Below are 279,438 nucleotides of genomic sequence, written 5' to 3'. Positions count from 1 at the left end.
TTTTTGCAGAGACTTTTGGGTAATTTCCAGGACACAGAATTTTGGAGTTATAGATTTGGGCACTCCGAAAAAAAAAAAAAAAAACGATGAGTTAGTGCACTAACTAGTGAGTGAATTTTGACAAAGAGTCAAATTGTGTCTGTAAATGAGAGGAACTCAAGTGGAACAGTGAGCTTACAGGGAGCAGAGGTGGAGAAGGTGGAGGGCTTTCCGTACTTTTGTTCCTCCGAGCACCACAGAGTTCAGAGATGAGGTGGAGAGGCGTGTAGAAGCAGGTTGGAATGGGTGGAAGAAGAATGGAAGGAAAGATGTGGAAGACTGCGATGACAGCAGCCATGTTGTTGGTTTAAAGACAGGAAGCAGAAAAAAAAGAAAACTACAATCACTTTTCGTTCATCTTTAAAACCCGTTTTGTTCCCTTTCGGGGTCACGGGGCTGCCGGAGCCTATCCCGGCCACTTGTGGGCGAAGGCGGGGGACATCCTGGACAGGTTGCCAGTCTGTTGCAGGGCCACAATCACGCACTCTCACATTCACACCTATGGACAAGTTAGAGCAGAGGTGTCTAACATATGGCCCATACATACATACAGATTGTTCAATATGGCTCAGCCATGAAGAGAAAAATTTCTCTGCACGAGCCAAAAGTGAATCCTAACAGCTCTGCGTCTATGTAAGATGTAGTTTGGTTCTCCTTAGATTCTCACCGCTGTTACGTTGCTATGAGAATGATCGGTAGTGACACCAAGACGTTGTCAAAAAAAAAAAGCTTGAAGTGGAGTGCTAAACTTTCCAGGAATTATTTGTTCACGGAGCTGAATGCAAAACCTGCATGTTTGGTATGTCATCAACAGGTTGCAGTGCTCAAAGAATATAACATTCAGCACATATAAGACTCAGCATAAAGAAAAGTTTCACCATTTGTATTTTTGAAAAGAGAAGATTCACCAACTATTAGCTGGACCGACAAAATAAGCGTCTGCATTTACTGCAGCCGAGATGTCAGTGATGGAGCCGTGACAGTAACCTTTTTGCAAACAAGTTGGAGCAAACATCCGAATCATTTTCAGATGGTGAACTTGTTGAAAAATGCTGGAGGCTGCAGAAGTCTTGTTCCCCAAAAAGCAGTCGACCTTTTGGCCTCTGTGAATGAATGTGTAATAATAAATCATTAGGCTACCATATTGGTTGAAGCATTTTGTCCTACTGAGAAAAAACAAAAAAACAAATCTAAACTGTTATTTTGCTTTTATCTTACTGATCCGGCCCAATTAAGATCAGACTGTGGCCCCCGAACCAAAATGATTTTGACACCCCTGATTTAGGGTAACCAAATAACCTATGAAGCACATTTTTTGGACGGTGGGAAGAAGCTGGAGTCCCCGGAAAAAAACACGCATGCACGGGGAGAACATGCAAAGTCCACACATAAAGGCCCCCCATTTTAGTCTGTTTCAGGTCCCCCAGCCGGGGATCTTCTTGCTGCGAAGCAGGAGCGCTAACCACACACATTAAAAATTTTAATAGAAACCTTAGATTTTAGTAATTTTTTGGCTTCGTTCTTAATATTTATGGTTTTTCAGGCAAATCGCACAACAAATTTTAACATTGAAAATCAGACGTTTATTGAATTCATTTAAAGAAAACCAGGAAATAGATCAGTTTTCTCTTAATGCGACATAGAAACATACAAAGAAAAACACAGTTTTGTTCATTTGTATCCTTTAGAGATTGTTATGTTTGCTTTTCAAATCTAAAACTATAGCTTAAAGTAAAAGTAGTGATGGTTGCATTTTTCCAGAGGTTTTTTTCCGTTATTTTTCTTTAATGGTGTGCATTTGGAAGCAGAACTTCAAATCATTTATCACAAATCCAAGTGTTTTATCTTATGAAGAAATTCTAAAACTCATATCTGAAAAATTCCAAAAGTGTTCTTCATTTCTGCATTGATAGAGCAATAAGGTGAATAATTGAAGAGATTTGAACCTTTTTTGTGAGCCGCGAAGAAAAAATAATAATGAGGATTTCAAAGTGATGTGAGATGAAGAGGCTTCTGAAGACGTCTCATTACCTCTGTGGAGCTTTGGCAGTGTGCTAACTCAAGGAAAGAACTTTGAAAACTTCAGTGTCTGCAGATTTATCCCCACAATTTTCCACTTTTCCACAAAAAGCAAGTGAAGGGACCCTTCAAATGTAATAGTTTGAATCAAGCTTTGAGAAAAACTGACCAATGAGAACTAAAAACTGCTGCTAGGATACTTGCAGAAGCTTCTAGAGGTTTTGAAGAAAAAATAAAGAGGTTTTGATTTGGATTTTTCAGTTTTTGAAAACAAAAGTGTTCTTCTAAAGATAAGACATTTTTACAATAGAATGTGCTTTTTTTAAAATTCCTATAATGTCCTGTTTTTGACTAATGATTTAATTGAAAATCTTGATGAAAATCTGCGTTTCTTAATTTCAATATTTATTGTTCGAAAATGTCTCACTGCCTTCACCTTTGGTCAGCTTCATTGTACTGCCACCAAGTGTTGGAAACAAGACACGTCCAGCTTCCGTCTGCAGAGGATTCATTCCACTCCTCCTGTGATTTGGAATAAAAATACCTCACTTGACTTCCGCTTTTTTTATTTTAAAACCGCACAGACCAGATTTGGAAAGTTTCCCTCTCTTAGGCAACGCTCTGCTGCCATTTCACAGAACCATTCTTATCTGAGCTCCCGATCTTTCTCAAAACAAAAGCCATCAGTTTTGCATTTTTCCTCTACAGCAGCAAAAGAAATGTGACTTGACAGTGAAAGAAGTGTGTAGGCTTAAGTAGATCATTGAACACAAACAACAGAGCAGTGTCAATGAAACCGTTTTAATGGAATGTGGTTTTATTGGAAGCTGGAATGGTGTTGAACTGTTCAGCTGATGCAGATCCTCCTCAGAGTTCATTGTGCAGCAGCACCTTAGCTTTGTTCATGTTGCTGATCACTGTGGAGAAACAGAGCAGAGTTTACCCCAAAGAGCTCACAAATCCAGAGATCAGGCTGCACGAAGCAAAGCATGTTATTCTGGATAAAGTGTCTTTATTTGAAGTGGCTTGGAGGATGTGACGCAGAATCTTTTAAATAAACTGTTGCATGAATGAGGTGTGATGAAAAACGAAACGAACAGCCATTTGTCTTTTAACTGGCTTTCCAGTAAACTAAACCAGATTTATTCCACTAAATGTGCTTACATTTTTTAAAGAGTATGTAGGATTTAAGTTTTGAAACTCTTCCTTCGACTATCATTAAAGGTTAAAGTAAGATGTGAATTAATAACAGTGCTCCAAAGCGCAGAAACACTGAGGATTAACCTGGAAAAACTCCTGATTAAGGTAGCTTTTTATTTGAGTTTTTGACTTAAATTCATCTGAAATTTTACGCATCAGATCCTTTTTAAATGCATTGACACCCTTGTTTTGTCATTAAAATGTAATGAAGAAAAAACACATTTAGTGTCACAGTTATACTTGTTTTTTGTATTTTAAACCTTTTGAGACCTGGCGTCCACATTATGGGTTATATTATCACAGTAGTTCATTCATGTGGCTAAAAATGAAAAAAGGCCTGTTGAACAAGAGATCAGGTCTTAGGAGGTTAAGTGGGAACACTTCCTTTTACAGTACAGTATTGCCAGGGTATTTAAGTGGTATTTATATGGTACTTTTGTTGTACCTACTGGGTACTTAGAGGGTATATGTTGTGTATGTATGCTGTACTGTATTTGGTTCATACCTGTGTGGTACTTACTTAGTATTTATGCTGTACATTCTAGGTTTTTACAAAGTACCTAGTGGGTATTTATGTGTTTATGTGTTTTTTGTATAAAATACCACAAGAGCCACATTATCAGACACTCTTGGGTTATTTCATCAACCCGATTACTGTGTTATTCAGGTTGGTGTACTGTTGGGTTACTTCTTTAGGAGGAGTTTCATTTTAACCCAATTTAAGTTTTTCTTTCTGAGTTAAAGTAATCCTGAAAAAAGTTAGTCCCGTTTTAGCCTTAAAGGTTTGGTTAAAAACAACCCAACCTGGCTAATTTTTACCATGGAAACTTAACCCGTACCACATAAATACACAGCAAATACCATGGAAGAACCCAGTAGGTACAACAAAAGTATCATATAAGTACCACTTAAATACCCTGTCTTAACCCTTGTGCTATCCTAGACACTTCAACGTTGGGAGTTGGGTCATCTAGACCCACTAGACAGTGCTCTGAACCTTGTTTCTTCAATGATTTGTGATCTTCACTGGTGTCCATGGATTACATGAAATCTTTCCACCTTTATCCACCTTTGTCATGGTAGGGAGAACAAATCAATGTAAGGGGGGGTCATCTACGATAGCACAAGGGTTAAATACCCTGTCTTTTTGAACTGTTAAAGGAAGTGTTACCCGTGAGGTAGTTCACTTTTAAGTTAAGGAAGCCCTAATAAGCCTCGTTTATTGGGGCACTTCTGTGGATGGTTGGATACTTTGGAAGCTCCGCCGTCCACCATGTCACAGAAGTGGGGCTTTTTTTCCCCACATCATTACACTGATGCTGTCACTCCTAAAAGTGGAAACAGTTTCAAACTCTTCAACCCAACTGAACCATTTATGGTAAATTGGCCTAAATGTTGGTTGGACGTGTTCCTGCTTTTCTAAACTGAAAAAAAAAAGAAGGAAATTTTCAAAAGGGGGGGGGGGGTTAATGTGCCTGCAGGAAGCTGACAGGTGAGACCTGTCAAACAGGGAGGACTTTCAGTTACTCACAGAGTGCGATATCCTCCGGAGCGTAGGCGTAGTGGCGGTTGCTGTACCGTCCAGTGATGTCTGCACGCACAGTCAGTGAGGGATCTGCACAAAGACGCTCGTTCAGTTGGAAGGAAGGCTTGTGACCGAACCAGTCTGAACTGTGCTAAACCAGTTTGTGTCTGTCTATGTGGCATCAAAAGTAGCTACTGAGGAATGAATTACACAATGGGACTCAAATTTTTATATTTGCTGTCCTTAAATAGGATTATTTTAAGACCATATTTACCAACAAAGAGGATTCGTGGAACATAATAGCCATCAGGAGCCAGATTCTTGTCCATGGCTTCCTCCTGTTTTTCAAGAAGGCACAGTTGTCAGGTATTTAGAACGATATTTGCAATCTTTTTTTTTTTTTCCACAAATAGTTTCATTTTTTTGTAATTGCAGACCAAAGTGAAAAAATGTCCTTATTTACCACCAAGTTGATCATGATGAATTCGTCTTTAGCCATTTTCTGGAGGGTGTCGTTAGCAACAAATGCTTTCTTCAGAGCTGTTGACACAATTCGCTTTAGTCTGGTGTTTCTGCTCAGCTAAACAATGAATTAAACATCTAGTGTCCCTCAAAATTTCAGCTCACAATCAAACCAATTAAAAATGGTCTAAATGGTCCTGAGTGGCAGATGAAGGCTGACAACAGAGCCTGGAGCCATTTCCCTTTGGACATGAAACTATGAGTAACTCTGAACCAAAATCTGAGTTTTCCCCTTAGTGTCTGCCTCCAAACATTTCCTGGAACTGTGCTGTATATCTCAGGAACTTCCTCGCCTGAATGCAGGTTTGAAAGAAACTATAGGCTCACTAACAGTGTGTATTCGTGCATGCAGTGTTTTGTTTTTTCCCCGGCAAAGCAAAGTTAGAGCCGTACCTTGGCTGTACGGGCACTCGTCTTTGTGATGAATGACCATCAGGGGCTTCTGACTGAGAGAGTGAAACAATAAAGCACATTTCTCAACACAATAGTGAGCGTGAACGCAGCCTTGCACGTCCGAATCATTGAGAAAACAAATTGCCTTGCCAGATTGTAGATGATTAATGATAAATGCAAACATTCTTTGCTTTTGTGGAATAAGAAGAAGGCCACAGTCCATTACGTTGAAATACTGCACTAATATATATTTAAAAAATTAAGAAAATATAATAAACAAGTGAGGTCTTACCTCCTTACTGCTTTTGAAAGACCCTCGCCATAACTTTGGACCCAGTTAATTTCATCACCCCATCCTGAAGAAACCACAAAGAGAATCTAGCTCTCTGCTCATATTTCAGTCAATCTGGTTCCTGGTGTTAAGAAGCGGGAAGCATCTACCTTTTGACAGGGGATTAGGCTTCACAGTTTTCCTTTTCTGCTCTGCGGCTCCGGCGCAGATGCCGATGAACGTGAGAAGGATGACCCACCGAAGCATGGCGCCACGTCCTTTTAGAAAACTGAGCGGGAATCTGCACTGAGACGGAAAAAAAAAGACAATTTAAAACCAAAGAAATATATTTCCTTTTAATCAACTGCTATGACAGGTAACAAAGACTAACTTTACAGAGAGTGTTGACTCACCAAACAAACCTGACGGGCCTTTTCATGGTCAGCCAAGGAGAAAAAGGAAAGTAAGATTAGGAAAATCAGTGCGGTTTTAAAACTGTACGATGCCAGGATTAACAGTTGTAAAAGACTTAGTTTACACTTTGTAATGGGAATTAAAAACCTTGCTTTTTAAATTAACCACTTAATGATTCTGCAAATATAAATCCACATCTAAAAAAAATTGAAATTGTGATTTTTTTTTCCCCCCTCTTGCTATGTCACACATGCAAACTTTTAACAAAAAGTCACTTCTTTAAAGTAAAATTCAATAATTTCCCTGGAATCACTGGTCTTCTTACCTTGTCAAGAATCTGTAGGGATCTGCACCTGCTTGCGCACACACCCCCTTTTTGTAGGAGGCTTTGAGCTGAACTTGTCAAACAGGTCTGTCACAAATCTATGCAGTGAATAATGACAGAAATGATGAATGCTTCAGAAAGAAAAGTGACCAAAGCCACCCATCCCAGAACTGTACAGATTGTTTCTCATCCTTTGGAGGTGGAAATTCCTGTAATTCAAGAAAAAAAACGTGTTAAACAACTAAAAAAGTGCAGCAAGGCTCATTACCTAAAATCTGTTTAAGGTCTCTCAAGATCAGATAATTTTAGAAAATATCTTTTTATATTTATCTGTATCGCTTTCGAATGAATTCACTTTAATCTGTAACACTTGGCTCGACTGTTTAGATTAACCCTTTTAACCCTTTGAAGCCTGAATTTATCTATGAAAAAGCAATTTCACTCATGTTTTTGTCTTCAAGTAGATCCCAAATGAGGGTAATTTGGAACTGGTCTGATGCATATTTGCATCAATGGGTGACAAGGGGTTAGTAACTGTCAATCTTGTATTTGAACCCCCTGCCCTCTCTACAGAAGAACATCAAAGGTTCAAAAGCGACTGAGTCAAGGTTCGTACTGTACCTTAAGGGTAAGGGTGGATGTCATGCTTTAAAAGCAAAAACAACTACCAGGTGAGGTGTCTCAAGATCATTATCCCAGGATCAGGAGCATCTATTTGATAAACAACGTATAACAGATTTATCATACATTTACAAATAAAAGTTGTTTTTCAATTAAATTCTGTGAAGATCGATTTAAAAGCCTGCTCCTGTTGAGCCTTTGTGCTTTACAAGGAGTTCACTTTACAAAATAAGGTGACAAGGGGCACGGCTCTCCATTAGCATCTTGGTGTAATTATTAGGAACATAAAAGAAAAGAATTCAAGCTTAAAACAATCACTTTCATAAACCCTTAATGTGATAACGTCTTCGACCTCAAAAGAAGCTCCGCCGTTAACCGACACACTTTGCAAACTGCAAAGAGAAACAACAACTCTTTTTCTAAGAGGAAGGAAGCAAAAGGGAGATTTTGTTTAAAATGATTTGTCACAACGAAAGTTATTCTGAACTGTTCTCTTCCAAAGTATGTCACACAACCAGTAGTGACACATATTTCTATATGTCTAACATTAATGTCACACAGAAACCAATTATAATATATTAATTAAGAATATTAATTTCCTCACTGAGATTAAATCAATGTTTTTATTTAGTTCTAATATCTTTTATTTGTTTAATAAATAATATTTCTTCACTCAAATCGTTGAATTTAGTTGATTATTTTCTGTGTTTGTAATGACTCTATACTGATAATTAAGTGTGCTGGACCCCAAATTCAAAGTGATCATAGTTGATCAATAACATAACATGCTGGTTGTGCTGTCAAGATTCCTGTTTTTTTGTCCAAAGTCGGTCACCAAACGAACAAAATCAATAAAAATATCAATGAAAAGTATTATATTCATTCCAAAACTATTTGTGTTGTTAAATTTTGATTTGTGTCCCCTTCGGCAACCCCCCCCCCCCCAATTCCCTCCAACAGTTGCCATGGTAACAATGCGCTTGACAAGTCCACAGTTGAGCGCAGGCGCACTGTTTAACCGTGAAGCATTGTGGGATTGCTGAATATTGACATGGCAACCAAACTGTAGATCCGTTTAGCATCCACACCGGGCTTTTTGCTGCTTCACCCCCTTAGTGATCACCCACTCGGTTGTATGCGTGTTTACCGCCGCCATGAATGCGGCGGTGGTGAAAAAGACTCAGGAAACGTTGGGGAAAGTGATAAAGAAACCACCGCTCATGGAAAAGCTGCTGAGCAAGCCGCCGTTCCGGTACCTGCACGACATCTTCATGGAGGTGAGGCGGAATTCCTGTTTTACAGTATCTTCACGACGGTGTGACTATTTCACAGCCCCTCTTTTAGTCCATTTTGTCGGAAAAAAGCGGAGCGAAAATGCCCTATATACGCTAAGAAATGCGGGGGTACGGCTAGCATCATGGCTAGTGGTATTGCACCTAAAGAAAAGCTCTTTAAGTAAGTTAGGCAGCATTAGGTAACACAGCTGATACGGCTGCCATCACTGGCAGCAAAAAGTAACATATCTGAGGACAGGAACGTTGTATTATTTCAGCAGAACTTCTGCTGTGGTTTAGTCTAAAGTGTTAGCTTCGTTAGCTACCTAGCTAGCTGATCAGCGTCGTTTAGTTGCTAGGCAGCACCTGGGCTCAGACTTCAACAAACCCATTTAACTTGGTCCCTTGTTGAACTATTCAACAGTATTTTTTTCGGATCGTTAAATGACTATGAATGAAGTTTAGTTACTTGTAGAAAAAATTGATGCCGATAACCATCTGCATCTGTGTTATAGTAGAAACAAATACTTTTTAAAACGTCTGAAACTGTGGTTTTAAACATGGATAAATGCTCCCTGGTGTTCTGTCATGGGGAAAAAACCCACTCCTATAAAAGTCACAATTCAATAAATTCTTTTCTATGTTTGCAGTGGTGTTTATACACAAAATATTCAGTATTTGTTTGATTTATTTTTTGCTTTCTTTTCTGAGAGTCTTCTGCATATTTAGTTATTATTATTTATTGATTTTTTACTTATACCAACCATTTTGACTTCTTGTTTTCATGTTGTTTTGATGCTGCCAATGCTTTTGTGCCTTAGAAATATTTTCTTGATTACCGATGAACCTGGCTTTTGTTGGTTTGGAGGTATTTATCTGAAACCATCACTAAATAAAAGAAGGAAAGAGTAACTATATCCAAAAATTTTGAGAAATGACTTATTAATAAAATAGTTATTTTGATCATTTGAAAGTATTTTTGATGCATTTTAACTTTAAAACCCCACTGTTTTGGGTTTTTTAACATGTTCTTGTGGTATTTTTCTAAGAATGGAGGACATACATGAAGAAATTGAAGCTTAGAATTACATTTCTGAGTATTTCTTTATTGAAATTGTTGTGAATCAGGAGCAGGCAGAAATTTTTTTGTGAAAGGGCTTATGGCGTAGAATCTACAGCAGCGGGCCACAAGCTCCCTACTCCGCTCCGTTCTGATGCATCCACTTGTAAACAACTGGTTCCGTGTGCGTCATCGTTTTCTTTGTCTGAGATTGGATCTGGCTCTCTCTGTATGGCTGGATAGCTCCAATATTGCTCACCATTTTTGTTCCACTGGTAATGTCTGGTTGGGGTTGTGAGAAATTTCTAATCGCCTGCAGAAACTCTGTCCTAGGAAACGACACAGGTTTTTTGATTTTGGCTAAAAACGGCATCATCATAAGTAAAGGCCACTGGGAACGCTTTGAAAATGGATCAAAGTCGACCAGAAGGGGACTTAAAATAGACAGAATAAATTAACATGTATAGAGAAGTCTCAGAGGTGTAAAGCAGCATCTGTTTTCTCAACAGAGGTTGGATCTTTTTTTCTATGCCTCACTTGTTACGTTGTCTTGTATTTCACTGCTGTTTCATACATATTTGAACAATGGAGGCACGTCCAGACAGTAATCAGAGTAAAGGAGTCGTTTAGACTCTTTACTCTGATTACATTCTCATCTCTAGGCACAGGACTTAAGCAGAGAGTTCACTAAATCTGCACTTTAGGCTGTCAAGAGTTGTTTAAAATGAGGAAAGATGTTGTTTTTTAATTATTGTTGATATGGCTAGGATTTAATCGATGTTTGCTGCTTTGAACATGAAATAAAACTCATTTTCATCTCTTGTAGGTCATCAGAACCACTGGTTTTCTGAAAGGCTTATATGAAGAAAATGAAATGAAGTCGGATAATGTCAATGTAAGTCCTCTATTCCTTTAGTATCCTGGCAACTCAAGACAAATGTGTCACAGATTTATTCTTTTATGTTCATTTGAATGCATTTGTCTACATCATCAAATATCACACACCTGCAAAGAAAACCAAGAAAACAGCAAATGTGGAAGCTGCTCTTGCTGAGAAAACTTTAAAACTTAAAGTTTTGAAGAACTGAAAGAAAAATATCAACAACTACTTACTCCACATACCTCCAAAAATGTTTTCTAAAGTGAAATATGGACGATTATAAAATGATCAAAAATGCTCTTTTCTAGCCAATCCTTTTTTTCTCTAAACAAAATGTTTTAAAAAATAGTTTTCTAAGAAAACTATCTTTAAAGTAAATCACTTGTATGGGTTCAGACTAATCCATGTTCTACAAGCAGAACATGAATAGAAAGATTTTTTAGTAATTTTAGAGGAAGCTGTCATTTATATGCTGCTATTGAAAAAAATGGAATTATGGAACAGCACATGGACGTCATATAAACTATTTTGATTTTATTAGAAATAAGCTAATCTGTATATTCCTGCATGTAAATAGTTTTTTATGTGCAAACAGGATGTTTGGGATTCATCAGATCAACAGACTGCTGCAGACTGTTTGTCTGTTAGAACTGCTGGCTAAAGCAGGAAATAAAGAACAAAAATAAGGTATAGAAGGTTTAAAAAAACCTGTTTAAATGTAAGGAGAGCCGGTTAGATTTGACAAAATAAAGAGCGGAAAGTCCCCCTAAAAGAAAATAAACTTCTATATCTATATATAAAATGAAGGGAATATCTGTAGGAAAACATGGATGATAAATAGAACATCTTACTCAAGTAAAAAAATATAAAAACGAATATATTTAACATTACATATAAACATACATTATTAAAATAAATATATATATGTATTAAAGTAAATGTTGTACATTTTTGCATATAGTAAATAATTCCAATAAGGATAATTTTAAACTTAACTATTCTACATAACTTTAGCATAAACAAATTGTAACATTGTGTAGCACATTTTTTGGTTTGTTCATGTTCTGCTGACTTATTTAATAACTAATCTGTTCTAATTATTATTATTTTGCACAAATGCTTTTTGTTCTGAAAAGTAACAGAAGACCAGGTCGACCTTGTGTAGCTGAAATATGTCTGCGCCATCTGCGCAGTCTGCGCCGTCTGCGCATGGCGTAAGAGAACACCCAGGCTGAAAGAGAAGCTCTTTGGTGACAGGCTCTGGCTCTGAGAAGGTTTTCTGAGGTGTTAAAACTCTAGTCGGCTGTTGGCACATGAGCCTGTAGTAGTGCTTATCCTTAGTAAGTGGGACTCACTTCAGTTTTGCCTGAATTCTGCCAAATTCCACCAACAGAAAGCTGCACTCAAGCAAGTTTCAGATCAAGCATCGTTGAAATCATTTATCTGACCATCTAGAAATGTATTTTTCACTTATTTGTTTTATCATTTTTTTATTTTTAAATTGATGAGAACTGATTATTGTTACCAAACATTTGTAATTTTTCAGGGTTGCTGTTTCTCTGTGAACAGAGAGCTCTCATCCAAACCTGCATTTTACAACTTTTCAAATAGTGGATTTATGTTAGAGTGAGGCTGGAGGAAAAGTGGAAAAAATGGATCCCCGTTCATGTGATTTGTGAAGTAATGTATCCTCCTGGGACATCATTTGGTGCCTCACATCAAAGAGACAAAAATTGGACCCACTTGTGTTTTTTTTCCCCATTTTCTTTTTCATTTAATTTCAACCATTAAGAGTCTTTTGTGCAGGACCATTACTTAGATCCTATCTTGAATATGTAGCATTAAATTACAGATTGTACCCAAAAAAAAGCAAAGTAGAGACGCTCTTACAGTTAGGTGACATGAAAGTACTTTTTAGTTTAGCATTTTCTAGAAAACCTAAAAGGATGGAGTGAATAATCTTTAACTAATTGTGCTTTTTTGCAGATTTGTCCTATTAGTTTTTGGAAGCATGAATTTCTGCCGTCTCACAAAACAAAAAGGTTTTCCGTAAACGTTTTTAAAATATGCCTTTTGATTTCCGTCTTACAAAGAGGAGCAATTTTTAAATTGCTGGTTCCTCTTATGTATAATTGTTATTTAATGGTCACAACATTCACTGGTAAACTAGAAAGTGGTGCTTACAAAAATAAAAAATAAAAAAGGGAGAACCCTTGAATTCCTTCTTTTTCCAGATATGTTTTTGTACTCACCTTTCTGGTGATCCTTTTCTTTTTTCAGGGCAAAGAAGCAAGAATGTCTTTCCTCCAGAAAGCCATAGACGTTGTGGCGTTGGTAAGTGGCGAGCCGTTAACGGCAAAGCCTGCACGAATAGTTGCTGGGCACGAACCGGAGAAAACCAACGAGCTGCTGCAGGCCATCGGCAGATGCTGCCTCAACAAGGTCAGTGTCACTGAAAGATCACACACAGAAAAAAAAACACGAGAAAAGACATTTTTTATGATTGCTTAATGTTAACTCAGTTACTCCGGAGACCAAACTGTTGTGTGAAAACTCAAAAACCTAAATCTATTTTTCACATTCATTAGATTAACAACACTCTGTAGGAAATGGTTGTTTAGCTTCAGGAAAAACCTGGAAAGCTTTAATTGTACCCTGGAGATGGGAGGAAACGGATGAACTGATGCTCTGGGACTTCTTCCTCTAAACAATATGGAAACAGTTATTGGCAACATAAAAACGTCTCACAACTTACAGATACGTATGTGACAAACGTGATTATCGATCTGGAGGTTTCTCCCTTGTGGAGAAATATTGTAAAGTGAGTGAAAAATAGTAGCGAGTCAGATCAGTTCGACAAAAGCTAAGCATCTCAGGTTTGATTTGTCACAGGAGTGGAATTCTATTTTCGTTTTATCTTTTTGCAGTTATCCAGTGATGAAGCAGTGAAGCAAGTGCTCTCAAGAGGAAAGGTGGACCCAAAAACCAAGATTGGCACATCCCAGGACAAATCCCAGGACAAATCCCGAGAGAAATCCCAGGACAAGAGGCACAGGGAGGAGCGCAGCCATGGTCTAGATAGAGATGTGAGTTCTCAGTACAGATGCCCTCTTTTTTTGTTTTTGTTTAATCAGTTGTTTGTTTTTCTGTGTATTTTTTGTCTATGTTCTTTTTCACTTCAACCATTTCAGGGGAAGAAAAGATTAACCGAGCGCAGCAGCAGTCGAGAAGAGAAAGACACAGTGAAGCCCAAAGATCAGCAGCTCAAGGGCGAGCAGAAGGAGCGCCGGCGTGACCGTGACCACTCTGACAGGCGCCATCGCAGCGACCAAAAGCCCGCAGCAGAAAGAGAAAAGAGTCGAGACCAGGAGCAAGAACGCCACAATGGACGCGCTCGGGACAAGGAGAAGGAGCAGGACAGAACAAGAGATCGGCAAAGAGACAAAGACAGAGATTCTCACAGAGACCGGGACAAAGGAAAGCACAAGGAAAAAGACAGAGAGCGACAAAACGGCAAAGGGGAGCAGAACAAACGTGCAGAAAGTGGGGATAAAAGGGTACAAAACTTCACTTCCCTTAATGTCTGATTATATATTAGTAGCAAAGAATGGTAGATATTATACAGATGCTTTTGTGTTCAGACCAGAGAGCCAGAAGAACCGGAGCAGAAACCCAGTTCTGATGAGATCAACAGTCAAACAGCCAAAACGGGGACACCGGTAAGTTTATCATTTAGTATAATTAGGAAGCTAATCTGCACAATTTTAGGATTTATTAAATATAAATGAATTTTTCTATTGTTGTAACTCGTGTTTTTGCAAGGAACCAAATCCTGATGAAGAGGTAATGAAACCCTAGAAAACAGTTCTGCCTCTAAAAGTCCCACTCCAATCATCTATGGGTCTAATTTCAAAGCTTTCCTAGTGAATTTAGCTTTGTATTTTATAACTGATTTTAGGTTTTCTACCTAAAAGCACGTTGAGATACCTGCGTTGTAATATTATATAAATAACATCTTATTGAATAGAGCTGAATTAATTATGATTACAGGCTTAATCAAAATGCTGGTGTCACTTTCTAGGGTCTGCAGAGCAGCAGCTCATTAGAAATTCACCCCCGAGTTGTGGGCGGGATTATTGGCGTAAACCGCATAAGCCCGCCACCCTTCTATTTACATGCTCTCCCACTACCTTACAGCTTCACCCACTCCTAACAAAAAAATGACCGGTGAAGCAAAAATGGCGAAGAATATTGGCGCTTTCCAGTTCTTAAAGTTTTGAGCCAAATGCCAGTTCAGACGAGGGAAACCAAATCGTTTATGGATCTGTTTGTCCATCTTTGTGGAGCGGGGGGGGGCTTATGGCGACCTGGTGTAGCTTTTCCTGCTACAGGCTTCTTCCAACGGCACTTTTTCATCTGCTCCTGATTCACAACCATTTGAATAAAGAATGTCAAGCTTAATTTCCTTTATAGATGAGAAAAATGCTACAAGAACATGTTAAAAACAGCAAAATCACAATTTAATTGGAGTGGGTCTTTAAATACAGTTTCAATGCAGTAACTGTTGCAGCAGCTTGAGCTTGCCTGTTAGATACTTTGTGTTTTCAGCATGCTAGCCACACTTTTCTTTATTTTTTGTTCCCGGCATGTTTCTGTGTTCAATGAATCTGTCATTCTTCTAAAGCTGATTTGGTGGAAATACAAGCAAAAGCCACCTGACAATAGAAATCACAATAGAAATCTAAAGTCATCTATTAACAACATAAAATCCTATTGAGTGTGTTAACATGGTCTTACTCCACCTCCTAAATGTGAGTTAAAAAAGGACATCAGCGCCAAGGTGAGGTTCTACACAGAATTACAGTCTGTGGACATACTATGATGAACAGTCTGCCACTTTCCATAAGGGCCCTTCCTGCTCTACAAAGCTTTAAATTCACCTTACAGTGTGAATGAAAGCATTCTGAAAACCACTGACTGCCCACGTCAGAGTAAGGAAAGCTTCTACCTGGTATTTATTTTGCTTTATTGTCCCGATCCACGCTCTGCTGTGTTTTCTGTGACCTGCTTAGAGATTGCAGATGCAGATTAGCATTGTTGCTGTAATATGGCGTGTTTACAGCGGTTGTTTTCTTTATAGGTTTCTTTTATATAAAGAAGAAAAAAGTCCAAATGTGGTGAAAATAAACTTGTAAAAATATTAGACAATAAAGTCAACACTTTTTGTGAACAAAATCACAAATTTATGATCTAAAAAGTCATAATTTTACAAGAAAAAGTCTTTTTTTTTTTTTTATAAAGTTGTACATTTACGAAAAAGTATAAAGCGATTCAATAAGATTGTTGAGCAGTATGATGTTGATCAGATTTTCTCTGAACATGAATGGCACAGGTAAATTCCAGTTGTCTTTGTTAAAACATTTTAAAAGCTAAATGCAACAATTTCATTTTCCTAAAAGCAAGACTTTTTCATTGTAAAATTTTGTGCACAAATTTACAATTTTATTCATGTAAATTGAAGATTTTTTTTTCATATTTGCACAACTTTTTTTCTTTTAAAATGAAGACTTCATCTTATTGTTTGACAACTTTATTTTCATGTATTTATTTAGTTTTCTTCATTTATTGTGGCTCTGTCATATATATATTTGCACTGTGACTTTGTGCGCCTCATTATTGTTTCTTCTCTTGTCTCTGCAGCCTCCAGAAGTAGTCGGAAGCCAGGTGGGAATATATTTTAATATAATTTAAATAAAAAGAATAATTTAAAATAAAAACAATCAAAATCAAAAGCATTTTTGTAAAACCTTTAGGTAATAAAGGAAGTTGTCATTTTTTATTTTCTGCTTTCTTTCTGTTTCTGTACAAATGGCTAAATTGAAGTTAAACTTTGTTTTTTATTCAAGTGCAAAAACCCACAACATTATTATTATTATATGAATTTCCAGAGGTTTTACTAAAGAGGACATCAGCGCCATTCTTTGTATTTCATCTTTTTCTTTTCCATGTTTTTTCTTTCTTCTGCAGCCCGACAGCCCCGCGAGAATTCCTCGACCGTCGTCTGCCAAAGGACAAAGGCGAAGACCTAAAGCCGGAGGTCAGGTTTCCCCCACGTCACCTGTTTGAGTTTTAGGGACAGATGCTGATGAAAAATAATGCTCTTGACCGCTTGATCTGAAGCTCAAGCGCCTGTCTTTATTTACCAGTATCATTTTGCATTGTCATTGTTACTGTAAATTAATGAATTTTGTTGGAGTTTCTTTAGAAACACAGCATTCATGAAACTTGTTATACAATGAAAATATTTTTCAAACCCATTTTCCATCAATATTACAACCACACAGAGTCTGTGTGTCCCACCGAGTGAAAACCATCTTTTTTTGTTCTCAACAGATGAATCTGACAGCGATGGAGGTACGTGTTCTGTCTGTGCAGATCCTTGCAGGAAAATTCTAAGGTTTCCTTTAGCATTTCAAATGAACTTTGGGCTTGACGTTTGGCAAACATTACAGTATATCTTCTTTGGCTCCTTTAGAATGTACTTTAAGGCCTAATGTGGTCTGGATGCAGTCATGCGGATCAGTGATCCGTCCTGATGATGCTGAAGATCGGTTCTCCAACTAGAGACCATTTTTTGATTAAATGCTTGATGGTTCCTTGTAGTTCAGCCCTAATATTATTTATAGTAGTGATTAGAATCACTGAGAAACAAAATGTTGTTATTTAGATTAAGCAAAGGTGAAGACAAATACAGAAACATATTAAAGGAAATTTTACCACAATCCCTTTGGGTCTGTTTAGTTTTAGGTTTAGCTTTTTTTACTATAGAAGTACCTTCTCATTCAAATGAATGAAAGTATGTCCAAACCTTTGGTCTGTACTGTATGCGCCATTTACCATTTACATTTTCTAACGGTTAATAAACTAAAGACCAAAATTCTGCATTCCATCGTTTGTGAAAAATCGTGTTCTTTATGTTCCTGGACATTATGGGTGGATGGAGGAGGGTGTGGTCAAATAGATGATCTATTTTTCTGCACTTTAGCTCCTAGTAGTATTGCCATTAGCTGCATCATGAATTCAAATATTTCAAGAGCAGCGTGTTTAAAGATAATAGAAGGGAAAATGTAACTGATGTCGTTCTCCCAACCGATATATTTACGTTAGATCTGTGAACATATCACATGTGAACTAGCAGCAGAAGAAAACTGCTCCAGATGCAGAATATAGTAAGTCTGGCATAACTGAATATGTGTGCCATAGGTGGACATGAAATATATCCAGAAGACAACACTTCCTGGTTGGATTAGTCTGGTTGTTTGGATGTGTCAAACAGGAGGGACAATCAGAATTTAGCATAGGCATCTTGAACTTTCAAAGTTTTTTTTTTTTTTTTAAGTAATCACAAGACAGAATAAAAAATGTTCCTCAATAATATGCTAATATTAAAATTTTGAAGGTCATTAGTTTTTAAATGTAGATATAAATTATGCAGCCACAGGATTAGCAACAACCGTGGGACCAAAATTATTTGTTTAGTCTCTGACTTTTTAAGTTATTCCAGAGACGGGATAAAAAAAAAAACAATTCACAGTGGAAGATTTTTAAATATATGTAGAAAGTGCAGACAGTAAGTGGTAATAATGGTTGGGAAGAGGTCAAACGTAGATGGGTCTCTACCAGGTTTGCATGCACTCTAGATTTTGGTCCATTCTTCTCAAGAGCTGTGATGTTTTGGGGCTGTTGCCACAGCAACACAGACTTTCAACTCCTTGCTGAGGTCCAGAGACCGACTAAACCACTGCAGAACCTTGGAATGCGCTTTACGTATCCACTCCTTTGTTGAAAAGCTGTATCTAGATTTTACTCCTTTAATGTAAGTTCAATCTCTGCAGGTTTACAAAGAAGAGATTTGGGTATATCTGAAGTTTCTATCATTTATAGAGAGTCTAGGACTTTGCAGTACATTAAGTGATCCTAAAGTCCCTTTTGCTAACACAGGATCTGTGGAGATCTAGCATTATAATCTGACTAACGCTCCACATGTTCTACTGACAGATGAAGATCCACGTTTTGCCCAAAGTTCACATCCTCAGGAAAATGGGAACACTGTGGGATCCTCCATGTCATCTGACATCAACAACAGGTCTGTTCACTTCATACATTACACTTTGACCTGCCATCACTCAAGGGACACATGTAAACATCTCACAACCCAAACTTTGATTTGTTTGAAAGAAACTCCCAGAGTACATATTTGCTTATTTTCTGTTTTATTTTTCCCTTTGTAATTATGTATTTTTATGGTAAATCAGTAGGCTGATGGCCCGACCGGGCAGTGCACGGTTTCGTGTCAGGAGACAAGAGAGTCATGCTGACGCCCCCCCATCAGAGAGGTAAACCTGACGTCACTCGTGGCATCCAGTACTCACGGTTTTCACGTTTATTCTTAAATGGCGTATACTTATATAGCGCATTTCAAGGCCCAAAGCGCTTTACAGTCACATTCACTCAGACACACACATTCACACACACACATTCACACACTGGTGGCGGCTCTGCTGCCGAACACTGGCGCCAACCTCCCACCAGAGTCAAGGTGGGGTTCAGTGTCTCTCATGGGCGTGCAAGGCGGGAATCGAACCTGCAATTTCATTATGGGTCGACCGCCCCACCGCTGCACCACGGCCGCCCGATTCTTAGTGTTTGTCCTACTGAAAAGTAATCAACCAAATAAATTAGAAGCAGGTTCAGAAAACACTGTCTAAAATGCGCTTGTAAATAAGCGAAGCTCCTGTTTTGAAGGCTGTCAAGTGCCAAGCCCAGAGCACCTGTCATCATGGACGGGAAGAAGATGTCAGACGATGAGGAGGAGGATGACGAGCAATTCCTCGTGGAGGAGGCACCCCCTCCACCCCTCAGCGTTCCTGAGAGCGATCGAGTAGGTGCCTCACATGTCAGTTTGAACATAGGGAGACTGTTTGGATTCTTATTTCTTTATTTTTTATTTCCCGTTCACAGGAACCCGCTCGAGAACTGGACAGTGAGGAGGAGCACGGTACACCGTCAGACGTTTCTGCTTCTCCTTTCAAAGCACAGCGTGCCACGTTTACCTCAGAAATTGAATGTTTCTGTTTCTGTCTCCCCAGGGGGCCTGGTGAAAAAAATCCTTGAGGTCAAGAAGAACCACGAACTGCCCCATTCCTCCCTCAGATCTAAAGAACAGGTTTGTGGACGGTGTAGTCTTTCTGTCTCCACTAGAGGGCAGTACGGGTTCTAGTTCTTTAAGTTTTGTCATTTGTTTGAGCTTTTCTCTCTGTGAACTTTGCTTCCAATGAACCAGTAGCGGTTTTAGGCACGGGCCATACGGGCGATCGCCCGGGGCGGAAAAATGACGGAGGGGCGGCGCCAGCGGCTCAGCTCTTGTAAAATACTTTATGCATCACTATTGGTTTACTTATATCACAGAGTTTGTAACAGCCTGAAACCTGGCGGCGCCCCCGCCCCGCAGCTGCGCTCCCTGCTGTCTTTGAGAAGTAGACGCAAATGTGTGTGAGAAGGAGAAGGGAGGGGGCGCGGGGTGAAGAAGGAGAAGGGAGGGGGCGCGGGGTGAAGGGTGCAGGCTGAGGTGAGCACGGAGCACAAAACGCATGCGCAAACCTGGCTGGATCTTCTTCCAGGGGGGCAACGGTCGCGGGCCGCGGCTCAGTGCTTCATGAAAAAATAAAAATAAAAATTGCGCCGCCATGTAGCGAATTGGCGCCCCTGGGTGCAGCTGCACGCGCTCCTGCTGGAAATGTTTGACGAACGGGAGGGGGGGGGGCTGCGGGTATAAAAAAAGTATAAAAAAATCATGCTTTTTTGGTTATTTCAAATAAAAAATGGGGAAACAAAAAAAAAATTCTTCACTTAGATGACAGTTGGTTTAGTCGACAGACTTGATACCTATGTCAGGACATTTAGGCTAAATGCAAAAACATCTGAAATATGGAGAAAAAAGGTCAAAGCTGGTGCCCAATTTAGAAAGAAAAGAGAAGAAGAGGAGAAAAGAGACAAAGAAAAGGGTATTATCGCATAGCTAGATGCACGTTTTCTAAATTCGAATGCTACCTGCCCTACAACAACAACAACGTTGCAGAGGAAAAATCTCTTGTTTGGTCTATCATGACCAAAACTGAAGTAGGCCCAAATATTGCAAATAACGTCATTTTTAAGATATTTATTCTTAAATGTTTGCTCTGCCTTAACTTGTAACATTAGTTATGATTCGTGTGTCTGTCTGCTCTGCTGTAACACAAAGTTTTTGTTGTGTTTTATTGTTGTATATTAGTTCATAATGTTAAATAAGCTGTGATGGTAGCATGCTGCTGCTGCTGCTGCTGCTGCTGCTGCTGTTAGCTTTTCAAAACTCCAGTTGATCAAGTCATACCTGAGATCACCAATGTCTCAGGAGCAACTCACTAACCTGCTGTTGTTAGTATCAATCATTCAGGGGGGGGAGCAGATTTCATTTGATGACGTTATTGACAAGCTTGCATCAGGAAGGCCACAAAGGTTAGGTTTTAGTTAGTGTTTTCTGTTCTTAGTGCTGCAGTTACATTTATTCTAGTGTATTATTAGTGTGATTTGTAGTTTATAATATTTATTTCAGATTGTTTGTGTTTATTAAATATTTCCTAACTGTATTTTCAGTTACAATAAATGGACAAAGTGACTCTATGGGGGGGGGGCGCTAGAGGAGGGCCTCGCCCGGGGAGTAATTCAGGGTAGAACCGCCACTGCAATGAACCCTTTCCAACCAAGTGCAACATTGGCATTTACTTAAAAAAAAAATGAAAAAAAAGGTAAACAAACAGAGTAAAGAGGTGTAATTGCAGTTCCCTGAAACCTCAGAAATGTTCTCCTCCAGTGAAGCTGAATTGCTTATAACCAGACAGGTTAGCATGGCCCCTAACAAACCACACACAATTGATACACACATCTAGATGTCTGGAGCAAAAGGAGCTTGTTTCCTTGGGTTGCTCAACTTTGAGGTATGCCTATTTATTTTCTTCATTTATATTCTCGTTAGAGACTTTCCTGTTTTGTGAAAAAGTATTTGACATCTTGGGAACAAAGTTTCTTTGTATTCATCCTTTTTTCTCTGTGAGGACTATACAGGAAAGGACATTTTTTCCCCTCTGTTACAAATATTTTTTCAGGACTACAGTTCCTGCTGGTTTCGCGAAAATTTCCAGGAGGAAATATATAGAATTGTAACTTGGACCCATTATAAGAGAAGAACCACACAGGAAATCATTCACAAGTTAGGAAATATGGAACGTAATATGTTTTTCCCTTGGTTTTGGTGAAAGAATCTGCCAATGGAACTAGTAGAATTTGTCTTGGTTAGAGTTTTTAAAATAAAAATATAGAATAGAACATATAGAAATGTATATAGAAATGTATATTCAAACCTAATTTTGTTTATATATGTTCTCCATCATGAAAAAAATGCCAATCATCTCATAGTGATAGTGAAATTGCACATGTAAGGATCATTTTGGCTCAAACATTACATACTAGGGTTATTAGTCAAATGAAACTTTCCAGTTTTCTTAAATGAAGCAGGACTGTTTTTTGAAACAAACTCACCATCCACAAACGAAGCGTAAAAATGTAAAGGAAAAACAAATCTTGTTTAATTGGACCTTTTGCTTGAAATGCGATGTTTTCAAGATCAAATATCTTAAGATAATCAAGATTTATTATCCTTAAACAAGTTACTTCTTTGTGAAAAGTTACTATTAAGTTAGTTTTTTCCATTGATTGTATTTAAGAACTGGATGGAGTGAATGACTTACAATGAAATGAAGCCAATTCAGTCACCCTTTTGGAGGCAGACATGAGCCAGCAGTGATTGGCTTGAGTTGGTTCGAGTCAACACTTCTTTGGCAACCACTCTCTCCAATTAGAAGTGAGCTTGTTGAAAGTCCACACCTGCCACTTGAAAGGGGGCTACATGAAATCTGTCGTTTGACCAGCAGGCACCACATACTTTTATTGAGACCTCCGTCAGTTTATAACTTGAATAACTTGCACTACAGAAAAAGAATATCACGAGAAAAATCAATCGAACTTTATTAATCCTAACAAGGGGAAAAGTAGAAATTTCAAGGAACAGTTTAAAAAAGGAAGGAGAGCAAGAATGGTTATTCTGACCAATGAATTACTGAGGAACAGCTGATTATTTCTCTATAGAATTTAATGGGAATTTTGCTTCTTGGAGCCAGCAGGTACTTCCTGTTAGGAATGCGAGGGGTGGGGGGTGGGTCACTCAGACCAGTTCTTCTGTACGGTCAATGGTTTTGTCTTGTATCAAGTGTATCATGGGGTGTTTGGGGGCTGTAATGTTCATTTACCCATCAACCCTGTTGGGGGAAATCGTTCCCAACTTGGATCCAACTAGCAGTAGGTCTTTCAGGAGAGTTTCTTCTGCTCTTTTATCTTAGTTTGATGTTATTCCCAAAAAAGCGCCCAAAAGTTCTAACAGTTTGTCTTCTGTCGACTTGGTTATCAGCCACACAGACGGTCCTGTTTCATTTGTGTCTGGGGTAAGAAAATGTTCAAGGCTCACAGTTTGGTCTGCAGGCTTTGGTGTGAGGTGGTGTATGCTGTCTGCTTTGGGTGGTCCCTTTCACTGGGGCATGCTTTCCCTGCATCCCATCCTAACTGACCACCCTGACTTTGATGGATAGATTGTTTTGGAATGTCACTCATGCAAAAAGGCCCTGATCTATCGCTTCCTCACTGTAGCCCCATGCATCACCCCTCATAACTCACGCCTGAAGCCGTGGTTTATAACCAACAATAAACTCAAAGGCCTTGTCAGGAGTTGAAGCATTTAGCAAAAGACATTCATGTGTGTATGTGCGTGCACATGTGCTGTCTGACCATTTCAATTGCCACATGAAAACAGAGCTGCACCGACGGAGCATAGAAACTAGCAGTTCTTTGAGTAACGTGAGCTCAGACGAGATTATCCTCAATTTCTTAATTCAGCCTCCTCAACTTTCAGGGCCTCAAACCTCTGGTTTAGAGGACCGCAGTATCCTGTATGGTGTGCAGGCGAAGCTTAGTGCAGGTATGTCCGCTTTGCAGGAGCTGTGAACTACACTACAGCCTTCCCCCCACGCTCATTATTTCCCCAGCTCTGTCAGCTGTAAAACCCTCCAGAATGACCTCCTTCCTGACATAAAAGGTCAGCGGAACCAAGAGATGTTTTCTTCTTGGATTGTAATCACGGTGAAACCTGAACAGAAAGAACCATAAATGTTTATCTTCCCTTTTCTGTTTGATGTGTCCGTTTCTAATGGCGTTCTTATGCTCCTGCGTTCATCAAAGCCCAGTGGACGTCCAAGCCATTTCTGCATATCATGTTCACGACAAGAATTGGTGTTTGAAACATGTTAATAAAGCAAAAAGGAGGTTGTACTCTTCTAATTTCTGTTTGTATGATATTCGTTTAGAAGGGATATTCGTATGGTTGTATGGTTCCGTTGGGTCTGTTTATCACAGCTCAGTTGTGTGTTTCAGCGTGTGTGCGAGGGAACAAGACCAAGGCAAATTTATGGGGATGACCTGCAGCGTGACCCCTCAGCAGTCTTGTATATTATTACAAGATACTTCTCTTTTTATTTAGACAGAATCTGCTCCGTGCAACAGCTGCGTTTTCCTTAGAATTTTTGTGTACTTCTCTCCCCCAATTTCTGTACCCCCATCAAATTAGCCTAGATGAAGGTCTTTAATGTATAAATAAACCCTGTGGCACACAAATGGACGGCTGTTGAGTGAGCGTCACAGAGGAGAAGGGCCAGAAAACTCTCTGCAGAATCGTCAAGAAAATAAATACCTGTCTCTGCAGACCTCTTGTCGTCATAAACATCCAGCGTTTTTTGTGGAAACAAGAAGTTGACCCCGCGGCGTTGCATTAGTGGGATTACTTTGGTGGAGCGCAGACAGGCTTGTTGGAGGAGCACCGTCAGATTAAAAGTTTATTTTTTATTCAAGTGGTTACATCAAACATTTTAACTCGCTTCAAAGTGGTTTCCCTTGTTTTTTTTTACATCACTTCAGTCAATGAACTCTTGAGAATTATTATTTGTTTCAAATTATACTCCAGAGGGTAATTTCCACCGTCACCTATGGAGCTCTATGGGCATGGGCAGCAGCAACATCCTTTAACCTCAGAACGCCTCTCCTCAGTTCACCGATTCTCTGCTTTTTTTCCCCTTATTTTATCTCTTTATATTTTTTTGAGGTTCTACATCTCAAATATGTTTCTTTGCATGTTTTCAATCGAACACCATTAACCTGAACGATTGTTAGAAGCTCATCAGTTCAGCTTACACCCTCTCTAATAGCCCGTTATTAAATTTTTTTTGAATTCAATGGTTTTGTTTTATTTGGTCTATTTCAAGCAATAAAAACAAAGGGAAAAAAACAGAAATATTAAACATTATATCCATTCATTTATTTTTTGCAAAATAAAGAAAATATTCTCTCTTCTTAAGAAAGAGACATATTGCACTTGGCAGGACGCCAGGCATCTACTTACAGTACACACATGCCACAAGGGAAAAGCGGATTTATATCATCCCACTATTATGTTTTACTTAACGGTTTTTTATGTTAATTAGTTGTCTTAATCCAGTTCTTAACACATATTAATAGTTAATTATACTTTATCAGTCCAAGTGCAGATTATTTATCAAGTAACAAAGCTAAAAGGCGTATTTATTAAGATAAGAAGATATCATTACATAACTTCAAAAGTCATTTTTAGACATTACATATGTGACTGATTCATTCTAAGTCTTTCCTTTACACTGTTTCCAGCTGAATATCCTTGCTAATGTATCATTTATGTTCTAATCTTTTCTGCTTTTCATTTGTATTTATATTCAAGTTTTGTAACTGAAAGAAGAAAATAATCTCAGCCTACACTGTAAATTGTGTTCTGTAAAAGAGAGCATTACCGAAATATTCTTTTTATTATGAGTCTGAACTTTTATTTTATTTTGAAAAATGACCGTTCCATATATACTTTCTCTCTGAATTGATGCTTTTTTCAACCTATCGGAAAGATCAGCATATATATATATATATTGCCGTATCTTGACTGCAGCGGTGGTGCGGCGCCACGCGGACTATTTATTATGTGGTAGTCCGCTTTTTGTGAGAAAAGCTATCCAAATCGGGTAAAAAAAAAAGGAATTAAGAAATAAGAACTGGTTAATATGTATTGCTTTTGTAAGTGACCATGGTATAAGCGGGTAAATGGCCTTCGAAGTGTGCGTTATTACTTTTTAACGCACTTGTCGGATGGTTCCAGCTTCCACTGCGTGCGTTAATTTCTGATGATGCACACGTTGTCTCCCATTAACACTTACTAAATACCCTGCAATCACTTCATGAGCTACTGTCTCTCCTGTTGTTTTTCTCGTTAATATAACCTAAAGCTTTCCATGCAATTAGAAGGTTGTCTGCTTGTAAACCATTTTTCTTGTCAGAGCGTACTTTAAAGAATGTTTTCTCTTCCTCCGAAAATCCCCCAAAGCGCTCCATAAATCACATTTAGCACGTATTTCCTAATTAAGCCAATTAGTCATTAGATGACCGGCTGGGTTTTATATTAAACTAAACTAAAACTGTTAAACAGTCTGTGCCATGACCTTCTCATTTTGTTATCGCTTCACAGAAGGTTTTTTTTTTTTTAGGTTTTAGATGAAAAAGTTCTTCCAGGGGGCCGGTCTGTTCCAAATGTCATGAATTATAAGAGGTGAAGATATGAAATGTTTTAGTTTCCCCTGTTTTTGGTCGTTGCAGCCAGATGTTTGGTCGTCCCCTTTTGCCTCGACCCTTCATCACTGTCGAAATAAAAGAAAAACCCAGGAGTGCGCAAGTCTGGAAGTCCCCAGCAGAGACCTCCATAACACTCTGATTTATATCTTTCAAGACAGAGTGGGCAAAGAACAACGGGTTGTGTTTTCACACCGTGTTTCTTTTTTCCTCTTTTCCAACAGAGATGGATGGGGTGGGGGCATTGTTGCAAAGCAACGGCAAATACAATAAAGCCAGGGTTGCCTGTCTGGGCTATGCAGACCAAAACCACAGCTAAGCCAACCGATTGAGCCGTAGAGTGTTTTTCTAGCTGCAGGGTTCGCAGCACCAAGTGGAAAGCCACCCACCTTGCTGAGGGACCACTGGGCCAAGGCATTTCAGGCCTCACACCCTTGAGTCACCACAAAACGCAGAACCGAGGCGGTCCGAAATGTGCGCATGGATGGAAAGACACAGAGGCAAACAATAATGTTTGATGTCATTCCTACCGTGTGGTCTGGTCTAGTCAGCTGAGGTCCAGTTTGGTTCATTTGAGGTTTGATAAGGCGGAGATGCCTGGCGTCCTGAGCCGCTGCTGTGAGGGGTTGACGAGGCAGTCGCCGTTTCATTTTCACGTTGTGTCATTAAGGATTTTTGCATCCTCATGAAAACAGGTGGCCTCGTTTGGACCAGAAGTTGCACTTGAAAGGAGGCAGAAGGATCGTAGTTGTTACCCAATACTGTAGTAAAAGACCCAAAAACCCCACCGCTACAGAAGGTTACTAAAATAAACACCACCTGAAGAGTGAAACTGTTGGGGGTCGTTCACTGTACGCACGGCCTGATTGACTGCTGGGTGTTTGTAGGTGTGTGCGCACTGCTTGGGACATTCCCGTTAAACACACACAAACACACTGCAGAGTCCAGCTGAGCAAACACTCTCTGCCAGCAGTTTTTTCTCCGATACCCTTCCTTCCTTCAAGAACCCGGGTGTTTTTGTCATGGAGGGAACCCCCCCTTTCAGCGGCAAACCAATCAGCCAGTCATCCACATCAGCCAGCACCATCCAGCATCATGTTTGATCTTTGTAGATCCAGCCAGCATGGTGGAACTCCTGAATGTCTTCAGCCTTGAAATCTTAAACCACTAAATGCATTTACGCTCTGGTTCTGGGCATTTGGGTAATCGCCAGTGAGGATGGAATTTCTTAAGAACATTAATGTTGTTGCCTGTTGGATTTGTTTTGAGCAGAACTGTGTTATATGATACAGATGACCAGATAAAAGGCAGAGTTGTCTTTGGTTATTTTTTAAATATCATTACCAAAAAGCTAATAAAAACAAAAAAAGAGAAGTTTTGAAACCTCCTGAAATGCTTACAGATCAACGGCACACTTGAGGTTCAGATTTTTCTCTCTAGGACTAATTTAAAGCAGAGTTTTAGAAATCTGGTAAAGTGAAGTTAATGTGAAGTAAAACAGTTTATGCTAGTTTATTTTGTTAAAAGATTGTGTAAATTATGATTATGCAACTTTTTTTTCTCCAAAATCTAAAAACCTGTCATTTTCTAGGACATATTTTTTGCAGGGCAGCAGGAGTTCATTAGGAATCACCTCTGAGTTGTGGGCACAACCAATAGCATGGAGCAACCCCGCCTCTCACCTCCTTCCAGTGCTGAGAGCTCTCTGTTTACATGCGTCTCCCACTGTCTTATAGTCCCTCACACCCCCAACTGTACATTACCGTGCAACAAAAATGGCGAGCAATATCGTTGCTATTGGAGTTGTCAAGCTGTCCAGGGCTGTACTCCGGTTTCTCCCGATATTACTGTTCAATTCAAATAAAAAAGCACTTTTCGGACAAAGGTAGTTCAAAGTGCTTCAAATAGAACATTTACAAATGTAAAAACCATCAAGAAACAAAATGCAGCGAGTTTAAAATTGATGTAATGTGTCCCCCCCTCCCCCTGGTCCTCGTCAGCACGCGTGCGGCTGAAATCTGCAACAGTTGAAGGTTTGATACCCTTCATCTGGGCATTACAATCATTTATTCTGCTGGAAATAAAAGAAGGCATTAGAACCTCTGTGCTGGAAGGAGAACAAAATGGGCGGACTCTGGCAATGTTTTTAAGAGAAGAGAATCCTGTTTTTTCATTTTGAATTTGTGGGATAAAACTCATTTCAGTCAAAAATAACACCTGGGTTTCTCACACCAAGAAGATGTTTTTATATTTCTATTTGTTTAGATAAAACAATCTTTCTCTCTTCTTCAGAACCGATCACTAAAACCTAAAGACGTTCTCTGCCATCCATGACTTCATCTCTAAAGTTTACACAGCAATGTGAAGTTGTGTGTCATCAGTGTAGCTTTGATAAAAAACGCTGTGCCTCCTGATGACATCCCTAAGTAGCAGCATATGTAAACTAAAAAGTAGCTGACCTAAGATTGATCCTTGGGGAACCCCACAAATGATTTAATGGACTTTTGAGGAGCATGCACCCATGTTGGCTATAAGAGCCATCAGAGTCCACAACCCTTATTTAGTAAAAAAATTATATATATATAAATATAGATGTGTATATATATATTTTTTTTTTTAAATCAAATTTATTTCAGTCGTGAACTAATATTTGAATTTGGTGAATTTTTGAACGTGTGTCAAACCTTGCACTTCCACAAACGTCTCTCTCAATATTCTCTTTCAGAGTTTGGTGTCTGACGCAGCACTTCAGAAAAAACGGGAGATGGCAACAAAAGAGGTGGAGAAGCTTCGCTCATTCATTCAGAGCTTGTGCCACAATTACCAGTTCTTGGCTAAACTCATGGAGTACACGCTGGAGGACATGGACGCCATGCGGGCCGAGGTGCAGCGCTGGCGGAAGGAGAACAAAGAATGCGCAGAGGCTTTGCTTCAGGAACAGAGGTTAGGATGCTGCAAACAAAGCACGCCGTTTAATGTTTGGGGTTGACGTTTAAAATATTTTATTAAACAGACCGACCAAGTAGACTGTAGCCAAATTCATGAAACCAATTAACCTGAAAACATGTTTTTGATCTCTGAATTATTGCAGACTTAATGAGAAATAAATCTCATTTTAGGTTTCCTTAAAGCAGAGGTTTTTTGTTAACTACGCCCACTTTCCTAATAAAACAAAGGTCCTAATATGGTCATTGTATGTCGTAATGTTTCATTCAGCCTGAGGCATCTGACTCATGCCCTAAAATTTGCTTTTGCGAGCTCTCCACGCTTAACGCCATTCACCATCTGCAAACTTTTTTCCGAGAAGCTTCCTAATGATGCTGGAGAGGTTAGGACTGAATAGATTGAAATCCTTAGGAGGTGAAAAGTGAAGATGGTAGCCTCTTCCTGAGGTCAAAGGTCAACAAACCTCAGTAAGCCGGCAGTGTGTTTGGGAATTTTTGTGAAGGTCGCTCGAAGAAAAGTTTTCTTTTCCCATTTTGTGGGAAAATGTGAAAATTGCCAAATTTCTCACGCAAATCTCCCACAAGCCATAGGTCCTGTGGCCACCCCATAATAATAATTTAAAAAAGAAAATAGTAGGTGCGAGTTTTGGTGAGTTTTTGAATATATTTTCTCTCAAACACACAGTGTGATAGAAAAATAGTGACATTAAAATGGTGTGTGCAGTCCAGGACTGCTGCAGGACAGATTATTATTTTCTATGCACAGAAAATAAAGAAGGAACGACGTGTTGTGTGTGTTTGTGATAACATGTAATTCCTTTTTTTGATGCAGGGAAACTGAACGAGTTCTGGAACCTCTGAAAGCTGAACTGGTGGAGCTGGAGCAGCAAATCAAGGACCAGCAGGATCAAAATTATTCCATGAAGGCAAACGTTCTGAAAAACGAAGAGCTCATCCAGAAGATGCTGGCTGGAGCCTTTTACAAGAAATGAGGGAAAACATAAAGAAACCCAGAACCTTCGCTGCGATTCTCAGCCCCTAAGCCTCCTGGGGTTCATGTTGGACAGAAGGAAACGTCAGAACTGGAGGAGGAGCATAGAAGAAGAAGAGCTGAGCTGTTCTTGAGAGAGTTTCCATCATTCCTCAGTGATGAGATGATGATGGAAGAGGATGCTGATAATCCTGACAGATGATCCATGCTGTCAGTGTCTGCACACGGACATGTTGGGTCCCTGCTCTGTGATGGTGCCTTCGTCGAACGAGCCGCTGCAGCTCGCAGACGTGAACAGGGACCGTTGTTTAACTGCACAGCAGCCACTGCTTCCATGTGTGAGGTTTGTCTCATTAGTTTATAACCAATAAATGTAAAAAAAAAAGAGAGATCAATAAATGCATATTTTTATAGTTACTTGTACGAACACTTCTCTTTTTTCCTTTGAATCTCAACATTTAGCTTGAACATACTCAGTTTACTGGCAGCAGGTCAGATTTCAAACGGTTCCTTTCAGTTTTCCAGGTGAGTGTTTATTATTGTAGATCTTCTAAAAGGCAAAGAAAAAGGAAATAAAGGATTTTCATTTGCAGAAATGATTTCCTTAACGCTTGAAAGTCTGTCTCGTGTGATTCTGCCGCTCTGAAAGCACTGCTGCACTTTGAGGAGTGTGTTTGGGGGAGTTGCTGTTTGATGCTATTTACAGAACCAACTTAAAAAAACAAAACTCTCTCTATCTGTTTCAAATATCTAAAAAGACGCCTTGATGTGCCCAAGAGACTTTAACACTTTTAGAGGAAACTTTTTTTTATGGAGTCAAGTCAGGATCGGCTTAAAGTGAATAAAAACAGAAAAATGGACTTAAAAACAGATTTAAACTCAAAAGTACAGATTGAAAGTCGAAAAAAAAATTGAAAATTGGAAAGAAAGAAATGTAAATTTGACAAAAACACTATAAACCAATTTTACAAACGGTAAACAATCTGGTTTTCATTGACTGACCCTGATTTGACCCCCACCTTTTGGCCAGATTAAGCAAGTATATAAAACAAAAAGTCCACTTATTGTTAAATAGTTTTCTTTTAGCAGTAATTCATTTTACCTGTGTAGGTAAAATTACACTTCAGACTGAAAACGGCTAAATGTTCTTCCTTCCGCCTCCTGGAGGATGCAGAAAAAGCTGTGAAATTCTGAACGTGTCCCTGAATGTAATCCGGTATTTTTACTGCAACCCTGACCTTTTTTTTTCAGATGTGATGACTTGACATACTTCACCAGATTTCTATGTAAACACGTTCATTTTTGGCCGGCAAGCGTCAAGTCCTTACCGCAGCCTGGTGTTGACGAGAGAAAAATATTTGGACATGCTCATTCATTCAAGTAAAGCCGTGCAAACACCATTTGGGTTTCAAAATCAGATTTGTTGTTCCTGTTATTTGTGAAGTTTGTGGATGTTTGTTTCAACAAATCTAAAAGCTGGAACGGAAAATTCAGACTTAAAAATGCTCTAATATTTTTGATTTCATGTTCGTATACAGGAATTTTCTATTATATTAAAGGAATTTTCTACAATTTTCAGGGGTAAAAAATGAGCTTTTATCATCCACAGACCGTTGAAATTCAAATAACTCAAAACATAACCAAAGTATAAATTAAGGTCCTTTTTCTCCCAAAAACTTTATCTTCCTAAATGTTTTGTTTGTCATACTATGCTATACTAATATTTTTCAGATGTTTGGTCTGAATTTACTTTGCACATCTTCCCTAAAAAAGAAACACAGTCGAGTCTTCTGAAGCCTCCTTCTTGCTGTTTTTGCCAACAGAGAAACAAGTTCTGTAAACTGAAACAAATGTTATACTTGTTGTCTTTTTTTTTGTCATTCACTGAAACACCTTTATTCTGTGGAAAACATAAAAAGCCATAAAATAGACTGGAAGATTGCTTTTTAAATTGAGAAATACAAAATGATTTTTAAAGATGTATTTGTGAACAAAAGACTTTAGGGGAAAAACTTCCTTATTTCCTGAACCAACAAGCAATCGCCCAACAAACTATAACACATAGTTTCTCTATAAGTGTACAATATGTATATTTGAAGAATGTATTATACTGGAAATAATTCTATAATTTTGTAGTGGAGTGAAATAAATGGTCTGTTGGAATAAACGTTTGTCTCTTGAGTTTTGCTTCTAACAGACAAGAGTTACAGATTTACTGGACAGTCTTATTGCTTCAGAGAGAAGAATTGACTTCAAGCCTTAGTCACATGCACCCTTAGGGGGGGTTGACCCGTACGGGTGGGGTGCGGCAGGTTTTTGGGTAACCCGGGCCAATGGAGGGTCGTAGACAGAAGCGCTCACACCGTTACAGGGACACCATCCAAATGTCACTACTAAATTGAACTTCCTGATTGGTCAAAGTTCAACCTGATTTAACTTTCAGTGTGCATTTATGGACTTGCATGTCGTACGCAGAGCTCCAAAACGCGAGAGTTTTAAAGCCAGAAGCCCAAAATGAGCAGATACACATGCTTACACAGACTTTTCATTGGAGGTGGTCATTTGCCAAAGACAGTGTGAACATAGCTCAATGCTGCGTTTGTTGTGCATTCCAGTCGTGCACCGACTGCAGTCATTAATTTCTCCTTCATCAATTTTCAAATTATTTGCACTTCAAAGAATAAAAACGGCAAATTCAATTAGTCAAAGTTCATCCTGGTTTACCTTGCAACATGCAAGTAATGGCCATACATTTTGCATGTAGAGCTTAAAAACAATCATAGAAACTTTCTTGTGAATGCGGGAGTTTTGAACATGGAAGTCCAAAATGCGCATATACATACTTTTATTGGAGGTGCTCAATGGATGCACATGCCGAGGACGGTATAAACCTAGCTTCAGGCTAACGGAAATGGCATGCATTCATGATCTGTGGGTGATGCTGTTACATGCTGCTCTCACACCACACTCATTAGTAAGGTGCTACGCATACTGGCTCCCTACTGACCAAATGCAAATTCTGCATGCACAGGCAATGCATAAGTAACTGTAGGATGTCCACATAAACTACACTCTGTTTAATTTCCTCATTTCTAATAGGTTGTGTGCAAGGAGCGCGCACTTATCACAGGAATGGCACCAAAGGGCTTCTTGAGCAGTGCGCAGGATTTGGGAAAAATAACCGAAATATCCATGCAATGTCCCTGTCTTCTCACCTACTTAGCCCTTGCTTGCCCCTGTGTCTTATATAAGTCCTGTCGCGCACAGCATGCTCGTGGAAAAAAAACTGCATGAACTTTTTCTCTCTATGGGCTCACCGAGCGGTCTACGACCTTGATCTTTTGTGCGGGCCCCTTGTACAGGTTTTTAGTAAAGCATGTCCCACCACACCAGATTCCAGAAGAGGATTATTTACTCAAGGTGAGCTGTTAAACTGGCTCCCATATTTGAATTCTTCAGTTTTGCTTTCCTGTTTCCATCACTTTTGATGCACAGAGCAGGAGGTCTGCATGCAACCTGTCCACTTATGGACACGCGTGGCTCTGGTGACCTGTGTGTTTATTTTTAGAGCAGCAGCAGGATATCAGTGTCTGTCATCATGCTGCATAAACCCACAGCTACATGCCTGTCTGGTGTGTTTTACCCCCCCCCCCCCCCCCCCCCACACACACACACACACAAAACGACTCACTGATGGTGAGAAGCTGGGCGGTCCTACACTTCACATGTTCAAACTTTTATGAAGAAGAGCAGTTACTTTAAGCAAAACATGCTTTATTGGAATGGTTCCAAATCCTATTTTGAAATAAGGATGCATACAAAAAACTGTGAAACATGCATATCGCATTGAAGGAAATAAACATGGGCTGCACGGTGGCACAGGCAGTGGTTAGCGGTCTTTCCTCACAGCAAGAAGGCTCCCGGTTTAAGTCCCGGCTGGGGGACATGGAAAACACAATAACAGGGGTTTCTTCAGACATACCTCTGGTTTGCCAGAAGATTCATAACCCCTGTCGTAAAAGTAAAATATGTCCAACACAAGAGGCCTTCAGCTCTCATCTGTCTGCCCAGCTGTTGGACAGGACAAGTAAAAAAAAAAAAAAAACAACAATGGGGGACCTTTCTGTGTGGAGTTTACATGTTATCCCCGTGCGTGCATGGGTTCTCTCCTGGATCTCCAGCTTCCTCCCACCATCCAAAAACATGCTTCATAGATTAATTGGCAACTAAATTGTCCATAGGTGTGAGTGTGAATGGGTGTGTGATTGTGGACATTCTACCCTACAACAGACTGGTGACCTCTATCGCCCACAAGTGGCTGGGATAGGCTGCGGCAGCCCCGTGACCCCGAAAGGGACTTAACGGAGTAGAATATGAAAACAAAAGGAAAGAAACATAGGAAGGGAATGAATACAAAAGAAATGATATGAACCAGTACTGCATATGTTATATATGCAACCCCCCTGATCTTCCCTTCTCTTGTCACTGAGAAATCGCCCACAGACTTCACACACTTCCCATGGACTCCTACTAAACCAGTTAAGTCCTGTGTGCTCAATCCTGGAAGTTTTTTTTTAGACAAAAAAGCTGCACTAAAGTTTCTTGCAGATTGTTGCAGAGATTACTTCCTCTAACCCTTGTGCTATCCTAGGAACTTTACCATTGGGAGTTGGGTCATCTAGACCCACTAGACAGTGCGCTGAACCTTTTTTCTTCAATGATTTGTGATCTTCACTGGTGTCCATGGATTACATGACACCTACCTTTATCCACCTTTGTCATGGTAGGGAGAACACATCAATGTAAGGGTGGGGTCATCTAAGATAGCACAAGGGTTAAATCCTGACAGAACTTGATCTCCTCTCAGCTCACGAGAAGGTCCAGCAGCATTAGGACAAACTATCGACCAGCAGTCACTTCTCCTTCATTCACTCCAAACAAAACCAGCAGAGGGAAGCTCTTCAGGTCTCACATGAAACCAGGAGAAAGTTCTGAACCTTTCAGTGGGAACATTCCCTGGTCAACACATGAGGGATCTCTCATACAGCCCAGTTGATTCCACATGTGTTGGGGTTTATAGAGGCTCATTCGGGTGTAGAAAACCCGACTCTAAGAACCAGTTTGACCCGAATTGAAGTACGGAGAGATGTTGGGAGAGATGCTTGTATTCACACTGTTCTGATCTTTGCTTTATTCTTAATCCTAAAGAGAGTATGGTGGCTTGAATTTAGATTGGGGTTTTCTCGGTCTGGGTTCAGAGAGAGGTTTTACCCTCAACGCTTGGTTCTGCTAGAAATGTCTCTAAGTAAAACCCTTTCTCAAGAGTTTAACAAAGTGGCTGAGTCTCCATTGCATGTTTGTGTGAAAAACCTCCGTGAAGACCATGATGATGATTTTGATGTCCTTTTTTGATGTTGTATTATAAAGATTATTTCTGAATGTCGTTTTTGCTGCCACAGATAAATGAAATTTCCCCATTGTGGGATTAATAAAGTCATCTATCTATCTATCTATCTATCTATCTATCTATCTATCTATCTATCTATCTATCTATCTATCTATCTATCTATCTATCTATCTATCTATCTATCTATCTATCTATCTATCTATCTATCTATCTATGAGCGAATGTTCTGGGATAATTATGGTGTGATAATCACAGCAAACCATAGAGAGCAGTTGATCGTCAATAAAGGATGTATTGATCTCTACACAACACTGACACAATAAACTGACATAAATCTGAGATGGTAAAATCTGATTTTAAAGGTGCCCTTTGTTAAGTGGATTCAAGACTGAGTCCAGTCAGCAGTTGGTAGGTGGTATTAAAGTGAGGCATAAATCCATCCATCTTCTGAACCTGCTGAACCCCATGGAGTTCCTGGAGCTAACCCAGCTACTGTAGGGTGAGTTGGGGTACACCCTGAACCCATCAATCTGTTGCAGGGCTACACACTCACAGTCACACTTAACGACAATTTAGAGACACTAATTAACCTATGAAGCTTGTTTTTTGGACTCTGGAAGGAAGCCAGAGCACCTGGAGCAAACCCACACATGCACGAGGAGAACATGCTAACTACACACAGAAAGATCCCAGCTGCGATTTCAATCCCCGCTTTTTCGCTGCGAGGCAAGAGCGCCAACCACTGCCTGTGCCACTGTGCAGCCCAGGGGGCATAAAGAAACATTAAAGACCCCAGGAGTATTTTATAACTTCCTGCTAAATGTGCCTGGTGTGATGCTCAAATGTAATGCTTTGAGCTGCTTCTCCATCTATCAATTTACACCTCGAAAATTCAACACTGGAGAACCAACCCTTAGCAAAAAGTCGTCTCTTTCAGTGCAATACAAGTATACTTACTTGAAGTTAACTTTTTTTAATACTATCTAATCTATCCATGCATCCTCTTAACCTGCTGGATGCCTTCTGGGTCACTGGGTCGCAGCAGCCAGTCTCAACTACTGCTGGGTGAAGGCGGGCTCGCAGGGTGCTCTATTTTTAATTTTTATTTTTATTTTTTTGGCAGCTGTTAATTGCTGCCATCCAAAATAAACAAACAAACAAACGTACATTCAAAGAATTGTCAAATTAACTTTAAAAGCCCAGAAGAAAATGTCTCACGAGTTATTTATGTTTGTTTAAGGTGGTATTTCAAATCAAATCAAATCAACCTTTATTTATATAGCACCTTTACAACAACACGTCACTCAAAGTGCTGTGCATAAAATACAATAAAGTTTAAAAACAAGATGACAAGACAAACAGTGCCGACAACCCCCCCCCCCACACACACACACACACACACACACACACACACCCACGCACACCATGATATAAAGAGTGATGAAATGATAGAATGTAGAGACCTGGCTTTGTCCTGAAGTGGGGAAATGATATTTTGGGGACATGTCCACATCAGTGACCCCCACCCAAGTTCACGGAGTACACTACCACAGGACCCCCCAGATCCAATCAAAAGAGTCAGAGTCAGACCCGGGAGATCCCATTGCAGCGACCCCTTTCACTGAGAAGGGTCAGTCACCGATGTGGAGGATCCCTTAGAGGAAATTTATGGTTATTTAAACTGTAAACATTCCAGCTCATCAAACTTAAAAGTTTAATACATAAGTCATCCATGCAGACTAATAATTGAACTGAAATCCATTCAAAAGTTTGACCTTCAATGGCAGCAACTTGAAACAGTGAATTTTGAAAAATGTATTGAGTTAAATAGCTTTTTTTAAATTGTATTTATTTATTTTACTTCACCCTTATTTATTTCTAAAATCTTTAGTGAATCTAACCCTTTTTTTCAGTAGTTGGTTTGGTTAAAACCCGCGCTGGCACTTTAAGCTGCACAGCCAGCCCGGAAGTGACGCCGTGATCTGCGCAGACGCCTTCGTCAACTCCGTCCTGCTTGTTTATGCTCTCCTGTCTGGTCCGGACCCCCGCCTGTCCCTGCGTCTGTGTGTCGGGATCGCCTCTGCGTTCAGTCGTGCAGCATGGCTGACGGTCCGGACGCGGACGAACCGCCCAGTATCCGGTTCCTTCCGCTCATCACCGTGTCCGACCTGCCCACATCCACCCCTGCAGGTGAGCAAGTCTGCACGAGCCGCGAGCCGCCACCAACCAACCCGTCCATCATCTGTCACCCTGATGCAGACGGCATAAGATGTTCTGACTGAACCAGAAGTACCGCAAATTCCCATAGACGTCTATAGAGAAATAAACAGCGTCTCTATAAATAAACTATTTTTTTATTTAACATGTTCCAATCTTTCTAATCCTAAATTTTTCTTTAGTGCATTCAAGTCATAAACCGACCAATCAGATCCCTCCATTAAGTTAGGCGGTGCCTTCTGGCCCCAACATCCAATGATCAAAACATTTGACTGACAGATGTCGTGCAGCCTAGGCTCTTTCATGTTTTAAATATATAAGGAAAACTCAAACTGATGTTTGGAAGTGTGCTCTGTAGGCCGCAACCTGAAGGAATGGCTTCAGGAGCAGTTCTGCGACAAACCTCTGGAGCAGGATGACATGCGGCTCCACAACGCGGCCTACGTGGGAGACCTGGACACCCTGAGGAACCTGCTGCAGGAGGACAGCTTCCGACTGTGAGACCAAACTTTAAGAAAGGCTGCAGCTCTGTGGCTGATTCAACTCATTAAAGATTAAAAAGTTGCAATCGGAAACTCTAAAAAACAAAAACAGAAGCCCAAATCATTACATCCCCACTACTGTGCTTTACAGTTGGTGATTCAGCCAAATATACGAATGCTAGAAAACTTCTTGTTCTTTTTTAGAATTATGTACAATGGGCCTAAAGTTCAAATCACATCAATAAATCTCAAAAATCCCATTGTCAATTTTTAAAATAATTTATTTGTGTATTATGGTGGAAAATAAGGTTTTGGTCACCAACAAACAAGCACGATTTCTGGCTCCCACAGACCTGTAACATCTTCTGGAAGAGGATCCTCTGTCCTCCACTCATTACCTGTATTAATAATACCAGTTTGAGCTCATTATCTATACAAAAGACACCTGTCCACAGCCTCAAACTCCACTATGGCTGAGACCAAAGAGCTGTCTAAGGACACCAGAAACTAAATTGTTGATCTGCACCAGGCTGGAAGACAGAATCTGTAACAGGTAAGCAGCTTGGTCTGAAGAAATCAATTATTAGGAAAGGAAGTCATGCAATACCACTGACAATCTTCCTCCACCTGGGGCTCCCCGCAAGATATCGCCCCATGGGGTCCAAATGATCACAAGAACAGTGAACAAAAATCCCAGAACCACACGGGGGGACCTAGTGAATGACCTGCCAAGAGCTGGGACCAAAGTAACAAAGGCTACCATCAGTAACACACTACGCCACCAGAGACTCAAACCCTGCAGTGCCAGACGTGTCCCCCTGCTGAAGCCAGTACATGTGCCGGCCCGTCTAAAGTTTGCTAGAGAGCATTTGGATGGTCCAGAAGAGGATCTGGAGAATGTCCTATGGTCAGATATAACCAAAATAGAACCTTTTGGCAAGAACTCTACTCGTCGTGTTGAAAGGAGAAAGAATGCTGAGTGTCATCCAAAGAACACCATACCTACTGTAAAGCATGGGGGTGGAAACATCATGCTTTGGGGCTGTTAGTCACCAACAGGACCAGGACGACTGATACGTGTAAAGCACACGTGTCAAACTCAAGGCTTGGGATGTGGCCCTCCATGTCATTTTATGTGTGCGGCAAGATGCTGGGGATCTTCCACCAGTCTGTGGTAGCCAGCACCCTGTTCTCCTCCGTGGTCTGCTGGGGAAGCAGCATTGCAGTCAGTGACACCAACAGACTGAACAAGCTGATCAGGAAGGCGGGTTCTGTCATTGGCTGCAAACAGGAAACATTTGAAGCAGTGATGGAGAGGAGGTCACGGAACAGACTCCTTTCAATCATGGACAACCCAGAGCATCCTCTCCACCCTGTTCTGGACAAACAGCGGAGCTCCTTCTCTAGGAGGCTCAGACAGCTCCGCTCCAAAACTGCCCGGTACCAGAAATCCTTCCTACCCGATACAATAACCCTGTACAACAACTCACTGTGCAAAAGATAACCTTTGCACATTTTTTTATTAGCTATTTATTAATTTTTTTCTATTTTGCACATTTCTTTTGCACATCTTTTTACCTGCACTGTTCTGTAAATAGCTTTTTAAATTATACTACCTTGTTTTTTGCATTTATGCTACATTTTCTTTGTTCTTTTTTTATATTATTCTTAGTCTTTTTTTTTTCCCCTCTGCTGTCAGTTGCTATGGTGACAAACAAATTTCCCACGTGTGGGATCAATAAAGTATTTCTGATTCTGATTCTAAAAATCAAACAATGTGATTTTCTGGATTTGTTTTGTTCTCATTTTGACTCCCATAGTTGAGTTTTACCTATGAGGAAAATTACAGGCTTCTCATTTATTTTTAAGTGGGAGAACCTGCACAATTAGTGGCTTACTAAACCTGTTTTCCCCCACTGTATGAAATATCTCAGACAATTCAAAAAGGAAAACAATTTAAAAAAAATGTCATTGTTTAACATTTAATTTTTTAAATCTGGAAATAACTTGAGTTTTCTAAAATATTTCATCTTTATTTAGCTTACATTTTTTGGGGTCTTTTTTAGTCATGTTTTGTTTTCTGGAATTTTTTTGCAAATTTCTAAAATGTTTTTTTTTTATATGAACAGTTTTCCTGTCGTTGTGATCCTTAATAGGTTTTGTGTTAAGTGTTGTGATTTGTACTGCGGGGACCCTTTAGTTTCAAAATATTTTACACTCTTACTGTCATTCTCCGGAGATTCCAGCTTATATTTCTGGTTTTGCTTAGCTTCGTGGTTATTAAATGTGAAGATATTTTAATGCTAACTGAAAATCATCCGTTTTTTGTGACGTTTTGAGGAAGTTTATCATTTTTATCCAACAAATTTTGACCTAAAGTTAATTTAGCCTCTACCATTTTTTCTATAGCTAACTAGACATTAAGTAACTTTAAGGTTTAAGTAACTATTTGACCCTTCTACATTTTCTTTTCCCCCCATTGCTGCCGTCAATCAAAAAGATTCACAAACAACTTGGTGAAACTTGATTCTGTTTTACCCGCTTTAATCACTGTTATCCGCCAAACAGCACTGCTAAAAGTCGAGTTTTGTTGCACTTTGATTTTATTTGTTGAAATTCTTTTACAAATCTTGAACTGGTTCCAGACGCATCAATGAGAAGTCGGTGTGGTGCTGCGGCTGCCTGCCCTGCACCCCCCTGCGGATCGCAGCGACGGCCGGACACGCTGCGTGCGTGGCCTACCTGATCGCCCAGGGAGCCGACGTGGACCTGGTTGACGTCAAAGGTCAAACGGCTCTCTATGTGGCGGTTGTTAATGGTCACTTGGACTGCGTCCGGATCCTCCTGGAAGCTGGAGCCGATCCCAACGGGAGCCGGCATCACCGCAGCACGCCGCTGTACCATGCTGCACGGGTGGGGAGGGAGGACATTCTGCAGGAGCTCATCAGGTGAGCGTCAGGAAATTTAGAGGCCCCTTTTTGTTATTTGGAAAGAAATTTGAAATTATTTCTGTGTTGCCATAGTGACTCTTGATTATCAACACTAATAGACAAAACCCTTTCAAATGCTTTAGAAAAGAGTTCTTTTAACCATCTTGTGCCCCTTTTTGTGTCTATGGGTAAACAGAGGAGCATAACATAAAAGTTCAGTTTTTTGCCGTGACTTAATAACCAAAAAAATTAATAACCAAACACCAAAAGATTGTCTCCAAACAAAATAACAAGTTTATTTACAAATTAATTAATATGAAACAATAACTTAAAAGGTGAAGCAAAAAGGCTTCAGGGTGAACCAAGGCCAAAGTAACAAACAAAACCCCAATTAACCGTAATCTGAAATCTAACCTGTGAATTAGCGATGGCCCATTTGACACGGACGCTCCGGCGCTCATTTCACCTTCGGGAAGCAGAGTGGTTCGGCACAATGTGTGTCAACTAGCGCAGATCACGTGGTTAATGACATACAAAGCGCCAAATGCATCGTTTGGTCAAACCACGGTTCAGATGTCACTGGTGTTTGAACAGTTGGGCGTGCTATTCTTTAAAAAACACAAATGAATCCCAAACATTTCCTGACCAGTTTTATTGTTTCCCCTGTTTTTGAATCAGCGTCAGTTCATTGCACTTTACCATAGTTCCTGGTGAAAAACGTACTGTGGCTCAGGAACGTTTCAACTCGGTTTCTCCTAATAAGAGAATATACTATGAACGTTATTTATAAAGAAAATACTTCTATGAATCTGTAATGGCAAGATGTTACTGCAACAGTATAGATGGCTCAGTGGAAAACGCAATGGCGTCTGCAACCAGAGGTCCTGGGTTGAAGACTAGCGTTTAACTATTTTTTGCTTTGCGTTTATTTTTTGCTTGTGATGCGTGTTTTGCTGTGCCAAGCACTTCTCACAGAAAACGTCACGTGTTGTTTTACGTTGTATTTTATTATCATTACAAACATTTTGTTTTACGTTTTTTCATCATTTCCACACTGAAGTGTTACAAGGAGCTTAGTCGAAGCATATGATATACGCCCAGGCCGCCACCAGATGCCGCTGTTCTGTGTGGTTTCAAAGCCCTGAATGGTTGGTTCATTTTTGCGGCACAATTGCATGAACCCCGTGAAAGCTTCATGGGGCTTCTATTCCCATCCCCACTGTGAATGAAAGTAAAGGGAAATCAAAGATGAAACATTAACCTCCCTACACTAACAAACAGGAGGAAACGTGAAAGAAAATGTTAGTTCACCCCCACAGCTTCACTTAAACATAGCTACACCAAACAAAAGACTACACAGAGTGGGCCTGGACACAAAACCACAAAAAACAAAAAAAAACAAAGTGCAACACAAACTACAAAACAAGTGGAGAAGAGCACCAAGCTGCAGTGGAGACAGGTTGCAGCAAATCTCCCTTCTCACAGGCTGGAGGTCCACACAGTTCTTGTAACCCTTGTGTTATCCTAAGCACTTTAACATTGGGATTTGGGTCATCTAGACCCACTAGATAGTGCGCTGAACCTTTTTTCTTCAATGATTTGTGATCTTCACTGGTGTCCATGGATTACATGAAATCTTTCCACCTTTATCCCCCTTTGTCATGGTAGGGAGAACACGTCAATGTAAGGGTGGGGTCATCTAAGATAGCACAAGGGTTAAAGGCTGCCTCCATCAGCTTAGCTCCAAAGGAAGGCACACCTTTCCAGCATCACATCTGAAACAATCAGACAAACTCACAAAGATCCACAAAAAAAAAACAAAGTCCCACTCTGATAGACATACAATACACAAAACACTGAACAAAAAGAAAAAACAAACCCAAACACGGCCACTGCCGTTACAACTCTCTTCACTTTTGACAATGTTTGTTTAATGAGTCTATAATTTTAATTTTTTAGAAGAGGGTTGCTTTGACCTTTCACCTCTTCCAAAGAAACCTCCAATTATTCCAGAACAGAATTTCTCATTCCAGAACTTTCACACTTTAACAAATACATTAGAAAATAAACTCACCAAGTAAATAATTAATCAGCTATGAGCCACGGAACTGCCAACATATTTTATTCAAATATAAAATAACAGTTATAATAAAAATAAAAAAACGCGTATGAAACCTTTTTTGGTGTGTTTCTTGTTTGTAGATTTAACGCTGACGTTGACATGGACCACCAGCTGGGCCCCCGTCTCATCCTAAGCGCTCGAACCCTCAACACGCTGGTGGTGTGTCCGCTCTACATCAGCGCCGCCTACCACCACCTCCAGTGTTTCAGAGTGCTGCTCCGAGCCGGCGCGCAGCCCGACTTCAACTACACGGGACCCGTCTGCCACGAGGCTCTGGCGCGGGGCCTGGCCTCCTGCCTGCTGGACGCGGTGCTGCGACACGGATGTGACGTGGCCTTCGTCCACCTGCTGCTGGACCACGGGGCTAACCCCGCTTTCGTGTCCTGGGGCGAGTCTGAACTCCAGGCTCCAAATCGAAGGAAAGTTGAACCAGAGGCACTAAAGGTTTTCCTGGAGGCAAAAAGTGAGTGACTAAAATAAAAAGTTTGCCAATAACAGCTACTTAAACGTTTGTTCATTTTAATGTCATATTTCATAAATTTGGTTTTATTTGTAAGTCAAACATAACCAAGATCTGTAAAGACTAGGGGTGTAACGATGAATCCATTTCAATCCAGATCGATGAATTGACTCAACCTAAACCATGAAAAAAATCACTTCAAAATGAGATCAATCGATAATCTGTATCAGAAAATACCATTTGGATGTGAACATGGTAGGTTTATATTACTATAAACGTAAAAACAACCAATTGTTTTGAATTGAATTAGCAAAGTCATGTGACCATACAGTGTGCTGGAATGTTCTAATAATTTGGATTATTTTGATGTGGAAAAAGAACAGTGGCTGAACTTTAGGAAACTGAAATGACGTTCATTCTTGTTTACTTGTTTGTACACGTATTTAATTTTCCCTTGCTCAGGCCTGCACAATAAATCACAAACGTTTGTTATCGCGATACCAAGCTGTGCTACATGCATATCGCAAAAGTCGGCAAATATTGCAATCAATGGTCACCTAAAGAATCTTATGGCAGCTTGAAGTACTTAAATGGAATTAATCCCTGCTTGCAGTGGTCAGCGCTTCTTGCCTCACAGCAAGAAGGTTCCTGGTTCAAATCCCGGCTGGGGAACCTGTTTGCATGCTCTCCTCGTGCATGTCAGGGTTTTCTCTGGGGGAGTCCCACCTTCCATGCACACCCATCCCACCCCTCCCTTCATAGGTGAATTGGTGACTCTAAATTGTCCCTAGGTGTGTATGTGAGAGTGTGCATGGCTGTGAGATTGTGGCCCTGCGACCGACCGGGTTAAGCTGTCATTGTTAACCCTTGTGCTATCCTATGGGGTCCAGATGACCCGATCCCTACATTGACGTTTTCTCCCGACCATGACAAAGGTGGATAAAGGTGAAGAGGATTTTATATAATCCATGGACACCAGTGAAGATCACAAATCATTGAAGAAAAAAGGTTCAGAGCACTGTCTAGTGGATCTAGATAACCCAACTCCCAATGTTAATGTGCCTAGGATAGCACAAGGGTTAAGCCAGCATGTGTGCTCTGTAGAAAACACCGATGAAAACAGGAGGAGTCCATAATCTGTCTTCTTGTCCCGTCAGGAAACCCTCGTAGACTGGTACATCTGTGCCGCATCAGGATCCGCAGAACGATGGGCAAAAAACGTCTTAACTGCATATCCTCACTGCCAGTACCAGATCCCATCAAGAACTTCCTGCTCCACCAAAACTGACCCAAACTGTGGCTTTCCTCATCTTGTGAAGCGGTCATCCTCAGTGAGTCCCAAACAGCGCTCCCGGTGTTCAGATGTTAGCACGCCATCCTTTTGCCTGATTTGCTTCTTTCTAAAGAAGCTGTTCTCAAACGGTGAACCTCTGTCTGCGTCCTACAGTGGATTATTGCCTTGTGATCCCCTAAATCCTCAAGATGTCTCCTGGTATTTTTAAATTTAACAGGCAGAATAAATGTCTTCTGATGGAAAAAAAAGACTTATAAATATATACATAGATATATATAGATATCTATAGATATAGATAGATATTTGAATGTTAATTTATGGGGGGTAGATGTACTGAAACATGTTATTGAATGTCTCCTGAGTGTTTATACTGATAAATAGATCATATCCACAGATGTTGCAGGTTTCTTTGGATACAAAGAAAGCTCTTGTGTTCTTCTGCAGCCTTCAGTCTTTTTTTAATTTTGGTTTCCTTGAAAGAACAACTCTCCACATTTGGACAAAACACTGCAGTTTGAAAGTGATGCAATATGTTGATTCTATTTTATTCTGTTGCTCTGACAATCTAGGTAATACCTTGTTAATAAGTTGTGATTTTAATTTAAAAAAAGACAGAATTTAGGGCGTTTTGTTTTCAATAACCAGAATGATGCCTTCTCAGTGATGCTATTGCACTTAATGTTTCTTGTGTGTGCACGGCGTATACAAAATGAAAGTACTTTTCAAAGATGTACAACTATAAATGTGTTTTTGTTTCTTTGTTTTCTACATTTCACTGTAATTTGCTTACATTAAATGTAATCAGGAGAATCTCTCCAAGTTCTCTTGTTCTTTGATCTGTTTGTGATTTTCCCCAATTCAGAATATTTAGCAAATACAGTGATACCTCACTGCATCACAGTTCACAAGACTCAAAAAATGTTCCTGTCTCTATTAGTGTTTACAGTGTGATCCTACTCTGTGGATTTCACCTATCGCAGGCTATTTTTGAATCCATCCATCCATCCATCTTCCTGCGCTTATCCGGGTCGCGGGGGCAGCAGTCTGTGCAGAGATGCTTAGACTTCCTTTGCCTCAGCCACTTCCTCCAGCTCCTCTGGGGGGACCCCGAGGCTTTCCCAGGCCAGCCGAGAGACGTAGTAGTAGCTGGAACACCTCTCCAGGGAGGCGTCCAGGAGGCATCCGGACTAGATGCCCGAGCCACCTCAACTGGCTCCTTTCGATGTGGAGGAGAAGCGGTTCTACTCTGAGCTCTCCGCGGGAGACCACGTTAAGGTGGCAGTTCACGGGGGAGTGTTATTTTTTTTTTTATGTAAAAAAAAAAAAAGGTTAAATGGTGTATACTTATATAGCACCATAGCCAAAGCACTTTTCTGTCAAAGTACCATTCACACAATGATGTCGGGTCCGCATTTCTGGTTTTGACTTTTATTTTTAATTATGCTACAGAATTGCTTCCATAGAGTGTCTTCCCCAAGGGCACTTAGACACATGGGCGGGCTGGGAGGGAACCGAACCTGCAGTCTTTCAAACAGAGGTCAACCACCCTACCTCTACACCTCACTCACACCACGAGGGAACACTGGAACACTGTACAGAGAAATCAGTAAGACCTAAATTGGTATCTTACAGCCCTGCAATGGACTGGCGACGTGTTCAGGGTGTCCCCGGCTTTGGCCAACCCTCCGGGTATAGAAAAAGAAAGGAATGGGTGCATGTCTCAGACATGCATCTATGTATCCTTCAGTGATTGGAGATTGTGGTCGATTACCTATCTTTGCAGTGGTAAAGACGATGGTTGCATTGGAGAAGATCACCAACGTCTTTGGTTATTTCAAGAAATGTTAACCCCCCAACCTAGCAATGTTCTTTCTGCACTTGATCTCTAGGGTGATAGTGAATTCCAACAGTGCCAAGACTCAGAGGTCACTGGAGTTTCTTAAACTGACTTTTAACACTCTACAGTTCATTTAGAGCCTTACGATTGTCGCTGGGTGACTGCGAGACTGAGGGGCTGGGTTATTCCTGAAATCCAATCATCTTCTCTGATTTTGTAGACTTGAGGTTAGGGTTTTTGGTGCCAAGTGTCAAACAAGCTTGGATTTATGCATGTTCAGTTGGACTTGTTTTTTGTAGAACACCAAAGACATAAGATGCTTTTGAGAAAACACTATAATTTTAGCAACTTTGAAAAACATATGAACATCCAAAAACTGTCCCCTGAAACCCTTTAGAGCCTCTGAGGTCACCGGGACATCAAGTAAAACTTTTAAGAGGGTAAAACCATCTAATAAAAGTTGAGACAGTAAAAAAATAAAACAACATCCGGACATAACTTAACCATGAAAGTGTGAGAACACGAGTGGTGACTGGATACTGAAAATTGCCTTTGGCAGAAACAGATCAGACCCAGAGGAGAATGCCCAGCCTGGGAACTCGGGGTGAAAGCAGCAGGGAGCACAACGTAAACATCAAGCCCCTCAAAGATCTGCTGTTCCAAAGGAAATTCATGTCACATCGTCATGACTAACACTGAGGTTATGGTCACAATCTTAGACACTTGATCTGGTAATTGAGGACATTTTAGCCAATATAAAAAACATTGTAAGAGCTGACAATAGAATAAAAAATTGTTTTTCCAACCACAGAGTCATATAAAGATGAATTACTGCTATTTAAAGAGACAACCACAGCAGCTCAGAAGTTAAACCCTTGTGCTATCCTAGGCACTTTAACATTGGGAGTTGGGTCATTTAGACCCACTAGACAGTGCTCTGAACCTTTTTTCTTCAATGATTTGTGATCTTCACTGGTGTCCATGGATTACATGAAATCTTTCCACCTTTATCCCCCTTTGTCATGGTAGGGAGAACACGTCAATGTAAGGGTGGGGTCATCTAAGATAGCACAAGGGTTAAAGGCTGCCTCCATCAGCTTAGCTCCAAAGGAAGGCACACCTTTCCAGCATCACATCTGAAACAATCAGACAAACTCACAAAGATCCACAAAAAAAAAACAAAGTCCCACTCTGATAGACATACAATACACAAAACACTGAACAAAAAGAAAAAACAAACCCAAACACGGCCACTGCCGTTACAACTCTCTTCACTTTTGACAATGTTTGTTTAATGAGTCTATAATTTTAATTTTTTAGAAGAGGGTTGCTTTGACCTTTCACCTCTTCCAAAGAAACCTCCAATTATTCCAGAACAGAATTTCTCATTCCAGAACTTTCACACTTTAACAAATACATTAGAAAATAAACTCACCAAGTAAATAATTAATCAGCTATGAGCCACGGAACTGCCAACATATTTTATTCAAATATAAAATAACAGTTATAATAAAAATAAAAAAACGCGTATGAAACCTTTTTTGGTGTGTTTCTTGTTTGTAGATTTAACGCTGACGTTGACATGGACCACCAGCTGGGCCCCCGTCTCATCCTAAGCGCTCGAACCCTCAACACGCTGGTGGTGTGTCCGCTCTACATCAGCGCCGCCTACCACCACCTCCAGTGTTTCAGAGTGCTGCTCCGAGCCGGCGCGCAGCCCGACTTCAACTACACGGGACCCGTCTGCCACGAGGCTCTGGCGCGGGGCCTGGCCTCCTGCCTGCTGGACGCGGTGCTGCGACACGGATGTGACGTGGCCTTCGTCCACCTGCTGCTGGACCACGGGGCTAACCCCGCTTTCGTGTCCTGGGGCGAGTCTGAACTCCAGGCTCCAAATCGAAGGAAAGTTGAACCAGAGGCACTAAAGGTTTTCCTGGAGGCAAAAAGTGAGTGACTAAAATAAAAAGTTTGCCAATAACAGCTACTTAAACGTTTGTTCATTTTAATGTCATATTTCATAAATTTGGTTTTATTTGTAAGTCAAACATAACCAAGATCTGTAAAGACTAGGGGTGTAACGATGAATCCATTTCAATCCAGATCGATGAATTGACTCAACCTAAACCATGAAAAAAATCACTTCAAAATGAGATCAATCGATAATCTGTATCAGAAAATACCATTTGGATGTGAACATGGTAGGTTTATATTACTATAAACGTAAAAACAACCAATTGTTTTGAATTGAATTAGCAAAGTCATGTGACCATACAGTGTGCTGGAATGTTCTAATAATTTGGATTATTTTGATGTGGAAAAAGAACAGTGGCTGAACTTTAGGAAACTGAAATGACGTTCATTCTTGTTTACTTGTTTGTACACGTATTTAATTTTCCCTTGCTCAGGCCTGCACAATAAATCACAAACGTTTGTTATCGCGATACCAAGCTGTGCTACATGCATATCGCAAAAGTCGGCAAATATTGCAATCAATGGTCACCTAAAGAATCTTATGGCAGCTTGAAGTACTTAAATGGAATTAATCCCTGCTTGCAGTGGTCAGCGCTTCTTGCCTCACAGCAAGAAGGTTCCTGGTTCAAATCCCGGCTGGGGAACCTGTTTGCATGCTCTCCTCGTGCATGTCAGGGTTTTCTCTGGGGGAGTCCCACCTTCCATGCACACCCATCCCACCCCTCCCTTCATAGGTGAATTGGTGACTCTAAATTGTCCCTAGGTGTGTATGTGAGAGTGTGCATGGCTGTGAGATTGTGGCCCTGCGACCGACCGGGTTAAGCTGTCATTGTTAACCCTTGTGCTATCCTATGGGGTCCAGATGACCCGATCCCTACATTGACGTTTTCTCCCGACCATGACAAAGGTGGATAAAGGTGAAGAGGATTTTATATAATCCATGGACACCAGTGAAGATCACAAATCATTGAAGAAAAAAGGTTCAGAGCACTGTCTAGTGGATCTAGATAACCCAACTCCCAATGTTAATGTGCCTAGGATAGCACAAGGGTTAAGCCAGCATGTGTGCTCTGTAGAAAACACCGATGAAAACAGGAGGAGTCCATAATCTGTCTTCTTGTCCCGTCAGGAAACCCTCGTAGACTGGTACATCTGTGCCGCATCAGGATCCGCAGAACGATGGGCAAAAAACGTCTTAACTGCATATCCTCACTGCCAGTACCAGATCCCATCAAGAACTTCCTGCTCCACCAAAACTGACCCAAACTGTGGCTTTCCTCATCTTGTGAAGCGGTCATCCTCAGTGAGTCCCAAACAGCGCTCCCGGTGTTCAGATGTTAGCACGCCATCCTTTTGCCTGATTTGCTTCTTTCTAAAGAAGCTGTTCTCAAACGGTGAACCTCTGTCTGCGTCCTACAGTGGATTATTGCCTTGTGATCCCCTAAATCCTCAAGATGTCTCCTGGTATTTTTAAATTTAACAGGCAGAATAAATGTCTTCTGATGGAAAAAAAAGACTTATAAATATATACATAGATATATATAGATATCTATAGATATAGATAGATATTTGAATGTTAATTTATGGGGGGTAGATGTACTGAAACATGTTATTGAATGTCTCCTGAGTGTTTATACTGATAAATAGATCATATCCACAGATGTTGCAGGTTTCTTTGGATACAAAGAAAGCTCTTGTGTTCTTCTGCAGCCTTCAGTCTTTTTTTAATTTTGGTTTCCTTGAAAGAACAACTCTCCACATTTGGACAAAACACTGCAGTTTGAAAGTGATGCAATATGTTGATTCTATTTTATTCTGTTGCTCTGACAATCTAGGTAATACCTTGTTAATAAGTTGTGATTTTAATTTAAAAAAAGACAGAATTTAGGGCGTTTTGTTTTCAATAACCAGAATGATGCCTTCTCAGTGATGCTATTGCACTTAATGTTTCTTGTGTGTGCACGGCGTATACAAAATGAAAGTACTTTTCAAAGATGTACAACTATAAATGTGTTTTTGTTTCTTTGTTTTCTACATTTCACTGTAATTTGCTTACATTAAATGTAATCAGGAGAATCTCTCCAAGTTCTCTTGTTCTTTGATCTGTTTGTGATTTTCCCCAATTCAGAATATTTAGCAAATACAGTGATACCTCACTGCATCACAGTTCACAAGACTCAAAAAATGTTCCTGTCTCTATTAGTGTTTACAGTGTGATCCTACTCTGTGGATTTCACCTATCGCAGGCTATTTTTGAATCCATCCATCCATCCATCTTCCTGCGCTTATCCGGGTCGCGGGGGCAGCAGTCTGTGCAGAGATGCTTAGACTTCCTTTGCCTCAGCCACTTCCTCCAGCTCCTCTGGGGGGACCCCGAGGCTTTCCCAGGCCAGCCGAGAGACGTAGTAGTAGCTGGAACACCTCTCCAGGGAGGCGTCCAGGAGGCATCCGGACTAGATGCCCGAGCCACCTCAACTGGCTCCTTTCGATGTGGAGGAGAAGCGGTTCTACTCTGAGCTCTCCGCGGGAGACCACGTTAAGGTGGCAGTTCACGGGGGAGTGTTATTTTTTTTTTTATGTAAAAAAAAAAAAAGGTTAAATGGTGTATACTTATATAGCACCATAGCCAAAGCACTTTTCTGTCAAAGTACCATTCACACAATGATGTCGGGTCCGCATTTCTGGTTTTGACTTTTATTTTTAATTATGCTACAGAATTGCTTCCATAGAGTGTCTTCCCCAAGGGCACTTAGACACATGGGCGGGCTGGGAGGGAACCGAACCTGCAGTCTTTCAAACAGAGGTCAACCACCCTACCTCTACACCTCACTCACACCACGAGGGAACACTGGAACACTGTACAGAGAAATCAGTAAGACCTAAATTGGTATCTTACAGCCCTGCAATGGACTGGCGACGTGTTCAGGGTGTCCCCGGCTTTGGCCAACCCTCCGGGTATAGAAAAAGAAAGGAATGGGTGCATGTCTCAGACATGCATCTATGTATCCTTCAGTGATTGGAGATTGTGGTCGATTACCTATCTTTGCAGTGGTAAAGACGATGGTTGCATTGGAGAAGATCACCAACGTCTTTGGTTATTTCAAGAAATGTTAACCCCCCAACCTAGCAATGTTCTTTCTGCACTTGATCTCTAGGGTGATAGTGAATTCCAACAGTGCCAAGACTCAGAGGTCACTGGAGTTTCTTAAACTGACTTTTAACACTCTACAGTTCATTTAGAGCCTTACGATTGTCGCTGGGTGACTGCGAGACTGAGGGGCTGGGTTATTCCTGAAATCCAATCATCTTCTCTGATTTTGTAGACTTGAGGTTAGGGTTTTTGGTGCCAAGTGTCAAACAAGCTTGGATTTATGCATGTTCAGTTGGACTTGTTTTTTGTAGAACACCAAAGACATAAGATGCTTTTGAGAAAACACTATAATTTTAGCAACTTTGAAAAACATATGAACATCCAAAAACTGTCCCCTGAAACCCTTTAGAGCCTCTGAGGTCACCGGGACATCAAGTAAAACTTTTAAGAGGGTAAAACCATCTAATAAAAGTTGAGACAGTAAAAAAATAAAACAACATCCGGACATAACTTAACCATGAAAGTGTGAGAACACGAGTGGTGACTGGATACTGAAAATTGCCTTTGGCAGAAACAGATCAGACCCAGAGGAGAATGCCCAGCCTGGGAACTCGGGGTGAAAGCAGCAGGGAGCACAACGTAAACATCAAGCCCCTCAAAGATCTGCTGTTCCAAAGGAAATTCATGTCACATCGTCATGACTAACACTGAGGTTATGGTCACAATCTTAGACACTTGATCTGGTAATTGAGGACATTTTAGCCAATATAAAAAACATTGTAAGAGCTGACAATAGAATAAAAAATTGTTTTTCCAACCACAGAGTCATATAAAGATGAATTACTGCTATTTAAAGAGACAACCACAGCAGCTCAGAAGTTAAACCCTTGTGCTATCCTAGGCACTTTAACATTGGGAGTTGGGTCATTTAGACCCACTAGACAGTGCTCTGAACCTTTTTTCTTCAATGATTTGTGATCTTCACTGGTGTCCATGGATTACATGAAATCTTTCCACCTTTATCCACCTTTGTCATGGTAGGGAGAACACGTCAATGTAAGGGTGGGGTCATCTAAGATAGCACAAGGTTTAAAAAGTCATGTGGTTGGCATCTCCCGTGTTATATCCTATGCAATGTGGAGTTGTATGTCAGTGATGTATGCAGCAAGTTAATTCTAGATTTCTTTGTCAAGTAGTTCTTAAAGGGAAACTTGAAGAAAATGTTTGTTTTAAAGCTTTGTTGGGTCCACCAAACAAATTATAGACTCCCCACAATACTTTTTGACAGCCGGCTGCAAATACATTCATATTTGGTGTAAAATCGGACTCTTCGACATTGAAGTTATTTAGAACATCTGAGACTTGCCTCCAGTGGTCTTTAGAGGTACAGCAACTCTTGGTATTTCTTTTTTTTTTTTTTTTTTTTTTTTTTTAACTTGTCCTGTCCAACAGCTAGGCAAACAGATGAGAGCTGAGGGCCTCTTGTGTTGGACATATTTTATTCTAACAAGAGGGGTTATTCATCTTCAGACAAACCAAAGGTATGTCTGAATAAACCCCTTTTGTAATTGAGGCCAAACTTTATTAATTTCAATCATGTTTGAAAATCTTTGGTGTTGGACCGGACGGAAAAGGAAAGAGGGGAACAAGAGAGAGGGACGTTAGAGAGAGGGGGGGGTAGGAGGGTGATAATAGGAGGGGAAGGGGGGTAAGACCATGAAGCAGCATAGAGCAGGCAGGTTTACTGGTTGTTTATCGTTACGGTACGGTTCAAATGTAGTACAAAAAGGGCGGGGCCTGTTCACACACACTCAAATATTATCAACACACCTGCTAGCCGCAGAAATGTCCACATGTCAACATGCACACAAAACAGATAGTGTTCACGAACGCATACTTATGCCTTTAAACCAACTAGTGTGAAATCTTTCATTCATTCAATCATGCAAACTATTAGTGCAAAGGTGAGCTAACACCTGTGCTCAGGTGAGTGTTTATGTTCTTCTAAAAAGGATGGTGGAATGTGAAAAGAAGGAGGAGGAGCGCCCAGCCACCCCCACACCCATACCCCCGCCGCAGCAGCAGCGGCAGCCGGAATTCCCCCAGCGCCACACGGGAACAGGCAGGGAACAACCGCCCCCCGGGCGACCAAGACCGCCACCCAGGCCAGGGCCAGCAGGACCGCCGCGAGGCCCCCAGAGCCAGAGAGCAGGGAGGCGCAGAGGGAAAGAGAGCGCCGCCCCAGCCCAGCCAGGAAAGCAGCCCCCCGCCGCGCCGGAAGAGCCCAACGCAGGGCCCCACCGGAGAGGGACGCCCACAGCCCCAGACGAGCACCCCACCACCACCCAGGAGTTCCGGGCATCCCCCCGCCCCGACCCCAGGTACGAGCCAGGACCCCCCAAGGGAGACCCGCTCCGCACTCCAGGCAGCCACCCACCCGGCCCACGGTTGGTCCAGGTAGGAGCAAGGCAGGGGCCCGCCGCCCCCGCCCAGGAGGGGGGAACCCCGGGGAAAAAAGGGCGGCCCATAAGGGATGTTATAAATATGGCCCGACCAGGCTCGGCCATGTTGGAAGTTTGGCGGGGCCCAGCGCCCAGGGGCAAGGACCAGGACCCACCCCCCAGGGACACGAACACCCCCGGCTCAGGTGTAATATGAACCCCCCCACCGTGCGGAGAGAGCACCGCCGGGCCCAGGGAGCCGGCACCCAAGGGACACGGCCGCCATCGCCAAGGGGCCCGCACCCCCCACCAGGGACGGGGTAGGGGACAGATGGACCCAGGTCCCACCTTCCTTGTAAAATGTGTGTGCGTGTATGGGTGTTTGAGAGGGTGTTTGTGTGCATGTGTGTGTGTTTATGTTTGAATGTATATATTGAAGGGGGAGGGGTGTGTGTACTAAGGGGGGTGCAGTTAAAATTGGCGAGTAGGGCACTAAGGGGACATCTCCTGATTACTCACAGTGATGTCCCCTCACCCTCCACACCAAGGGGCCCTAAATGTCTAAGGTGCGGTTAAAATTGGCGGGTAGGGTGCCAGGAGGACATCTGCTGCTTGCTGGCAGTGATGTCCAAGCACCCCCCCTACCAAGGACCCTACGTGTCTAAGGTGCAAATAAAACCGAAAGAGGGGGGGCCCACTCCATACGGCAACCATAGGAGGGGGGCCACTCCCAAGTAGCCCCCCCCCCAAGGCGCATCGCAGGCTAAACCCCCCACCCCCTCACCCTAATATGAGGTTATATAAGGAAGGGGGTAAGTTGGGGACAGCTGGTAGACTGTCCCCCGGTGGTCAAACAGCCGTCCCCCAGCCCACCCCCAGCAAAGGGGCCAGGGCCACCCAGCCCAGGGGCCCACCCCCGGAGGCGCCGACACCCCAGGCCCGGCACCACCCACCCCACACAGAGAGAGAGGAGCCAGAAAGCGTCGCCCCCCCCCGGAGCAAGCCCAGGCCCCCACCCCCAGACGCCGGCCCTAGAAGAGCTCTGGTCAGGCCTCGACGGGACCGAGGAGGCCAACCGGCCGAGGCAACCACTGATTGCCTCAGCGGAGACCCCGACCCGCTAGCCCCCCCGACCCGTACTAATAATGGGCCCCCCCTCACCCCCAGAACGCCCCCCCACAGGACAGGGCCGACAAGCCCCCCACCCCACCCCACCCCAGACCCCGCAGCCGAAGCGGGTGACACCCAGAGCGACCGGGGGCCCCGAGAGGGTTGTCCCGTCCCGCCCCAGAGCCAGGGAAGGGCCGATCCCAGCCCCAGGTGCAGATGGGCAGCCCATCCGGCGCCGCTGGGCCCCCCCCACCCGAGCAGGGCCCCCCGCCAACCCCCCCCAGCACAGGCAAAGGGACCACCCCCCCAAGCCAAGCCAGACCACCACCCCACCCCCCCACCACGCACCCCCACACCCAAGCCCAGAGGACCACGCAGCGCCCCAGCCCGCCCCACCCAGGCACCGGACCCGACCCCCCGACCAACGGAGCCCCCCACCGCCCCCGCCAGGCACCGGAAGCCCCGACCCCCACCCCAAACCACGGCAGAAGGGCAAGGAGCAGCGACGACCAAGCCCTCCACCCCCTAAGTCATGGAGTCAACCACAGGAGACCAGAGAGACTGAATTCTTTCAAAGTTACTTGAGCTTTGGGCTGACATTTTTTCCAAGCTGATATGATCAAACAGCAGATTTCTGTGTTGACTTATGTTTATATTTTTCTTGTTTTTCCAATTTATTAAAATAGTTTTTTTGGCAATACAAAGAGTTATGAAAATGATAGATGCTAATCCTTCTTCTATATCGATGGCACTCATGTCACCAAGCACACAAAGTGACGGTGAGGCAGTGATTGAAACCTTAAGCCAGACTGATAAATCGGCACATACCTGCTGCCAGAGAGCCCTGACAGGAGTGCAGAACCACAGTGCGTGCATGTAGCTGTCGGGTAGATTATTATCACAGTGCTCGCAAATGTCTGAGTTACTGAGACCCATCTTGAACATCCTCTGTCCAGTGTAGTAAATTCTGTGAAGAGTTTTGAGATGGATTAGCTGCAGATTTGGACTTTTTGTCAGTTTAAAGGTGTTTAGACAAAGTTCTGACCAGAAGCTTTCATCTGTGCTGATGCTCAAATCTGCATCCCATTTTTTTGTTGGAAGGGCAATATTGTTATCTAAATTACATAAAAGTTTGTATATTTTGGAGAGAGTTCTATTCATTGAAAAATTAATCAGAGTGGTAACTACATCTGGTAGCTTTAAATCGTCGTCTTTAATTTTATACTTTTTAGTAATACTTGATTTAAGTTGCTGATATTCCAAGAAGTTATTTATTCCATGTTTGTCTTGAAGTTCCTGGGGGGTTATGAATCTTCTATCAATAATTACGTGCTCTAGTTGTTTTATGCCCCCTGCTTGCCAAGCTGGGAAGTGAATCATTTTTTTGTTAATAAGGATGTCCGGGTTGTTCCAGATGGGTGTCATTTTGCACGGTTGAATTGATGATTTTGATATTTTGAGAAATTCCCACCAGGCTGTTAAGGTGGCATTTATATTAATGCTTTTGAAACAATCCTGTTTTTTAACTGTTTGGCTAATAAATGGTAGCTGTGACAGGTTGATCTTTCCACATAACACCTGTTCCAAGTCTAACCATGAGTTGGTTTCTGGATTATTTTTTAACCATTTTAAGATATATTGTAATCTATTTGCAAGAAAGTATTTGTGGAAATTAGGTAGTTCTAATCCTCCACAGCTTTTTGCAGATTTTAAAGTTTTTAGACTAATTCTTGCAGGTTTGTTGTTCCATAGAAAGCTTGATATGGATGAGTCTAATGTTTTGAACCATTTTAATGGCGGTTGTGTGGGAATCATTGAGAAGAGATAATTAACTTTGGGTAAGATTTTCATTTTAACCGTGGCTACCTTGCCCATAAGGGACAGAGGCAGGTTGGTCCAGCGTGTTAGATCGTCCTGTATGCTTTTCAGTAATGGGGTGTGGTTTAGCTGCACCAGTTCTGATAGTTTGGGGGAAAAGTAGATACCCAGATATTTGATATTTCCTGTTTTAACTGGAATTGTGAGTCTTTGTTCCATATTCCTGTTGAGTGGTAATAAAACAGACTTATTCCAATTAATGGAATAGTCTGATATGGATATTGGTATTTCTAGGTTTGCACAAAAGTCTTTAGTGAAAGTTGGGGTTACTCCACTACACTGAGCTTTTCTTTGTGCTTCACATTCTCCACCTGTGGTACCTCAGAGAGAGCCAAACCTGAAGTCAATTCAGTCACCATATACACATCGGCATGTTGGAACTGGAAATCATCAGTAAGCAGTGGTCGTTCCAAATCCGTCTGAGTCATCGTTTCTATGGGAAACGCTCTTGCCAATCAGGACTGAGCTTTTTGGATGTCTACACCCCTACCACTTGGAAGCGGGCTACACGAAATCTCTCAAACTTTTCTAGGCATCTGATTGGCCAGTTTAGAACTTGAATAACTTTAACTATTAAAAAAATATAGGATTTTCAAGAACATGTTATTCTGACAAATAGAATGACTGATTGACAGCTGTTTATTTCTCTACTGAGGTCCACGGGGTTCTGGCTTCTTGAATCTAGTAGGTACTTCCTGTTTGGAAGACGAGGGGGAAGGAGTCACTCAGACCAGCTGTAATAGTCAATGGGCCAAACATGCATCTCTTATTAGAAAACAATAAGTTTGATAGTTTACTTCTTGAAATAAATGTCAAAACAATATCTAAATGTTGGTGGACCAAGTTGTTTTTTATTTTATTTTTTATTTTGCTGGGGTTTTTTTGTAAGTCATTTTTATATATTTTTCTAACTTTAAAATAGATAAAATAAAATCAAAATATTTTACCATTTGAATCAAAGAGATAATAAAATACTGTAGATTATGATACCAATTTGTTCTATACCCTACTCAATCCTAACAGTGGAGGGAATGTGATCTTTATTTTATCAAAGAGACATAACAATGATGTCTCAGCCTGTAAACTAAACTGCTGTTTTTCTACACAGCTGTTTTAATGGGTCTCTAGATGGCACTCTTTTCCTTTCAGGCATGGCAGACTCTTGGTCTCCTTTCTTCACTCCTTATGTCATCTCATTTCTCTTCTTCTGTGGGTTTTTCTCTCCTTTTCTACCTCTAATCTTTTTCTCTGTCATCTGTTTTTGCTGAAAAGCTTGCAGCTGCATTCATCCTCTTTGGTTTCATTGAAGCTAGGCTTTCATTAGGAGGACAAACAGAATGAGATTTAGCAGTTAAACAGTGGATCATTTCTAAAAGCTGGATGTCTATTACACCATCCCATTTTAATGGGATGCTGTTTTAACAGTCTGCATGCATTATGTTCAATACAATGTGATGTGTCACTGACTCATAAACAGATTTTCTGATCAATTCTCTTTCCGATCAGCGTCAACTTTCTCCAAAACCTTTAAATTCTCACCAGCTACCGGAAATTATCAGAAGAAGCGATTTTTTTTCCAAAGGTCAAAATAGCTTACAAGTGCTTTAGTTCCTCAGGAAATCACCAGCAGCCTGGAAAAGCTGAATGCTGTTGTTCATTCCCAACTTTATTTGCACCACAAACTGCAATCAAAATCTCAACAGCCTCCTTTAGTACCACCGCAGTGTTCTGCTTCAAATGGGGAGCATGTCAAGGAGCTATGCGGTTCTCTTCATGTGCCCACCGCAACCTTTAGGTAAAGATTAAAAGTTGTTTCCATAGATTCAACGTTTCCATATAAAACTCTAAAATGTGTAAGAAGTTCTTTGATTTTTTTTTCAGATTCTCCTTGTGTGAAGTGAGACCTCAACAAAAAGTAATCAAAACCTTTAAAAGTGTACCATTATGATCACTGTGTACTTTGTGATCAGACCCGTCTGCTTCATGCACTGAGGGCTAAGCCTGTTAGCATTTGGTAATTGCCACTCGCTCTTATTTGAATGATCTCATTACTCTGGCAGTCCGGAACTCTGAGTTTCCTTCAATGACCGTATCACTGTTTACTGCTGCAACACACACACACAAACACAAAAACACCAACACTCACAGTCTGCTTCACACACAGGACTTGTTTGTCACCTCTCAGCTAAAGCAGAAGAAAGAAAACCCAAAATCCTTTAGTGATTCAAAGAAATTGGAGTTGGTCGTTACAAAAATCCAACCTTTTCCATTTGAGTTTATGCGATCAGTTCAACAGGAAAGCCTGGATGAGTATTCATCACTTTTTATACATGCCTCACACTATAACCCAGCGCATGTGGGTAGCACGTCCGGAAGCACATTCCTCTGCTTTAAATCCAGAAACCACTCAATCAGGGGAAAGGCACAAACAGGGACTTCCTTCAGTTTTACTGATATAATTAAAACTTGCTGGGGTAGAAATGCAGAAAAAAATGTGTGCTAATAAAAGCTTTTTAATTAAAAACCAAGAGCAGGAAGGATGTAAAGTTATTCCTTCTGTAATTACTGTCACGGTCTATCACTTGTGTTTTATACTTAATTAGTTCCCTCTCATTAGGATTACGCCTAATGTTTACATGTGGACCTCAGTCTGACTCCAACAGATCTGCCTAGCAGTACTTTAAAATATATACATACATTCTAAAAAGAACACTAAAACTTTTATAGTTCTGTTGGTTTATATATAAATATCTACAAATTCTGATAAATTTGACCATGGTCTGCATGCATAGTGGGTCTTCTGTCTGATGAGCTGAAGCGTGATGCAACAAATTAATTTTTGATGCAAAATCTCATTTGCAGAAGAAATTGTACTTTTCTGATAAAATCCTGGGTTTTCTCTAAAGCTTTTCGGACACTTTAAAAGTCACATCTTAACCCAAAGGGGGATTACTAGAGAGGCCAAAATTCAAAATAATGGGTCAAATTCGACTTCTTGTTGGCCTGTTCATTTAGAGTTGTTCTGATTTGGTTTATTGGTTTATTTCAAGCAATCAAAACAAAGATACATGCATGCAGACATGCCAACATATGTACCCAACTACCCACCCACCCAACCAACCAACCAACCAAATAATTTCAGATTCACAGCTGCAATATACATAAAATAATATATTTGATCTTGGATACTAACTTTATTAAACTCTGACAGATTTGAATGAAGATGAGTTCTCATAATAACTTTTTATAGAATCCCCTATAACATGTCAGAATTGAGAGTTTAAGAAGGAAGGATCTGTTTTGGTGTGTTTCTGTGCCAAAGAAACTGGGGATCAGTTATTGGAAGCACGATAATGTCCATTACACCAAGCTAAATGTGTTGAATTGCTTCCGGAGAGTTGGACTACTGGTACTCATGGGAAGGATTTTCCACCGCGGAGAAGATCCCCATGGCTGGAAGTAAAAGGGGATGTTTTGGATGGGGAACAAAGCTGTGTGGAGCTGTCAGGACTAGTACGGTTGGAGGGACTGTGGTTGGTCCGGGCATGGGTGGTTTGTTAGGACCCCTCCTCTTACTTTTTTGCTCCCCTCCCCGCTCCCTCAACAAAATTAACCAGCATCCACTGGGAATTCTCCCAAACCGCTGCCTGACAAGAGCATGGACAAGAAGAAAGTGCATTCAAAACAGAGAAGGAAGAGAGACTTTTGGTGGTCACCACTGTGGGAATGTTCTAATCTGTGCTTTCCTGAGGCCTTGGGAATCCCACACTAGAGTGGGAACCTGAGGCCATGGAAAACCGGGGTTTGAAACCCTCCAAAAGACATGAAATGCTACAAGTAGCTTATATCCCCCCACCCCCCCACCCCCCTTAGCAACGCCTTTAAAGAAATAGTTTGGGCAAATTTGCAGAACTGTAAAAAACTGTAAAAAGCCTCATTTAAAAAAAAATTTCTGGTATTAGAAGTACAAGTTTCGCTGATTCCATAGATTTTAAAACAAAGAACTCTTTTAAAGGTTTGTAAGATCATTAAATATTTAAAAAAACCTTTGAGTTATGAATGAATATAATTAAAAATGAATCTCCCCATACTAAAGCTTTATTTTTCTGGTCATATTTTAGATTTAGTCTAGGAAAATATACAGTAAATAAATGTAGTTATAAAAAAACAATGGCATTTAAGGTAATGCATAAGTCCTTTTAGGAAAAAATATTTGTACTAGTAGTACTAATAATTAACAGAAACTACAGATTCTTCTAGTATAGATTGTCAGGTGAAAGTTTGGTTACTCTGAGATCTTTTGGATGGATAAGGAAACTACTTAAAGGGTGTCTGGCAAAAGGAAGCAGAAAAATGATTTAAAATGGCGCTAAACCTCAAACCATGTCACTATCTAAAGAAGTTTAAGAACAAAAAACAAAGTCACCTACATTTGTCAGTCTAAAGGGTTTTCAAAGTCATTCCATTGTCTGTAAAACTCCAGAGATCCAAGCAGACAAGACATGATTCATCCCACCAGTGGAAAGCTCAGTAAAAGCCAGGATTCAGAAATAGAGACAACCTGCAGGGGATAATCGGGATTATCGCTAAAACTTTTGGACATTTTAGTCGATTGATGGGATTAAAAGAATATTTTTCTGGACTGTGTGCCTTGGAAGTTAAATTTTGTCAGCATTTTAAATAACAAACATCATGGCTGCAAACGAGGTGGTGGCACTGTGGTGGTTTGGGCTGCTCTACTCAGAACTTTAATAACTTCAATAATAGAACGTCAGAGAAAAATCATCATACTCTCTTTAACTTTATAGCAGAAAAATGGTCCATAAATACAAAATTAAGTCCTTGTCTAATACCTCAAAAACCCCACACCAAATCCAGATGTTGTAGCTTCATAAAATTATGTCCGTAAGTCTGAGAGAAAACGTGAGGGCTTTTATTCTGGAAACTCTCCAATGTGTCTCAAAGCAATTATACAATAAAAGTCCTTAACAGCTATAAAAAATAAGAGATGTCTGTGGGCTGCAAATGCTTTTTTCTTGTAGGAGTCATTTACTTTATCACAGTGTCAGGCAGACTTGGACAGCCCTTTTCTCTTAAATGATGACTTTAAAACTGTACGATCATCATTGTTTAATGGTTCATCGATATTGTGAAACTTTTCAGAGAAGAATCGGTATAGAGGGCAAATACTTTACTGTATTGCTGGCTTGATGTAATTAAAATTGGCTCCAATATGTGTGTTTGACAAGATGGATGTAGTTCTTCATCAACGCACCTTTTGCTCCTAAGAAGTAAAGAATAAGTCAAGAATTATAATCAAGCCTTTGCTTTTAAGTGCTATTCTGCTGATATGATAAGCCATTTTAGGATTTCCCAGAGGTATTCCATTAAAATAAAACAAAAACTCAAGTTTACGACTAAAAACTTCATTGCCTAATCAACGTAGCCTTTACAGTTTTGAGAATTCCATTGCATGACTAAATACTCTTCTGAATAAAACTGTAAAAACAAGGTCCTCGTGTGTTTCGACAGAGGGCAGGACGTCTAACAGATCCATGACGAGGCAGTGTGTGGTGGGAATAGAGGGGCTGGGATGAGGGCAGCATCGCGTGACTATGAAGCCAACTTCCTGTTCTCAGTGAATTCCATGGAGGAGCATGCGGCTCCTTTGGTTTTCAGAGCTTTTCCTTGAGTCCCACCATGCAGGAAAGAAAGCATGACTGTGAGTGAGACTTGATTTATGTCGGTGGAGGTCATCTTCTGCACGCAGCGACTCGCTCAGGGTAAAAAACCAACACAGTAATGTAAGACTCAAGACTGCCTCTGTTGAGCTGGAGTACATTAAACTCAATGAAACATGGTCAAAAACATTTTGTGAAGATCTTAAGGAATAAATTACAAGAAATTGAAGATTATTTCAAAAGTCAGTAGTTAAAATATACAAATATTCCAATCAAATGGGTCATTTTCCAGATTGGCACAGACATGTTAACTTCCATATTCAGGGAACATAGGTGGGATGGCTTATTTTTTTTGTTTTGCATTTTGGGAGTTTGAGAACTTTTATTAAACAATCTGGACATGAATCAGTAAGCCAACATCTATCCATCCATCCATCCGTCCATCTGTCTTCTAAACCCACTGAATCCCTTTTGGGGTCACGCGAATACTGGAACCTATCCTAGCTTCTGTGGGGCAAAGGTGGGGTAGACCCTGGGCAGGACCACAAACACACATTTACACCTAGAGACAATTTAAAGATACCAATTAACTTATGATGGCCAATTTTGGACCGTGGGAGGAAACCACAGAGCCAGGAGAAAAACCCACACATGCACGAGGAGAACATGGAAACTCAACACGGAAAGGACCTACGTTGGGTTTAAACCAGGGCCTTCTCAATGTGAGGCGAGAGCGCCAACCACTACATGACCGTGAACCCTGAGCTGACATCTTAAACGTTTTTTTTGTCTAAAAGCTAATGTAAGCTGGAAGAAGAAAGATTGTTGTTTACCTGTCTTACAATGATAATGCATTAACCCTTGTGCTATTCCATGGGGTCCAGATGACCCGATCCTTACATTGACATGTTATCCCTACCATGACAAAGGTGGATAAAGGTGAAGAAGATTTCATGTAATCCATGGACACCACTGAAGATCACAAATCATCGAAGAAAAAAGATTCAGCGCACTGACTTGTGGGGTCTATATGACCCCACTCCCAATGTTAGAGTGCCTAGGATAGCACAAGGGTTACTCAGGATATGCTGAAAGGGGTCATGTAACACATGTACACAAAGAATACCTCAAGGTATTATTTGGAAGGGTTGTAAATGAGAACATCAGAGTGGACGGCCATGTTATAAAACACTAGTACATTTATCTTAGATGCTATTATTCCCCATTGTGGGATAAAGTAAATTTAAAAAATAAAATAATAATAATAATCTTTAAAAAGCTTATATTGATGATTTCTAAATTTTTGTCAGTAACAATACTAACCCCTGGAACACTTACGCTATAAAACGTTACATCATCACGTTTGCCGGGTACCTGAAATAATATAACCAACTAAAAGTACTTGTCATAAAACATAGATCAAAACATGACAGCACATGATAAATTAGAGTGGTGTTCTTTTATTTTCAACTGTGGTGTGTATAACAAAATGAAAATAAATAAATATAAATAAACAACGCAGGAAGTTCCTGATAACATGCTAAAAAATTAATCAAATCAAATCAAATCAACCTTTATTAATATAGCACTTTTTCAACAACATATGTCACTCAAAGTGCTGTGCATAAAAAACAATAAAATTTAAAAACAAGATGACAAGACAAACCGTGCGACAACCCCCCAATAAAAGAACTTTAAAATCAATTCTGAATTGCACAGGGAGCCAATGCAGCGATCTTAAAACTGGTGTAATGTGTTCCCGCCCCCTGGTCCTCGTCAGAACGCGTGCTGCTGAATTTTGCAGCAGTTGAAGATTTGCTATTCTTGTTCTGGGAAGACCAGAGAGCAGGGCATTACAATAATCTAACCTGCTGGTAATAAAAGCATGCATTAGCACCTCTGTACTGGCAAGAGAGAGAAACGGGCGGACTCTGGCTATATTTTTTAGATGATAAAATCCTGTTTTTGTGATATTTTTAATTTGTGGGATAAAATTCATCTCAGAGTCAAAAATGACACCCAGGTTTCTCACACACTGAGAAGTTTTGTAATTCTAGTTTAGATAAAACTATCTCTCTCTTGTCTTCAGAACCGATCACTAAAACCTCTGTTTTGTCCTGGTTTAGCTGTAGGAAGTTCTCTGCCATCCATGACTCAATGTCTAAAATGCATTTTAAGAGTGTGTTGACCGACTCTTCATCATCAGGAGACACAGCGATGTAGAGTTGAGTGTCATCAGCATAGCTGTGGAAACAAACGCCATGCCTCCTGATGACGTCCCCCAGTGGCAACATATATAGATTAAAAAGTAGTGGGCCTAAAATTGAACCTTGGGGGACCCCACAGTTGATGTCGAAGACCCTTGAGGAGCAAGTATCCATACTTACGTAAAAACTTCGATCTGTGAGATAGGAATAAAACCACTTTAGTACGGTACCAGATATGCCCAAACCTCTCAGTCTGTCGAGTAAAATACTGTGATCTACAGTGTCGAAAGCAGCACTGAGATCCAGTAGTACCAGAACTGAGAGTTTCTGACAATCCAGGTTACATCTGATATCATTTACTATTTTAACAAGGGCCGTCTCTGTGCTGTGGTTTGTCCTAAAACCAGATTGATATTTTTCAAATATGTTATTTCTATTTAAAAACTCATTAAATTGGATTAAAACAGTTTTTTCAATCATTTTACTTAAAAATGGCAAGTTGGATACTGGACGATAATTGTTATAGTTGTTTGGATCTAAATTACTCTTCTTCAGAAGAGGACTCACCACTGCCGTTTTAAAGGCAGCAGGGAAGACACCTGTCTGAAGAGAGTAATTTACTATATTTAAAAGCTCAGACTCAAAGAAGTCATAAAATGTTTTCAACAACGATGTGGGGATTGGGTCTAAAAGGCAGGTGGTTGGCTTTAACTGGGAGAAAACCTGACCAAGTCCCACAGCATCAACCAGGACAAAACTTTCCAGTGTTTCCTCTGATAAATACAATGCTATAGATTCATTAAAAGCAACACCTTTTTGAATTAAAAGAGTAGATCTAATAGCATTGATTTTACTCCTGAAGTGGTCTGCAAAACTCTCACATACAGCATCTGAGGCTGCTATGGAGGACCTTTGAGAGTCTCTTTTAGTTAAACTGTCTATTGTTTTAAAGAGAACTCTAGGATCGTTTTTGTTTTGTAAAATTAAGTTTGAGAAGTGGAGGGTTCTGGCTTTTTTTATTGCATGACTGTACCTCATTTGCTGTTCTTTAAAAATTTCGCAATGTACAGTTAACTTCGTTTTTCTCCACTTCCTCTCCGCTCTCCTGCATTCACGTTTCAAGGCTCTGATTGGTGCGTTGTTCCACGGTGCTGTAGCTTTAGTTTTCAACGTTTTAGTTTTAAGTGGAGCTACAGCATCAATGGCTGACTGTAGTTTGTTGTTAAAATGTTCAACCATAAAATCACATGATGCAGGTAAAATATGAGCGGGAGTTTGATGTAAAATATTGATAAAATTTGCGGCCACATCAGGAGTTATGTATCGTTTCCTCACAGCTCTCGCTGGAGCTTCCTGTCGAGTAAAACTGGTGATATTAAAAAATATACAATAGTGATCTGACACAGCCATGTCAACAACAGAGGACACACTGCAGGACAGGCCATAGGTTATCACCAAGTCTAGAGTGCGCCCCCTGCCGTGAGTAGGCTGTGTGACATGCATGAATCAGGAATTTGAGAACAAAATATTCCTAAAAAAAACAAAATGATACTAGAAACTTAGTCTTTGGTTCAACCATTCCTGGAACATGTGAGACTTTCCTGGTGAGGGCACAGACTCCTTGACACGCTACATTTTAAATTCATGTAAATAGTTTTGCTCGGGTGAAAAGTCTAGTATTGCAACAACACATCATCAGTAGGGTAAAACTAACCTGTCTCACGACGGTCTAAGCCCAGCTCAAAAAAAAGGAGAGGGGTTGCTGCCCTCCCCCCAAGTCCCCCTTAGCTCCGCCCCTGTCCATATCCTAAAATCTGTTTAAATATGTGCAAAAAAAAACCTGAATTTCCATTTTAGGAGTAATACCTGCCAAGGGTCAGCATGGTTGCGGGTGTCATCCAGACCTTTGTGGACCTTCAGCCGACCAGCTGGAAGCACATGGAGCGACCTGTGTGCGAAGAGAGGAAGAAGAAAAGCAAACTATTGTGATGCATTCAAAGGGCAAATAATGAGCAGTTGAAGAGTTAACTACAGGCAATAATTACACCAGGGCAGAATGCAGACAAAAAAAAAATGAGTGCTATCTTAGATGACCCCACCCTTGCATTGACGTGTTCTCCCTACTATGACAAAGGTGGATAAAGGTGGAAAGATTTCATGTAATCCATGGACACCAGTGAAGATCACAAATCATTGAAGAAAAAAGGTTCAGCGCACTGTCTAGTGGGTCTAAATGACCCAACTCCCAATGCTGAAGTGCCTAGGATAGCTCAAGGGTTACAGGTGGATTCCTAACTTTCTGCTTCATTTTTGACAACTGGCTGGAGTTCATCAGCACACCTGCTAATCATTTCAGACAGATTGTTGCCATCTCATGACTCCTTTCTGCAACCAAGCGTGTTTTTGATCATCCTCCTCTTTAAATTGTTTTTTTTCTCTCATTCAGTTAAGATAACTTTATTGATAAAGCGACAATGCATATTCATGAACATTGAAACAAATGTAAATATGCCAGATTATAGTTCCTGTCTGGAGTCCCTTGGCAGGTTGATGTTAAAAGAAATAAAACAGAGTTTAAGAGCTAGACAGTTAATTATAGATCACAAGTAAAAGACAGTGTACAAAATAATACAAATAAAACTGAAACAAAAATATTTTAAAATCAGTGCCTGTTTTGTAATAAAATTCAGTTTGTGCATATGTTTTGCAGCACAAAGCATGAGAATATAATAATAAATAAAGTTTGATTTAATTTTATTTTAATCCTGACAGACTGTCTGCCTCCAGTTTCCTGAATCTTCTCAAACACCACCAACCATGACAGACAGAGGAAAACAAACAGGAACAGAATTCCCAAAACCAAACAAGCAATCAAACTGAGGAAGATCTATGACTGGAATGATGATGCACCTAAACAAAGTTCACTCAGAAAACCTCATTTGCTTTCAATTCAGTCAAAAATACTGAATCAGAGAGGAAAACTTTAGTTGTTTTTAGAGGAAATACCCACAGTCCCAGGGTCACTCACAGTTTGCCTCTGACTGAGGAAACACAAAGAAAATGTTGGTGGGTTTTCTGGCTTCTCTCAGTTTTCCTATCTGTGTCCTCTTCTGTGGTTGGAGAGCCATGCAGGCTCCTTTAATCAGTTTCCTGGCAGAAGGACTGCAGGCCGCTCCGTTAACCACAGCATGTCTCCCCTTTTATTTTCTCCCCCCTTTAGCACGCCCACTGGGTGGGAGGGGCCGGCGGCATGTTAAACCGTCAGTGACTGACAGGTGGACAGGCAGACTCAAGACTTCGTTTATACTTTTTAAGGTAAAGAAAAATACATTTCAATATAGGCTGATAGAAATAAGTAGAAGGATAGTTAAATATATGACGTTCTAAATCGATCAATAGGCACCTAAAGCAGCTAAGAGATGTTAACATCACAAAATTCCCTCCATTACAAAAATACACTAAACTTTAAACAGTTAAATCATAGAACCAGACCACAAACCAGCTGGAATGCAACTGTTTACTAAAAAATCTATTTGATTTATCCATATATTTGTTGACATTTTCCCAGATTTGTATTCAGTTCGACTTGAACTTCCTTAATGTTACTGTCAGGTACGGATGTGGAAATCACATAGAAGCGTCAGATAAAAGGAAACTTATAGGCTAATGTCATATTTTCTAGATTTTAACACTTTCTAAAACTTTGTTTTTAATCACAGGGACCATGTATTCACGACAATAGCAAACAAAAATTAGTCATTTTTTATAGTGCAATATCAGGGGTATGAACTCAACTCAAAGATCATTTTAATATTCAAGATATCCTTACTTTATACAATGTGCTTTTACAACCTACAAATTTAATTCAACCCTATATGACCGTTCACATTTTTTGATATTTCTGAGAGCGCTATCTTATTAGCATTATCTGAATTTTCCTTAAAGAACTGATGAAAATGGTGTTTTTGGTGTTTTTTACATGTTCTATGTGAAGAAAATTCAGATAAAAGTTGCATTTCTGTGTATTTCTCTATTCAGATTATTGTGAAACAGGAGTAAATGATAAAATGTCATTAGAAGGCTGGGCAGACCACAAGCTTCCTGCTTCTCACCATTCTAATGCATCCACTTGTAGAAGACTAGATCTATGTACATCTTTGTTTTGTTGCACCTGTGTCATGTTGGGGTTGTGAAGGGCTGTAAGCCAGCAGGAGAGCACATAAACAGAGAGTTCTCAGTTATGAGTGACAGGAAGGGGGGGCGGGGCTGCTCAGCACCAACAGTCCAACTCTCAAAGAGTTGAATTTCCAATGAACTCCTGCCACTCTGCAGAAACTATGCCGTAGAAAAACGATTCATTGTGGCTAAAGGACCACTAGCACAAAATACTGTACTTACTTGTATGATCCCACCCATTTTTACAACTAGTGCAGTGCACTATTATTCCACTAGAGGCAGAAAAATGTCTGCTTCCTGGAAATCTCAAACCACTGTTGGCAGGAAACAACATGCTGTATTGAAAAAAAAACTAAATTAGGTAATAGTTATTTCTTTATAATACAGGTATTCCATGTTAAAAATCAAAGTATTTTGTAAAATTGTTTTAACCGACTTCTATATTTTTTCTGCAAGTAATATAGTAGATGAAAGTGAAAGCAAAAATCCCAGGACTAAGTAAAATTCCTGGTGTTCAAATGTGTTTTCATGGCGGGTAATGGAGTGTATGCACGTATAGCAATCAGCCCACCACAGCATGTGTTGCTGCTGATTATTTTTTGGGTTTAATTAGGCTTTTGTTTGAGGAGGGAGGCAGAAAACAGACCTGCTCTGGTTTCCCTTTTCTAACGCACCACATAAACATTTCAGATTCTGATCCACTTTTATTTATCTCAGCTCACTTCCACACCCCATGGCGATGGCTGCCACATTTGCTGGATGAAAGCTCCTGCTGCCTGGAATCTGTCGAAAGCATGAATTTAGTTGAATTAATACAAATATAAAGTCCGCTGCGGGGAGTAAGTGTGTTGGATATTTTAACTTCTTATTTTTTTTATTACATGTGAATGGCTGTTTGATGTGAACCTCGGCAAGCGGTTGACTGCATGCGTGTGTCTGTCTATGGCTGTGTTTACTATTTAAATGTCTTCCACATGTAGATGTAGGTCTAAACCCATTTACACTTCCTCTGCTCTCCAGTGTTGTATATATGTGCTTCACTTAGATTTGAATTGAGCTGCAGTATTGAACTCTGGAAAGCTTCCAGCTGCTTGATTTTTTCCCAAACAGACAATCTATGAATTTGGATTATAAACACTTTTCTGGGATCGGATTCCTGCGCATTATTATAAAAAAACTTAAATGTAGACGATGGAGGAAGCGGGGTGAGACGTTTTCTTGAATTTCTGATTTGTCCAGTTTAAACGTTTTTTTCCCCCTGAAAACAACTAAACTATGAATAAAAAAGAGATTCCACCTGTGATTTAAATAAATATTTGTTAAACATGAAGTAAAAGTTGCACTTTAATTCCACTGAGCCAGTTTTAGACACTTCACGGAGAGCATAGCTGTTTCTACATTAGTAGTTTTTTTAAAGCTGAAACAAATGCTGCATAAAGTAAGTAAAACTAAGAGAGTTAAAACATTATTACTAATCAAACAATACACCTACTTAACAATAATCCCAAATCAATAGATGAGTTTACATGTACACAAGGACTGTGTGTTCCTTATATAACTTGAATTTTTTTTTTCATAGATTGGTCAGAGGTGTGACTTTTACTCAGGAGTTACTTATTTGTAATTTTTTTAAACATAAATAATAATAATAATAATATACTTTATTTATATAGCACTTTTCAAAATCAAGATTACAAAGTGCTCTTCAAAAATATGGGAGAAAATCAATATTAAAAACAGTTTCCAGTATGGAGAAATTAATTAACATTAATACATAAAAACATTAATATTATTGTTTTTATTTTTTCCTCTACTTGGATGAATGCAGGACAGTAAGTCATGAAACTGGATCACAGAGACGGACGAACAGTTAAATACACCATCATTCAGATGCAGCTCCAGCAGTATAGAATGTCCACACACAATGTTAGTGTAACCCTTGTACTATCCTATCCACTTTAACGTTGGGAGTTGGGTCATCTAGACCCACTAGACAGTGCTCTGAACTTTTTTACTTCAATGAGTTGTGATTTTCACTGGTGTCCATGGATTACATGAAATCTTTCCACCTTTATCCACCTTTGTCATGGTAGGGAGAACACGTCAATGTAAGGGTGGGGTCAGCTAAGATAGCACAAGGGTTATGAACATAGTTTTGGAAAAGCGTTGAAGATCAAATGTGGCGCACGTCAAAAGAGGTAGTGGACGTTTGACGCATGAATCGCCTGTGGTGTGAATGCAGCATAACATTGGCTAATTTGTTCATAAGTGTTGGATTTTTTTTTTTTGGGTGCGACTTATACTCCAGAGTAACTTAGATACTTTTCTTTCTTCTTTATTATGCATTTTTGGCTCCCTTATACTTGGAGTGACTTTGACCCCATCAGACTCATTCGGATCAAAATTTTCTTCCGATTGAGATGAGTGGGAAATGGCAGATTTAATCTGATTGTGGTACATGTAAACACTTGTTCTGACTGTGGGTCATTATAGTGCTGGCTTTTACAGCATGTGCGTAAGCAAAGCCTCCTCCGGAACGCTGTCTCAGTGCGAAATAACTAAGATCTTTTTGGTTGTTAGTGGGTAAAATAATACCCGTATTATTGTTTGATCTACTGAAAAGAAAAAGTACTTTTATGAGAACTTTTAGAATCTCTTTTATCACAACTTTACTTTCATTTGCCCCATTTTTTCTGTTTCTTTAAACATCAAGGTTTTCCTTTTTGTTACCAGAAATACTGTAAATTTTTATTTATTTGTTTATATTCTATTTAATCCAAACTTATGTCAATTGTACAGAGCCCGTGTCCTGACATTAAGATATAAAAATATATCTTGTTCCCACAGATTAATATCTTGTTCCCACAGGTTATTATGTCGTTCGCACGAAATACTATTCCGTTCCCACAAGATACTATTCCGTTCCCACAAGATACTATTGCGTTCCCTCAAAATACTATTCCGTTCCCTCGAAATGATTAACTCGTGCGAACGCAATAATTATGTCGTTCGAACGCAATAATTAATCCGTTCGAACGCAATAATTATTCACGTCATAAGTCATTCACGCGGATATGATCTCTGTACGCCGCCGCTTTCAGCGGTAACTTCCGTGTCTCTGTGACCCATATTCGTTCAAAAAAGGAACATGAAAAACAAAAATGATCACTTTATTACCGTCTCAATGAATATAAGAAAAATATCAAAAGATTTATGATAACTAGGCTGCTTTGTCAAACGATAGCTCCTGCTAGGCTACTACTAGCTCCGCCGCAGAGCTCTCTGATCGTGTATGCCGGCATTTGGGCAACTGGCTGGTCTGTTGTCAGACAGCTGATATTGTAGTTTAGGGTCGAATAGGAATAATAATATTCAGGACTTGTCTTTTATTAACTTTAGCAGTCAGTATCTTTACATTCGAAGGCTATTAGGCTACATGCTAACTGACTAGCCGATCATTTCCTGTTATTAATTTACGTCATAGATTTACAGCAGATACCTTCACATTTCTCTCTGTGTGTGTCTCATTACATTGCATTGAAGACACGGAGGATGTTTAGAGAACAGATTTATTTATTTCAAAAAGCACAAAAGCATCCATCGTATTCACGTTCATTCACATGGTGATCTGGTACGCCCTCAGTCATCTTGCTGCAAAAGCTGCTTCCTGCCGCTACTTCCGTGTCTCTGTGAGCATTCAATAGGGGTAAAAATAAAAGCCAATCATTGGTCTTGTTGTTAGACCTTGGTCACAGGGACACAGTGATTGGCCAGTGATTGGCAGCAAAGCACGCTGGGAAACGGGACGTACTGCTATTGTTGTTATGCTACAAGCTAAAGGTAAGTGCTTTAGGCGAAGCAGCCAGCTTAATATGATATTTTTCAGATTTTCATCGAGAAAATAACAGATCGACCATTCTTGCTTTTATTTTTACCCCTATTGAATGCTCACAGAAACACGGAAGTAGCGGCAGGAAGCGGCTTTTTCAGCAAGATGACTGAGGGCGTACCAGATGATGTGAACGTGAATACGATGGATGCTTCTGTGCTTTTTAAAATAAATAAATCTGTTCTCTAAACATCCTCCGTGTCTTCAATGCAATGTAATGAGACACAACCAGACAAAAATGTGAAGGTATCTGCTGTAAATCTATGACGTAAATTAATAACAAGAAATGATCGGCTAGTCAGTTAGCATGTAGCCTAATAGCCTTCGAATGTAAAGATACTGACTGCTAAAGTTAATAAAAGACAAGTCCTGAATATTATTATTCCTATTCGACCCTAAACTACAATATCAGCTGTCTGACAACAGACCAGCCAGTTGCCCAAATGCCGGCATACATGATCAGAGAGCTCTGCGGCGGAGCTAGTAGTAGCCTAGCAGGAGCTATCGTTTGACAAAGCAGCCTAGTTATCATAAATCTTTTGATATTTTTCTTATATTCATTGAGACGGTAATAAAGTGATCATTTTTGTTTTTCATGTTCCTTTTTTGAACGAATATGGGTCACAGAGACACGGAAGTTACCGCTGAAAGCGGCTTTTGCCGGCGTACAGAGATCATATCCGCGTGAATGACTTATGACGTGAATAATTATTGCGTTCGAACGGATTAATTATTGCGTTCGCACGAGTTAATCATTTCGAGGGAACGGAATAGTATTTTGAGGGAACGCAATAGTTATCTTGTGGGAACGGAATAGTATCTTGTGGGAACGGAATAGTATTTCGTGCGAACGACATAATAACCTGTGGGAACAAGATATATCTTTATATCTTAATGTCAGGACACGGGCTCCGTACAATTGTGCTTGGCTTTTAAAATCAAAACAGTTTAACAGTTTAACCCATTTCTTTGGATGAATGAGTACTTTTTCTCAACTAACATTCATTTGAAATAAAACTTGATAACAACCATCAGTTCCTTTACTGTCTCTGATACAGTTTGTTAAAATCACTATTCAGTCTTTGCAAAAATTTTCATCCAACAATCAAACTTTTTTGTTTTACTGTATAAACAGTTTTTTTTATCCACAGTAATAGGAACTTAATCAATCAAAAGTGCCGCTTTTGGGACTCCAGTATCTATTTTCAAAGCATTCCCAGCTGTCTTTTAATTAAGATTGGGCTGTTTTTAGCCAAAATCCAAACCCTGTATCGTTTTCTGGGACATAGTTTCTGCAGAGCAACAAGAGTTCATTAGCAATTTGCCTCTTAGATGTGGGCAGGACTATTGGCAAGGAGTAAGACCTCCCTTATTATCCCTTTGTTTTCACTCACTCCTGCTAGTTAACAGCCCCTCACAACCCCAACCTAACATCCCCAGTGCGACAAAAATAAAAATATTGGAAGTATCTAGCTGTACAGTTTTGAGCCAGATGCCAGCTCAGACAAGGAAAACAGACATGAATCTAGTTGCCAATTGTACATTTTGCGTCACATCTACCAGCTTTTTCAAACTGCATTTTTTGTCTGCTCCTGATTCACAATCGTTTGAATAGGGAATACTCAGAAATGGTATTAAATTTAAATGTTATTCATATCTGTTCTCCATCATCAGAAAATACCCCAACATGTTAAAAACTCTAAAAACAGGATTTTCATTGGAGTGGGTCTTTAAGGTTCCCAGTTTCTTAACCTTTAAACTACATAAAGGATTTAGTGTAAAAGTTTATTTTAAAAAATGCTCTAGAAAAGCAAGAACCTCATCTGTGCCCTTTCAAAAGTATTCAAACAATTCTTCAAATGTCACAACTTTCCATCCAACTCTGGATTGAAGACCTGCAGGATCAAGGAGCCGTCTCCCCACATCCTTTCCTCTCCTCTTCTTCAAACCTAATTCAAAGCATCTTGAGGAGTGGAGAGAGAAGGATGTGGCTGAGGCAAATAAAAGAATCATAACAACAGGATCAAAGCAGCTCTGCAAATCCATTCCTTCTGGCCATGACAGTTTTAGCATAAAACAAAGGAAGACGAGATGGGCATGAAGAAGCTCAGAGAAAAGAGGAGATGAGACGGAGGCTCTGGCAGTCCTGAATGTCAAATCTCATGTAGGTCATCATTCCTGTTTTCTGCTGACTGATCTTCGCGATTTCCAATCAGAAACTTTAAACTTGGATGATTATTTTTTCCTTAAAAACCTGGGAGAAAACATATTTAGGAGAAACACGATTGTTTTTAAAGATTAAATTAATTAATCCTGAGTTTTGGGCGGGACTGTTGCCGCAGAGACCCGCCTCCCTGTCCCTGTAGCTCTCCCAATTGCTGAGAGCTCTCGGTTTACAAGGATTCAAGAATTCTGAAATATATGACTCTGGTCCTGGGCCAGCCAATGACAGAGCTTTAACCCTTGTGCTATCTTAGATGACCCCACCCTTACTTTGACGTGTTCTCCCTACCATGACAAAGGTGGATAAAGGTGGAAAGATTTCATGTAATCCATGGACACCAGTGAAGATCACAAATCATTGAAGAAAAAAGGTTAAGAGCACTGTCTAGTGGGTCTAGATGACCCAACTCCCAATGTTAAAGGGCCTAGGATAGCACAAGGACTAAGAAAGTATCAAACTGGATACAGTTCCAATGAAATATTGCACGAAAAACAACAAAAAAGATCTAACACAGTTTAATAGATATGGCGGTGACACGCACTCCCGCTAGCTTACAGCTCCTCACATCCCCAACCTAACATTGCAACAACGGTGCAACAAAAATGAAGAGCAACAGTAGAGCTATCCAGGATACTCTTTTGACCCAGATGCCAGCTCAAACAAGGAAAACAAAGACGTGCATGGATTAGAAGCATCATATTGGAGCAGGGAGCTTGTGGCCCTCCCAGCGCATGTCCTTCTGCATTTTTTCATCTACTCCTGATTCACAATGATTTGTAGAAATAAATACTCAGAAATGCAAATTTGAGCTGACCTTTCTTTATTTATGTCCTCCATCATCACAAAAATGCCACAAGAACATGTTAAAAGCACCCAAAACACAATTTTTCAGATCCATTTTTTGTCTTTTCAAGGAACAGAAATGGCTCTTTTAATCTCGGAAGAACACATTAAAATTAAATTACATGAATAAAACTACTAAAATGATTACAATGAAATTATTGAAATGAACAGATACATAAAAATAAGTTAAAATCACAAGCTTTCAGCACCATTCACTTACAGTTTGAGACAAGTGCTATTGAGAATTAAGCCTTTGGGGATGAATACATTTTCATTGGAGTTGGTCTTCAAAGAAGCAAATGTGCAGGAGAGCATTTCAAAAGCACATTTAGCACTTTAAATATCTGTTTTGCTCATATAATTATATAACTTCTGTGGTTGTGTTTATCAATTTCAAAATGCTACAGTTTGGAAATGCTGACAATTTTTTTTTTAATAACATGTATATGTAGGGACAAACAGGAATTCAAACCAGTGCAGCAACTCAATCTGAGTATCTCACTGCATTGTATCTTTCAATATACCTAAAAGGAAATAAGGAATTTGCACACAAAAAAAAAGAAAACATGCCGGTGTCCTCCCATTTCCCGAGCAAAAAGAGAAGAGAATGTGAATTCTCTGAAGTTTTACTCCCAAAAAAATATACACGGCACTGACAAGAGTGAGAAAAACGCTTTCCAGATCCACCAGTAAAAGCCTCACGTCTGGATCGGGCTTTTTTGTTGGACTCAATCCAAATGCCAGTTGAGGGGGGTGTCCCTGTTTAGAGCTGGGAAGTAAAACAGGGTTTGTTTGCTGTGCAAAGAGCCTGAAAGGTCCTGAAAGTTTCTGAAACAAAGGAGGCGGCGTGACAGTTTTGAGAAGCTTCCCAGTCACTGCATAGATCTTTGCAATCACCACAAAGGAACATACCAGCACAGTAAGTCCATAAGTCATCAGCTCAAACAAACTCTGAAGTCTGCAAATGAGGCTGAACTCCAGCCCCGAAGGGTGAGACTTGGCTTTTGTGGCCTCGGCTGATGAAGGCAAACAATGCAGCTGTACGCCGACGGGGGGACAAGACATCTGACTGGAACCAGGCTGCGCTCTTTATCCAGAAATATCTAGAAAAATCCACAACAGTTAGGGACAATGTTACATAAAATCATAACAATTACCAGATTAAAATCTGTAAAAAATTAATTAAAGACATTTACGCAAAAGTTTCCCTTTTATTTTGCTTACTTAACAGTAGGGATGGGGGTATCCATACAAAGCTATAAAAGTATGGATACCTGTACATCACCAATTTTGGTATCGATTACTCTATTAAAGTATCTATTACTAATTAATAAAGGAGAAAATAAAAGTGCATGCATTTCTCCAGATAGTCTTCTCTAGATTACCTTTACTCTATTGGTTTGTGCTGAAACCCCCCCAGTCCACTGCATATTGAACTTCTCCATCAGTCACGTGATCAGAGGTGTGCGAGTTGTGGGGATGGGTCAAATGCGGAGAACAAACTTCACACACCTAAGTGGGTGACAGCTTATGGGACTTTAACTTTTTTTTTAAAAATCACCAAAAATAGGTTACCAGTAATCGGTGTTGGTAACTGATATCAAATATTTGATGCAAAAAGTAATCAAATCAGGTGTGCCATCGCCCATCATCAAGGCTCAAATGAATCTCCACGGAGACGTTGTGAAATGTCCTCTACAGCAGGTCCAATATTTTGGTCAGAGTGTGGTTTACCATAGCCGTCAAAGACCTGACAGGCCGCACTAGTCAGGAGAAAGCAACAAAGGAGCCGGAAGAAGACCTTTAGCCAAGGGCGTGCATGACAGCGGCACGCCACACGGCCAACAACAATACACAGTCTGTCTGTCCTGACGGTCGTCGGTAAACACGTGAGCGCGGCTGGGGAGGAACACATGTTCACCCCCAAATCTCCAGACAGTGAAAAAATAAACGGACAGATGGAAAAAGAAGATACATAATGAAAACCAGCCATCTGTGAGGAAAAAAAAGCAGGCTGATCTCTCTTTTGTTGTGCATTTTACTTACTTTGGTGTCATTGAGTAAGAAAGACCTTTCTGACCTTCTCAGTGGGATCTTTCCGTGCCTTTTGTGATGGGGGCGTTAATGCCAGCACCATGAAAACACTGGCTACAGGTCATTAAAATCCCTTGGGGAATATGGGATGCTTATCAAATAATATGAGCCACATTGCTCCACTTACCTCCTGTGTAAATGGTTGATATCACTACCTTTTCAAGTGAGCTTTGAAGTCTGGAGCCTGGAAATGAGCGCCTGGGAAAAATCTACACACAAATGCAGCACAGCGTTGGCTTCTGTAAAAGTCATGACCACTTTGTTTTCTTGTTTTCTCCTTGAATATTCAACTTTTTGGGTGACGTTCGGGATAGCTACGATGCTTCAAAGACAGACCGCAGCTGCTTCTCTGCAAAATCTCTCTCATCTTTCATCAGCTTTTGTTTAATGTAAAAAGGGATTTACATATAAAGGCATAGACTTTAAAGAATAAGAAGGGATGCCCTGTAAAAATACCTATCATCAGCCACTCATCAAACACGCAGATGGACTTTCATTTGACACGAGAAGATAACCTGGAAAAAATGCCAACAGAGGCCAATCTGCCAAAGAGCCTTTGTATAATCTTTGCCAGCTGGAATTTTTTTTTCTTTATGCTTGAGCATATTCATATATTACAGAGTTATCTAACATATGGACCTTTGAATTGGACGCATCAAAGAAGACGGTGCTACATCACTGACTGGTGTTTAAATCATTTAGCAAAAACCCTTAGAACCCTTTGAAGATGAAGGACGTTCACACTGGGGTTGTCCTGTAGACTCATCTGGAATAGGTGGGAAACAGTTTTCACGCACAACAACTTTCTTATGCAGCCCATCCATCCGTCCATCCATCCATCCATCCATCCATCCATCCATCCATCCATCCATCCATCCATCCATCCATCCATCCATCCATCCATCCATCCATCCATCCATCCATCCATTCTCTGAACCAGCTCAATCCTTGTGTGGGTCATGGATTCCCTGGAGCCTATCCTAGAGGCGGGGTACAGCCTGGACAGGTCCCCATTCCAAAGCAGGCCCACAGAACAACACAAACACTCACATTAACACCAGAAACAATCTAAAGTGACCAACTGACCTACAATGCACATGTCTGGACTTTAGGAGAAAACTGGAGTGTCTGGAGAAAGCCCATGCATGCTCGAGGAGAACATGCAAACTCCTCAGAGAAAGGTCCCAGTTGGGATTCGCTGTGAGTTGAGAGGGTTAACCACTACTCCACCATGCAACCTGCCTTGAGCAAGCCAAAGACAAAGAAATCCTGCCGTGCCAGTGGTTTCCCGCTTGAGGGCAGTATAAAAAACTTACTAGGAAATATGAAGAAGAAAACCAACTAGCCCGATTAGCCTTCTCACTTTCATTTATTAACTAGTGTCTGCACCTCCTCATTACAGACCATAGATGCAACTCCTCACGCAATGGAGACCAGTGTAAATCCATGGTAAGGCAAAAGACTGACATACGTTACTACTTATTTGTAAATAGGAATAACTATGATACTGACTTTCATTGAAACATGTTGGATGTCTAAAGGGATTCATGTATAAATTCTTTTATTCATTTATTTTGGAACTTAAATGTTGTATCTTAGCTTCTTACTGTGTCTTTGACTTTTAAAAGGCTGACAGAATCTCCAGTCATCCCCTTGTCTCCTTGTCATTAGTCGCTTGTTGTTTGTGTGTTTGTTTCATTTGCGTTTGAAATTCTGCCCCCTGTCTTGTGGAAAAGGGTAGAACCCTTTGAGATCTGCCCACCACAAACAAACAGGGGTCTTTGTGGATTTCCTGCTGTTTCACCTAAAACACTGAAGCTTCCTAGCCTTGCTGATGGCTCACAGCGTCCCAGAAGAAAATGTCACGAGAGACAACAAACCTCACAATTATTCCTCTCACATCAAACAGACCTTAAAGCAAAAACACAGCCCCATCAACGATGAATTTGTTTTTTTAAATCCCTCCAGAATTTATTTTACTTCAGAAGTTGAATATTTTTGGTGAACTGTGAATGGAAAACAAAAAGTTTAATTACACAAAATGAACCCCTTGTTTGTCGCTAAAACCACTCTGTCTGTGAAACAAACCAAAATCAAGCTTGACATGAGTTTTGGAGCATGTTGGTGCAGCAACAAAGCCAGAGCTACAATATTTGTTATAATTTATAAACTTTGTTTTGTTTGTTGGGCAGGAGCCACAGCGGACAGCCGTCCTCCGCCACAGATCCTGGACTGCCTTTGAAAAAAGCTCTAATGGTCAAGAGAAAATCCTACAATCTGGGGACTTGCACAAGGGCCACTGAGCCAAACTGGCAGGAATCTCTGTGTTTTGGGGGCAATGAAAAATAATTTCCTCCTAAAGATTTGTCTCAGGAGATGGGGCTTGGCCCAGAGTGGAGGGGCCTGAGCCATGCAGGACGAATTCCAAGGTGGTGGAGGGGGGGACTGAGATCGTCAGAGGGAAATGTCAAAGACAGACGGTGGCGTCAGGCTGCTGCAACCCAGACCTGTTTACGCCACGGCGGATGAAACTGTACTGTGAAAGAATTCAGCATCCAGTGCTGCATGAGTCAAACAAGAGACGCTAAATGTACAATGCAGATCTTTCACTTCTGCACTTCATATTAGATTGCCCTCTGGTAAAGAGGATACGGATTTCTTTTCAGTTCCATACCTTTTAGTGGTCTCAAAACTAAAACTACTTTTCCGATACCCCAGACCATGTGCAATTAGCTAACATTACATAAAGACAACATAATTAATAAAACAAAATGCATTTACTTAGGTTTAGAGAGGGATCCCTGCGATACCGCTGACAAATAATACAGCTAACATTCTAGTTTGTTCTTGAAGTCACAAATGCCCTTACGGGTAGATATGGGATATCTACGGGTAGATATGGGATATCTACAGGCGATAAATGGTTAAACTTGTACAGGGCACACAGGTGGCCCGCATGATATACCAAGGTTGTAGACAGGTGGGTGAATCTGTTCAGAGAAAATGTTAGTACACATTTTTTTCTACAGGCAGGCTGCGGTAGACAGGTCATAGTGAACACTCATACATGTGATGCTACGCTTACACCGCGCATTGGACACGCATTCTTAAACACACGTTTAGCCCATGGTGCTCCCACTGGACTGTCACTACGCGATTCTGCCACATGTGCCTACAGTTGGAAGAAATTTGGTGCAAAATGTCAAACCGTTTCAAATCTCCTGAATCTTGCTTTACAACGGTTGGCAGTTCCGTCTTTTGAAAAGCACGCTTCTTACACGTCACTACCAATTCTTAGTCCCTCATTGGTCGCAGTTCAGCATTGTCACTATTTAACAGTCAAAAAGTTCAACTGGTTAAAGTTGCAGCACGTGATCAAAGGACGCCTGTTTTGTACGTAGAGCTCGTGCCCGGACTCGTGAACGCAGAAGCCCGGGTTGACACGCGTTTATATAAACCTTTCAATGAAAGTGGCCACCTAGACGCAAGTTGACGCGGCTGCTGTAAATGTAGCTTGAGGTTCCACATGTGAACTAACACCGCACACCATTAGTAAACACAGCATCTGCACAAATGGTGATTTTGTTTTGCAGTTTTCTTGTGACTTATTTAAAACTGGTTAGGCCTCATTAGAAGAGTGCTGGACACACACGCATGCACATGCACACACACACACACACCACGTCCAGCCCCAGCTGTCAACCAGCAAAGGCTTTCATCAAAACCAGACATTTAATTTGTTTCAGGCGCTGAAGCTTTTTGGTGTGAGCTGTAATGTATGATTTCACTCTTGTTTGTGGTTGGAATTAGATTTTTAGATTTTTTTTAATCGAAAACGCCTCATGGGTGAGAGCATTGAAACATCATGAGGATAGCATGAAGAATCAACAATGCTTTAAAAATGACAGGAGTTGAAAGTTGTTCAGTTGTTTGGTCCAATAGCTGAGACAGACGTTATACGGTAAGAGCACTTATGAATGAGTGGCCGGTTTGACCTGCTGGAATGACAGTGTGTGCAATTTCCGTCAGGATCATCATACCAGGTGGATACTGTTTGGAAAACTCTCCACAGGGTTACAGTCTGATCTTCTCCTTGCAGAGAATTTAATTCTGTTGGAACGGTTGTCAGATCCCAACTTTTTTCTTAAAATATAAATAAGACGTCTTTTCAATGGGGGTAATTATTGTGTCCAGCAGCAGTCCTGGACCATAATGTTTTTATTTATTTTTTCATAATTCTTAGTTTTTACTGCACCTTTAAACAATAATGCTACCTCCACAAATTCACTCAAATTTAGAGAAACGTGGGGCCAAAATATCCTCTGGGATCAGAATAAAAAAAATCATAATCCACTAATGAAACCAAAACATGTACCGGTATGTTTTGAAATAATCATGGGATGGCCACAGGACATACGGCTTAAGGGGCCATGTTATGGAAAAAATGCAAAATTCATCGGTTTTCACATTTTTCCACAATATAGGAAAAGAAAAATTGAGTTTAAGTAACCTTCACAAAATTGCACACACGGATCGCCAAGTTAAGCCGATAACCACAACCAAAGTATTGTTGGCCTTTGATCTCAGGAAAAGACTGCCATCTTTAATTTTTGAAAATTTCCTTGGTATTTTCTACAAATGTGTACTGCCTGTAGGGATTTGGATGCATTGTCCCCTGACTCCTTGAGTAGCATTGGGAAGCTATGTGGGTAAAACTGTTGCAATTAGAAGTTGTAGATTTTTAACGGTGTTAGCATAGCGAGCTCACAAAGGTGGAGTTTCCTTATAACTCACATTTTTTACCGGATTATTAAGAAAACTTAACACATGTCTCCTTGGCCCAAACTGAACAAACCAATGGGTATGTCCAAATACGAGGGCTGCCTCCTTCAATGGGGGCGGCCTTCCCCGGTCGACATTGGCCGGGTCCTTCGTGGAGCAGGTAGGCCGGATGTTAAAGACTGTAAATTTGGACAAGTCTAGCAAGCAGCAAATGTCCTGCCGCCCAGCATCCGTGAGTCCCGAACAGAGAGGAGTGGTGAACCGGGCACAGAGCTCAAAATTTTCCTGGCTTATTTGATCCAACTTTTAATTTGAGGTGTAATTATAAAAAGGGGTAATTATCTCCAACTCCTGGTTCCGCTTCACAGTCCCCCATTGTTGTCAGAAAATCTCCGGGTTCGACCACATCTTAGAATATGGACAGCATAGAAGGATACACCAAACCACAAACCTTAAAAATGGGAAAAGATGGCCATATTCATTGGCCGCATTTGAAGGAGTCGTTGAATTTGGACAGCACTTGTTGCAGCGCTGTGACGTAAGCAGCCTACAAATGCAGGCTAGGAAGAACGCGGTCCTTGAATTTGGACACAGCCAATATGACATAGAACTTGAACATATTTGGAATTTGGGCATGGTTAGTAAAAAAAATAAAAAATACCTCTGTTGCCAAGGACATGTAAACATTTACTCTTTGCTGATTCTTCTAAAAATTACACAGACCTATTTTTTGCCCTCAGATAACCAAAACAAGACATGGTTTCTATGGAGATAAAACAACAAAAAAGTCGCCATTAAAAAAAAAAAAAAAATTTGTCAGAAGCAGCTCTGCCCAGGATAGCAGGGGCAGAGAGGGAGAGGCTCGAAGAAGCTACTCAGCCAATGGGGGGGGGGGGGGGGGTAACAGGAAGCGGCAGGCAGCACCTGCAGGCCATAGTGCTGATTTAATGTTGGATTTGTAAGGACTAAAACTCTGAATATTTAACCCTTGTGCTATCCTGTGGGGTCAAGATGACCATTGACGTGTTCTCCCTTCCAAGACAAAGGTGGATAAAGGTGGAAAGATTTCATGTTATCCATGGAAACCAGTGACGATCACAAATCATTGGAAAAAAAAGTTCAGCGCACTGTCTTGTGGGGTCTAGATGACCCAACTCCCAAAGTCAAAGTGCCTAGGATAGCACAAGGGTTAAAAAAGAAAAGCTTGAGGTAGAAATTTTGAACATTAATTTGCTTTTGCGTTTTATAAACTGTCCCAACATCTCCATAATTTGGACCATGTAAAATAATCTACTCATGAACTGCAGTAAACTTTGAAACCCAGTTGAGGTTCATGTTGTTGTTTTTTAGCATAATGTTCAGTCAAGAGTGAGATTTTCCTCCTGTTGGTAAATTTGGGCCACACACAGAAATGCCCCAGGTTGGAAGTAAATCAGCTTCTTCCTAAACTTTCCTCAGATTTACTTTCATGTCAGTGAGAGGAGTCTTGTTGACAAACTGTCGGTGTGGTGAACCCAAGGATAGCTGGGATTGGCTTTGGCAACCCCACCACCCTAATTGGTCAGAGCGGTCCCAGAAAGCGGGTTGTGTGAAGTACTGATGTGGAGTTGGTACCTACAATACAGCGCTTCAGATGATGGTGGGGGGAAAAACTCACAAAGAAATAATGATGAGGAGAGAAAGACAAACAACTTGAGTAAAGGCAGGAAACAGACCATCACATCTTCACCTCAAAAGTTTCATTTTGAGTTTTCTGTTTCATGACATTGTGGGATTTTATGGCGCATCACTTTTGCATAAACACACTCACCCAAGGTTAATGTAAAGTAAGTTCTTTTCCAGAACATCAATGCAGCTTTCCTGTAATAGTCACCCAAAACATGTCTAAATTACCTTAATAATAAAAAAAACAACAGTTCAGCTCTTGGTAATGCTGTTCTAGTCCAACATCTAAAACAGCCAGTCTACCGGTAAGCATAAAGGACAAGAAACCTAAAAACTTCAAATGCATGTATTAGAAGCATCTATTGTGAATAATCATTTAACCCTTGTGCTATCTTAGATGAGCTCACCCTTGCATTTACGTGTTCTCCCTACCATGACAAAGGTGGATAAATGTGGAAAGATTTCATATAATCCATGGAAACCAGTGAAGATCATTGAAGAAAAAAGGTTCTGTGCTCTGTCTAGTGGGTCTAGATGACCCAACTTCCAACGTTAAAGTGGCTAGGATAGCACATAGGATAAGCTCTTTTTCAAACAGCATTTTTTTTTGTCTCCTCCTGATTCACGATTTGAATAAAGAAATACTAAATGCAATTTTGAGCCTAATATTTTTTGTCCTCCATTATGAGAAAAATGCACTCAGAACATGTTAACACTATTTTCATTGGAGTGGATATTTAAGCATTTTTAATAAAAATTAGAGGTGACAAAGTTGTGTACTTCTGTGTCTTATGATCACTTTTTTACAAGTTTGTTTTTTATTGCTTTTTGATTTTTTTTGTCAGTATTTTTATTGGTGTTCGTTACCAAATCTTTTTTCTGTCTATAAAAAGTCCTTTGAAGTGTCTTTGCAAAAAGAAGAGCTGCAGAAGAAATACTGCCTTGAACAAACAGTTCAAAGAGGGATATGTTGATTCAAAATATAGTTTAGACCCACTGCTGGTTTGGGCTCAAATGGACAAAAAAAGACTAAATATGCTTTAACAATATTATCAAAGACACAAAAAAACAGTCATAAATTTGTAAAAGATTCATTTAAAGGATCAAGTTTTGCTTTTAGTCATTGAAAAACTCAAAATGTTTAATAAAATACATTTATGGCTACCTAGCCTAAATCATTCGGATAATTGTATAATTCCTTTGAATTTTTTTCATTTTTGAGCACTGAAATGGAATATGCAGAGAAATGTATTTGAACTAAAAAAGTGCATACACATGAAATGAAGTCATTTTATCCAAACACCACCTGTTGTCCCGCACACACCCCTGCATTCAAAAAAATGTGGTTTTATCAAACTCAGAATGAGCTAGGCTCCTGCAAGTCCAGGGACAGGGCTGGTGCCCCCCAGAGGAGTGTTTGCTCAGGCTCCACTTTATGACCGTGATGCTTTTTCCAGACCAGATCTGGACCTGAACTTCACAGCAGATTGGCACAGAGCCATGAAGCTGCCTCAGAGCTCCAGTGTTTGTTTGTCTCCAGGGTTCACATCATCACAGATGGTTTGCATGCGGGGTCACTCACATTAAGCATCCGCTCTTGTCCCAAAGATACCCTAACTCATGAATATCACCCCAAATCCAAATCCACAAACTCCTGGCATGGAGGAGATCTGCATGCAAAACAGCCGTTTCCTGCCCACGAAAAAAAGTTTTGCGCTCCCTTCACAGGCACATTCTGCGCATTGCAAAGCTGACTGCAGCTTACCTTTAAAGGTATGGGCCCCAAGCAATCTGGGTCCTAATCTGCAGTCAAGGCTAACTTCTGCTCTGAGCTATCACTCCAATGTGCCGTGACACAGTAATGGCTCGATCCCAGCGCGGATCAAAGAGCTGTTTGTGGTCAAAGCCCCAGATTGCGTTTGGCTGCTATGCCGCGCTTTCATAGCAGCCAAGGCCGATCCCAGAGGCTTTCAGATGGAAGATGTTTATCTGCCTGTAGCCAAACAAACATGATGTGCGTCACTGAACACAGTCATGTCATGCTAATCTTTCCTTTTGTTTTGTGTGGATGTTGAGCAGTTCAAATCCCTGGGGGGGGGGGGTCTGCATGAATGGAGGCTCCGCTGCTTAGGTTCGAATCCCGAGGAGAAACGTTGGCTCAGATCGTCCTTTTAGGGTGTCAGAGGAAGTCTGAGTAAAGACGGAGAAATAAAGACTGACGTGAGAGGCGCAGCGGGGGTTTGGCTCTCCTGACCAGCTTTCATCCCCCTCAACATGTCACTGATTAAGACAAGCAGTGTGGACACGAAGGAACAGGTGCGAATCCACGCGGACATGGCTTTGATTAGCAGTTTCATCCGTTTTCCAGGTGGGGAGCAGCCTCATACCGCAGAATAATTGCGAGCATGTGGCCTCGCGCTGCGTCCAAGGCGCACTTGACTTTTCCAGGCCAGTCCGCTCAGCCCTGGAAGGATTTCAGAAGACATCCATCTGAGGAGGGTGTTCATGCAACGACTCCCCACATCCAAACAAAGCAGATCTGGGGTCGTTTTGAGTGAAAAAAAATGTGTTACTTCCAAATATAGAACTCAGCGTGTATGTGGGAAATAGACATTTTTTTATTTATAAGTTGGACAAGATAATGTGGAAGCTAAGCTCCCCACAACAGTTTTGTTTTGTTAATTGTGCAAAACACCTTGCATGTTGTGCATCTTTAAGACGCCACTAGGTGGCGCTTGCAAAATTCTGAGAAGAGAGAGAGTTTTCTGAGAAAGACCAGCACGTTAACAGGGTCCGTGGCTGGTGAGCTAAAAACGAGAAAGGAAGTGCAGTTGCCTTTTCATGTCGGTGGACTAATAAACAACTGAATTCTATCAAGCGGCCTCCTCATCTCTTTCAAGAGTGCAACAAAATTTGGTAGCAGAGGATGGTTCAGCGGTGCATGGACAGCCTGTGAGTCGGACCGAAGGGAAAGGAGCACGATGGAGTTGGAGCAGCTACAGGACAAGCTAAGTGAAGCCTTGGTGCAGCTACAGCCTGAGCAGCTACAGAAGGTATGCTCTTTTGCGAAGATCGACCCGGGACTGTTATTCAAAAAGCACACGCTGATAAGATTGATAAGTGAAGAAGTAGAAAAAATTGTTGAAAGCGAAGAGGAGGATACCACGTGCGCTTTTCTGCTAAAGCTAATCAGCTATGCTAATGAGGCTAAGCCAGCCACGCTGCAGCCTTCCCCGCCACCGCAGCTTCAAACCGCAGACACAAGTCATGATCATGCTGAAGCTCTTTTGAGTTTACAAAAGCAATATGCGGCTCTGCAGGAAAGTTTCGTAGAGTCAACTAAGCGGATTGAAGCAGAAATGGCCAAATTAACAATGAGAGGGGCAGGCCAAGCACAAAGTCACCAGAGTCTGACGCAGCACGTGGTCCCCCCAGCTCCTACTCTGCCTGAAGTGAGCATTAGAAAAGAGTTTCGGATTAATGGCCAGATCGGAGAGCGGGGACAAAAGGACAAATTGTCTTATTCAAACCTCATCCACCAGATTGACATGGGTTTAAAGAAAAATCACAGTGAGGCTGATATCATTGAAGCGGTTGTCAGAGCAGTGAGTCCTGGTCTCAGCTTGCGTGATATGCTGGAGATAAAGTCAGACCTCACCCTCTCACAGTTGCGGACAATCCTGCGTGGACATTATAAAGAGGACAGTTCCACTGATCTTTACAATTGTTTGATCAATCTCACCCAAGAATGTAATGAGTCACCACAGAACTTTTTGTTTCGGGCCATTGAATTAAAAGAAAGACTGTTGCTAGCATCAAAAGAGCCTGGTGCAGAAGAACAGTACAGCCCCGAGTTGATTCAGAGAAAGTTCCTGAGGGCTGTGGAAACTGGACTGTTAAGTGCTGATATAAAATATCAACTAAAGCGCTACTTGGAGGATCCAGCTGTTACTGATGAGCACCTGATAGCCAAAATAAATGCAGCTGCTAGTCTTGAATGGGAAAGAAAGCAAAAGTTCAAAAAGCACGTCAGAGAACCCAGGGTCAAAGAAGTCAGAGTGGAAGCCCAAGCAGGTCCAGAGACGGCAGTGGCCAGTGTGAGTAGCCGACCATGTCCTACAATGACAAAAGGTAAAACGCCTGAAATGCCAAATGCAACACGCACGGAATCAGAGCTTCTTGACATGGTAACACAGCTTAAAGGGGAAATGGAAGAGATAAAGAAAGCCATTCGTGAGTCTCCCCGAGCCCCTTTTCATTTCAGAACCAACAGGAAACGAGGGTGCAAGAGCTGTCAGGCTGCAAACAATGGAGAGCAATGCGACCACTGTTTCAAATGTGGGAGGAGTGGCCATTTGTCACGGGACTGCAGATCTGGAAAAACACAAGGTAAAGGGCCAGTAAACATGGCTGCTAGAACTGTCATCACCAGACCTACACAAGCTGAGACACAAGAGCTTTACCAGCTAGTAACAGACAGCATTCAGAAATTAGAGGCAAGGTTGGCAGCTAAAACAGAGTCAACTCCGGATAAAGAAACCATTAGTGTCAATCTACTGTCCCCAAATCGCAGATCACAGCTTCTCAACCTGATTGGAAAAAAATATGTGATTTCCTGCTCACTTAATGATGTGGAAACAAAAGCTTTGTGGGACACAGGATCGCAGGTCTGCCTCATAAATGAGACTTGGAGACAACGCAACATGCCAAACACAACAGTCAGGGATCTAATAGAGTTAGTTGGTCCAGATATGTTGGATGGGAGGGCAGTAAACCAGACACCAATTCCATTTTCCGGGTGGGTGGAGGTTACTTTTAAACTTCCAACAGACACTTGTTCGAAAATCGAGCTGCTTGTCCCAGTGTTAGTGGCATCCGGAGTGGGAGTGGCGGAGCAACCCATAATTGGATTTAATGTGATTGAACAGGTCCTTAAGATGGGCATAGAACCTCCTGATGCAATCAGTGATGCAGTCAGCACCGCCTTTTCCTTTGATTGTAAAAAGACTGAAGTTTTCTTAAAAGTGATGCAAAATGGAGAGGATGGCTTGGGAGAAGGCATTGTAAAATTGGGTTGTGACACAGTGACTGTTCCTGCTGGCCAAACTAAAACAGTAAAGTGTTTTGTCCGAACTGGCACCCTTACAGACGCACAGGATGTACTGTTTGAGCCGAGCCAACACACTCAATTACCAGAGGGGTTACAGGTGCAGAAGGGGGTAGTAAGGTTAAAAAGAGGAAAACGGGCAGCAGTAACGATTCCAATTACAAACAGTACAACTTATGACATTCGGCTGCCAGGTAAAACCATTTTTGGGCAAACGCAAAGACTCAAGGTCATCTACCCTGCAGAAATGAGACCCACTACGGTAGGGCAGGTTGGGACAAACACTGTAAACTCAAAGGCGGAAAACGGAGAAGGCAAAGAAACAGACCTCACTGAAAAGGAGCCGGTGGACGCCTGGGAACCTCCGGTTCCCCTGGATCACCTTTCTCCAGCCGAGAAAGACAAAGTCAAACAGCTTTTAAGGGAGGAGAGAGATGCTTTTGCACGTGATGAGTATGATGTAGGTACAATTCCCTCTCTGCAGTTGAAAATAAGACTGAACGACCCCACCCCTGTTAAAAAGACATACATTTCAGTCCCCAAGCCACTTCATAAAGAAGTAAAAGAATACTTGGAAGATCTGTTAAACAGGGGTTGGATAACCAAATCAAAGTCATCTTACTCAAGTCCCATTGTCTGTGTGCGGAAAAAAGATGGGGGCCTTCGCCTGTGCTGTGACTTCAGGGAGCTAAACAAAAAGTCAATACCCGATCGCCACCCTATTCCCCGCATACAGGACATGTTAAACAGTCTGAAGGGAAGTGCCTGGTTCTCAGTCCTCGATCAAGGCAAGGCATATCACCAGGGCTTCCTGGAAGAATCCAGCCGTCCCCTCACTGCATTTATTACGCCCTGGGGTCTCTTCGAATGGGTAAGAATTCCCTTCGGTTTGTCCTCAGCTCCAGCAGCATTCCAGAGATCAATGGAGGAGTGTTTGTGGGGGTTGAGGGATGATATCTGTCTGCCTTACCTCGATGATAATCTTGTTCATTCACAGACTTTTGATGATCATCTGCGGGATCTAAGAGACGTCCTACACCGATACAAAAGCCACGGAGTGAAGTTGACTCCTCGTAAATGTGAGGTTTTCAAAAAAAAGGTACGTTTTCTTGGCAAGTTAGTCACAGAAGAAGGCTATACTATGGACCCTGCAGATGTTGCCCCTGTGCAAGCCCTGAAACACAATCAGCCCACAACAGTAGGAGAGTTAAGGAAGCTGTTAGGTTTTGTTTCATATTACCGCAGTTATATACCTAACTTCTCCCGAATTGCAAAGCCTTTATATGACCTCCTGAGTAATGACAAAATGGGCACAATAAAACAAAAACCCAAGAAACAAAGTAACTTTGGGCAGTTGGCCTCATCACACAAAATCAACTGGTCTTCTGAACATCAGAGAGTTTTGTGCCAACTCATTGACTTTCTCTCCCAGCCTCCAGTGTTGGGTTACCCAGACTTTGAGGAGCCATTTATTGTCCACTGTGATGCTTCCCAAGAAGGGCTAGGAGCGGTGCTATACCAGCGACAAAATGGAAAACTTGTGGTGATAGCGTACGGCTCCAGAAGTCTAACTGCCCCAGAGAAAAATTATCACCTCCATTCTGGGAAGTTGGAATTCCTTGCACTGAAATGGGCCATAAGTGAGAGGTTTAGGGATTTTCTGTATTATTCCCCACCATTTACAGTTTATACAGACAATAATCCTCTCACCTATGTGCTCTCCACGGCGAAGTTAAATGCCACAACACAGAGGTGGGTTGCGGAGTTAGCCGATTTTCAGTTTGTGATTAAGTACCGGCCCGGAAAAGCAAACAGGGATGCAGATGGCCTCTCACGAATGCCACTAGATATGGAGCAGTATATGAGCAAATGCATACAGGATGTTCACCCAGATGTAATACAGTGTGTGGTGCAGGCGGTCAGTGTAAAGTCTCAAAATAACGAGCCATGGCTTTGTCCAGTGACCATTTCTTCTCTCATCAGTGAAACAGAGCAAGCAGTCACTTCCATTGCTGAACTTCCAAAAACAGTCTTGAGTAGGGCTCAAGAAGAAGATGCAGTCCTAGGAGATGTTGTGCGCTATGTGGAGTCAAATCAATGGCCAAAAAGTGGAAAACGTCTTAATAGCAAAGTTGCAGCATTATTTAGAGAAAAACACAAACTAAAAAAAGGTGAGGATGGGCTAATTTACAGACAGACTGCATCCCGCACCCAGCTGCTGTTGCCTCAGAAGTATCACAAGCTAGTTTATAAGGAGCTTCACGAAAAGATGGGTCACTTAGGGGTGGAGAGAGTCATGAATCTAATCAGAGAGCGATTTTACTGGGCTAACATGCAGAAAGATGTAACACATTACATCACAAAGGTGTGCAGCTGTTTAAAAAACAAGCGTCCCAACAGGCCCACAAGAGCCCCTTTGACTAACATCATCACCACCTACCCCTTTGAGCTAGTCTCTGTGGACTTCCTGCATCTGGAAAGATGCAAAGGCGGTTATGAGTATATTCTGGTTTTAATGGACCATTTTACACGTTTTGCTCAAGCCTACCCCTGCCGCAACAAAGCCGCCCACACTGCCGCTGAGAAGATCTTTGGAGACTTTGCACTCAGGTTTGGGTTCCCCACCCGTCTCCACCACGATCAGGGAAAAGAGTTCCAAAATAAACTGTTTGCAAAGTTACAGGAGTATAGTGGTGTCCAGGGGTCCAGAACAACTCCCTACCACCCACAAGGAAATGGGCAGGTGGAGCGGTTTAACCGCACTTTGTTGGCTATGCTCAGAAACCTGCCAGAAGCAGACAAGGCTGATTGGAAGTCGTCTCTTGCCAAGGTGGTTCATTCCTATAACTGCACCAGGAGTGAGGCAACGGGATATGCACCCTATTACCTTTTGTTCGGCCGCAGCCCAAAGCTCCCAATCGATCTAATGTTTGGTCTAGAAACCAGAGAACAGAGTTCATCTCAACAGGACTACGCAGAAAAATGGAGAGCTAAAATGGCTGAAGCTTATAGGCTAGCCTCAAAGTCAGCTCAAAAGGAAGCCATGAGAGGAAAAGCCCTGTACGACAGAAGGACATATGGTGCAGAATTGCTTCCTGGCTCCAGAGTGCTTGTTAGAAACCTAACAGAAAAAGGAGGGCCAGGAAAACTAAGATCATTCTGGGAACATCGAGTTCATGTAGTAACCCAAAGGAAGCACCAAGACACCCCAGTGTATGAAATTAAACCTGAAAATGGCAAAGGACGCACCCGGGTAATGCACAGAAATTTACTCTTGCCATGTGACTTTCTCCCGCTGGACACAGAAGACTCTCAACAAGAAAAAATGAGAAAGAAAAGATACACTCAAGAACATCAGGTGAACACTCGAGAGAGCTCAGCTGATGAAGAAGAGGATGAAGAGTGCTGGCGTGCGATTAGCGGACTGCCAGCTGGAAGGGATACACGCAGCCGCCTTCAACTCAGAGCTGAAGCGCCAGTGTTTCACCCCTACAACAAAAGAAGTCAAGAGAGTGAGAACAGCGACTCAGATGAAGATGCAGGACCACAGCCGGCACTGGAGCCTGATGATGCAATGGCTCCAGGTGACCCAGCTGAGAAAGATGAGGTCCAGGCAGAGGTGCCGTTTGAGTCCAGTTCCAGTGACCAGGAAGATCCTCCCTACAACTCTGTGAAACAGTATCCTTTCCGACAAAGAAAAAAAAGACAAGTGTTTACCTATGATAAATTAGGTCTGCCTAGCACTTCATATGTTTAAGTGTAAAAATGAAGTGTAACAAATAGGCTATGTTAAAGGAAAAAAAAACATTAAGTTAATGAATAGTTGTAATGTTAAACTTATTCTAATATTGACCAATATTTGTTATGTTTAGAAAAAAAAAGATTTTAGTATGTTTGATTACCAGGCAAAAGAACCACATGTGGGTTACACTGGTAGGTTATTTCTATGTTGAGTGCCTTACTCTCAGGAAAGATGCAGATACCCTCTGTTGGTGGTTGGTGTAGGAGACTGTCATCGTGCACAAAGGCATCTTCTACAGACATGCAGCATGGAAAAAAAGGAGATACATGCTGTATTGTGGACTGTAACCAGTTAGCATCTTGATTTACACTAATGTTCCTGACTCCTACATAGTGTGACCCTGCTTTCATGTAATACGTTGTTTCCATATGTGGACTGTTGATAATTGATGTTTACATTTTTTTCTCAGATATTTTAGAATGTCGAGGCGACATTACAATTTTGAGGGGAGAGTGTGGGAAATAGACATTTTTTTATTTATAAGTTGGACAAGATAATGTGGAAGCTAAGCTCCCCACAACAGTTTTGTTTTGTTAATTGTGCAAAACACCTTGCATGTTGTGCATCTTTAAGACGCCACTAGGTGGCGCTTGCAAAATTCTGAGAAGAGAGAGAGTTTTCTGAGAAAGACCAGCACGTTAACAGGGTCCGTGGCTGGTGAGCTAAAAACGAGAAAGGAAGTGCAGTTGCCTTTTCATGTCGGTGGACTAATAAACAACTGAATTCTATCAAGCGGCCTCCTCATCTCTTTCAAGAGTGCAACATGTACTTACAGCTTGAACATGTGTTTATTACCTATTGAGACTGAAATAACTCCATAAACCTTCGCCATGTTTGAGCCTCTTCAGGGTTCTTGAAGTTTTTTTTTGTAAACACTCAGGTGGATCTGGATCTGACAGGCGCGTTTCTTCTGTCGTCAGCTGGAGGAGACGCGCGCCAGACTCTCATGACAGGCCCGTCTGCGCCTCCTCCTCCAAACACTTCAAACAAATCCTACCAATTATGAATTCAATTTTTTTCACATTATTATACTCTTCTTAAAAAAATTCAAATTTATTTTTGTAGCTTTAAAACGAACAAATTTATACTCTTAAATTCTCTCTTGATTTTGCAGTTTTAATCAAATTTACAGATCAATTAAGCGTAAAACAATAATTAAAGGCTATTTGGGATGAGATAGTACTTTAATTTTGCGCCAATAACAACGAAGTATTTTTAAAATGTGAAATGATTAAGACAGAGAAGAGACAAAACTCCAGAAAATCTCATTTAATGACAAAACCTGTTTCCACGTTCTCACCAATTCTGCAGAAAATGGAGCAAAAAAAAGGATTTTCTTTATTTCAAAATAAATAAAAGGAAAAACGTCAGAGGAGAAAAAAACAGAAAAATTAGCTTAATTGAAAGAATCTTCACAGACTTTCAGTAAGTCATGCTGTCACTGAAAATTAAAGATCTGGCATAAGTACCTCGCTTCTTCTTTTTTAAGTGTTGATCTGAAAGAGTTTACATCTGTCTGTCACCTGTGCCTCGTGCTTTAAGGCTCGCGTGCTTCACCTGTTCTTTCCTCTGGAATTGGCACACAGCCTCGTGGCTGATCGCTCCGCGGAAGGCCCGGTCGGCCGGGAGCAGCCTGTTTACTCCAACAACTCGGATCCCTTTCAAACGAGCGTCCTGGAGGACTTCTCTGAAATCAAAACCACGTGTCAGCGCGCGGCTTTCTGAATGAAGAGTTGATCCCAATGCAAGCTGTCCTTCGTCCAACCCCGGGGAGAGTGCTCATTTGATGAACCCGCGTGCGTAATTACAGCGCGCGTCTTCTGCACCGGCTGCCTTTAGCCTGTCGTATCATTTGCAAATTAGGAGCAGATTAATGTGGCCGCTTCACTCAAATTATGTGGGCCGAGTTGTGGTCGCATGGGTCTGAAATATTCTGCATTTTGTGGGTCTGTGTGAGATCAGTGCATAAAAAATGTATGGACAGCAGAACGAACCCAAAGGCACGGCGTTTAAAAATCTACTTTTACATTAAGTTGATCCTTAAACCGGCCTGACAAAGGGCTCTCATCTGTTTGTGACAGTTTGTTAAGCCCCAATGGTTTCAACAAATCCATTCAGGCCTATTCAGAACCAGCGGGGCCTGAATGGGCACGAGCCGGCTGCTTGGGGCGGTTTTTGTCCTATTTGGTCCACTTGGGAGGAAGTTTATAATTGGACACGTGTTTTGTCTGCTTTAAAGGTACTTAGCCTTTTGTTTTTCTGTTATTATAAAGCAATGAACGATCCGTGAGGATGCGTCCTTGAGCGCTCCTCTTCTGTCTTTAGAACTGAGTGGCGCGCAGAGGAGCGCGCGAGGCCCTGAAGTATTTAATCTGGACGTGCGCACAAGTGAGGTTCACACAGGTATACCACATCAGGTTCTGATACATGTGCATCTCTGTCAAAGAAGGTTGTGTTTTACATCATGGAGGACATCAATCTGCTGTTTAACTATGACCAGGATACAGAGTTTGCATTTTGGGGACAAACGGACCAACACGGTCCGTCTCAGGCCCAGCTGGACTCCTTTCTAGTGGACTGCAGTGCAGTTAGCGGCCAGCTCTCCCCCTGGTCCGGGATCCCGGACGCGCAGCTGAATTTCAACGACCTGCACGCGCAGTCACCAGGAGCAGGGTTCTGCGCAGAGGCGGACAGCTCCACCGGCGCAGACTGCGTAGACAGCGCGCGCAAGCACGGCTTGCATCTCCCGCACAAGGTGCAGCGGCACGCCGCCAACATCCGGGAGAGGAAGAGGATGCTGAGCATCAACTCGGCCTTCGAGGAGCTGCGCTGCCACGTGCCCACCTTCCCATACGAGAAGCGGCTGTCGAAGATCGACACCCTGCGGCTGGCCATAGCCTACATCGCGCTGCTGCGGGAGATCCTGCTCTCGGGCTGCGACCCCAAGTCCTACGTGGACGAATGCGTGAAGAACGGCTACAAGAATCAGAGCGACGCTGCGTGGAACACCAGCGGTGAGCTGCACCTGTCCACACTTGCGCCGCACAGCTTCACGCACGCGGGGTTTACTGCAGGGCGGAGGGGGGTCAGTGAGTGGGTCGTTTCCTTTATTTCTACTGATAGTTTTGATAAAATTGATATTTAAAATGGGTTTTCTGATGATTATGAGTCTTTTCATTCTTTTATTTTACTTACAGACCTTCAAAGATCAGAATGAAAAGAAAAATAACTATACATTTTTGGGGGAAAGTCAAATTTTTAATCAAAAACTCGATTTCATCCATGAAAATGTAATAAACATTCAAATCCTTGACTTCTCAAACCTAATTTACAGAACGAACATGATGGTGGGGCAGTTTTTATGAACTATCTGGCAGAAGCCTGTTGGTCACATTCATGAATCTGACCAACATTTTCAGTTTACAAAGTTTGTAAGTGTATAATTTTAGAAGCTTATTTAACTTCCTATTAATTTTATTCTGATTCTGATCAAAAGTTCACTAGTGTGGTACACATCCACAAAAGCTTTTAAGGAAGGAATAAATTGTGAAAAACTGAGATCATGATTATCGATAAGAAAAGGCAAAACTAGAAAAAAAGAGACATTTTACAGATCCAATTTCTGACTTTACCTTGAGATAACAAAGTAGTGATTAAAACGTTAGCTGTACATCTTATTTTGAAACCACACATTAAATCGGGAGTTTGATGAGACAAAACTTTTTAAATTTACCCCAAAAACAGGGGTATATAAAATTGGAGGAGCTCTTTTATAGAAATCATTTAGGGTTTCTGTAAGACACAAAGATGACCCAGTTTGTCAGTTTTGATCAAAAGAAGTCATCAAAAACCTAGAACCTTTTACTTTGAAGGAGTGGAGATGCACATAACAAATATTTTTTACAAAAAATATGGACAACAACAATAATACTAATAACAAGCTCATTGGCCTTTTGGTAGAGTGTCCGCCGTGCGACTTGGAAGTACTCAAGTACTCTCCTGGTAGTTAAAAAAAAAATTCACTATGTATAAACCTTTAAAAGCACAACAAGAGCAGCTGACAGAAGAATGAACAGTTAAGAGTTTTTTCTATTTGTTTATTCTATTTTATTTTATTTTATTTTGTTGTCACAGTAAAAGAATTTCCTGCAGGATTTCTGAATTCTGTGGAAATTAGGTGAAAGTTTTACATTAAATTTTAGCCGGATAACTGAAATCAGTTTTTTTTTAGTGATAGATTGGCTTAAATTCTTATTTTTAAAATACATAAATGTGAAAGAATTGCAATTAGAGAACCCTGTAAAATGTGACCATTGTTCATTATTAAAGGGGAAATCCTGCTATTAAACATCCCTGTAAGCAGACTGTTGCATGTTTCTCAGCGCATTTATTTTTACTTGATAATGAGGATTATCTCTAAAACCTTGCAGACTTTTCTTGCTCTCCTTGATCAGACTCCAGCTGCATGAAAGTGTCCTTCAACTGTTTCAAACCTGTATGTTTGCAGTGATTCTGTTTTTTTTTCTTCTTCTTTTTTTGCTCCACACTGACAGATCTGACCGCCCGCCTTTCTTGGATAAAGTGGGATTAAATGAGCGGTAGAGTGTGAAGATGCGGTAAGGAGGTGGATGTGGGGGCTGCGCCTGCAGATCTACATCTGCAGACTTCTCACCAGGTCACAAACCCCAGGCTCTCTCAACCTTTTCTGCCACTGTGTCCTCAGTGGATTTCAGTATTCAGCTTTCTTATTGGCGAGTAATTGAGAGCCATTGTTTGTGCGGCAGGGTGGGGACAGAGAGTTGGCCCGGCTTTCTCCTCAGAGATGGCACTTGTCTCACTGGCATGAAGCTGAATGGACTTGTTGAAGGCTCATACTTCTGCACTGAAGTGCTTTCGGGACTCCTCATGCGGCTGCGGGTCGATGTGTTAAAAAGAGTCTTAATGATGCAAATGAGATGAAGATCGGTGTGATGTTTCTGAGCATGTCAGCTGCTGTTTTGTAACCATGAGAGTCGACTTCTGTTTGTTTCACGAAAAGCTCTCTGGTTTGTTGTTGTTTATTTATTATAATTTTTTTTAATCAAATTTGGTTTTCATTATATGAAATTAAACAAAATCTCACATTTAAGTCTGGTTTTGTCTGTATTCACTCCCATGTTGGCATTTAAATCTACAACCCCAGCATCCATTGCTATGAAATTTTCCCAGAAGTCTCTATGAAAAAGTGGTGGGCATTGATCTTCAGCAGATTTGCAAATATAGACCACAATGCATTGTGTTCTCTTAAGTTTTGATCATCAGAACACTCATAAGTAGTCTTCCTAAAATATTCACATTTATCAGTGGATGAAGTCATTTGGCGTTTGAAGAAAAAAAAGGTAGCCAGCAGGTGTCTGAATTGTGTTAAAATCCAGGACCCTGGATAGTCCCGCACTATATACTGTTGTAGGGGTTATGGAGACATAACCTCTGTTTCATTAGCAGTTAAGACATAAATATGTGTCCAATTGGAATTAATCACCACATTCAAAATGGTGACACCAAAAAAAAACCAACATGTAACTGTGTGTCTGAATTCAAGATTGTAAACATCAAAAGTGTTATGTGACTTAAAGCTTTGCTTAATCTATCTATTCAGCTCTAACTCTGGCTTCAGTTCCATAAATGTTCCTAATCAAAAATGCATTTGCATTTATGCAAATGAAGAATAAAAAATATTTTTTACCTATTTAGACAAAAAAGCACCACATTTATTACAAATTATATCACAAAAGATGTAAAGCTATGTGGTACAATTGCTTGTGAACCATTTTTGGGTGAAAAAACTTGAATAAATGTTGTATAATTTGCTTAATTATAAACAATAGACACAACAATTCACCCATTAATTCACACTGATGGCAGAGGTGGGGTTCAGTGCCTTGCCCAAAGTCACTTGGAAACACGGACGCGAAGGGCGGGAATTGAACCAGCGATTTTTCAACCTGCGGTCAACCACTCTTCCTCAGCACTCTGTCTGAAAAGCAAATTTTTTCGTGTTTTATCATGTTGTTTTCAGAAAATGGAGGACATATTTCAAGAAATCTAAGCTCAAATTGCATCTTTGAAATTTTTTTTATTCAAATTATTGTGAATCAGGTGCTACTGAAAAAATGCTGTTTAAAAAAGAACTTATTTATGATGTAGAAAATACAATATAAATTTGTCAAAATTGTTTTACAGTTAATTAATACAGAATCTCTCTCTAGGGGTCCAAAGGGACCTAAAAGTGTCACATTTTAATAAAATAGTTGTAAAATGTGTAAATTAAAGGTTAAATTGCGGATTTTTTTTTATCTTCTTCTACATGAGTTAATACATTGTTAACTAGATCCTAAGCTTTAAAATATCTGCAGCCCACATCTACTAATCATTATTCATTGGTAAACACTATTGTAAAAATGTAAATCTGAACTTATTTTTGATTTTTTTGCTGTTTCTCTGCTCCACAATTGCCACAGTGGGTTCCTGGCTCACAAGAAACAGCCCAGAATACCATTCACATGAGACATAATTCATCCAGCAAGCGGAAACTTCTGGAAGCCAGGATGAGTAAGAGTCCTGCCTGTGGACTGCATCAAGCTGCTTTCTTGCATTGAGGTGGTTTATTGATTTAACATCCGGCACAAACACTGTGAGGCTGCCCTGCTGTCAGATGGCAGGTGTGTTTACCGTGCCGGGGTAACTCTGGAGTCTTGGCTTTGCATTTGTAAATAAAATGATTCCATCACATCCTGCAGCGTTGCATGAAAGAAGATGGAAAACAGCTCCGTTCAGAGGCCGTAAATCAGCCCGCTTGGTGCAGCTCGAGTCTGCAGCTTCAACTCTGCCTCGACTTATCAGTATCATTCCACCAATAAAATAGATCTGTTTGCTGAAAAACCAAACACTTGCAGTCAAACACGTGGTGATGAATGCAAGAAGAAGTGGAGTGAGAGGCGAAGAGGGAAAGAAAAGCAACCCTGCAGTGATTTTACAGTCCTGTGTCCTCCATCATGTCAGGATCAAAGTGAGAAGAGCTTTCAACAGAAAAACTGGCTGCACTTCCAATAAATCCCTCCTGACAAGCGTTTGCTTTGTTTTGAACAGTTATTTTTCTCATTTTCTACTCATGAATAATTGCAGTTTTCTGCTAAAAGAAAAAAAAAGTAAAAAATGGAGGAGTTTTCTATCTGATAAGTGGCAGTTTTTTTTGTTGCATTTGAAACTTGTTGCTTAAAAATACAAGATTGGGGCTTAAAAATGTTTCTGCCACAATCTAAACTATTCACAACAAGTTAGGGATATTATTTGCACGAGTGTGTTTCCTATTTGGTCTTATTTTAACGAAACATGTAAAAGTTTCCTAATGATGAATGAGAAAAAAACACTATTTTCAGTAATTGGATATCTATTACTCCAAAAAACAGGACAATAATAAAGATGGCCATGTCAATATTTGCCACAAAGACAGCTTGACAGCGGTGTCTCATGGTCCTGACCAGACTCATGATGTTGTTCTGAGGCAATCTGTTCCACTCTTCCAGAAGTATTGCCAGGTCAGTTGGGGTTGGGGTATGATCATCCAGTCTCTACTTCAGTCCCAGACGTGCTCTATGGGGTTCAGGTCAAGGGTCATTGTTGGCCGTACTCCATGAGGCACTCTGACTTCCTGAAGTCCAGCTGTGACAATTCTGGTTCCATGTGGTGGGGCATTATCATCTATGAACAGAAAGTTTGGGGGGAGTTTCAGTGATTGGGTCAACTACAATAACCAAATCGGTTATTGCCTGATCAGACTGTTGCCCCTCCTCCCCCAAAGCCAGACTTGTGGACTATTGACCCTGGCATATAGTTCACCTCACCTTTTCCAGCAATGCTGACGCCCATCATTTCTGTCCAACGTGACACAACACTCATCGGTGAACAAGACGGTAGACCATTGCTGCATTGTCCAGGTCACATGGTCTTATACATTGGATACACTGGATACATTGACAGCGGATGTCAGTGGGGTCACCTGCAATGGTTGTCTGGCATTCAAGCCTGCAGCTGTGTCGCATTTGCGCAACAATCTCTGAGTGCACAGGTCTTTGGGTCAACAAATGGGGGTTGTCAACCACCTAGAAGAGAAGCTGCAGGTGTCCTTCTACCGCGCTGTCATAGAACCAGTCCTGATGTACTGCACGAGTATTGGGTTTGCTGCTAAAGGAAAGCCCTCAGAGGGTGACCAGGACTCCTGAAAAAATCTTTGGTCAAACCCCACCCCCTTTCTCCCCCAGAGAACATTACTAGCTTACACTGCCTTGGGAGGGTCAGGAAAACACTCACTGATTGCTCTCACCCTGACCATCACCTCTTCAAGCTACTACAATCAGAGAGAAGGTATAGATCCTTTAAAACCAGGACCAACAGAATAAAAAACTGTTCCTCCTCACGGACCATCAGGCTGAAGCACTCCAGACACAATGATATCTAAACACATATTTATACTGTTCTGCACAGCTTTTTATCCTGCTTTTATTATTGATTTTTATTTTTATGAGAAGAAATACACCTTGACATGATTGCTGTCTTTATTTATGTCATACTCCTTGTATGATGACAATAAAGCATTCTATTCAGTTCAATTCAACTCAATTCAGTTCAATTCTATTCTGTCACAAACTTTGCCAGTAGTTCTGGGTCTTGATGCAAGTCTGCTGATGACACCTTGAGACTCACTAAGGTCACCTGCAATATCTTACTGCCTACTACCAACCTGAAGGAGCGCTTTAATACGTGGTGCTGCTCGTGAGTTCATGGTTGTTTGAATGATGGAAAAATCCTTTTTCATACCCACAGAGTGTTGAAATTGATGGCAAAAAATTTTTTTTCTTCTTTTGCCTTTGTCTCTAACTGGTCGTGTTGTGTGCGTCCAACCTGTCCTCTAAAAGTCACTACAAGACCCTTGTTTCATCAAAGTTGAATCACGTAAAAGGCATTGAATATAGATAGCACAGTCAGACAGACAGACAGGTATATATCTATATATCTATATCTATATACAGTATATATGCTATGTATATTTAATGCCTTTTACGTGATTCAACTTTTATGAAACAAGGGTCTTGTAGTGACTTTTAGAGGACAGGTTGGACGCACACAACACGACCAGTTAGAGCTCGAGCCACACCTCTGGGACCATATGAAGCCATAAAGTGGTCAGCATGCTCCTCCTCTTTGGACCAGTTGTTTACTCATCTCACGTACCGGTATGTCTACAGACAGGGAACGCCCCCACAACCGTATGATCTGCCTAGTTTTACCGCTCAATGGTTGGTCAGTGACGCATGCTGCTTGATACCCAGAGCTCCGTACAACTTGATCCAATGTTTTAACCCTTGTGCTATCTTGTGGGGTCCAGATGACCCCACTCCCAATAACGTTAACGTGCCTCCTTAACGTTATTGGGAGTAGGGTCATCTGGACCCCACAAGATGGAACAAGGGTTAATAACTTTAAAATAAATGATTCTAACCAGGTTTTTGTCTCTTATTTCCTTATCAACCAACTAGCAGAGGGCTACCTCAACACCCTTATTCCAAAAATCTGTAAAGTGAAACAAGCACAGTACACTGAGTTTTTCACAATATCCCAAACTTATTGTGAGTGGTGTATGCAGCACCTGTGATTGAGGAGATGAAAAACCAGGAAGCTCTGTAAACATCATCTGCATAGAAAAGTCCAAAAAATAAGGAACTATAAATCTGGGCTAAATCCAAAATTGTTCTTGTGTCATTTTTAGCCTTCCTGACTCATTAGTTGCTTCTCGGCATCCTGAATGAATAAAAAAAATCTGATTACTATAAAACCACCTCAAATAAAATTCAGACCAGATTTTTGGTTTGTGTAACCCAGCGTGTTGGCCATTTAATAGCTGGTAAACTTTAGTTAAGTACCTCACCTGCTTTTCTCCCGAGCCTCTTTCTTCACAAGAACATGACTTTAGATTTGAGGGGCTGGAGGAAAGAAAGTTGTCTTTACAAGGACACAAACTGTGGAGATCTTCACACAGCAAGCCTCCTCGGATGAGAACTTTCAGCGATTTCCTCACACGATTAGGCCACACAAACAAAAGCTGCAGAGAGAAAACAACAGGTCTGCCTCCTCAGCCTATTTGACTGGATTAATGGGATTAATAGGAGGTCCGGGTTCCTCAGAGTCCAGCAGAGATGCTGACACAGCTGACGGGGAAGAGCTGACATCAGACTGTTAATGTTGACATCCGGGGATCTTCAGCCTGCAGGTCAATCAGAGGAACAAACAACACTCCTGTTTACCCAGACAGCCTGAGCTCCCTCCAGCCCCGCCGTGGCCGTGGCCGGGCCCGGCCGGGCCACCTGGCTAAAACAAGCCACCCTTATGCTAACCTTGGCACCGAGGTCACAAGTGCAGTCCTAATTACGCCGCCTTATTTGTGCAGGAGGCCGGCCCCTCTGCACCAGAGTGTGCCGCCTCTCTGTCATTTGTTCGGTAAATTTACTCCAAACTCCATCAACCCCACCCACCCCACGGCACCCTCCCCCCTCAGCTCAGACCGGTTAAAGTTCAAATTCTGGAAGTGGTACATGCATAATGAATATAATTGTGTTATAGCCGACATAATTGCTCTGGCAACACTGTTTTTTGTAACTGTCAGGTCTGTGAAGCGCTCCTGCGTTGACTGAGGGGATTTAGCACGAGCTGCTTTATAGCGGGTGTGTGTGTCAAATTCAAAGCTGGACCCTCTGCACTGAAACCAGCTCAGGTTGGTGAGCAGTCCAAGAATTTGAGGACGTAAAAAAAAAAGTTCAATTCGGAGAGAGTCTGCTGATTGATCCGTGTATTAAAACCAAATCCACCTGCCGTTCGGTGTTTTTATTTTTCAGGGCGGTTTCTGGAAGTGGGGGCAGCTTGCCTAACAGATCCAGCATGGGCTGTAGATCACAGAGGTTTCTGCGCGTGCACGTCCCTCTCGGGGTGTAAAACCCAGGAGAGCTGCACTTCAAAGCCGAGCACTCTCGATGGACGGCCATAACTCCACAGGGCAGCAGGGCAGGAACAGGTATTGGGTTTGTGAGTGTTTCTGCGGAGGATGGGGGGAAATATTCCTCCCAATCCCCCCCACCTCTGAATTTTAAAGTGAACTCTAACAGTGGGGGCTCTTTGGCATCTCGGGCCCCTTTCCAGAGAGCAGACAAAGCACGGTGCTGCGGGCCTGCATCGTGTTAAACAAACCTAAACGCTTCAAGCTGTTACACACTGGCAAGTGAAACTTTTATGAAAGGGCCCCTAATGCAATTTCAGAAACTCCCTGTCATCGGCCCCGGGGCTGAAGAACGGAGAGGTGTGGATGTATGAATGAGGGGGTCTTACAGTTACAAAGAGCCAGCTTCATGATTTCAGGTGCCCCCCCCCCCCCCCCCCCCTCGTTTTATTCCCCAAAATGTAAATGTCTCTGATGCTCATTTGAAACAAGTACCAGAAGTTCTGTCACTTTGAGAAGGAAGAACAATCTCAGCAGCAGGACTTTCAGCGGACCCCCCACCCCCTTTGTTCCCATCTGAAGTTACATAATGACACTGTTCTCTGGAAATGCAGGGATGCTGTCTGCATGTTTTGCTGCAATGAAGCCCTGAATCTGCTGTGAGTCACAACAGTATTTTTTTTTTTACCGTTTACTGGAAAGGAGCTGCGCAATAAAACAGACAGCGTGTTGTTTGTGTCAAACTCGTGGCATCGCCCATTTCTTCCCACAGATTTCAGCACCCTGGAGAAAACAAACAAAAAAAAGTAGGAGAGAAGGCAACAAAAAGATTTCCTCTTTTCCCCTTTTTTCCAACAACAAGTCATTATTTTCTTGTTTGCCGTTGCAACACAGAGATAAATCCAATGGAAAAACTCCTTTGGGAAATCTGGAACTTTTCCAAACTTGAATATTTGGTGGGAACCCCTCCAAAAGGCTGATTAATTACAACAACAAATAATTCAAGCAAATCAGGCAAACATCGTCAATAAAGGTGTAAATGCAGAACCAATTCATCAATTAAATCTGTGGGTGAAATTGTACAGCGCTAGCTCGGCTAGCCCCGTGTGTCACTGCTCTCACTGCAGACCTTTGGCTCAAACTCACTTGATAAGCACTCCGTACACGCCGACTCCCCCACTGTCGGGGTAAACGTGGCAAATTTATGTAAAAAAACAACAACACTTTTTTTCAAAAAGGCAGCTTTTCTGTTAGTTCTATCTCCACAGCAACCTTTTTGTGTTTAGGAAATCCACCTCTTCATTGGACAAGCCCGTCACCTTTCTGTTAACACGCTCTCCCGCTAGCTTACAGCTCCTTCCAACCTCAACCTCACATAACTAGTGCAACAAAAATGGCGAGCAGGAAGCTATCCAGACGTACGGTTCTGATCTAGATTCCAGCTCAGATGAGGAAAACAAAGACGTGGATCTATTTGTCAACAGAATCAGAATGGAGCAGAGCTTGTTGCCCACCCAGCTTACTTTGTACATCACAAATAAAGCTCTTTTTTTAAACTTTTTTTTCTTTTTGCTGCTCCTGATTCAAAACAATTTGAACAAGAAATACTTCGAAGAGCAATTTTGAGCCTAATTTTCTTTATATATGTCCTTTATCATCGGAAAAATGCGAGAAGAACATGATAAAAACATCAAAAACAGAACAATGACTGTACAGACAGAGAAGTTTTAAAGTTCATACTTTTCTTTGCTTAACTTGCCTCAAAGATGTCACCGAGATTCTCTTCACTAAAGAAACAGAGCCAAACTCTAAACGATGTCAAATCTAAAGCCATTTTTAAAAGTGTATTTTTGAACTGATATGAGGCTTTTCCAGTTTGAAATTATTATTTATATTTAAACTCTGCTCAGCTGCAAAATCTCCAGCTGTTCTTAAAACCAATTCAAAGTGTTTTTTTTCTCTCAAATCTGAGGTGATGTTTTACGTTTTCACAAAGGTATCCATGTGACTTGGTGTGCCTACTTTCTCAGCGGCCCCAGGATACCTCACCCAGGCACCTCCCATGAAGATTTTCTGTGACAAAAAGGAACCAGCTGCAGCTTATTGATGGCTGGTCATTTTTGCATCTATGCCTATCTTCCTGTAGCTAACAGAAGGGTTATGCAGGCAGGGTTCATAAATGGGTAAGTGTTTTGACAGAAGACTACTTTTTTAATGATTTTACGCCCGCTGATGTTCTGTGTTTTGACCAAATCAATGCCGCTGGGCGTCTTTGGTTCGTTTTCATACACACAGAAGTGTGATAAGTATGGAATGAATGTGATGAGGATGAGCTGGTCCGTTATGGTGCGCACATGTTCACTAAAATCCATCTGAGACGAAAAAAACTTCATAACTTCCGTCACAAATCTGTGACCTGCATGTCGTCACACCTCTGCATTGGACTGAGTTGTTTTCTTCTTCTTTTCTTCCACTTTCAGTTGTTTTCAGCCTAACCTGCTCTCGGTCTTTCATCACTCCTCCACCGCTCTTGTCGTCTCTCCATGTGACAGTTAGCGAGGAGGGTGGATGTGTCCCATGTGGAGCTGGTTTTGAAGGTGTCAGACCGGGCCGAGCAACATCACCCCCCCCCCCCCCCCCTTACTCTTTGAGTTATGACCGAGGCTCATCTTTGATGTGATAGGCAGGTGGTTCTGCTGCTGCGAGTGTGTTTTCTACCATCGTTCTTCCTCTGTGGTGGAGTTTATTCATGACTGAGTCACAGCCGCCAAGAGTTTCTCCCAACTCAAAGAATATTTGGAGAAGAATAGGTGAATCATGCCAGATCTTCCACGAAGGATTAAGGGGCTTCTTTAGAAGTTACTGTCAGTATTTTTCAAAAATTTCACACAAATAACTAAAGTGCAGTTTTATTACCTTTAACTTAAATACCCACTCCAATGATAATGGTGTTTTTGCTATGTTTTTGTGGCATTTTTCTGATGATGGAGGCCATATATAAGTTCAGCTCAAAATTGCATTTCTGAGTATTTATTCACTCAGATCATTGTGAATCAGGAGCAGATGAAAAAATGCCACCACAAAAAATGTAGCTGTGGTGCTACGATTGGCGAGTCACAAGCTCCATTCTTTTGCATTCACTCGTAAATGACTGAATCCACGTACGTCTTTGTTTTCCTCTTTTGAGCTGGTATCTGGCTCAGACCTGTACGGCAGGATAGCTCCAATATTGCTCACAATTTATGTTGCACCAGTAATATAATGTTGGGGTTGTGAGGGGCTGTAAGCTGGGGGGTGGGGTGGGGGGGGGGGGCTTACTTTGCTACAACAGCTGTCCCCACAGCTCAGAGACAAATTTCTGATGAATTCCTGTTGGTCCACAGAAACTTTGTTCTAGAAAACTAGGCAGATTGTTTTTTATTTTGGCTAAAAATTCCCAATTAAAAGACCAGTGGGAACACAAATGGATCAAAAGATGATTGGAGTAGGATTTTAAAATATAGTTGAAATACACAAAAAAAGTACATTGAGTAACTAGGAGTATTTTATGTCCCTGTGTGAGTTAAGTTGGGATCTGCCTCCCATCATCTTGATGTGTTGCCTTTTTTCAGGCGCTTGCTTATTGTTGCCTGCAGTATATGAGGAGGATGGAAAGTGCTTGCCAGAGGCCCCCTGTCTTCTGAGCGGCGTGCGCATGGGGAGCGCCGCTCACAGATGCTGAGCAGGATCGCTCTCTGCAAGTCAGAAGTCCTTTCCCCTCCGGGCGCCGAGGCCTCATGCAGCTGAGCTCAGGTTCAGAGGTCATAATCAGGGAAAGTGTGTGAATGTGCTTGCACTAATTTCAGCGTTGAGTTAATATTTGCACGTGTGAAACACTGCCTTCTTTATAAAGGAGATGTTTCCCACAGGCCCAGGCTCAGGCATGCCACTCTCTGGAGATTGGAGCTCTGGTTCTGAAGGGAAAAAGGGCGACAGTAAGTGAAGGCCAAAACACAAAGCAAGGCTTACTGCAGGCCATGTTGGTTTCAACAGAGCTGTGAAACATTCAGGAGGTGCTCGGCTCCGCTCCATTTCCTGTCGCCTTGAATGTGTGATCGCTGGAATCTGATCATCGTCAGAGACTTTTCTAAAAGTCAAGCAAGAAAACTTCAACATGAATGGATTTTTTCTTCTATTTTTCTGTTGATATTTATTTTTTAGGCATTTTGTCACTCTAACCACACACTAATCCAAAGCACATTAACGTGTCTTCATACTTTCTGAACAGAAGACTGCTGGTGACCTCTTACCATGCCACTGTAGAAACTGCAATGACATACTGCTTAAGAACTTGGTTCAGCAGCTGTTCACCGTCTCAAAGGAAGGTTCTCCAGCGGGTCATCAACACAGCCCAAAAGATTGTTGGCTGCCCTCTCCCCATCCTGGAAACCCTCCACAGCTCCTGCTGCCTCAACAGAGTGAAGAACATTATCAGAGACGCTCCACACCCCTGGGCACTTCCTGTTTGACCTGTTGCCTTCAGGCAAACGCTTCAGGTCAAGCAGAGTAACAGTTTTTATCCAACTGTCATAAACATGTTAAACTTGGATTTCTTCTTTTAAATTATGTTAGTTTGGGAGCTTCCTTTCTAAAAAATTTTATTTATTTATTATCATTATTTCTCCAATCTATTTTAAGACACATTGAATCACTTTTTATGTATGTATTATTTACTATTTAAGTAAGTTGTCTTTAGCCATTGTCTACTCTCTCTATCTATCTATCTATCTATCTATCTATCTATCTATCTATCTATCTATCTATCTATCTATCTATCTATCTATCTATCTATCTATCTATCTATCTATCTATCTATCTATCTATCTATCTATCTATCTATCTATCTATCTATTATCATGCCTGTTTTTAGTGATTTAATTTTATTTCTTCTACTATTGTTGAGTGGTTCAACAGAGTAAATAAAAATCTTTTATTGAAAATATGTTTAAAATCAGTTTAACATGTAAATGGATCAGGAAAGTACTTAAAGTTTCTTCTTTTCTTTGTTTTATTGCATTCCTATTTGGTTTTTTTTGTGTATTTTATTCCTTTTTTGCAGTTTTATGCCGTTTGAATTTCTTTTCTTAATTTGTTTAATTTTGAACTTTTTTTTGTCTTTCTTTTTATTGTGAAGCACTCTGGTACCCTAAAAGAGTTGTAAATTGCTAAATAAATCAAGTTTTATTCATATTAAGTCAGGACTGCTGAAATATAAAGATGTTCTGGAGAACAAACTTTATTAGGGATGCTTAAAGTTGAAAACAGAGAGATGCCAGAGAACTTACAAAAGTGATTTGTTTTTACTTCAGAAGATAAAAATCACAGGTGGAGATAAGATTTTAAGTTTAAAACAGACACATTTTTCTTTTGTTGAGGTGAAAGTTTGGAATTTCCAACAAAAAGTTCTGAAAAGATGTTCAAATAAACTTTGAATTAAGAAAATGTGTATAGAGTAGTCTAGCAAACTTGAGGAATGTGGTTAGTGTACATCTTGGGTTCTCTATTTTGTCTACATTTCCCAATAAGATCTGATAAAAGCCAGCATGAAATGTGAGTTTCCTTCTACCCACTGCTCGTTTCTGTCATGAAAACGAATGTTGTTTGTAATAAGTTAACATATCGTGGTTCTCTTTATGAAAGGAACAATAAAACAGAACTATTGCATTTATTATTAAATATATAATCATTTCATTTAAGTTATCAAGGCAAAGAAATATTAGAACAAATTTGAACTGTTTTTGAAAAAAATATTTTCTGGATGGATTTTTTGCAAAGGTCACTCTGGTCAATCGGTTCAACTCTGCGCCACCTGCATGCGAAGAACACAAGGCGATGCGCAGCTGACACGAAACATGCACAAGGGTCTGCGCTGGACTGCAATCCGACAGTCGCAGAGGGCCGCAGGTTTACATCACTTCCTTTGAAAATCAGTGGGAATGCGGAAAAGCGGACAGAACGTGTTCAGCCAAAAAAGACTTAGATTCGTCAAAAATTGTTGTCATCACTGAAAGATTTTTTGATATTTTAGTTGAAAAACAATTTACAAGACTTAGATCCCAGGATGACAACATTTTTAGGTTACTTTAAGTTTTAAAACAAATGAGTAAAAAGTATTTGAAGTCACAAACAAACCGCATCTCTCATCTGACAGTAAATTGAGCCTCCTGTGACTCATGTGGAGACTAAACCATGACTCCTTCCTTCAGCTCACAGCTCTGAGGCGCACCCTGGCCCCCGCCCCGCGCTTCAAACCCCTCCCCTTCCACTTCCAAAACTATTTAGCATCTGAAACCAGGATAAAGTTTCCCTAAAATTTGAAGGAAAACCCTCCCCGCCAGAGGAGCTGCATGCCAGCAGAGAGTGAACTCCGGGTGTCCAAAAGCGTGAAGTCCCCCCCTCACCTTGAAGGATTTCTACACACTCGTGGAACCACGGCTTCAAAGGTGGACTGCGTCTTTTCCTCTCTTTCCTTGCATTTCTTCAAGAAAGAAATGGAAGAGGGCTCTGGTTCTCCGGTCTCCCCTGTGGATAGTCTGGTGACCAGCGAGGAGGAGCTGGATCGACAACAGAAGCGCTTTGCGAGGAAGAGGAGGCACAGCAAAAAGTTCAGCGAGGACAGCAGCGGGAGCAGCCCGGGCCCGGTGAAGCGGGCCAAAAAGCCCAGTCCGAGCAGCACTCAGTCCTACGAAGAGCTGCAGAACCAGCGCGTCCTGGCCAACGTCCGGGAGAGGCAGCGGACTCAGTCCCTGAACGAGGCCTTTGCGTCTTTGCGCAAAATCATCCCCACGCTGCCGTCGGACAAACTCAGCAAGATCCAGACGCTGAAGCTGGCGTCCAGATACATCGATTTTCTCTGTCAGGTGCTGCAGAGCGATGAGATGGACAGCAAGATGTCCAGCTGCAGCTATGTGGCGCACGAAAGACTCAGTTACGCGTTCTCCGTGTGGAGGATGGAGGGCGCCTGGTCGATGTCAGCATCTCACTAGCGGCGGGAGAGCCTCCCTCACAATGCCAAAGCGGTGGGTACCACGAGGAGGGAACATTGTAGACTTGACTTTTGCGGAGATGTGATGCAGAACTTCCTAAGCCTGAGCCCAATTCCTAAAAACGCGCGCGCAATGGTGACCTGTTGCCAAAAGAGAGGCGAATTTCTAAGGTGCGAGAATAAGATAAGAACTGTCCCGTGAAAAACCCTGAAGAGCTTTGGGCCTCCGGATGCTGCAGCGTGCGGCTGTCACTCCAAAGCTGTCAGAAGCAGGTTATGATCCTCCCAACATGAATCCACCCTTCTATGTTATGCTTGTAATATTAGTTTTTATCAATCTAATAATAACAATAGGAGTATTTTATGGTATAAAAATGAAGGTAATGTGATGTCGTTTCCGTGGACACATGTTGCTGTCGCCGCTCAGCCCCTCAAAGCAGCATTTTATACCCAGCGGGCCTGTAAACCACGGCGCACAGCTGCAGTGCCACCACGGAGCGCGTTCCTGCGCGCAGACCGCAGGAATGGAGCTGAACCGGCGCTGCACAATTAAACAGACCCGCAGTAACGAGCTGCGCGGATCTGGATCCGGCCCTGATTTGGAGGTCGGAAGCGTCGTTTGCGCGTTTTCAGAGAGTTCCCTCTTAATAAGGTTCCCTGCAAAAATGACAATTTCGTTTTTAAGCCTCCCTCTTAAGAAAATGTAGCTCTTCTTTCAAAACACACACACTTGATTTTGTCACATTTTGTATTTTATGTACTTACATTCAAAAACAGTATTATTTAGCTTCATAAGCATTAAAGGAAGTTGTGTTTTTAACAGTTTTTAACTGTGAAAGGATGCGCAGAGTTTCTAAAGGCCCAAAGGTGACCTCAAGCTGACACTGCAGCATCTGGAGTCTCCTTCACATCCACAGCCACAGCAGCTTTTAAAACGCCCAAATACTATTTTTTCTGATAGCAACAATAATCGATGTCTTTCACAGCAGAAAGTGTGCTTCGTAATTGCAGGCGCGCAAAGCACGCATTAATAACGCAATTCACGCATTTGTGCCCCCCCCCCCCCCCTCTCTTCTTGCAGACTGTTTACTTCCACAAACCAAAGGGATTTTTGGAGAAACCCCTCGACCTCAAAGGCCTGGCGGAGACACGTAACGTGACCCGTTCCTACAAAGTGGAGTGGCGTGCGTGTGCGCGTGCGTGGGTGACTGTCCAGATCTGCTCGTGTCAGTGAGGACAGGCAGAGCAGGACCGAACCAGCATCAGCATTTCTAAAGGGGAAGGTTTTTTCCCCCACCAAGACTCTAAAGCAAAGTTTGAATATATTAAGATGTAGATACAAAGAATTAAAACCTATTATACATATTTGTGTTATTATATCCTGTAGGGACCAATGCAATTAAGAAGCTTTGGCTGCATGGATTTAGTCCATTTTTCTGCGAGTTGTCCTCCAAATTCCGTCCAGTTTTCATTGTTGCTGTGCTTATTTATTAAAACAGGGATTATTTTGAAGGAAATGTGATGCACTTGTATGTTTGTTATTATTCTGTGTATAAATGAAGGCAAAAACTTTCAGCTCAGTCAAATTTAATGAAAAAATAAATAAATTAGCCAATTATTTATACAAATTTGTGAGGATTTTTTTTTCTTTTTTCTCGTGTAAGAATTGCCCTTTTGCCCTCCCCCCTCCGCTTGTTATGAAAAAGTAAAAAAACCCCGGGCTTAAAAAACAGACCATAAAAAAAAATACGGCTTCATTAACAGTGGAGGAAACTCGGGCCAGTTTTCAAACTCAGCCACATAAAATGTTTGTCCGCTCAAATAACGGGTAATCATTTCAAATGCCTCTGCGCTCCTTAACGAGCGGGAGCCCCAAAGAGCTCAGATAAGCACGGAAACTCCGCCTGGAGCCACAGAAGAAGGGGTGGAGGGGGGAAGCAGGACCCCAACTAGACTGAAGACATTCCTTTGAATCTCTCCTAATACATCCAAACTGTTTAAATCCTGCTTTCCCAGACTTGATGCAATCTAAACACTAAAAAAAGAGCCTTTTGTCAACTGCGGGCTGCCAGGGTAAATGCTGGAGCTCGAGCTGAACCCCAAATCTGCCCTTCAAGAATCAGCAGAGAAACAAAGCTCTGTTTCAGAAAGAGTAACTAGCTTTAAACTTACAACTTGACATGTTTCATGACTTTCGGCTTCTGCTTTGCTCTGGTTTTAGTGGAAAAGTGCAGATGCTGCTGTCCTGTCAGAGCATGCGGACGCCGGTGTCCGGGCTCCGTCCTGTGTGAAGGGATACAGAAAAGTTTCAGTGTGAAAACATGGAAATACACGCAGACTTCATATCAGATTAAGAATGTAATCTGATCCAAAAAGCTGCAATTTTCTCAGAGTTTATGCAATAACAGGCCAGATCCGCTCTGAGATCTCTCACAAGTTTGCCTGAGTCCCTTTTGGCATGGTGGTCCTGGATGCTGCTGGGCAGGCCTTCCTACCGAGCCCCACTGATCCATAGGAGCCAGTTTGATACCTGCTCATTATCCCGGGCCCTTGCATCTGAGCGGCTCACAATCACCCGGGGGCCACAGCTCCAGAGCTGCGAGAGATCCAGATGTTTCCCGTAAAATCAGACGGAAAAAGCTACAAAACTTTAATTTGCAGTAAAAAGGGAATAAAGGTTTAGACTCGGTGCGCCTCAAACCGTGTTCGTCTGCTTCAGAGAGAAAACCTGCCTGAGCTTCCTCTGGCTGTTTGTGAGCTCCGCCGGCCGCCACCATGGCAGGACTCAGAGTCTTAGTCGGGATTCAAAAAGGCTTGAAGGTTAGATCTGTCATTCTCTTGTTGTTATCAAGATGTTCAGATGGATGAGGTGAGGGGAGTCTGCTGTGGAGCAGAAGCAGACTTTAGCTGAGAAGATATTTATGTTACATGTTTCCTTTTTTAAGGCAAAAATACTCTGATTACTTTGAATAAATCACGGTTTTTTAACTCAATTCGAAGTCATTATTGAACATTTATTTAAGGGGAATTTTCTCTCATCTCACATGAAAGTTGATCAAAGAGACACAGTTCCTTCCCTTGGTGTAATAAATATATGCAGTGTCTGCTTTTGCTCCATGGAATCCCTACCTCTTTACAATGTTTTTCTATTTTTATTGTAAGACCTTTGGGAGATCTAATAATGATTTAAAAAAACACCTTTCTGGAATCAATGACTCAGATTTATGAGATTACAGGTGATGCAGAAATTCCACTTTTGAGAACAAAGTTTCTGCCTGAAACTGGAAACTGAAGGCAGGAAGATTTCATTATACTTCAAATGCAGACGTTTCTTAAAATAAACCAAACGTCTTCGCTTTCCGCCTTCTGACACGTACGATCTAAACTTTAAGTCAAACTTTAGCATGAATGGGGGGAAAATCTGCTTTATTTGCTTTTAGAGGAAAGCTGTGCAAAATGAAACAATGTAAAACAGGTGATTTGCACTTTTACAGCACAAGTCTGTTTATGAATAGAAAAAATACTTTCTATTCAGTTTAGGATTTTCTGAAAGAAACTTGGGATTCATCATTTTCTAAAAATGAATTGTTGTTTGCTAAAAGTTCACATAATTTCTGTAATAAACAGAAAAGTGACACCTGACTGAATAATAATAATCACATAATTGAGATCGAAAAACTCCGTCACGCAGACATTTCAGCAGCAACGAACCGGAAGGCTGTGAAAATGAAACGGAGAAATCAGCTGACGAGGCTGAAACCTCGGTTTGTGGAAAGAAGAGATGAGATGAGTGACTGAAGGAAAAACAAACACTCACTGAATGTTTGGGGTCGACGTCAGGTGAAAGAGCAGAGGCGGCTGTCATCACAGCCAATGAACAGGTGACAGCAGATCTCCTGAAGAACTAGTTCTTCCCACAGAGCACAAAAAAAAAGAAAAACAGACTGGACTTCATCCAGGAATAGGAGTTAGAAGACTTCTATTACTGGGACTTGACAAAAAGGAAATACGATTTCTTGCCACTAAAGCAGATATTATTTGGTTGAGAACCTTTGATTTGGTTCTTGTGCAGAACCAAATCAACACAGCAGGGGTCAGCAGAGGTCACATCACTTTATTCATACAGAGGATTTTTAATCTTAATGTGCAAAAACAAAAAAGTTTTCAACATTCTAGCTTCAGGAATGATGAAGCTGCCTGATCCTTTGCATCATGACAGAGGATCAAAGCCCCCTAGTGGCAGGATTTAAAACACTTTTATGTTTTCAAGTGGAGGATTCTCATTTCAGGGTTTGCAGTTTTTCTGCTCAGGTGCAGCTTTAGATGAGAGTTCTCTCTGGGATTCATTAAGGGTCTTATTAAGGGGTCAAAAAGCATAGATGCATCAAACCACAGTTTTAAACATCTTAAATATAACATTGCTGTCTATAATAAATGGTTCAAAAAATCCACTCCGATGAAAATTTTAACATGTTCTGCTGGCATTTTATTAATGATAGAGGACACTTAAAAAGAGAAAATTAAGCTTAAAATTGAATTTCTAAGTATTTCTTTGTTCAAATAGCTGTGAATCAGGAGGAGACAAAAAGATGCAGTTTAAAAAAGATCGTAAAACAATACATGGGGCAGCCCACAACCACCGCTCCATTCCAATGCATCCACGTGCAGACGACTAGATCTGTACGTCTTAGGATAGCTCCGATTCCGCTCGCCTATTTTCTCGCATTGGTAATGTTAGATTTGGGGCGTGAAAGGTTGTAAGCTAGCAGGAGACGGTGTAAACATAGAGCTCTCAGTAATGGAGGGCAGGGTTACTCCCTGTCAATGATCCTAATTACAACTCAGATGTGAATTTTTCAAGAACTGCAGTTCCCCTGCAGAAACTATGTCCCAGAAAGCGACAATTTTTTTTTTTTTTTAATTTTGGCTAAAAACAGCATATTAAATATTTAAAAGACCACCAGTAAGGTTTTTAAAATAAATAAAAATATTGAGCAGGACTTTGTGTTAGGTAATCAGTGGTTCAAGACAACCTGTAAAACATTTCACGGGTGGAGCATCCACAGAACCCTAACCCAACACGTAAAAAAACAAAAAAAATATGACCTGTATTCTGAGATGTCCCAAACTGACTAAACAACTCTCAATCTGTTTTTTGTTGTGTTTTGTGTGTCGATAAGCCAGATCGGACTGCAATAACTCTTTCAAAGTAGCCTGGCGTGCCGTGTGAGCAGCTGGCAGAGGCCCCATCGCCCGTTTGGAGTCACTCGAACCTTCAATTAGGAGTGGTGGCGATGAGCACAGCTGGGAGGTTGAGGCGTTTGGTGCACACATGGGTGGCTGGGTAATAACAGAGCTCACAGATAGCGACCGACGCTGCAGGAGGATGAGCAAGGCGACAGCGCAGCGGCCTGCAGCCCACGCCGGCTCCGTAGGCAGGGAGGGAGAAAATAGATGTTCGGCTGTTTGTTGTGGGGAATGAAGCGGCCGTCTCTCTTGTGGGATCTTCTTTGGGAGGTTGGGGTTGCGGGCTCCACCTCCTCTCGAACCCGAGCTCACTGTGTCATAAAGCAAGGATGAAGCCGGGCTGTCTGTGTGCCACAAGGGTGACCATGAAGAAGGAACACACCTGTCTTTCAGGTCACTTTCACTCTACAGGAAGCTGCTTTACGTCTCAAACTTAACCACACACTCACACCAAACTCCACCCGCCGATGCATCAAGTCCCTGTGACCTTCAGGAGCACAACGCTTTTCTCTGCGCTGAGTGGAATGCCTTTATTTGACGACAGACAGCCCCTGTTTGCTCTGGACTGTGTTCTTAGCGTTAGTTCCACCACCGACAGGGATTCACCGCTGTTTATTTGGACAATGGCTCTGACCTCTGACCCCCTCCAAATGGGCGGCTAATCCCGGTCAAAGCTACTGTGGGACCCTTCTGGACAAGGATTCCCCCCTCTGGATTTCAAAGAAAAACGTTGCTAAATTTTGCAAATAAACACCGTTTACAGCTACTGGGCAGAAAGGAAATGGCATCTGAACATTTCTTGACTCCAGATGAAGCAACGAGCAGCAAGATGGGTAACAAAAAAGTCAGAAAAGTTCATAAAAAAAGGGGTGTGGAGTTGAAGAACTAGGTCTTCTAACTGCGTTGAATGCAGACCTAAAGAAAGCATCTTCTAGAATATTTTACCTGTCTTCATTAGAACACAATTAAAAAAGACTAGAAAACAAAAAGTAAAAGCATTTTAGTTTCTATTTAGATCAAAAAGAAATTGAAATATCTCCCTAATAACAGAAATTCTGCCTTATTTTTTGAAACACAAGGCCTCGTGGATTTTCTTTTTCATCGCTTTATTGATGTTGGCTGTATCCTCCCTCATTCTTGTTTGCACGAACTAAATCTAACCATCATCTTCCAGTGCAGGCCGGAGGCTTATCACAGCTTTAGCTTCATGCAATCGTCCACAGGAATATTTTCTTACTGCCAGCTGTAGCTCGGAAAGCAGGTCTTCCTTGAAATTTTCAAGTAATTGCCAGCATTCTCTGAGCTCAGAAACATGGATTTACATTTCATGTTTTCAAAATGCACAAATGCATCTGTTTTATTAACTTCATTCTTGTTTTAACCCTAGAGCACTATCGCCGGGGGATTTTCACCCAAGCAAAACTATTTACTTGAATTTCAAATGTCAAGGAGTCTGTGGCTTCACCAGGGAAGTCTCACATGTCCCAGCAATGGGTGGACCAAAGACCAAGTTTCTAGTAACATTTTATTATTTTTTAGGCATTTTTTGTTCTCAAATTTTCTTTTTCATTTTATTAGACACATCCCAGTTGACAATAAAAGAAAACCCCTCTCATTTATTTAACTATTTGTTCTGACAAGTACGTTTTGTTGGGTATATTATAACGGATAAAAAATTACCCGTCAAAAGTGTTGGTGTAACTTTTTACGGCGAACGTGATCTAGGGTTAAAAAAAAGTGAATAACTAAACATTTTTCTCTAAATTGGCCTCCAGAAATTTGTCTTTGGGCCAGTAGTAAGCCATTTTCTTGAGGGGACGTCACACTCACTCGGTCCAGTTCTCACATACAGTCCATGCCAGAGGTTGGCCCATCTTTATTTTATAAACTGAAACAAAAGGAGAAAATGGTTGAATTGTTCTTGAGTTTAGAATTTAAGGACTTGTAGAAGAATAGAAAGGGATTGGACATGCAGTGATTATGGCATTTGCGAAGCTATGTTTTTGCATTTCAACAGACACTCATCTTCATTTTCCCAATAACCAAAAAGCAGACGGCACAGAAGAGTTCCAAAACAATACTTTATATTATACATGTCAAACAAACATGTAGAGCAAAGGTTTCCAGAGAAAAATGGATCAGTTCAATAACAATGGACAAACAAGTCAAAACATAATAAAGGAATATGCATTTCCACGCATATAAACCTACGACTGTTTGTTTCTGTAACCACAGTGGTCATAGAGATAACTGGTCTATTAACTGGAACGGAGGACCGTAACAAAGTCCAGGCATCTGGGTGGAGCCCTTTACACAGTCCAGATGTGACGGAGAAGCAGAAACGTCTTTCCAAAAAAATTCCATCAAAGTCACATCCCGCCTGGAATGAAAACAAATGCCCTCTTCATGCTGCTGCGCTTCCCGCTGAAACAATCTAGGGTAACACGTCTGAGTCTGCCACCTGCGACAGCTGATTCTTCAAAAACATTTTCCGCTCGTGTCCTCCAGGTTTGAGGAGTCTGAGGGCTGCAGGTCAAAAAGTAGGACGTGGAGAGCCTCCAGCCTCCACACAAGAAGTGAAAAAAAAAAAAAACAGCTCGGAAACAGTGAAAGTACTAATGTCCTTCAGTGCACGATCCCACATTCTGAGTGTGATGGGGACAGACAGACAGACAGACAGGTGGGGCTTGCATGCGGACACAGATCATGCAGAGGGGAACAGGAATGGAGTGAAGTCAGACCAGACCTACAGCGTTCAGCTTTTAGTTCAAACTAAGCAGCTCTGCCTCCTTGTAAAGAAAAAATGTCCAAAAACTGGAATGTGCCTTTGTGTTTTCTTTTGTAGCTGGACACAGACAAATGGGCGGAGAAGGCAGACGGCGGTAGTTTTGGCTTCGTCTGTGAAACCAAAAAGCATTAAGCATGAGGAAAACCATGACTGGCACTGCTGCATTAAAAGCTCCGGGAAATCCTCAGACGTTTGAAAGTGTGCAGATCCGTCGGTGTGTAACAGCGTGTGCATCCTTGTGTCCTCAAACTTCAAAAAACTCGTTAATATTTGATATACAATGAAAACGTGTCGAGTTACAAATAGAGAAGATGTCTGTAAATGTGTCTCATTAAAAAAAGGAATGTACAGAGAAACTCACAGACGAAAAAACAGTGATGGCTTCCTGTAAATGCTATCTATACCATCTTCTGAGTGTATGATACACTATTTACATAACCTGGATTAAGGACTCACGATTTTAGGATGTAAAGATCACACATTTCTGCAGTTAGGACCCAAATACATTCAGTAAAATCTGATTTAAAAAAAAAAAAACTCAGAATCTACGATGATATACTGGTATTTGAACCTTTTCTTTAAAGTAGTCCAGGTAAAGCCGTCTTTATCAATCCTTCAGTCGCTGTTTCCCTTCTTCAATCCATCTATTTTCAACAAACCAGGAGCTTTCAGCGCTTTCCATACCGGGACTGACAAACGTTCATGAATGGCAGAGTTTTGGTCTTTCCCAAGACTGAATAAGGCTGAAATGATGGGGTGCAGACAAAGCCGGGGTTGTTTTCAAAGCAGGAAAAAGTCATCTGAACACCAGGAAAACCTGAAGCCTCCGACCTGCAACGCTGCAGGAGAGGAACAGTGCATGCAAACACAAAAAAAAAGGAATCTGCTTTCCAGTCCAAATGAGAGATTTCTCTCAGTTAAAACCAGTTTTCCAGATTCATTCAGACCAAGAATTTAAAAAACTGAAACATCTCGAGTCTCACAAACTGCTAAAAAAAAAAAAAAAAATCCTGAAATGCTGACACTTCTTTTTTTTTTTGAAACAATAACAGCTCCAAGATCAGAAAGTACAGAGTGGTGCAGGATTCAGGTGTGTGAGGCTGACTGCACCCCTCCTGTAACAGTGTCATGGTACTAATGTCAAAATCAAAGCATATAAAATCAGAGAAATGCCGCTCCACAGTTTAACTGCAACCCCAGACAGCAAACGGCGCCTTCAGTAACACCCCGTCCTCAAAAGGGTCCACTCCACACCCCACTCACAGAAAGCACACATCTTTATGGTGACTTCAAAACGAGGTCAAAAGTATATAATATACGCATTTCCTGTACATAAAAATCTACTATAAACAGACAGCAAATAAACAAGTGCCCATCATTATTATTATTATTTTACAAAGAATAAAACACGTCAACAGCTTAAGGGAAATGCTGTTGAAGTTTGTCAGCCTTTGAACAAGTCGAACGAGGTGCGGAGCAGACGCTACCAAAAAAAAATAAAGTCAGTGGAAACAATTGGGAGGAGCCAAGAGACGCGAGGGGGCGGTCCTCTGTGTCACAGCAGTAAACACCACAATTCCTGATGACTGTAAAAATAACGTCACAACAGAGGCTGGAGGTTTCTAGATGGCAGCTACCCCCCCCCCCCCCCCACACACACACACAATAACCAGGAACCTACAGCTACTGCAGTCACGGTTTATATCGATACGTATAAATAAAACAACGTTTTAAAGATGCCGTCTCTTTTAAAGTGAATCCTTTCAAAATGTCATCTCATTTCAAAAGTGTAAAAGAGACGATAAAACTCATCTGTCTGGTTTAAATGTACAAATTCTGCGAGTATATATGAACAGAGTCTTACTGTAGTGTAAACTGCAGACGCACACCTGCCTGCTGAACAGCAGCACCTGACATTTGGGGAGCAGATGTCCTCAACAACACCCGCAAGATGTTAAACCAGCTCTGACATCATCATCATCATCATCATCATCATCATCATCATCATCAACGGCATCCCCAGTACAACCCTCATCTGGAAAATCCCTGGTCCTCATTACCATGGTGACACATGAACAAACTGGCCCATAAGAGATTGTTTAATTAATTAATCACATCCTTTAATAATCTGTAAAAAAAAAAGTCCACGGATTCTTGACTGACGGAAGTGTCGCTGCAGATGTGGAAGTGGTTGGACGACGAAGATGATCACCTGCTCTGCTTTGGCTGCTTTACGGTCCCACTGGTGAAGGAGAGTCCTCCATCCAAAGGCTGCTCTAGTCTAGTGCGTGCCGCTGAACTCCTCTTTTCATAAAGGATGAGGAAGTCCACAGCTTCAGACAAATAACTCCTTCCTTTAAATCTTCAACAGAGGCCTGAGAACCTCCTCAGAGCTGAAAACCAGGAGGGTCTCAAAGATGGAGGGTGGTACTGCCTGCCTGTTCCAGGTAAACGTGTCAAAGTTCTCCTGCTTGTTTGCCAATAACTTTCAGGCCCGATATTTAGAAGAAGGAAAAAAAAAGCCTGAGGGATCCAAAATCTGCTATTAAGGCAAAGTCGAGCTGAAGTGAAAATCCATCAGGGCTGAATTTGAAACGAAAGGCACAGCTGCTCAGTCTAAGAAACCTGCTGAGCTTTTTCAGTGATCTCGGTAAAAATGTTTTTAAATCTTTTTATTGGGATTTCGTAAAAGAGGAGGAACACACAGTTAGTGCAGAGTCATCAGAGCTGTAGTGGTCTTGATGAAAATGTGAAGTTGAGTTCAAATCTGCAGGGTGGGGGACACCAGCAGGCAGTTGAAACCTGCATCCAAACAGCACACCCGGCAGAAACTGGCCTCTGCACTGCTGCCAACCCTCACCTTCCTTTGAGCAAATGTTTGCCGGTTCCCCTCCCACAGGCGAATGGCGTTTTGGTACGGCAGTGGTCGGGCGTGCAGGAGGAGATACTTTACAAGCAGACAGACTGGATAAAGAGTCAAAATGATGGCGAGGTCCTTTCTTCTTCTTACATTGCAGCTTCCTCTTCCATAGGCTCCTCTTCAGCTCTGGGAAAAACAAGAAATAACCTTTCTTTCAAAAGTGCATCTTAAAAAGATTATGTGTAATAAACAAATAAAAGAAAAGAGAGCTTTGACGCTAGACTGTTTTTTGAATTTATTCTATTCTTTTCTGTCGCTGGAGCAGAACTTTGGTTCCTTCTTAATAAACCAGTGGAAAAGCAGACAAACAAATCCATCTATTCAAACACCTTTTTAATTTATAGTGTTTTCTGAAAGGCTAGCTGTTGTTTTTGTGATTCTTTTAGTGGCATTATTGGCTTTGGGAAGTTTCTGGCATCCCCCTCCTGTGGACTGGTACCGGTCCATGGAACAGTTGGTACCAGGCCTCTGGAAATAAGAAAAAATGACCTCTATTTTTTCTGTTTTATTTACAATCTAATTCTGAAGGAAGTTTTATTTTTGAAAAACTACTGGCTACTCTCCATCACATCCGACTCATTTTTGTTGCACGTCTATCAAGTTTTAAAATTTAAAGCAGTTGCGTCCGATGGTCTGGCATGAAGCCAGTCTGTTGCCGGAAAAAAGTTGGGGACCACTTTTATCTATTTCTCTATCTTTCTCTCTCTCTATCACCAAACGTCAGCAAATACATGTACAGTGATCCCTCACTATAACGCGGTTTACTTTTCACGGTTTCGCTACTTCACGGATTTGCATGGTGCATTGTGTTCTGCATTCTGATTGGCTAAAACGTCACTCCGCTTCTTCTCTACCTGTGCGTCAATAACGTTGCCGTTTAATATGTACAGGTACGTAAAACAGCTTGCCAAATTAACATTACGTACGTGCAAATTCTCTTGCAATTTCGAGTTTTTCTAAAACCCATAGAAAAAGAGCGACAACAACTGCCAATCACTATGTTCTTCTTCCAAACAAAACACAGCTGCACCACAGGCTTCAAAAGGAGAAAACACTGCAGAGCGGAGTCAGGATGCAGCGGCTCAGTCTGAAGAGCAGTGAAATACACCTGAGTCACTATTTGTACCAATGGACTTTGGGTTTTCTTTCATAATTGTTTTTAAAATTTTCTCCCTTTTTATCCAATTACTCGGATCGTGGTGGGCGGGGCTAATCTCCGCCCACCGGAGCCTTCTTGAAGCCTTCTGTTCACATTGATGATTCACATTATTAGTTGACAGTACAGAAGTTATTTGTTGAAAAAAAAGTTTCTAAAGTGCTTTTATTTGTGAAACAAATGCTTGAGCCTGTAAAATGGTTTGTTCTTTCTTTTCAATGCATAATAGAGTATTTAATTGTATAATAATTGTGAGAAAAATCAAAGGTTTGTACTTCACGGATTTTGCCTATCACGGGTTCTTTTTGGAACGTAACCCCCGCGAAAAACAAGGGTTTACTGTATACGGCAAAAAGTTTAAACTTTTACTTTACTTGGATCAGCCAGGAAGAAAAAACACAGACCTCTTTCCAATGTGCTTGTTGGCCACAGACAGTGAGGCCATGGCTGAGACGGTTTCAGCTTCTTCGACGTCATGCTGCAGGGCTTCACTTAAGGAACAGCAGAGGGTGGAGGCAGAGCGCTGCAGGGAGCGCCAGTATTTACCTGTAGGAGAAAATACAGCGGCTCTCTTATCAATCATCGACAGTTCTTCTCATTTCCATCTACACCTGAAAGATTAGCCTGTCAAGGTGTAATTGGGTCAAAATATCATACTTTTCTTATACAAATGACACGTTTTGTTAAATATTAAACAGTAGTTGAAGTAAAATAGCTTTAACTAAAAGTCAAAGTGTTTTTTTTTAATCATGTTTCTATCCAATCCATGGCTTAATATAGACCAGCTGTGTGCAGTGGTTTTAGGATAGAACCCATCTGGTTTATTGGGTAAGTAAAACGAGACACCAAAGCGTAGCATGACAATGGCAGATAAAAAATGTCTCGGGTGTCGGGTGGTGCATCTGCTGCAGGTGAGGCGTGCACTCACTGTGGGTTTCCATCACTTTCTCTAGAGAGCTGACGGCGTTGGCGTTTGGTCTCTGCTGAAGCACCTCTTCAGGAATGGGCTCCAACTGGAAGGAACAGAAACAAGCTTGGTTAATGCCACCACACCTTCACATGAGCCGCGTCTCCTGGCAGCTGTGGGCAGAAATGTAACCGCTGCAACCCGGCACAGGTGTGAACCCTGCTGAGCCGGCCGGGAACTTCAGCGAAACGCCTCAAAGGTCCTTTTTCAGAAAGTCCACGGCTGCATAAGTGTTTCTATGAATGGAAGTGACAGGTGCTTCAGAGACGTTGCTCCAAAACCTCGTTTGACCTCATGAAAGTCCCTGCAGGTTTAAAGGCTCACTTTTAAAATGTGGACCACAACCCACTGTTGAGTCAGTCCAAGAGGTCGGGAACAATGTAGACCTGCTGACACAATAAAAAAAACACACACAAGCCTGCAGATGCTCGCCTCCACCCACAGCTTTTACTCTTAGACACAAATTACAATGTGTCCTTTGTTCCCACTCTTCGGACACATCCTAATGTAAACTGATGCTAACTCCTGGGACCTGCCATGCTCACACACACACACACACACAGCACAATGCTCAACACTCTCCAAACCACAACTCAGAAGAAAACACAGCTTTTCCCTAAAGTGCCTTCCCAACTCGGAATGATTCAATTTCCCCTCTTGGCTGGCTGTTGGAACGACACTTTCTAACCCTGCTTTGTCAAAAAAAAAAAGAGAAAAAAAAGCCTCAATCAGCTCCACATTCAGCCTCAAACAACACGTGTCCCTCTCTGCTCTGTCATAACCTCAGTGTAATAATACACCAACTGAAAAGCATGTAAAGACGGAGAAACGGTGAAAAAAAGAGGCTTTGGCCTGAGATTTGAGAGCAAGATGCCAGAGAGAAAAGGAAAAAAAGTCATTGTTGGTTGGTTTCTCATGGTCAAGACTGAAATCTTTCTTTTAATTAAAATAAATATTGTGTGGGAGGGGTGAATGGGATGGAGGAAACAAGGCAGTCTGGGAAGAAGGATACTTTAATCCTACTGTGGCACGACAGGCCACATAATCCTTAAAGTATCGGACCGAGAGGCATTGATACGTAAAGTTGGCATCAAATAGTGGGTCAAAAATCCACAAAAAACATTGTATGGCTTTGGCAATTTAGGGGCCTAATTAATTATCCATATTGACAGAAATACCCAGATTTTCATTAAACTAAAACATTTCAACAGACAGTACAGATGACGATGATGTTAAGACCCCCAGAGTAAGTTGTTGACACACAACCCTCTACATTTCTGAAGGCCATGCGTCCCATTTTCAAGATACAAAAAAAAAATGGGGAAAATAAATGACAGAAACCAAAATGCTTAAAAATAAAAAGGCATCATTTTAGTTGTTAAATCACAAGGCTGAGAATTCTTCATCAGTTCCATCCAAAAATCTCAGAGTTTACAATGATCACTTTCAGGTAAATCGGAGGACTTCCTGATTTAGGTATCAGCAGCCCCCCCCCCAGGACAGGCGCTACTGTAACGACTCTGTTTCAGCCTAGGTCTGGCAAAGAAAGAGCACAGAGTAATGAAACTACTTCGGCATCAGCGAGGTAAGTGCAGCCGAGCAACGTAGCAACAAGCATATAAGCTCCGCCTTTCTACCCTGCCGTTTGGAGTGTCCATTGCTGCACGGTGGCAGCAGCACTCAGATTCACTTGTCAGGACCGGAGGAACTTCTGAACTTGGAGTTGATGAGCCCAAGCAAGTGCGCCTTGAAAATTATCCAGTGCAATGGCAATAAATACAGTTTCTGTAGTTCATGGTGCCCAAACAGAATTTTGGTTTAAGTGATGCAGCGTACGGTTTACCACGTAGACAGTTCAGCACAACTTGATAAGATCTCAGTGATGTTTTGGGAATTTGACTTTTTAGTTTTTTTATGGAAAGCTTGAGTTTCTGTTGTGAGAGTTTAATTTAATGCATTGAAAAATACCAAAAGAAACATGTAATAACTGAGCCCCCCCAAACCGAGCAACAGCCCTCCCATCTTAAATATTCTGGGGCCGGATTTGGGCATCAGCGCCAACAAACCAACATCGTCTGCGATAATCCGGCCCGCCTCAGCTACCCGTCAAAGCGAGGTCAGGGTCTCACTGGGGTTTGGCTGAGTTCACCTCAGAGCAAAGCTGAACGCGGGCAGGCGGGGTGGGGGTGGGGGGGCTTGTCAGTTTGATTGGCAGCTGGGCCTTACACTTATAAACTTTAATGGTTCCTGTCATGGTACCCCAGGGGCCCCTACCCAGCAGGTATGGCAAACACACAAACGCAGATGCAGAACCGCGAGCTCACGTGCACAAGCATCCATTTGTCTACGACGTCGTCCATTAAGGCATTTTAGTTTATTTGACTTTGCGGTCCCAGCTCAACCGGTCCCTCTCAGTCCAGGTTGGAGATGTGTTGCCGTCTTTTGAGGAGACAACTGGATCTCCTGAATGGAGAGTTGTGGTGGTGGTTTTTTGGAGAGCATCACCCTTCAGGCACGTGACGTCCACAGCACCAGACAAGACCAGGAAAGACCGAGAACGGAAAGCCACGAGCTCAGGGCGAGGAATGTGCTCCGGTAAAAACATTCCTGAGGGAGGCTCAAACCAAAACACTGGAAAGAGGAGGAATGCCACTTTTTCAGCGAGAGGAAAGTAAAAGCACAAGGCGCCCATTGTTTATCATTTGGTCCATCCGAATATGTTGGTGGCCACTAAAATCAGTTGGTTATGTTATGCTTACTGAACGACGTAATGGCATGTGTTGGGGAGAGCAAGTGACCCTTCCAGATAAAGTTGGAGGTTCCATTTGTAGTAGAGGAGAGATGGGGGGCGCAAAGGTGAAGCCAGGCGACTTTCTATAACTGTCATTGACAGCTGGAAACAATTAGCGTATTAGCAAGTTGCTGATCAAATAATTGCTAACAATCACGCTTAAACTTGGCAAACATCTGTTTGCAGGCAATCATCAATTAGTCCAAAGTTCAGAGTTGACGAGTGCAGATGGAGATGCAACATTCATGAGCTGCACAGTATGGAGGAAGGAAAAAGTCCATACAGCAATTTTCCTTCATCTCTTAGTTCATTAAAACTGTGTTCAAAGAAACTCAACGCTCATTATGACGACAGAGCTTGTCTTTGTCTGCCAATAAAAGCTCAGCTAGAAAAACAGTAAAAAAAAAAATTAAAGTTCCAGCAGCAGGAGACTGTTAATATAAAGGTCTTTTCTAAGTAGGTCATTTTCATCATTGAATTCAGGTGTTTACATGAACTTCATGGTATAGGAAAGGGCCACATTATGTCTCAGTGACCTTCTTTAAGGTGAACGGTGCTAAAAAAAAAGTGTCCAGAACTCTGGATCTCCCAAAGCTTGAAGCATGATAATGTGCGGTGGGAGCTTCATGGGATGGGTTTTCAGGCACAGCATCTGCTGGGAAGCCTCAGATGACGGAGTCCTAGGCCATAAAGCTGATGGACATACCCAAGGAGCACGCCTACTTTAGAAAAAAAATGACTTTTTGTTTGGCAGTAAGATGGGGAAGTGTTTGTATGGAAGATGCCAGGAAAAGATTGGAAGGTTGACGAGACTGTGCAAACTTTGAAGATTGGTAAAGGAGAGGTAGGGTGTGAATGTAATGGTATATGGCCAGGCCTTTTGGTTTTAAGCTCGACCCATTACTTCCAGTAAAATATTCCAAGACATAAGAAATCTTTCTTTCTTTTTAAAACTTTGTAGGACTTTTCTACTTCAGCCTAAGGTCTGTACTGATATGTATTTACTTCATTCACCCACACAACCTTAAAGACCCACTGCAATAAAAACAATGTTTTTTGGTGTTTTTAAACATGTCCTTGTAACATTTTTCTGATGATGGAGAACGTTAAAACTGCATTTTCTGTGCATGTCTGTATTCAAATCGGGATGAATCAGGAGCAGATGAAAAAATGCCATTTAAAAAAGCTCTCAGTTGTGACGTAGAAAATGAAATGGACAGACCAAAGTCTCCCTACTCCACTTCATTCTGATGCATCCCCTCATGTTAGTTTGAGGTTCTGTAAGCCAGCAAGAGACGTTTATTTGTCCGAATAACCATTCTTGCTCTGCTACTTTGTTTTTTATTTAAACATTTTCGTGCTAATCCTAAATTTTATTATATTTTTTTCAATAGTGCAACTTATTCCAATTCAAAATAGACCAACATCATCCCTTAGTAAAGGTTGTTGGTCATATGTCATAGTAAAAATGACAGATTTCGTGTAGGCCGCTGGTAGAGATTTGGCCCTTTAAACAAGCTCACCCCTAATTGTGGAGAGCGGTTGCCATAGAAATGGTGATTCAGACCGACTCTTACCAATCGCTGCCTCTAGACGATTTTTGATTCCAACATGGTGGCATCAGTAAAAACATCACTGAGCAAAAACAATGGTGACTGAATTAACCTCATATAGTTGGTACTAGAAGTAAACCATTTTCTGTGGGTGATGTCACGCTCACTCAGTCTAGTTCTCATATACAGTCTGAACTGGAAATCCGTCTAGATCACAAACAAGTAAAAAGTACAGAATAGTCCTTTATAAATGTTGTAAAAAGTCTTCCAAGTTGGCTGGAAGTTAGTGTTTTTGTGTATAAAGGTACAGAAATAAAACTAGGAGTAACCCACAATAACTGTAGTTTACTAATGTCCATGTTTGACCATCTGATACTAACCTAAAACATGTTAAATTGTCATCCAACAAGTACTACTTTTTAAAAACTTCCCCAAAAAGTCACTTTTGTTTTTTTCTGCTGTTCCCATTAAAAATTTTGATTTTGCAAATAATGCAAAGCATTACGAGATACATACTTTAATTTAACTGTAATTTGCTTTTTAAATAAGATTTGTTATTTGGCCTTATTAAAAGAATGAAAAAAACATGCAAATAATGCCTTTGAGGAAAAACATTTGAATAATAGTAATAGTGCAATAAATTCATAAATTTGAACATTAAAGAACCTGCAGATGAACACAGAAAGAGCTTTTAAAATTTTCCTCTGATGTGCAACATCAGAGCTGAGCTGTCAGTCTAACTTGGCACTACAGATATTCAGCCCACGCTACACGATTTATTTTAGGTGACTGTTAGGACTAAAGTTGGACTTCTGCTATGGTAACTTACTGGAATCGGATTCCAGACGACACAAAGCCTCAGGCAGTTTGAAGCAGCATAAACAGCTGAGCAGCTAATCCAGCTGTGGTCAACCCCGCTCAATCTAAATATATTCTTTAGGAAAATCTCATGAAAAGTGGACATTATATTTTTTTAGTGTCACGTAAACAGAACCTTTTGTAGCTTGTCCATACACATGCTCAAGATTGCACGTTTATCTTCTTCATCTTTTTCTACTGTTTACGAGCGCATGTGCGCCACCTGCAGTTGGGAAGAGGCTTGGTGCGAAATGTCGTCAAAGTTTGCAAATTTAACTCTAGGTTTTTCACAGCTCGATTCTGTTATATGAAAGACTTGGTGTCATATAATTCCGGTCTGACACAATGATTAATTTCTCCTCCGGGATCAATTTTTAAGCGCGTGGCCCTTCTGTGAATTAAAAGGACATCCATATATCATTATCAAATCTGAGTCCCTGTTTGGTCAAAGTTTGAGCTGGTTTACTGTGAACAGGCGTTCAATTGCCACACGTTTTGCACGTGAAGCCCAAAAACAATCGTAGATACTTTGACCGTGGAAGCCAGACACGTGCATATTCGCGCGTTTCCATATACTTCTCATTGGAAGTGGTTGCTGGCCCGCGTGTTGCAGAGGCTGTGTGAGCGTCTGTTGAAACTTTCAGCAAATACCAACATCTATAAACCTATTTTTTATCGTCATTCTGATCTGATGAGACGTTTTACAGTTTTTGAGGTGACATCAGCTTTCAATGTCCTAATCATCCGATACTCATCTGTGGTCCGACAACATTTGTCTCAGGTTATAGAGATTTTCTGAATTGTTCCCCACGTTAAAGAGATCCATCTTCCCTTCTAATTCCAGCTTTAGTCCTCCTAATATCAGAAATATTGCAGAGCTAAAAGAAATAGTCTCAGACTCACATAAATAATTCCAAACGTTTTCAGACTTTGAAGACGCACAGATACCCCACTGAACAGCTGCTTAATAACAATAGTTTCCTCCCCTCCGACTTCAAATGCGTGCTCCATTTCCCTTTATTATCTGATCCCCAGACCCAGGCTGACCCTGCTGGAAGAGGTGTGAGGGTAAGCGCTTTCAGATGTGTATCAGTGACAGAGCCGTGGGAGAGAGAGGTGCCCTGCGGCGCTGAAGCCACGGACAGCCCCCGCCTCATGTCTATTTTCAAATTCTCAGCTCTCTGTGGCACCCATTCAGGGACCTCCTCCAAACCCCTGCCAGCAGGGGTGCCCGGCAGGCCGCCGAAAAACAACACGCAGAGCCCGCGGTTCACTTCATCTGATGGCTGCAGCGTGGGGTTCGGAGTAACAGGAGCGCCCTTCAAACTAAAAAGTCATGCGCACCATCGTGACAGCCAGATAGCATCCACCCCTCTGAGGTGTCCTTGAAACCCTGAAACCTTACCAGATGTAGCAGGAGCTTGAGCTCAAGCACCGCATCCCCGGGAACGCTCAAGTGTACTCTGCTAGACGTCTAAATATGTGCATTTTCTACTGTCTTTAGCATTTTCATTTTTATTTTTTGAAGTTTGGGCACAACTACAGATAAAGACCCACTCTGATGGTGTTTTTGACATGTTCTTGTGTCATATTTCTAATGATGAATGGTATTTATATAGAAAATTAAGATAAAATTGCATTTCTGAGTATTTATTTATTTAAATTGTTGCGAATCGGGAGCAGATGAATAAAATACTGCTAGAAAAAGAGCTTTTTTGTGACGTATAAAAATTTGCTTGCCGGGTCACATGCTCCCTGCTCCAAGCTTTCAGTAATTTTTAATAAACTACTGCTGCTCTGCAGAAACTATGTCCCAGATTACAAATTTCTTTTTGATTTGGGCTAAAAATGGCAGAATCATAATTAAAAGACGACTGGAAACGCTTTGAAAATAGATCAGAAGATGATCGGAGTTCTTCAAAACAATGCGTTCTGCGTGTGTTACCAAAGAGTGTACATGGTATTCTTGAGCTGATTGTAAATTTGTTTTATTTTTTAAGATTTGATGCTTTAATGTGCCGACACCTTTAGGCGGGAACTCTCTCATAAAAGAGATTTTATCTCTGAGGAGTTCCTGCCAAAATAAGGTTAGGAATGTGACCACTTTTTAAAAATTCAGACAAGAAAAAAGAGCTGAAGTTCTTTCAGGAAGATAGAAAAGACTTTATCTAATGCAGGAACATACAATCAACCAGACAACAACAAAAAAAACAAACCCACTTGTATGAGGTCAAATCAGGTTGAAGTGAATGAAAAACCAGATAGTAGGTTTGTTAAAAAAAACAAAACAGTTCTAAGCTCAAAAGTTCACACAGTTAATTTAAAAGACTTGATAACATGCGACAAAAAAAAAACTAAATTTGAAAAATATATATACATTTTTTTGAAGAAATACCAAAAACTTGAACAAAATAGACCTAAAAAAATAAAACAAAAAAGTTTCTATGCAGCAGCTGTTCTTTTGTATTTTCTATTTTTTTTTGTTTCCCTCTTTGCTTACAGTTCTCCATATACAGTTTCAATTCAGACTTTTTGTTTTTAGGTACCGGTCTTAATTTACCATGGGGGTGTGGCTTTGCGCCCATTGGCTACTGGGACATGATTGACATCGGGTGATGAAGGTCGTGGGGACATCAATGTTTTCCCTCTCCTGATGTGACGCACAGTAGTAAAGATGTTCACCCAAAATTTTGTACAATTTCTTTAATTTCAAAGTTCTATTTTTTTGGGTCAAATTTACAATCTGGATTTTCATTCACTCTAAGCTGATTCTGATTTGACCCCATGCAGCTGTCAGAGGAACAGAGATAAACACAAAGGACATTTTCTCCTGGCTGTTAAAATGTGAACAGCATCCATCGAATTTACAGTAATCTACAGAAAAATGTGCTTTGCTAAAAGGCACAGAATGATTTCAAATAGTGTTGTGCTGGTGTTTATGCTGCATCCATGCCAACAATATGTGTGTGTTTAATAAGTGATCCTCGTCAGTTGTGTTCTGATTCTGCTAAAGCAAATGATAAACAGCAGCTTTTGAATTTCTGACAGTTGAACGTCTCAAACCCTGCTTTTTCAGCTTTCGTCTCACCTCATTACCAAGCAGAGCGGAGATGCAGGCTTCAGAGGCATCGCATATAGCTGTGAGGTCATGACCCCCCTCCAAGGCAAGCACCAGACGACCTCCTGCCAGATCCATCAGCTGCCTGGTCAGGTAGCCGAAGCCTGAATTCACAGGAAATGACAGGAAAAGGAGAAGAGACTAAATTAAAAAAAGAGAAATGTTGCTGAGCTTCTTCCCCTTTGAATGACGGATGGTGGAAGTAAAAGGACAGGGATGAAGGAGTGATTGTGTCAGACGGAGGAAAGAAAATGGGCAGCGCTCCGTGGAAAGACAAAAAAACAAGCCCTATTTTGAATATAAGCCGGGTTAAATTTAAAGAAATATCGTTTTTCTCAAAGCTTTGGTTTCAGTTTCATTCAGCAGATCTGGGGAATCTGATGCATTCAGCCCCACTACGATCTAAACCAACCACATCACTGACCCCAGATCTGTTTGAGATCCGCAGGGCGCTTTAGGAAAAACTTGCTGCAAACAAACCAACACACACTGAAAAACGAAAAGAGCGCTTGTCTTCTTCACTGATGGACCTCGTATGGATTCAACAAAAAACTGAAGCGGCGTTCCATCGCAATATTGCAGTTTACCCTTTGTGGTTCCTCTGTTTCATGGATTTTGTTTGTGCTGATGTGCACTGTGTTCTAAATTCTGATTGGCTGTGGAACACTGAAAATCAACACCTTCCATGTCCTGTGTGCGGGACAGAATGCGTTCAGTTTGCTGAATTTACATAAATGTTCGATTGCGAGCAGATGTTTGTTTTCATTCTACAATCACTAGAAATATTGCCACTTCATCAAGTAAAAATCAAGTAAAACTTTCTAAAATATAGGATGCTTTTCCTTTGTTGTGAGTAAACAATTACCTGCCAATAAAACTAACAGAATTTGATTTCTAAAAATAAGAAATGTTCTGCCTTTTTTAAGACTAAATAAAATATTGAAATATTCTTCTGGTAATTGGAAATGTTATATCTTAAAACGCTTTAGTGTTAAAAAAGTTTTTTATCTTTATGTGATCCATTTATAAACTTAATCTCCCAAGTTGTCCTATTTTAAGCGCTACAGCAATCCAGCTACCCTTAGTTCTAAACTATAATCACTTTAAAGTATAGAATTACACATTTTAACATTGATTTGTCTTCCAAATTATATGTAAATGTTAAACTTGTTAGGAAAAACCGCAGTAATAATCACTGTGCGCACTTACATTTGGATGTGACTTTGTAACCTCCCAGAGGTGGGGCATGTCCATCCACTGCGTCAAAGCCAGAAGAAACCAGAACCATGTCTGGGGCAAACTCCTTGGCGATAGGCATGACCACCGTTCTACAATAAGAGAAATAAACATTTGTTTGTGAAATTGATGCTTTTATCAACCGTCTTTGCAACAAAAACAGGGAATCTATCAACTGAGACAGTAAAAGACATATCAGAGCTGGACATAAAGACACATCTGACGAGCAGATGAAGACAAACCATCATTTAAAACATTTATTTCAACTTTTATGTTTTTTTTACAGTAAAAAAAATCCCCTTTAATACCAGCTGCAGTAAGAACTTTTCAAAACTGGACGTTTTGAAAAAGTAAGAGGTGACAAAGGTCTGGATTGTTAAGAAATTTGGCAATTTTTTTTACATTTTTTGTTTAATTTGGGGGAGAATAAAAAGATCTTTGACCTCAGGAAGAGGCTGCTATCCTGAATCCTGCCCACCCAAATAAATAAATAAATCACCTTTAATACCAGCTACAAATTTAAAATCCTCCTAGGGATTTAAAATACACTCGTAGCTCCTTTAGCCTATTGGGAAAAGTGTTGGTTTTAAAGTTTGTAGGCGTTAGCTTGGGGCTCGCACATTTTTACTGGAATATTGTGAGAATTGAATAAATGAAAACAACATAACATACAATATGAACATATAAGGAATGTGGGCGTGGTTAACAAAGCAACTCAGTAGCCAAGGAAATCCATTAATTTACTTTTGGATATTTTTCCATCAAAATTACATAGACCTGTTTTTTCACTGCCAAACATAAACATAACATTTGTACTGTGAGGCGACCTTGAGTTTCCAGAAAGGCGCCATATTAATAAAATGTATTATTATTATTCATAAAATGGTTTCTATGGAAATAACACTAACAGAAAAGCTGCCATTTTGAAAGAAGTGTTGTTGTTGTTTCCATGAATCTGACCAGGGCGGGAGGGGCGGGGATGGAGGGTGAGGGTGGTGCTGCTCGGCCGGTGAGGGCAGAAAAGGGGCGGCAAGGGTGGAGCCGTGCTGTAGTTGCTGGTCATTCAATGCTGCCGAGTCTCTTGTTGCTTTTACTGTGATTTATCTGTACAGTATCCTTGGGTGTCTTGAAAGGAGCTTTTCAAGTTAAATGTATAATTACTATTATAGAACTGGAGAAAAAGGTACTCAGGACTAAAACATTAACTTCAAAATGTAGAAGACAGTAAATAAAGGAATTTGGGAAAGTTTTGTACAGAAAATAATAACATATATGCAGGAAATGAACACTCACAAGTTGATAAACAGTATTTCTCTTCGAAAACTTCGGCTCTGCACATATATTTTAGGGTCTTCTGTGATATTTATATAAGTAGTATTTTGGGCAGGTCTGTCAGTGATGTAAGTGACGGAGCACCACAAGGGTCTGTTGCAGGCCCCCTGCGCTAGTTTTACCCTGCTGGGGGTGTGCAGGTTTATTCCATCTCCAGCTCCCCGTTAAATTACAGCCCTGAACTATGCCCCCCCCCCCCCACCCCCACCCCTCACTCCCCTACCACCACAGCACAACACAAATGTACACACAGCTGGCGGAGGGCGAGGTTGGAGGGAGCATTAGAAGGTATTTGGGAGTCCCAGACAGGGAAGGCGTGCGTCACTGTGCCTTTGGATGCATCTGGCAACATTTCAGGGAAGACGTCATGCCAAGATGAAGGAGCTCACCGAGACACACGGACACTGGGTACAAAAGCTTCGAAAACAGGACGGATGAAGAACTTCCGCTCTAACAGGAACCAGCTGATCTCAGAATGATACGTCTGCCATTCACAGTCACAGATAACAAACATTTAGGCTGCTTCAAATAAACAGACTTGACCACAGATGCAGATACGGTCTGTTGGAAGAGCACAGATGACAGGACACCTCAACCACCACAGACAGAAAGTTCTACTCATGAGGCTGCACTGTGCTGGTGTCATCACTTCCAGCTCTGAGGTTCAAACCACAATAATGTGCTACCACAATGATGAAGAAGGAAGCTGGTGGTTTAGAAGAAGAACACTGTTTACGATGCTGGCTTAGGGACATGCTAAGGGAAGGGACTGCATTCTCTAACCGAGTAAAGACCACTACATCAAAGAATGGACAGAAAACACTTGTTTTTTGAGAATTAGGATGTTTTTTAAACTCCTTGATAATATCCACAAAAAATTCCAGTATCATTTTTATTGAGATAAAGATAGGTTAGTGATTGGTTACAGGAGACATGGAATGGAGGAGATTAATTGACAAGATCAACAGCCAATCAGGAAGAAGAAGAAGAAGGAATTAATGAATGGTTTATTGTTCAAGGAAATCCGGAAAAATACATTAACCCTTCTTTAGACTTGAACAATCCGAACAGAGGAACTTTCTTAAATAATCTGTTCCTTTTACAGAGGCACAAAGGCAAAATTAATAACAACAGAAGACAATGCACTGTTTCAAAAACATTAAAGCAAGCAAAATTGCTCTGAAAGATTAATGAAACAGGGAGACTTCAAACGGTGAACTGCAAATAGGGAGTGAACACTGTTGTGTCGGTGGGTTTTTCTAATGATTGATTGGAATAAATTCTATTTTGCTATCATTTAAAGAAAGAAACAACAGAGGAGTTGTTCTCACTTTAAAGATTTAAAAAATTAGCAAAACTTTTTCCGATTAAAGCGGAAATTTCTCTGCAGGCGGCCCCCTACAATATAAAGAAAAAGCCCTTCTATTGCCTCTAGTGGAAGGATGATGAGCTAAAGAGCTGAAAATATGGACCAAGTTCTATATACAATGGGTTTTAAAAAACCAAATCAACCTTTTTGAGCTTTTAAGAGTATTATAATTATAATTCCTCTTAATTCATCTTCAAGCATTCCTGTAAAACTCTGCACTCTGAGCACCAACTCCTACTAATCTAAAACAACTAGTGGGTTTTTTCACATTGTGACCTGGATATTCTTGCAGGAAGAGTCTGTGCTGCTAGCACCGCCCCAGGCTAACGCACACAAACACTTTCTCCTCAGAGCTAGCAGTGATCGGCTAAACAACTTTATATGAAGAATATGCACATCCATCTTTGCAAAAGTTTGGACATTGTTTGTTTTCGTGGGCGAAACGCAGAGACACAGCCGAGGCCGGCTCTAGGTAGACGTCATGAAATGGGGCGGCACCCACATGGAGCGAAAAAGGCGGAGCCTCAGAGATTGAGTCGTCTTACTTCATAGTATAAAAAAATGAACTGTGACAATAAGTCATATTTCATTTAAAAAAAATTCTTTATTTTTCCACAGGTAACGTTCATTTATTCACTCACACATCTTCTTAACCATTTGTCCCTTTCGGGGTCATGGGGCTGCTGGAGCCTATCCCAGCCACTCGAGGGCCAAGGCAGGGGACATCCTGGACAGGTCACCAGTCTGTCGCAGGGCCCAAAGGTAGCATATTATCATATAAATAGATAGATTTTACTCTGAAAAGTTTTTATGGAACATGATACAAATGGCCATATCAGGTTAAAACCACTGAGTTTCTTCCAGTTACTTTTTGTTTACTGGTTTACCTAGCAAAGTGAGTGCATGCACACTGATGTAATTGCAAAAACAATTAGGATATTCAACAATCAGCGAAGTACAGTTAGTTTAAACAAATCCGAAAAAGGGTCTTAAGCATCCTGCTTGTCCCCCAGCTGAGGTGAGATGACATCATTGTGGCTGCTTCCACATTCTGAAGGAGGAATAGATTTCCCATTGATGTATGATGGATTTTTTTCTCTTTCATGTGTGACCTCTGCAGCCCTTTTCAAATCCGTGAAGTCCATCTGTCTCTGTGCATGAAAGGCCAGGTGTAGGGCCGAAGCAGAGCGCGCCCTACAGAGGGAGCAAAAACCTCATCCCACCGGCAAACAAAAGGTTAACCGGCAGAGTTTGAGGCTTCCCTCCTCCGTTCATAAAAACAGTAGAAGTGAGCGTGGCGGCGGCAGTGGAGGAGGAGGAGGAGAGACGAAGAGGGTGAAAAACTCACACACACACACTTAGACTTCAAAGCCCTGTCATCTGGCACTGCGGAGAGCTGGTTTGAATTAAGTTTTATTCTCTCTCTTCTTTCCAAGTTCATGGCAAAGAGTGGGGGGGGGGGGGTTGACAGAGGGAGAGAGACGCTGCTTCTGGTTTTCATTAGGGCCAATTTTCTTATCTCCCCCCCCTCTGTGCTTTCTGGAGGCTCTGAGTTGATCCCCTGTGAATGCAACGTGGCACCAGCCCCGCAGTGGACCAGGACCCAGAAACACGACTCAAAGGAAGGGCCCACATTGCCCGATACATACCGAGGCTCCAGGCATCAGGTGTTTGCATGAGTAAGTGCAGCAAACTACTGTTTAAAAATCCTCTCATTCATGGTAAATGTTGCATAATTGTGTGTTTTATTCCTTTTTTTCTTTTAAACCAAGCAGCATCTGCATCATAGTTTTTTATGTGTGCATGATCTATGAGCCACTTGACAGGTTTGTTGCCGTCCCACTGGGACAATAAATTGTCAGAAAGTGCCAAAGCCTTTGGGGATTAAAGGCCCCAGGGAAGGAAGAAGTAAACAACCAAACTGATATTCTTCCTTGCTACCCCCCTCTCTCTCACGCACACACACGCACACACACACACACACAGACACACACAAAACAAGAGTGATCTTTGATGATCAATGATTAACAATAGGTATGAAAAACACACAAACAGGACCTGCCATCACAGGCATGAATGTGTTCCAGGACAGACTTACCAACAGCATGAAAAAAGCTATAACGTAAAAAAAACGATTTAAAAATAAAAAAGTAGTCATATTTTTTGTGAGTGAATAAAATCCAGCATAAATGAAAAGCAGTAATTCAAAGTAAAAGGTGGCTACTTTAGAGAACCTACTATATGACATATTTTCAGTTGTTTCACACTGTTTTGTTCATGTGTTCATTCATAGTTTTAATGCCTTCAGTGTGAATCTACAATTTTCATAGTCACGAAAATGAAGAAAACTCTTTGAATGAGAAGGTGTGTCCAAACGTTTGGTCTGTTCTGTAGATAAGTGAGGAATCGCCCCTTCCAGGAAGAGTTTGCGCTGCCAGCACCGCCGCAGGTTAACACACACACTTATTTTTTCTGAATTCGCTGTATTTGCGAGTGTCTCTGGTCCCTAACCCCGCGAATGAGGGGGGATCAGAATCAGAATCCTTTTATTTTCATATGTGCAGCTTTTACATTGACATACGAGATGTGTTCCAGTACAACCTGAACAAGATCAGACATACAACAAATACACACATACAGTTCAGAGTTGACTGAGGCTGCAGCTTCATGGGATGCGCGCCTTGCTTTGGATGGGTGTAGATTGGTTACGAATGGGAGGGGGGGCATTGGTGACAAAAAAAAGTTTATCAGCTTATCTGGATTTACATTTACCTTCAGGTGATCCTGATTTGACCCCATATGTACTGTACGTACAAAGAAAATGAAACAAACAGCCGCCATCTGCTCTTGTTCTTCACATGCGATTCGACCGCCTTGATCCCCCCTCTGTTTTAAATGTCTGTCGGCAAACCGTACAGTTTTTTACATAAGGATTTCCACTACCTGGTCTCAACCACCTACTTTAATGTAATCCCTACTTTCAATTTCTTCATGAATTTGCACTTTCCCCCTTTTCCCACCAATTAGCCAGCCGAGGTTAGAACGATTTGTGACCAGGTCACGACCTTGTAACACAGCGCATCCTGGCAATGCTTTTTTATGACAGGAAGTCATCACTCTGACAAGAAAAATATTTGATCCACTGACCAGAATTTAAGGCCTTATTTTGAGTTTAGTTAATCTAAGACCTTTTAGGACTTTAAGGATCTGCAGCCACCCTGGTCAACAGTCTGTCATTTTTTTCTGCCAATGCATTATTTGGATTTTTTAAAGATCTGATAGAAAATAAGATACATAACTTAGCCGTTAGTGTGCAAATCTGAAAATACTTTTTATTATTTCTACATCAAGAATGGATCTTTTTTAAACAGCACTTTATTTGTCTGCCCCAGACTCACAACAGTTAATAATAAAATGCAGTTTTAAGCTTAATGTTCCTAAAATATGTCCTCCATCATTAGAAAAAAAAACATAAAAACATTTTAAAAACACCCCATCTATGAATTTTATCAGAGTGGGTATTAAAAGACTGTTACAAAAAATAAGAATGAATTCTGTCACTTCATTTTTGTGGAACTAAGTTTCAGTTACCGGTTGTTGCTATTGCATAATATTCGATTTTCTTGTCACAGATGCGTTTGCAGCAAGAGGAGCAGAAAGTCGAAAGGGGTGTGGAAATACCAGAATGAAAACAGACCCTTTTGGGGGGGAGAAAGGGTACTGGGGTGCATTAACGGACTAAGGTGCATTTCCTGGAAGTTGCGTGCTGAAGCTGGGATCAGACAGTGGCCTGTCAGCTCAAAGCATCGGGCTCCGGCCTGACGGACGCAGATGGACACTCCTAGAACCATCTTCAAAGAGGTTCTAGGAGACTGGAACAAATCTAAGTCTATCTATCTATCCGGCTGCTGGAACCTAAACTGCACATATCTGCGTTAGGAAAACCTGCAGATAGTAAGTAGGGTGGGAGCGTGAGAATATCTAGATACCTTCAGAGACACGACAACCACTAAAAATCCTGCCTAGCATGAAGACCAGACTGTTGTCCTTTTAGGAGCTTTAAAAGAGGATTTAAAGGAATTATTGATCATGTAGTGAAGTACACATACACAGTGGGAAGTTTTTCGGGCTTACCTGAATGCAGCTAAATATTCTGCATCAGCCATGGGAGGTTCCAGTCCTCCAGTGAAGGCCACGTTTACGTTGAAGCCTACACCTGCTCCGCTTCCCACCTGGAAGGCAGAAAAGCACAGTTTGCTATGGGCAAGTGTCTGCAGGCGGATGGGAAGGCGAGCAGATAAGACAGAGCGGGAGCTGCGCTCACCTCATCAGGGGCTCCGCTGCCGGGAAAGAAGTTTCCGTCGTCATAACGATGCAGAGATAGGTAGAGGACATTGGGGTCCGCGTAGAAAGCCTGCTGGGTGCCGTTGCCGTGATGAACATCCTGGAGATGAAATAAGCATAAGCATAAAAGCATAAGCATAAAAAAAATTTTAAAGGAGGACTTATTAACATCTTCCACTTCAATCGCTGCTGGCTTTCACCGATGACGTTAATTAAACGACGTCTTTATATTCAAAGAATGCTTTCATACGTCGATGAAAAGATGTCCCCGTTAGCTGGAGGCGAGCGACATGACAGTGAGCCTGCGCTCCGTCTGCGACAGAGAGAGGAAATGAAAACGGGAACTTCAAAGACTGCTGGCGAAGAGAACGACCAGCTGGGGATGGAGGTGAAGAGCGTCGCTCCTGGACACCAGAAAGGCGCCATCACCGAGAAGGAACACAATGCAACATGAAAAATAGATGTGGATTTGGATCACATAGACCCACTATCACAAAAACTGGTCTTGTAGTTTTGGGGTTATTAACATGTCATTGTGGCATTGTTGATATATAAGAGATGGGCTAATTTTATTTTTTCTGGCCATTACAGATGACTGATATTTTCCCTGCAACTGTGGCCGATATTTGCCGATACTTAAGCGTTTAAGTTTAGATTTTCTTTTTGTTTCTTATTTAGAAATGCTCAACTTTTCTTTTACTGTACAATCACATTGTACTTGACCTTTTTAACATACAGCAAAGGATCTGATAGGAACAAGTATCAGCATTCAGACCATTTATTGACTATTGGACATAACTTTAAACAAAAAGCTCCTCATTGTCAGGGATCTATTAGGAACAACACGTATCCCCATCAAAAATAACATTTACCTGTAAACAGTCACTTACTGACTATGCTGTGCTATGCTGTGCTCAGGTCTCTGCACTGGCTCCCTGTACCTCAAAGAATAGACTTCAAAGCAGCTCTGCTTGTGTACAAGTCTCTCCATGGCCGAGCACCAAAGTACATCTCTGACATGTTAGTGCCATATGAACCATCTCGTACTCTGAGGACCTCAGGGGCCGGCCTCCTGTTGATTCCCAGAGTCAGAACTAAACAAGGGGAATCAGCGTTTCAATATTCTGCAGCTAAAATCTGGAACAGCCTCCCTGAAGGCGTAAGACAGGCCTCTTCTGTGTTCATGTTCAAATCTAGACTTAAAACATTTCTGTTTAGCCGTGTATATGACTGAAAGGTCCTATCTGCACTTTTCTTTCCTTTCCTTCCTTTATTTTTAAATCAATTGTCAATTATTATTTTTTTTTCTTTTTTCTTTTCTTTTAAAGTAAATTTTACGTTGATTATTTCTATGATGTATTGTGATTTTAATGCATTTTTCTGTTTTGTGAAGCACCTTGAATTACTTTGTGTACGAATTGTGCTATACAAATAAACTTGCCTTGCCTTGCCTTGACTGTAAACATAAGCTTCCCAATCTATTAGGAACTAGTATATATTTCAGTCAGACAACTCTTGCAGTAATAAATATTTATTTCACATACTTAATTTTCACATTCTTTAAGTTGGCATTCACATCTTTCACAATTGGCATAAGGCTCTGTTCAATTCCATGAGATAATTTCCATAAAACCTTCGGGTAACAAAAACCCCCTTAACGGAGCCCACAGGTGGAAGCCGGGTAGGAGGGAGGGGCGAAGAATGAGCGCTGAAGGTAAGAAAGAGAATGAACAGTTGCGCACCTGGGCTTGAATAGGACGCTGAGCAGGTGAGTTAATTGACTGAAACGCCCTATGAGTAACCTGTAAAACACTGCTGAGTGTGCCTGCCTGAAATAGTGAAGGACACTTATTTAAAAAAAGAAGGGTTTCTGAAAACATTAGAAGAATACCAGTACATTTGTTAATATCGGACCGATACCGATAAAATCAAGTTGTGCAAATATCGGCCGATACTGAAACTGGCACCGATATATCGCCCTTCCCTAATATATATGTCCACATTGATGATGGGGGATGCATATAAAAAATAAGCAACTGCATTTCTGTCTTTCTTTCTTTAAATCGTTGTGATTCAGGAGTGGATGAAACACTGCATTTTGAAAAAGAGTCTTCTCTTCCTCTGAGCTCTCAGCTACAGGGAGGGAAATGGGGAGTCCCGCCCACAACTCAGAGGCAAATTTCTGATGAACTACTGCCGCTCTGCAGAAACTATGTCCTAGAAAATGACAAGTTGTTGGGCTTAGGCTAAAAATGGCATAATTATAGTTAAAAGACCAGTGGACCACTTTTAGAATACAGTCTTCCTCCACTTATTCGGTTTCATGTAACGGGTATTTGCTGATTTTTTTTTCAGTCACGTTACTCCCCCGGTTCATCACAAAAACTCAGCCAGCTCAAAACAATTGTATGAGGCGTTGGAAGGAGGTGCTGTGGGAATTTTCTGAGGGAGCGGAGATGAAGAGCACCCTGGCCCTTCGGCTGCCCCACCGGCTGCTACGTCTTATTTCACAGCGAGGAAGAGCGGCTTCCAGCGGTTCCTGAATCGCCACCAACCAAAGTTTGTGACCCTGCATGGAAAATGGAATCGGCTGACTCAGCAGCGGCTGAAAAAAATATCCTGATACGCTGAAAACAGATGAGAGGTTGTCCCTCATGGTCCCTCATTTCTGTGAATACGGGGGGAATACTGTAGAACAAAAGATGATGGGAGTGGGACTTGAACATTTAATTCTATGGCACAATCGGTATTTAAGATAATGGGTGTCCCTTAGAATCCCCTCTTTCAGATAAGCCTGTTTGCCACAAAATGAAGTCAAAGATTTTACAAAAGATGTAACAATGGAGTGGATTGCTGCAGTCTTTACAAACGGTAACCTTTTTGGAATTTCCTCGTTGCAAACTTGCTTTTCTAAAAGGAGGAATCCGGAGGTCTATCCATTCCAAATTTGGTTCTTGAACCGCAAAATGCACAACTTGTCCGGAATATCAACCGTGCTGGCTCCGTCCGGTAAGTGGAAGCCTGGAGAAACTATTTTGTGGGAATCAAACCAACGTCTACTAATCTGGCTTTAAATTTCAGAGCAAATATAAGAAAAATTTCTCAATTAAAAGGAAATTAAAACATATTCAGGGATCATAAAAGTAAAAGTGATACCTGCAGCTGAATTCAGAGTTTCAGTGTAATAGAAAATGTCTAGTTTTTCCAGATTACATCCCAAAAAAGGGGGAACATTTATGTTTTAGAGTGTTGTGCTGAGGATCACGAGAGATTGTCTAGAGCTTCATTCTTTATTTTTAGGATCAATTGGCAAATATCTTTGTCACCTCAAATATTTTCCCTTTTCTCCTTGAAAAAGTTTAGCCCTCAAACGAGGTTCCCAGCTAATATTTTCCAATTCCAAAGTGGCGTGCTTCACTGGACCTCTGAATGATTCCCAACAGTCACCTCATATTTCAGATCTTCATCTTAAACTTTGGCTCGGTTGTGCTGCTGTGAGAGCGAGACGGCGTTTTTGCTGTGTTACGATCCAAAAATGATTGGCATTTGTGAACAGTTAGATCTACAGTTTTCTATTGTTTAATCTTTCTTTCTAAACCAACAGCCTGTTCTGTGAACTGCAGTTCAGTTCCTGTGCAGAGCTTTTCAATTTGGCTAATTTACAACAAAATCCATGTGTTTTAAACATGCTTATGCCTTTAGGGAACTCTGCTGCAGCAGGGATCTGTTGTGATAAATACTGAACACAACAGCAGAAAGGTCAGGCACAAACACCTAACTGAGTTATTCCTGGATTATGAGCACAAACCAACATAATCTGAGGAGGAAAGATGAAGGATCAGAGGCAGAAGGACACGACTGAGAACTGTTTCAAGGAAATAGCTGCAGGACATTTCAAATGCCTTGTTTAAAGCACACAGACTGGCAGACACTGAACACAGCAGTAAGAGTCCAGCATTGGGCCGTCTTTTGTCCAGATTAGGAAATCTAATCTGTGTATGCAATCTATTGTTTTTTTTTTAATTTATTTATAAACTAAGTGTTTAAAATTGCTGTACAGGGAGAAAAGAAACAAAAGTAAACCTAGATTTTTAACAAAAAATCCTAAATACGAATGAAAGCCAATTTTTGTAAAATATTATATAATAAAATTTAACATTTCTAAGAGAAAATAATGCTAAAATAAAAGTAACCTAAACCGTTTTTACGGTTTAAAAGCTCAGGAAGAATAAATAAAACTCAAAGCAAATTCATGACATATATTAAGATTTTATTAATAATAATAATGATAATTTTATTTTCAAGCGCCTTTCAGGTCACCCAAGGTTGCATTTTAACCACAATGGTCCCATAATTTGTTATTTCTCAACAATTTATGAGTGAATTTCCATCTGGGATTAGTAAATTATCCTATCCCCTCAAAGTATCAGACAGTTCAACCTACCCAGTCCACTATGAGGATTTTGCTGACGTTCAGTCTCTGCTGCAGGAGTTTGGCTGCGATGGCGACAGAGTTGAAATAGCAGAAACCCCTACAAATGAAAGACAGCATAAAGTCACCAGACGATGGAACTCCAAGCCTTCCAAACTTGTATAATGTGACTTACATGGGCGTGCTCTCCTCGGCGTGGTGTCCGGGTGGTCGAACCACGGCGAAACCGTTCTGTCAGCAAAAACAAACGGTGGTTCACACAGATGAACGTGCACAGACAGGTGAGTCTTAATCCCTTCAATCCCAAATATAAACCTATGACAACTAATAATGGCGGATTCCTTAAGAGGAAGATGGGAGACGCTGAAAAAAAGAAAAATCAGTTGTGAATGTTGGGTCCGTTAAGGGGGAACCGTATAAAGGCGGCGTTTCCTGAAACTGTTTCTGGAAGCTCCTTCTGCTTCCCAGGGACCCAAGATCAATGTTTGGGCTGATGCTGAGGGGAACCAAGCTGGACTAATGATGTTGAATCAGCTGCTGTGGATTAGCAGCCAGCCGGAAGATTACTGCGGCGACAATCACCTCAGTGGGTTAGAGGACACCCGCTTCAGGAACTGCTTTACACTGCACGTGTGCGCACATACAGGTGGTGAACGTACAGAGCTTCTGGGTGCCCAGGCGCTGTGCGCCTTGAACAGATTTACGGCCGTCTGCGGAGAGCAGTTTTTTGTTGGTGCAGGTGGAATTTGCTCGTTTAGCTGCGGTGGATCCTCGGGAGACCCCTCAGCATGTGTGTGAAACGGCGAGAGCGCGAGCAGATGCACATCTGGATGCATACATCAGGATTTCTTTGGAGTTCATACCTGCAGAAATTGAATCTTACCAATAAACATGAAATAACATGCCGGCTGAACATTTGCTTTTGATTTTACGCCCTTTACGTTTCCAAACATGCACGGCGCTGAGCAGAAGAGCAGATTAGGCTCACGTGCAGAGACATCAACCGCAGCCAAAAACCTGTGTGGGTGTCTGCGTGGTTTGCTACTGTCTCTCTTGAAGGAATGTCATTAGTCTGCGGTATGTCGGTGCTAAGTTAACGATAAGTGCGCCGGCTGCTCCGCAGGTGGCTTTGGTGTTAAAGTAATAAAGGAGGCCCGTTGGTGGGGCTCACTGGTGTTTGCGGGGCCACACTGGGCCCCCCTGCTGGGTTCAGAGAGTGGGCAGCCACCGCCGCAGACACACGAGGGAAGACGGCGGAGACACTAGGGGTGATGATGGGAGGTGGGTTTTCTTTTCTGTTTAAAGCCTAGAATTACCCTTTCCATGATGATGAACTGTGATGATTAAAGGAACTGAGAACAACAGTGAATCCTATAATAAGCCCACCTAATTTCTAAACCAAGAAGACCCACCGGGTCAAATTTGGCTGCTGTTTTTTCTTTCCAGTTTTATTTGAATATGTTGGCTGCTGTTAATTGCTGTGACCCAAAATGAAACAAAAATTGTCAAATTAACTTTAGAAACCCGGAAGAAATTTGTTCTTAGGTCTCCAGGGTTAAAGGTGTGAGGGCGTGTCTACATTCTACATTCCTACAGAGAAAAACAATTTACAAACTTTGCTCGCCTCTGGGTCGTCTCACGGCCCAGTTGAAGCCCATCGGCTTCACTATTTAAACATGTAGTTGTAGAGTTTGATAAGTCCTGGGAGAAGATCCCTCCTTCATGTGGACATCCCGGAGGTTTCTTCTTTTTTTCCCGTTTTTTTTTTTCACAGAGGAGGAGGGTCTAAGGGCAAGGATGCCCAGTTTAGCCTGGTCTGTTTAGTTTAGCAACCAGCTATTGTATTTTATTACCGATTTGATGTTTTTGTACTATTACCCGTGTGAATCCCGTTGAGACAACGGTGTCATATATTGGGCTTTATAAATAAAAGTTTATTGAATTGATCTCTCAACATCATCTGTGTTTTCCATGCATGGTAAATAAAATAAACACACGCTCTATGTAGCTATCAAGCTAAAACCGAAAGCTGGTAGCTCCTCCCACACGCGGCGGCGAGCTCAAAGGAACACATTATTTGGCGGAAGAGAGGCGGCCGACAGGAAATGGACGGGCGAATTGCGTTCGGCGTGAACAGTCAGACAAGGATCGCACACGTGAACAGCACTAACGGCCTGCAGCATTTGTGAGGAAAAATCCGTACAAACGCCTGCATCACCTACTTTGCGTGTTGTTTAAATGTTTGCTACAACCTTTGGCCCACATGTTGGCTCGACAGGTTCACCTCAAAGGTCTCTGACTTTTGTGCAGACAATCACCCATAAGAGCAGTTGTGACTAGTGCCTTAGTTTGTACTTTTTTCACCCCCTAGTGGCAGAATTTAGTATAAATATGAATCCAAAGTTAGGTCAAACTCGTAGCCTTTTTCGTCAACAAACTAAATCTTAAGAGGGTTTCCTGTTGGGTTTGGGGTCACAGGATGCACGGATTCACGCACACAGTCACGGCAAAAGTCTCATTTTCACATTAATTCCAATTCCTAAAATAATGCAAACAGTCATGAGTCATTTGACTCCACAGAGCCTCCAAACCAACCTTCAGCTCTCCTGATGCCACTTTGAAAACCAGCTCCACCACAGAGCCGACAGCCAGACGAGCTGCGCTGGATGAATGGACCTCATTCCAAATGGTGTCGCTGTCCACCTGCCAACACACACAACAGTTGTTTTACGACACTTTAAAGCGAGCAAATAAAAAAAAGTTTTTTCCCCTTTTTTTTTATGAATAAAGGAATATCTGACAAGTTCATTCTGTCTTTTAGGACAAATATTCACAGACGTTCAGTTGATGAAAAGGGTTTCAGGTCTGAGAAATAAAGACACTTTAATGCTTATATTTCTTTTAGAAGGGAAAGGTTAAAAAATGTAAAAAGTTCCGAGTGAGTCCAAGTTGTTTGCCGTAACTGAACACAGAGCATCCCAACAGTAACAAAAATGCATCTGTTTTTCAGTTTATTGTGTTCAAAGCTTTTCCATTCCGCCTGCATGCAAGTGTTGCGTTCGCTGCAGGGAAACCATTCGACGGTCAAGCCTGATTAATGCCATGGCACGCCTGGCCTCCGGGCCCAATCACAACAGCCCATCCCACACGTGCACTCACGCCAAACAGACCCCAGTACTGTACATGATTGATTATGCACAGGACCGTGCAGTAATATACACACCCTCTGTGTGTGTGTGTGTGTGTGCGCATGGCAGAGACAGCAGGCAGATGGAGCGTGTGATAAACACAGAGCAGACGCTGGCAGAGGAAAAGACGAAAAAGCGCAGGTCTGGAAGTGTCAGCGTGTTTGAACTGCGCACATGTGCCGAGCCGCCGATGGCAGGGCCCCGGCGGGGCTTCGGCTGTAAACTCCGTCAACCGAGTGTCAGCCCGCCTTTTATCCGAGGTCGTGACCTCTGGGTTGATCGTCTGACCGGGTGGAGCATCAGCTAAAGCCGCCCGGTCCACCACTGCTCTGCCTGACAAGCACTGAACCTGCAGCTTTTCAGGCTTTCTCCTGGTTCCTCGGATGAAAATGATCCAGACAGGAGAAAAGGAAACATACCTTTTTTTCAACAAAGGAAAGACTAATAAGTTGGGTGTAGGAAGGCAGAGGTGGATGTGAAAAGTCCGGTTCACACTAGCAGGTCTTCTTGAGGACCTTTAATGGGATTAGAACTCCAGCGGGGTTCTGGGAGTGTTTGCGTGTGACTGTTGGAAGTAGAAAAGGGCGGGAATGTCCTGGTATGACGGAATGAAGGCTCTCCACAGGCTGACATCCTAATTTCAGCCCCTTTCCCTGCAACAGTGGGTGTGTGTGTGTGTTTGTGTGCTTATGACTTGTATGAAAGGAAGACAACAATTTGGCCTCATTTGGCTTTATAGAGACCAGAACCAGCAGCTCCAAACTCCTCTCTGGTCCTGAAGGTGTGGAGAGAGCCGGAGAGACAAGCTGCAGGTCTGGGAGAACAGCTTTTTGCAAAAACAAAAAGGCAAAATTCAACAAAGCAGGAACTCGTGCGAGATCGTCTGTTTGGAAGGCCGCTATTCTGATTTGATGCAACCGCTGAAATCAATGCCCTTGTGCACAAACATGTCCAAACACTGAGCTGTGCACACAAACACAGGCCGATGCTGTGCCTCACACAGTCACAGGCCTTCCAGCATCTGGTTCCAATTACCAAAACGGCGGAAAGGCGAGCAACAGCTTTTGTTGCCTCTGGTCCTTCGGGGGTGGCGTTTGTGTGTGTTTGTGTGTTGGTTTGGTGGAGCAAGAACAAATGGGAGCATTATTAAAGCAGGGAAAGAGTGGGCGAAGGCGACACAGTTGTTTCACTACAATTTGATGATGCAGAAACTATGCTCCAGATGGGTATTGATTAGATTAACGCACCGCTGTAAATGCAACAACAGGCCATTACGCCAATTTTCCAATGAACAAACCGGCGTGACTAACCGCCGCAGTTTGCGAGGAATATCACGCACAAAAGCGACAAATACTTGAACTAGACTGTGACTGTTTGACTTTGCAAACACAAAAAACAGCGACTTACCCCGATGCCTCCGCAGGGTAACCTCACGAACACGGGATTCACCGAACCTGAAGGGGGCGACACACAGGTCAGAAACACAGGAAGTGAAAAAAAGGTGAACGACCCCTAAAACTCGACATTTGACTTTCTGACCTTATCTAACAGCGAGAGTGCATGGGGGACGTTTGTATTTGATGAGGTGAAAGGAAAAAAATCCTCTCAACTTCCTTTTCCAGCTTTCCAAGGAAAAAAATCTACCTTGAAGGAAATCTTGTTTGGACAAAATCAATTTAAAAAAGTGTAATTCAACTGCTCACACGGGTTTTTACAGCTGTCAAAGGATGAACCCAAATGAGCATTTTATATAAAACGAATCTAAACTATCTTACTTCTAATTATTTTCCAAAAATTGCTAAAATCCTACTGATATGGGCCATGACATAAACCACAACGACTGGACCAAACATTTCTATTTGACTTAATTTGAATGAGCAGAAACATGGATGTTAAAGGCTCATTCCAATGAAAATAAGATACGATAAGATAAGATATTCTTTATTGATCCCACATTGGGGAAATTCAATTATGGTGTTTTTAACAGCATTTTATGAGTAAATCTTTATTTAAATTGGTGTGAATCAGGAGCAGACGAAAAATGCCATATGAAAAAGAACATCCAAAATTGCTCCGGGCCTTCAGGAACTAGAAGGGGGAAAGGGGAGGGGTTTCTCAGGGCCAACAGTCCCGCCCACAATTTAGAGGTGAATTTCCAATGAACTCCTGCCGCTCTGCAGAAACTATGTCCTAGAAAACCACACAGGTTTTTTGATTTGGGCTAAAATCGCAAAATAATAATAATAATAATAATAAAAAGTCCACTGGGAGCGCTTTGAAAATAAATCAAAAGATTATGGGAGTGGGATTTTCATGTCTCCTGGTTTGTCTTGTCATTTTGTTTTTACATTTTATTGTATTTTATGCACAGCACTTTGAATGACATATGTTGTTGAAAAAGTGCTATATAAATAAAGGTTGATTTGATTTGATTTGATTTGATTAAAGTAGACTCTTCCAGCGGGACGACTTGCAGACTTGCTGGGGTTTACATGATGATGAGTTTGAGGGTGCAGGCTCACGGCAGTTTAGAAACTGCACAGTTTGGTGGTTTGAACAGAAATCTGTCCTGAATTTGGAGGAGAAAGGCACATCTGGAACAAACGTGTGTGTTTTTTTAATGCATGTCTTACAGTCTAGTCTCTGTCTCAGAGGGTTGGTTCCGTACAGCTGGACGTGGGCTTCAGAGTGCACCGTTTGCAGCTCCTCTGGAGAAGCTTTCCTTCCACGGATGACCTAGAGAAACAGAGCAGATGCAGGAAATTTCAATATTTTATTTTGTTTTGGTAAAAAAACACAGATAAGTGAAGTTAAAGGGAAAAGAGTCATAGTAAAAAAAGGTGATATTTGAAGTTAAATGAACATAAAGAACTTAAGGTAAACAAAAAGCAAAAATGTAAGTATGAAGATTCACAATAATAGAATAACACTGCCCTCTATTGATTATTTTGGTTAACTGCAACTAAAAAATAAACCAAATTGCTGGTAAAAACAAATTACAGCAGTTTATTTTTATTAAAAAGTAAAGTAAAATGTAAACTACGCTTTAAATTTTATTTTGAAAATTTCTATGTTTTTTAACAATGAAAGAAATATTTAAATAATTATTTTTTAAGATAAAAGCATTTTCTTTAAATGTTTATTAGGGCAGTACTGCTGCAATTGAGTTTTAATGTTTTTATGAACTGTAATTAATAACTGATCCAGTTTTGAGCTTCAGCTAAAAAGTAAGCTATTGTTGTTTTTCCAGATTGCGTTGATGTTCTCAGGGTGACTGAGGAATGGACTTTGTCTTTAGCAGGTCAAAATGAGAGTTTTCTCATCTGAGAAAAACGTTTCTCCTCTCTACTCCTTCAGCATTTGGATTCCTCTCTGTCATTTTTCTAAAGAGTGATCCTCTGGGGCGGGTTTTCCAGTTCTATAGACATAAGATCTACAGATCTGTGGCTCTTTGACATCATGTACTGCTGTGATCTTTGCGGGTTGGAGGTGTGGTGTGCATTCATGTGATCTTTACATCACATCTCAGAGGATGTTTTCCCGGTGCAAACAGAGGTTTTACCCAGGACTTGTTTTAAATTCATTACAACAAGCATCCCGGTGCAAACAGTCATTGTTACTGTCAGTAAGTAAAAGTGGGCGTAGCTCTCTTTGTGACCATGACACACCCCTAACACAACAAAGTGTCTCAGTTCTTTGATGGGGAAATTTGATTTTTGGCAGTAAAACAGTCAAAATGTTAATTCAATTTAGCGGTTCAAAAGGAGGGAGGTGGTAAAAACATTTATTTAACGCTTTTTTTCCAGTTTAGCCTTCATCCATTAGAACAGGGGTGCCAAATACGTCGAAAGACTTTGGGTAGATTGCGGGCAATCAAAATAAAACAACAAAAAATTAAGATATTTTTTGGGGAAAAATCCTGTCTGCCAATCGACATCCATCCCGTTGAACCTGTCACTTCTTTGACATGCAGAAGCAACAATCCAACATCCTCTAATATACGTTACTGCACATGCATGTTCCCACTAAACCAAGCACTCCGCTCCGCTAGCAGATGAGGAGTTTCTCTTCCTCCTAAACTTCTGAAAGGTGTGAGCGTTCAGAGACTCCTAACCCTGGATGTAGCTGCTAATGCGCCTTATTTTTTTCTCAACAGTCACTCAAAAAAAAAAAAAACCTCGAACGGAACGTCTCCGATGACATGACAGCTACAAACATGGAGGTCCAACTAAACAAGCTGTTGAAGGAAAAATGAAAGAGGGAACCCTTTATCAGGTTGTCCTCCAACATGTTCACCTAAATTTATCAAGTTCACAGTAAAATCTGCTGTAATGAATACATCTTCAAACTCTAATTTTATAATATTTGATTTGCATGTGTATATCTTTTGGATCTGGTTATTTCAAAAGTAGCACCCATGCCAAAAAGTGTGAGCACCCCTGCATTCATGAGTGTGTTCAAAATAGGTCCACATTTAAATTGCATAATTACAAGAAAATTGATGGCGATGGGATCCTTTTGCACGGCAAACATATTTCTGGAATTTTAAGGTTGTTTTGATGGAGTGAACTTATCTGGCCTTACCTCACAGTGTGCCCTGAGGCCCGTTTCCTGAAGCCGGGACCAGATGCTCTGAATGCGGCCGGCGTGTTCTGGATGAATCGTGGAGTTTCCACAGATGCACTGATGCTTCTGCATCAAAGAGTCATAAACCAGACCTGGAAAAGTCACAACATGTGAGTTTCTACACAACAAATCAATGAAATGTTGGTGCAAAGACAACCGTAACTTGCAACATTTAAATATATGCAGACCTGTCGTAAACCTGTGTTTGACTGGCGACTCCTGGACTGCCATGGGGAGAGAAGCAGAGGCTGGAGACGACTGCGTCCTGAACAAAGGACGCTTCCCAGCAAGGGTGCCTGGTAAGCTGGAGTCTTCTATAGTGGCCCGGTAGTTTCTAAGCTGGTGAATCCGTTGTTGCTCCAGAAGTAGGGTCTGCTGCTCTCATACAAAAATACACGAGGACAAACATGAAACAAGTGCAGTACTGATGCAAGCCAGCAGAGGGCGCTACATACTTGCAAGTTCCACCATCCAAAATCCATGTAGAAATAATCCTGACTTACTTTTAAAGACAATGCTGTTATATAACTGTAGGAACTGTTGGCTTGGTATTAATGGCCTTTTCTTTAATAAAGATCACATCGGTGAACTCATAATACAAATCTATATGGCATTAAAAATGTTTTAACAGAGACAGCTTTGCTCTAAGTGGATGTTTTAACCTCTTTCCACTGCTTCACTACTCTGATAGGTGTGTCTGGCCACACTGCAGCACGGGCGCTGTAGCTACGGGAGAGCTGAACACGGCTGAGCGCGCCGCAGAGATGGGTGGCACGAGGACACGGTGTCCCAAACGTGCGACAGCTGTAAAGATTAAAATACCTTTCAAAGAGGCAAATAGCACTAAACTGCAGGCGAACTTTGTTTTGTGATGCATGTTTTTGTACTCTGCTGTTACATGTGACAGGAATACAGAACATCACAGTCGGAATTCTGTCATAAACCAAGCCGATCAGTCCGTTTGGGGAACAGCTGGAGTTTCATGCAGTAGTTAAATGCTCCATCTGTCACTGCTACAGTTAGCACGACCACGATGTTTGTAAAGCTCTGAGACGCCATCAAATGGACTTGTTTTTGCCAGTTTGCACCATCAGGCATGTTAGTTCAAGACGATAAATCAGAAGAGAACCACATAAATGTGCATTTCCTGGAATATGCGTTGTCAATAATAGGTTTCCTGGGAAAAAAGGCAACAAAACATGATGACCATAAGACAAAAGAAAAACCGCTTATTTAAGTAAATGAACTACAGAAAATCTTAAATTGCACATTTTGTTGGACAAATCTAATATAAATTCTAAGCTTGTCAAATACATTTAAAGAATTCTAAAGAGCTTGTATGCAGAAATAAAAACTGCATAGTTATTTCCACATTAGCTAAACAAACTGTAGAGAATTATCAGCCTAATAGTATCAAAGCATTTTTATTAGAAAAAGAGAAATGCTAAAAAAAAGTTGGGCCAATTTAGTAGGTGGACTAAAATTTGCAGAATAATTTGAAGTAATGAAAATATAACCAATGAAATGCAACAATAGTTGAAGGAAAGCCTAAAAAAAGCTAACTGCTAATCTAATCGGGCTGCAGGACAGCTGAAATGAGCTAAAAACCTCGAAAGAATGCTTAAAGATAAGTGCTAAATAAGTTGAATAAGCATGAAAATGACTAGAATTAGTGGAAAACTGCCTTAAGTCCCACTCCAATCATCTTTTGATCTATTGTAAAATAGTTCCCAGTGGTCTTTTAATTACAATTATGCCGTTTTTAGCCAAAATAAAAAAAAACTACCAGTATGTTTTCTAGAACATATAAATTTGCCTCTGAGTTTTGGGCGGGACAATGGGCACAGAGCAACCTCGCATCAACTTCTCCTCTCCGTTGCTCTCAGTTTACAGGCTCTCCTGCTAGTTTACAGCCCCTCACACCCCTAACCTAACGTTCCCGGTACAACAAAAAAATGGCGAGCAGTGTTACAGCTCTGCAGCCATACAGATTTGAGCCAGATGCCAGCTCAGACATGGATCTAGTCGTCTACAAGTGGATGCAACAGAATGAGCGGAGCAGGGAGCTTTTTTTTGTTTGTATTTTTCAAACGTCATAATTTGAATAAAGAAATATTCAAAAAATGTCATTTTTGGGTCTTAATTTTCTGAATATAGATGTCCTCTGTCATGATGAAAATGCCACAAGAACATGCTGAAGACACCAAAAACATGATTTTTATCAGAGTGAGGCTTTAAGAGTCCGTACACAGTATGCTCAATTAGCTCATTAAATTGTAATTAAAGAACACGAATATAGACTAAATAAGATCAGCTCTGAAATTTGCTGAATAAAGCTAAAGGGCTTAGATACTCGTCCTACAAAGATGTTCTTCTGTTTAGAGGCATTAGATGATACCCCTGACCGTGATCTTCCATTACCTGTTTGAACAGGAAGTCCGGCTCCGAGTGCCTCTCCCTCTGCTCCCTTTCTTCCTGCTCTTCAGGATCTGGTGGCTCCTGCTTGATGGCCCTTAGCAACCTCGTCTCCTGCATCGGAGCAGAGGAAGGTGACGACGAAGATGAGGAAAGTCCCTGGTGCTCCCTGAGCTCCTCTTCCGTCTCCTCTGGGTGGCTCTGGTGTTGCCTGCCAGGCAATGATGCGCTGGAGCCCACAGCCGAGGCCGGATCACCAGGCTTGGACATGATCTGAGAGGACGGCATGGAGGAGCTCAGTCAGTCCAATACTTCGATTTTTTAAAACTTCAGGTATGCTTGAAGCAATGTACGTTTTCAGAGAGAAAGTTGATTACTGCTACAAAAAACCAAAAACAAATTACAAGGGAAGGAGAATCCCTTGAGCCCGTGAAAGAACAGCAATCATTGCCTCAGACAGTGACGCATGAGGCAAGACAACCGGCCTCTCTTTAACAGCTGTGTGTCCGCCAACAATGTTTTCATTCCAAAAATAGCTGCCTGGTTCAGGCTAAGTACAAAAACAATGTAAAAGACCTCAAGTTTAACCAAACAAAAGCAAACAACAAGCAGTTCCACTGATAAACCTGGTTTGCACTCTGGACTCAAGAAGCCAGAAATAAACTCATTTCTGACTTGGAGCTCACATACTCGACCGGACCTTTGGTGTTTACAGAAACGCTTGTTTATGATGCCTTTTCCTGGAGAAATCCACAAGAGGGCTCCCCAGATTGTATCAAAAAAATGTGCTATGAGACAATGATAATAAACATGAAGGAGGAGGTAGAGATGTACATCCTGACCCGAATGCAGAGTGACGTGAAACTTGAAGGAAAACAACAAAAAGCTGGATAATTTAACGACTCACCGATACAAACATCTTAAAACTAAAGGTTTCCCAAACAGACAGGATTGGTTGATACTTGAAATCCAGGACTTTTCAAAAAATAAAGTTCCTAAGAACTAAAAGGCAGCAATAATTCTTGCCCAATTCCTAATTAAAAGCATGTGCAGTTGTGTACTAATTTGCTTTTAAACCCCTGACAGGATCTCTGTGACTTTGTAATTTATATTGCAAAGTTGGCCCAGCGTGAACCTGTGGGTGAAAGGGAAAACCGAGCCGAGGGCAAGAGTGGAAAAGACAGGAGGAATCGTAGAGGGACGACCGGCGTAATCTTGTTGTGGCAGCTGCCCCTGTCGTTGTCGTCAAAGACCTCAACCTTGGTGTGCAGGTCATGATTGGATGGGACCACTGTTTGTGCACAGACACACACACACACACACACACAGACATGCACAAGCACACACTTGGCTGGCACACTGCCCAGGGAACAGTCCATTGACGTCAGAGAGCAGGCTCTTGCCTCATCCCAGTCCCCCTTCTCCAAACAAACTCAAAACACTCAACCCCTTCTGCTGCACCGTTTCTCACTGTTCCTTTCTTTTTTTGCGTTTTGTTCCCTCTCCCTCTTTTAATTCTCCTTTAAAAAGGAAATGAAGCATACAGGACCTAAATAAGCCTGGTAAATCAGTTGGAATGAGAGAAGCCTGGTGGGACGTCGAGTGGAAAGAGGATGTGATTGGGGACACAGATACCTGACACTTGTTGACTCGCTGCATCTGTGTCGCACACATGAACAGCCACCATGTCATGTGAGCAGGTCTTTGTACACACCTGACTGCTTCAGGTAGTAATCTGAGACTCTTGTGTGGAAATGTAACAGCACCGGGACTTTTACCTTCTTTCTTTCCATTCGTTTTGCCCCGATTTGCCAAAGGTTCCTGGATAATTCTTTTGTGTCAAAGCTCCACTTTCACTGCTGACTAAACTTAATTTAGTCTTTAGGTGAAGAAAAATGTCTTTTGCAAACTGATCTGCATGATGGTACCTGGAACTACAGGGAAACAGTACTATAAAGATTAGAAAATGTCTGTTCGTGTGCGCTAATTGCTCTGCCTAAGGCCACTTTATGAAATAATACCTCCAAACCATGAGTACCAACTACCTTTAGTGTTGAATAGCTGAGCTAATTTAGGCAGAACAAAAACTGAAATCATGAATCAAGTGCTTCATATTTTCAGTAAAATTCCCAATCATAGTGTAAAGTAAGTATTCATCAAAAAATGCCCCCATAGATAAATACCTAATTGGTTATTTTTAATAAGATTTATTATAATGCTAACGCCAAAAGGACATTATTAAATATTTGTGGTCAGGATCCCAAAAACTGAATTTATCACTCCCAGTTTGATTGCTTTCCTTGACTTTTCTGCAGCTCTGGCAAAAGCCGTCAACCTGTAAGAGATGAACTCTGCTCGATTGAGCAACACGGTTTTCTCTCTGACCTGAAGTCTGCCATTGCAGAGTCAAATTGGAGACAACATCCAGCATTTAGTCCGTGCCCGAGTCAGTTGTATAATGGTTCAGTGTGACCTGTGATGTGGCCACCAGTGTACGAACAACTCAGAGTAAGGCTGTTGTTGACTGTATATGAAACCCGGACTGAGTGACCCCTACCAAACAGGAAGCATCCACTGTTTCCAAGAAGCCAAAATGCCAAAAATGACTTTTTAAAATAAAAATCAGCTGAACGTGTGTCACGGATATCTAACAAGGTGAAGGCTGGGTTGACTACACAGGTGAGGGTTGGTGTAGTTCTGTGAATAAATGGATTATATCTAGATGATGGATCAGTGCAGTGACTGTATGAATAAAGACAGACTGATCATGTGACCCACTGAACAGTACTGAGCTCCCCTGAAAAGCCCAGTCTCTAGCTTTATAGTCGCCTCCATCTTGGCCTGGGACACAGTCATTGAACTTTAAAAAAAAGAAGGAAAAACAACTAATAAGAGCTTTTTCAGTTGATGGGAACAAATGGCTTAATATCTAATTCATTAGTGAACCGACCTGGCTCCAATTACTTTGTATTTTCAATTTAGTGGGAAGCTCAAATCTTGCCTCTTGGATCAATTCAGAATTTTGTTGAAAGAAAAACTCAATTTTTCTTAACTAACATAACGAAATGTGATTTCCTGAATCAAATAATCTGTTTATCTTTGTGCAAAATTGATTCCGACTTAACTTCAACACTTATTTACAGGAAAAAAGCATGTTCAGATTTCATTAAAACCAAAAATGAAGCTATATATAGGGTTTATTGTGTCCTAATGTTTAGACTGTGTTGTTAATGATGTTTATGCCTGGTAACCAGAGGAATGTCTGTTGTAAATGTGTTAATTAATATGCATCTACACAATGGCCTGCGATTTGAATCAATGCGTGAGTAAAGGAATTTTGTTTTACACATGTTCCATACATTGAAAATATCCAGTCAGAGCATCCATAATTAGAGGCGCCCATTGTTGATTTGTAAACATTCCTCTTTAATTGAAACTTTTCAACACAGATTGCAGTCGCAGCACGCTAACAACGTAATGTTTTCCTACAAAATAATACTCTGGGATTTGCAAGATCACAGTCACAAAAGTGATAAAGCCTCAGTTATGGTTATTGACGTGCAGATGTGGCTTTTCCCACCAAAAACAAAAAATAAAATTAAAAAAATCATGAAACTAAATCTGAGCCAGGACTTTAGAAAAGCAGTTTACAGGAGCAATTCAAAAGATAACAGACATCATCTGCTATATTTTCAACTGCAACAACTCCTTTCCTGGAAATGGAGAGAGTACCTCCATCACATGGCGAGCACACACTTCCACAGGGATGTGGTGAGTCATGATTCCTCTGTGAACATACATGGAGGCAGCTTCCTCCTGTTCAACGTTGCCAGGGCGACAGGAAGAAGCAGGGACACTTTGACACAAACATTGAAATCCGGGCTAAACTACTATAAATGTGAGGGAGACACGCATACGTTAACCCAGTCAGCAGGCAGATGAACCCTACCCTGCTAAATTTAACAAGCCTGCGTATCAGTGATAAGATATGGACATACCTTGCTGATGAGGTGCTGCTGCTGCTGTTGGAAAAGTTGTTTGTGCTTCTCCAGGAACTGCTGGTGTTGCTGCTGGACTACCAGCTGCTGCAGGGCCTGGGCTTGTCCGCATGGCTGCTGGGGCAGAGGGGCCGACTGGGTCCTCCCCAGGGGACGGTGGCCCCGCACCAGCTTGGATACAGTGGGGGACGGTAGTGGTAGTCCAGCCAGGCCGACTATAGCAAACACAAAACACTTTAAAGATCTGATCATCTTTTGATCGATTTAAAAGGGGTTTTAATTGTAATTATGCAGTTTTTAGCTAAAATTCAACAAAAAAAAACTTTTTCTAGGAAATAGTTTCAGCAGATCAGAAGGATTTCATTAGAAATTCTGCAGACCGCCCCCGCCCCCCCACAACCCTGTTGCTGAGAGCTCTCTGTTTCCACACTCTCCTACTAGCTTAACCTAACATTACTAGTGCAACAAAAATGGTGAGAAACATTGCGGCAATCCAGCTGTAAGGTTTTGAGCCTAATACCAGGTCGTACAAGGAAACAAAAGATGTACTGTTTTTTTCAGCATACAAGTTGCGTTTTTTTTTTGTCATAGCTTGGCCTCGGCAGGAATTGCAAGTGAATTTTTTTTTAAATAAATAGCAACAACGCTAGAAGGCACTGTAGGTGCGTGTATCAGTATTTGCTACCGACAGCAACGTAGAGAAACCGAGTTGTTCCAAAACGACACAGAGGATAAATAATTCAATGAGTTTAGTGATTTACAGGGATTTAAAGAGTTTAGTTGGCCTGTTTGCATGTTTTTTATGCTGTGGTTATCTGAATAATGGTTCATATGTCGCACAAATTTGCCAGACACTTTTTCAATTACTTCTATGTTTTATAAGACAAATACGGTTACATTTGTTAAGTGTCCATATATTCGGATCTATTGCTTTGATCTACTCTATTATTATGATTTATTTTTCAATATTAAATATCTGTTCTTGGTCCCATATTGATATGATATGATAATATTTTACTTTTGACATGTTTTGTCAAATACATTTCTCCCCAAAGTGCGACTTATGTGTATTTTTCTTCTTCTCTGTTTTGCATTTTTTTTTTGCCGTTTGTGACTTGTACTCCGGAGCAACTTATACAAGGTGTCTGCAGATTTACAGAAGGCAAATTTAAACATTTTTAGGACCTTTTTAAGAAAACATAAAATCAAACTTAAGGCCGCATAGGAAATAAAATTGACAGCTAGACTCTTGCTGTACACATTTGAATGCCGTGATACCCATTGTGCCAAATTCAAAAACGCCTCTCGACAAACTGTGCCAATGCTTCTTACGAATTTCCACTAACCCCGTTTTAACTAATGGGTGTAATCCCTATTTTAAGCCATTTTTACACGAATAGGCACTTTCCCATTTCCCTGCACCAACACGTTTGAGCTAAATAGCTACCTGTGGTTAACAATTTACAGTTCTCAACTGTATGACACAGCGCACCCTGGACATGTTTTTTTGAGTGACAGGGGGCCTTCTTGCTGTGAGGAAAGAGTGCTAACCACTGCGCCACTGTGCAGCTCATCTAATGACATTAAATGTAATAATTTTCCCTGTTATAGTCCGGAAAACTCAGTTCATGGACGTCTATAAGTGGATGCATATGAATGGAATGGAGCAAGGAGCTTGTGGCGCCCCAGACTTTTTTTAAGAGCATATTTTCGTCGGCTCCTGATTTACAACAATTTGAATAGAGAAATATTCAGAAATGCAATTTGAAGCTAAATTTTTCATGTCCTCCAACATCAGAAAAATGTTACGGGAACATGTTCAAAACACGATTTTCATCGGATCATCAGATATTCAAGGAGGGGGAACCATTTCCATGATGGATTATTAGAGCCGAAAGGACACGAAGAATACTTTTCACGTGAAGCTTTTGCAGAAATAATTGAGACCAAGCGAGAACACGTCTGAGAAAGAATGAATTTGGAAGAGTTTAGCAGCAAATGTGGTTCCGTCTGGGTGGAAAATAATGACTTGGCTGAAAGGAGCTTTGTAATGTCTTCAACATGGTGAAGTGAGGAGACGAAACCTATGAAACCAAGCTTAAGAGTTTGATGTAAATATGAGTGACAGGATGGCATGTTTCACAGACAAAAGCATCACTTTTTAACAGACACAACTAAGAATGGCTTGGAGTTAAATCTCAGTGGGCCGTCACCACCTGTGACTCAAAAAAGAATACCCAAATGGATTATTTGCCAAATGGAACCACTAAAATATGCACCAAAAACACGCAACAAAACGGGATTTACAGTTGTGCAAATCAATCGATCCCTCACAAAATTTACACTCACAAGGCTATGTCTGTGAGCAACAAGTGAGATTGTCCCAAAGTGTTTGCTTGCATTTTTCTGTTTTTACTTTTTCACTTTGCTACACAAAAGTAAAGCAAATGCTCCACGAGTCAGCCAAAACTTTTACAGCTAATTCTGTCTTTGAACTGTCAAAAAGTCGTTGCAGCTGCTGGTTTCAGTCAGAAAATCTGCTGTGGGGTTTGGCCACTTCAGAAACCAAATCTTTGGAGCCAAAATGTAAGAATGTGGAATTCCAAACCCTGATGTTGTGGGATTGCGACAAAATCCCAATGAAAACAGAACCATATTCTCACACATATTACACTGTGGAGCAGTGAAGCTACAACACGCCAGCTCACACTCCTCTGGTGTGTTTTCAAGCACAGAAAACATCAAGTGAAACATTTAAAACGCCAGTGAGAATTACATATTAGTTCTCTTCACAGATAAGCTCCTGTTCCTGAAGTAAAAAAAAAAAAAAACATAAAAAGGGGATTCATTGATGATTTTCCATAGGGATCACATGATCACAGATCACGTACTTTCAGACTAGGTCAGAATTAGATGTTGCATCTCGAGAAGGGATTTAATATTTATTTTCAGTATTTTCCTTATCATTTTGATTACAGATCTATTCAAGACTATTATTATAAATAAATAACCTGATAGAAGTCTGCAAATCATGAACGGATCACGACGTTTTACTGTGGTAAAGCGCAGCAGAATACGGCGCTAGTTTAAGCAGGAACAGTTCAGTAAAGTTAGCAAAGATTCTGGGCTCAGTAACCTTTTAAAAACATTTTAAACAGATGTCAAGTGTCTGTATTGGTTTGTCTCAACCCAAACAACAACCTACAAAGGCATTTCAAAAGAAACATTAAGATAATTTTGAAAATTTTTAATGAAAATTAGACAGGGAGACAGCTGTGAGACAATTGCCAAGGGACCGTCTACAAAGTGCAAGCTCCGGGGAAAAGTGATAATAAAAAAAAAATCATAATCCTAAAAAACAACCAAAACTAATTGACACGAGCTAGTCATTAATCGTTTCTTTCAACAAGGTCACTCTGCCAAATTTCTACTTATTCTTATTTTCCCAGGGACTACAGGTGGAAACAAGCTAAATTTGACATAACCCGGCATAAAACATCTTTTCACGTTTCACGTGATCAAAGTTCTTTTTGTCCCTTGTTTTAAATAACTGAAATAAACCTCTAAACACCAACGTCGTTTTTCAATGTTAGGAATTTTTAATGGAGATCCGAATCACGTGTGATAAAAACCTGTTCAGTAGCTCTGTAGACACCAACGCTACAGTCACCAAACTAAATCACATGACTGATGCTACTACTTAACAGAACTGATCTGTTTAAGTGTTACAAAAATAGGTTAATAAAATAAAATAGGGGTAAAACTTGGATCTGTTTATTAAATGTCTTACGAAAGTATCAAGGATCTGGGTATCGACAGATTCCCAAAATTGGAATCGGATCGGGGGCCAAAAATACCCGGTCAGGACATCCCTTGATCTCAGGCTTCTGGCTTCATTGAGAGCTCGTTCAGCTCTACAGTTGTGGCATTTGTAAAAATCTGTTTTTGCATCATTAGCGGATCAAAGACGAGATCATACCTGCAGGTTATTTAGAATCATGTATGCTCTCAAGACAAAGTCCACAGAAAAGAAGGAACAAAAAACTTTGAATCGAGAAAAGTGCAGATCTGAGGCGGCAAACAAACCAAACGTTTGATGTCCAAGCTGCAGAGGAAAATAACTACTGACCCATTGGACTGTGGCCCTGCTCCAACAGAACCACGTGTTGAAGGAGGGGGTTGTGACCAGCTGTGCCCCCTCCAGGCCCCTCCCTGTCCAGCGCTGAAGGTGCCAAGTAGGAAGGCAGGTGGGCGGTGGGAAGAAAAGGAGGAGTCAGTGGAATGCCCTGTTGCAACGCAGGCAGCGCCAGATGACTCTCGCCATCTTGGTGTCCCGACACCACCTACGAGGAGCGAGATGGAGACATGCCGAGGGTCAGATGTGACACGTGGGCAGCGAGATGGAGAGAGATGGAAAGAACGCTAGAGCAACTCTTAAGCCAAAAACAGGAAGGAGGGCAAAATAAAAAGCTCATGTTCCCTGAAGAAAGAGCTAAAATAAAACCTCGGACTGTCAGATTGGGTCACTATTTTGGTTAAAAAAAAAAAATCACATATTTCGCTGTAACAACTTAGATTTTAGCAAAGCTCAGAAAACACCACAAGCCTTCAGATAACAGAGAAGTCAACGCACAAAGGAAAATAAAAACACTTTTCCTCTGGCAAAAAACCCCCCTGCAGACCGTTTTTGTTAAAACACCTCATCCTTAGAAATCCTGAAACTGTACTTTAGTTATTTGTGTTAAAGACTGTATTTCAGCTGAGTTAGAGTAGGGATCCTAAAGCCAGGTCAGGCTCCAACCACACATTTTTATTGAAATACAAACCTAACAAACTGTAAATATTGTATTTTTTCTAAAAATGTTTCGCCATCTTGTTGCACTTCCTTCCTTCTTTGGTTCTTGCACCTTAATGTCTCAGACTGTCAAGCTGTTTAACAAGTGAATTTCCCAGTGGTTGGATCAATAAGGCTCATCTCTTATCTTAAACTCCTGTGTATGATCAATTCCGATGTTTGGATCTCATGTTTCACTACTTTTCAGACTTTGCCATACTGTAACTCTTCGACCGTTTACGTGAACAACGTGCATTAGCTGATTCTCGGACAAAAGCGACTTTTTATGTCAGCTTTGCAGCAATTTGCAATACTTTACTTTAATGCCGTTATTTTCCACAAAAGAAACAGTTGATCTGCGTTGACAACATAAGAATATAACTACTGTATATCATTGCATATCAGTGCTAAGCCGCTTTTCTCCGCTTCAGAAGCCGCTCGACTTAAGTTAATTGCGTCCATGGTTGATACGTTTCAGGAGTCAAAAGAATGTCGTCACTGGAGCTAAAGATCTGGTGTTAAAGGGTTAAACCTTTGATTAGAGTCGTTCCATTTTCTCTTGGGAACTAGAAAATTACAAGATACAAAACTTCTGCGGGTACATTTTTGGAGCATGTGCCACAAAGCAGAGACGGTGGTGGAGCTTTGGTGCACAGACCTCAGCACTGAGCAGGTGTACTCACAGCGCTGGCAGGCCCGGTGGCTGGCAGTCCTAAGGTGATGTTGGGCAGAGACGGTGAGGTGTAGAGAGACAGTTGGCTGACTGAACCCTCCCTTGCAGCCAACCTCTGAAGCAGAGAGGCCTGGCGACACAAACAGCGTGACACTACAGCACACGCTCACATGCACATGCAGAAACTGCAAGGAAAAGCTGACGGATTACCTCTCCATGGCTGCTGGAGATCGGGATCCCATTCTCGTTCGGGATGTTACTGGAGCTGTTGTTGGGGGAACTGGGGCCAGAGCCTGGTGCACTGTTGCATGCAGGTTCTGTCATAGTAAAAACAAAGAGACAATTTCTGATTAAAGAGTCGCATTTATTCATGTACTTAAAGATTACATATCAATAGAAATTTTATTTTAGTAAGTTCTCGTAGCACCTTCAATCATGCGTCCTTATAACATAACCCACAAAAAAATGTAAAGCTGTAGACTGTGGGAGAACTTTCCTGCTGTGGATAAACAGCTTTAACATTTACTTAAGTCCAACCCAAACTTCAGTTCTGTGTGAAGCACTCCTGCATAAAGGATTCGATTAGAGGGTAATAGTGCAAACACAATCATCAAAGCACTCATTACCAACATGCACATTCATTAGGAACAGTGACCACAGCACTTATCGGAGCCTTTTCAAGGTCGGGTACTGTGAATTTGCACACATTTCAGTATTAATGCAGTTTAAAAGGGTTGGATAGACATGGAATATTCACCAGTTTGATGAGCAGAAACTTGGCTTTTAAAGTGTTTATCTAAGCTTCTCGAAAGGCATAACATGGGAGGTTATGGGAATGTGTTTGCCTCAGGATGTTTCGAGATTCACTTGAGAAACTGCAGATTTTGGCTCCGCTCTGAATGCACTGACCCGGGCGAGGGTCACTGACCTGCCACATCCAGGGACCGCTTCTTGGCAGTGGTGATGAGTCCATCCTTCCTGCGGAGCAGAGGGCTGCTGCGGCGCTCCGCCACCTTCTGCTTTAGCCGGGAACGAAGCTTCAGGTTGGGCTCGGACGCTGACGGCACACAAAGAAGAGACACATTTGTTCAAGACAACGTCTAAAATATGCAACACAAAGGCTGTGAAACCATTTGAACTGCGAAGAAAACCTGCAAAAGTAACGATTGAGGAATCTATCAAGTCTAGTGCTGACGTTGAGTATCTGCTGGATATAATGCAAGTACAAACGCATCTTGCCGATTTATGCCTTGGTCAAAACTGCCCTTAAAGGGGTGGATGCGGGGTTGTCTGTGGGCCAAAGGTAGGAAAACCTGTGCATATGGCCTACAGGATATATCAAGGTCGTAGACCGCTCAGTGATCGCATAAAGTGAAAATGTTCGTGCACATTTGCTGTGAGCGACAGGTCATAGTGAACACTTATACACAGTCCTGTGGACTGTGCAAGGACCCCATGTCACCAGCACACTGTGTGCGCGCGACATTTGCGTGTGGACAGTAAGGAGCCAGCGTGCGTACCTAACTAACGACTACAGAGTGTGTCGTAAGGGCACTATATGACAGCATCACCCATGCATCAACTTTCATTATGTAAACCTCCGGATAACTTTACCACACAAACAGTCATGGGACCATTTTCATGATCTTCTTTGAAGTGGTCGAACAAACCTCAAGGGAGCTGAAAGACACACCTGCACTCCACTTAACCCCTTCAAGCCCAACTTTATTTCCAAATTTATCAAAAGATATTTCCAATGTTTGTTTTCTTTAAGGTGATTTTTAATTAGGTGGAGTCCTTGATTTATTGGTACAATGCAGATTAGCAACACACTGCATGAAGGGGTTAAGATACGTCTGCTCCTCTCTATGACCCCTCCATGAGACCGGACGACCCACAAACCGGCAGCACTCGTCCGGGTTAACTCTCTCTACGGGTGCTTGCGACTAAGGCTTAAAGTGCGACCCGAAACGTCACAGAAATAATGTAAAACTGAGGATATCTTTCATGGGATTTAGTGGGAACTTGTTGGGTAACATGCACACTCAGCTTTATGGGCCACAGATTGAGCAGCAGAACCATTATGTGGGAGTGGGAGGCATTCAAGTGGCAGTTTGTTGACATTTTTCTAATAATGCAACCTTTATATTCTGCTAATGAGCATTGCTTACAAACAAGACCCCCCCCCCCCAAAAAAAAAAAAAAAGTGTTGACGCGGATTTGTCTGAGGATGTTTTTCTTGGAAGAAAGCTGGTGAAGCTCCTTGGATTATTCTGGAAACGGTGTCGGGGACTTTCTTGACACTCTTTGCTGTTGTGTCTCGGTGCGGGACGATACCAAACACAGACAGTCCCCCCCCTCCCTCCCTCCCTCCCCCACGTGCTTCCCTCCGCTCACTCAGTTAAAGCAGGATGGTTGACCCAGAGCTGACCGAGTGCTCGTTCCATGACCTCGTATCAAACAGGCTATGCTACGTTCATTAGCCTCAGAGCAGGAGGTGGGGAGGTACAGCCAAGTGGAAGCCAGAGATTCTTTGTGTACAGTAGCGATTTATTCCGTATTAGAGGATTTATTCCGACTCATTAAAAAACAAAGGGATGCCCCCGGTTTTTATGTGCTTCAAAGAGGTACAAGCTCTCATTATACCTCTACGTGAGTGGGGATGAGAAAACCCACTGGGAATCTATTGTGCCCTCGACTTTTTCAAATGCACTCTTAATTTTAGGGGCAACGATGCAGCTGAACTTATGAAACTCAATTATTTTTAAAAAGGCCTTCCTCTAAGTGGAGGGCAGCGGTCCAAAGTCTTTGGTAAGAGGGTCGTGATCAAGCGGGGTAAAATGTTTTGCCCGGGTTAAACCGGGGCAGACTGGGGGAGATCAGTCATTTTTAGAAGTTTGACATTTTAACAAATTCTGAAAGCTTAAAAAGACTATAAAAAATGACAAAGTCAAACGTCAGTCATTTTCTGATCTAATTTAAAATGTTCCCGGTGGTCTTTTAATTATAATTATGGCTTTTTTCACCAAAATGTAAGAAAAAAACATGTTGTTTTCTAGGATATCATTTCTGCAGAGCAGCATTAGTTCTTTAGAACTTCACCTTCGAGTTCTGGGAACCTACTGCTGGTGCTGAGCAAGCCTTCCCTGACTTCCCATCATCAAACCAAGATGTACACAGATCTATTTGTCTGCAAGTGGATGCATCGGAATGGAGCAGACCAGGGAGCTTGTGGCCCACCGATTGTAGCTAAACGGCTCGACTTAACAGACAGACAGGGTCCCAGTGCAAAAAGTTTCAAATACAACAAAAGCTTAGATTACAAACAGCAAATGAAGTAGAAAGAGGGGCAAGTGTGTTTTTGACTTCACGTTTTTCCCAACAGCTTTTTTCCGTCTGCTCCTCAGTAGTTATTTTCAACGATTTGAATCAAGAAATACTCAAACATGTAATTTTAAGCTTAATTTTCTTTATATTTGTCCTTAATCATCAGAAAAATGCTCCAAGATCATGTCACATTTTGTATTGGGGGGAGATTTAAAACGGCTGAGTTTTTAAATGACTGCAATATGGAGGAATAATAGAGCAGAAAAGCCTTTGAGACGAAGGCTGGAGGAAGAGCCGGAGTTCGCTGTTCACCTCAGGACACTGTGACTTTGAAGGGGTGTTAATGCCGACAGGGCAAATCCACAGCAGCATGCGCATGTGCAAACGGGCTCGCTGCAGACGGCAGACTGGTTTTCCTGCTGATGCTGGCATTTGGCTGCTGCCCTTTCTCCCCCTGCTTCTCCTTCAGCCTTCTCCTTTCTTTCTTTCCTCGGACTCCCCAGTTTTCTGCTTTTTGACCTTCTCTTCATTCCGGCTGAAGCAGGTAACTCTGACTGTGCTGCTTCAGTACATCTCAACAAGTTTTACCTTTTTCTAGAGTTGTTCAAACCTCTTCCTCATTGTTCCTCTTCCTAAAATTCAGAGTGCTAACACCAAATATATAGTGTTTTTTCTGCAAGACTTTGAAGCAAAGGTTTGCAAACATTTGCAAAATTTGCAAAAATTAAAATAATTATGTTGAAGTAGCTTTAAAAAAATGGGGTTTTAACCTTTTAAGTGCTGTAACTTTAGTGCAGCTTCTGTGTTTCTCTTTGTTGTCTTTACACAAAGGACTGTAAGGGTCTGTGACGTCCGGTCATACTTCATTAAACTGCATAGCAGCGCTGGATGCCTCAGCAGGTTTGATGAGGGAACCGATTCGTATGCGAAAGCCATTGATCGGCGGCTCATTTGTTCGACAGGGGAGCTTCCAGCTCTTCTGTCAACTGAAAGGGAGAGACGGGGATTTACTGTATGGAAATCAATAGGCTTGTTTTCTGAAACTCATCAACAGAGTTTCCGAGAAGCTTCGTACATGGAAGATACATTAGATAAGTAGATTAGATGGACAGACATAAGCAGAGGTGCAGATGCAAACTGATGGGTTTGTCTTATCTGCATGCAGAAAGCTGAACTAAGTGAGTTGAAAGGAACGCTGTGAGAAGAGGACTCAGTTGTGAGCTCCAGGAACCAAGGAAAGACTTGGCTAAAATGTTTGGTTTTTACTGTAGAGCAGAAAAAAATGCTCTAACGAGGCCCCCCCCCAGAGGGCCCATGACGTTGACCAAATTCCTTACTTGTTGGAGTAGAAAGGCAGGTGGACATTTTTCCAGTGCATATTCACCAATATTGCAAATTTCAATAGAAGAGCTTTTAGATTTGCCTTGTAAACGAAGAAAACACCCAGATTTAGGTTAAGAAAAATCTGCCAATGGCATAAGAAAATGGTTTTACCTGGAATTCCTATTGAAAAAGAAAAAAAGTTGTAACTAAGACATGTTTTCTTAAAACCAAGATCATTTTGCAACTGGAAAACTTTCTTTATAAGATTATTTTTTTTGCACGACAAGAAGAATAAGGTCTTTTCATTTTCTTACAATTCCGTTTTTGTACTGTAGAACGGTCAGTAAATCCTGTGGCGGGTCACAAACAAAGTTTTATTTCCTTCCCTACTTGTGTGATGTCATCTTATCATCTTAATTGATTTGATTGAGCAACACAATGTTTTATCAATGAATTTACCGATCCACGGGGATTTGAAATGGCATTTCCTCCTACAGTCACAGTCCCAGTCACACACACATTCATCCATCAATGTCAGTGTTTTGCTCAAGGACACTTTGGAAAACTACTGGACTCTCCACCACATCCGCCTCATCCTCGAAGCATGTTAAGTCGCTCGCGTCAAAAATCCTTCTGCTACCTTCTTAATAGTTTCTTTTCATAGAAAACAGCCAGAGAGGAAACAGAAGAAAAACCTTCGACTTCAAAATAAAAGAAAGCTGCATTTAACAGACAAAAACCAGGAGTCTTTACCGCAAATATGGATTTACTGCAATAGTTATTCCCACAGACCATAATAATAATGCAGAATATTCAGCATCAGACTGTCTAATGTTATGAGGATGCTGTTTATAAACTTGTGGATTCATATTTATGATTTTATTTAGAAAACGCTAGTGTTAGTGACCATTTTCCTCTTTTTTTGTTTATGCGTCGCATCTTTAAGTCAGACGAGGCTGAAGTTGGCGTCCGATCTAGAGCTTCCACTTTCTTAGAAGAAGAAAAAAAGGAAGAAATCGGACGCTTGTTTTAGCCTCGTAGAAATATTGTCTGGCATTAAACCGATCCGTGGCCTGAAAAAGGATGGGGAGTGCTGATCTAAATCTGACTTTTTTCCCCCTTTCCTCTCTCTTTTGCTTTGCCATCTGTGCTTGCATGTAACTGGAATAAGATGTTTCATCTCAAGGGGAAGATCTTCCTTTACATTTTACTGTTTTTATGAACAAAATGTGCTGTCTTCTCACCATATAATGATGTACCTCTGCACAACAACCACAACAAGGTTGAAAAAGAAACAGTAGTGGGACATGAGGGTAACAGCTGCTTAAATGTGAGCCACTGGGATGAAACAAAGAAGACTGCAGTCCTGGATTGTTTCAGCAGGACAAGACAGTCTCTGTCAAGTCAGACTTCCTGCAGCGTCACTCTTAAGTGCCCTTGTGCGTTTCCAGAGCCATCATCACAAAGCCCCTCACACTTAGACAATGGATCCCTTTTGTAACGTGCCGCACGCCTCAACGTCACACACGCAAACATAAAAAAATGATTTGGCCTGTTTGACGTGTGTTTGGAATTTGCATGTCAAAAGCTCGACACTGGCAGGAAATGTCACTCATGATGTCACTTCCTGCTGAACACAGACCATATCTGAGAGCAGATCTCATCTGATCTACGTCCACTAACCACTGACAGCATCAGCTCTTCAATAAAACACCTCCTTTCTCTTCGCATCTCGGCTGCTTTCTGCGTCGAGCTGCATCGGAGTCCCCGAAATCTGAGGTCGCATGCCAGCGGTGAGAGCAGCCGGTGGGTGGGAGCGAGGGCAGAGGACACAGTTTGTTCTCCAGCTGAGAAGCGGAGGAGGCGGAGCCCAAGCAGCTGCTGCTGGCGCTAAATGGATAAATGCAGCTCGGCTGCGTCAGCCTGGGCAGATGGACACATTTCTGTGTGTACGAGAGCTTTTGGCCCGTTGACCTTCCTTTCAATTTCAGTAACCCTACAACTGTTTACGTAGTTAACGTAATTCCAACCAACGGATTGTGATTCAGTCGTGAGGTGTTTATCGGTTGGATTACGTTATTTGCGTTGTGTTGCATTTCAGCTGCTTTTTCCGGCACCAGAATACGTTGGAATTACGTTAAATAAGAGTTATGCTAGTTCAAGGAAAGTGTGTTATTTTGCTGTCACCAGCGACACATTCGGTGTCGTTTTTAGGTTTGATGACTCTCAAATGTAACACCAAGTTTTCTGATTGATAATGAAACTTAAGCCATTTTTCTTGGCACCTTCTACCCTATAACACGTAACGCTTCAGCTCCAGTGTTTACATTTGTTCAACTACCGTAACTCTTCAACGGTCCAGGCAAATATCGTAATTCCAACGGCTTCTGATGCTGAGAAAAGCAGCTTTGCATGGAGATGCAACACTTCACAGTGGTGAAATGCTCACACAATCAACGTAGATTAGCTGATTCTGTCGAGCAGAGAATCCGTTGATCGTTTAAACAGTCGAAGACTAGCGATATTTCAAGGAGTGTGCGTCATTTAGGCATGGCCTGCAACATCTCCGGTGTCAACTGAGGCCGCCACACCTCCGCTGTGCTTCTGCCACTCTCAGCAGCAGCAGCTTTCCCACCGATGTGACATCGACACTGTGCAAAAAGATTTTAACCACAGAAACATTGAACATCTTTTTCAAACAACTACTTGTTTCTGGTATGATGCAGTCAAAATGTTTTTTCTAAAACCTCTCACAAAGAAAGAAAACAAAGAACAATCAAAATAAATCAAAACCTTTAAGGTAGGGGTGTCAGAATCCAGACCTTGAGGGCCGGTGTCCAGTATGTTTTCCAACCAATCTGCCATTGAAGCTCCTAACTGGCTAAACACACCTGAATCGGGGAATCAGCAGCAAATCATTCAGGATTCCTGGAAAACCAGCAGGACGCTGATCCTCAAGGCCTGCAGTTTGACCCCCTCCCCCTGCTTTAAGATTATCATGTTGTTTTTTAGTTTATCTCAGCAGAACTTTGACAAAACCAAAATAAAATATCAGCTTATTCAAGTAAAGGTTCTTATTTACTGTCATACCTGTTTTTCGGAGAGGGAAGTCGTCTTTCAAGTCGTATGTGCCGAGCATGGGGTGGTTGTAGGCTGACAGTGCTGTTTGGGGCGGTGAGCTCTGGTCCAAAGAGCTGTGGTGAGTTTTTCTGTGAAAAAAACAGCAGTTTGTTAGTTCCACATAAAAGACAACCAACTTAAAATAAAACGAAAAGTACTCTTTATGGAAGGATAGTCAAAATCAAAAAGATTTGGCATGAGGCAACCCTGCCCCTCCCCTTCACCCATAACAGAGAGCTCTCTGTTTACATTATCTCAGAATGGAGCTGATCATCACAACTACAAGCTTTTTCAAACAGCTTTTTTTGTGTCTGCTCCTGATTCAGAACGCTCTTAATAAAAAATACTCAAAAATGCTTTTTTTTTAAGCCTAATTTCTTTACGTGTGTCCTCCATCATCAGAAAAATGCCATAAGGACACGTTAGAAACACAAGAAACACGATTTTCATCTGAGGGGGGGCTTTAAAATAGCAGAGCGGGCCTGACATGGCTACTATGTGTGTGTGATAAGGAGAAAAGGTCGTGTGAGGAGTGCACATGTGTAATGTCAGCCAAAATCCAACAAATTTAAAAAGAACAAGAACCTGTGACGTTACTGCGACCCACTTGTCTCTCCTTCCTCCACAGTGACGGCTTAATCTGTCAAATATAGGAAGTTCTGTCTACCTGCCCACTTCAAACACCCTTGGGACAGAGCGGGTTGTCAATTCTGACAAAGGCTTCCACATTTTTGTGTCTTTGAAAGCCAAACGCTTAGGTTGGAGACGAGATCTTCGTTCTGCAGCACATCTGTGACCCAATCCCACCACAGCACTTCAAAATGTGGAGAAATTCACCAAATCCGAGAAGATTCAAAACATTCACGGCTTTCTTTCTTCAAATTTCTTCAAAATGTTTGTATTAAAATCCGATTCCATTGAGACAGAAAGCAAAAGAATTAACAAAGAAGTTCTCTAAATATGTTTCAATTGATGCTTTCAGTTCATTTTGTTAAACAACCCAAACATAGAATAACAAAGATTATTTCTCACACAGTCAGAAGACAGACGCCACAGACGTCAGCTTCACTCACGCCATCGGTGCTCTGCCCGTCGCACATCCAGCTTAACTGGCTGTGCGGCGGCAAACTGGTGACACTCACCCATACCAGTAGCGCAGGTCACTGGGCAGACAGTGGTTTAGGTTTCGCTGAGCCAGCGCCTTCTTCTTGTTCAGCACAAACTCCTGCAGTCTCATCTTCACCTCTGTGCTGGCCACAGCACCTACACAGTGACACGGAGCGACAGAGACACCCGCTTTAGTGCTTTTTCTGGCACAAACAAGACAAATCGAAAAAGGAAAGATCACCCTGTAATCATACAAATCTGCTCATCCACACTCTGACAGGAAATACACTGCAAAAACACAAAGTCTCATAGTTTTGTCTAGTTTTTAGTTTAATGATCTAATTTCACTGGATGTAAGACAAAACAAACTTCTTAGTAGCTCTTCAGTAAGATGCAATGACTTGTTTAGGACAACATTTGATACATTTATTATTTAAAAAAACATATTTTTTAAACAATATTTGAAATTAAACAGTATTTTTAAAGACCAACATTGGTGAAAATTGGGTTTTTGGTGTTTTAACATATTCTTGCGGCATTTTTCTGAGGATGGTGAGTATTTCTTTGTTCAAGTGTTGTGAATCCGGAGTAGACGAAAAAATGTCATTTAGAAAAGATATCATTTGTAATATAGAAGTAAGGTTAGGCTGCAGTAATATAGAAGCATTTGCGATGTAGAAAATACGCTGGGCGGGACACAAGCTCCCTGCGTCGCACCATTCTAGACCATTGTAGACGACCAGATCCATGAACGTCTTCCTCCTCTGAGCTGGCGTCTGACCCAAAACTGTACGGCTGGAGAGCTCCAATGTTGCTCGCCACTTTTGTTGTACCAGTAATGTTAGTCCAGCATGACAGAGTGTTAATGCAAAGCTCTCAACGATGGCGAGGGGAAGAGGGTGCAAGGTTGCTCTTCATCAACGGTCCCGCCCACAACTCAGAGGCAAATTTTGAATGAACCCCTGCCACTATTTCCTAGAAAATGATACAGGTTCTTGGATTTTGGCTAATCAAAGTTCATCAGTTGAAAGCCACAAGAACATGGAACAAAAACACGAGTGGGTTCTTAACAACCGTCAGTCACTGACAACATCAGAAAAGTTTTTGGGTACAAACAAATCCAGAGGAAAAGCACAGCAGCGTGAAGCTTAGCTGCCTTTCATGACCCCCGGAAACCTTTGCAGAGTTTAATCCATCTGAACAAACAATAGCTGCACTCTCATTTCACAATAACGCCAACGGAGCAGAATCACAGCAGTTTGACTAAATGAAAAGAAAGACTGTTTTTTTCCTCGTGTGTGAGCATGACAGCAGCTCCTGTTTCCTCACTCATGGTGCTTCTGGAAGTGCTGACATTCCAATATACCTGTTCCGCCACAACTGCAAATAGCTTTTAAGAGCCGGCCGCTTGTGCGGTTTAGCACAGTACTTAACAAAGCTTCCTCTGTTTACTACGCAGACGTTTTTTCCGCGAACGTCAAACTCTCTGCGGCGCAGAAACGCCTGGGAGGGGCAACTGTGCTGGTGGAGCAGGGCGTGCATCTCAAAGCATGAAATATTAAAAAACGGAAACACTTCTGTCAAACCTCCCTTTTTGGATAAACTTCAGAAGAGTTGAATGTCAGTTTAAGCACAGTCTGCAGGCGGATCATCTGGATGCCTGGCAGCACTTACAGAAAAGCACAGTTTTGTTTGGTTTATAGGTCTGTCAGTGTTCATGGAAGGGAAATGAAACCCGTTTCCAGGTCACACAGCTTCGCTTGTAGCTGGAAAGAGTGAGGGGCTGTAAAATTTTCACTGAAACAGTCCACTGTAAACACCCACAGTGTTGAATTTGATCTTCATGTCTTCACATCGTTCACTGAGCAGTGTTCTGGTCACAGGTGCCAAAACAGCTGGAAAAGAAGAAGCCGCTCCTGCAGAGCAGTTACCCTTCAGCCTGGTGGAACGCTGTTGCAGTGCTGCGCCAGGACGCAGAAAGGCATCCTAAAAGCCAGTCATGCAGCACTGCTCCTCAGACCATCACCTGGCCAACTCACAGGGACGCTTCCTGAAGTGAATGTTGGAGGTCAGACTGCTCTGATCGCAGAGTTTTAATTGCAGGGGACGGGACTGCGACACAGCTACGGTAATGTGGCTCAGAACAGGGAACTAATGTTAGAAACAAAGAGGAAGGCGGCTTTATTGCCAAATTTTCTTCCAAATATTTTCATCTGCAGCTCAGTGTGATAGTTTTAAATCAGTTCAATTAAGAACAAATGAATGAATGACCATAGAATAAATCAAATAAAATATCTTCTAAATCTCTCAGTTCAATTAAATCCTTAACGTCCCACTCCAATTATCTTTTGATGCATTTTAAAGCTTTCCCAGTGTTTTCTTAATTCTTATTTTTTATACAAAAATCACAAAACCTCTGTCGTTTCCTAGAACATAGTTTCTGCAGAGTGACGTGAGTTCAGCGGAAATTCCCCTCTGAGTTGTGGGCATCATTGTTGCAGCTGAAGTAAGCCTTCGCTAATATCCCATCATCCCTTTGTTTACACTCTCCGACGAAAATGACGAGCAATATTGGAGCTATCCAGCTGTGGAGTTTTAAGCCAGATGCCAGCTCAGACGAGAAAAACAAACACGTACACGGATATATTTGTAAGTGGGTGCATCAGAATTGAAGTGGAGCGCGGAGAATTCAGCCCCCCCCCCCCTTCAGTTGCCGTGCCACAAAGCAAACAGCATTTTTCATCTGCTCCCCATGTATCCTGATTTAAATAAAGAAATGTTTTAATCGTAAATTATTTTATGCATGTCCTCCATCGTGAGAAAAATGCTACAAAAACGTGCTGGAAACACCAAAAAAACACAATTTTCATTGTAGTGGGTCATCAATATGAACATATAAAACAGCAGAGATGCTCACAAGTTACTCGTTAGCAAACAAGTTTCAAGTCCCAAAGCTTACAGTTAAAATGATTATTTTATTGTCACAAATTGGAATTAAACTACTTTGAACTGCTTGATGCTTATAGATCCAAATATGCTTTAACCACTTTCAATTAATATTACCTTAATCTATCATCTACTTAAAAGTAAAGACATGAGTGGATATTTTGATTGCTAGAAAAAAATATAAAGGGTCAAGGGGTTCAATAATTGCTCATGACTCATTACTAACAAGCAATTGATTTTTCTACATTCATGGTGCAGAATAAGACCTTTTATTTTTAGACTGTAGATACGAAGTGAGAATTAATGGAAGAAATTTGTTTTGAAGTCCCAGAACTCAAGTCTTTGCGAGGGAGACTCACGTCCAAGCGCCCTGCAGAACAAACCACCACCCTAATGAAGGCCTGTGTGAACGCCTGCTTGTCATACAAAACTAATTCGTATCAAAAAATGTCAAATAAAAAGTGGATTTTTATGAAAAGGGAATCAACAACGTCTCTGCTATTTGGCTGGTTTTTCCGTTCTTAACATTATTCCAATCGTCCTTTTCCCCTCATTTCTTTGATATTTTCTGCGAGGTTTACGAGGTTATGGGAAATATTAGCGTCTTGCATTGTGAACATCTCGAGTGAGAAACGCACCGCTGGAACAGATTGTGTTTGTCGTGCGAGGTACCACTACGCGCTGAGAAGGGAAAAGCTACCCACATGGATCCCACCTTCACAAGTCACCTCCTGCTTTAAAATTAATATCAGTTTTTTTAATTGCTCGATGTATTTATTAAAAATTAGTCTTCTTAGGAGATGAATTTGACTTTCACCCCCTGCTGCCCCGGACTTTCAGATCCTCCTTGTCTATACGTCTCACTGTTCTGTCTGAACAACAAATATGAGAAAACCACATTAATATTCACAATTTAAAGGTCTTTACAATCTTTTAAGCAAAAGTTAAAACTCTTCTGCTCAGACTAATTCATTATCTGTCTGGTTGATTGCTATTATTCTTAAAATGTAAACTGTAGAGTTACCCGAGCTGTCTGAAAGTGTCTGCATAATAAAACATAGAAGAACAATATAACAATAGAAGAACATAAACACTCACCTGAGCACTGGTGTTAGCTCACCTTTGCACTAATAGCTTGCATGACTGAATGACTGAAATATTTCACACTAGTTGGTTTTAAGGCATAAGTATGCGTGTGAACACTATCTGTTTTGTGTACATGTCGACAGGTGGACATTTTTGCAGCTAGCAGGTGTGTTTAATACATTTGAGTGTGTGTGTGGACAGGCTCCGCCCCTTTTTTAATTTTTTTTTATTTTTTTTTACTACATTTGAACCTTACCATAATGATTAACAACCAGTAAACTTGTTGCTGTATGCTGCTTCATGGTCTTATCCCCCTTCCCCTCCTATTATCACCCCCTACCCCCCCTCTCTCTAACGTCCCTCTCTCTTCTTCCCTTCTTTCCTTTTCCGTCCGGTCCAACACCAAAGATTTTCAGACATGATTGAAATTAATAAAGTTTGGCCTCAATTACAAAAGGGGTTTATTCAGACATACCTTTGGTTTGTCTGAAGATTAATAACCCCTCTTGTTAAAGCAAAATATGTCCAACACAAGAGGCCCTCAGCTCTCATCTGTCTGCCCAGCTGTTGGACAGGACAAGTTAAAAAAAAAAAAACATAGCATCATAGTTATGGTAATATAATCAGGTTTTATCAAAGACCAAAGATGGAGGGGGGGCTCCCTCGGGGAGCAATGAGCAGCTACTTTTAAGAAATAGTTGGTTGGTTAACCTTATATCTAATGCCTCCATCTTTGGTGGGGCTTTAAAAGTGTCACCAGGTTTCTTCAACACAGTTGTCCCCCCCGACAACTGTGTTGAAGAAACCTGGTGACACTTTTAAAGCCCCTCCTCTCATGGCAGAGCCCAACATACTTGGGTCATAAATCCAGTACCTAAACGTTTGGACCCTAACAAAAAACTCTCGCTCATATAAACGAAGCAAACGAGGTGCAACTTACTCTCTTGTCCCCTCTCTTTGTTTTTGAGCTGCTGGAGTTTCTGTTCCCGCTGCTGCTTTTCCAGCTGGTCGTGGCGTTGCTGCTCCATCTTCCTGTGATGCTCCAGCAGCTCCTGTTGATGTTTGAGGGCCAGCAGATCCTGTTGGTGCTGGTGGACAGAATGGGCAAACTTAGATGGATGCACAGAAAGACACAAGGAGGCATGCAGCTCCAAATATAAAACCCTGAAGAGACAGAAGAGCGAAGCCAAGATCGAGAGCAGGAATTGAGTTACTGTGGACAAAGAGAAGATTGTTGACACATACGAGTTATTTTAAGCCCAAACTCATTGTCCCTGCAGGCTGGCTGGCAGGACGTAGCCACACTAAATGAAGCTTTTAGCAGAGGAAGTGTCATGTACAAATCTTACACACACATAGGCAGGATTTATGGGGCCAAAGTTCCCATGGAGACAACCAAACAGCCTCATGCTGCCGTTGGATCAAATTACACCAACACATCCACTTAAAAGTAAGCGTGCGAGTGTTTTTCTCCTGTCCTTCACAAGGTGCTGAGCACAGGGCTGCTGCTGCTGTATCCAAGGAAGAATTTGAACCTCCGCCCCCTCCACGGTTCACACAGACAGAGGAAAGCCGACTGGCTGTTGCCGCCTCACCTTAATGTGCTCCTGCAGCTGGGCTTCATGTTGTCGGGACAGCTGCTCGTGCTGCCTCTGAAACTCTGCGATCAGGAGCTGCCTCTGGAGCTGCTGCTTGTGCTTGAGAGCCACCAGCTCGTGCTGCAGCTGGTGTTCCTGGTGGCCTGGGGGTGTTTGTTTTTTTTTTTACCAAGACTGTCAGTCAAAGATCACAGGGCAGATCGCCCAAAAAAACGGAAACGCATCATCGTCTCTTACCGACGACCGGCCCATGGCCGCCTTCAGACGCTGGACACCCTGGGGCCGGGGATGGGTGCGGCTGGGACACCAGGCCAAAAGCAGGCTGCTGCTGGTGGTGGTGGTGGTCCACTACGCGCAGGTCCATGGGAAGGATGGCGGTTGAAGTGGGGGGCACCTGCGAGGGCAGCGCTGCCGGGCTCACATCCACTAAACAAGACAAGCGATAAAGTCGTTTAGCCTTTAGATCCACTTAGGGACGAGCAATATGGTATTTGATCAAATTCTGATTGTTTTCTATTTTCATCGCCCCTTTACTTTCTTAAAACAAAATATAAAAATCACACGATGTTTCTTATTTAACATATCCTGTGGGGGCTGACCTGAATTTCAAGTGCAACTAAATACAGGCTGTAAAAATCCTTGAAAAACAGTATTTCAGGTATTTTGTGAGCTGTCGTTAGCTTGGGCATCTCGTAGAGAACAACACTTCTCCCGCTCAACAGAGTCCCTCTGTTTCAGGAGTTGAAACAAATTTGTTGTGCTCCCACTTTTGGTGGCAACGGCCTTCAAACTGACTGTGCGGCGTGCGGTTTGTTACTCCAAGTCTGAAGTCGTAAAACCAAACCAGTTCCACAGAACTGAAGAGGGTGCTTCTTTCTTGGGCTCCTCTTTGCTAGTTGCCATTTTAACATCTACCCATTGTGACAGACAGGCGGGCTGACCTCACTCCTTACATGAAAATAAATAAATGATTTTCTCTAGAAAAAAAAGAGTCCAATACGGCAAATTTGTGAAAGTCGATTTATCGCCTGGCCCTTGATCTACTTATGGCAAAGTGTTGGGAGTGGATTCTCTAAAAGCAGCCGAAACACTAATTTCTCTTCTCCAAACCAGACAAATGGAGAAATGTTCTCCAGACTGGATAGATTTGATAACAGCATTCACTCTGTGGTTGCTTGTTTTGAGGTAAACAATGGGCATTAAAGGACCACTCCAAAGAAAATGGTGCTTTTGGTGTTTTTAACGTGTTCTTGTAGCATTTTGATCATTTCTGCACACCGTGCGTCCTCGTCTTTGTTTTCCTGGTCCCAGCCGGGCTCTTGCTCGAAACTGTACAGCTGGATAGCTCCAACCTTGCAGGTCTTTTCTGTTGCACCGGTCATGTTAGGTTGGGGATGTGAGGGGCACTAAGCTAGTAGGAGAGTGTGTAAACAGAAAGCTCTCAGTTATGATTGGGACTCCTGCCGCTTTGCAGAAACTATTTCTTAGAAAATGACACAGGTTTTTAGATTTTAGCTAAATAGGGCATCGTCATAGTTAAAAGACTATAGGGAACACTTTTGAAATAGCTCAAAAGATGATTGGAGCGGGTCTCTAAGGTGTCTGTCGTTGCTGCCCATGATAGATACAAACACATTAGGACGTTTAAAATGAAATTACATAAGAGCCTCCAGATGCGTCATTGTGTAGAAAGTTTTTTTTTTTTTCAATGCAGCTGAAACTAGAAAGAATAAAAACTATATTAAATTCTGTATATGAACTGGAAAGGAAAGCAAAGAGGAAGCAGATTTTCAAAAAAAGTTCAAAACACTTGTGAAGGGGACGTCACCATCAACTGTAGCCATATGCTTAAAGTGCATGATGAAAAAGACTGACGCAAATAGAGTTTAAAAAAATGGCGTGTTTGTGTTGGATGCCCCCGTTGGGTCATTTAATCTGCAACATTTAATCTGCTTTACAGAAATAATCCAGACAAACATGCACAATAAAAGAGAAAGGTCATCATGGTTCACTTCCAGCAACTGGAGGAGCTGTCCCATCAGATTAATTTTCTAAAACCAAGTGAAACAGCAGCTTAAAAGTAAACAGCCACACAATCCTGCTCAACATTACAACATAAAACATCAGAAACGTCAGCCGAAAAGCTCTGGAGTTTTCAGAAATGGCTTCAGTCTGCTGCCCTGCTGTCTAACTGTTATTTCCTGATGAGAGGAGGAGTGAGAGTTGATTTCAGGACCGCCTGCTTCCTAAACAAATTTAGGCCTCCAGTATATTATTTGGATCAATATATTCATAGTGGAGAACCACCTCGCTCTGTGCCAAGCCCTCTGCCAGAGATCAATACTCTGAAGCCATCACGCAACATCCTGAGCCTATCACGGACACCCTGGCATCCCCAGGTGACCAATGAGATGGCGAATGGAGTGGCAGTTAACTTGCCGAGACAGCCAATGACATCTTTGGTACTGGGCAGGTTTTCAGAGCGGGAGGAAACTTGACACCACCCAACGGGCCAGTTGTGGGGGAAGAAAGGGTGAGGCCAGGGCGGTCATGCTGGTGCTGCGCTGCCGCATCCCCGTGTGCTTGTCAGGACTCGCCTGGGAACTGGACGTCTAAGGGAGTCTGGCTTCTTTTTTAAGGCTATTAGCTTGAAATTCAAAAACTCGTTAGCAAACAACATTGGGTTTGTATTCTCCTTCATGCATGTTGCTGATGAAAAGTTCAACAAAGATGTTTGTCAACTAAATACTTACATATCTACTCATAAACTCTGTACATTCGGGGCCCGCCTACCCAAAGAAATTAATTCCAATACAAATTAGCAAAGAGAATCATCTTTTTTGTCTTCACAAATGAGTAACACCAAAGTTATCAAACTTATTCTGCAAATTTATTGCACCATCCACAGCAGCAGAAAGGCCCCAGTCTACTGTGACAGATGGCTTTTAAAAGCAGCTGCAGGCTCATGATAACTAATTATATACTTACAGAATCTACTGATTTATTCTCAGAAGGTTTTTTGGTTGACCATTTCACTTCAATGGCATTAGAGGAAAAAAACACAAAATGTAAAGATAGTAGAGTAAAAATACCCTCTTTTTAGTCAACGGCCCTACCAGCAGGGGTCGCTGTTCTAATCTCCGGATGTTTACTTCTAAATATTACTTGGGCCTTCAAGCTCAGCATCATGAAAACCTCAAAACAAGCTGCCAAAGCCATCACGACAATTACAAGTCATTTTTTACAGTGGATCGTTTCGCTTTCCTTTCTTTAAAAAGGTGAAACAGAAAGTATAAAACCCACTTATTTGTTCAATGTATCATATGTGGTAAAATGACAGCACAAAGCCACCATCATCAAGTCCAAAGTGTTCCCCTGCTAGGAGAGAAAAGGAGCCAAATCCATGTCCTATTCTGCCCGCATCCCTGCTTGCTTACAGACATGTGATCAATGATCACCTGCAGGGCTAAGGCAAGACAGAAAACCTAATTACGGCTACTTAGATTGAGGAGCTACTAGCTCAGACGGCACCGAGACAAACAGGGGTGGAGGAAAAGGGCACGGCGCTGTAATCATTGCTCCAAGCAGCTCCTCACGAGCTAACCACTAACTGGAACATTGAGATTGAGCTGAAAGCTATTGCTGACTAAAGATTGTGGTGTTGGCCACTCAAAGGAACTTAAATTGGTATTAATACTCCATGCAACTCTTGAACCACAAAGACAATCACGCATTCATCCAGCATCATCAGATGCTTTCGGTTCTTTATTTTCAAAATACTTTGATACACATCTGAAAAGACGACGAGGTTTTAAATCTTAATGGGCTTGAAAGGTTTAATTTATTTTTCTAAAGCAACATCTATGAACATCAAAAACATATCTTTTATTACATTTATTTATTTTTGGACAAACGTTTTACATTTTGCGGAGTAAATGTGCTCCGTCGGACTTTGGAGAACACAGGAAACGTTTGTGTGACTGATATTTCAGTCCAGCTGACTCCACAAGATCCCTGCATGGTTGGAGCGCGACACAAAAGCACATCAGGTCTTCGGAGGCAGGTTTACAGTAAACAAAGCTTTGTGTGACACCGCAAACAACAGGGGGCAGACACCTGGAGAGCCAGTTTACCAGGCCGGCCCTCTGGATGCAGCATGAGGTCATGGTGCTGAGCCAAGGCCAAGAGAGGGGCTCGAACAAGATGACTCGCCGAGACAGCACCGGACGCAACAACAAACATTTGTGTTACAGAAATAGAAGAGTACGTTGGGATAAAGGCTGACACACTGGTAAAAAATTAAAAAACAGCCCACACATCTTTTCATAGAGAGTTGATGTGGAATTCTTCCTTTATTTCTGTGCTAAGCTCTCTTAGTGTAACCGATTCCATTGGACTCACATGTGTAGTTTGCATGTTTGTGAGAGTGAATGTGTATTTAGCAGCTACATTAACAGGTATGTAGTTGCTACATTTCAAACTTGGGATTGTGATGACTTTGACCAAAAACAAAAAAAACCAATAAAGTTGATGTTTTAAAGTCGTGATCTCAAACGCAGGTTGTGTGCATCGTCGGCGGATGCCTAAAACATGCAGGCTATTTAACAAGACGTCCATGCAGCCGCATTGTTGACATACCTGCTCACATATCTGCCCTTCTGCTAGAAGATTCCACAGGGGGTCACGCCAGTGAAGTATGACCGGACTGCACTTCCTGCTTATCCAAACGTAAACACAGACAGTGTAGAGGACCTGCTCTATCGCCAAAGCTTCCAACCAGAAATGTTTCATCTCCTTTGACAGACATTCAAACACATTAAACACATTCATCTTTGCTGATAATTTACTTTTTCTGCTAGTTCTGTGTTCAGACTTCAAGGGTTTCCGGGGAAAACCTTTTAATACTGTTCTCCTTCACTTCTTGCACCGCGCCTCTCGCTCCCTCTACTTACACACATAGACATCTTCATTCTACAACAGAAGTTTCCGTCTCGCGAGGAATTGCGACACATTTACTGCGTTCTAATTATCAATTTCCATTGTATTCATTTCCGTTACAAGCTGCGTGCGTTCTTGAGTGCGTGACACGGCCGCCCGCTGAAGGATTTTGTGTTGGGGGGTTTATTACTGTTCTCCTTCAATCTGTAACACCAAACATGAACGCGCATTGTTAGATTGCGATGAATATCACTACATGTTTTGTTTGGGAACTATTTTGTGTAGCGCAAAGTTTCGTGTCTGTATAAACAAAGGCGGAGCCTCCTGCCCCGCGTCCTTCATGGGTGTCAGACTCATGGCTACCGGAAAGGTGACAAAGTGTCTGCAGTCTGTTTATTACTGGGCAATATATAATATTCCCATAAGATGTCTGTACCAGAGAGCACAGGTGAAACACGCGTGCAGCTCCAGAGCGGTCCGCTGCAGAAGAATCAACACGCACCCCTAACACTTGTGCGCGCTCCTTCCTACACACGCAGCGCACTGACACACATACACACAGTTATTCTACAACACCTATAGAGTTAGTTGTTACACCGCGCCCCCTGCTGGTTCATCACAGTGATCAAAAATCCCACACCGTCACAGCTCTAGTTATGAGCTGACGCTCAGCAGTTGGCACAGTCTTAAAAATGTATTTATTGTGAAAAGTGATTTAGAGGATTGAAATCTGACATAAAAATGAAAAAGAAAAAAGACTTGGTGGAGGACGCGGCAGCCATTAAGATCCAGCAGAAACAGTTAAAATCCCAGAGACTTCTATAGAGAAATAAACAGCTGTTACTCAAGTTATTTTTTTTGTCAAAATTACCTTTTTTGCTCTGCTACCTTTTCATAAAACGCTCTCGCAAATACTATTGTTTGTCCATTATATATACATATTTTTACTGGAAGTTATTCAAGTCATAAACTGACCGGTCAGATGCCTCAATAAAAGTAGGTGGTGCCTGCTGGCCCCCAAATGTTTGACAGGTTTTGTGTACCCTGATTTCAAGTGGTATGGAGTGTGGACTTTTAAATAGCTCACTCTCGATTGGCAAACGTGGTTGCCATAGAAACGATGACTCAGACCAACGCGGACCAATAACTGCTAACTGACGTCATCTGGCTGAAAAACATGGCGGCGTACATATCATAAAGAAAATGGCAATTTTAAGTTGACTTTGTTTCGTTGGAACCAGAAGAAAGCCACTTTCTTCGGGTGTCATCACACTCACTCCGTCCAGTTCTCATATACAGTCAAATCTTCTGTAGCTAATGAAAGAAATAAGGAGACTTCCAGCCCTTAACGGATGTCTGAGGAAGCAAAACAAGGTTGCATCGCTTTAAGGTCGGACACTATGCTTTTACTAAAGCAAACACAGTGTGCAGAAAATCACATTTACTGCGTTAAGGTATGGAATTTTCTTTTGACTCTGCATGAAAGGTAAAAGTTCTAAAAAAGGTGGAAAAAAAGGAAGGTTTGAGTTTTCAAAATATACAGTGTTTTAATGTTTTACATAATAAAAGTGAAGTCAGCAAACAAATGCTCAGCTTTAGGGTTAGTTCTCAAAGTTTATTTGTGGAAGAAATCTCTGTTAATTAAAATTAAATACACCAACTCAATATTGGCTTCCCTTAATCAGAGTATCATATTAGTTTTCTATAACCAATCTCTTAAAAACAGCATTTATAAGGATCTAAAGTTATTTTTGAACAGATTAAAAATAAAAGTCTAAAATTACCTATACAGCAGCATTTAGTAACTTCGTCATGACAAGAATGATAATCTCGTCTTCAAAAATGCATATTTAATGTTTATTTTATTTACGCTATTTATTTATTAATGGTTTATTCACTGATAAAGCTGAAACTAGCATCCCGTTTGTGCCTCATCATTCGGTTCATTCATCTCCATCACTCCCTCCCACCTGCCTCTCATCCCCTTTCTCAGCCTTAGATTATAGATCACACACACGCGGTTATTTATAGCCCAGGATTCCCACGGGACTTCCTCACACCACCGGGCATCTGTGCAGTCGGTGAAACCCCCCCTGTGTTTACTCACAGAGGCTGGAGAAAGTGAGCCAGCATGCTCAGTCACAGCTCGGACATAATGGCAGGAGATGTCAATGAAAGCCGCTCAAAGGCTTGTGTCATAAAGAACGAGCTGTAATTTGCAGGTATGCGTCAGCCTTCCTGTGGGCCTCGCAGGTGCTGACAGAGCCGTGGGATTGACTGGACAGGTGAGCCCTGAGAGAACGCTTCAGGGAAAGCCACTGGTAGGCAAGAGCAACAGGCCCACGTGTGTTGCATAATAAGCTCAGTGCCAGTAAAGGGGAGTGTGGTGGTTTAGGTGTGTGTCACCACATCTTTGTGTTTGCGACCGGAGCCAGCCAGCCAGCACTCCCACAGGGCAGAATGTGGAGGATTAAACAATCATAAGAGCAACTAATCAAAACACTTCATCAGCCTTACGTGGCAAAGCCAGATTTTATTAGTCAAAGCCAAACCTGAGATGAAGTACAAACATCCTCCAAAGGATGGAGAGTCTCACGGGAGCGAAGATGCAACAACGTGCAAACAAAACTCCTCCAACTCACAAGCTGCATTTGAACTTGTGCGCTTTCCTCCACCGAGACACACAAATGCCCACTTCAAGAACACAATGAACTGTGCGGCGGGGCGAGCGGGGTCTCTGCCATCTGCTCCATTCAGTCATAGGTTGCCCGGAGTGCTGCTGAGCGAGCCGCCATACATCAGTGTCATTCACTAAACGCTGTCACTGCTCACCCACGCAGCAAAAACACAAAACACTCCTCAAGTCCACATATAGAAACATATCCACAGGCGAAGCGAGTGCGTACATGCTGGGAAGCACAAAGGCACTCGCAGATGAGCAGCCTGGGACAGCGTTCACCACACAAGTAAAAAACAACTGAGGGAAGATATCATCCAAGCCCATCCCCACAGGATATTTACACAGTAATACTTGCATAACCACAGCTCTCACCCATCAGTTGTGCCGTTGCCGTCCGCTGCTTGGAGCTTGAGTGTGTGTGCAGATTAACTGAGCGGGGGGAGAAAAGTGAGTCTTTCTCAGCCCAAAGTGGAAGCCTAGCTTGAAAGTCCACAGCGGAGCAGGAAACCCAGCGAGCGGCTGCGCGATCAGAGTCTCCGGCTTGTCCTCCTCTCTCCGCCGATCGCTGCACTGCCCTCCAGCTGCCACCCGCTCCGTCTCTCCGTTCAGCTGGTCCCCTCCCACTCTCCCCTCCCTCGCTGTGACATCAGAGGGCAGTCTCAGGCATGTTGAGGATTTCACCAGCGTCACTTTTTGCCTCCTCATTCAGCAACAGGGCTCGCTGCCTGCCACACACACAGACAGCCCTTTCTGTTCTCTTTTGACTTGTTGCACATGAACGCAGCATCACACATTTCAGACCATGCACAGCCTCCTCAGGCATAAAGGCTCACATGTAAGAAATTTGACGGATAAAAACAAAAGGTTGTCGTGGAGCAATTTTAGGGACAAAGACAAAAGCTCTTCTTAAACATTTTAAACTTCTTTTTACCAACTGCCCCAGAGTCTTTTCTTGTGTCGTTGCAAATACAATCACTATAAACTTATATGACAGGAAATTCTGAAGCAGAGGAAGGTCTGCTGATACCATAAATCCTTAAGATGTGGGTCAGTTGTTTTTTATTTTTGTTTTAATTTCCATTTTTGACTTCCTCTGCTCAACTCTCACCTGGGATCAAAGAGGAACTGGGTGTTTAAAGACCCACTCCAATGAAAATGGTGTTTTTAGTGTGTTCTTACGGCATTTTATACATTTGCATTTGGGATTATTTCTTCATATCCATGTAAATTAGGAGCAGATGAAAATGCTGTCTGAGAAAGAGCATATTTGTGATGTAAAACAAATAGGTGGGGCCACAAGCTCCCTGCTCCGCTCCATTCTGATGCATCCACTTGCAGACGACTAGATCCATGTTTGTCTTAGTTTTATCTCGTCTGAGCTCAAAACTGTACGGCTCCAATATTTCTCGCCATTTTTGTTGCACCGGTAATGTTAGGTTAGGGTGTGAGGGTTTGTAGGCTAAATGCAAAATAAACAGAGAGCACCCACCAAAATGGGGGTTGTTCTCTGCCACAACTCAGAGGCAACTTTCTATTGATCTACTGCCGATCTGCAGAAACTATGTTCTAGGAAACAACACATGTATCTTGATTTTTTTTGCTACAAATAGCATAATTATAAAAGACCACTGGGAAGGCTTTATTGGTCTTTAAACACTTTGTTCCTATATCAAGGCGTCTTGCTAACACACCAAACTTTTAAGGAAATACAGAGAAAACATTGAACATTTTCAAACACTGTATTTAAATAGGGACAGTGTGGCACCTAGGTCAAGCCATGTGCCTGAATGAGCCTCGGTTAGAAACCGCGGCACAAACAATCCCGATAAAGTCTTAGAACTCCAGCACTGAAGACGCTGGGAGGCAAAGATTATCTGATAAAATCTGTGTGGCAGAGCCAAAGGCTCCTCAGGGCCAAACCGGGAGGCAGATCTTTGGCGTCCAAGTTGGAGCTTGTTTGATAACAAAAGTAACTGGAACCAGACATAGTTAACCAAGAAATCACAGCAGGCTTGTTACACAAGAAAATCACTCCAATGTTAAATGGACCAACTTAAACACAAAAATAAACATGTTTCTGTTTCTTTCTAGGGCCAGATTTACATCTTTATCAACTCCACATGAACTACTTCCAACATTTTTATTTTATCTGATGTTTTAATCTCACACGTCTGCACTCTTTTGGAGTTTTTTTTTAAACAGATTATAAAGTTCTGACTTCAACAAAACCCTTTTAATGCTCTTTTAACATCAGTATCGGTTGTTTTTTCCTAATCAGTTCTAAACCAATGGTCACTTGACCACATCTCCAATTCAAAGGATAAAATCTCTTTTTTTATTTTTTATTAAAGGTTGGCTCTTTCACTTGTAGTCACTTTTTCAAAGGGCAGATTTAAAAGGTTTTTGTAATGACCTCTGATGAACAGAAAGCACAAGTGCTTTATGAACGTCTGCAGCTGAACAATCTGAAGGTTTGGAAAACTATGGATCAATTGTTTCTTTTAACTTAACAATATGTAGGATTTTAGTGATAACAGCGCTCTTGTCTGCATGCACTGAGATTTACTGTTTGCACAGCAATATATCTTAGTATGGCTGTTGGACACATTAAGATTCGATCAATAAAAAAATAGAGGTGGTTTCTTGTGTACATGAGGTTTTGGAACCGAGCATAAAAACGTGTCAAATGTTTCGTTTGTTCGGCATTCAGCAAAAAATAACTCAGCTTAGCAATAAACTGCAGTTACTGTAGTTAACCCTTTCAAACTGGGGTCAAAGGTGGGGGGGAAAAACACCAGATTATAAATTAATTCAAATAAAAAGGGAAATAGTTTTTAAATCAAAAATACACACTTTAAACTTGGAAAAGACAAATCTTAAAAATGTGGGGAAAAGAAAATTAAATTAAATATATGAATATATAATTCAAATTTAAAGAAATACTGACAACCTATAGTTAAAAAACTATAAACCAAATTTTAAAATAGAAATGTTTATTTGTAACATGTATAGGTACAAGTTTGTTTCTTTGTTCTTTCTCTCTTGACTCTTAGTTCTTAGTTTACAGCTTCAATTCAGAATTTTCATTTTGTTCAGCTTAATTCCTAGGTGCGGGGCTTTGAGCTCATTGAAAAATGTCTTTGTCAAAAATGTCAAATTCAGATTCACAAACTGGTTTTTCATTCTGATCCTAATTTGATCCCATTCTTCACCTACAGTGTCAACGTACTTTGAATTTCCGTAACTCCTGAATCATTTACCCAACCAACTGATTCTGACTCAGATAAAAGCAACTTCGGTCTTATATTCACACCTTACAGCATGGAAGTGTTTTAAAAACAGCTAATTCGGACTTGGAGAAAAGCAGCTTTTCGGTTGGAATCACATTGACTGCATGAAATTGCCAAAGAGTTACAGTGGCTGGAAGAGCAACACCACTGACAGCTCACTTATCAAAGGTTAACATCAATCTTATTGAATGAAACATAATCCTGAAAAAAACAGAACCAGGAAGTCAGTGAAAAGACTCGAGCTATTTCCACCAGATCTGTGTTTTGTCAACCGAAAATGGAGAGGAGTATGAAGCTCAGCCCGGTGTGTTTGCATGTGAATGCTGGGTGGTCTGATACTGTGCACATGTTTGCTGAAGCTATTTTTGAAGTCTTGTGTGGAATCCAGAAAGCCCAGTTTTTGTTTGATCTGACAACGTGCCCCCCCCCCCACCACCACACAAACACACACACACACACCTGTCTGTGGTAAAGTTCTGCCTTATCGACTGGTTGGACGGCGCTGACGTCAAAGGCTTAGCTGAGCTCCACGCGGCCATGACACTGATAACAGCTAATGCCAATTATCCCAAACCACAATGGCACACACAAACGCAGACAAACACAACTTCATTTTTAGAACAGGGAGGTTCACCTGGGAGGGAGAGAGCAGCAGTTGACTTGCGATTTGCACCAACAATCTATATATGGAAACGAGCTGTTGAGTAAGAACAGTGTTCAGTTAGCTGCTAAAACCCATTTTTCATGGCTGCGTTACACAGTTCTTTGCAGAAGTGAGAGTAGTGGTAGGATGTGGATGAAGGAGGGAGCAGAACCAGAGGGAAGGGGGTTCCTCCTGCTGAGGTTCTGGAAGTCACAAGACCAACACAGAACAAAAAAAACAAAAAAAGAAAGAAGGAAAATTACGCAAACTGACTTGTAAGTACATGTAAACCACACCCATCAACACACCAGCAATGTCTGCAACAGCACTCTGGATGTGAAGCACCATGACATGTGACATAAAGGATACACAGCCTAAAAAATTACATATATATTTTCTACATCATCTACTACCTACTGAGGGCTTTCAAGGAGTCTGTCAAAGTTTGTCATTGGGCTACCCAACAAGATATCAAAGGAACACAAACCCCCCCAGTCCAGTCAGATTACATCCAGGAGAGAAGCTACACATGCAAAAGCAGAAAACTTGGCAAAACAAGAATTTAGCTGAGAGGAGCTGAACTGTTTATATGTCAACTTGATGTAAACACCATCATGCAACATTCCATTGTTTTCCTATGATGGGTTTAAAAGGACAAACAAGAGAAGCAGTGGAATACTGTTTTTACTGAACATCTCTCTGCTAAAATCACATCATTATCATCTAATAGCATATTTACACTTGTTTTTTATGTTCCTTAATATGCAAGGTCCCTTTCTTAATAAAGACATGTTCAAATCCTAAGTTTTGGTCAAAATCTTTATGATTTGCATCAGAAACGGAAAAAAAATAATCAATTAAAGTTTTTACCCCCATTTTCTTTAATGTTACAAAAACAAAAAACAGTCTTAAAGCAGAAATTTGAGTATATGATTTGAGCTTAATATTGAAAGGCTGCATCTGCTTTCATCTGCAGAACTATTATGCTGCGTTCACACCGCATCCAGATCGAGCCCGCTTCCAATGAAAAGTCTATGTAGGTGCACACATATGCGCGTTCCGGGCTTTGGCGTTCAAAACTTTCGTGTTGACACGTTGCTACGCAGGTTTTTCAGTTACTGTTTGGGCTCTACGTACAAAACGCAACACCATTTAATGCATGACAAAAGTTAAATCAGCTGAACTATAACCAATCAGCTGCCCGGATTTGGCAACGTCTTGCATAGGTAGTGTTGTTTTCACTCGGAAGTAATTAAAAAAAAAATTGAACATGGAACAGAAAATTAATAAGAAGAATTATATGACACAATATAATGGAATGGAGCTGTGAAACAAAAAGCTTTCAACATTTTGCACCAAGATTCTTGAGGTGACTACAAGCACTAGTACTAGTTGGTGACAGACCTGTGTAAACACTATATGCTAAAAGTGAGTTCAAGAGCCCAACGTACCACACATGCCCAGTGTGTATGTAAAATAACAAATATGTACTTAAATTGGTGCCCTTTAATCTATAAAAAATAGTAAAATAAATATGTATATATATATAATTTTGGTGGGTAAAATTGGATTAAATGGAATAAGAATAAAAATGTCTACAAGATAAAATCAATTGATGTGTCAGCCGTTCTCACAAAATAACAATCTAAAAGTTCTTCTTTAATATGCCGCTTATCTACATCTAACACTTGAGAGAATCCTGAATGCAATCAGTAAAAACCAAACTGCTCCCAGGAAAACAACAAACCGCTGCATTGTTTCCACAAAACAGATTGCTCTGATAAGTACAGTTCCAGTCTCCAGCAACAGAGGCAGAACGCAGCAAGAACTGGGCCTTGAGCAAACGTGATGAGTGTGAAGGACTTGAGGAAAAAGCCGGTCACATGTTTGTCAATGGAGATTAAAGCTTTAAAAAAAATGGCATTAAACCTACAGACTTTATGAAGGAAGCAAAACTAGAAGTGCTCTGATGTGGAGCAGAATGAGACAGAAGAGACGACGCTGAAGAACGTCGGACATAAATATCTAGAGTCTGCCTCAGAGTCAGTGTGCACATGTGCCTTAAATATTGCATGTGGCATAAGGATTGTGAGGAATGCAGAAATACACAATGTGGCAACCAAGCAGACATGGCTGATGAATAAGTAATAGGCGGCGTCCAACTTGAGTTGCACGCACACACACACATGCACAACATAAACACGAGCCGCCTCATGCTTGTGGGGGAAGAACTCTTTTTTTATTTTTTTTTATTTCACTTGTTCCCCTTTCCAGTGACTGGAGGGGAGGGATGGTGGTAGATTGCGTTTTTCATCCATCTCCCTTGGGGACTTCAGAGTCGACTCCAAATATGTGAGATACCGTGTCGTTTATTATTGATTAGAGTTATTTATAATACACACACTCTTGCTACCCCCGTCTTACACCCACATCTGCTGTCTTATCTCACTGGCTGACTGGGATTGGTATTTTGAACAAGCTCAGACAGCAGAAAATAAAGCTGAAGTGAACCAGCGGTTCTAAAAATAAATGTTTTTTTGGGATGCTCGGTTTAACAAACAATGGAAGTGGTTTTTTTTGGGGTTTTTTTGGGGGGGGGGTATTTTTGGGGTGTTTATAAGTTTGAAGTAAATGAAGCACAATGAGGGAATGTACTAATGCAATGCTCTTATTCCCAAAGTAGAATCCAACACTAGGTAGGCTCAGTATTCCATTTTTCTCAGTAAAGAAAGACATATTTTTGACAGGTTTATCTGAGAACTGAAGGTGGGACCAGGTAACCCAGACTGTCCTAAAATAAATCGCTACATTTTCTTTTTTTGTGCACATTTTATGTAAATAATGCTTTGTGCAATGGTGTAATAAATCCTCTGTTGATAATCAATAAGAACTTCACTTTTGTTACTTGGTAAATAATCTGCACTTGTACTTATATTGTATTAATAAGTATTAATAACTTAAAATAGATGTTCAGAACTGGAAAATGGCAACAAAAATAGTTTAGTTCAACTTTACATGGGTGGGATTATATTGCTTCTTCCCTTTCAAGCAATTAATCAAAGTATTTGAGAATCATTTTATTTATGGATTTAATATTGTATGTATAGATGCAACTATTGGTATTTATGATTAGGAGCAATTATGTCAACCAGATAGTATCATTTTCTTTTTTCTTATTGACTAACATCCCAAATAGGCTTGATCTATTTATGTATTTTTAATTGTCTTGACCTTGTAAAGGGAAAGTCGGGTTTTTAATGAAAATAGCATGAAATAAACCAGCCAATCAATCATCAATGAAAGAATAATATTTTAAATATAAAGTAAACCATCAAAGTGACTGTCTCTACTACAAGCCTCCTAAGGCAGAATAGCAAATGGATCGCGATGTGGAGAAACGGGTATAACCCTACTAACTTGCACGAATGTTGAAATTTTGTAACCATCCTAAATCTGATGAAAAAACTTTTAAAACATTTTTAATATTTTGAAACTAAAGATAAATAAAGTCATATCTGGATAAAAAGACTTTAACTTGATAGTTAGTCGACCTCTTTGCAACTTTATCCGCCTTCATTGATCCTGAAAAGGTTTCATCTTGTATGTGGAGGGTTCATGAGGGTCAGATCTGACGCCAGCTCAAAAGGTTCTTCTCCATTCCAGTTTGGGTCTCTATGTAAAACAGTCAAGTTCTTATAAATTAGATTTCTTTTACATATGTCGGTTTTAAACCATTTGCTTTGATTTGAGCAGTGTCAAACATTTTGATCTGCTAAAGCAATAGGATGCCGTTTGCTGAAAATATTGAAAATGTACCCCTTACTATTAACCTTTTTTTCTTTTATAAAGTTCATACTTTACTAATTAACACATTATGTGATTTTAAAAAATTTATGCAGAAAAAGCAAAGAATAACTGCAAAAATCCAACACACTCAGGTTGAGAATATAACCAACTACCAAAGAAACCTGCAGACAGCATCCTTTTTCTAAAGCCAGACAGTCCAGTCTTACAGATAATGCTGTCCTGGTATTGGCCAAACCCACACTGGCGCATCTGACTGCACAACAGTTGGGAGAGAGATTTGTTGTTGTTGTTGTTGTTGTTGTTTTAATCCAACATGGATCTAAGAGTGCTATAAAGACGGAGGCATGACGGTTGTTGATGTAAATCCTGCATGTTGTTATTGATTTTTTATAGAGCATTGGTCACATGTTTACACCGCACTCCTAAGCAGTTGTTCGATTGTTCTATACCTTACGCAGTCTTCTATTTTTGTGCTTGAAACTTTATTTCTACATTCTCATTTTACCAACAACAGTGTGATATAATTTGGGATTACACATTAAAGCGGCACGCTGTCAGAGGATGCTGATCCAACTGTTTCACTTTTCAGCATGTCCCTTCAGGAGTCTCCACAGCAAATCAGTCTTTACTGATTCACACGACGTTTGGCAAAGAGTTTTACACCGGATGCCCTTCCTGACACAACCCTGTATTTTCAAGGCACAGGGAGACCCAGATGGGCAGCAGCGCAAAGGGTCTTACCTATATATAACTCTTCCCAAGGATTTCACAAACTGTTGCTGGTGTTTTGGCCCATTCCTCCAAGCAGATCTCCTCTAGAGCAGTGATGTTTTGGTGCTGCCACTGGACAACACAGACTTTCAACTTCCTCCAAGGATTTTCTATGGGGTTGAGATCTGGAAACTAGCTGGGCAACTCCAGGTGTGGGTTCGCTGTCAATTTTTGTTATTGACCAATTACTTACCTACCCCATCATTTACAAATGATTTCTTAAAAAATCAGACAATTTAATACTTCTTTTTTTTCATTTTGTCTCTCATAGTTGAGGCTTGTAGTAGAGATTCAAATTACAGGTCTCATCTTTTTGAGGACTTGCACAATTGGTGGCTGACTAAATATTTCTTGCCCCACTGTATATTGGGTATTTGCAATTTTGTCAGATTGTCCAAATCTACAATTCCAAAATCCGGTGCCCTTAAAATTCCCCCAAAGTCTGCGAAAAAATGGTGCGCATTAGGGGTGTGTATTGGCAAGAGTCTGGCGATACGATACATATCCCGATATGCGCCCCACGATACGATACGTATCCCGATATTTTACCAAAACATATATATATAAAAATTGAATGAATGAATGAATGAATGAATGAATCATAATGTTAAGCACTGCAACAGTATCTCATAAATAAGTTGCATTTACCAAAGCAAATTCATAGTGCTTTTATTTTGGTAAGTTAAAATATAGAAAGGGAACAGTCAACATTGTCTGATTTCCACAACAAAAAATTTTTCAGTATAAGAAAAAACAAAGGATGAATGTGCCTTAACCAATAAGTTTCTATTGGGGAAATAAAATGCTGTTTCTTTTCAACATTGCTTAATGTAGCTTCCATCCAGTACTTTTAAACGGTTCAGGAGCCTGAATGGTGCTTCAAAAATAAAATAAAGGGGGGGGGGGGGGGGGGGCACTGATTCTCTCCAGAAACAAAAAAGGTGTGAAGAGGCAGCATGACAGAATGAAGGAAAGTTGCTTTATGTGACAAAGAAAGTGCTTTGTTTACATATCAGAGTGCTCTGCTGCACCTTTGCAGCCACGATTCTCACACGGGGAAGAAAAGTAAACCTCCTTGCCACGATGTCGGCCTTTTTTCAGAGCGTTGTACACATCCCTCTAATCCATCAGTTTACTAAACTAGAATCTGTTGCTGGGAGGTTCTGCAGAACTTCGGCCCGCTTTGCCGATAGCATTTTAGCCGATGCTAAGCGCATTAGCCTATTAGCCGCTGCCGTGCTTCATTATCTATCTTGTTTATCTGAGCCGCTAAAAAGCACAGCAATCCACTTTTATATATGTTACTGGCAGCAACATGGCTCAGAGTTTCTGTTTGGTATCCATCCCACGTAAAAACTAAGTAGTTCATGCCTCAACAACGAAACAAGCTGCCTCTAGCTACTGTCTTCCTGTTTTTTTTGTGCAGAGTAGAGCTTATCAAAGAGGTTACGTGTGTTCTGCTGCCAACTAGCGGTCGGAGGGTGAAGTGGAAAACAAGAGTCAGACGCTGAAGAACGCTCAGAAATAATTAAAGAAATATCGTCCTGGCAGCATTTTGAATCGAGTACAAGTATCGCCAAATGAACTATCGCGATATTTTGCTGCATTGATTTTTTTCTTTTTCTAACACCCCTAGTGCGCACTGATGCTTCCTTGATTGCTTCATATGGACCACAATGCATTGCATTTGAAGCATTTGTTACTTGGACAAAACATATCTAATTTATTTAGTATAAATCATCTAAGTTTTCATCTTCGGAAAACAGTGGATTCATAAAAAGTCTTTATAAAATATTCATATCGTTAGGTTTTTACTTCTGTAAATGTGTGATGTCAAATATCAGTGAGCGAATTCGCACATAGCCCTGGAGATTTTCTCAGCCCATTGAACCAGGGCTGTTCAATGTTGATCCTTGAGATCTACCAACCCTTGTTGTCAACCTGTCCCTGCCCTCCTCGCTGTTAGTTCCTCAAGTCAGGTGTGTTCAGTCATTCAGAACTGAAATCACCTAATCCAGCTAATTTAGCAGCAAAGAGGGCAAGGATAGATCTCAAGAACCAGGGTTGGGCAGCCTAGACCAAACCTAATTCTAAAATAATTAGACAGATTAGATTGAAGAGTTTTAATGTTTTCTGAATGATGTTGGACAGGTTTACCAAAAAAAAAAGTAAGTGTCAAAGTAAGGACAGAAGTTATGTTGTGTACACACACAGCTCATGCTATAAAAAGTGAATTTCTAAAACAAGCATTACAACTCCTCACTGGTTAATTATGGAATTTAAACAAACAGGAGATATTTCATTTTACCTGAACAGATTATATTACAGAAGTAGTTACATTTTCCAATAGGGATGCCAGAATTAAAAGTAGTAAGAGTGAATCATTGCATCCTTACTGCTTACATTTACTGCATACTGTATGTTTATGTTGAAATCTAATATATTACACCAAGCTCATTACATGCCAACTGAAAGGGTTTTCTTCATGTTACTTGCTTATTAGGAAATAAAAAAGGGTATTTCTGAATGTTTTGTTTTGTTGTTTTTATGTAATACACAGATCATATATTGAAACTAAACAAAACTGTGACCCAAAAACCAAAGTTTGAACAAAATCATGATGAAAGTGAATCGTTGCATCCCTGTAATCCAGTCAAATTATGTATTTTGCAGTTCAAATGCAAAAAAAAGAAAACCTCAGCACATCAAAAATGGATTCTTCTTAAAAAAGGGAAAGGTTTCAAGGGGCATCGCAGACAGCCCTTGTAGTGAGGAATTCCTTTCATTTATATTTTACACCCTCTCCTTCCATCCCAATGGTAATGTCTGTCTGGGCCGGATCGCACCAGACAGAATGCCATTAACTGGAAGTGATTCTAAGCTGAACTTATGAGAGATGTCGGCGCCCCATGTTGTTACCTATGCTCTTAAAATATAAGAGGTCATTGGTGGAACCCCCTATTTCAGCTTCATCTACTTATGCAATACGATTTAGTAAGGGACGAAAATAAAAGCTGGTTAGATTTCACTGACGTTTTATAAAACCACATCAAAATGTGGACAATTCCATCTGCAAGCTGTGTCCTGAAAGATCACAGCCAATTCAATGATCTGAAAAGTCAGTTCAATATTTTAGTAAATGATCTTTTATTTACATCACTTGTGACGAAGAGAAAACTGCTAGTTTTATTGCAGATTTACACAATTCTGTACAAAATGTTCAATATTTTAACAATATCCACTTTAATTTACATAGTTGTTGAAGGCAAATCGCAGGCTTCTGATTATTTTCTATTTCTTCAGTTAAATGAGTTTGCGGTCTATCACTGAAAGCCTTGCCGTTGCCATTAGTCTGTCTGTAATAAACGCCTTTTCCCGGACCAAGAAAAGCCCGCCTCAGGATCCAATAGTGTCATGGCCACATGCTACATAAAACCCTCGCCAGCAAAAAGCAAAGGTCTGCACCTCGGAGTGGTCATCTATAATAGATAGCATTCATAGAAGACTTCTAGACCTATGTGGTCATGGTAGGGCTTTTAAAAGCCTCTACAAAACTTGTCTCTGCATTAGCATCCAAGTTTGACAGGAAGGGAAAGACCGACTTGTATCCCACCTAAGGTTAGATATGGATTAGAGAACTTGCTGTTCACAAGTTTTGTTAGCTAGTATTATCGCTTTTTTGATGTGCAGACACAAAAGATATACAGACAAACAAAAGCTGTGATTCAGACACCGAGTTTCAATGTTAAGTCAATGGTACAGACGCGATTTGAGGCCCTGCAGGGTGATTGGAACATCGGGCACGGCGTGGTGGTCTGGTAGCAGTGCAATTTGAGTGGCGTGCCATGGCGCGTCCAGACTTCAAATATTTGAACTTTGTTATTTGAGCTTGATACGTCTTTATCTCTTTGCAGAGTTGTCACTTATATCCTTGGTGCTAGACCTTTTAAGACAAAAATGTCTTTTTCATGAAGAAAGTTTAGTTTTTTTCCACAGCTTTAATTTAATGCATATTCATAATATAGTGTTTTATATGCTTACACTTGGCTTTGAATTCTCGATTCTTGTCCACACACAATTCTTGAGTTTCATGTAAGTGTCGAAAGAAGAAAAATGGGCCGGAAACTTCCAATTATCCCATAATACAAAGCCGCCTTCAGGCAGTTTTTCTTGTTTCTATAAATAACAGTAAACTTCAACTGACTTAAATTTTTTTCCACAATTGATGTCAATGTTAATGTTTACTAAAAATATAAGTAAATGGTCCACATTTACATAATATTTCTCAAAATATTATATTTTCTTTTCTTAAAAACCTTTAAAACATTGTTTACTCTTGCCAGCCTAATGGGGTCTGTTGGCGCCAAGGTTTTTTGTTTTTTTTTAACTTGAGGATGTTTTTTAGGTTAATCCTTTCCAAACTGTTTGTACAACCTTCAAAAATTATAAAATTAAGGTGAATGCAGACTTGACAAAAGTATTTTTTTTTAATTTGTTAAAATTGTGTGATCTTAAATCTTTTTTAAATTGCCAATAAACAAACTCTTGCACAGTCAAAGCAGTAGCAACAGATCAACAACTAAACTGGTTCTAACCTCAGACTGTGCAAATTAGAGTCTGGCCCCAAATATGCTTTTATGGTGGATGTCCCAACCCCCTTGCATTTACCAGGACTTGGGACAGGCACAGGAAAACACAATACCTGGTGTCCCCAGCCATTTCCTCCCAAGGACTGACCATGTTTTTCTTTACTGACTGTTTTTAATGAACTTTTTTTTAAATACATTAAGTAAATAAGCCATATTTTTAATGGAAATTTAGGGTTTCTTAAATAAATAGAACAAAAAATTAAATGTCGGACATCAGGAGTTGCCACCACTTGTTTGTAAAAGAATTCAATATCCGTCATCCTTTTATTTTGCATCTAAAGTTGAAATGTGCTATTTTCTCAGAACTTAACCCTGGGACAAGCAGGAAAAGTAAATTACCCCAAGCCATATGCAATATTTATGACTGGGGAACATGGTCAAATCAAATCCAGCCTCAACATTCACGCACAATCCATCTCCCAGCCAACTGTAGTCCTCAGAATAATGTCACCCAGGCAAACAAAGTAGGTTAAAGAATTGACTGTTCTGCTGGAAAACAAAAACAAACCTGACTGTATCCACTGAATCCTGTTTAAGACCCCAAGAGCATGGAATAATATGTCTACTTTAAACCCGAGCTGACAAGAAAGCCATAACCTCAGGCTAAACGTAGTTGGAAACTAATAAATTAGTCTGTACCTTTACGGAGGATTGTCTTTTCTTTTATTTCAAACAGTTGAAATAGCTTTTTATCAGCTATTATCTTCCCAACTCCCCAAAATCTTATGTTAGGGAACAGTTAAGCAGAAGTTCAAGACATCGATCTGCAGAAACTATGTCCTAGAAAACAACACAGGTTTCTGAATTTTGGCTAAAAAACAGCAAAATCATAATTCAAAGACCACCGGGAAGGATTTTAAAACAGATCAACAGATGATTGGAGTGGGTCTTTAAAACAGCACCGGTGAAAGTAATAATAAATAAATCAATGAAACACGGGGAAAGGGAGAAGTTTAGCTCACTCAAGAATCTGAACCAACATAAACGCACTTATTAGGACTAACAATGTCAGGATTTTGGCCAAACATGCACAGAGACACAAAAGCACATGCCAGTGAGACTGGAGGGGGGCGAGCGGTGTCTGGCAGACAGACAGATATCTGGTCGCGGTGACCTGCAGTCTTTTGGAACACACCTCGTCCTCTGCCTCCTCACATTAATCATGTCTCCCTTTCACTGCGCTTCCTCTATCCTCTGTCGGTGCGACGCGTCCGTTCCAGTGATCCCATAATGATGAGAAAAAGTTATGCCGGGGACAGTTCTGAATGAAAAGGTTCATTTAAGAAAACACTTCATACCCATTAAGTGTCCTTGTAAAGTGCACAGACACAAATCACAGTTTTGTGCATAGAAGAGCCGACAGAAATAGGTGAAGTCCAATAAAGACTTGTTTTTTCTCCCCACTTTTTGATTTCCTTTGCAGAGTTTTCAAATGGTAATGAAGCAGATATTTGCATAATGTGTCTTTTCCTCATCCCTCTTCTTAAGCTTTTTCTGCTTATTCAGACCCTCTTCCCAAATTGCTGTCCTCCACTCTTTGCCATCCCTACACCCCCCCTCTCCTACCCCATCCATCTCCATTCATTACATTTATACCTTCTGCAGCTCCTTCCCTTCAAACCACTCACATGTTTTTAAGTGCTCATAGATTATTGACAACTTGAATGATAAGATAAAGTGTTCGGGCGCAGTCGGATAGCTGACTGATTGGTCTGCTTCCTCCTGTGCGAGCCTCTCTTCATCCTCTGTCAGTTTGTGCACAGCCTCACATTTAACTTAATCTCAGGGCTGTGCTGGCAAAATATGCACTTTAGCACAAAACTTGGGGGGGGGGGGTGTAAAACCCGTGCAGGTACAGATAAAAACAACAACAAAGCTCTTCTGTGAGCCACAAAACCACTTGTAGTCCACATTATCTGTCACTTCTGCTTCTTCTCCCACTCTGTTGTTTTTCCATCCTCTCCTCTTAATTTGTCTTCATCTCTCGTCCTCCTTCCTCATGGCTCCTCTCACCTTCCCCTCCCTCCTCCTCACTCCCTGCAGCGTCTGTGCTCTGACAGTTATGTGTGAGTGGAGCGTGGGCTGCTGCTAATTTGTGCAGAGTGGGAGAAAGCTGTTTTGGCTCGCAGAAAAAAAAAAAAGCCCAGTTTAGCCTGCACAGTGGGATGGATGGAAGGGTGGATGAATGGGTGGATAAATGGACTAATATGCCACTCAAACACAAACACACTTGGTTTTTACTCGTTGCCGTTTTCTAATGTCACGTGCATTCGGGCTCCAGCAGATGCTCAAATTGACATTCACTTTAGGGAGAAAGTTGTTCTAAAAGATTCCTCCGCTGGCAGGTACCTCCTCCTCCTCAAAACAATTTAGTCATCCTGTTTAATATGCAGTCAAATCTGTCTCCATCAGTCTTCCGCATCTTCCTTAACAACTTCTGTCCTCTTTTTAAATCCCATTTGCATGAATCATTCACTCTTATTGACTCCCAGTTCGCATTTCATCCAAGCTTTTGAACAATTGACAACCACATGCCACCGACTGTTGGCTCTAAGGTCAGCGGCGTGGACGGCCCGAGTCTCCGCGTCACCGCTGAGACCACGCAAACACACCTATGAACTCACAGGAGGGATCTCTGCTGCTTTTGGCATTCAGATAATTCATTCTAACACATTTTCTGAATGTGTTACTATAGCCTTCTACTGTGCTTTTTCCAGTAAAATGTTGTTGTCCTTTCTCTGGCAGACTTTAAATGATTTGTTATTCTTGGAGTTGCAAAAATGACTCGTTTCGAATACACCCAATAACCAAATCTTTGGCTATGAAGAACACAAACTGTATTCTATTTAGTGTGAGAGGCGAATAATACCAGGATGGAACCAGACACAAAATCTTTTTGCATAAATGGATAACTAAAAAAATTAACCGTCAAGTATCCCTTTATTCATTTATCCCGAAAAAACGTCACTTTTTACAGGAACATTTAAAATATATAATAATATATGTAAATTAGTTTTGCTGCTTTAATTGTTATCGGGATCTTTAATATGTTTTTGCATCGAGTGATCTACACTTTAGGGCCACCGTACTACTAGTACTCAGGTGAACATGGCTACATCCCAGTAGAAAAATAAAAAAAAAAGACTTTATAGGGAACCTATCCATCCATCTGTTTTCTAAACCCGCTTGATTTCTCTCAGATTCCCACGGTTGCTGGAGCCTATCCCAACTACTGTTGGATGCAGGCGGGCTACAACCTAGACAGATCAGAATTTAGGAACTAATTTGAGCAAATTTTGTATTTATTGTATTTGTATTTATTGTGCAGGTAATCTTTGGTATACTTGTAATATTTTGCCTTTTTTTCCCCCAATCTTTTTATTCCTGAATCCCATTTGAGCATCTTCAGGGTCCAGTCAACATTCACACGTACATGTTTGCAGGAAATTGATCATAAAATTCTGTAAACTTGTATGAGTCAGAAATACTTCCAATGTGGAGTCGACACAAGAGAAAAACAAAATGTAAAATCTCTCCAACAGAAAAACATATGGGATTAATCTCTAATTATTGTTGAGCCACAAAAACAGGCACTTCTTTCAAACCAAAGAACTGTAGTAGATTTTTACAAAAACATAAAGGCCTTCAGTTATCTCGCTGTTTCTCAGGGTGCTTTTTCGCCCACACATTCACCATATTTTTGTTTCACATTTTTCTCTTCCTCTCAGCAAGAAGTCAGTGAAATGACCTGCAAATCCCAAAATCATTCAATCCATTAATTTTCACTATAACTTCTAAAATGCAGCTGTGTTGCACATTTATACCAAGAAAAATGCACCAAAGAGAGTTTGATTATGAAAACAGGCTCCTTCTGGATTTGGACCAAGTACACAAATATTACTATATTTCTTCATAAATGCAAATTATGTTAACCTATCATATCATGAAATAGCCATCACTCCTCACAGTCGCCAACTGTATACATTTAGAGCAAACTGTTGGCCTTTGCTATGAATTATTCGAACCAACTGAGGATATAAAAGTTTGGCCTGAAAGAGAACAAATTGATGCCAACATAGACTTTCATTTGCATGGTGCAGCAGGTGCATCCGAAAGATCAACAGCATTGAGTCGACAGGAAGTGAGAAAGAAAAAAAATAAGCCCATCAATTTTCAAAATAAAAGATCTCATGGGAACTCCAAAAGCAACTTTTAAAGGAAACTCACCTTCTAATTCAAATGAAGAGCAGTTGCAAATGTAAATGCAGACAGAATAAAACCATTTCTAATTAATGGTTGAATCCAACTTTCTGTTCATTTAGCAAATTGACTGATTTCTAGCTGTCTTCATTATATTGGTAATGGTAAATGGCGTATACTTATTTAGAGCCCAAAGCACAGTCCCATTTACTTGCAGATTCACACACTCATGGCAGCCTTACATGGCGCCAACCTATAACCACCAAGGACAATGTGGGGTTCAGTGTCTTGTCCGGATGGTTTGGCACATTGGCTGGTCAGGATGAACCGGACCTGCAATCATCCAATCAGAGGTTGACTGCTCTACCATTGAACCACAGCCTATTGAAGCTATTTTAGTGTAATAACACTAAGTCTGGGTTTCAAATCACCATTTGCATTATGCAATCTCACTTAAAACCTTTATGTGCAGAGCTGAGAGACTCAGATACGAGTCATGGTCTTTGGTAGACTGCCACTTTTGAAAATAGATAATACTGTGGATGAAGCTCACCCTTGGTTTCTTCATGGAACTGAACAACCGCCTGCACTCTCTACCTTTTTTAACTTAGACTTTAAATTCAACTTTTTTTAAATGAAAAATGACTTATATGGTCAGATTTCGCTGATTAGAACAGTCTTGGCCATCTGTTTCATGTGAGAAAGCCAGGTGTTATGTAGTTTGAATCAGTCAGGTGATGCATTATCATTAAAGGAACTCCCAGAAACGCCTAACCAAACATTGTAGTGACAACTTAGTCACAGTCTGGACTGCAAAGAGAACAAAGAGCTCCATAGATGACAGTGAAACAAGTAACATGAGTCGCTCTGCTGCCTCCAATGTCATGACATGAAATGTATAACTTGTCAAAACAGCCAGTTAGTCTGGTCTTCGTGCTTCTTCTGCTCAATAAAGATAGATATATATAAGATGAGATGGGCTTTAGAGCTTGCTGTACCTGCTCCTTTACCATACGTGCACTCCACGTATGGTATTGGCTGGGTTTGTTTATCCCTCCTGCTGTCCTTTATACATCCCATACTTTAAGCCTTGGTCACCCAGGTTTTTGGGTTGTCCGCCCCCCATGGAGGGTCGCACAGACAAGCAGCATCCTAAGAGGAGTACAGGTGCGTCTTGCAGGGCCCCTTCAGGCTCAAACGGCCACTTCAACGGACGTCATGAAAATGGAATGCAAGTCTAAGATTGTCCTAAGTTTGGTGTTTCGTTACGTACGTGGAAGTCGCACGCACTTATGATGTACAGGTGATACTGTAATATGGTGCTCATACGCCACACTGTAGTAGTTAGTAAGGTGCGAATACCGCCCCCCTACCCCCCCTCACTACCCCCCCTCACTGAATGCGCATAATGATGCATGCACGGGGTGTGCGGGTGATACCTTAATGCACTGCCTCATTATGGTGCAAGGAGGGCGCACTTATCACATGAGCAGCACTGACGAACTGTTGCGCAATGTGCAGGAATTGGGGGTGAAAAAAAATCACCCACCCCCACGTGCCTTTGTCTCACCTACTTCACCCTTACTCATGCATGTTGTTCAAGTGTTTGTCACGACCTGCTGTCAACAGCCTATCTGTAGAATAATATGTGCATGAACATTATCACTTCACAGGTCCACTGAGCGGTCTACAACCTTAATATTTTGTGCCACCTGCGTTCTTCATATGGGTTTGCCAGTTTTTCGCTCGCTCGCTCGCGGACAGTCCGCATCCACCCGTGAGGGCAGCTGTAATTGAGGCCTTTTTCAAAGTCTCCAACATGCATATTAGGGCTGCACGATATGAAGAAAACTTGCGATATGCGATATGAGGGATTAATATTGCGATAACGATATAATTTGCGGTATATAAACAAATAGGGAAACAACCAAAAACATCATTCCCATTTTATTGCAAAAGTTTAAGAATTGTACTCCAAATGACCCTCGTTGACATAGGATGGAACATCTAACATAAAAGGGCTAAAGAGTCTATCCGATTGGTCAAATGCATAAAGGGATTTATTTGATTCGTTAAATAATTTAAGCTGCCATAAGATTGTTTTAGCACATCTAAGGTAACCATTTATTGCAATTTTTGCTGTGTTTTGCGATATGCATATTGCACAGCTTGATCTTGCGATAACGATAAATTTGCGGTATATTGTGCAGGCCTAATGCATATGTTGTATATTTACATATATTCAGCAGATACTCAACTCCAGACTGAATAGATCCCTCTGTCGTGACATTTTCAAGTCTTTCTTGCAATACAAATGGTCTCCAAGTCTATGTGTTGAATATATGCACAATATACAAAATAACAAACAATGTTACATTTGGCCTTCACAGCACAAGTACTGTTCTTGAGTATAGAAAACAGCACTGTGGTACACCTCTGCACGCAGGTCAAGCCTTCTGCAACCAAACAAATGATTGTTTAGAGTCAAATGTTCTCTGGACGGCATGAACGGTGAGCTGGAGGTAGGGCCGAAACAAATGTATGAAACAAACACCTTCAGAACAATGTCTGACCAGGACTGTGTGCGTTTATGACAATGCTCCACCCCTGCAGGCTAAGGAGGATGCCAGCTCTGGGTCCTGACATCTTAGAGAGTGACATCACTGCTGCCTCAGCATTCCCCGGGACCACATGGGACAAACATGCTGCTTGTGGGTTGATGACAGGCTGATGTGGCCCGATCATCCAACCTTCTGTCAACAAGAACATTAAGATCCAACAAAGTGCTCGTTTCACACGTAAAAGCACGTGCACGCCAACACACCAAGTGCTAATTCGGACTCTCTGAATAATACATCATCATGGGCTAAAAACAACATACAGCGTCAGCTGGTGCACATTATTACACACCTGGGACTAAATGATACGTTTCCACATAAACAGACACTGACAGTGTGTTCTTAAGCCATACATTAGTGAGCAAAGACCATAACCAGATCCCCCATGGAGCACTGCAGCTCAGCAATCACCTGTGGTGCATCACACATGAGAAAACCCAAAGGAATGCCTGGATCAATGGCTGTGCGCTGAGTGAGCACATCTGTGGTGGCTGTAACTAGAAGAGCTTCAGGGTTCCTATCGACCCATGTGCCATGAAGAAAACCTGATCAAATTAGTGATCATGTCCAGACAGTTTCTTTTATTGTTGACACTAACATGTAAAATATTACTGAAATATAAAACTTACCGTAGCTATAGCTACAAGCACAACTTATGAATAATGGCAATCTTTGATATGAACATTTTCTTTTAAAACAATGAAATATAAATGGTTTTCTGTAATACCTCAATAGTGAACCTGATTTTACAGGTTTTTTTTAAAACATTTACAGCAGCAAAGTTATTTTTCTTTCTGTAAAACAGCTTTTAATTATGGCAACGCTATTGATTATTCTTCAAGTGCGTCATTCTGTCACTAAACAGCATCAGGTGTTACCACTCTTCCCTATTGATTTATGCTAACAGCGTTGCATAGTTGTTAAATTGAAAGATTTCTTTGTAATTTGTGTGATTTTTAAATAAAAACACGTGCAAACAAAACCTTTTTTTTCATTAATTTCCAAATATGATCTTGGGCAACTTTTTTAAAGAGAAATATAAATTTGATAAAACAAACAAATTTCAATCGACTGTCAACTTTACGCTGAATCTGTCATGACTGAATTGAGATAACATGTCACAAAGCTGTCATTCTTTCTTCCTACTCATCCTTTGGAAATTTTTCATAATTTATTTACTTGCAGCCTTTGTTTTTTTTGCCATGGCAACAAAATGAGTTTCTTGGAGAGAAAAAAGGGGACATGCAATTTATTTCTGTTTCTGCAGAAAATTCTGCTGATGCATTTAATCGGTTTCTACTCTAATTAACCTGCAAATGTGAGAAAGAAAATGTAATTATTAAATTTAGTAAGTGAAAAAAATAACAATCCATTCAGAACCTTTCACTATAAAAAGCCAATGCATTTGAAAACAAATATTTTATAAATGAAAAATTAAGTATCTGTCTCCAAAAGTCAGAATGTCTTGTCCTTTAAACGCTTGTGTTGTTGGAACTGATAAAAGAAAAAACACGACTCCTGAAATCTGCCCCAGTTTGGACTTTTTACTGCATTATGTTTTTAAAAAAAATGTCAATAAAAGCTGTCCAGTGTGTACATAAGACAGAAATGATGAGGGAAACATTTTGGGTATAAACTAAAAAAAGAAGGAGCTTCAGAACACATCCATACCTACTATGGATTTTGTTTTTCTGGGTTGCTAGGCACTATTTTAAGTCTCGGCAGACTGCTCCATGATTAATACATGATGGAAGGCGGGGCTCAATTAAATATTCATATAATACACACAAACACTCACCAAATGCATTTCCTGACAGTCTGTGGGACCGATCTGCTTTCCTAATTTGAAGAAAAAGATTTAAAAAAAAAAACAAAAAACAAGAAGAAAGCAGAAAACAATACACTACACACTATTGTGTGCATGTTGTGTGTTTGTGTGGGGTGGCAGCAGCAGATGGCAGAAAGATGACACCAAGGCTTGACGGGCACGACACAGGCCAAGCAATCGCACACTTAAAGACGCTCAGAAGAAGAGCTGAAAGTGTAAAGGGGTGTTATGCATCTACCCTCTGTGGCTCTCACAGCAACACTCTGTTGTTCTTCCTAAAACCATTTCCAACAAAAGGAGTTCAGCAAATACAGTTACATCGCAGTTGTTGATGGTAAAAACAGCAAAATTACACACGGATGAACACAACTACTTCCACGTTCATGGAAACACTGGTTCCATATGTTTCCATGTATGACCTCTGGGACTGTAAAATGTGTAGCCGCCTAAACACAGATGTAAAAACATCGCCATAGAAACCAAACAAACATTTACAGGCTAAACGAAGAAGCATGCAGGTATTCTAACCGTGATGAGGGACACAGCAGTGGCGTTTCAGAAAAGTAACTGTTCTACAACATCTTTCTGGAAAGGGCCATCCCATAAACACTAGGAAATTCTAAACAGATTTGATGGAAAACAGCTGACAAAAGCTCCAGGTAGAATCCAAACATTCACAGAACTGAAACGTTCAGATGGGGCCTTAACCCTTTAACGTCTGAGCTTTAGCTCCAGTGTTGACGTTCTTTGAATTCAAACAGATTCTGAAAGCTGAGAGAAGCAGCTTTTCATTGATATGCTACACTTTACAGTAGTAAAGTATTTACACAATCAAGCTGATTCTGATTCTGATCAGTGTAAAGCTGCTGTTCTCCATGTCAGAATCCATTGGGATTACGATAATTACCTAAATGGTGGAAAGGTTACAGTAGTTCAAAGAGCGTGTCTTTTTGTTGTTAACCCTTTTAAACCAGAACTTTAGCTCCAGTGTTTACATTCTTTCGACTACCATAACTCTACAACCGTTTCTGCAATTACCGTAATTCCAGTGGATTATTAAGCGGAAAAAAATCTGCAATACTTTATGCAAGTGATGTGTTCCATATCGCTGCAAAGCCAAGGTACGGTATGTCATAAAGCTTAGGTGTTGCCGGCTACAGCTCAGGTCGGACAATGTCTATTGATCAGACAAATGTCTATTGATGTTAGTGACCAGAAGGACAACTGTCCTCTACCAAAACAAGAAATACAAATAAAGTAATATAGAAATCTATTTACTTCTTGCTCTAAAGAACGTCCCACAAGGTACCAGTTCTTGTATTAATATTTGGTTCTAGTACCATTAGTAGAAATCATTTGTTTAGAGAAAACTTGCCAAACTAAAATGTTCCTTTTTTCTACCATCCTATCTATCAGCCAGCTATCCCGCCCTTCTTGCTGCAACATTTCCCTAATTGTAAATCTTGTAAGAATTTAAGAAAATCAAGACGACAGAGTTTTAGGTTTGGATGATCAGATTGGGCAGCAACTAAAGCATTTAGAATGGTTGAGCATTTTGGGTTGATGACTTAAGAGGGGTTACTTTAGCGTGCAGCTTGTAGGGTGTGTGTTGCAGCGATGGCGGTTATGAAAATTGCAGAACAGTATAGGCTGCCATGATAGCTTCTACCCAACTGCCATCAGACTTCTGAACTCCTGTAAAAATCTCCATTCACCATGTCTATACCGCTGTTTTTGCCTTGCACGTGCTATTTTGCACAAAATATCTCCTTGCACAATACTCCTGTATTTATTGTATCTATTTATATTTATATTGCATTTGACTCACCGACCTGTGTTGTCCTGCCTTTGTCCTTTTGGAGATGTTTATAGGCTGTTTGTTGCGGCCGGAGCGACATAATTTTGCTCGGCGGTGCATCTTTGATGCAGTGCATGAATGAACATCTAAATCTGAAGAAGAGTGATGTTAAGAAGTGATGGTCTGTTATCGCATAACCACAGCATCAACAGATAAAGTGCGTTTGTGGAACGACCCATTGGATTACCCATCATATGAAAAATGTTACTTACAGCTACTCCATGAAATATCCTATTTTATGCTAAAAGTAAAAGGATCAGGAGGTGAACTGCCCTTTTAAACAGCCTTTTGTGTCACTCGTCTCTCAGTTTGTGTATGTATTCTAAATTTTATGATAAACGTACATATCCCAAGTCAGTTTGCTACGTGTAACGTTCAGTCACGATGGAGGACACCCATCTGACAGGTGCTTGAGGCAAGCCTATGTGATGTAGATGCCTATAAATATACGGCAGGGAAAAGATTGTGCACCTCGATGCTCAAGCAGGAAGGGGGTTTGCTCTTTTTTTCAACATGTCATTTCACATTTGTAAAGGCCGAGATGTGTCGACAGACTTCCTTGTGGATAGACATACGTGATCACCACATGGAAAAGGAAGAGGGGGAGTGCCAAGTTACCGATGGCTGGCAAGGCGTCAAGTTGGCTCCAAGTTTCGCAGGAAGCAGGAGTGTCTGGTTCAGTGCGTGCACACCCGGTGTACTACTGAGGATAGTACAACCAGAAACAAAGGAAAGACATTCACAGAAATGAACTCAAAGATATGTTATGCATACTAAGGCAAACTCTTTCCATCCTGTTCATTCATGAAGGCGATACATCCTGAGACACCCTCACTTCCACCTGACCAGCAGTCCTCGCGACGCTGTGCCAGGCACGCAACCCAATCAATATAGCTCAGTCTGGTGTATTCTGAGCCCTCTGTATCCGCTTCAGAGCCTTGCTGCCACACACTCTGCCAACTATGCCATCCTGTCTGCTGAGGCTCCACCAAAATTGTCCTTCTGCTACAACCAGTCTTTGAGCCAGTCTGAGAGCGTGCCAGCAACGCCAACCTGTCACTGCCGATCTTCACCAGGAGATAATCTGCTGGGAGGCCAGCATATGAAAAGAGTCATTGCAAAACGGTGTTTCCATCGCATAAACGGTGATGATGAGCGGAAATAAACCGCTTTAAACTGTTACAAAACAAAGTCCAGAGTCTCCGCTGCTCTGCATCTGGTCAAAATTAATGTAGTTGTGCAACAGACATGGGTGCTTATACAAAACACAATGAATATTTACACAATGAAACCCCAAACCTCTGGGCTTCACACCATGACTAAACCTCAATGATGTCTCTTTAGTGTGCTGGTTTTCTAGGCCTAACATGGATATCGCTTTGTTTCCTATTATAGGTGTGTCTCAAAGAAGAATTTCTGATAAACTGAGAAACTTCCAGAAAAATGTGTAAAAATGTATTTTCTTCAGTTTTCTTTCTAGCTCTTTTGCTAAAAGTACAAACTTAATTTTTAGTAGAAACAATATATATAATATATATATATATATATATATATATATATATATATATATATATATATATATATATATATATATATATATATATATATATATATATATTTCTGTTTAACCAATAGGAAAAGTAAAAATTCTGAATGCAATAATGCCTGCTGTTGTTCAGGATCCAAAGTGGATCTAAACATCCCTAAAAACTCCATAATCCTCCATAACGTCATAAAAATATCTTTAAGGTAGAAACTATTAGTTTTAAAGTTAAAGACCCACTCACCCATGAAAATTGTGTTTTTGGTGTTTTTAACATCTTCTTCTGGAATTTTTCTCATGATGGAGAACACATTAAAAAAAATTACAATTTCCGACTATTTCTTGATTCCAATTGTTCTGAGTCAGGAGCAGATGAAAACATGCTGTTTGAAAAAGAGCTTATTTGTGACATGGAAAAGCCACTGTGTGGGTCACAAGCTCCCTGCTCGCCATTTTTTTAGCACTGAAAATGCTAGGTTGGGGGTGTAGGCTAGCAAGAGAGTTTGTAAACAGAGAGCTCTCGATTATCGGGGACAGGAAGTGGGTGGTGGTGGGGTTCTCCATGCCAACGGGGCATAAAGAAATAGAAAATTAAAATACAAACTGGTTCTCCAAAAATGTGTTAAAATGTCATTTCCAGCTATTTTAACGAGATGATTACACCTTAAAAAGTTGTATTTTCCGAAATTTGTAAAAAAAAAAAAACACACATTTTCTCCTGTAGGTTTTTAAAGCGTTTTCATAGAATTACACTGTCATGATGTTTACAGAGGCTACATAGACATAACGGTCTACTCAGCGGAACTGTGGAACACAGAACCAAGAAAGGTAAGAAAACACTGCAGCTGACGTTTGTTCAGCCGTTAAACAAGCTTTCTGAATCTTTTCTGACATATCCCCTTCACCTGACATCCCATGAAACCTTTCTTTTAACCCATGAGCTATCTTAGATGACCCCACCCTTACATTGCCTCGTTCTCCCTACCATGACAAAGGTGGATAAAGGTGGAAAGATTTCATGTAACGCATGGACACCAGTGAAGATCACAAACCACCTTTTTTCTTTAATGATTTGTGATCTTCACTGGTTTCCATGGATTACATGAAATCTTTCCACCTTTATCCACCTTTGTCATGGTAAGGAGAACACGTCAATGTAAGGGTGGGGTCATCTAAGATAGCACAAGGGTTAAACATGACCCTTTATAGATAGAGTGTACACAGTGACATCTACTGGTAAAGTTAAGGATTGCAACAAACTGAATATCTTTAATCTCTTTCTTTTCAAACATGCAGCTAAAAAAATAAAACAAAACCAACATTTGCGGAGACAGAGTTGATCGACATCACTTACATGTTTACATGTTGCTCTGTTGGACGATAACAAAAGAGCTTTCTGCTTTGGGGGCTGAGAGATCAGAGCAATGTCATGCAGACTCTGGTGTGATTCATTTCTCTTCCCAACTGCACATCAGATCTTTGGTGTCCTGAAACATCCGAACCTGCTTTGACCATACGAAGCCGCAACACAGTCCTAAATATTCAAGCATGCAAGACACCAAAAATCTATCATGGATGACAGAGAATATAAGAATTCATGCTAAAGGAGAAACTTTGACATACGAATGCATGAGGAAAACATAAATACTTTAACTAAACACTCTTAATGTTTTACAACCCAACGCTGGATAAAAAACACAAAAATTAACATTTTGGATTTCATTTTGAAACCTAATATAGGATGTTAAGAAAACTTAAAACTTGTTTAACTAGTCTTTCTGTGGTCAACTCTTAATCAAGCAATAGACCAAAGAACTAAACGTAAAATATTGTTGTATTTACATACGTATTTATTTAACAATCATTACAAGAGTTTAAAACCATATAATTTCATACGCAACAATGTTTCAAGTTCACTAACATCAGTCATGAAAACACAATTTCTCATGTCTGTTCACACAAATACGGCATTTTTTGATGTGAACACACAGATCAACAGGAAAAAAACTAGCAAAGTTTGGAAACAATATTTTAGTTATTCCTTTTAAAACTAAGCTTTTGACCCCCTTTTAAAAAGAATAAAGGTTTAAAAAGTATGAATGTTTTCTATTGGATGAAAGTCAAGTGAAGGCTTGTAAACTGTCAATTGAAAATAGCTTCTTCCTGCTCTTTCTATGGAAGACCTCTCAAGGCTTCTAATGCATCGTCTGGTTATTTTAGTATTTAAACAAATTCAATTAAAAGCCAAGCTTGTTACTTCCTCCTACATAAGCCTCTAATGTTGAGCTTTTATATTCCAGCTTTTTGTTTTATTACTATTACCTGCATTTGTGAATATCTTTTTTTTAATTTACATCTTAACATTTCCTATAAATATCATCAAAGGTCCCAGCGCTAAAAGGCTAAAACCCCCATCTGTGCTGTGACCATGTTTACCATCTACTCTGCACTTCCTTTCAGCATTTTTAACAGATAAGACCAACCACAGCCATGTTCAACCACCATGTTCGATTAGTTGGCCTTTGCCTGCATGGTTTTGTGTGCGAGTGTATTTTTATTTGCAGATTAGGAAAAAAAACCTGTCACTAGTGTTTTTTCCGTGTCTGCATCAATAAAACAGCAGCAGACAAATAAGTTCAAATATTGGCTCTTTTACATTTACGCTCCTATTATCGTAAATAACATCCTGTTCATAATAAATAAGTTGTCACATTGCGTTGATCGTGTCTTTACAGTGATGACACTTGATAATGTATGGTTTGGATGCACATTCCACAAAATGCTCTCCATGTTCTTCAGCTAATCTGGAGGCAAGAAGAAGCTTGAACGTTAGCCGTGGTTGGTGACCTCTGCACCTCAGGAGCCTCAGCTTTAGTCAGTTCACCTGGTTTACTGGACATGTGGTTCAGAGGCCCCCCATTCCAGGACCAGGCTGGAATTCACCGGGCTCCTTAAAGGAAATGCTAGAAGGATCCGTCTGCAGGAGGAGCTGGATCATTGTACACACCTTCGACTGTAGAGGGAATTAAAACACCTGAACCCAACTTTAGAATAGGTGAGTGAATATTTCTATTAATGTAGTGTGTTTGCCGTTTTGCTTTCTTCCTCTTAGTGAATTAATCAACATCGGAAGTCCACTGAATTTTCTTTTTTCCCAATGAAATCTCAGAAAAATACTTTTTTTTTTTTGCCAAAAAATGAATTTTTTTTCTGGACAAAATTATTTTATTGAACATCCCACATAAGGACAATAACACAAAGGCTCTGCATGTTTTTTTCCTTTTTAATGAACAGATAAGGTTTTATGTTTATATCTCAAATGAAAAAAAAAGATCAAGATTCTTCTAAAAAAACCAACAGAATTTGAATGATTTACATTTATTTGTGTGCACTTACTTACAGAACAAATATTTTTATAAAATCTTTAAGCCATTTTCTCAAAAATAATCAGCCATATCTTGAATGACTTTTCTATCATTATTTTATATTGAGAACATTTTTACAGCATGTGGAAACTTTAAACCTTTGTGACCTTAAGTAAGCTAGATTATCATATATTTGTTAACATGTCTTATTCTACTCAGTCACTTAACCTTTATCGTATTCATTCTTCATACTGTCGGGCAGTCGGGCCATACATGTGCCTGCATATTATGCTATGGATGTATATGGATGTGACAAATATCATTTAGAATTGTTCTAAAACGGCCTGAAAGTTCCCAGAACAAGACTTGAACAAGTTTGCAGCTGTACCTTTCTTATGGAATTGGTTTTCCCCTCTACATTTTTTTTAAGTTTAAATCTTTAACCTAATCCCTGTCACTTTTACCTGGCTATCAAGTTTGCTTTTAATTTTCCTTTCAGTTTCATCTATCGATTTATAATTTTCAATTCATTTTTTTTCAATTGCTGGATTTTTTTTAATGTTATTCAAAAGAAGATTCATTTTATCTTTTCTGTTTTATTATATTTTATAATTTTTCTTTCGATTATCTCGGCCTTACTGTAGAGCACTTTGAGGAATCCAAGGTTGTTTTAAAAATGTGTTATATAAGTAAAGTGGACATTGTCACCAGACAGGCGAGCCAAGGTTAAAGTAAGTTTAGTGAAATGTTTGCCCCTGAATGACCAAGGGTTGGTTTATACAGACTCTCTGTACCATATTTGTTTAGGATCAAAGGGTTGAAGTATTTTTAGAAGAAAATACACAGAAGCATTCAGAGCTGGACCATAGAAAAAGCTGACTAATTACATTTTACACCTAATCTGGCCCAAATAAAAGCTCAAGTGACATGTACTGGTGCATGTTTAAGAGTTACATACCTTATGAAAGCTAGGTAACAGAGCAGGGGCGGAGCTACAGGGGGACAAGGGGGGCAGCTTCCACTCCAACAAAAACCTCTGCCCCACACTTGCGCCCCCCCCCCCCTTTTGAGTCAATAAAACTATCATTATTGACAAAGATTAAGAAATTATCAATACAAGCTTCTTTAAAGTCCCCCATGACAAATTTAAATTATGATTAGGAAGTTTTTAACCAAGATCCCAAAACCTAAATGTCTTCATGTTTATCTGAAGCCACTGTTTCTAAAATCTCTATTACATGGGCGTGGCCATTGGTGCTGAGCTGAGTAGCCCCGCCCCACAGCAAATAAAATGAAATGCCACAAAGAAAGTGAATCTTCGCATTTCATTTTTAAATACACCAGTGCTGAACCTTTTTCTTGGCCGCATGGACCCAGAGGAAGGGGTTAAGTTTAGGATTATGGTTAAGCTGCGTTCAAACAAAACGTGAATCTGCGCGGCAGAGGCGGCCAGGTTCAGTGTTGTGCCATTGGTACAGATGCGATCTAAGTGCAGTGCGATTTTGAGCAACATTTCGGCTCCTGAAAGGCAAGCTGGCGGCCTGACAGAAACCCACTGTGGGATGAGGAGCCAGCCTGCCCGGGCCTCCTGAACTTTACAATAGTTTTTATCATGGCATTAACAAAAAAGGTCCCCTGATTTTATTCTTGTGCTTATTTTTACCCTCTCTGGTTAATGCGGGACAGCAAGCCTTCAAACCGGGTCGGGGAGGGAACACAAATGCAGAGAACCCATTACACGCACCTATAGGAGCACAACAGCTGGTGAGACTTCAACTTTAACTTTAAGAACGTGCGGCCAACGACAAAAATCCAGCTTTGGACACACTTGAAATATGTACATCCAAATTCAATAAACGCAAAGAAAAATGATAAGAAAATAATAGAATGTTCTTAAAAAATGAAATAACAGCAGGACCCCATTGCTTCATCATGATCCTTTTTAATCATCTTCAAGACCCACTCCAATGAAATTCATGTTTTCGGTGTTTTTAACATGTTCTTGTGACATTTTTCTCACAATAGAGGACATTTATAAAGGAAATTAAGCTTAAAATTGCATTTCTGAGTATTCCTTTATTCAAATTGTTGTGAATCAGGAGCAGACGACAAAATGCTGTTAATAAATGCCTGTAGCTGTGACGTAGGTGCTGCAGTCGGAAGGCCACAAGCTCCCTGCTCCGTTCCATTCCGATGCATCCACTGGGGTGGGGGTGTGAGGGGCTGTAAGCTAGTGGTAGACTGTAAACAGACAGATGATGGGAAGTGGGGGAGGGGTTGCTCCATGCCAACAGCTCAGCCGACAACTCAGAGGTGAATTCCTGCTGAACTTCTGCAGCTCTGCATAAACTATACTAAAAATAACACAGGTTTCTCGATTTTGGTTAAAAATGACATAGTCATAATTAAAAGATCACTGGGAATGCTTTGAAAATAGGGTGGGACTTTAAAAGAAGAGGGAGGGGAAAAGTGGAAACGAGCCAATCCCATCTTTGTGCGTTCCAGCCTCTTTTAACAGTAGCTGCATTCACAGTGAGTTGACTCCGGGAACACGGGTGTGATTCTGAGCATGCTCGGTCATGTTTAGTCATGTCAGAAGTGTGAGAGTGAGCTTCTGTGTTTGTGCAGCAGTTGTTGAGCCCTGTTATTAGTTCCTTTGACTCCAAGGCTAGGTTTCTGCATGTGCAGATTACAAGCAGAGGCAAAAAAAAAAAATCACTTTGATCAGGTTTCCCTGACATTATTTATAATGTCAGGGAAACCTGATCAAAGTGATTTTTTTTTTATCAGCTGGAAAATAATAAAAATAATAAATAATAATAATAAAAATAATAAAGTCAGGGGATAATGTTCCACAACGTGATTTTTTCTGTTTTGCACCACAAAACACTATTTTCTTGTTAAAACACATATCATCAATGCTACTAAACAGAGTTAATATGTTTTACAAGTTAACACAAAATCATAGATATGTGGCAGTCATTCAGACAGGAAATGGAAAGTGATGATGACTTTTTGAGATCTGCCATGACTGGCAGGCGGCTGGGCAGCGTCCCATTATGTAAAACTAATGATTTTCCTTCTCTCTGCATTCGTGTATATGAATCCTTTCTTGGTATTTAGCACTTTATAAGTTTAAATAAAGTTGTACAGCAGAACACTGACGACAAGGTAAATGCGAAATTATGTCACGTTTAACCTCTGTCTTACAGCATCCATCAAATTTTATTTGGAAAGTCGATCAAAAACTGTAATGTAAGCTTATGTGTTCATTGTCATTTTGGAACCATTAGATACTCTTTGTGAATGTTCTAATTTAGAGATCCGATTTAAATATTAAATAAACGTTTAAAGTATTTAAAAATTAAATATTTAAAACAGGCCATTACAAATGGTTTGCAGATCTTAATAAGGTATGGTTCACAGAGTTCTATGGATTTTCATTTAATGCATTATCTTTCTTTTAACTGCTCTCTCAAAAACACATTTGCATGCACTCTTTCCAGGGGTTGACCCATTTAAATGCTGCTGGTTTAGGGTTTTCCAGGCCTGATTGTCCAGGCCCGTGAAGGGTTTGTAGGGAAGCACGGATCAACTCGACGTGCATCCTAAAGATAAACTCTGATAAAAATTGTGTTTTTATGGTTTTGAACATGTGCTTGTGGCATTTTTCAAGTGATGTAGGACATGTATTCAGATAATTATGCTTAAAATTCCTTTTCTGAGTATTTCTTTATTCACGTCGTTTGAATCAGCAGCAGGCAGAAAATAAAAAAAATGATTTGTGATGTAGAAAATACACTGGGCGGACGGCTCTGAGTTCTCAACGATAAGGAGGGGAAGTGGGGGCGGGGTTGCTCCACAGCAGCAGCCCCGCCCACAACTCAGATGTGAATTTCTAATGAACTCCTGCAGAAACTGTGTCCTAGAAAACCACACGGGTTTTCGGATTTTTGGCTGAAAATGGGATAATCGTAATTAAAAGAACCACTCGGAACGCTTTTACAACAGATCAAAAAAGGTTTAGAGTTGGTCTTTGAGAATCCAATGTTCTAGACAGGTCAAATTGGCACGGAAATAAAAGAAAACTTAAATCGACGTAAAATCGATATTGCAAAATCCACACTAAATGTTTTTAGAGCCGCAGCCCGTTTGACTGCAGAGGTAACCAAAAAGTGGATCGGAAAAAGTCTATAGAGGTTTTTAAAGAGAGGCTAAAGACCCACCTTTTTAGTCAGGCTTTTACATGACTTTGGTAATTGCTTATGTCTTTTATTATTTACCTATTTACTAATGTATCTATTTTATTTTATTTATTTTTCAAGGACTATTATTATTATCTTTAGGTTTTTAATATCCTACTCTTTTTATTTTTATTATACTTATAATATTTAAGGATTTGTTTTAATCATCTTACGTATCTTATTTTTTGATTGCTAATATTGATATATCTTAGATTATTTTTATTGTTGTTATTTTATAATCATTTTTATTTTGATGTTTTTTACTCCAGTGTTTCCTCTTGGGGACCCACTGTTCTGGGGCACCACCGGCTTCACCTGTAGGGGGTGCTGTTGCTGCGGTGCCCGTTCTGGTTGGGCTGGCTGGGGTCCCGCTCTGTGGCCTAATAGCTGTAGAGTGGGCCCTAGGCTGCTCTGTGTTGGGTGGGCACTGTGGTAACGACCCCCGTGGTCGGGCTGGGCCTTGGAATAAATGGATCAAGCCAGACCTTCTTTTAGCTGCAGTTCTTTGTGTGTTCAGTGTTCTACTGGGGGAACAGGGTGGGTGGAGGGAGGAACCTGGTGAGGGAGGGGTCCCATCTCTGTGTGATTGTCCTGTGTTTTCTGTTTTCAATAATTTTCATTTTTTTAGGTTATTTTATCTGCTTTTATGTTTAGCGCTTTGTGTTTTTTTTTTTTTTACTGAAATGAAAGGCGCTATACAAATAAATAAAGTTTGAAATTCGAAGTATGAAAAAAAAATAATTGTATGGGTTAAACCATTAAAGTAACAGAAAAATGCTGAAAAGTTCAAGAGAATTAAAAATACAACTAGTTTAATCAACCATGGAACAGGCCCTCTTTCGTGTAAAGGTCATTCAATCATTCACTGTTTAAATAACCTGTACTTAATCACTTCAATCAATGAGAATTATCTCATTAATTGAAAATAGGGGTAAAAGTAAAGAATAGGTCTAAGCGTTGTTAAGGACAACATTTATATTTTTTACATTACTAATCTTTCTGGAATAGAAGTGATCATTTTACATTAAGGCCAGTGAAATGGAAAATACAAAGAAAATCCAGCGACACCATTGTGCTCGCTGGGGGAAAGCTGTTCATTTGCTGCTTTGATGAATTCTGTAACAGTCAGACAACCGCCTGACTATAACTGATCCTCCCTTTTAAAAGGCACTGGTGGCACAAATCTTTGTGTCTCTGAGAAGAAAAGGTACCGTCATCCCTTCTCTACTGATCCAATTATGACTTTCCTCTTGCCAATGTTCGTCTCACCATCCTCCAGACGGTGTCCTACACAGATGACATGCTTCCAGAAAACAAAAGAAAGACATTACAGGCACTCCTCCAGTCGATCCATGAGACTCTGTGATTACTGAAGCTGCCTCCTATCTCCATTTGAAGCACAACCTTCCCTCTGGAGCTCCCAATTCATACATTCCTTCTGCACTTGTCATCCCTCTTCTTCAGAAGTAAAGCTCTGAAGCGATTGCCAAAGGTGTGGTCTGAGAAAATCCCAGGTGTGCTCTGGGATGTTAGGAAAACCACAAATACCCAAATAATGATGTTTCAATTTCAAAACTCAATTTCCAAAACACAAAGGAGATTCTCTTTCCTTTGAAAAACAATACAACACCAAAATGTTTGTTCCGTCTTTTTAGTTCAACTTTAAGTTTTACTAAATGTCTTCATCTATGACCGGCAGCCATAAGGTGGAAAAAGCTTGTTTATGACATTGTATTGCTGCTAAAAATGTTTGCAGTGGGAATAGACTGCAAACTGCATTTCATTTTCACATCGTTTGCATTTTTCTTCAAAGCCAAAGCATCATGGAGGGATGAAGAGGCCGCATGAGGCTCCTGACCTAGTGGATGTAAGTGGAAGTGAACCGACGACTTAACAAAAAGGAAAGAAAAATGAAAACAAAGTTTGCAAAAATCTCATGGGCAGATGTGAAGCTGTGAGGCCATGAAGACGATTACAAACATTTTAAGTCCCACAAAGGCGTTCCAAGTGTTTTTTTACTTTATTATAATCATAGTTTTTTTGCCAAATGGATCTAGTCGACTCCAAGTGGATGCATAAGAATGGAGCAGAGCTTCTACTTAACAACTACAAGTTTTTTCAACAGCATTTTTTTCATCTGCTCCTGATTCACAAAGATTTGAAGTAAAGAAAATAGAAATGCAATTTTAATCTTAATATTCTTTATACATGTGTCCTCCATCATGAGAAGAACATGTTAAAAACACCAAAGATACCATTTTCATTAAAGTGGGTCTTTAATGGTATTTCTTATCCCTTTTTGATCGATGTGTATATTTGGCATTATGACCCCTAAATGACCCCAGGTTGATGGACATCCCTGAAGAGTGTAGTGTGAAAGCAAACCTTTATTCTTTTGGTTTTTCCACCAAAAACAAATCTAGTCTAAACTGATCTGAACATGCCCAAACTAACTCCTTTAATAGCTACACATATGTGATGGCAACCATGGACACCAGCTGATCTGAAAGCAGAAGAGCCAAAATCCCTGCACTTTAAAACCTGCAAACTCGTTTCCTACATTTCGGGAAAATACATTCTCAAAGGCCGGTAAAAGTTAAAAAAAGATGTTGATTTGAGTTTCACTTCTAGTTTTTGCACTGTGAACAGAAAGTGAGCAGTGTTTGTTTTTAGCTCGCTCCGTCATTCATGTTGTGCAGGTCAAACGCAGCCAGATAATGAATGAGCCTCATTAAAACCCTGGAAAGCAGCGGAGAAGACAAGAACCGTTTTTACAGTTCAGTGTGCATGCAGGACAGGACAGGACTGGGACAGGAACGCTTCACGTCTTTGAAAAACAGAAAATAAGCTCTAACTACAAATTCACATTGGTGGGTGTAGATTCCATCTGTCTTTGGGATTTGCAGATGTACATTCAAGGTTTCTTACTGTTATTCTGAACCCTAAAGAACCCAAAAAACTATGTTTATTTCTGGGCCCTTAAAAGCTGATTTGGCAACTTTTTTGTTAGTTCATTTTGCGCAGCAAGCAAAATAAAAAATAAAAACAAAAAAAATGAGAAATAAAAAAAGGAAGAAAAATAATATTAGAAAAAAAAAAGTAGCAGCCAAATTTGACCCAGTGGGTTGACACTGCTTGACCTAATAAAGGTTCTAGCTTTCCAGCAGGTTCCTGTTCTTTGGCTGAAGTTAAAGGATTTATTTGCATTTTCTGTGAATATTAAAGTTGGTTTAAGGTCGTGTCACACAGCCACTACATACATTTTGCATATTTTCCACACATTAAATTTCTGTCTTTCGTGATACATGCATGATACTCTTAATTCACAGGCATTTCTTGCGTTCGTCATTCGTCGATGTGCGCAGATGTCCGTCGAGGGTTTCGGCCGACGGCTCTTTTCGTGAATTCGGTTTGGAGCTGTTCAAAATTTTTGGTCAGTTTAGAATTACGGAATTTGTACGCAATTTTTTCACGCATTTGTGCGTAAGTTTAGTCTTTTTGGTTAGTTCAATTTAGTATTTTCTTATAGAATTCTATGTACTCACGATCCTTTTGATGTTATGTTTTATTTTTTCAATTACCGTTACAAAGCCCATCGAGACGACTGTTGTTGGGAATTTGGGCTATACAAATAAAATTGAATTGAAAATTGAATTGAATTGTGTGCGATTTTTGCGAAGCGCATATGCAAATTTATGGCTTTACACGACTGTTCCACGTATATTTAACCGATTTTTTACGCATGTACCACAGATGTATAACTGTTATATCGCAGATACAGCGTACATATTACGTTAAATTTCCATAACTGATACTCGAATCACTTGTGAATTCAAATAAACAGCACAATAATCACGCATGGTTCATCTGCTACATTGATTTACATGTTGTTAGCGTGTTTTATTCGTACTTCTTCTGTGGTTTTAATGTGGTTCATCCTGTGAATATTTCACGTAAAGACCACAACTTTTCTTACTTTTTCCACGTACTGTATATTCTCGAAAGACCAATTTTCATCCACTATGCACAAAATATTCATAGTGGCTGTGTGACACGGCCTTTATGAAAGCACAGCATCAGTCAAGCTAAAGAAGGTGAGTGTTCTTGGGGAAAAAAAGAAAGAATTTCAAGGTTAAAAAGCAGCAAGTGTTCCTCTAAAAAAGCTGAACAAGCTAACCTGAAAAACTCAGAATGTACTGCCAGTACATATAATGTACGCAGTCATCCAACATGATCACAGGAGGAATCCATGTCAGGCCGGGTGTCTTCAGAATGATGCTTCACAGGAAAACTGTACGGAATTAGTCAACCGGTTTTCAGAATATCCTCAACATTTGGGAAAAAATAAAAAACAAAACATAAACTTCACTGTTGCTTTGGATCATATTACAACAAAACCTCAAAATTAGATACAGGTCCAGTAGATCGATGACAAGAAGATAAATGAAGACAGCTCAATAAAAATGTCTCTGGAACAACTAGAAAACGCTCAGTCCTTTAATCTAAGCAAATACCTGAGTATTCGGATACCTCTTACAGATCTAAACCCGTGTCCACTCTTAAGCGCAGTTGTGCCTAAGGCTTAACACATGCATTTACATAAAACTATGAACCTCCAAATCAAAAATGTGGAAAATCCAACTGAAATACTGACCAAACAACTGCCAAATATGTGAACAAAAATGCAGAATTAAAAATAAATAGACTGGCCTTCATCCAAACTACAACAGAATGTTGAAAAGCAGATTTTCTTTTTGCTTTGAGTAGTTTATCTACTTGTAAACATTTAGGTTGCATGGAATTACGAAAATAACATAATTAAGTGTCGGGGCTGTGAGGAAACATGTGTACCAAGTCTGTCAGTTCCCCTCCTTCTAGTACATTTGAGAACACAGAAGCAGACACTTCAGCAATTCCGCACAAATAATCCAAACACATCGGCTTCACAGAACAGAGGAAATTAGGAAGAGATCTAACTTATAAAAAAAAAGGTTATGAAAACAAGGAAAATGTAGGAAAACTAGGTGGCCAAAGTGGAAGAGTAGTGATAAATACAGCAGCATGAAAAAACTGTAGATCCAGGAGTCAAGCATAAATATGGATTAGCCTTTTTTATGAAGCCAAGTCATTAGGAATAAACGTCTCACGTGTGGATCCCTCTGACGTCAATCCTGTACCTTCCCAGAATCCACTCTTTCTGCAGCGCCGTGAGTGTTTAGTTTAGTGTTTAGGCTGTTCTTGGCTCACCTCCGAGAGTCCGGTGCTACAAGCAATTTAAGAGCGAGTGGGCTTTCTTAGCTTTAGGAAACAAAGTTTCTGTGCTTGGTCCTTATTTTCTTCTGAGATAATGCTGATGCAAATTAGCAAAGGTAATTACAATAAACTGAAAACATAAAGGTTAAGGCTAATAAAGTGGTTCCATGACGTCCATGCTGCACGTCTGTTAACCAGTTCAGCGTACTACAGTTGACTCAAGCTAAATGGCTTTTTGCCAGCGTTCAGGCACATCTGTCTGTGTCATTCCACAGTCTGCAGCAACACCAGACCTACCAAATGAAAAAAGACACACTCAACACCCGTGACTTAAGGGTTTGCATTACAAAAAACACAAAAATAGATGAGATATTAAAAACAAACTTTCCAGGACTTTTTAACCGTTTTGAGACAAAACCAAAAATGCACTGAAAATGTACCGTATACGAATTTCTGAAAAATAAAAACTCCCTTGTTTTCTTATTTTATATTTGATTCTTTTTTATTTAATTATTTGACTAATGAATTCAAAAAATCAATAGAGCAGTCATCTGCTCCCATAAGCTGTAACTGTCGCCCTAGTGAGCAATGTGCCAAATATCAGATTTATGTTGCACTGAGCTAAAATCACAGTTAATCTGTACAACAAAAATGACTTTTTTTTTCCAGCTCAGGCTTTGAGCCTGTTGACTAACTGGGGCTCTTGAGGAAAAAAGGAGAATAAAAGTGAAGTTTGACGTGGGTTTTACCCTCTATAAGAGGAAGCACTGATGGTGACAGGAAACCTTTGGTGTTAACGGTCTAAAATTGGTTTTCAATTTTGAAGATATTACGCTGATTAGTCAATTTCTAGAAACATTTGCCATCTTTATCTTTGTACATTTTTTAAATGTATTTAACACATAAACTATGAGCTGAAGTGAAGTTCTGCTTGGTCAGCGTTCTTTGGCAGTAGTCATGGAATAATTATTACAAAGTCATAACAAACTGATAGTTGCAATAACTGATTAGGCTAGGCTGCACAATAATCTGCTGAATTATTTTACAAAAGAGCTCAAGTCAGCAAAACAAGCAGAACCTGGCAGAGCAAATGCAGCCCTTCAGGGGTTAAGATGTTGAGTCGGTGCTAACTCTTCCTTGTTTATACCTCATTAGCAAAGCAGCTAATACTACAAGTTAACATGATGAAAACAGCCAAGACCAAACAGCAGCTGCTGCCGGCTCTGTGCACCGATCTGTGTCGCTGCGGAAAATGAAACAATAGCTGAAAAGCAATCGGTCTGCAAACAGAGCCGTGTGTGGGAGTGTACATGTAGTTTAGCCACAGCGTTCAAGCGCTCAGAAGCACATCCAGTGAACCGCACCAAAAGGATTATTGGTAACAATACTGAGAGTGTGACAATGTTAAAGCTGTTTTCACATTCATCCTGGTTCATGTATGTGTGTATCAGATGATCTGGGTATCCGAAACAAATCGGAAACATGCAGGGCAATAGGCCGTAAAATAAGATATTGGACTAAAAACACACGCAAGAACGGATCACATCACATTATGGTGTTTATTTGCTAATTTTATAACTTTAAATTTGTTGTGGGCTGTTACATTCAGAGGCATTTGACCAAGTCCTACCAATAACCAGACTGGCTGGTATTTCTCTTCCATCTCAGCCAAATGTCTGTGGGAATAAGCCAACTGTGGAGATACTTACTGCGGGCTTAGTTTATTTGTTTTTTCCTATCTTTCTACGTGCCCATTGCAGGTTTGCTTTAAGCCCCGTCAGAGAGTGCGTGTGGATTCATATTTCCCATGCCATCTGATGTCAACAGGCTCCTTTAGCAACACTAATCCGCTCCTAAACTCCCTGGATCAGTCAGAAAAGGCAACGAAAGGCGGGACAGCAAAGTTTCACACAAGTGCCACTGAGAATAAAGAATATTCTTTTAAAAACGATGCCCAAAGTACTCATTAAACCAAAAATGACCTGCGACTGGTCACAAATTACAATATTTAACATGCAGATATCAATTTAAGTGTAAAGCAAAGAGAAAAACGAATGCACCAATAAAACTAGCGATCCACAAGTTTGTATAAAAACAGGAGGTTTGCATTCGTTATGGTCTTCAGTTCAAAACAGAAAAAAACTAAAATAAGATTGTCGGCAGCTGCCATGACAGTCAATCTTACTCCTTTTGTTTCCCAAAGACAACACGCCGAAACAGAAAACCCCCAGGGTCAGTCTCCTCTAGTAAGCAGCCCATTAGCAGCTCATCTTTCCCTAAACTGCTGGCGTATTTGCAGAGGCAGTGCTGGGGAGGGCTGTTCGTGGATGATAGAAGCATCAACACGGGCCTCTGAAAGGCAGAGCACTGCCACTGCTTTCATGTGAGAGGATGGGTTAATTATAAGATTTGGTTTCTAATATGGAGCCTTTCAGAGGAAGTTCTGAGTTTACACCCGGTAATTAGAAATAAATCGTTGGACTGAAGGAAATGTAGAGATGTGTGTGTGTTTTTGTGAGTGTGTGTGTTTCTGTTTGTGTGTTTAGGATTGTAAGCTTTGAATTTAGTAAATGAAAAAAAACAACTAATATTGTAAACTATTAAAAGGCATATATCTTGCTTTTTTTAAGGCTTTCAGGGTAAACTATATCCATATACACGATAATATATTACTACTAAAGAAAACATTTTTAATGAAATCTCAGTTATTTTCACAGCTCATTTTCCTACCTAGAAGTAAGACGACTCGATCTCAGAGGAACCGCCTTTGGTTCCTTGTGGCCGCAGCTCATTTCATGACGTCGACCTAGAGGTGCCCAAAACCAGGCCTTGAGTGCCAGCCTCCAGCTGGTTTTCCAGAAATCCTGCCCCATCTACTGTTGATTACCTGGATCAGGTGTGTTTATCCATTAAGGAGCTTCAATGGCAGGTTGGATGGAAAACGTGTTCCCCACTTTGTGACATCACAATGTTAGGCCAACATTTCAAAGCTAAAAAAGGTTGTTTTTGCATGATATACGGTAGACCCTTAAAGCAACTAAAACGCCAAAAAGGACTTGAAAACTGTAAGCTTGTGCACCTACAATACTCTTTGCATTTAGATCATTGGCTGCATATGACAACAGTGCTGAGTGGCCCCTCCTCCCTGGTGTTCCAAACAGGAAGTACTTGCTGGCTCCAAGAAGCCAAAATCAAAATATTCTTGCTCTGATTTTTTTTTAACGTTTTCTTGCTCAATTAAATTTTTGCCATGGTATTTTTTCATGATTGCCGCACCCCTCTCTTACCCCCGTCACGAGGGGGGTGCGGGGGAGGAGCGCTTCGTGCCCCGTGACGTCTGGACCCTGCGCGGTCCGGGCTCGGGTGCCGGTGGACCGAGCGAACTGTGACTCTGAGCAGAGCAGCCGGATTTATAACTTTGTGCTTGAGGGGAGGGGAGGATGCTTTGTTACGTGTGCGTTTTGTTGTTTTGTTATGTGTGGGAGACTTCGGACTGCGATCCGTCCCGCCGCTCTGGGTTAGCGACTGCAGGACTCAGGAGAACTGTGTGTCCAAGAAAAGCTCGGACTTCCAGCTCCAGATTTAATCTAACCATTGATCTGATCAAGATATTTTGCGCATGTAACCGCGGCTAATGACTCGGACTGACCAATCACTGCTTTCTGACGACACCTGGCTCTGACATGGCGGCGTCACTCTCACAAATAAAGGTAACCAAATTGACTTTATCTGGTTTTAAGCCTGAAATAAGCGATTACCGGTAGTCAATCTAAGTGCTTTAATGAGGCACCAAGAAATGAACTGTAAACACAAGATTGTCTAATTTGTTTTTATCTTCCATATCTTCACAGTTAAAGTATTAATCATTGGTCTATTTCTGGTCTAATTATTTAGGAAGACAATAATTACATTTTTTGCCCCTGTCCAACATCTGTTTTAAAGTTCAATGTTTTTCTCCATCAGTCTTTGAGTGTATTTAGGTGTTTGTGCCATTTTCAGTCAGGTTGCAAAATGGCATTGAAACTGAGAAGACAGTCTAAAGGGGAGGCAGGAAACTGACATTTCAAAATAAATGTCTTGAAACTATAGTAAAGCCAAACAAAAGTTTGTCGAAATGTAGAAATAGGGGTTTCAGGTTTTTCTTAAGTACAAACCGAGTGAAACCCTAACGGGAACAGCGTTTACAGCTTTGCTTAGCAGCCAGTCTTGAATGTTTGTGGCTGCAGGATGCTACACCGGCAATGAAATGTTCAGATGAATCATGCATATCAAGCAGTATCTGAACAAGGGAGGAATAAACCCTTCTGAAACACTCCCACACTCGCTAATGTATTAATAATATGACTAAGCACCCTGCAACCACGGCCTTTGACCATTACATTCTGAAGCACTATTTCATGAAGTTTCAGCTTCGTTGTTCACCTAAAAGGTTAAAGCAGGCATGTGACTGTGCCTGGCCTGGATAAATGTACATCCCCATGCGCTGACAGACAGCTCTTGGAAAAAAAAAAAACGTATTCACCAGCAACAGTTGGCTCCGAACCAATGGCAATTTTCTCCCCCCAATTACAATTAATATAGTCACGCTTGTTTTCATGCAGAGCAAGCACACCAGCACAAAGCTGAGAATGGCTCACTTGTTTGTTGTGATCGTTCTGACAAAAGCGTCTACAGTTTAAGGGGCCTGCATCTAGCTAGCATGACCTTTGTCAGTGGGGATGAAAAAGGTGGTCTCTTTTACATTTTTCTTGGGTCATAAAGAAACTGAAGGGTCGTGGTACAAAATGTGGTATCAACCTAAACAAAAAGCGAAGTCCAAAACTGGACCAAACTTTAGGATAAAAAACATATTGCAGGGGTGTCCAAACTTTTTGGAAAGAGGGCCAGATTTGGTAAGGGGAAAATATGTGAAGGCCAACCATTCAGCCAGCATTCCTCATGATAACCCTTATGATTTACAATAAATTTGAATGAAATATTTATTATAAATGTTATTGCAATGGGATATTTTCATTTCCTCTATTGAAACAGAAATATATCTAAATAAACTTTTACCCAAAATTATAGTGAATTTCTGATTTGCAGACCAGAAAAAAAGAATTGTCTGTCTGGGGAAAAAAAGCTTTTGTTAACATTAAATCTGTTCATATAAAAATGCTACATATTATTCATGATTAGATTTTCACTATAAACTTCTAAATTTAATTCATGTGAACATGGAAGTAACACAAATAATTATCTTATTTAGAAGTACAAACTGTTGTGGTTTTGATCAAAGAAACCAATGAGTCTGTTCTTCTTGGTTGGCCCTGAAGGCTCTAAAGATCAAGTAGCCCCAGGTTGTTGTCTCAGGTTTACTATCACAAATACATAATTTAGCCAGTCACAACAGAGAACTCGTACACACAGTTCTTGGAAAGTGCTGGGCATCTCATATTATTGATTTTATGACAGGAGAATGAGGGCCGGTGGAAATTTGAATGTGGCCAGACTTCAGAAGTGTCTGACCTATTGTTTCTGTACATAACAATAAATATAAAAAGAAATAGAGACTCATACATAACAATTCATAATTATTTTCATTGTTAACTAATCCAAAAAGTTAGTTTTTATTTGTCAGATTTATATATTTTAAGTTCCTGCTGTCATATAAAGTCAGTGTCAATAATCCACCAGATGGGATTAAGGTATTTTGTCAGGTTAAAAAAAAAGGAAAATGAAATAGACTTAGTGTGAACTTCATGTCTTGTTTTTGTTTGTGTGTACACACGTCAGTTTAAACCAGCTGATGATAGCAGCTGATTGAAGCCAGTTGATTGAGGTCAGCTCTTTGTGCAAGGCTGATCAGATGGGGCCAGATTTAAAGGCTGAGAACCTTTGGCGTAGCAGGAGCACATTTGGCTAACCTCCCCTTCATTTTGAGCATCATCCACTTGGCTGATTCCTTTGTTGTATTTGAGCTGCTTAACATTACTATAGATTAGTACATGTGTTAGTAAACATTTGTAAATAGTATATGTATATTAATTTTCTTTTTATAAAACCTGATCCAGTGGTTTTTGAGTACTGTTCTTCATTTAGCTTCTCAAAGTTTTCCTTTACAGTATTTTAATTTTTTTGCAACAGGTTACTATGTAAATCTTCTCTCGGTGAGACAGATAGAGTGTTAACTCTATCTTATCCTATCAAAGCCGTGGGTGATAACTAATTGGGGGCTCGTCCGGGATCTTGCTGTTCTTGGTACTTCAGTTAGACATTTGTTATTTGTTGTCATTGGGGTAACTTGTGGTTGAGAAGTCAAACTCTGACTCAGGTAACCAAGCACGGCTGATAATTATCATTTTTATAATATTAACAATTATAAATATAATTAATAATAGGTAGTTCAGAGTAAAAAAACAATAACAACTAAAGTAAATCTTATTTTCTTATATAAAGTAAATATTTTTTTTCTGCCAAAGAACATAGAATGCCTGTCTGCAACTGTGTACCACAGCACAGTGTGGCTGTGCTGTGAGCACAAACAGAACAGAGATTCCTACAATTACTAGTCCTATCTGTAGTATAAATAGGCAAAACGGAGAATATGAGACCAATAACTGTAAAACATGACAAAAAACTCTGTAGTAAAAGTTAAGTATCTGTTAAAAAGTTTTACAAAACAAATCTGTCTCACCAAAAAATCACAGAAATTGACAACCAAAGAAATTTTCAACAAATTGTAATAACCTAAGTTGCAGCAAACAATAACTGTAAAAAACCGCCAAAGAGTTTTAGAGTGGAGCCGGCGAACAATCAACTGTTCGTGATGTTGGTACAGCACGGAACGAAGGGTGTGATGTGAGTCGGCCAGGGCTAGCTAACCCTGAAGTAGGCCTAAGGACACCAACTAAGGACTTCTCAGACCCAAGTCCAAAGTATTCCTGTCCCCTACACAGTTCTTTAGAGGCCAGTTCCAACCAAATGAGAAACTACAGTCTGTTGTCATCAAACAGATGACATATTTTTAGATAATTACATTTTTCTTAGAAACTTTAAAATCATGGCAACACTCGGAGCCTTAAAGTTGCCATCTAACTCAGGCTTTTTTTTCCCAAGACTCTGTGAAAAGTATTTAATGAATGCTAACAGACAAGACAGCAGGGGTGGCAGTCTTTTCCCAGATTAGAGCTTTTGTCTGAATTTTTGTGCATCCAATCAAAATCACAGCTTCATGCTGTTACAGACAAGTAAATATCCTTTTCTTCCATTTTTAAGAATGTTTTTGTTTGTCCCGGGTCTATGTATATGTTTGTTTATAGGTCCTGTGTTGTCGGTTTATGGGTTCTTTGGCATGAATGTCTGGTACACACAAAGGAGTTTGGGGGGCCCTGTTTAGATCTGTGCTGTCAACAAAATCTCCTCTGTTCTACATATATAATGCATTTGTAAGTGGCGGTGCATAAATCCTAACTATTTATAGCACCAATGAACAGACTGAGGGCATGATTATTTGCCGACAACTGGTCACAGACTATCGATTGAATGAAACAGGACATGAGTGAGACTGGCGTGACAGGGGATGAGGTGGTGACCCCTAACGGGATTACGCAAAAGAAAGGAGAATGAAAAAAAGTAAAAACAAATTAACAACAACAAATAAACAATAAAAACATGTCTCCTGTCAGGATACCACACTATTTCAATGTAAATTAAAAAAAAAACATTTGATTCTCATTCCAAGTTTGGGTTGCAATGTTTCCCATTTAGGTTTGAAGTAGAAATTTCTTTCTAGAAGCCCAAAACTTCTACTTTTGCAAACAAAAAGTTGTTGCTCAGCAATATCAGTTCTCCAAAGAGCCCCCCCGTAATGTTAAAGGTCTTTGTGGCCTTATGTCTCAATTTGGACTTCTTCTACTTTAGAACTTTAGAATATGACTAATTTGGTTGCACACTTAATTTCTCAATGGTGCAATCCAAAAAAAACTCAAGTTTTATCAAATACTTTTCCTGGTCTACACCAATCAAAGATAGAGAAAGGCACAAATCCATATCCGATTGGCCGGGTTACATCTGGTCATATCAGATAAGGTGAACAGAAGAAGCTTCAGGCGATGAAAGCAAAGAAAAAGAAAGATTACATTTTTTTTTGTTAAAAAAGTAACAAGGACTTAGTGTTGCCAGTTCGATTAGAAACCATTCTAGTCCGTCATGGCAGGTCACCCGAAAGGCCCGCGGCGCTGTCCAGAGGGGGCTCACTGCACTGTGGCGCAAGCAATCTATTGTGATTGTATTTTTTCTCCACACCGATTGTAATAAAATGGAGATTGCCCTGCAAAATCGGTGGTTATTACAAGATCCTAAATGTCAGTAGAACGGTAAAGCCCACAACGTACAGTAAAAAGGTGCCGCTCTACAAGTGAAGGTGACTGTTTGATCCAATTATTGTAACTACAATGTGAGGCATTTATAGCGGCCATTTCAGTTTAGCCTCAATTATTGGACGGACGGACGGACGGACGGACGGACGGACGGACGGACGGACGGACGGACGGACGGACGGACGGACGGACGGACGGACAGACAGACAGACAGACAGACAGACAGACAGACAGACAGACAGACAGACAGACAGACAGACAGACAGACAGACAGACAGACAGACAGACAGACAGACAGATAGATAGATAGATAGATAGATAGATAGGAAAGGGATATAGGTTTTTTTGCAAAACAAAAATGCAGAAATGGGTTGAGGTGTGATAGACAGCTTCATTAATACAACCAGTGAATTATGCAGTAATATCACATTTAACGAAATTTTACTTTTTGACAGCACAAAGAGAAGACATTATTATTAAGAGAAAATAGAGAAAAGCAGCTGCAAATGCAGTTTGAGGGTGGAGAAAATAGATTCTATGATGTAATAAATCCTGTTTTTGCCTAATTTTACTGACAAATAATTCATAACGGTTTTAATAGGAATTTCAGTGAAGAGAGCGAGGGAGGAAGATAGTAAAACAGAAAGAAATAGTCATTTTAAAGAACAAAAATCATCCTGAAGCTTATAGTTAAGCTTCTGCTGCTGATTTAGTAAACTATAAGGAGGCATTGGTGTGCTGAGTGATGTAATCCTACTATAACTTCAAGGCTATACATGCTCAAGAGAATGTTTTAAGCAGTTTTTTAGCTCGGATACAGTAAAACCCATAATGTAATGCACTGCATCTATTGTAAAAGACTGTGGGAAGATAATGCATGGCAATAATGCATTTGCATTAAAGTTAGTCTAGACTAGAGCCTTGTTCTTCCTGTCTTGCTTTCTCTTTACATTGTCTCTTTACACTTTGGAAAATGTCAAAATTGCGTCATTTAACCCTTTCTCTGACTTATGGAAACTCTTTAAGCGTTTACGCGATCAACGCAATTCCAGCGGATTCTGAAGCACAAAAAAGCAGCAGCTTCAGAATCCGCTGGAATTACATTGATTGCGTAAATGCTACGGTGTCAAAGAGTGCGTGTTATTTAGGTGTTGCAGGTTAAGGGTTAAAACGGGGGGGGGGACATACCGGTTTTCTAAAACAGGATTTTCGCTGCTTAGACTTGTTTAACGAGGTGTCTATAAAATCAAGTACCACTATAGGTGTCCAATAAATCGTTCCAAATTCTAATGAGGTACTACTGAATTATAACTTTTAGAAAATAATGCAGGAAAAAAACAATTGTCTGCGAAGACAATTCTCTGACACTGCATCTCTGTCAGGCCACAGTAACATTCACATATACAGTCATATTTGCAAGCATTTCACCTAGAGTCAGCATTTCTTGATCTCATAAAAGGGAGGGGACACTTGTTTTGTGGCTAATGCCAAGACGCGCATTAGCTCTCAGTTCTCTCATTAGCCGTCTTTAGCTTTCAGTGCTGTCAGTGTGACCACAAACCAACACCGACATTTCAATACTGCAGAGAAGACAAAACCTTTTTCTGTGCAGTTTTCTGCAATGTCTTAGCTGTGATACTGCTCCAGTGTACTGTCTGCTGTACAGCTGTGAGGAAATGATCAGTCTATTGGCTACGATTGGGTGCAACAAAAACAAAGGCTCCCCATAATTGGAAAATTGTCCACAGATTTAGAACATTTTTGCAAAAAACAAGCCAACAGTCTATAATGTAGAAGAAGCAGCCAGATGCGGTCAATCACAGGTAACTGATGAATTGCTAGAGGATTTATGAGTTTTTTCAACAAAAACAAACGATTGTAAGATTGTTAGTTTGTAATGTCAAGAAGAAAAGCATTAGCATTGCCTTTATAATCAAAATAGGGAAAGTGATAAAAGGAAAATTGCAAAGAAAAATGAGACCCAAATTTTATATTTTAAAGGCTTTTACGTCCTATGTACACACTAATAGTGGCTCTGCTCCCAGTGAAACTTTGTAAAGAGCTACAAGCTTCAGTCAGGATGCTTATTGTCAAAACTTATGGGAACGCAGAAAAAACAAAACAAAACAAAACTGTTGCAACCAAGAACAACACGGACAGGTCTGATGTCAACCATCCATAGCAGATCACTACAAACATCTGAAACTGACAGTACGGTTGGTTCTTTGTTCTTCAATACAAACTTCTGAAACAAACAGTACAGTTGGTTCTATCCTTCTTCAGTTTAAGGTTCAGAAACAGTTCTTTTTTTTCTTAGTACAAGGATGTGAAACCAACAGTACGTCAGTCCTTTTTTCTTTAGCACAAACTGACTCAAACTGACTGTACGGCTGGCATTTTCTTATTCAACACAAGGATCTGAAAACAACTGTATAGTTGGTTCTATTCTTCTTTAGTACAAGGATCTGAAACTGGCTATACGATTGGTTCTTCTTCAGCACAAATATCCTAGACTTACTTCAGGGTTGGTACTTTCTTATTCGGTACAAACATCTGAAACCAACTATATGGTTTTTTCAACTCTTCGTTAGCACAGATATAACCAGCTGTACGGTTGGTTCTCTCTTCTTCAATACAAACATCTAAAATCAACTGTATGGTTGGTTTTTCTTCTTCAGCACAAGCATCCAAGACCAACTGTACAGTTGGTTCAATTCTCCTTTGGCACAAAAATCTCAAACTGACTGTATGGTTGGTGTGAGATACTTGTGCTGATGCGCTGTTGTTTGAGGTTTGACGATCTGGGCTTGTTATACAGCCACACAGCTCAACATTGCACTCTGACCGCGGTCTCCTCTGTGCACCAGAGCTTTCCCTCAGGCAAATTTGAGGGCAACTGTCTAACAGCAAAAGCTTGAATAAAATTTGATTACTTCAACACTCACACGCTATTAGTGATCTTAATCTCAGCGCTTACAAGCAAAAAAACAAGAAGATGAAAACAGAAAAAGGCTTGCAGTGTTGCAGATGCATGAATGCTTACAAACCTCAATAGACAGACATGAGCTTTTAAAGAAGTGGAGCCAACATTCTTCCACAGTGACACGAGAGATGAGTGAATTCATTCAGACATTTGTCAGTAAAAGGGTGAAAAACACAATCAACGACCACTGAACAATGGAAGCAATTACACTTCTACATGTCCATTCAGTAAATATGATCACTTTCTCATATGTTGGTCATTTCAGGTTACAAATGAATCAATTGAATATAAGTTGCAGTCACCCATCATGCTTAAGGGTGTTCTGATTAAGGTTGAATATCAAACCACTCAACTTAATTCTCTATTTCGCACGCAAATTGATCTAAAAAGACTGAATTTACACTTTAACAGCCAATCAGTGTAGCACTCCATCATAGCATTTAAGATTTCATGAAAAATGTTAATCCTCATTGAGTCGTTGAAGATGAGGGGATCATTTATTAAACTAATCCCATAAATAAGTCTTTTACATTTACAGAATGTAAAAGACTTTTGCATTTACAATACTAAACTGTTCCTCCTTTCTTTTTCAGATCCAGTTCTCAAAAAAAAGAAATAAATAAAAAGAAAATTACCCATTCAAGCGCCGGCTGTTTACGTTTTAATCTTAATTTGCCCGTTTTAAAAGTTCAGAGATCTTTAAAGTTCACTGACTGCGGCTAATTATACCTGAAAAATATACTTGGCATTTAGAAAAACAACCACCCACTCGTTTATCCCCGAAAATCCAAAATAGCAAGCATGTTTATCCAATACAAGGTTAAAATGTCTGTGTCTTCACACAGCTCAGACTGAAACCTTTCCGGCTTAACAGGGCTTTTTACCTTTTAAATTTAGAAGCTAAGCTCTTATGCCCCTTCATGTGAACATACGGTTAGTTTTGATAATAATAATAATAATAATAATGGATTGGATTTATCTGCGCTTTTCAAGACACTCAAAGCGCTTACATTGTGTCCATTATTCATTCACTCCTCATTCATACTTGGTGACGGTAAGCTACGGTTGTAGCCACAGCTGCCCTGGGGCCGACTGACAGAGGCATGGCTGCCATTTCGCGCCTATGGCCCCTCTGACCATCACCGGGACCATTCATGCACATTCACACACCAGTGGAGCCACACTGAAGGCAAGGAGGGTGAAGTGTCTTGCCCAAGAACACAACGACATTTTGACTGGTGGGAGCGGGGATCGAACCGCCAACCCTTCGGTCATTGGACGACCCGCTCAACCACCTGAGCCACTGTCGCCCCTAATGCGGAGATCCTCCAACATAATCAGAGCTGTTTATTTATTTATTTTAATCATTTTGAGAAACTGCAACATCATAATATTTTTGGTACCCTTGTTGTAGACTTTAATCCAGTTTAGAAAGATTCTCACAGATGCTGAAAGGTCAGCCTGTACTATCACAGGAAAAAAACAAAACAGAAAAGAGTTCAAAACCTTTCTGAGCACAAATCCTGACAAAACTTAATTAATGATTTTACAACATTTTGTAGATAAAGGAATTCTAACCCTCCAGGTGATTCTTCCGCTGTTTGGGTTTTATCAGATGAAGATCAGTGAAATGTTGCCATGCTTCTAGCTTAAGACTTCGTTACATGCACCCGTACAGGGGGTGATCCGTATGGGTGCTGCAGGTGTTTGGATTGTCCGGGTCCATGGAGGGTCATATAGAGGAGCGGCTGAATCTTAAGGGGAACGTAGGTGTGACTTGCAGTTCCCTAGAGCCTCGTCTCCACCACCACAAGGGACGTCGTGAAATTAGAATGTATACAGTCAGGACCATAAATATTTGGACAGAGACACATTCTTTCCAATTTAGTTTCTGTACATTACCACAGGGAATTTTAAATAAAACAACTCAGATGCCATTGAAGTGCAGACTTTCAGCTTTTATTCCATGGGAGCCCATGACATGAAGGGATTGTGTTTAAAAAATGCTTCGGTTTTTCCACATTTTTATGCAATCTTTTTGTTTAACCCATGGAATAAATGCTGAAAGTCTGAACTTCAATGGCATCTGAGTTGTTTTATTTAAAATTCACAGTGGTAATATAGAGAAACTACATTAGAAAGAATGTGTCTCTGTCCAAATATTTATGAATTTCACAATTATGAAATATGTGTGATGATTTGTACAATGCACTTATGCCACACTCTAGTGGTTAGTAAGGTGCGAGTACTGGCCTCTACCGCCCGATTGCGAATGCCATGGGGTGTGCACCTACGTGCCTGTAGGATGTCACACAAACTACACAGCATCTACAAATTACAAAAGGTCAAGTTTCTCCTTGATAAATACTTTTTTAAATTAAAAAATTAACTTTTCAGAATTTCCTGCTGAGCACTCCAAACTTTACCCTGACAAAAGCAAAATATTTCTGCTTTAAAGCAGTACGAGCAACTTGAAACTTAAAATCACATCTCCTCCTGTGATTTTTATCTTCTGAGGTAGTGCTGCACAATATGAGGAAAACTCGCAATGTGATCAATATTGCAGTGACGATATAGCTTGCAATAAATGAACAAATAGAAAAACAACCAAAAACATAATTTTATTTTACTGCAACATTGTAATTTAAATAATAGTCAACCCTAGTCTACCTAGGAGGCCAGCATCTGACATAAAAGGGCTCAATCCAATTAGTCTACACCATGAAGGGGTCCATCCGAATGGTCAAATGCATAAAGGGATTCGTTTGATCCGTTCAACACTTCAAGCTGCCATAAGATTAATTTTGCACCTTTAAGGTAACCATTTATTGCAATTTTCGTCATCTTTTGCGATATGCGAATTGCACAGCTTGATATTGCGATAACGATACATTCGCGATTTATTGTGCCGGCCTATTCTGAGGTAAAAACAAATATTTTAGGCTTTCTGTTTCTGACTTTGAGCATGGCTAATAAAGTTTGCTATTTCTATTTTACTAAATCTTTAAATTGCAACAATCTTGACTTCATAAATAAAACATTCGTATTTTCTACGTTAATTTACGTGTTCTTTGCGTGGTTTATTCATACTTCTTCCGTGGTTTAAAAGTGGTACATTTGTAATACATCTGGAAAAATTTTACGTAAAGACCTCAACCTTTTTTCCCTTTTTCCACCTACATTCACGTATGACCAATGTTCGTCCGTGCATTATGTGCAAAGTGTCCGTAACGGCTGTGTGACACAGCGTTAAGGCTTTAAGCAGCAACTGTACCTGGACAGGCAGAGAACGTCCTCAATCATGACCTTCTGAGTAGAACCAAAGCAAAAAGACTGTGTCTGTAATGAGCTCTCTGCTGCTTCCTGGCTGAGCTGCAAACACAGCATATAACAGGCTTCTGCAGGTTAACTATCTCTGGGAAATGTCTTTGAAGACGGAGCTGTTACAGCTGAGCAGCAAAAGCACATGAAAATGATCAATGTTACCACTTTCCTTATGGCACCCACTGACCCGAGTCGGTTTTTGGTAGATGGGCATCCAACATGTGGATCCTTACATCAGTTCAGTGGTAACATGAGGACAAACCTGCCAGCCAGGACTGTCCATCAAACCTCTGCAGCAGCTTTTTCCCCTGGTTTAATCCCTGAAAAAGTTCATTCCAGCTGGAGAAGCTGAGCCCCTCCTCGCAGGGATTGCGTAACCGCTGTGAACTTCTGATTTTGTATGCTGCAGAGAAGGATTATGTCCTCAGAGACCCGCCGGACCTTCCTCCCCCCTCCTCCCCACTGTCCCCAGTTGACCTGCAGATCACACCTGTCAGCCAGATGTGCCGTAACATCTGCAGAGGGAGTCTCCTCTGCGTGCATCCGAGCATTTTTCATAACAGCGGGAGTCTCATTTCACCCGTAATCTTCACAGTAGAGGTCAGTTCTTCAGTTAATCTCCAGATTGGAAATCTCGCCATCTTTAACAGACTCCACAACCTGGCTGAATCCACACTGGTTATATTTAGCACCACTTCTTGTCATTAAAAATAGTTTCAAGATTCAGCTGCCACAGAACTGCCCCCTCAGAGGGAACGCTTTCCAAGCATTCCAGCTTACTGGCTTAAAGGCCAGAAAGATTTAGGATAGCTTTTAGCTAGTAGATTGGAAAGAAAAACCCTCTTCTTAGGCAAAAGAACATCTTCAGAGAACAAACCAAAACTCATCTCCGGTTTTATTCCAGGCTGAAGAAATTCCTCTATGTAATTACTAGAATCAGATATTCTGAATATCAGTGAAAAGGAAGACAATGGTGAAGCATTAATTCAAGTTACCCAGTGCTGCTTTCATTGTCTTCCTTTTTTTTTAAAATCAGAATTTACTCTGATTTCCATCCATCTGCCCCCCAAGGAGCGTTCTGCAGAAGCAACAAATGCATTTCTGTGTCTGTAAAATGTCTCTGCTTCTCACTTCTATGTGCTCTTTTTAGCGGTGTTTTGCTTCATGACAATTTCCAAAGCTTTTAACTAAAACCCAACAATTACCACTCCAGCCTTTTCTCTGTCACACTGCCATCCATCCGCAGAGGAAGAACCATCATGGGGCCAAGCAGGTGTTAAGCTCTCCTTTTGAAGATTATTTTACATTTTCAGTGGCCTGGACCAGATCGAGCTGCTTTCTTCTAATCTACCACTGAAAGCTTTTGATAGAAGCAAGTCTGAGTGAAGTTAGTGATTATGAGCCATTTAAAAGAAACTACAGGGGAAAAAAAGGGAAGAAATTAAAATATATCTCACTTTTAAAGTTTAAAAATGTCGCATGAGCTTAAATATTCTGCAGAAAAGACTTTTGGACATGGAAAAATAAAAGATGCTGCTTGAATTTATTTTTTTAAATCTTTCCATTTCCGGACTATTTAGTCAAAAAGCACACCTCCAATAATCACTCTACAGCAAAGGAGTAACTTTGGCCCAGTATTTCGAAATTCGGCATTTCCCTTTGATCACAAATAACAAACTATTTAAAGTCCACATTATTTTTTCTGCTGAGAACTGTCTTTAAAGTTTACAGATGTTTAGAGAAAAACAGCTAAATGATGCTGTGATTGCAGAAACCTTAACATTAACACTGAAAAAAGGCTTTGTTTTGGGTAATATCATTTTAGTAAACATCTAGCATAAATGGAAATAAATGGAAATTATGAACAATCTAATACTTTTTAGGAAACTTTAAAGGGTTTTAGTTGGTCACACAAAAAAAAACATTAAAATAAGAGCAAAAAAACCTCCTACGAAATCCAAACTTTATATTACAAGTCTGAAAAATCTATGCGTATTAGTATTGAAACAAAAATGACAATTTTACTGATTTTAAAAACAATTTTGTTTCTGGTGTCCTTAGACAGCTCTTTGGTTTTGGCCATAGTAGAGTTTGGAGTGTGACTGTTTCAGGTTGTGGACAGGTGTCTTTAATATAGATAACAAATTCAAACAGGTGCCATTAATACAGGTAACCAGTGGAGGACAGAAGAAATTACAGTGAGAGCCACAAATCTTGCTTGTTTTTTGGTGACCAAATACTTATTTTCCACCATAATTTACTAATTAATTCTTAAAAAAATCAGACAATGTGACTTTCTGGATTATTTTTCTCATTTTGTTTCTCATAGTTGAGGTATACCTGTAATAAAAATGGCATGCCTCTCTCATCTTTTTAGGTGGGAGACCTTGCAGAATTGGTGGCTGACTAAATTCTTTTTTGCCCCACTGTAGATGTTGATTCTCCAACAGCGCCCTCTCTGGCACCGTCCATACACTACAGTCAAACTATTGAGGTAAAAGACCCTTAGTGAGCAAAGTAAAATGACCTTATGGGGTAAAAAAAAAACAGTCCACTGTGAAAGAGTCCCAAAACATACTACATCTAGAGAAGGTCCTGCACAAATGTGAACAAGAAGTTCTCCCAAATTGAGGGAAATACCTATAAAAACAGTGAGATGCTTTGGAAACAAATAGTATTGAAAAAATGCCAGTTCTACAAAATGGAATTTAAAAAAAGCTGCCAGATTCTCTACACAACCAGCTAAATGCAGCAATAGACAAGGTAAAAGAAAAATTCTTAAGGTGGCAGAAACATGGCTGGACAAAGAATATAAGCAATTATTAAATTAACCATTTGTTTGTTTCCACCCCTTTGATTATTTTGCACAAGCCCGAGCATTTTTAACATTCTCTCTATAGCCTCCAGCAGCCGACGCCTCCTCTCTGTTTCACTTCCAGACAGGGGAGTTGCTGCAATTTATTAATGCAGGATGCCTCTCAGCCAGGACAGGCCACCGGTTGCTTCTGCCGGAGAGGAGACCACAGAAAGGAGGTGTTGCGGTGGAGAGTTTGTTCTCATTCTGACAGCAAGGCGAGAGATCAGTTTGAAAATGCAGAGCAGCGAGTCAACACTGCAGCTGCTGCCATCCAAGTTCAAGTCAGGCAAAAAGTTTTTAGGTGCTGTGCAACTCACAGGAGGATCTATCCCACATGTCAAACGGTTTTAAAGACAAAAAAAAAGCAAAATATCCAAAAACTGAAACTAGAAAAGATCTGCTGAAAACCTCAAAGTTGAATAGACACAATCTGGGAAATGAACAAGGCAGGCTAAGACATGAAAAGAAAAAACAAGCAAAGCAATGGCCCACACAGAGTTTCAATTATGTAACAAGATGCATTCAAAAAGTTACGAAGAGGAACACGATGATACAAATCACAGATACCTCTGTCTCATGCCAGCATTCCCCACTATGTGACGACCTAAAACTTTGCTGCTGACGCAAATGCTTTTGGCTCCCGACCCAACCACAGTTCAACAGACAAGAGGTTGATGCAAGCACTGAGGCCATTAATAGCACAGCAAGAAACAACCAGCTGGGATTTGGTTCCTCTTGAAATGACTTCAATAAACAAATCAAGAGCAGAAAAGAAGAAAGAACTGGTCTTTGACATGGTCAATCTGAAGAAGTAAAAAGTCTAAAACCTCAGTCATGGTTGTGATTAGGGAGGGATTTTTGCAGAGCCAACGTGACAAATCGAGCCCTTTCTAAAGTCATCATTTATGAATGCAACCTAACTGCTTGTTAGTTTAAATCTGTTGAAGGACTCACACAAAAACCATGCACAGTTAAAGAGAAGAAAACCAACTGCAGCTTTTATAGCAAAAAGTGTGTTTGCATCGACGAATCAACAAATCTTTTTTGGGCCTTACCTTGATGATTGTGAGAGTTCATGTTTTGGTTGCTCGTGCAGACGTGAAACAGGGGCAGTGGAGAACATTTGGGGGTTGTCAGTGCTCCCGCTGAGTTCGGTGAAGCAGACGTCGTGTGTTTCCAAGCTAAGCTAAGATGGAACACAGAAGGACTGTTTCTCAGGGCGTCATCACTGGGGGCCCCATGAGGTCACTGTGGTCACTTCTGAAGAGGGTTCAACTTCCTTTGCCCAACAGTAGCACTGTGAGGAATAAAGGAAGAAAGTCAGACAATAATGATGATGAAAAGATGAAGCCTTGAATTGTATATCAAGGGACAACAAACGTCTGTGACAAGTAGGAAAGAATTAACATTTAAGATAAGCTACTTTCATCTCAGTCATCTTAGAGTACAGGCACTCTATACTTACCGGTAAGTTGGCTCTAAAGTTATTAATTAAGATCAGTATACTCCAAATTTTATAAAGCAAGCAGTTTTGAGTTATCCTCTACTAATGCTGATCTAAGACTCCTCTAAAGTTCTTAGTTTGTGGCAGTTGTCTATTCATTGACTGCAGATGGGATCAACCAAACTGATGAAGCCGGACAAATACGTCAAGTTTAGCCTAAGGATTTAATTCTACCCTCAAGAGCAGTGGTCTGTCCTTAACCCTCAAAGGCTACCCTGTTTGTCTTCCAGCTAAACACACCCTATTTACTGGTGATTACGTAGATAAGGCGTGTTCAGTCATTTCTCAGCTGGATTAACCTGATCCTGTTGATCGGCAGAAACTGGGCTAAAAAATAAGCAAGTAAGTAGGTACTGATGACCAGGTTAGTAACCACCAGGGTGGAAAAAGAAACAACCACAGCTCCGCCCACACATTTTCATAAAGTTGTATTTTTTCATCTCTTGTACAAAGTTATCCATCGTTCTCTCATCATTTGACTTTCATTTCACACTCAGCAAACAAACTTTGCTAATGAAACTTTATTTTGGGTTGCAACAACGAAAAATAATCACTTTCCAGCCACATATCTGTTTGTGAAAAAATAAACTGCATCCACTGCTGGAACAGTTATGTTTAAGGAACAAGAACAGCTCTTTGTGTAGGTGTTTGTGAAGGGTTAGGGTTGGGATTCAATTTAAAAAATACCCTCTCAAACTCCTATTAATTTATTTTAAAGGAAACAAATTTGACTGTGTGAATAATTAGAACCCAACCCTGTTTGACTAATCACAGTCTACGTACCTATGACATCTGAGGAACCAGAGAAACTGACTAAATTAAAAGAAGTTCATTTAAGACTTCTCAGAAGACGCAGGAAACTGATTTTGATTTTAGGTCATACCAATGGTGATCATTCATAATATTTAACTCAAAAACATCAACTTTGTGATAAGTCATTACATTTTATGTAGAGGTGAATTCTTTAGCCATCAAGGTCAGTTTAGGAAATACACTCCTAAAGTAAAATACATAACCTGTGAAAAAAACTAAATTAAAACCAGTCATTTGTGCTTCAACAACTATACATAATTACCAACATTAAACTTGTGGATATTTGCCTTTCTCTTAATAAATAAAAGAAACAAACATAGTAGAGGTTTTAAATCCGACAGGTGTAAACAGAGTACAACGAATAACACAGACAGACTGCTTTTGTTTAGTTTTCTCAAAACAACTTGTATGCAAACTTCGCACAGCCCACATGACGTCCAAATGTCACGGATGATAAATAGATATTCAGGTCAAACCTTCAGGTCAAAGACAGAACTGGTAAAAAATACATGAAGCATTTCACGCACACTCACTGCCTCTTTAGGTCAATACGAATGGACAAAAGCCTCGTGTGTTCTTGGTTCTACAAGTTTTTCTAGTACATTTACATTTTTGCTCTCAAATTTCAACAGTTTTTTTCCTCAACCATCCTATTGAAAACAGTTCTTACACTTTAAACTGGCAGACATGTCGTTTTTTTATGAATGAAACTTGAATTTTTCATGATGCCAGACAGAAAAACAGTTCTAGCAACTTAATAAACATTTCCAAAGCACTTTGAAAGCTGTCAGGCACAATCTTAGTGGCATTAAAATAACATGCAGTTGGACAGCGAGATGTAAACAACAATTAAAGAGACCCCCCTTGCCTAGTTTCTGAAATAAATCATTAAAAAACCTGCGTGCCATGAAAAGCTCTTCAACCTCTCAGCTCTGATTGAGCATAAATTATTCAACCGAGTAGAGGAAACGCTTGTTTTCTATGGACTAACTTAGTTCTGCCTTTTTCTTGTTAGTGGAAAAATAGGACAATATCTATTTAAAAATGCGATATTTATATAAAACACTTACAGTCTGCTCAAACCAAAGTGCACAAATTGGCCTTGCTAGAAATAAAGGCTTATGGCAACATAATGTTTTATGCTGCTTACCTGCATTTTACGTCAGTAATGTAAATGCAAGGAAAACCACTACAATAGAAAACGTTTTGATTTTATCAACAGGTTTTTCAGACTTATCTGCTATTTAGATAGATTCCTACTTATTTGTCTATGCATTTGTATAGATTAGAGGCATTTTCGGATGTTAATGCAAATCTCTCAGGCACCAGAAGCTTCAGCTCTGCCGAGGTGCTCAATTCATTGTTATTCCTAGTTGCCTCCATCCTTAACAATGTTAGAGTTTGCAGGCTAAGGTGCATTTCCTTAACTTCCAGATTGAGGTGCATTTCAAACGCACTATTGAAATTATGGGAACTAGTGAAACTGAAAACTGCACTCATCATGTATAAAGCCAGAAATAACATGCTACTAATAAACAAACAACAAATGTTGAAGGACAGAAATGGGAGTTACAATTTAAGAAATCAGCTGAACTTCAAAATGCGGTGCATTCACACTACAAAAGAAAAAAATAAATGTGCATTTCAATTTGTGGTGTGGATTTATAGAACGGATTGAATGAAGGTTTACAACAAACCAAAAGTTTACATGCATTCAAAAAAACCTACAAGATGTTACTGATGGAATTGTACAAGGCAAGAAATGATCAATAAAAACAAAAATGTCACTTCTTGTGAATGTATAACATGTAAAAACTGTAAATAAACATATACGCAGATCATCAGGTGTTGTAACACAGCTGTGGGATCATACAAGATTTCTCTTCAACCCACTCCTTTTCAAGCACACGGTCTTGTTTTATCTGTCTATTTTAAACCCTTGTGTTTATTTTTATTTGTGCTTGAAATAAAGAAAATTGAATTGAATTGAATTACGTTTAAAAATAATAGCTGTCCAATTTATTCACCAACTAACCACTGGAGGCTTGTTTTGCAAGCAAGACAGTCCCCTAAACACTTTAAAGCGAAATAGACAAATGTTACAGCAAAAAAAGGAAACTTTAATTAATGTTTAATTAATTATTATTATGCAGTTCTTAGCCAAAATCAAAAGACTTGAGTTCTTTTATAAGACAACAGATTTAAGAAAGAGAAGCCCAGCCCCCCTTTCCTTCCCCACTGCTGAGAACTCTTGGGTTGCGTCTGAATTCCCACCCTATCCCCTAACTACTAAAAATTAACCAAACATTTTTTTGGAAAAAATTGCTCTGACGCAATGCATTGTGGTCTATATTTGCCAATCTAGTGAGCATCGATGCACACTGGTTTTTCGCATGGACTTCTGGGAAATTTCTAGGGCACCAAATTTTGGAGTTGTAGATTCGGGCAGCACTCCAAAATGGCGTATGCATTAAATAGTGCACTATATAGGGGTTAGGGTGGGAATTCGGACATAGCCTTGGTTTATACCCTCTCCCGCTAGCTTACAGCCCCTCACAACCTAACTTTACAGTTGCAGCAAAAGTGGTGAGTATTATTGGAGCTATCCAGTAGTACAGTTTTGAGGCAAATGCCAGCACAGACGAGGCTGTGGCCTGCCAATTGTAGCTTCTACGTCACACCTACAGGCTTTTTGAATCTGCACTATTTCATCTGCTTCTGGTTCACAACAATTTGAATAATGAATTCACAAAAATGCAAATTTAAGCTTAATTTCATTCATATATGTCCCCCATCATCAGAAATAGGAAACAATAAGACCTTAACAACACCAAAATACAAGTTTTAGAGTGGCTCTTCAACTACAGTCTATAAAACACTTTACTTTATATTTTCATTGAATCTTGTAACTAATCTTACATGAATAACATCAGACACCCAACCCAATTTCCTCTTTTTTCCCATCTTGGTTTAAGTTTTTAGCTGCCAGAGTTCTCTCATTGTTTGCTACTTTGTTTTAAAATTAAATTCCAATTATTACTTGTTTCCTGTTCCCAACGGTCTCTTTAATTGGCTGTTGGCCACACCCATTTGCAGTTGTTTCTATATTTAGTTTAAACGGCTGGGTAGCTCGGTTGGTAAGTTTTAAAGGCTACCACGCAGGAATCCAGGGTTCAATTCCAGGGGAATGAACAATGGTACTGGCGAGCAATTAACATCCTTGGGCAAGACTCTTAACGCCACTGCCTCCCGATCGCGGTTTGGCTGCAGCTCACCGCTCCCCCAGGGGATGGGTCAAATGTGGAGAAGAATTTCCCCATTGTGGGATAAATAAAGTATCAATTATTATTATTATTAACTACCAATTTGAAACCAGATTCTGAGTTTTGATCAGGCCTGCTCTCCTCACAGAGACCGTCTCCATGAAGCCTGATGGGGATTTTACCAAGATGAAATCTGACAGAACTGTATATACTGCAGATCTGATACCAATCAGCTGCATAACTTTATGAACAGCAATTTAGTTTAAGTCTTTGTCTTTGCTAGCAGCCATTTAAGAAACGTCCATCTAATCACAGCAAGTGAGCAGCATTTTAATGTGCATGAATTGTTGCCCACACGCTGATATTATGGTGAAAGGAGTGCTTTTGCTAATATGAGGTCAATGTGAAGATCAACAAATGTTTTAGCTCTTTTTTGCCAAAACAACACTTCTGCCATACTTACCGCAGAAGTGACGCTGAAAGTTTTTTAAACGCTGCCACCCACTCAATTTCAAAACGAAAAGCTTTGGCATGAAAATGGAAGAGAAACTCAGGAAAACTTAGATTTTATTCAGTTGCTGGTTTTTTTATTCTGTTTGCATTTTCACCTCCAACTATTAAAGTGACATTATAGTGATGATGCACACAAGCCTGCTGACATTCGTGGACTAAAATCTCCATGTCGTTGTCTTGGTAACAAAAAAAAGCAACAAGCTGGAGTCGACGAAAAAGAAGGAAGTGACATATTTCCAGGCAGTAAGCCAAGCACAAGCATGTACTGCATGACACAAGTCCACTCCACTTTACTTTCCTAATTACTCACACTCTTCCTAAATCCTTTTACTTTTAACCTCTTGGCTTTTGCCTGTTTTTATGTAGACATACTGAAGAAAGAATGAATAAATACTCACATGTTTACCTTCAATCATCTCCAAACGACCCTAATGTTCTTGTTTCATTTCCCCAGATTTCAACTTTGTGTTTTTGCTCAGCTGAAACATTTTCTTTCTGCTATTTAGAAACATGTATAGACAGCGTTGCCTAGAGTTTGTCTAAACTAGAAGCAAAAACCTAATGCCTAATATATTGATTGCTTGGTCCTCTTCTGATTGGGCTATTCTGTCATTTTTACAGGACAAGGAAACAAAATGATTTTTGCCCAAGAGACATCTGGACAAAAATCATTGGTAGCAATGCTGCAGGTTAGGTAAACGTACATGGAACGTTTTAAACAACTGAACAAACATTTTCTGGTTCAGATCAGGTTGTGTGGTGGTGTTGCTTAGAGTGTATGAGTGGGTGAAACTTGGAACTGTCAGAAAATGCACATTTGTGTTCTAATGTGAATAAGGAAGGCAGCTGAAAGCTGCAGATCAGAGTTAGACTCCACACTGATTGACTGCATTTCCACTTTTATGATGGCATACCTTTTAAGAACACTGGAGGCTGTGGTTCCAACCACACTGACATGGGCTGCATTGCAGCGCTACCAGACTCCAGATGACCAGCAGGTCAAAGAGTCACCAGATGTGTTTGTTGATTATAGTCTGGAAACATGATCTTCTCCCTCCAAATCAGAAACGAAAGCTACATTCGCACCAGCCACATCAACTTGTGTACAAGTGACCATTTTCATTGTAAAGTCTTTGTAAATGCCTGTAAACCCGTGTCGATAATGAAGGAGAATTTAATGATTGCAGTCTGTGCCCGGCTGGAATTCTATGACACCAAGTCTTTCATATATCGGAACAGCTGGGAAAGAAAAAGCCTGGAGCAAGATACACTCGATTTGTACCACTTTGATGTTTCATACAAAGCCTCTTCCAACTGACGGTGGTGGACATGCGCTACTGAACTGTAAAAAAAAAAAAAAAGAAGCCCCTCCTTTTCGCTACCTGTTTGTCCAGTATGAACACCACAGAATGCGTATGGTGCGTTCTTAAATGAACAGCAAATGCCCAGGGGGAATGTAGCATTACAGCAACCTGGAGTTTTCTTCGAATCTTAAAGGCTCTAAAATGAACCCAAAGATCGGATAGTGGCACTACCGTAACCACAACGCTCTCCGTTGAAGTAACACAACAGAAAAACCAAGGTGGGGTTGGCTCACACATGAACATATTCTCAAAGATGAAGATGCTTTACAACAAACCCATCCACTTTGAGGCTAGTATCTATGGTAATCAAAACTCAACTCGTACCAAGGCGTGGCATCTAGTGGTGTGAAGAAGGAAACCATATAACGGAAATGTACCTTAACTCTTTGATAACAGCAAGTAACACATGATCTTTGAACTATTGTAACACTTCGACCGCTTAGCAATTAGGGTAATTCTAACGGATTCTGACGCTGATAAAAGTAGCTTTGGGAACAAAATGATATCTCCCTTGAGACAAAAATAAGAATCAGAGAGCTGAAAAGGAAGTGGTGCATTCTAATACATTTCAGAAAAACATGTTAAGTTTAACTGCACAAGTTATCAAATGATGTCCCATTGATTCAACAAAAAAAGTATAACAGAATTTAAACCTTTAACACCAGAGATATCATCAGGGATACCTAAATAATACACGTTCTTTGACATACAATAACTCTTTGAGACTTAACGCAATGAACATGAATTAGCTTTGCATTGTAACACATAGGAACATTTACTGTGTTGCATATCTGCAAAATCAGGAATTACATTAATTGTGTAAATGGTTGAAGAGTTTCAGTAGTTGAAAGAATGTCAACATGTCAACATAACCCGTGGGCAATGTTAGGGAACACCCTGGACAGGTCGCCAGTCCGTTGCAGGGCCACGAGGCAGGTCAAAACAGGACCATGCACACTCGCATTCACATTTACACCTAGGGACAATTTAGAGTAACCAATTAACCAATGGTGCATGTTTTTGGATTGTGGGAGGAAGCCGGAGCCCCCAAAGAAAACACACGCATGCACTGAGAGAACATGCAAACTCCACACAGACATGACACAGAAAGGTCCCCCATTGGTGATTCTGTTTCAGGTCCCCAGCTGGAACATATATTCTTGCCTAACAGCGAGAGTTCTAACCACTGTTCCACCACGCAGCCCAAGATGTCACCGGTGACACAAAATAACATGTAAGAAGTCACGGGTGACACAAAATAACACACAATCTTCCAATTGCCCCAACTCTTCAACCTTTAACGCAATTAATGTAATTCCAACAGGTAGGGAAGTGTTGCATATCAACGCAAAGTTTTTTTTCTCCGTGTCAGTATCAGTTGGTTTTAGCTAGTTTTATGTTAACTTATAACCCTTTTAACCCAGATGTGATGAACATGTTTACTTCAGAATGCATCTCCAGAGATAATTGCTATCCATGCTTGTAAAAGTTTGTAAAAGAGTTTAGAAAGCTGGTAAACAAATCTCAAATATCAAAGAGCACCCAACCTCTACAACAGCCTCAACAGACACAAAAATATACAAGCAATTATGTCCTATCAAACAGCAAAATGGTTGCCAACTGATCTTAGAATGCTGCCGGAGGTTCAAAGTTAGGCCGAGGTCCTGGCAAAGCGCAAGCATTAAAAATAGGTTTATTCCTGGTGATGTGAGAAAAAACCCAGTATAAAAAGGCTGGACGTGGGAGAATGATTCAGAGCAATGAACTAATCGGCTGACCCCAAGGATCAACACAAGGACTCATCAGGCTTCAAATCACATCAGTTGAGCTTGAGAGCTTTTGTATGGTTGCCAGTTCGATTCTCTGTATTCCTTTCACAGATTTGAATCTTCCCCTTGTCTGCTTTTATTGCTTTAGTGGAAGTATCCAACTTACTGTCGATTATTAACTCATGTCACAGAAACCCAGAAAGGAACAAGGAAAAAAATAGCAGATGGGAAGATAATTGGTTCATCAAGAAAACAATGATGAAAAATTCCTGGAATATGTCTTCTAAAAAACTGAGACCAATACAAAGCTGCAGAACTGTGATTGTTCTCCCTCCAAACCAGAAACAAATCAGAGCAACCTGGAGCTGTCTTCAAATCTTTATTTTGCTTACTGGTTTTAAAATCAACCCAAAGACTGAACAGTAGCACCGCCGTCGCCACAAACTTCTTCGTTGTTGTGATGTAACAACAGAAAAACCAACCGGAGTTGGCATATACAGGAAGACATCCTTAATTTTGAGATGCCTTACTACAAGCCAGCCCATTTCAAGGCAGGTTTCAATGGTAGTCATAGTTTGATTAATACGAAAGCATTAAAAGACAACATAAGACTACATGGTAAGGTGAAGACAAGATTCTTGGACATGGTTTTCAGAGCCCTGCTTCATATCATTAAAAAGACCCTTAAATGTGGCAGCATCACAAGCAACAAAGCATCCTTCCTACCAGAATGAGGTACATCAGTTAGCTTTGACACTAATACAGTACTGCAAACTCTGTTGGAATGGTTGGAGGATACAAATAAATTTCACGTCTCCAACTGGTTTGGTTTGTGTTCACACATTTCCAGATACAATGCCAAGGCTAAAGAAGATCAAACTGCTAAGAAATATCATGTAAGCCACACACAATATCACTCACTTTGGGGGCTAAACTGCCTGAACAAGAGGGTGAAAACCACAGAGAGAGAAAAACCACCTAGTCTTACTAATCCTCTAGTTATTACTAGTTATTAGATTGCAATAAGTGCTTATACTTCTTCCCTTTCCATCAACTGCAACCCCCCTGGGGGGGGGGGGGGGGGGGTTTCCAGGCATGTCCCAACGAGGGGACACCCTGGGAAAGAATCAGAAAGCACTGAGGAGACTTCATCTCTCACCTGGCCAAGGAATAACTTGGAGGAGCTGGAGGAAATAATCCAGGAAGAGAAAAGCCTGTCCTCCGGAGAAGTGGATGAAAATGGGTGGGTGGGTGGATGGATGGATGGATGGATGGATGGATGGATGGATGGATGGATGGATGGATGGATGGATGGATGGATGGATGGATGGATGGATGGATGGATGGATGGAATGCAGTAGGCACTTTTCGCCTAGTGCTTGAAAATCAGAACAGCCTTGATCTCACTGCAAAATGTTTTAACTAGTCCCTGGTAGTACGTAGAACTGTATTCCATCAGAACAAATCAAATTTGGTAAAATAAATAAATATAACACAAGCCATTTACAGCAAAATGTTCATCTTGTAAAATAAAGTTCTTACTTGTGACATCATGTCAGGATAGGAAACAAGACATCAACACTCAATCATAAGCAGGAGAAGGAGCCCACATGTGCACTAGACAGGATGTCTGGGAAGAGATTTCAACCCAGAGATTACTCAGTGATCTCATGATTCCTGAAAGATCTCTCAAGTAATCTCACAATTGCATCTGAACAGGCGGTGTTCTACTGGCTAAAAGACGAAGCATCACCAGGTCTAGAACAGGCCTTTGTCGTGATCATTTTTCATAATAATATGGAAAACACCAAATGACTACATTGAAATTGGTTCAGTTTGGGTTTTGAAGAATGTATTCAGGTTTGAAAAACTTCTTTCAAGAATGACCCCAGGCGATAATAGGGAGGCAGGTTTATACGGTGGCCCTGAAGGACAAATCACATCAATAAATCACTCGACACGAAAATATTTTAAAGATCAAAACCACAATTAAAAAAGCAAAACAAATATTTAAAAAAAAAATAAAAAAAAACAGCATTGCATTTCAGAAACATTCCAGAAACCAAAACAAAAATACATTTCAGCAAACAAAATGTTAGAAAAACAAAAGACAATGAGAAACCAGAAAAGGTAGGTACTATGGGATATCGCTGATTAGATGATTTATCACTTCATGTTGAATAACTTTTTAGTTAAAACGATGGACAAATGGCATCATCCAGTCAGCAATATCCCATAATACCAACCTTTTCTGGTTATTATTGAGTTTCTGTCAATTATTTTTGCTTTCTGAAATGTAATTTTGATTTCTTTTTTATGAAAACGGAAACCGTAGATGGGTCTTAAACTTTAAGAGACATTCATTCATTCATTCATCTTCTTAACCGTTTATTAAGAGACAGATTGTTAAAAAAAATAAAAATGAAAAGAATCTAGGTTCAATATTTCTAATACGGATATTTTTTCCCAAAGAAATCCACAAGTTTTAAAGAACTTTTACCTCAAATTGGTTTAAATATTTTGCCCAAACTGTTTTGCACAAAATACTAAATCTTCACACTTCACCTTTAACTCATTCAAGGTCATTTCCTCCTAAAAAATCTAACATTTTGCTTTTGTCAAAGTTTTCATAATGATGCGAGTTTGCATGTTGAGCACTAATGTGATGAAGTGGAAGGTCTACAGGGTTTGGTCTCCATCTGCATCATCTGAGCGTTTCCCTGGTGACCCCGCTGCTGCTGCTGTGGGGCCTGCAGTGACTCTCAGCCAGAGCGCGTGAATTCTTTCCACTGGTGAGGCTCCACGGGAGTCTTGGCAGAGCGAGTAGCGGCGCTGCTGCTGCTTCTGCCGCCGCTGCTGCTGTGTTTACACTTCATGAAGACACGAGTTTACACCCAAAGCTGCGGCTTCAGCACAGACACCGCTTTCTTCTCACGCACGCGCACAAACCACAGCTGAAGCGCTGTCTGTCAGCTAAAGTCGCCGGTAAACAGAGTTTCTTTAGTGCGCTTTGGAGCGCGTGGCGCAACTGTTCTAAACATCTGGCAGCTTTTGCCCCACTTTTACTGAAAATAAATATGAATGTAAAAAAACAAAACAAAAAAACTAGGCTCAGTGTTGTAAGTTTTTCTGATTGGGTTCGGTTGACTTTTCACCACACAAAAACAAACCCAAAAGTGAGAATGGAGCCAGAACCGCTGCGCGCGGGGGTTCGGAACTGTGGGAGTGTTGCGCAACATCATCCTTTTTGGTAGCTGAGGTTTAGTAGAAACTCTGAGGAGGAAAATAACTGTCTGGCTGCGGGACAGAGGAGGAGGGCGCAGCAACTTTTAACAAAGAAGAGGTGACAGCTTGATTTAGAAAACACACAATCGACACACAACCTGGAGTGAGAAGAGTCACGCGCAGGATTTCCCCCCGAAGCATCCACGGAGCCGGGCTTTCAGGAGCCGCTGCGCTGGAGACACTCAGCCAACTCCTCCGCCATACTGAAGCCATCACGTGTCGGACAGCCTCCCTGTTTCCGTAGGAGGCGGGGTCTACACACAAGATGATTGACAGCTGAGCAAATACTCTGATTACTTTAAGCACTCCTTTGGGAAAGTTTCAAAAGTTAAGTACAGCAACATTACCTTCCTTAGAATAAACGTCTTAGTTGAAACAAAAACTTTTATGTTTTTAAAACTTAAACTTACAATAAAGTTGGAAAATATCAAATAAATAAAAGTCCATTTGAACCAAAAATATTTTAAGAAAGAAATCAGTTTCCTAAAAAAAAGAATATGAACATTATCTTAAATGTGATCATTTTAGAATAATGAAAAAAAAGTATAAATCAGTAAAAAGTATGGAGCAGATAAAGAAATGAAAAGATCAAGTTTCTCATTAAAATTTGTTTTCTAATGAATGGATTAAGTAATGGATTTTAAATGATGTTATGTTATGTATATAAATCAAATCAAAATCAAATTTTCTATTAGTAAATTACACATCTTTTGTATTAAATCATGATTCACCAAAGGGCAAAAAATCACAAATCTTTTTTTTTAGTTGTCCATTTAAGTATTCAAATTAAAACTTGTCTTGATTTCTTTGCTTGTTTGTTTGTTTGTTATACTTTAGTCTCTTCACTACAGTTAAGAGATTTTTTTTTTAAATTAGAGTAAACAATTGTCCTACTTTATATTTTTTTATATATTTTTTTCCTTTTTTTACATTTTCATTGAATGTTCCAACTTTAAGAATAAAGTCAAAATAACATTTTTATTAAAAGTGTTAAAATAATAAAAACAATTTCCCCATTTTTTAATCAGAGCTTTGATTATTTCCCTTTTTTCTCAAACAGGAAAAAAGCTCAAAATAGTAGGCCTACTTGTAATTTTGTTTAAATAAAATGTCTTTAATTAAAAAGTTTAACTTACAGTTTTATAATCATTGCCTAACACCTTTTATAAGTCTACTATCTATAGAAAAAATAGCCACTTCACCCTTTTCTGCTCACAGATGTCTACTGGAGTCACCCAACAATGAAGCTCTGTGGACTTATTATTACATAAGATCATGGCAAAAAAAAACAACTTAAGAAAGGAATCCTTTTTTCCTTGATTAAAGCTTGAAATATCATCTTTGGTACCTCTCAGGTTCCGCGATAAAAATCGCCAACAAATGACAAATATGAATAAAAAGAAATCCCATGTAAGCTAAGAATCCCCTCTTGAAACAACAATGGAGGAGAAATGCAGAAAATGAATAAAAATTCACAAATTTAATCCAGAATGTTTTTGCTTCAGTTTGGAAGCCCATGATTTAGATCATCTTCTTCTATGTCACTTTTTTCTGAGATGTGTGTTCAAAAATGAACACTAACGTCTCCAAGAAGAGTGCACTTATATCCTCCATGATCCAAAGCAGTGATTTAAGCAGCGAACAATACTCGACCACGCAACTGTCAGACTTACAAGGGACAACTAGTCCAGTTCTCCTCTCATGTTACAGCAACACAACTGGGAAAAGGAAGAAAAAAAAAGAAAAGCTAAATACAAAAACAGCAGCACTTCAGCTTTTAAGAGCGTGGGCTCATCTCAGAGAAAATGGAACAACTCAAGCCAATGGTTCTCCAAAGAAAAACACTGACAGCATAATAATCATCCTCTCAAAGGGGCCTGTCCGCATTAGCAAGTGAAGAAAGCTAAAGATGGGACATCTCAACCCGGCCACACTCTCCTCTGACAACATAATAACGGTGCTTAGAGCTCATCTTTGGTGCTGTAAAATGGTAATAAAAGCACATATGGCCCCAGAAATGCACCATACCAAGCAAAGGGATGCAAAGGAAAAGTCAAAGAATAGAAAGGAGACAATATATAGATATTCGTGAATCTTTGATTGTGTATTTTGCTTCAAACATTAAAAGTACCACATGTCCACGATTCTTTTCTATTTATGTCCCTTTATTTCTGTTTATGGCTGCTGGTTTGGAGGGCTGGAAGGACATCCTACCACATTTTAGTTGGACTCATCCATCCATCTCTCTTCTAATCCAGTTGAATCCCTTTAGGGGTCGTGATGTTGCTTGTGCCTATCCCCAGCTGCTCTTGGTCAAAGGTGGAGTTCACACTGGACAGGTTCCCAGTCCGCCACACACCCACGCTAATAGTCAGGGACACTTTAGAGTGTATTCAGACTGGAAAAGTCTGCTGGTCCGGGCCTGGTCTGGATCAAGTCCTGAACCCTGCGTTTGGTCTGTATTCAGACGCCGTCAGCCAGAAATTTCTGTTTTGAACCAAAGCTAATTAAAAAACAACAACAACGTGACTAAAGATCTCTTCATTCATTGGCCAGGAATTACAAGGGTGGGGCAAAGCAACTAGCAGAAATGATGGAAGTCCCATGTTTTGGAGTTCTTGTTAGGATAGTTCATGGATTCAAACTTTATATTTCAGTGACCAATTTGGAACGTCTGTATCAAGGTCAGGTACAACACTTTTTACTTTGGGTGTATTTAAACTGAAAGTTCGTTCCGTATTATTGCAGTTTGATGGGAAACTGGTGAATTTTTCCGCTGGCGACTGCCCAGGCCCGGAAGATCTGGATGTCATCGTCGGTGCAGTCCCGTCTGGAGCTGTGCATCCAGGGAACTCGAAACCGGTTCCGGTCCACGAACCAAAGTCCTGCGTACCGACCCCTAGAATCATCAGTTAACCTATGAAGCATGTTTTTGGAATGTGGGAGAGAACCACAGTGCCCAAAATAAAAACACATGCTACCACAGCCAGGATTTGAAGCAGGGCTTTCTCTTTGTGGCGCAAGATTGCTACACACTACACCACTGTGCACCCCCTATAGCCTTCTCAATTTAACTGAACAGAAAAAGATAAGATTAAAACAGTCACAACAAATTTTATTGTTTTTTTTTGTAATGGAATATAATTATATAGTAAATAAAGTGTTCTACATTAGTTTAAATTTTCTGTTTTTAAGTAACTATATAATGCACTTTTTATTTATTAGTTGCAAATTAATTAGTTTTGTTGTTTTTTTAATGAATGAGAGCACTTTTTAAATGTTGTTGTACATGTGACAGTAACACATAAAGTATGGAAATGAAAAAAGAACTGAAATGTAACAGTTTTAAAGTTTTGTTCTGAAAATATGACTAAACAGATTCTGTAGTACCATATATAGTTTTCTTTTATTTATTCCACAGTAATGCCCACTTCCAGTAGAATCCTCCATTGGACTGTATATTGGACAAACTCTTTAATATAGAAGTGAACCTATAATATATTCACTCAAACCCGGTTATTAACGCGATTAAATGAGAAAACACAACTTTTATAAAGACAGAGTCTGTACGTTTTTATCGCAAATTTTTATTCATGTGTGAAGAATTTTGCAGGAAAGTGGGAAATCATCTTTTCAAATGGAGTTTAGAATATATCTCTGTTACAATAATATGGTTTAATTTTATGGCACAAAAAAACTGGATCCTCTGAATTTCTTCTTATGTAAGAAACTCGTTTCAGTATTAAAATCAGCTTTTCTCCCAAATATTGACTGAGCTGAGAGCTACCTGAGTCAACCAGCATCTCCAGGCCTTCCACACCGCTCAGACAGCAGGAGGTGGATGTCCTGAAAAGGAAGAACAATCGATCAGTTGATGGCAGAGGATTCTCAGCATTATGGTTTAGAAGACAGAGTTGGCACCTTCACATAATGCAAGTAAGTGAAAGATGGGGAAAGCTGATGCCAGGCCTCACAATTATGACAAACAGGACAATAAACGGGGAAATTGCTGTTATTGCTATAAACTGATGTGCAGAGAACAGGGTTTTAGTTGTATTCTTCTGAAATAATCTAATAATCTTGCTCTTTTCTTTCCTCTTATTTAATTGTAAGATTTCATCCACCCACAGAAGATGGGGAAAAGCTAAAAGGGTGTGTGTTTGTGCATCCAGCATAACTCAATTAAGGCTCGGGTTTTAGTGTTGTCAGCTCATTGATTTGACCAACTGATAGGACTCGGGGATAATTTTCGATCTGACTCAACAAATTCTTTGTTTTACATTATCATGGATTGGATTTTTGGCGGCGTCTCGATCGAATGTAATAGAAATTTTAAACCTTTTCTCTGTCCACCGTTTATTATAATGATGGTGGTGAGGAAGGGGACTTTGCTTGTTCAATCCAGTTTTAGTCAGACCCCTACAACTGGCACAGAGGAGTTTTAGATTGAACAAAAAGCTTTAATCCCAAACTGAAACCTGAGTCCACGATCAAGCGTGACCCATCAGAGGTTGGCGAGGATTAACTCCATGAGGGAAGGGACTTTAATGGTAATAAAACTGCTGAGGGCAGAATCAGAATTGAGTATATTAAGGATGTTCTGTTCTGGCATATTCACGTTATGTACTGTATATACCATTGATTGTATATGAGAACTGGACTGAGGGACCCCCCCTCACCTCGTCTTCCAAACAGGAAGTACCAACTGGTTCCAAGAACCCAAAATCCCATAGACTTGTATTGAGAAATAAACAGCTGTTACTCAGTCATTCTATTAGTCAGAGTAACCATTCTTGCTCGAATACTTTTACTAGTTATTAAAAAGCCTATTTTTTCATGATATGTTTTTGTTGTTATTAAGGTTATAAACCTACCAATCAGATGCCTCAGTTAAAGTAGGTGGTGCCTGTTGGCCCCCACTAGCTTGCTTTTAAGTAGTGGGGACTTCCAACAAGCTCTCTTTAGACTGGGGATGATTGCTTGGTGGCCATAGAAACAATGACTCCTACTTAATTGGACCAATCATTGCCTACTGATGACATACAATATGGCACCATCAGCATTGTGAAAATATGGCAACCGAATTGACTTCATTTAGAGCGGAACCAATACAGTCAATTACATATAACTGTATTGTTTTTTTTTTTGTTTTTTTTATTATCCTTTGTATGAAAAACACAGACTGTGTTTATATGAGGTAATAGAAAAGAAATGCCCTGATTTTTTTTGGTTATTTAAAGATAAAATGTTACGTTGGCTTTTTGAAAATGAAATTGTCTGTTTGGCAACTTTTTTAGCAAAGGCTCTACTTAATGGAAACTCTGTATTTTGTTTGACTCTGATTGGGTGGATTTTTGTATATTGTTATTTTAGTTCTGTGACGGCCATTCACTGTACTCTGTTTTCTTCCAGTGTCATATAAGCCCATGCGAGCTGGGCACGAGTGCATGACACCCAAATAAAATCAAACTCAAACTCCAACTATAAATACATGTACCGGTACATGTATGTACGACGGAGTTTTAGGGCCACCAAAAAAAAAACAACCTAAAATTACGGGATTTTATTCTCGTAAATTCAGATTTTTTTTTGTTCACATGAAGTCACCGTGACTAAACATTTCACCTTTACCTTTAACCCTTGTGCTATCTTAGATGACTCCACCCTTCCATTGACGTGTTCTTCCTATCATGACATAGGTGGATAAAGGTGGAAAGATTTCATGTAATCCATGGACACCAGTGAAGATCACCAATCATTGAAGATAAAAGGTTCAGAGCACTGTCTAGTGGGTCTAGAAGACCCAACTCCCAATGTTAAAGTGCCTAGGATAGCACAAGGGTTAAAATCGCACTTCATTTCTTTTTTTAATGCACGTTTTCTTGGCAGGTTCAAATTTTGGATCTGGCCTGGGCGGATGATGATTCAAATGTTAACTAGTTTATTTATTTATTTTTCATTTTCTGAGCCCACTGAATCTTTTTTGGGGTCACGGGGGTCACTAGAGTCACCCAGCTGAACAAGCCACCAGTTGGGTCACACTCACATTCACTGCTAGGGGTAATTTAGTGCAACATTTATTGAACTTTAAAATAGCGCTCTTAAAATTGAACAAAGCATTACATTACATTTTTTTTAAATATTTAAATCAAGTTTTTCTATTGTCAAGAGCACGGACCAAAAGGATTTTGACTCATTTTAAAAACTCATTTCTAGATCCTGCCTCTAAATAAGACAGAAAACTCTCCACGGATTTTGATAAGAAGCTTGAAAAGAGAAATTAAAACAACTTCAAACCAGGTAAAATATCTAGAATGTCTAATAAAAAATAATAAAAAAAAATTTTTTAATCATTGCAAGCCTAGTTTGCAGTGTCGAATTGTAACATGGCTCAGCATATTCTTCCATTTGCTTGGCAATAAAACAAACAAATAAAAACTTGATTTCACAGGGGGAAAAAACTCCCCCATGGATCATTTGTGCGGTGGTTTTGTGAGCAGTTGTGTTTTATGCTCACAAACACAAAAAAATATTTCTCAGCTTGCTTCCATAAACACTGTCTCATCCTTTGATTGCTTTTTAAACTCTCTCAAACTAAATAGGTTGCAGACTGACTCTACGATCTCAGTCATTTCAGTGATGGGGAGTTTATTTTTTTCCCTGCTTCCTGCAGTTTGTGGTTTGTGTCAAGCACAGGTCCTTGACACAAACCCTGACTGGGCTAAGACTCTTCTGCAAGTGTGCTGAAAAGATCCTGAAAACGTCATCGAGGCTGCTTTCAGCTGCTTTGTACATGAACAGCCGCAGAACAATGAATGGGATGAGTCAGCCGCTGACTCATCAGAACTGACGTGGAAGATTTAAATTAAAGGCTATTCATCAAACCCAGAGCACCTCCCTTCACGCCCAGCGAGCTCGTCTTCCCGGCGCTCTGAAAGGAAGGATGACATCCGAGAAACAAAAACGGGCTGAAAGTGACTTCCAACAGGAAGTGCCTTTGATCATGAAATCCAAAATTTACACTTACGCAGACAGAAAAAGCAACAATTTGGCTTTTTAATCACTTGTTTTGTCCATATGGAGAGTATCTGAATCATTCTGTCCTCAGTGAGTCCTTCATCCATTAGAGGCTTAATTATCAGCTGCAACAGCTGCCAAACAACAATTATTTTCACAATTGTTGCTTCGTATTCGTTTAGTAGCCCTTTGGTGTTTGAAGACTTGTTTTTTTTTTTGCTAGTAATTATGTGTATTTTTATGAACAAAAATAAACAAAGAAGAACCATGATTTTTTTTTTCACTCCAGTTTTCACTGCATTTCAAATATCAAAATAAACCTAAACAGCAGCAAAAAGCAGAATCCAACTGAGGTCATTTGGTCTGACATGAGCTTTGCTTCATGAAACATCTGGTCCAACATGTGCCTGGAAATTCCTTTAGGTTTTACTTTTGCACTTAATGAGTTAAAGTTAAAAGATTTGTTTCCCCAAATCTTGCTGAGACGGATGGATTTCAGGAAAATGAGCAAATTAAAAGACCTTTTTTTCAATAATGTCTCAAAACTGTGCAGCTGACATGAAAAGGACAAACAGAAAGCTGAGAATATCTCAAAAATACAACAAAGAGACTGAAACATTAAGCACAAAATGTATGTTTCATGCACAAAAATGGTGTTTTTTACCCTATTGGCTAAAACAAGGACTCAAGATTTCTGTGATTTAACAGTAGACAAACATGAAAATTTGTATTTAAAGATCCACTCGATGAAAATAGTTTTTTTAATATGTTCCTGTGGCATTTTATTTGACAATCAAGGACATACATAAAGAAAATTCAGCTCAGTTATGGGTGATGGGAAAAGGGGCAGGGTTGCTCCACGCCACCAGTCCCACCCACAACTCAGAGGTGAATTTCTAATGAACTTCTGCCGCTCTGCAGAAACTTGACACCGTTTTGTTTTTTTTGTAGCTAAAAATGGCAAAATCATCATGAAAAGAAACTTTTAACCTCTTAAGATTAAAGCTAATATTTGCCCGAACCTTCTGCACACATAGTCACATGTAAGGCCCCAGTTAAGCAGAAACACCTACTGTGGGGATTCCACCCAAAATCTGATCTCTACGCATGTGGATGCCAGGTCTTAAGAGGTTCAAATACATCAAAGATGATGAGAGTGGGACTTTAAAAAGTAATGAAGCGGGGAAAAAAATGTCTGTTAGCAAAAACGAGCATCTTTGATTGATAAATAGGTTCTGGATCAACTTATACTGGGAACATTTTGAATTACCGGTAGTTTTTTGTTCTATGTTGACCTGAATGTATTTATTAAATACAGGCAGCAGCTTTCAGAGACTAAAACTGGACACAGAGTTCCAAAGTCTTGCACCTTTCATCAGGAGGGCAGTCTGAACAAAACTAGTAATGTCAGAAAGGGATCTTACTATTTCCACTCTGATCAGTGGAAACAGAACTGATGTTAGTTAATAAAGGTTGAACATTAATTTGAATGACTGTGAAACATGTAATTGTCTTCAGAAATGGGCAGATCTTCTCATTTCTGCCTCCTCGACTTGGATCTGGAGGAGTTTCTGCTGAAATGTCATATTTTAGAGTCCCAAACTCGATTTGAGATTCATATCCTCATTGGATATTGTTATTTTGTGCTGAGCACAACATACACAACTTCCCATAATTTCATTTATATGTCCTTTATTAATAGTTTTTGACGTCATGTTCTTGTAGAAATCACGTAGAAGCACATCTGCTTTTTGCTGAAAGAGCTTGTCCCGGCTTTTGTCACATCCGTTTTCCAACATTTTTGTGGTGCAGGATAAATAAAAAGCTCTGCAAAAACACAAAATATCACCGAGCATTTTTGTCTAGTTTCTAGTTTAAATATCTTTTTACACTTGATGTAAGATTTTGAATGTCTTGCTGCGTTATTTAATCTGGAAAAAAAATATTTTAAGCAATATCCCTGATGAAAACGTTTTTTGACCCACAAAAAAACATTTAATTTTGAGAAATCTATCCTAAATTGTGCATTTTTTAAAAGGAGGACAGTGGACTCTTGTAGCGCTTAAAATAGGATATTTAAGGGAGGGGGAGTCACACTGTATGAATGTACTTACTTTAAAGACATAACATGTTTCTTGTGGTTATTTTAGGACTTTGTATTTTCAATTTCCAGAGTAATTTATCGAAATAAAAAATTTCAAAATTACATTTTGTCTTAAAAGGTCACAACTTGTGTTACGATATCTTACCAGAACAAATTCTACTAGTTCTATTGGCAGATTGTTTTTTCTTTTTCTTATAACAAGGGAAAAACATCTTGTTTTCTCTTTTTTCATTTGAGAAGGACATTTCTTCTGGTGAGGTTGGGGGCCTCTGAGTGTGTGTTGGTTAGTTGTGCACAGACAGAAGCACATGCCTGACGCAGCAGGGGGATTGAGAGTGTGCGGCCTACATCCTATCATCATGAAGCTGCTTCAAATCGTTTCCTGGAGGCCAGCAGCACACCAGACAACCAGACCTAATGAGGACTTTATAACTAAATTACCTCCCAGAAAAAGTTTCCCTCATATTCCTCTTCTTTTCTGTACCTTTTTGCTTACATTTCTAAAACTTTGAGTTACCTTTTGTACAAAACAGTAAACTGATAATTTTGTTGAATCATGTTCTGTTGGACTAATTCTTTTTTTTTTAAATAATCAATTTTTTTCCATGAGTGGTTTCTGTTGAGTTTGGCTGTTTACAGTGACGTAGAAATGAAAGTTATAAAAGTTTATAGCTTTGAATTTTTTCCAGTTTAAACAAACATGAGATGAGTTATGATGCATAATTGTGTTATAACTTTGAAATTAAAGCTACAAGTAGCATTTAGCGGGCCCGAGCACGTGCGACCGCCTGGCACGAGCGACCGCCCCGTGAGCAACGCCCTGCTCGAGCCATTCTCGTCGTTCTTTCTTGTCCATTCTGGAGCTTCAAGCTAATGTCAATAGGAAAGCAGCCTGTGGGGGGGGGGTGGGGGTGGGGGGGGGTACTGTAATCTGTTGCCTTAAGGGACAAAGACTTTTGCATATAGCATGAAAAAAATTCTTAAATCTAAGCCTCGTTTAGACCTGCTCATTTTCTCATCAAGTAGAAGAAGTTTTTTATCAGATTAAGAAACAAGCAATGATGATAATTGCTATCACTGTCCCTAAGGATGAGAACAATAGAACTCATTCAATTTTCACTACAATGTCTAGATGAGTGTCAGCTATGTCTGATAACTTGGCCAATTAGCTGGACCGGGATCTTACAAAGTGCAGGTGGTTAACGTCCAGTGTGATGAGTCTGTGGACGGCAACAGTACAGCATAGCTTTTGGTTTCCACAAGAGAAGAATTCCTGACACATCTGCCCTAACAGACAACTACAAGAGGAGTTGAAATGTATAACACGGTGAAGGAGTTTTTGTGCAGAAAAAGGTACCATTAGAAAAGCTGGTAGCCATACCTGCAGACGGGGCTCCTGCTATGATTGACCGACAAACAGGTTTCATCACTCACTGTAAAGCTGACCAAGACTTTCCAAAATGTCTGCATTACTGCTGCGTCATTCACCAGTAGGCCTTATGTGCAGAAGTGATTGGCTCTGGACATATAATGACTCCTATTGTGAAAATCATAAAAAACCTCAGCTGCAAAGCAAAACAGAACAGGATTTTTAAGGTGCTATTGGTGGAGATATCTGCTGAATATGGTGAATCTGAACTTGTATTCTTGACTGACATTACTGGAAAACTAAACCACTTGATCTGCGAGCTGCAAGACATTGGTAAAACTATATTTTTTTATTGACCAGCCTGCCTGAGCCAGTGTTTTTCTTGTGGGGATCTTTTCTGCCAGGGCTTGCCAGCTTGGTCAGTGGATGTTGCTGCAGTTGTCTCCCTTGCTGGGACAGCTGGAGTTAAACACAGCAGCCTCACGGCTGTGAAGTGGACCCCGTTGCTGTCCCAGTCTGGATGGGCACTGTGGTGATGTTCCAATGTTCAGGCTGGCTCCTGGTATGAAGAGATTCCCAAGTACCATTTCCTAACCGCAGAGCCAAGGATGTGTTTACATGTTTAGGTCAAAAATGTGATGAACAGCTTCATGTTGTCTATTGATGTAAGTTTAAACCTAAACATGTTTCCCTGTTACTAATCCAGTTGATATGGTTCTCCATCTGTGTCTAGGTGATAGAAAAGCATTTTTTTATATTTAGAGCTCCAAGCAAACAAACAGTTGTCTATATAAGAGCTTTTACAATTGTGGACTTTTAGCAGGTCTCTGAATACATGTGACCAATGTATGGTGGATTTTCACAGACTTTGTGTAAAACTGAAGGTGACAGAGACTTTGGAGAAGTGGCTACATTGCTCTGGACTTCTTTGTTTCATCCACAGAAGAGTAAAATATGTGATTGATTTTGAAAAGCTGCTGAAAAATGTATCTTTTTAAAATTGCAATTTCTAATTTGGGTTTTACATTTTGTGTTCCATTTTTTGTGATTGTATTAGAAAGATTTGTTATTTATTTGGTGTTTAAAGGTGGTACATAATGTATATACACAATCTTCTTAGAGACATTTGCTATATGTTGTGTTTGTTGTCGTTGTAGTTTAATTTCTTTGGATGTATTGAAAGGAAATGAAAAGAAGTTGCAGCATTGATTAAAAAAGCATAAAAGAGACATTTACTGTCTGATGTTACATCTGTAGGAGTGTACTGAGACTGGGTTTTGTTTTGGAGCACATTCATATATTTTGTTTGTAAAAAAAAAAAAAGATAAAATATAAAGTTAATTGTATTTTGGATGAATAAAAAAGCAATGATTAGTGCTAAGGATGTATAAAAGACAAACAAAACAAAGGAAATTGCTGTATTTTAGTGTTGAACTAGGCTTTCTAACTGTTCTACTTTCTGTCTGCCACTCCTGGCTAATTTACATGTGAGCACACAGCCGGGGGGGGGGGGGGGGCTAACTCCACTCCTGCAGCAGGGGAGACTGATGAAAAGCTTGAGGATGTAAGATTGAATAAATAAAATCCTAGAGTTGACCAGTTCATTTTATAAATGTAAATATTTTTTATTTTGGTGCTGATAAACTAAACAGATGTTATGATAAAAATATTTGCTTGAGTCAAAATGTCCAAAAATTTGCTTTCAGCACAATAGGGTGATTAAGGTGGTTAAATGTTTCTCGTACGTATAGTGCTGCTTTTCAAACGTGGAGCTTTGTAAGACGCATCTAATTCTGAAATCTCAGCTTCCTGAGACAAACGGCTGATTTCCTATGAAGCTTGATTATATGATCATGCTTCATGATCATTTATGAACATATATAGCTCGTCCAAAATTGTCATATCCATGGGTTCAGAATGGAAGTTTCATCAAATCTATTTAATTTCAGTGAGATCAGACAAGGAATGTGAACGTGAGAGCAACATTTGTGCATGGCGAGATACCCAACTTCGCCGCTCTGTCACGACCACACCCCCGCGTTGAAAGATTTGTTTTTCATCAGAGTAAACTTCAATGGTTTTTCAACAGGTGGACGTCATTTTGAGGTGTGTTTGCTCATCCTACTTGGAGCAGTGATGCTCCAAGTAAAACATGTCATTTCCTGTTGCCAACAGGTGGCGCTACACCTGTTTCGGATTTTTCCACTGCAGATGTGTTCAAAGTCAGACTACAATCATGCACAACAAATTTGGATCAGATTAGATTATTTATGGCTGAGTAATGGCCATTTTTCTTTTCATGGCGTGATTTCGAAACGACCTCAAATTTTGACGCGCCGCCACGGTCACAAACAACCGTAAAAACTTAAAAGCTTCGCAATTTAAGATCGGACATGTGTTTAGTTTACAAAACCAAAGTTTGGAGTCATTGTTCAAAAATCTCTAGGAGGAGTTCGTTCTAGAACGAGGCCTGCAAAGGACCAAAATAGAGCAAAAATGACATATTGACATCAATATAGCAGACTTCCTGTGCGACTGACAGCTTGGTCCCAAGAGACTTTTTTGTAGGTTTCCATCTGATGAACATGTCCTGTAAATATCAAGCTTGTATGTTAAAGAACATGGCGGGGCTCTCAAAAACAAACATGGTAGGTGGCGCTATTGAGCCGTTTTTTGTTCACCCATGCAAGTGCTGTGTATCTAAGTTGGAGATATGTAAGAGGCCTCTCATTCTGAAATCTCAGCCTCGTGATACAAACGGCTGATTTTTTATGAATTTTTAATTATCTGACTGCAACGCAATCAACCACTTCCTGTTTGGTGGTGGCTTGCGCAGGCACCGTCAGGTGTACACCCATGAAACTTTAGACGATGAGAGAAGACCCTTATGAGTATCTCCTGTTGTAATTTTATGAATGTCGGACAAAGCACAGAGAAAAGATAGGTCAGAATGTGACATAAAATGTATTTGTCAATATCTAGGTGGCGCTATGGAGCTCGTCCAAGATTGTCATATCCATTGGTTCAGAATGGAAGCCTCATCACCTCTATTGAATTTCAGTGAGATTGGACAAGGAATGTGCACGTGAGAGCAACTTTTGTGTGCATGGCGAGACGCCCAACTTCGCCGCTCTGTCACGACCACACCCCCGCATTGAAAGTTATGGCTTTTTATCAGAGTAAACATCAATGGCTTTTCAACAGGTGGACATCATTTTGAGGTGTGTCGGCTCATCCTACTTGGAGCAGTGATGCTCCAAGTAAAACATGTCATTTCCTTTTACCAGCAGGTGGCGCTACACCTTTCCAGATTTTTCCACTGCAGATGTGTTCAGAGTCAGACTACAATCATGCATATCAATTTTGGATCAGATTGGATTTTGCATGGCTGAGTAATGGCCATTTTTCTTTTCATGGCGTGTTTTCAAAATGACCTCCATTTTCGACGCGCCGCCACGGTCACAAACAACCGTAAAAACTTAAAAGCTTCGCAATTTAACATCGGACATGTGTTTAGTTTACAAAACCAAAGTTTGGAGTCATTATTCACAAATCTCTAGGAGGAGTTCGTTCTAGAGCGAGGCCTGCAAATGTCCAAAATGAGCAAAAATGACATATTGACCTCAATATATCAGACTTCCTGTGCGAGTGACAGGTGGGTCCTTTCAGACTTTTTTGTAGGTCTCCATCTGAAGAACATGCCCTGTAAAAATCAAGCTTGTACGTTAAAGCGTATGCGGGGCGTCGGGACAAAAGTCACTGTAGGTGGCGCTATCGAGCCGTTTTTCTGCGCCCATGCCAATCTCCTATAAAATACGAAATTTTTCGCGACTCCTGATGTGTGTGCCAAATTTGGTGAGTTTTGGGGTATGTTAAAGGCCTCAAAAAGGCGACTCTTCCGGTAGAATAATAATAATAATAATAATAATTAAAGCTACAAGTAGCATTTAGCGGGCCCGAGCACGTGCGACCGCATGGCACGAGCGACCGCCCCGTGAGCAACGCCCTGCTCGAGCCATTCTCGTCGTTTTTTCTTGTCCATTCTGGAGCTCCAAGCTATTGTTAATACGACAGCAGCCTGGGGGGGGGGGGGGGGGGGGGGCTGTAATCTGTTGCCTTAAGGGACAAAGACTTTTGCATATAGCATGAAAAAAATTCAAGCAATGATGATAATTGCTATCACTGTCCCTAAGGATGAGAACAATAGAACTCATTCAATTTCCACTACAATGTCTAGATGAGTGTCAGCTATGTCTGATAACTTGGCCAATTAGCTGGACCGGGATCTTGCAAAGTGCAGGTGGTTAACGTCCAGTGTGATGAGTCTGTGGACGGCAACAGTACAGCATAGCTTTTGGTTTCCACAAGAGAAGAACTCCTGACACATCTGCCCTAACAGACAACTACAAGAGGAGTTGAAATGTATAACACGGTGAAGGAGTTTTTGTGCAGAAAAAGGTACAATTAGAAAAGCTGGTAGCAGTGACTGCAGATGGGACTCCTGCTATGATCAATAGACAAACAGGTTTCATCACTCACTGTAAAGCTGACCCAGACTTTCCAAAATGTCTGCATTACTGCTGCGTCATTCACCAGCAGGCCTTATGTGCAGAAGTGATTGGCTCTGGACATATAATGACTCTTATTCTGAAAATCGTAAACAACCTCAGCTGCAAAGCAAAACAGCACAGGATTTTTAAGGTGCTATTGGAGGAGATGTCTGTTGAATATGGTGAATATGAACATTGTGAATCTGAACTTGCATTCTTGACTGACATTACTGGAAAACTAAACCACTTGATCTGCGAGCTGCAAGACAATGGCAAAACTATTTTTTTTTGACCAGCCTGCCTGAGCCAGTGTTTTTCTTGTGGGGATCTTTTCTGCCAGGGCTTGTCAGCTTGGTCAGTGGATGTTGCTGCAGTTGTCTCCCTTGCTGGGACAGCTGGAGTTAAACACAGCAGCTCACGGCTCTGAAGTGGACCCCGTTGCTGTCCCAGTCTGGATGGGCACTGTGGCGATGTTCCAATGGCCAGGCTGGCTCCTGGTATAAAGAGATTCCCAAATACCATTTCCTAACCGCAGAGCCAAGGATGTGTTTACATGTTTAGGTCAAAAATGTGATGGACAGCTTCATGTTGTCTGTTAAACATGCCACCCTGTTATTAATCCAGTTGATATGGTTCTCCATCTGTGTCTAGGTGATAGAAAAGCATTTTTTTTTATATTTAGAGCTCTAAGCAAACAAACAGTTGTCTATATAAAAGAGCTTTTACAATTGTGCACTTTTAGCAGGTCTCTGAGTTCATGTGACCAATGTATGGTGGATTTTCACAGACCTTGTTTAAAACTGAAGGTGAGAGAGACTTAGAGAAATGGCTTCATTGTTCTGGAGTTCTTTGTTTCATCCACAGAAGAGTAGAATTGGTGATTGATTTTGAAAAGCTGCTGAAAAAAGTATCTTTTTCAAATTGCAATTTCTAACTTGGGTTTTACATTTTGTGTTCCATTTTTTGTGCTTTAATTGGGAAGCATTTGTTATTTGTTTGGTGTTTTTAAGGTTCTGCAAATATACACATCATTTTTTAGAGACATTTGTTATCAGTTGTGTTTGTTGATTTGTAGTTTAATTTCATTGGATGTATAGATGTCGTGTGGGGGGGAGGCTCGAGAGCAGGTAGGACCCAGGCGCAGAGACGGGAGGCAAACGGGTTCAGGGCAAGTGGGTTTATTTAACTAACAAAAAGCGCTGCAGAGCAGGATGACAAAACTAAAAACAAAAACTTACTGTGGCATGGCAAGGGACATGGACGCCAGACAAGAAGACGTGATCAACATGAGCAGAAGTTAATGGACCAGCACAGGAGGAAGGCAGAGACAAGACTTATATACAGACAGGGCAGACAAGACACAGGTGAACACGATTAGGGCAGATGGGGACCAAAGGAAGTAAAACTCAAGAAACATGACAAGACAGGAAACCTTTCAAAATAAAACAGGAAACAGAACCAAACAAGACAGAACAAGAACTAAAGCGAAAAAAAGACAACAAACTGAAACCATGACAATAGAAAGGAAAAGAAGTTCAAACATTGATTATAAAAAAGGATATAAGAGATAAAAAAAAAGAAAAAGGAAAAGAAAAAAGATAAAATATTGATTTAATTGCATTTTGAATGAATAAAAAACAATGATTAATAGAATCAGAATCAGAATCAGAAATCAGAAAAAGTTTTATTGCCAGGTTCAGTAGAGCGCACTTTACAAAACGAGGAATTTGACTTGGTGTATAGTGCAATTAAGAATAAGTTAAAAATTAAGTTAACAACAACAACACACTATATACAGTAGAGTAAGGTGAATTAAAGTGGGAGCACAGATGGGCTGGGATGGTGGGGCCTGTAAGTGGCACCGACAGTCCTTTGGTGGGCGGGGGGGGGAGGGGGGGTCACCTGGGGGAGTTGGGGTACTGTTCAGCAGGCTGACTGCAGTGGGGAAGAAGCTGTTCTTGTGGCGCGAGGTCCTGGTCCTGATGGACCGGAGCCTCTTGCCAGAAGGGAGGGGCCGAAAGAGATTATGTCCTGGATGAGAGGGGTTGGCTACAATCCTGGCTGCCCGCCTCCAGGTCCTGGAGATGTGCAGCTCCTGGAGAGACGGGAGGTGGCAGCCGATCACCTTCTCTGCTGAGTGGATGACGCGTTGCAGCTTGGCCTTGTCTCTGGCCGTGGCCGCAGCGAACCAGACTGTGATGGAGGACGTGAGGGTGGATTCGATGATGGCATCGTAAAAGTCTACCAGCATCTTTTCAGGGAGGTGAAACTTCTTCAGCTGCCTCAGGAAGTACATCCTCTGCTGGACCTTCTTAGTGATGGAGCTGATGTTCTGCTCCCACTTGAGGTCCTGGCTGATGATGGTTCCCAGGAAGCAGAAGGACTCCACAGAGGTCACCGGGGAGTCACAGAGGATGACAGGGGGGAGGGGGGCTGGGGCCTTCCTGAAGTCCACTGTCATCTCCACTGTCTTCAGAGCATTAAGCTCCAGGTTGTTAGCGCTGCACTATGACACCAGCCTGGCTATTTCACTCCTGTAGGCCAACTCATCTCCGTCAGAGATGAGGCCGATGAGTGTGGTGTCGTCAGCAAACTTCAGGAGTTTGACAGACAGGTGACCAGCTGTGCAGCTGTTTGTGTACAGGGAGAGTAACAGGGGTGAAAGGACACAGCCCTGGGGGGATCCGGTGCTTGTGGTCCGAGTATCTGAGACGAGCTTCCCCAGCCTCACATACTGCTGTCTGTCCGTCAGGAAGTCTGTGATCCACCTGCAGGTGGAGTCAGGCACATTCATCTTGGAGAGTTTTTAATACTAAAGATGTATGAAAGACATACCGAAAAATATGTCTTTCAGTGTTTAACTGGCTGTCTTTGGATTATGCATGCCTGAGTAATGCCATTCTTACTCCTCATCTCTCTGTTCACTGCTTGCTAATTTACATAGCAGGGTCCAGCAGGAGGGGCGGGGTTGTAACACGACTCCTTCAGCAGAGCCAGGCTGAGAGAGGCTTTGACATGTAAGATGTTAGATGTTAGAATGCTAGATGTTAGAATGACCAGTTCATTGTATATCTATGAAATATTCAGGAGCTATGGACATGTTCAGCTATAGGTGTGTGAAAATTGGTGTCGATTGTTGAAACATAAGTTACCATAAAAAAATGTTTGTTTGGAGTCTAGACAGATTTAACACAGGTTTTTGGATGAAAAAGGATTTTTTATAAATCATCTGTTACACTTTTAAGTCTGAAAAAAATATGGAAGGCAGCAAACACAGATCTCTACCGTTTTTAATTTTTTTGTGCTGATATTTGAAAGATAAGTTATGCAAAAAAATAGGTGTTTGCAGTTTTGCCTAAAAAGACGTTTTCGGACCTTTTTGGATCAAATGTTGTCTAAAAGTTCACCTGTAACTTCAATCATTCTGAATTTTTTTAGGAAAACTAAACCACTTCAACTGTGATCTGCAAGGCAATGGTAAAACTATATTTTTTATGGAACAGCCTGCAGTGTTTCTTGTGGGGATCTTTTCTGCCAGGGCTTGCCGGCTTGGTCGGTGGTTGTTGCTGTTACCAATCCAGTTGATATGGTTCTCCATCTGTGTCTAAGTGATATAATCAGAATCAGAATCGTTTATTGTCATTGTACATGGGGATACAATGAAATTGCAGCAGCCTTGGAGTGAAGGAGTTACATAAAATAAAAATAAAAATAGAATAGAAAAAGAAATACTGTATTTACAACTCTTAACAAAAAATGAACAATATGGACAGAAACTGTTAAATATTAAATATTTGTGAATAAAATAGAAAGGAATTACATGAGTTGCTGTGAGCACAGCTTAATAAATATCAAGTTATTGCACAGTGACCCGGTTAGACAGTCAGGATATTGCACGCATTGTAGTAAAATTAGAGTGAGGTGTGGTTGGTGGACGTATGTGCATTCCGTATGATAATTGCCTATGGAAAAAAGCTGTTTCTTAGTCTGTTTGTCCTGGTTCTGATGGACCTGTACCTCCTTCCAGAGGGCAGCAGTTCAAACAGAGGGAAAGCAGAATGGGTGGAGTTAGTGGTGATGCTAGTCACTCTGCTGATGCAGCGAGACTGGTAAATGTCCTTCAGTGAGGGGAGGGGGCAGCCGATGATCCTCTGCGCTGTCTTTACCACTCTCTGGAGACTCTGCCGTTCTGCTTCAGTGCAGTGGGAAAACCACACTGTGATGCCATAGGACAGAATGCTCTCAATGGTTGAGCGGTAGAACGTTACCAGCAGCTCCTGGCTGACGTCGTTCCTCCTAAGTTTTCTCAGGAAGTGCAGGCGTTGCTGGGCCTTCCTGATGACAGTCATGGTGTTGTTAGACCATGTGAGGTCAGCAGAGATGGTGGTGCCCAGGAGGGTGAAGCTGTGGACCCTCTCCACACAGTTTCCATCGATGTAGAGTGGGGGTGGATCTGTTCTGTTCTGCAAACTGGTGGGGGACGAAGATTGGAGGGAGGGAGTCTTTGATGTGTCCCAGGAGCAGCCGCTCCAGACACTTTGTGATTACAGCAGTGAGTGCAACTGGGCGGAAGTCCGTGAGGAAGGCTGTGGATGAGGACTTTTTGGGTATCGGGATGATAGTGGATGACTTCAGGCAAGCAGGGATGAAAGCCTGAGCTAGCGACAGGTTGAAGATTTTTGTGAAGACCTGGGAGAGTTGATCGGCGCAGGCCCGCAGAACCTTTCCGGGAACTCCATCAGGTCCCGCCGCTTTCCTGGGGTTTACCCTGCTGAACATCCGTGCCATCCGTGCCACGTCCATAAAGGCATTGTTTTTATATTTAGAGCTCTAAGCAACCAAACAGTTGTCTATATAAAAGAGCTTTTACAATTGTGCACTTTTAGCAGGCTGAAAAAATTATCTTTTTAAAATTGCCATTTCAAATTTGGGTTTTAAATTTTGTGTTCCATTTTTCTGTGCTTGTATTGGAAGGATTTGTTATTATTTTGTTTAAAAGTGCTACATATTGTATATACACATAATTTATTTAGAGAAATTTGCTATAGGTTGTGTTTTTTGGTTTTGTAGTTTAATTTCATTGGATTTATATTAAGGAAAAGAAGTTGCAGCATTGATTAAAAAAGGATAAAAGAGACATTTACTGTCTAAGTCTTATGTTACATCTGTAGAACTGTACTGAGAGTTGGGTTTTGTTTTGGAGCACATTCATATGTTTTGTTTGTAAAAAAAAAAAGATAAAATATTAAGTTAATTGCATTTTACATGACTAGAAAAGCAATGATTATTCATAAAAATCTATGAAAGACATACAAAACAAATGAAAAAGCAGTCTGCCCTCCCTCTTGTGTCTAAACTATTGTCACCTCACTTCTGGGTTAGTTAGCATATAAACAGGCAGCTGGTGTGTGTGTGTGTGGGGGGGGGGGGGGGGGGTGAAATTTGACTCCAGCAACAGGAAAGATTGAGGAGCAGGCTGCAGCATGAGGAAAAGACTGAACCATGTAAGAGGAAATGACATCCTACAGTTGACCAGTTCATTTTATATCTGTAAAGAATATTCAAGAAGCATTTAGACATGTTCAGCTATATGCGTGTTAAACTTGGTGTGGATATTTGAAGCATAAGTAATTTTAAAACACACTTGTTTGGAGTCCAGACGGAAAAAGCACAGGTTTTGGGATGAATCAGGATTTTTTTAAAATCATCTGTTTCACCTGGACTTCTGAAAAAAATATGGAAGGCAGCAAACACAGATCCCTACATTTAAAAAAATAAATGGTGTTGATATATGATGATTAAGTTATGAAAAAAAATAGGTGTTTGTAGTTTTGCCTAAAAAGACGTTTTCGGACCTTTTTGGATGAAATGTTCTCTAAAAGTTCACCTGTAACTTCAATCATTCTGAATTTTTTTAGGAAGCAGTAGCACATAAATGCCTATGAAAGTTGAATTCTTGGTGCTGATAACCTAAACAGAATTTATGCTAAAAATCTTTGTTCAGTCCAAAATTTCATTAAAAAAATCAAGTGATGAAGTTTCTCGTAGACCCTATAGTGTTACATATCAAAGCTGGAGGTTATTAAAGGCATCTAATTCTGAAATCTCAGCTTCCTGAGACAAACGGCTGATTTATAATAAATTTCTATTATTTGGGTGCACATAATCGACCACTTCCTGTTACGCAGGCACCGTCAGGTGTACACCCATGAAACTTTACATGATGAGAGAGGACCCTTCTGAGTATCTCCAGTTTTAATTTCATGCACATCGGACAAAGCAAAGAGAAAATACAGGGCAGAATGTGCCCAATGCAATAACTAGGTGGCGCTATAGAGCTCGTCCAAGATTGTCATATCCATGGGTTCAGAATAGAAGCTTCATCATATCCATTGAATTTCAGTGAGATTGGACAAGGAATGTGCACGTGAGAGCAACTTTTGTGTGCATAGCGAGATGCCCAACTTTGCCGCTCTGTCACGACCACACCCCCGCATTGAAAGTTATGGTTTTTTGTCAGAGTAAACTTCAATGGCTTTTCAACAGGTGGACGTCATTTTCAGGTGTGTCGGCTCATCCTACTCGGAGTAGTGATGCTCCAAGTAAAACATGTCATTTCCTCTTGCCAGCAGGTGGCGCTACACTTTTTCCAGGTTTTTCACTGCAGATGTGTTCAGAGTCAGACTACAATCATGCACATCAATTTTGGATCAGATTGGATTATGCATGGCTGAGTAATGGCCATTTTTCTTTTCATGGCGTGTTTTCGAAACGACCTCCAATTTTGACGCGCCGCCATGGTCACAAACATCCATAAAAACTTAAAAGCTTTGCAATTTAACATCGGACATGTGTATAGTTTACAAAACCAAAGTTTGGAGTCATTACTCTCAAATCTCTAGGAGGAGTTCGTTCTAGAGCGAGGCCTGCGAATGACCAAAATACAGCAAAAATGACATATTGTCATCAAAATATCAGACTTCCTGTGCGACTGACAGCTTGGTCCCAAGAGACTTTTTTGTAGGTTTCTATCCGATGAACATGCCCTGTTAAAATCAGGTTTGTACTATAAAGCATATGGAGGTGCTCGCGAAAACAAATTTTGCAGGTGGCGCTATCGAGCCATTTTTGTTTACCTATGCCGTTCTCCTATAAAATATGAAATTTTTCGCGACTCCTGATGTGTATACAAAATTTGGTGAGTTTTGGGGTATGTTAAAGGCCTCAAAAAGGCGACGGAAAAGTCGGAAGAATAATAATAATAATAATAATTAAAGCTACAAGTAGCATTTAGCGGGCCCGAGCACGTGCGACCGCATGGCACGAGCGACCGCCCCGTGAGCAACGCCCTGCTCGAGCCATTCTCGTCGTTTTTTCTTGTCCATTCTGGAGCTCCAAGCTATTGTTAATACGACAGCAGCCTGGGGGGGGGGGGGGGGGGGGGGCTGTAATCTGTTGCCTTAAGGGACAAAGACTTTTGCATATAGCATGAAAAAAATTCAAGCAATGATGATAATTGCTATCACTGTCCCTAAGGATGAGAACAATAGAACTCATTCAATTTCCACTACAATGTCTAGATGAGTGTCAGCTATGTCTGATAACTTGGCCAATTAGCTGGACCGGGATCTTGCAAAGTGCAGGTGGTTAACGTCCAGTGTAATGAGTCTGTGGACGGCAACAGTACAGCATAGCTTTTGGTTTCCACAAGAGAAGAACTCCTGACACATCTGCCCTAACAGACAACTACAAGAGGAGTTGAAATGTATAACACGGTGAAGGAGTTTTTGTGCAGAAAAAGGTACAATTAGAAAAGCTGGTAGCAGTGACTGCAGATGGGACTCCTGCTATGATCAATAGACAAACAGGTTTCATCACTCACTGTAAAGCTGACCCAGACTTTCCAAAATGTCTGCATTACTGCTGCGTCATTCACCAGCAGGCCTTATGTGCAGAAGTGATTGGCTCTGGACATATAATGACTCTTATTCTGAAAATCGTAAACAACCTCAGCTGCAAAGCAAAACAGCACAGGATTTTTAAGGTGCTATTGGAGGAGATGTCTGTTGAATATGGTGAATATGAACATTGTGAATCTGAACTTGCATTCTTGACTGACATTACTGGAAAACTAAACCACTTGATCTGCGAGCTGCAAGACAATGGCAAAACTATTTTTTTTTGACCAGCCTGCCTGAGCCAGTGTTTTTCTTGTGGGGATCTTTTCTGCCAGGGCTTGTCAGCT

The 279,438-nt window shown here is 40.7% G+C and overlaps 7 protein-coding genes across 12 annotated transcripts; 5 read left to right on the top strand and 2 right to left on the bottom strand.

Moving 5' to 3' along the window:
* Positions 1-2,840: 2,840 nt before the first annotated feature.
* On the bottom strand, positions 2,841-6,814 carry LOC101165112 (anterior gradient protein 3). Of its 2 annotated transcripts, none has more exons than XM_023951104.1 (9): positions 6,709-6,814; positions 6,383-6,400; positions 6,140-6,275; positions 5,991-6,054; positions 5,699-5,751; positions 5,247-5,323; positions 5,058-5,121; positions 4,790-4,873; positions 2,841-2,975 (listed from the first exon to the last, which is right to left on the bottom strand). In XM_023951104.1, the coding sequence occupies exons 3-9, from the start codon at positions 6,234-6,236 to the stop codon at positions 2,926-2,928; spliced, it is 489 nt and encodes a 162-aa protein (XP_023806872.1). In that variant the 5' UTR covers positions 6,237-6,275; positions 6,383-6,400; positions 6,709-6,814; the 3' UTR covers positions 2,841-2,925. The 2 variants fall into 2 exon arrangements, with proteins under 2 accessions (XP_023806872.1, XP_023806873.1); XM_023951105.1 differs by having other exon boundaries at positions 6,140-6,270; positions 6,709-6,771.
* Positions 6,815-8,339: 1,525 nt separating this feature from the next.
* Positions 8,340-32,486, top strand: traf3ip1 (TRAF3 interacting protein 1). 2 transcript variants are annotated; one of them, XM_023950965.1, is made up of 17 exons: positions 8,340-8,606; positions 10,490-10,558; positions 12,824-12,985; positions 13,471-13,629; positions 13,735-14,100; positions 14,185-14,262; positions 14,366-14,386; positions 16,244-16,267; positions 16,571-16,640; positions 16,937-16,957; positions 18,602-18,689; positions 18,859-18,939; positions 19,349-19,484; positions 19,565-19,601; positions 19,693-19,769; positions 29,109-29,326; positions 30,161-32,486. In XM_023950965.1, the coding sequence occupies exons 1-17, from the start codon at positions 8,484-8,486 to the stop codon at positions 30,318-30,320; spliced, it is 1,890 nt and encodes a 629-aa protein (XP_023806733.1). In that variant the 5' UTR covers positions 8,340-8,483; the 3' UTR covers positions 30,321-32,486. The 2 variants fall into 2 exon arrangements, with proteins under 2 accessions (XP_023806733.1, XP_011488257.1); XM_011489955.3 differs by lacking the exon at positions 14,366-14,386 and having other exon boundaries at positions 8,341-8,606.
* A 5,213-nt stretch (positions 32,487-37,699) lies between these two features.
* Positions 37,700-46,050, top strand: LOC101164604 (ankyrin repeat and SOCS box protein 1). Its single transcript, XM_004082011.4, has 5 exons — positions 37,700-37,916; positions 38,302-38,440; positions 41,071-41,373; positions 43,558-43,940; positions 45,095-46,050. Exons 1-5 carry the CDS (start codon positions 37,826-37,828, stop codon positions 45,223-45,225), a joined length of 1,047 nt encoding a protein of 348 aa, XP_004082059.1. The 5' UTR covers positions 37,700-37,825; the 3' UTR covers positions 45,226-46,050.
* Positions 46,051-48,597: 2,547 nt separating this feature from the next.
* On the top strand, positions 48,598-51,124 carry LOC111946789 (ankyrin repeat and SOCS box protein 1-like). The gene is made up of 2 exons (XM_023951125.1): positions 48,598-49,014; positions 50,169-51,124. Exons 1-2 carry the CDS (start codon positions 48,651-48,653, stop codon positions 50,297-50,299), a joined length of 495 nt encoding a protein of 164 aa, XP_023806893.1. The 5' UTR covers positions 48,598-48,650; the 3' UTR covers positions 50,300-51,124.
* Positions 51,125-96,186: 45,062 nt separating this feature from the next.
* Positions 96,187-99,142, top strand: LOC110017401 (pancreas transcription factor 1 subunit alpha-like). Its single transcript, XM_020713162.2, has 2 exons — positions 96,187-97,043; positions 98,583-99,142. The coding sequence occupies exons 1-2, from the start codon at positions 96,494-96,496 to the stop codon at positions 98,618-98,620; spliced, it is 588 nt and encodes a 195-aa protein (XP_020568821.1). The 5' UTR covers positions 96,187-96,493; the 3' UTR covers positions 98,621-99,142.
* A 12,263-nt stretch (positions 99,143-111,405) lies between these two features.
* Positions 111,406-115,069, top strand: twist2 (twist family bHLH transcription factor 2). 2 transcript variants are annotated; one of them, XM_004081986.4, is made up of 2 exons: positions 111,406-112,113; positions 113,161-115,069. In XM_004081986.4, the coding sequence occupies exon 1, from the start codon at positions 111,442-111,444 to the stop codon at positions 112,078-112,080; it is 639 nt and encodes a 212-aa protein (XP_004082034.1). In that variant the 5' UTR covers positions 111,406-111,441; the 3' UTR covers positions 112,081-112,113; positions 113,161-115,069.
* Positions 115,070-119,388: 4,319 nt separating this feature from the next.
* Positions 119,389-256,381, bottom strand: LOC101157017 (histone deacetylase 4). 3 transcript variants are annotated; one of them, XM_020713280.2, is made up of 28 exons: positions 256,252-256,381; positions 244,698-244,939; positions 188,422-188,774; positions 180,669-180,857; positions 180,429-180,574; positions 179,774-179,921; positions 174,837-174,957; positions 173,665-173,783; positions 166,853-166,981; positions 166,135-166,241; positions 165,935-166,054; positions 164,547-164,760; positions 160,418-160,632; positions 156,426-156,692; positions 154,193-154,379; positions 153,963-154,096; positions 152,012-152,114; positions 150,786-150,832; positions 148,786-148,893; positions 146,366-146,421; positions 146,203-146,290; positions 141,739-141,858; positions 141,549-141,646; positions 134,687-134,805; positions 133,448-133,581; positions 125,119-125,203; positions 124,595-124,736; positions 119,389-123,160 (listed from the first exon to the last, which is right to left on the bottom strand). In XM_020713280.2, exons 3-28 carry the CDS (start codon positions 188,423-188,425, stop codon positions 123,121-123,123), a joined length of 3,240 nt encoding a protein of 1,079 aa, XP_020568939.1. In that variant the 5' UTR covers positions 188,426-188,774; positions 244,698-244,939; positions 256,252-256,381; the 3' UTR covers positions 119,389-123,120. The 3 variants fall into 3 exon arrangements, with proteins under 3 accessions (XP_020568939.1, XP_011488255.1, XP_020568938.1); XM_011489953.3 differs by lacking the exon at positions 188,422-188,774; XM_020713279.2 differs by lacking the exons at positions 188,422-188,774; positions 256,252-256,381 and adding an exon at positions 254,411-254,548.
* Positions 256,382-279,438: the final 23,057 nt, after the last annotated feature.

Source organism: Oryzias latipes, chromosome 21 (assembly GCF_002234675.1).
Source record: "Oryzias latipes chromosome 21, ASM223467v1".
Lineage (NCBI taxonomy): Eukaryota > Metazoa > Chordata > Actinopteri > Beloniformes > Adrianichthyidae > Oryzias > Oryzias latipes.
The sequence above is the reverse complement of the archived record's forward strand: the minus strand, read 5'-3'. Positions and strand labels throughout refer to the sequence as shown.

Coding starts and splice junctions, on each gene's coding strand:
- twist2 (XM_004081986.4), top strand. CDS start 111,442: ATGCCAGCAGAGAGTGAACTCCGGGTGTCCAAAAGCGTGAAGTCCCCC.
- traf3ip1 (XM_023950965.1), top strand. CDS start 8,484: ATGAATGCGGCGGTGGTGAAAAAGACTCAGGAAACGTTGGGGAAAGTG. Junction 13,630..13,734: donor GCCATGGTCTAGATAGAGAT/GTGAGTTCTCAG, acceptor CAACCATTTCAG/GGGAAGAAAAGATTAACCGA. Junction 19,770..29,108: donor CCCTCAGATCTAAAGAACAG/GTTTGTGGACGG, acceptor ATTCTCTTTCAG/AGTTTGGTGTCTGACGCAGC.
- LOC110017401 (XM_020713162.2), top strand. CDS start 96,494: ATGGAGGACATCAATCTGCTGTTTAACTATGACCAGGATACAGAGTTT. Junction 97,044..98,582: donor CGCTGCGTGGAACACCAGCG/GTGAGCTGCACC, acceptor CCACACTGACAG/ATCTGACCGCCCGCCTTTCT.
- LOC101157017 (XM_011489953.3), bottom strand. CDS start 244,719: ATGAACTCTCACAATCATCAAG. Junction 173,784..174,836: donor GACCTGCGCTACTGGTATGG/GTGAGTGTCACC, acceptor TTTTTTTCACAG/AAAAACTCACCACAGCTCTT. Junction 154,380..156,425: donor CGGACTTCCTGTTCAAACAG/GTAATGGAAGAT, acceptor GTATGAGAGCAG/CAGACCCTACTTCTGGAGCA.
- LOC101165112 (XM_023951104.1), bottom strand. CDS start 6,236: ATGCTTCGGTGGGTCATCCTTCTCACGTTCATCGGCATCTGCGCCGGA. Junction 5,752..5,990: donor CTTTCAAAAGCAGTAAGGAG/GTAAGACCTCAC, acceptor TCACTCTCTCAG/TCAGAAGCCCCTGATGGTCA. Junction 4,874..5,057: donor TCCACGAATCCTCTTTGTTG/GTAAATATGGTC, acceptor GTCTTTGTGCAG/ATCCCTCACTGACTGTGCGT.
- LOC111946789 (XM_023951125.1), top strand. CDS start 48,651: ATGGACCACCAGCTGGGCCCCCGTCTCATCCTAAGCGCTCGAACCCTC. Junction 49,015..50,168: donor GGTTTTCCTGGAGGCAAAAA/GTGAGTGACTAA, acceptor TTGTCCCGTCAG/GAAACCCTCGTAGACTGGTA.
- LOC101164604 (XM_004082011.4), top strand. CDS start 37,826: ATGGCTGACGGTCCGGACGCGGACGAACCGCCCAGTATCCGGTTCCTT. Junction 37,917..38,301: donor GCCCACATCCACCCCTGCAG/GTGAGCAAGTCT, acceptor TGTGCTCTGTAG/GCCGCAACCTGAAGGAATGG. Junction 38,441..41,070: donor CAGGAGGACAGCTTCCGACT/GTGAGACCAAAC, acceptor AACTGGTTCCAG/ACGCATCAATGAGAAGTCGG.